Below are 288,358 nucleotides of genomic sequence, written 5' to 3'. Positions count from 1 at the left end.
TTCAGAAGAAATAAGTCAAAGTAAGTTCCTTATGCAAAAAATATACTGATAATAATATGAATCATCCCTATTAATACTGTATTTTGTTTACAGAAAAGCATTTTACAGTTTTGGTACTAGCCTGGTACCTCTTACATGCTACATGTACTACAGAAGTGCAAATAAAATTATAGTACCCCTGCATGTTTGGATGTCAATAATTTTCCATTAAATTTCCAGGAAATCTTCCACCTGATATCCCTGAAATACCATTTTGTCATCCTCTCTCTCTATGTCTCTTTTATGACTAAATTAAAACCACACCCATTTATGTCTTTTGCTGTAACACTTTTAGAAATTAGTAAATTCCTTAGACAAACCATTAAGGCTGAGCAAATCCAAGTAGGCATTTTTTAATTTTTTGAACACTGACAGGGCCTCTTGAACACAGGGGCAGTGACCACCTCTCTAGGAAACCTGTTCCAGTGTTTGACCACTCTCTTGGTAGAGAAATGCTTCCTAATATCTAATCTGAATCTCCCCTGGCACAGCTTTGAATCATTTCCACACATCCTGTCACTGGATACCAGGGAGAAGATCTCAGCTCCTGGTGCTCCCTTTCCCTCCTCAGAAAGCTGTAGAGAGCAATGAGGTCTCCCCTCGAGCCTCCTTTTCTCCAAACTAGACAAGCCCAAAGCCTCCAGCTGCTCCTCATAGGACATGACTTCCAGACATTTCACCAGCTCTGATGACCAGAACTTGATACTGACTGGACTCAAATATGCTCTATCACTCCCCTCCTCAGCTGGACATGGAAAAGAACATATAAGGGAAGGCTCCTGCTTTGAGATAAGGGCCGGGAGTGGTTGCTCACCAATTACCATCACAGCAAAACAGACTCAGATTGGGGAAATAATTCTAATTTATTACCAATTATATCAGAGTACAATAACCACAAATAAAAATAATTCTTAAAACACTTTCTTCCTATCCTTCCCTTCTTCCTGGGCACAACATCACTCCTGATTTTCTCTACCTCCTCCTGCCCATTAATGCAGAGGAAGAGGGAACGAGGGTTGTGGTCCTTCATCAAGTGTTGCCTCTGCCGCTCCTTCTTCCTCAGTGGGAGGACTCCTCCCACTCTGCTCCTGCTCCAGCATGGGGTTCCTATCATGGAACACCATCCTCCATGAGCTTCTCCAATATGAGTCCTTCCCACAGACTACAGTTGTTCATGAACTGCTCCAGTGTAAGTCCCTTCCATGTAGTTCAGTTTTTCAGGAAAAGGCTAGTCCAGTGTGGGTCCCCCATGGGGTCACAAGTCCTGCCAGAAACCCTGCTCCAGTGTGGGGTCCTCTCTCCATGGGGTCACAGATCCTGTCAGGAGCCTGCTCCACCTTGGGCTTCCCATGGGGTCACAGTCTCCTTCAAGCATATCCACATGCTCTGACACACAGTCCTCCAGGGGCTGCAGGTGAATTCCTGCTCCGCTGTGGTCCTCCATGGGCAGAATTGTTCCTCTCACATATTCTCACTCCTCTTTTCTGACTGATGCAGGTGTTGTGTTGTTTTTTTCCCCCTTTCTTAACTATGTTATCCCAGAGGCACTAGCACCATGGCAGATGGGCTCAGCCTTGGCCAGTATAAGGGCCGTCTTGGAGCATTGGCTCTATTAAATACAGAGAAAGCTTCTAGAAGTTTCTCACAGAAGCCACCCCCCATAGGCCCCCTGCTACCAAAACCTTGCCACAAAAACACAATACAACAACATAACTAATATAAAAGAAAAAAACACTTATCCACTAACACAAATATTATTTGTGTTTGTAGTTTCAAGGTAACCACACATTTTCTATGAATGTCTTACGTAATTTTTCATGGATTTAACTTTAATAAAAGAGTCTGATGCTTGGTAAACTGGTTCCAGTGTGTGACTAGTTTTGAAAGAAAGGTTTACAAGAGCTCATTCAAATTATCTTAACTTTCTGAACTTCATATTTGTTGGCTGCTGAAGTATAATAGCTTATGAATTATTATTATTATATGAATAACACGAATATTCTACTATATATATTGGTGTAACTGAAAAGAAAATCTGTGCTAGATCTTAGTGGCTGTGAAGTCACAAAGTCACTTTGTCAGTGATAGCTTAAGCTGAGAAAGTGAAAAAGCACCCAACTAATATGAGACCAGCTCAGGAACACCATCACATCCTCAGCTTTAGCACCTTGAGACTGCATATAGACCTAATGATTCCTATGGCTTGATGGAAAGTTGTGCAGCCTAGTTTTATGTCCAGAAGAAAAAAATTATCTAGAAATATTTATGCACTAAGTCTTATGTCCATATTTGGTTGTCATAGAAGGAATAATTAAAATAGCATTGATTTGGCTTTTTTGTTAGGTTCTCGCTACTCTCTGACAACAATTGTATAGGAAGCTATTAGGGTCTTCTGATATCTGTTGTATTTGTGCAATTCCTCCAATTAAATGAGGAATATCTGGCTACATTTAGCCTCCAGAAACTTTTGGACTACTGCATTTCCAAGCAACAGTTAGTTTTCCACATTGACTTTGAAAATTGTGACTACCATGGATTTGCAGAACCCGGTCACAGGTTCTGTATTAATAGGTTAAAAAATAAGGTTTTAATACACAAATTCTTCATGGAAATGGTCTGTGACAATTCTGCCCTTGCACAACAACTGGCCTCCCTTTCTTTGATTTTTTTACCTTTAGCCAGTATTTGGAAGTCCCCAAAGGTACAGACTGTCTCATTTGTTTATTAATAGTGCATTATCTAGAGTAATTAGGCAACAATAACAAGAAAGAATAATTATAATTATCTCTGGCATAAAAAGATACTATTTATTCTCATATGTTTGGTTGGAGAGAGTGAAATTTACATGTGATGTTAGTGAACACTTTAATGACTAACTTCATGACAAGTAGTAAGAGGTTAGATTTCTAAGAAGTAAGGCTAAGTAGTCAGAAAACAGTAGAAATTGCAACCAGGCTTTGAAATAGCTGACTCTTCAATGTTTTGTGATTAGGTTCCCATCAGCCCAGCAGAAAACCATCAAATTAGATGGAAATAGGATATGCTATCAGCTGCAAGTAGTCATCTTTTTATTAGCTCTGCAACAACCAATCAGTCACATCACAGTGTGCAACTGTAAAAAAATATAAATCTCTTTTTTTTGTTAGAAAGAAAACCCTTCTTTATGAATCTACACATGCCCTTTAGTCAGCTGTAGATGTCACTGCCAATAACATACTAGTCTTTATTTTTTCAAGTTTCTTTAAGGGAGCAGACTGTCAGGTGTGTGAGGCATGGAAATAGAAGTCCTCAATTTATTCACTGAATTGTTGCACTGTATGTCTTATTTCCCTATCCAGTTATGATTGTATGCTAGAGGCAAGTGAGGGTAAGTCATATTTTTCCCATTAGAAATCTGTGTTGAGACTACAAGCAATTACAACAGTCATTACCTACTGTAATGATATCTTTTTAATTTTGCAAACACCCAGCCATTAAAACAGGACTGAAACAAAAAGTACTTATTTTACATATGTCTGCTAATGGTTGTCCAGAGGTAAAAACCTTGAGGGAAAGATTTTAAAATAACATGAGAATTAAAGGGTTTCAATTACTTGAAATATTCATATCTAAGAAATTAACTCCCACTGCAAACAAAGAGAAGTGTAAGCTGCTCCAACACAGCTTGGGCAGTTCAACTCTACAGCTGTGAGTCACAAGGTGGCTAAACTCACAAGGTAAGACCTAGACAATCATAAATCTTACAAGTCTTATTATCACAATTCCTCCTCATTTGACTTCTAGTGGGAGGAAAAGTACATTCCACTTCTGTAGCTCAGTCTCCCTGCCAGTATGACTTTTTACAGTGGAAACAAGTTACATTGACTGAAGATGCCTCTTGTTAATTTGGAGTGGACATTAGTGTCCTAAAACTCTGGTATGCACAAGGTAGGTTTCTTTTCACTTCCATTTGACTATGTTCAATGCACATTTTATGCCAGCCATTTAGTTATTTTCTGTAATCAGTAGAGAATAAAATTATTCCAAAGAATAAATCATTCATCTGGCTTTGATCCTGCATGGGGAAAGAATGAATTGTACTCTAGAGATTTGTAGCCCTGCATTTTTGTAGAGGGAGAACTGACAAATTGCTTAGACAGTTTAAAGTTAAGTGAGATGAATCCTGCCCATCACTCCTGACACACACCCTCAAAAGATAAATTTCAGCTCCTTGAAATCAGTAGGATTCAAGCCATCTAAATAATTTTTAGAATTTTTGTCATTCATCTTAAAATCTACTAGCTCTTCATTTGTGTGAACAAACGCACTTTTTTATCTCACAAGAACACTATGAATTTAAATGCAGTAAACACAGTAGAGCAGACAGTAATCATTGCAATTGAGGTCAGATACCTTGTGTAAATTCCTAATCAGTGGTATTTGGAAGAAATGAAAAAAAGATTTTATATTTAAGCAATTAGTGAAAAACAGAAATAAGTTGGTTTTTCTTGGTGGCTTCATAAATAAAACCTGTATGCATTTAAAATATTTGATCCCCTTCTGGTCTGAGCAACAGTTCTTCTCATCTGTGGTAAGGAGGATGTGTTAATACAGCCTTCTTTGAGCCTTTGTGATTATCCTCTAATTATGACTCTTACCTATGACTTATGAGTGAAGGCATTTGTGCATAGATGATAGATATATATTAAACATTTACTTCTAGACAGTGTGCTACTTCTCATTATTAAATCAATGCTGCAAAATTGACTTAGGAGTGCACTAGCAGAAATAATTTCCACCTATAAAAAGATGTCACTTAGGAGGAAAAGTTCCTATTAAATCAAAATTTCCTCTGTTGTTCTGGTTACTTTTGCTGAGAAGTGAAAGTCAGAGTCATTTTCATCCAAGGGGAGTAGGATTTTTGACTGTAATACTGAAAAGAATACATAAAATATGCATGGCAGTCAGGAACACTTGTTTCTCAGGAACTGTGTCTCTTTCCAGTCACAAGGTCAATGTTCAGTTGCTAAGATTTAGCATCCACTTTCTTCTTTCCCTGCCATCATTTCCTCCTCCATTAATTACCATGTTCACTGGAATCCTAGTACATTTTTTTAAGAGAAAAAGTTTCTCTTAAAATTTCTACAGGCTGGCCAGCACTGAGAGAATAGTAGATAAGGAACTTAAACCTGGGTCCTCTGTATAACAGTTGGATTGCCTGACATGAAGGTTATCAGCTATTCTCTTTCTTCTTTCTCATACAGAAAGTTCTGATTTGTTCCTACAGCATGAGAAGAAAAATAACTGAAATCTTGTAAAATTTTATGGGATAGAAAAAATTTTGTGGCTCATTTTAACACTGATTAATTATACCCATTAAATATTAAGTGGTTTATTTTTCATTCAATAACCTTCATATGATTATCACAAACTTATATCATCCTTGAAAAAAATCCAGTACTTTCTGTAGCCATTTGTGACATGCTATTTTCATGTGTTAGGTCAAGATTATTGTTCATTAGGGAAGAGAAATGTTAATTTGAAATCTGTCTCCTCCAGAGCAACAGTGTCTCTATGAGACACCTGCAGAGCCCTTCAAACCTTATTCCATAACATGTGCAAGTTTTGTTCTGAATGTAGATATGAATATACCTTGGGTATTATTTACTGAATGAAGCTCTACACTCATTACATGTCATTTGAACTACATTTATTTAACAGAGGACCAGTAAATTTCCTACACAAAAGAATACACCTCCATATTTCAAGCTTTCATAAATTTAACTTTAGTTACAAAGTAGAAAATATAGTTCCTATTTGAAATAAATGGACTATTGTTAGTTTAAAAAAAATCCATTTATCCTTTCGTATTGTTCCTCTTTATCTTGGTTGATTTCTTTTTTTAAGTTCTGTACATCCTCTTCATAATCCTACTGGAATTCCACTGCTACTGCATTTACAGCCATAGCACACTTGCAGAATTCCAAAAGGTCTATTTTCTTCCATTTAATGTAGCAAAAAGAAATCTTGCCTGAATATAAAACATATCTGTTTTGATTATGCAAACTGTTGTGTGTAATTTTGCATCTTCTTTTTATATCATGTCCATTGAATCCATTTTAAAGGGAAATCATTTTCTAGACTAAAATGTTATCCTAAGAGCAGCTCCACTTTTGCTGACATGATTATGATTAGGAAATGTAGATCACTGCATATGAATACATTTGAAAAGAATTTTTCATATCTAAACTCTACAAGAGAACAAAATAGACCACAAATAAATAATCAAGCAGCTTTTATAAGTTTAAAAATAAGTCATGTATTTCAAAATTTTAAAAAAAAGTAACCAGTTTGATCTGAATAAAAACATATCTAATTTATAGCGGAGAGAATCCAGCAACATCATTTTTTAATTGGGTAGTGGAAGTGTTGAGGTGACAGGGCTGAGAACAGGTAAATCATCTAGGAATTGAAATGCTCTAAGACAGAAAGCCAGCTGGTGTAGTGCTTCCTTTGTGTCAGTGATCCATGTTGCATTCTGTAATAGGAACTGTTCAGACAGTCTGTTGCACAGCTGTTCTTCCTTAGAAACAAACAGCCAGGTCTGTTAGTGGTATCACTCTGCAGGTATTATAATGACAGTAGGGTTTTTTGGTTTGGATTATTTTATTTTATTTTATTTTATTTTATTTTATTTGAAAGTGGTATTCAACTTTTCGAGGAGTAGCTATATAAGGACATAAATTTAAGTTTCTTTATGTCACCATTCATGCTGGATTAATTACTTCTAATATCTCTGTAGAAGGAAAGTGTAAGAGGATGTCTATTTTTTAATGTATTTTTAAGTGTTGCTATGATTTGTGTATATGGGAGGATTGTTTTGGTGGTAAGTATTATGTAATATTAGAAATAATGCTAAAGCACCTGCACTTTGATGACTTTATTTGAAGTTTCATTTTCACAGCCCACATTGGGTTTCTTCTCCATCACTTACTGCTGCAGTGGTGCAAGGAGATAGAGAAATCCCAAAAGACGTGTTATGTTGTTCAAACTTACCAAGCATATCCAGAAGAGGAAGATGCTCCTAGAGTAACTCTATTCTTTGACTCTTCCTGTGCCTAAGATTGATCTGGATCATGGACTGCCAGTTATTAAGGCAGGTTTAGTCCAGCAGTCCAAATATTTTTAAGAAAATTGGCAATGCTCTACACTCTAAACACTGTGAAGTTATTTTCCTCCAAAGCATAGAATCAAATCATAAAGAATCATAAATATTTTTAAAGTCACAAATGAACTGTGTCACACCACTAATTAGCTGATTATTTTAAAAACAAACACAAAATTAATTATGCCTGCTAGTGAGAGGGGTTTTTTTTCCTTCGTGTAGTCCTTATGGAAGGAATCTGGAGAAACAAATTGTGATGATATTCAATAATGGTATTCTGGGACTGGGTTGACACACAGACATAGCTGTGTGTAAAATAAAGCTTAAAGTCATACTGAGATTTTAGTCTATGCTGGGGATGAAATAGGAATGTGTTGAGTTGAAATACAAGGTGGCATGGTTGATACTGGGCTTGAAATTCTCTGGTGAAAGAAATGACTGACATTATTAGGACTGAAAGAAGTTATGGAGTAGGAGACATTACAGATGCTGTTACCAGCAGTGACTACCAGTGTTAATCCACAACTAGACAAAGTTCTGTTTGCTGTAATGATTTTTTCTTGGCTTCCACACCACTAATGCAGACAGGATGTCTTCTTTGCCATTCTTTTGCCTCATCACTTTCAGACAAACAAACTGATTGTGTGGTCTCTGTGTTACACTTATGCCAGGGGCACCGCTAAGTGGAGGCCACTGCTCCTTTTATCTAGTGCTCAGTAAGGCAGGAAGTAGAGCTGCCACAATCTCAGCCAGCTAAATTCCAGGTGTTAGAACAAACTAGAAGAGTTGCTGGTACAAGCTGACACAGGATTGTCCGTCCTTATCCCTTCTACCCCAGGGGTACCCTGTTGAATATTCTTTTTTTGAGCGCTAAAATTTATACCACAGTACAGACTGGTGTTTGGACCCAAATTTTGGGACTCAGTACTATGCAGACAGGAAAAAATTTCTTAGGAGAAAGGTCAGAAGAAGCATATTTGCAGTTTAACTGCAAAATTTTCAATCTCCAACTCCAGGTGATATGTATGCATGTTCCTGATTTCACTAAGCTACAGTATGTGTACATCCAAAGTAACTCAGAATCTAGATCTAGGAACCCCAGGGAATTCATGCTCAAAAAATTTAAAATGTGGGATTTAGCAGGACTCTCACTTATTTTGTAGCAATTTTCTCTGCAAACATTTAAATTAAAACTAGGTTTCTGTTTGTGAAAAAGTTGGAGGCTTTGAAGAATCAGTTCTATGATCAAAATAGACAGCTGTTAGGTACGCCAACATAAAAAGAAGCCTCTTATACTATTGCATTTATTATGATAAAATTTTTGGCAGAAACAGGACAACAAGGATACAATATCTCACATGGTGACAGTGCTAAATTGTCATTAGCCAGATAGGAGAAATCATTACTGTTACTTCAGAAGTGAGAAATTAGGGATTTAATCCAAAACCAGCTTGAGCCTGAAAAACACTATTGCAATAAGCACATAGAAAGGAACTTAAGGTAGAAAGTATCAGAGTGACACTGACGGTTTTGCAGAGTCAGTCAAAACAATCTATAATATTAGGGAAGTTTTGAAGGGTCGTGAAGGAAGAGGAGAAGGTGGTTATTTCTTTTTGTTTTAAGAAGCGTTGTTTTAAGAAGAAAGTGTTGATAGATGGATAGAATTAATTATTTTTCTTTCCCAAGTTGCCTGCAGAAGTACCATTGTTTTAAACCAATAAGCTGATCACCAAGGATCTCAAAGGAGATAACTAAAAATGTGCACTTGTAATGGGATGTTGATATGTAAGGAGAATGTTTATCTCAAGAGGCTACTGATAGTTTAGAACACTTCGGTTTAGCCGTTATATGCCAGTGAATTTAGCAAAAATTGAGAAGGGAGTTCTTGTGGCATTATCTTTCCTCCATCCCAGGGTATGAACCATGAAATTCTGTAAAAAGTTCAATGCTGTGTTCCCTGTGGGTTTGCTAATTTAGTCTGCTATGGAATACACTCTAAATCCAGTTTCTATGGCTTTTACATTGTTTACATAAATAATAGTGATCCTATATATGATAGGTAAAAAACATATTGTTTTCTTCTCTATTTTTACCCTTTCATACATGTTTTGTGCAATTATTAGGACATGATCTAGAATGACATGGGAATGATATGAACTGTTTTCTATCAGACACAAGGTCATAGTACAGAATAATAAAATATATTTGGAACTAAAAGTTCTGTGTTTATTAAGTTAAATTCACAGTTGACTGGAGGTAGATAAAGACTTACTTTTCTCTCTCAATACTCTGGGAATTTTCTTATCATGGTTATCAAGAATTAAATGATTCTGAGGGTAATTTTGATAGATGCTGTCATTTTTCATTTATTGTGTATTTGATTTATCATATGTAATGCCAAATAGAAAGTAAAAAAATCTATAAAAAAATATAATCATCTAATAGGTGATTTAATTAGTGCATGTATGGAGAAATGTAGTCTCTGGTAATTATCTATAATTATGTATTCCTTCCAATTTAAAATAACTTGTCTTTTTCAGTAGGGAACAGCCCTCTTTTTCACTTTTCACCACCTTCCATAACATTGATTGCCTTTTTGTCAAGAAAGAATGCACCACTTGAACTAGAAGAAATATCAAGGAGTTAGTAACTGGTTATAGTTATTCAGGGACAGAAATACTTTATATGGAGGTCAAATGGGTTATTTAATCAATGGCTATCAAGTAAAACAACAATGTAAATTATTAAAGAAAATCTTCCCAACACCAAGATCTATTGCATCATTCAGAAGTCTCCTGTAGGAAAGTGGCAGAATCTGTAGTGTTTAATTTGTAACATGAATCTGGTGCTCCTGTTCATGAATCTGCTCTCTGAGAGAGATGATGGCGGAAATGGAATGAGGATATAGGAGAAGAATTAACTTGGACTTGTACTGGGGAGACTTACAAGGCACTTAGGAGAATTTGCAAGGCTAGTAGGGCACAAATGTAAATAGATCTATGAGTAGAATCTACAGAGGTGTAGTAGAGATGGGTTGAAACCTTGCATGCATCTGAGCATAGTAACACACTAGCACAGATAGCAAAGAATTATTACAATTCTGAAAGATATATGTGAGAAATTATCAAAATATGAAGAGGCCTGTCCAGCAATAACCATAAAAAGCCTGCATAAGCATTTAGAAATATATGCCCCAAATCCTGCATTCACAGATATGTGAATTGTAGAACTTGTTACTGAATTCCTATAGTAATGGAAATGTAAAAAATTCAGTATTAGAACAAAAAGATGGAATATCAACATTTCAGTAGGTTTCAATTTAAAATTTTGTATTGTATTATTTATGCATTCCTATTTCAGCCTTAGACAATCAGAAATATTCCACCTGAATTTTCTTGGGTAATAAAAGATTTTTATTTTCCATATAACATACAAATTCTCTGCCCTGTGATACTGCCAGAGTCCTTTATTTGAGCCTATACCTACAGTGGATCTCTAAGCTTTTGAGGCATTTAGCCAGTCTGAAAGACATGAATATTAAATGATTTCCGTAAGACAATCTGTTAACAGTAAAATTAAACAAATACAAAAAACTGATGAGCATATAGTTACAAAAAATGAAATAATATCAAAACCAAATAATTAAATTATGTGTTTCCTAATCAGAGACAAATATCTGGGGTTTGATTCTGTTTCTGAAAGTTGCATGATTTTCACTTGAAAAATTTGATAAGGATGAAAATATATTTTGTCTCCCTCTGACTGGATTGAACAGATATTCTGCTTCAATGACTATGTTCTTGACTTATGCTTGATCTTTGGTATTAAGAGAGAATTTGCTGGGCATCTACTTCTAGTGGCATAGTATACCATTAAGGATGAAGAGGTAAAGATAATAATGCAAACACCAGAGAAGAAGCTTGAGATTTAATTTTGAATGTGCTAGAGATATTATCAAGATAATACAGTTAAGAATAAAGGCAAGAAGTTTCTGTTGAATGAACAAAGGTATAGCAATAATGAATAACATATAGCTTACTTTTAAAAGTAGCTCAGATCACAAAAATATTAGGATTATTAACCGTCCCAGAGTAAATCACAGTGTTCATAGGTGTAATGAGAAACTGGGCCAGCTAACATCTTCATGGTTTCATTTACCTCTGTCAGCCAAGAATCAGCAGTCAATGAGACAGGCATGTCAAGACCAGACACTATGCAAAGTGTTTCAACGACTACATTGAGAAAATATTCAGCAAATTTTCATACCCATATGGTCAGTGATCTATACTGGAGTTCTCCTCCCTCTGTTTCTGAAGACCCAAGAGACAGGCCATAGCACAGCATGTCTAACACTGGTTCTTCACTCTGGCCTCTTTCTTGATATAGTTTTTAGATAGTGTTACTCAAGCCAAGGCTTCCTTACTTTCCAACACTTTTTGCACATAAAAGTGAGATTGAGACTCCTACAAAATCTTTTTCTGAAGAATTTGCAACCTTTTTAAAGAGGAAACCTAAGGGAAAGGGGTTGGATGGGTGAAGTGTTCTCAGAAAAGGCCTTTGCAGTAACTAGTTCTTAGGCAACAGGCATAGGTGACTGCTATCATATATGAGTAAGTGCAGCTTGAAATGTAACTCAGTTGTTTATATTGACTGGGATGTCTCTTTTCCAATATTAAGTAGCAGAATATTTTATCTGATGCTAATTTATGATTAGTTAATATTTTATGCAGACAACAGATCTTATCTGTATTATTGCCAAAAAAGTGTTATATTCTAACAGTTGGATTTTAAGGAAAATAGGAACCCGATTTTGGAATATGTAGGACAGATTAAAAAATTTGGAATAATGAAAGATTATAAAAGCTGCAGAGGGATGTTTCAATTTGACATCTGAAACTCTGCATAGGTGATTGAGATCCATGTTAAATAACAGTGCTCCTAAAAAGATGGCTTCAATCATTTTAGAAAAGACTGGTGCACGAAATTCACACTGGAAGCATAGAAGATTTTTTTTAAATTATTAATTCCTATTTTTCATGTTATTGGTCATGACATCCTAAGATGTCCGGAACATCAATCTGTAAGTGTAGTGGGTTGAGCCTGGCTGAATGCCAGGCATCCAAAGAAGCCACTCTGTCATTCCCCTTCTCAGCTGGACAGGGAAGAAAAAAATGTAGCAAAGGTTCATAGCTTGAGATAAGATCTCAGAGAGAGATCACTCACCAAATACTGTCATGGGCAAAACAGACTCAGCTGGGAATATCAATTGAATTTTACTACGGACAAAATCAGAGCAGGATAACGAGAAGTAAAATACATCTTAAAAAATACCTCTCCCTCACCCCTCCCTTCTTCCCTAGCTCTTCCTCCTCCCCACCAGCAGTGCAGGGAGATGGGGAGTGGGGATTATGGTCAGTTCATCATTCATTGTTCCTGCTTCTGCTCAGGAAGAGGAGCCCTTCTCCTGCTCCAGTGTGGGGTTCCTCTCACAGGTGACAGTCCTCCGGGAACTTCTTCAACATGAGTCCATCCCATGGACAACAGTTCTCCATGAACTACTGCAGTGTGGGTCACTCTTCCATGGGGTGCAGTCCTTCAGGCACACCCTGCTCAAGCTTGAGTCCCCCACAGGGTCACAGGTCTTACCAGGCCACCTGTTCCAGCATGGGCTCCTCTCTCCACAGGTCTGCAGCTCTGCCGGGAGCCTGCTCCAGACCAGGTTTCCCCTGGGTTTATAACCTTCTCTTGGGCATCCACCTGCTCCAGTGTGGGTCTCCTCCATGGGCTACAGGTGGATCTCTGCATCCCACGTACATCCCCATGGGCTGCAGGGGCACAGCTGCTTCACTGTGGTCTGCACCAGGGGCTGCAGGGGAATCTCAGCTCTGGAGCCTGAAGCACCTCCTTCCTCTCCTTTTCCACTGACTTTGGTGTCTGCAGCACTGTTCCTCTCACATATTCTCAACCCTGCTCTTCTCTGGCAGCAATTACATCTGCACCATATCTTTTTTTCTTTCCTTCTTAAATATGTTATCACAGAGGTGTTACCACCGTTTCTAATTGGCCCGGCCTTTCCTGGCAGCAGGTCCATCCTGGAGCCACCTGGCATTGGCTCTGCAGGACACGAGGGAAGCTTCTGGCAGCTTCTCACAGAAGCCACCCTTGTATCTCCCTCTGCTACCAAAACCTGGCCATGCAAACCAAACACAGTAAGGTTTAGAAATACTATTCATTTCTAGCCTGAATTTACTTAGGGCTCATTTATATCTGATTTCTCTTTTGCCAACATCAATTAAATAGTTCATCCTTTCCCCTGACACCTGAAGAATCTACAGATAAAAATTATTTTCTTTTTAACTTTTTAACTTTTAATTTGCTTGGTTAGACAAACCAGCAAGGTCTTTCAATACTGTTTAGAAAAGATCAGCTCACCAATCATCTGTTCATCCTACTAGTGCCTCCTTGCTCCTTTTCACTTTGAATTTACCTTTTCTGCATATTAGTGTCCAGAATTATCAACGTGTTTCACATGAGATTTTATATATTTATAATAAATACATAAATACGTATGTATTTACATAAATAAATATATATTTACATAAATATATATATTTATGTATATATTTATTTATACTAATTGCATTGCCCAAATTTGTGGAAATGAGGTCAGACTCATGTTTTGCATTGAGGGACAGAGATTATGAAACTCAAATATCAAACAAAAATTGTTTCTTCCCTTCATATATTCCAGGCATTATATATGAGAAACAGAATCACACCAAAGAAAATATATTAATTTACTGTGTTATCCCTGTTTGCTGAATTTCTCCCTAGCTACTTTGAGGTGCTTTTTTTTCTTGCTTTTGGGCTATGAATATCAATGAGTGTTTCATATTTTTATTTCTAAAATATCAGTTCAGTTCTCTGTAAACTTTCAATATTGTGCAGCTCATGTAATTGCATATAACAATAAATCATGCACCTTTATCATACCACTTATTCCTACTCAATGAATATATAACTGTCAAGAAACAACTATGCCATCATATTTCAGTTTCAGTAAAAAAATCTTATTTTATTGTGGCTTTCACTCATTTCCAGATGTCCTCCCTTCCTTGAAAGAGACAAGTCTGGGCGATGCCAGATTAAGATGAAATATCATCATCGCAACATATTAATTTTTCTTCAAAGATCTTAAAATAGCTTTCTTATGCTTTTGCTGGAACATTTTTCATCTCGCTTCAAGGGGAAAAACATGGATAAGAAAATCAACATCATAACTTCAAATTGAGTGGTATATCCTCAAAATGTGGGCTGCAAGTTTAACTGCAGTGGCGCAAACACTGTGCAGAAGTAAACAAATACATCCTGTTATACTGGAGAAACATGTCCTTTTGGAGTCTGCACCCTTTTTACATAAGTAACAAGATGAATGTTAATAAGTAATATTTTCTAGGCATACTTATGAGATATATGCAAATAAGATAAAAAGGCAAACTTCTCTTGTGCACATTTGAACACTATATAGTATTTTCTGAATAGGATGCATAATTTTTAAATTCTTAGAGATATATCAGCACAAATTTTGCTTGGAAAAAGAGCTTATAAAAAATGCTCATCTCATAATCACTGAAGTTATTTTCACCGGTCTAGTGTCTGACAGTATCTACTTGTCTTAGTTCAAATAAGAGAACAGTGTTAGACTAATAACACATATGGTATGAAGTTTTACAAGGTAACTGTAGAGACACTTTTAAGCAACCTAAAAGGCAAATAGAATATCAGTGCTATGTTATACAGGAAGATTTTAGGATATATGAATGTATCTCTAATTATATTTTGTTCATATGAAATACTTTATTTAAAAAAAGCACTTCAGGCTGGGATTACAGTGCCACATAATTGAAAAAGATGGAATTGAAAAGTGTTTGTATTTTCTGGCGCTTTCATTATCAGTCAAGATAACAGTGAGTTAGTGAAACACTACCAAGAGAACAATCAAGTGTGAGAAAGCAAACAAAAAAAAACCTATGTAAAACCACATTGGCAGAGAAACACCAAGTTCTGTCACTCTAGGCTTTTTATTTCAATGCTGAAGAGTGGAAATAGCTAATTTGGATTTTTATTTCTTTTTTTTCTGTCATATGCAGAACATATAACAATTATAGTTAAAGTCTCTTGATTCATTTTAGCAGTTGTGTTCTGGCCATATCTCTCCCTGAAGGATCGCTCATTTTGTTGGTATAATAACCAACCTCAGACTTAATCTAAATACAGATTGGATTATTCTAATTATTTTTATTAGTGAGGAGACTTTTTCATCATTATCATACTGTAACTTGGCATTATGATGTGTTTCTCAAGACGTTCAAGACATAAACGTGCTTCCTGATATCTCACTGCAGACCAGAAAGCTCATGTTCTTGTGGCAAGTTTTGTCCCTCCTGGCCTCACTGGGGTCTTCACCTGGCCTGTGCAGTTGAAAAAGGAGGGCTGAGAAATTAATGTGGTCCAACCTCCCAGTTTAAGCATTTGCCATTTTCATGTGTGTAGAGTAATTCACAATTAACTTTTTATGGTCAAGTGCAAATACAAGCATTTATTCATGACAGCTGAAGCAGACAACATGATTGAAAATGTTTATAGAAGACAGAAATGCTGAGATGGAAGGAAGAAAGCATATGTCATTTGCTTACACTAAGGATACATGAGGTGCATTGCTCTCTTTCACTTACCCAGCCAATTTTATGTCCTTCCTGAAAATGTGGCATTCAGGGCCATGGAGAGAGAAAGCTGCTGTCTGAGATTTCCATCAGAGAATGCTTTCAGGAGCACTCCCAAGGAGCCACCTTCAGAGGTATATTCACGTTCTCGGGCTCAATTTCTGTGAGACGTGATATTTAACTGCTCACAACCACTAAAAGTGGCAGAAAGAGGGAGAGAAGTATGAGAGTATAGGAAAATACTGCTTTTTTTCTTTTGGCAGCAGTAATCTGTTATGTCAAGATAACTGCCTTTGAGATGGAAATCTAATTCCTCAGCACCCTGAGATAGCCACATTTGGGAAGAGTATACTTGCTCATACAGTTCATCTGCTTTTTGAAGTACTACTATGATTCCAGAAGGTTTAAATTTTTTTCTAGAATACCACAACTATAAAATAATGAATAATTCAGTAAAATGTCATAAGTAATAATAAAACCATAGATGACAAGAAAAATTATTAGCAAGTTGTGGGTGCAGGGGATTTTATGTGCCCTGAAATTTTATATTAAACTTAGGCATACAACACTTACATGGTACCAAATATCTTCTTCCTTGATATTCTAAAATTTTAGCATGCGGACACAAAGATTCATTCACCTCGAGAGTTTGCTAGACTCAATCCAGACGTTGCGTTGTGGAGGCAAGAATGGATGGAATGCTGAAATTACAGAACCATGTATGTGAACAATTGGAATCTTATATTAAGACAAGGTCTATTCTGTGCTACAGTGAAGAACCTCCCTTGCTATCACTGAGTTTACCTTTTTGCCATGACTGTCCAGTGTCTCTTGCCTTTCCCTTTCTATAAATAGTGTCCTCCCACCCACCTACCCACATGCCTGGCCAGGAGATACTTATCCCATCCACTGCTTTGAGTTTGGGGGGTTGGTTAAAAGCCCAGCCAGGAAGCACACCCTGCTTTTTCTAACAGTACACATTGCTGTTAAATAGTTGGCATGCTAGAAAAGATGCTCTGCAGGCTGCACGAAGTCCTCGAGCCGTATGTTATGCAGGTCTGTTCTCCAACTCAATTTTGTTTATTTCTCTGTGTGTCAGTGGTAGGATACGGAACTGTGATCTCTTTTCTTATTTAAATATATTAATGTATTTCAAAGGCAGAGGGCTTTTAAAAATCATTATTTCATTGGTGTGTTATCACTTATTTTTAATATGAATTTTTATATATGGTAGTTAGTCATCTCAGAGTAAACAACAGATGTATACACCTATATTATGGTTTAACACTGACATTACTACGAAACAATAATAAGAAAACATGTCAGAAACTTTAATGATTAATAAATATGACAAGAAGAAGAAACACTCAAAGTTCAGTTCTGCTTTCAAAAAAATGTCTGAAAAAGGCATGTACTTCTTTTCAGGACATTCTAAAATGCCAAAATTCCTGATCAGACAAGTCTATATTTGCTGCTATACATGAAGACTAATTTAGCACAGATTTGACTTTTATCACTATTTTCCCCCAGATCATGCTTTCCCCTGCTTCCAGGGTAAACAAGGAATAACAAAATAAAAAGTTATTCCTACAGTGTAGCAGCTACAATAAAAGTGTGTAGATTTAGTCCTGAATAAAAAGAAAGGCTTGTTAATACTTGAAACCAAATTTTCTTTGCTCTCTAGGAGTTTTGCACCTCACTGTTGCTCAAACCAATTTAGAGCATTACCTATGAGGTATCAAACATGACCTGTTACCTCTGCTAAAGGAGTTGAGTCAGTTCAGCCCTTGTCAGTGAAAACACAGCAAATCAGTGACTCCGATAAGGAGAAAGTAGCAGTAACTTAGGAAACAAGTGAAATAGAGTTGGTGTGAATGACTGCAGCACCTTCTAAGAAACTAGTGCAGGGCCAGAGGACAGATCTGACCATCTCAGGATATTAAGGGACATGTACTGAAACTTAACATATTAATAAAATTAATTTATTTCAAACATAGGCATACTGCATGGTATAAGTTTGGTAGGAGATAATCAAGGCCATCATCCATCAGGATGGAAGTAATTTTTTATAGCTGGTTGGAGATGATGGAAAACATTCCATAAATTATCATGTGGTAGCTTACTGTCAACAGCATAGTCATGAGCACTTATGACCTGAATTGTTTAATTGTGTGTGTCAACCCACTAAGCAGCATGATTTAATACTTTCCAACATGATCTCTTTTTGTTCTCTGTAATCTCTAACAGAACTGTGATTTTTAATTTGACTATCTGGGCAGGGGTAACTCAGCAAAGAAGTAACTTTTTCATAATTGCGCAGTATAGGGATAACACTGAATCAGTATATTAAAAAGTTCTCTCTAGATATCTATATATATAAATATACACAGCATTGGATTTATTAATTGAGAAAGATTATTTCAAAGTATTGCAGGACTGTAGAGGCATAAAAGCCCCAAGTCCCGTTGATCAACTAGATGGAAGTGTTTTATTCACTATAAGCAAGAAAACAAGTTTACTTTTCACTTTGCAACTAACAAACCGCAACAGAATAAGAGTAACTGGACTTAAGAAGGAGATAGCAGGAAACCTTAGCTATGGAAAGATGAAAAATATCTTATCAGCAATGTAAGGTGTTACAAACTATTTTCCTGTCATCTACTCCATATTTGTATTCTTTCTGAGTGGTACAATGCAGCATAAAAGTGTGTTGCAGGCAATTCTTGCAGAGTATGAGAAACATAAGTTCAGAGGGTAACTCGTTCATCTGCACACACCCTTAATGCCTCTCAAGTTGTCCAAGTGAGGGATGCTTACAGATAAGACAAAACGATTATGTAAAAGCAAGTCCTATCACATCTGCAGCTGACTGCAGAAAACTTGCAGCCTGGAGCAAGGTTTAGCATCCATTTAGAATGAGACTACACCACAGAGATATATATTTTCAGTAACTGAACTCCATCTATGTTTCATGTTCTAAAACACTCTGTATTTTGTGAATTTTTAATATAACTCTGTTCCTCACTAATGGTTTTCCCCCATATGGCAGCTTCCACAGATTCCAGGTTCCTAAAGCACAAGAAAGGTTTTAGAATTATATCCTACACCATGTATTGATACATTAAAACTATTTATTAGATGAATGAGGAAAAATGCTATTGTAAAATGCAATTTCAAATCTTGTTTAAGCCTGTCAAGAAGGAAAAATAATTCCGAGTTGTAAGTGTAAGAACCACACCAATCACACTACTTTGTTGTTGTTTTCATTTTTGGCATGTACATTTATCTGCTTCCAATTTTGGTTTAAAATACATTCACAGAACAAAGGATCATCCTTTTGTTCTGACTGTACACATTTGTACAGTTTGGTAATTAGACTCTAAGGCACTTCAGCCTTGTGTCTTTACTCTTGTGATCACTTATCAACTCCCTGCTTCAGTCTGGTAATGTTTATGATGGAACAATGAAGTGTCATTCTGCCTTAAACACAAGATACAATAGTACCACTAGTGAATGGATATGATAGTTCTACTAGTGAGTAAATAACCACTGTCAGAAAAGTTATCTCCCTCTGCACAGCTCTTACCCCTTATCTGGAGGATGTGAAGGAAATCATTTAGAAAGTGTCAAATCAGTGTTCAGTACTCAGCTCAGTATTGTTTACCTTATTCATCAATGCCTTGGATGAAGTTGCAGATCCCTCCTAAGCAAGTTCACAGGTGACACCAAGCTGGGAGGAGTGGCTGATACCCCAGAGGGCTGTGCAGCCCTGCAGAAGGACCTCAACAGATTGGACAGATGGAGAGAGAAGATCCTTCTGAAATTCAGCAAAGGCAAGTGCAGGGTCCTGCACCTGGGGAGGAATAACCCCACGCACCAGTATTGGCTGGTGGCTGACATGCTAGAAATCAGCTCTGAGGAGAAGGACCTGGGAGTCCTGGTGAACAACAAGCTGTCCATGAGCCAGCAGTGTGCCCTGGTGGGGCAGCAAATCCTGGGGTGCACTGGGAAGAGCATTGCCAGCTGGTAAAAAGAGGTGGTTCAGCCCCTCTATTCAGCCCTATTGAGGCAATATCTGGAGTGCTGTGTCTAGTTCTGGGGTATTCATTACAAGAGAGACATGGAGCTCCTGGGGTGGGTCCAGTGGGGGCTACAAAGATAATTAAAATACTGGAACATCCCTCTTATGAGAGGAGGCTGAGGTAGCTGGGCCTGTTCAGCCTCGAGAAGAGATGACTGAGAGGGGACCTCATAAATATCTATCAGTATATGAAGGGAGGGTGCCAAGAGAATGGATCCAGGCTCTTCTTGGTGGTGCCCAGCAATAGGACAAGAGGCAACAGGCAGAAACTGATGCACAGGAAGTTCCACGTGAATGCGAGGAAGAACTTCTTTCTTGTGCAAGTGGCTGAGCATTGGAAGAGATTTCCCAGAGAGGCTGTGGAGTCTCCCACACTGGAGATATCTGAGATCCATCTGGATGCAATTCTGTGCCATGTGCTCTAGGATGTCCCTTTTTGAGCAGGAATTTTGGACCAGATGACCCACTGTGGTCCCTTCCAACTCATTCTGTGATTCTGTCATTTTGTGAAATCAAATGAGCATTCCCAAAAGAGGGATGATTTAATGAACTCATCCTTGTTCAGCTTTAATCTGCTGTTATAACATTTTCCATTAATTGTTGAAAAGATTTCAATTTACCTTCACCTCAGTACTTTACAACTAACTGGCAAAGAAGAGGTTTTAAACTTACTGGATTTGAGCTGCAAATGACTTAAGCACTTAGGAGAATTGTATTATATAAGTTTAGGTTGATTTAAAATTGTGAAAGGAATTTCTGAGATGATAAAGAATCTTTTAACTTTTGTATGCTGAGTGTGAATGAAGACTACTAAAGGCCATAGAAAGTCAGAATCCTTGTTGGCAAGCTATTTTTAAGTAAACATGGACAGTATATTTCAAACTGAGATTGTAAAATTTGTTTTACTATACTCTAGGCATTTACCATTCCTATACATCTAAAAATTGCCTATTTTCATGTGACACTATATATAAAGAAATATATGTAGCTAATTTACATACGTCTATGCAGGTAATCCCAAGAAATTTATGGGTTTTGCATTACAGTGTACATTATTAGAAAAGCTAATTACAATCTAAAAGTTTATTTGAAGCCAGGGAAACTACTGACATAAAGGAAGTTAAAGTAATCAGTGATGGCAGTAACATATATATATATATATATATATATATATATATATGATATTATGAAATACTGATTTCCACTACTAAATAAACACTGCACACTTTATAAAATTTTTTCCAAAATGGATGGTAAGGGTGTGATGGTATTGGTAAAGGTGATTGTCCCATTTAAGAATGTTTTTTCCAGAAATAACATTGCTGTGGTTGTCAGGCCCACTTGGTGAGGTACAGATAGGATACAATTCAGGTTGCCTAACTTTAGCAGCCTAGGAGACAACTGCATATTCCAACCTAAGGGGTGGCATCCTCTGTGATGAACATCTTCAGAAGGCAGCTGACACCTCCTTTCTCAGATAGCTGGGGAATTACCCTTCTGGAGGTGGTTCTTCCATTGACTACAGGAAAAGCTTAGAAGATTTATGCAAACAAGATGCTTAATTTTCATATATAAAATTACATGGAATAAATGTCATCATCTGACACACTTTTTCCAAAAATAACATAATCATCATAAGTAGTAGTTTATTAATAGCCCCATTTACAGCAGTAGGGTGATCCAGGTGCTTTAAGTGCAGAAGTGCCTAAATTTTTTGCTGGACCTTGGTTTAAATCTGCATGTTGTGAGCATCTTTTCTCTTTCAGTTGCTGAAGTTTACCAACCCCAGACTGCTTTCAGTAGCTGCCATCCTTAGTTTTCCTGGCTGAGCTGCTGTTGAGATTGCTTTCTAGGCTATTAAAATTAAAATGAGCCAGCATAAACCACTGAAATAACAGATCGTTTCTGCTTGCCTGCTTTGCTAACCAAGTCACTTTGAAATAAATTAGGGAGTGATCACACAAGTAATTTAACCAGTGGATCTGGCAAGCCACTGTTCTCTGGCAAGAGGATGGCAACAAACAGTTGGGGGTTGGCTGGGGTTGGTAATCTCTTCAGCTGGTCCTGTGGGAGCAGTAATGCAGAAACAATTACACAAAGCTCCCAACTGTATCTTCTTTTGAGGGCCATCATTTGTTTTCATCCAATAGTCTTCAGTCCCCTCATTTACCACCAGAAATAATGCTACGGTTTCCTATTTCTCATGTAAATATAGGCAAAAGAAAGAATTTCATATTCTAAGTAAATAAACTTCACAGGATATGACAAATTTAGACACATTTGTATTAAGAGTATGCAACTCTAAATCATAAGGAAACAAGTTCTCAGTTTACAGATTGACTTTTTACTGAAGTTTTTTGTAGAAAAAGAATGCCTTAGAAATTCAAAACAGTGAGATACTATAGGAGAATTCCTGGAGTTGACATAGACTCGGAAAAATAAAAGAAAAACAAAAAGAGAAAATGCTTTGCAACTGTTTTTTTTTTTCTTGGCAAAGTCCTCTTGGATGTTGATGAGGAAAAATAAGAGTATATTTCTTTTTAATTCTTCAGATATAATATGTTTAATACTGCCATTTATTCATTAAATTGTGTGTTAATAAGTCTATTGCTGGGAAACTTGTTCAAAAAGAAAATCTCTACAGTTTCCGCATTGGTAGTGTAGCTATTTGACATTACTCTTATTCTTGAAGGAATCTAATTCTTTGACACAAGAAAGATATTCTGTTCAGCTCTCTTCTGCCCTTCCAAGCACCGCCCTATCTTGTTGCTTTATGAATTGTGTGAATGTGATCTTTAGGTGACTTGATAATCTGTAAAAATTTTTCTTTAAAACCTGTTTGCCCAGATTTTAAAGTTCATAAGATATCATCTATCAGTTAAGTTTTGCATGTGTAATTCTTTGCATTTTAGATAATTCATAATTTGCTTGGATTTTAAAATAGTGTTTCAAGTGTCTTGCAGTCAAGAGTTACACTTTTTAATGAATAAGTATATTTGCCAGCATACAAAATTTATTAATTATTACTGCATTAGGCATTTTTACAAAATGATTGAAATTTTCTGATATGATGTATAAATTATTTGGCAAATCTCTGAAAGGAATTCTACTTGACACAGCTGTGAAACTACTTTAGGACGCTAAATCACTTCCACACTTGCAAGGTCCTTAATTGTTTCTATCATATATTAAAATTGTTCTCATAATTGTCTCTAATCACACAGAAAATGGGAGCCATCAATTTGTTCAAACTAATACTAGTTACTTCTGGCTAAATGTTTTTGTCTTGTGAAGAGAGTTTATATAATTTTGTACTATACTTCTATGATATAAATTTTGCACTATACTTCTATGATATAAATTTTGCACTATTTCTAATTAATGTGAGCAATCAGAATGCCACACTCTTTTCTCACTGTGGTGACTAGTCTTTGCTAGTAATTGAATGGTAGCCTTAAACAAGGTGAGGTCATGAAGCTTATTTATCTGACACCATGAATTCTATGCCTGTGTAAGAGGGAAAAAGGATGTTTTTTTGCCCTCAGGGTATTAGTCATGGTCCATAGGTTCGTGGGAAAAATGTAGGAAGTCTCAAAAGTTTGTTCCTATTATTTCAAATTTTCTTAGACTCCATTTGAATCCCAAAGTGAATTTTCTATTATTCCTTTGAAGGGTGCATAGGAGGGTACCAACAGTCTTTGAGGAGCAACACCTGCAGTTGCATTCAAAGGCATGACTTTTTCCAAGCAGTTTCTGAGCTGCCTGGTATTGTCCCAGGAAGGATAAAGGCCTAGGTTTTTTACCTGACTGGCAGAACATTCCACCACCAATAGAACTCTAAACATTGTTTTAGAAGTAATGAGTCCTGCTGGTTTCATCCTGCAAGACCTTGAAATCCCACAGGGCAATGTGGTTAGAAATAAAACAGAAGGCTGAGGCTTTTAATGAGTTTCCTATCCACAGATGCCATCAAGCTTTTATACTATTCATTTTATTTCTACAGCTTCAACAAAGGAACCCTGAGTTGTGGGCAATACTCTGACAAGTGCAGTTCACAAACTCGGCAGAAATCTAGAGTTTAGACAATAAAAGATCATTGAAAGAAGTAAAAGAAAATCAAAATAATTTAAAAAAATGAACTTAAATATGGGATACTTTACTTACAAAAAGTGAACATAGTGCAATTCAGATAAGCTAAACTGCTTGGAGCATAGAATGAGGACATGTCTACACGTTTCCATGATGTTTACAGAGGTTAAGATGACAAAGAAAAGTAAACTGAATAGGGCCAATGAGAGGTCAGTGTACATTTTGGGGATGTTCTTAAAGCCATATTAAATTAACAATTCTTTTCATTGTGTGTGGATGAACTATTTGAAGTCTTCTATACAGTCAGAGAAAATGAAGAATTTAATGAAGAAGCAGTATGTCTCTTATGAGACGATGAGGAGGAGAGCATCTGTACCTATATACAAGAATGTAGAATATGCGTGTGTGGATTTGGGGTACATTACATTTTATATTACTTTTTTCTCTTTTTACCTAAGGAAATCATCCTTTTCACTTCTTTCAGGCCCTTCCTTATAGGAAGATCATGGCCTGGAATCAATGGGAATAAAGAAATACATGATCCATGGACCTCCAGTTCAGAATGAATAATATCATGCTGATTGTCCTCGATTCATCCTTAGTAAAATATGGAAAATTTTGTGCCTGTAGGATAAAAAAACCTCAACATGTTGAAAAATGTGCCTTTCATCTTATCCTCTCAGCCTCTGTTCAGATACAAATGAAAATTCTTGTTGATAAGCACATAAATATTTTGTTCTCAGTAGTTTCTTCCTGCCGTTGTCATGAACAAGTCTATGTTGAATGCTTTTGGGAGGATGGTCCAAACCAGTTCAAATGCCAGAAAATACTTTCATTGTAACATGAAAAGGGTTATTTTTTTAAGATTCCCAGTACAATTTTGAAGTCTTTGGAATATTCACCAAAAGATATAAATCCACTATAAACCAAATATCCATCAAGAGTTTTTCTTTTTGAGACGTGCACATCAATGATTTTTAGATGATGAAACTTTTGATGGCATAAAAAATATACATTTCTGAAAACAATAACAGCATGGACTCCTTGCATATGTGCAATGCACTGTTCTCTAAATTTCAATATTTGTCTTTATTTTAGTTTTCATTGATACAAGAAAAGATGCAATTGTTAAAAAACCTTTATGAGTTATGGAGAGCTATCAGAACAGATTATAAGTATGAGAACCTTTTCCTGTTCAGCATTAAATTCTGAAAATGGTATTTACTTCATATCTAGATTTATATGTCTGTGATTTCAGCTGGGGACTGCAAACACTGAGTCAGACTCAGCCTATTGACTCAGTCATGGCCAAGTAGGTTGAAAAGAAGAGATGAGTTTGAATGCCTCAAACTTCTGTGTACATTCACTCTAAGAATTTTCCAGGGCTCTCAGAAGCACTTAGACAATCAGTATTTACAGCTCCACATTTCGGCACTTCTCAAACCTGAACATCTCTCATTCTGTCTTCTGTTAGTATCTTACACTAATTAGCTGTACAGTGTTTAAATTTTACTATTATTGAAAGGAGACTCTCATTCTGTCTTCATGTTCTCTTTGAAATGTCTTTCTTTTTTCTAATATCATGTGTTTAAATTTAAATAAATCATGTGATGCTGTCATAAAGACAGCAATGGAAGAATTGGCTTTTGAAGAATATATATTGTGTATATGCTGCATAACCATATATGCATACATAGACATACGTACATGTACCATACATTACTATTACCAAACCTCATTTGTACTGAGCAAATTAATGCAGTATTGTAGTGGTTTACCTTTTTAAGTGAAAAACTTCCAGCTGATTATAAATTAAGCAGCACCTAACATATAATGCTGCCAGTAATGACTAACCAGATATCTGCTGGTATTTCCCAATACTCGTTATGTATTACAGCTTTTAAAATAAAATTGAGATTACTTAATATTAAATATATAGCTTGCAGTTACACATTCTTATCACACTCCCTAAATCCTTACTCCCATATTTCTGTCTGCAAAGCTTAATTCAACACTTTTTGAAATTAATTGGCACTTTTAGAATGAAATTTTGGCATTTCTCAAATCTGAACATCTCTCTGTTAGTATTTTCCTAGCAATGAGCAAATCGTGCAAATCATTGTAGCATCTAGTTCTGTACAAAAGTCTAAAATTCCAGACCTATAGCTGAATCTACAGCAGCATATGTGTCTGCTCAGCACTCCAGTTCCTTCAAGTAGGCTCTGGTTTGGTATGAGAACCCTGAGCTCAACATTTGGTTTTGACACTGGTATTTGGCGCATAGACCAATTTTCTAGAAATGTCCACGCTGCTTACTATAATTTGATAACATCCTGAAAAAGGTACTTAATATTTAGTAATGTGAATGAAGGAAAATTAGTATTAAAGTAATAATGGTTAAAAAACGTTCTGCTTTGGGCTTATATGGCTGTTTCTGGTAAAGCCATAAAATTCCTTCTTTGTCTTTCAGTGACCTTCACAGTGAAATAAAGGGAAATAAAATATTAGAGAAGGCAGAATGACTAGTTTTAGAAAAATATGTTGTAAATTATGTTTTTTCTAGTTGAGTGCAAGTTTAGTGCTAACTAGTATTTTGAACACTTACCATGATATATCAAACAGCATGTGCTTTCTATTTATATTGGTTACCAATCTCAATATTCAGAGGAAGAGTGTATAAAGTTAACAAGCAATTATTTGGCAAATTAGTACTCAACAACCCTGAGTAAATAGGAAGTTTGAAACCTATCTGTTATACAGCTACTTTAATTTGCATAGCACACTGGTGTGTTTGCTTTGCAAATACTTTGCAATGAATCATCATTTGTACTATACAGTCCAAAGAAAAGCAATCAAAATTCACAGCAAGACAATGAAATTAATTATAACTGTTGAATTCTGTGGTGGTAATTCCTCCTCATGCAGGAAGATTAATTGCATTGCACTTTCCTTGCACTCCACTAAATGATCTGATGAATGTATAATCATTTACAGATTTTTCAAATGCTGAAAATTGATTACCTTTGATTAGCTCTGATCTGCACAAAGAGCTCTGACAGAGTATCAGTGAAACATTACAACATTACAGACAAAGTAACAAATGATTTAATTACCAGTGTGCTTATTAATGTTAGATTCCCTGCAGTGATCCTGGCAAATCAGGGACCTGTAATAGACCTGTGGGTTTCGCTGAATTCCATTAGGGTTTAAATAATATTTCTCACTATTTCTCAAATCCTTCTTTTCATGGCTTCTTAATAACTCTAATTAATTCTAATTTGCACAAAAATCCATTGCATCTCCATAAACTTTTAATTAGATGTAAAGTAAGATAAGTCACTGCTGTCAGAGACTAGGGAAAATGCAAACTGTGGCTTTATATGCTTCCAAATAAGTTTTTCATTAACAAAAGATATTTCTCTGCAAAGCTTTTTAATGAAAGTTTAGAACTAATTTTGAATTAGGCGTGTGTTTCAGCTATACACTTTCAGTTGCAAACATAATAATAGTTGCTTATAGATGAAGCGAGTGGAAAAAACAGGATGGTAAAATGTTTAGCTGACAAAATGGTAAACATAAATTTAATACTTTTTTTATGTATTGCCAATATATACATTCACTCATTTTGTTAATTGTGGTAGATAAAACACTCTGATTAAGCAGCTACACTGTACACTGAAAGACTATTTGAAAATTAAATAGCAAAGGAACACTAGCCCAGTTACAGACCAAGCTGAATGTTGTTGGCACAAACAAATCAGGCTTTTCTATGCTTATACTCGTGAACACTTAGATCAGTTCAGATTGGCAGCTTCTGTGGTTTTCCCTGGTTTTATGTCATTATATATGACATTAAATTATTATGAAGCAATGACAATGAAAACCCAGATGATCAGAGAAGTCAAACAGAGCTAAAATTAAGCTCTGTTTCTGCAAATGTTTCTTAGAGAAAAAAAAAAAAACAAATGTAGGTAATTAAAAGCTTATTTAACACTGAAGCACCAATACATAGACAACTTATAATAATATTTTTGTATTTCAGTTTTGTAGGAAAGGAGGGACTGTAATACCGCAGGTGTTACTTTGTCATTCGTAATGCACAAGACGGAAAACTTAAAAAATAGAAATATTCAGCCCCCAGTGTGGATGATTACATTTATTACATTCACTGCTGTCAGCAGCTGAAAAGCTATCCATCACACTGAAACAGCGATGAGAGTCAGAAGTCTCTTTTTGTGGAGAAATATTGAAGTCAGATTGTTGATGTCAAAAGTCAAACTCTAGTTCAGCTATCTGTTTTATGAATCTGACTGAGACACATTGTGCCTGTGTTCAAACTGATATCTAGCAGAGCTCATTTTAGCAAATGTGTGATTTAGAAGTCAGAAAAACATTCGTACCAGCAAAATATTAAGAGGAAACTGATAGGGCACTCAACTGCTTTTATATTTAAATATCACATCATTCAATAATAATGCATCATTTATTTTTCACTGATTGTTATAAAACTTGCTGTGTATGATACAATGATGTTACCGTACTTGCATACAGTAACCACAAAAATATTTTATGTGCACAAAAGCATTTGAAATATGACCGCTTTTACTACACTAATGAAGTTTTTCTGTTGACAAGAGTATAATTTTTTTTCAATTTATTTTGGATACACATACATAGACATACATACACACACGTACACACGTGTGCGTATATATATATGAGAGATGATACATTCAAGTAGTTCCAAAAGGCAAGCAGAAGACTTACATGGAGGTATACTGACATAAGGATGAAGCAGTGCACATATAATAGCTGAATGAGAAAATCCAGTGCAGACATGATGAGAAAAAAAAGAATGTTTTAAGCCCTTAGAGCCTGATTAACGTTCACCATTGGAATTATCTGTATTTGCCGACCGCAGCTACCACTGTACTTTGCTAGCATAGGAGAAATTCTTAGAAAAGCTATACTGAATAAAAATGTCTAAATGTACTTTCAACTCTCTAATTCTTCAGGTATGACTTCTGAAAAAGTGAATAAATCAACTGCTGCTTTTCATTTCATCAGAATTTTTAAAACAATTTTACAAATAATTGGGAGGCAAACAGGTTCCAGATAATAAACTGTATTCCATTAAAAAGCACTAAAAATAAAACAAGAAATGTACTCACAGCTTGGGGAGTACTACTTAATATGAGTATCTTCAGTAGTTTACATTGAATATTTTAAAAGCGTTTCTTAAGGAAGGTGCTTTCTAGCTGAGAGAAAAACGTATGCGCTACACGTTATTGAACTTGCTACCGTCACCGCAGATTTTGTTCTGTTTAACAAAAACAAGCACAGTTTGTGAATTCAAGTCAGGGAGTTCCTTTTATTTTTGCTAATTTCACCATCCTTTCTCTTTTTAAGCACAGCCCTCAGGGTACATGATGTAATGGTCACCATTATAGTACAGAACAGGAAAAAAGGGTATCATGAAATGCAGAATTGAATGGTATTCTTAGAAAAGAAAAATGTATGCCAGATTTTTTCCAAGGGAGCTCTACTCAAAAACAAACAAATATGCAGATACTGTAGAAAGCTTCTTGAATCATCATTAGTGGTTAGAAAAAAAATTGGCAGAAAGAAAGTGGACGGTTTAAAAAAAAAAAGCAAGCCAAAATGGAAGGACTAATTCAATGATACCAGATGTAACACATGACTGTGGGGATTGAAGGGTCATGAGTTTGAGTCAAAACTCAACTTCGAGTTAATTGGCTGGCAGTGGGGCTGCACAAATTGCAGAGATAGAGTACTTGTTTCCTAGTGCAGGAGGTCAGCCTTCTTATGCATTTGCACCCTTTGCATGGCATCCAAGAACTAACACTTTTATTTGCTAGAAAAGAGTTTGCTTGCTTGTCATCTTTTTAAGGAGAAGAAAAAGAACTGGCTGAGCATAAAACAGAATGACACATTTAAAAAGATTCAAAAGCTGCTCTGTCTTGAACTACATGTATTTCCTTCTTCGTTTTTTTGTCTCTACAAACAATCCAGAAAACAAATGGTACACAATAGTTTCAGGGAATATTTTAACCCAGTGTTATGAATTCATTGATATGAAAACCATATATAAAATATGTAATCTTAACATATTTTCCCTTTGAAAAGACCAATATAGTTCTTTCCACCTTATCCAAGTTGAAATGTTATTATGCTTAAAAGAGGAAAATAATTGCGGTTACTGACTTTGCTGGGGGAAAAAAATATAATGTTCCTTAAAACATTTAAATGGGCAAGTGGGAAGAAATTTTTTTAAAAAAAAGCTTCTAGCTGTGTGCGTGGAAACTCTGGCTATGTGCCTGAGACATACAGCAAAAAACAACATATGGAACTCACCAGTTCCTAAAATCCCTTTCCACAAAATTCATGCCACTCCTCACCACAATAAAATGACTCACAGAGGGGTGTGTTTTATGCCTCCCAGGCAGAACTCCCTAGTCCACAATTAGTCTATCTATTGAAAGGCCAAAATACCTTATTGTTTTACTTGCTGTATAATTATCTGTTATGATGAACTGTGATTCTAAGGACTATTGTCCCTAGGCTTGGATCTGTGTGTGGAGCAGTTCCCTGGCTGAGACCCAGGAGTGGACCTTCCATTTAGAATCCATGCCTGAGTGATTTCTCCAGTCTCTCCCTGGCTGGCTGAAACAGGGACTGTTTCTGCATGATTTCTTGGGTTGATGAGACGCAATTATGCCTTAAATGAAGTCATTCATGTCTGCCATTTTGTTTGCATATTTTTCAGCATTCACCTGTTATTAGACCTGTTTTTAAACTGTAAACTAGTTTCAAGTAGACTTTTGTGTCTAATGCGGTTTGGTAATCAGAAAAAAATATATATGTAATGTTTTCTTCACAAATCACTCAAGCAGGAAATCTAATAGAGTGATTTAGAAGTAAAATAGCATTTAAGAATGTCCCAGACATTTCATTTCTGAAGTGTTAATGTATAAAGATAATAATCTTGAGATATTAAGTAGGATTTTTAATGTGTATTCTTTAAATAACCTTATCTGGTAGAGAAGATTGCCAAAACAGTTACTTTACACCACTTAAATCTGGTAATGCTGGCAGTGTAAACAAAATACTACTTTAATATTTAGGAATATATTTGTGTGTACAGCAAGGTATTGTGTGCCATTTTTCAGAATTCCTTTAATGTCTTTAAACAGCCAGATTTTCTTTTGCAAAGCATTTACTTCTGATTGCTCTTAAATTATTATAAAAATTCCTTCACTATGTATAGAATCTTCTAAGTAGTTAACAAATAATTTTCTGCTTTCATTCTCAGTGTCTGGTAAAGCTTTTCCACAAAGCAGTTTCCAAGGTGATGTTAGGTACAATGCTGATAAAAGGTAGCCATGCCATGAAAACAAATACTGTAGAAAGAGCTTTGTCAATTTGTATTAAGCTGGATATATTTTATGCTAATTTACCAAATCTTTTGTTGATTTGTCAGGCTTCTGAATGCTTTTATTTTTTTTAATGAAGATGAGTGAATTTTGATAGATGCAATTTATGTCTGAGTATCTCCTCCCAAGAAACAAATTGCTTTGTCACATTTTTCCCAATGGTAAATATAAAAGACAAAAAAATATGTAGTCCTGACAGATCTTTATGTAATTGTAAAGCTTAAAACACAAACCAATTTTCAGATATTTGAATGAATTGTATGTGTAGATCACTGATTAAAACTGTAAATGTGCTTAGAAAAAATTCCTCTTTTCATATTGAATAATCCCTATAGCTAAATATAATGAAATTAAACTGACAATATAACCTTTTTTTTTTAAGTTTATATAAAACATTGGAAGGAAGTTGTGAGTACTTCTAAGTGCATAATTTATCAGGGTAGAAAAGGGTTTTTTATTGTTGTTGTGGGCTGTTTTTTTAGAAGAGACTTGTACTAAGGTGACCTCTACTGTTTAAAAAAAAGGCTTGCAAAAGCAGCCCTCTCTTAAATCATCCAACAATCCGAAATTGCCAAGACGGACATGGATACTGCTGTGCTTAAAACTATTTATTTAATTCACTGCCGTTTGGATTACTACAAATGATTTTAAGGTTTCTTTCTCATACATTGGAAAGTTCCCCTGCCATTTACTTCCTAGCCATTTGCGTGCAGATTCTGCCTGTACTGGGATCTCTGCCATTAAATTTTCTTCACACTGAAGGGTTTTCTCTGCTCCTGGCGGGGCGAAGTCATGACCCAGAAAAAAATTGATTCATGAATTCTCAGGGTGCAACTAAAGAAGAGAGGAAATATGCCTTGGCTGAGCTCCTACTAGTGACAATTTAAAACCTGTAATTAGTTTGGATTCAAGCTGCAAAAGGAATCTGAATTTAAAATGCATTAATTCAAACTGATATATTAACTTTAACAAAGTAGATCAATTATTATGTAGAATCATTATTACAGTCTGTTTTGCTAACTGTTGGATTCCAGACTTTATTAACTTAGATTTTATTAGAAAATGCAAGTAATTGCTTGCGAACACTTTATGTGATGGTTTTCTTGGTGAAAAAGAACTTTTTATTGGGGTTAGTTAGCTTTAACACCTCAGTTATGGATTCTATTTTTGTAAATTCCCATCATCCACATGCAGCACAATGGTTGAGGCCACTTACCCCCCGCTGATATCAGGACCCTACATCCCCTTTAGCTAACTCCCTGACATTTCTATGAACTACACAGCTGAAATGTTATACAGTAATTAATGTTGATCCTAGCACACACACAGCCTCCAGTACAAATTAGGATAGAAAAGGTTATCATAATATTTTGCTAGACTGTTTGGTAGACTTGAATTGCTCCCTGTGGGGGACAAACAAGAAAAGGTATTTTTAAGGTTTGCATGCTGGAGGAGCATCCAGGTATTTTTTTCAGATAAAGTAGAAACTGTTTTGAACATTTGGTCTGGGAAATGTTAGTCTTGATATTGGCATGTTTTGATACTTGTGTGGTTGCAGTCCCTTAGGAGTAGTTTGCCTGTGGTATGTGTTTTCGAAGATGAAACAATGTATGGTGACTAAAACTCTGAACCAAAGCTCTGTTATCTTGTGGAGTTCAAATCCAGGTACAACCAGCAGCTGGATCCTCTCGGACTGTCAGTGGTGTCTGAAAAACACTCAGAGACTAAATAATTTAGATTACACCATTCTGACCTGTATAATTGTTTAAATGAGTAATGCAGCCACTAACTGAAAGAGGTCAACCATCTGTAGAGGAAACATAGAATTTGGTTTCATTTCCAAACAAACTTTTGAAGCGCCATACTGTGGGAGGTAGGGAAAAGTCTGCTGACAGATCAATGGCTTATCTGCTACACCAAGGTTAAAACTTCTATCACTTGTAGAAAGCAATGTTAATAGAAAATGCTCCTGAGAGAGTAGGCTTAGAACAAATAAAACTTGATCCACTCAATATGCCATTAATTGTCTTTTTAAATTTTTTGTGCTTTACGATGAATGTGCTTTAAACACTTGTGATTAATATTGTTGGATTCTCATTACTAAGGAAGACCACAACCTTATTTAAATATTTTTGAAAAATTAGATTCAACATGGAATTGCTGGGTGGTATATGGCCTGTCAGTTTTCCTTTTTTAGGGAAGAAAAACCCTACAAAAATTGCTGTTACATTAGAAAGCACAATTTCACATCTCTTCTGAATACGTGAAGAGAACAGGTTCCTCATCCAGAAGCAGGCATTTGTGCACGTGTCCTGAATTTTTTTATTTAGCCCATATAAGTGCATAATATTTGCCTTTCGACCTTGAAATGTCTATTTTCATGAATAAAAAAAGAATTTTGCATGTGTAAGGATATTTTTTAAAAATTTAAGTCCCAAGGTACAATTTGCCCCACCAGTTTGTGCACAGCAAACTCTATGTGAAACATTCCCAGTGACTAATGTAATCTCTGTAATTTTGATAGCATATATAGTGGCATCAAAGTTTTTCCCTGTCATTTCCTGTCTTGATTTTTTTTATTTTTTTATTAGAGAATATACTTTATATGCAGGCTGAACCTCACTTAACACTGCACAAGATTGCAACTCGACAAACATATATTATTGAATGATGCCATTCATCACATTCAGAAACAGAAGTGAAGGCCAATTTCATTTAACAGACAGTGTGAGGATTGCTGCAGAATGCACAAATGGTACTTTGTAAATGTTGCACCACTCATTTATTAAGACTCTCTTAAAAGATAACTGTTCTTTGGAGACACAAGACAGAGTAAAAGATTTCGTACTGAAATTAGAGGAAACATGTTTTTCCCTGAATACATGCTCAGACTCATATAAGCTCACAGAAACCAATACAAATTGATGAGTTGGAGAAATCCATTATGATTTCTCACCCAGTGGTGAACTTTGTTCTTTTATATGGGGAACAGAGTAAAGTTTGGATTTATCCCAAATCTATGGTTACCAATCCTCCTGCAAAATTCTTATATAGTAGGAGGCTAGAACAATGTTCTCAAAACCCAATACAATAATGATGAAAAAGGACCATATCTGTGCCTGAAAAAATATTCAACCTTTTCAGGTTAGGACCGGATTACTCCAACCCAGACTATTCTAGTAGGAAATATTCATCACAGGTCTGAGAATTAATTTGTCCCTTTATTTACTTTATCTCTGAATTCTTTGCAGCTCAGTGCCCTAACCTGAAGAAGTAAGGACTAAATTATGTCCCTCCTAAGACTGCCTTGTCACCAGATGCAGGTTTAAATATAGGAGCCCAGAACCTATATTCTCTAGCTTCTGGTTAAATATGTTAGCCATTGTAACATATCAGAAATATTTTGGCCCCTAGAGATACAGTGAGACAAAACAGAAAGGGATAATTTGAGAGTCAGTGAAGAATGAGAGCATGAGCTGTAAATCTCAGTATTCTGTAGGCATGTCAAGATTTTAGAGAATCTTGACAGGTGTTTCACAAGGAGTGTATCACAAATAGGTCATATGAGGCATTGACTGGGAATAGGTATCTTCCAGAGATGGACATACAACTTGTTCTCGTAAAGCAATGGTGTCTTGTTAATCTTGACAATTCAAACTCAGAACCGTTCTACCAAAATTCAGTCATTCAAGAATTGAAATTGAGTCACTGTCCTATAAATATTACCCCTCAATAATCTATATCTGACATTTCAGAGGAAGGTGAAATTCCAGTCACACACCGATAATTCATTTGTGTGTCCTGCAGTATCACCCAGGCCAGGCATTAGCATAGTATTATCTTAGAAATATTTGACCCTTTTTTAATAGACCATTTTTCTGAAAAAGTTTTAGAAATGGGTTGTGGAATTTCAGCAATACTTTCTATAAGAAAATTTCCAATAGATATCCTTTTATGCCCATACATAGATCATATTTTTTAAAGTTTAAAATTTTGAATGTAAAAGCATAAAATATTGCTTTGTTGGCACAAATATATTATTTTTGCTACCATAAATATTCTGTATTACAACACATTCAAAATTATGTAAATAATCAGATTCTGCTAATTACATTATCTTAAGTTAGAGTCAGTTGAGATAGTTGGATTTTAAATAGTGTGACTGAAAAAAAAAATCTATTCTTGAATAGAAAGCTTTTGTAGGTAAGCAGGAATAGTCATCTGTATAAAAGATAAAATAGGGGCTAAACGCTTCAGGGAATTTGCAAAATTGCTGCCACACACTCTGAGCACTTGACAGCTTGAACCACCCAAGCAAATGAGGTCTAAGGAATGGATATCCAGCAAGTATAAAAAGGCAGCATGATCTTCAAAATGGGCCATGTGAGGGAAGCAAGCAGCGACAGGTAATGACGTTCAAGCAACAGATCTTCACTGCCTGTTCTTCATTCTTTCCTAAATTACTGTGTTTCAATAGAGTAGACAGATAGATTCATAGAGGTACAAATTAGGATTGAAATTTACAGTCCTCATAATGACATCTGTGAACATGAAGTTCTTAAAGAGTTCCAAATATGGCATTTAAATTTGGTGATTTGGTCTTTGCCAAAAGCAAGTAGATAGATGGTAAATAAATGGTAGATTTTATGGTAAAGGGTTTTTTGTGGGGTTTTGTTTGTTTTTCTAGGTAATGGTGAACATAAAAATGATACTAATGCTTTATCTGGTAACTAGTAGCCACAAATTAGATTCACCAAATTCGCTCTTAGAATATGAATATATTTTCTGATCTAGGTAAGGGGATCTGCTGTAAGTTCCAAACAGAAAGCAGACTATTTAAAAAAATACATGCATCTTTTAGTTCTAGTAGCAGAAGTACATGAGCAGAAAACAAAGTTTGTTCTATTTTGTGGTACATTAATCTCTGCTAGTTTACACATTTTCTGCCAGTTCTTGAATATGTGCATTCCTAAACTAAGGTTTATGAACATCATGAGGAACACATGCAGTGCAGCTGATGTTTGTCATTATCTGTTTTATACATCATCAAAATCATGATGTAGGAGTGTCATGTTATGGTACTATACTGCCACATTTAAAAGATGGATATTTTAAAAGATGGATCTTTTAGGATCCTTTAAAATATTTTAATAGATTTCCTATCTGTTAATTGATAAGCCAGTTTTCCACATCCTGTTTAGATGGAAAATCTCAGGATATTGATGTGACATGATAAGCTCAGTTTCACATACCACCTACTAGAACTGCTTTTCATTCCTATAAGCTTACCTGTCAGGTCCCATTAGAGGAGATGCAGGTTGATAATTCAGGGTATTCACCAGTGTAGTACCCACTTCATGGTTAGTTAGGGCATTGGCCATCTATTTTGTATTTTGAAAAGATAACTTTCTTTTAAAATGATGTGCAGAAATGCAAATTAAAATAGACTCATATAGTTGTGATGACACTTTTTCCATTTGTTACAGTCTTCGCAATATTTTGTATTTTTCTTCAAGCATAATTTTGGACACATTTAAATATAAGAGACACTAAACTGTCATTTAAAAAAAAGTGTTTTGGTGAAGTGCTGGAAGGCCTAAAAGACTCAGGCGAGAGTAGGCAAATGAAAGGAACCAAAACTTTCTAGTTTCACACAAAATATTTTTATATTATTTTAATTTAATGTAATCATAGTACTGGATTATTGACAGTGTGTACTAAGGGTACAAAGTCCTGGAAAATGAAGATTGCACAATCTGCTGCATAGCTCACATTGGTAAGACACCATTTATTTTTACAGTGTTTTATTCTGTAAAGATAAAAATGAGTAATGATCTGGAGATTCTATAAGAGAATACAATTTCTTTAAAATCAATACAACATGAAAAAGAGATAAAATTTAATTTCTAATGGGAAGAAATGCTGGTTTATAATTGCAGTATACATTTGTATTTACTGCAGACAACATGCCTTCTCCTTTAAAGTATTTTAAGAACTGTTTAAGCCTCTTTTAAGTTACCAAACCTGGGACCTCTTGTACAAATCTGTGCCATCACATCAGCATGTAAGTGCACTCTGCATAAAAAAGGATGGGGATTGATTTAGGCCGCACTACGGAGCCAACCCCAGGCTGAGAGTAGCTTTATTCTCTGCTTGTTTTCTCAGCTTTTTATTCATTTGCAATGAGGGAGTGTGGTGCTTTTTTGAAAATGACTCTCTTGATGAGGCCTCTGATTGTAAAGTACTTTCAAACTGGGAACTTCACCACCTTTGTTGCTGAGTGGATAACTTTTCCATTAAAAAATATGAACCTGCTTTCCACCAGTCCCTTTCCTCCTTTTCATTATTGTTCATGTGCATCGAAAGCGACTTTCCATAGCAGACCACTTACAGGAAGCTAGCAAAAAAGATACCTGTGTTCCAGTGCAATTGCACGATAGCAACCAATATTTTCATAGCCAGATGGTACTAATAGCAGTTCTCTAAATGCAACTTGAGTATTTATCTAATCCACTTTATCTCTGCAGATCTCCTATAGGCTTCCCATCCTAATTTCATCTCCTTACAGTACCTGCACACCTAGCATGGAGATAGGAAACAATTCAATGAATTTTAGTTACAAAAGTAACTGATTTAATGACAGATTTTTAGTGAGAATTTGTCCCTGGAGATGCTATCATTTCTGCAGACTATTCCTCACTACCCACCCTACTTCCGCTCTTTGGATGTTTCTGCCTAGACCGAGCCCACATTGCCTTACTCTCTTGCTCTCTCTCAGAAATCTCTGCTTCCTTCCTCATGAAAATTGGATGTTTTTTTCTCATCATGATTTGGAATTTACCTCTTCTTTACACTAACTGTTCTTCCTACTATTCTATGGCTGTAGCTGTCAGATCTTCAAATCAATGGTAATTTACCAGTGAAAAAAGAGATAGATACTTAACATTTTAGCAAAAGTTTGGGCAATATTTAGCACTTGAGTGTTAAAAGAAGTGAGAATTCAAATTGTCAGCACTTAGCACTTTCATTCATATTCACTAATCTCAGGAAATTATGTCCTGAGAAACCGGCACATACTTAAAATTAAAACAGGCTGTTTAAAAAGGAGTCTGCATGGCATCATATTTGTCAGTATTCAAAGTAGAGATGATTATTTTTCTTGTCTTTATTAGATTGGTAGCTGCATCTCTTAATAATTTATTGCCTCTTTGTTTGCGACATCCCAGGACAAAATCTCTCACAACCCATTATTGGAAGACATTACCAAACTCTGTCAAATTTGGATGTCAGATTATGTTATACATTATAAATTACAGCAGCAGATGTTCTTTTAAAAAGTTGTGGTTTCTTTAAATGATCTAGCTGATGCAACTCTTTGAGTCACTGTGGTGAGAGACAAAATTGATGACAGGCTGATTTAATGGTGCACTTTTTAACCAACAGTTTGAAGAGATTAGGAGGTTGTCAGAAAGATATCAAGAGAGGTAAAGGGATTAATTTCAAAAGTAGTTTTAAATTAAAAAATAAAGAGTTTATTTGAAAACTCTTTTATAGGTGGGAGTACCTCTATGGAAAATGGGCCATGAAGAAAATTTTTCATTTAGTATTTTCTTTTCTTTTTTTTCTTAGGCAGATGATTTCTGGATGCTCAGTACCCTGCTAATTTTCATGGAAAAATGTAATGTGAACATTTCTTGGCAAACACATTAATCTGTTAGTTTTCTTAAATATTTCTTCATCCCTGGAATGTTTAAGCCTTAACAACAATAAAAGATATCAATCAAGTCAATAGACAGGAATGTGTTTGGTTTGACAGCTAAATATTTTAAATAAAACGTGTAATTGTCATTAAAGAAATAGAAATGAAGATAGAAAATTACAATTAAAATATTTTCTTTTTAAATCTGTTACAAAGTAAATTAATGTGCAGGAAATGTTAATTAAAATGTGTTTATAATTTTGAAAGAATTCATCAGAAAATGCTGGCATGGAAGATGGGATATAGAAAGATTGATAACCTGTGATGCAAGACAGTGAAGTTTCCAATGTTATAAACAAGCCCGTGCCTTAAAAATAATATCTGCAGGTCCACTGTTATTTTTTGGAAGGAGAAGGGCTATTCAAGCATACAAAAAAAGAGGACTGGGAACTCCCAGAGAATTTTACTCCTGGAGTTTCCATGCAGTGGCTTAAATTGTATGAGTCATTGTCCCAGGTACTACTCCCAGAAATAAAGTTGTTCACTTCTTTTCCATTAAAAGAACTATTTTTTCAGCATGTTGTAGCTTAGCCAAAATTTAGCAAGCTTACCTGAACCCTACCCAGACTTCTATCTGAAATTTGACATCTCAGTATTTTGCTTAAAGCTAATTATATTAAATTATTTGTGTGCATATATGCATCTGCATATATATTTAAAAAAAAAAAAAAAAGAAGTAAAACAGAGCTGCTGTTTCTAAAGTAAGTAGATGGAAAATAACCACCACAAGCCAAACACACCCTCACAGAATTTGGTTCATGTTAAAAAATTACTGAATCACTGTAGTTCATTTGTTCAGATGCTCTAGTACATAGCACCTCATGTACATTTAAAGTACATATTGAAATTTGTTTAAAACTCACGCTGCTTCACTGACTGGGAAAAAAATCTGAGTTCACACGTAATCAGAGTTCTCCTCTCTGGGCAGTCCATCTCCAACCTGAGAACAGAACCTGGCCTTCCAGATCTCTACATATCCCTTTTGGTTGGCAGGCAATGCAGGCAGAGGTGGGTATGGCCTGACCAATGTAAGCATTTGCTCAAAATATGCAAAAAATATAGCCCAAAAAGAGAGGAAGTAGCAGAAGCTCAAGCAACACATTTACCGATGGGAACAGGATCCGTATGATGATATCAGGTAATTGCAGAGGCAGGGCTGAAGGGAGAATTGGATTGGGCATGACCAGGAAAAAGTGAGAAGGAAGAAAGGAATGAGACAAAGGCAAAGTCAGTTGATCATTATGTTCTACAGTTAGGGTTAAAAACAGATGTCCTGAGAGCTTCTCTCTACTGCAGTTAAAAAGTAGTTATGATGTTAACCATTTCATACATGGACCAGGGTTGGTTCACATAAAGAGTAGTTACTGTGTTGATGTTTGATACCAGAAATTCCATAGATTCAGAAGTCTTCTTCGTGACAGGGAAGTCCTTTTCTTTTTTAAGTTAGAAACTGAGACATGAGATATTTGCTTTCTCAGTTAATGAATCAAAACAACTAAAGATATTCTATTTCCTAAATGTTGCAATTAATAGTTTGATATAAATGCATAGTGATGCAGCCATTCACCAGATGATCCTATCCATTTTCCTCCAGAGTAGCCATATCTTTTTCAGTGAAACCAATAATTGCTTTATACCCAGGTTGTCACTTACAGAGCAGGGATAATAACACCATCTACCTTCACAGAACTTCGTGGAGATAAATTAATTAACTTTTTAATAGCATTCAGATGCTGCAGTAAGTGTATCAAAATACAGGAGAAATTTGTGGTGAAAGAAAGGAGATCACCCTTTGAATAACTAGTCAAATACTGAATAAATAATCATTCATCAAAAGAGGCAGAGGGTGTACAAAAATAGAGAGGCTCAAGCAAAGAAGCATAATCATGATACATGCATAAAGGGGCCAAAGTAAGAGTGCTGAAACTATTACAGTTTTAGCATTACAACAGTTTTATTTTCTTTTTATAACCTCTTTTTAAAACCTCAAGGCTATTATTCTATATGTCTGTCTCTGTATGAAGAACAAATAGGACCCACTATAGTAGAATACATGTTTTGGAATCTTCCTTTTATATATGTTTACATCATATTCCTGTGAGTTCAGAACACAGTTCCTGTGTTTCTTTGATTTTACTTGTTTAAAGTTTCATGTGAATATTCTATAAAGTACAAAAATTACTCTGGTCTTCCTTTTCCAGCTTTCATGTAATCCATCACATTACTTATTTTGTCCCTGTTTTAAAGGAGTGAAAACAAGTAACCTGTAAAAGAAAATAAGAGAGTTGAAAGGTAAAGTACTAATACCAAGTAAGGAACAGCCGTATAGGAATTGTGAAGTATTCCCTGTGCATTACCTGGGAAGTGACGTAATGCCTTGTGTTCCAGTCCATGCATGCATGTAGCACATTTAACAGCAAAGGAAAAGGGAGAATGAGACATAGACTCATTTACCTATATGCCATTGCCCTATGCTTAAACACAAAAGATAGTAAAGTGCACCATTAAGTATGTTTGAAGTGATGCAGCTGTAAGCAGAGCAGTGCTCTTTCTAATAATATATCTGTATTCTTAAAATTATCATCTTCAGCCTACTCCTACTGCCATGCAACATCTACAGCAACTGTTTGAAGTTTTCATTAATGCAGAATTTAACAAACTTATTTGCTATAAATTCTACTGTTCTTTATTTTTGCTTGCATAATGCAACCTCTTTTGCATCCTGCCACAATTTCTCACAAAGACAATGTAAATGACTGCAATGTGAAAGCAAGCATAATCTTTTAGTTCACTAACCAATAGATTATTTGGATTTCAACCTTAATCACATTCAGATTACCACAGAATGGAGTCATAAATAAGGCTTTCAAATATTTTGGCAGAACACATGCTGTCCCATCCATTATGCCTCCCAGAGCGCTCCTGTATGGCTGTCCCCTATCCTATGCTGATAACCACACCAAAGCAGGGGTTGTGCTGCCTCCAGAAACACACTCAGAATCATGAGTTGGCCCAGGGCCTCTCAGCCTGTGCTGTGCCATCACCCCACCACCACCGACACTACTATCGTTACCACTTACTGTTCTTGATATTTCCATACCACCTGACTTCACATACTGCTCAGTATTTTTTAGCACTCATCATCCAAATGCTGTAAAACCCACCATCCAAGTGCTTCAAAATATATATGCAATATACATATATATATACCCCCACACTACCCACAAAGGAGTAGCAGAGCTGTAGACAAGCAAAACTGAGACAGCCAAGACAGAATGACTGAGCGGAAGGCTGGGATGCAGAGTAAGAATCCAGAACATTCTTTTTGAATGCAGAGATCAGACATAGCCAGAGGTGAATCCTTGGCCAGAACAGTCTGTAGTAAAAGTGTTCTTTCTCCTGTACTTGCTAGAAATCTGTCCAGTATCACTGAATAGGTTTGAAACCTTCATTTCATGCCTGGTAATAAGACTTACAAGTATCTCCAACTGATTCACTGAAGTTTCAAGTACCGTAGGTAGTCCTAAAACAATAGGCTTGTTATAAAACTCAGATATTTAAAATACTATCAGCAGTGACTCTGAAGACTGTTTGGGCTATAATTCAGTCAGACTGTTCTGCTGAATATTTTTCATGGAAATTTAATGTACTGTGTCCACTACATGAGGTTGTTTAGTCTAAGCTCTAATGGACACAAAATATAATGTGATAAATTTGTCCAGAATAGCTGGTATACTAGTACCTTTTGGAGTTTAGAGGCACAAAGGGGTCAAGTGTGTACATGTCTGTAAGACCTAATACTTTAGACCAATCACAAAAACTCAGGACCTGCAGCTCAAGGAATCTGCACTTAAATTGAAACTGCCTACTCAGGGTTTTGGCTACAACATCTATGGCAACTGTCAGCTTCTAGGAGTAGTACATCACTGTTTCACAGGTGATACACATTTATTTGATTAGGACTTTAGCAAATGTATCCCAGAATAAAAAGAAAATATTAATAAAAAATATTTGCCTTCTTAATACTGCAGTGCTGTTTAAAGGATAACATAAACTACTTTTTTTTTTTTAATGGTGTATGACTGGTATGTAGTGTTCCTTAAAACTTCCCCCAATTCAGGTATAGACACCTTTTTCATTCTTTTAAAAATTTAGTTGGGGATAGGAGGGTTGGAGGATTTTAATTTGTTTGTTATTCTCAGAATAAGAGCAAGAGAGAGAAAAAAGAAACTTGTTGTGTAGTTGTCTAATCATGCTCAGTTCAAACTTTTTCATAGAATTTTCGGTACTCTCATATTAAGCTAAATTCTTATGTAATTAACAAATATGACATGGTTTAACTCCTGAGAAGTCAGTAAGCATGGTGGGTTAACTCTGAAATCTTAGTAGCTACACGTCTATATTTCGAGTGACCCTCGTTGTCCCTGTTCCACCTCTCTGCTGGAAGTGTTATCCCATAATCAACATGAGAAGCAATAAGAGTAGATGATATTAACTGGGGATCTGTTTCTGGGATCACAGACCCACTTGTGAAAAACTGCTGTGGGAAAAACCAAGGATATCAAGTGCAAGAGGACAAGAAATAAGAATCTGACCAGATTACATATCCAAAGAAAGGACTTTGTCTTGACCATCTTCCTAGCTGAGAAATCAGTTTCAGGGAGTCAGCAACATCGGTTTTCTAAGTCTACAGTAAAACAGGATGCTACAGCATGTTTTCTGTTCAGAAACAGTAAGTCTGCTTCAATCGGGTTTTAAATGTCTTCCTAGTCCTGACATAATCCTAGCTGCAGGCTTTGTTGAACCAACTGGTGTTTATTTTGAAACTGACATCTTAATTCCCATAATCTGACTGCACGTTGTAGGTCATTATCTCACCAGCAATGTGCTGACCACTATACAAAAAGGTGGAAAGAGTAAAGAACCTTCAAATGATATGTTAAAAGTCATACAATTTTGTTTGAATTACTGTGAAAGTTGTATTCATGTTTCTGTTTTCAGCTCCACTCATCAGTTGTTTGTAACTATGCTAGAAAAGATTCTCTCCTGGCTGGAGCCCAGCAGATTGGTGCTCAGCTTGAGAGGAACAGTATTATTTAACTTTGAAAATATTTATTGATTCATGTTTTAATTAGCAGTAAAAAGCAATTTGTTTATTTTCAGAACACTTTCCCCCTCACATTTAAGGGCAAATTCTACTCGTTTTGTGTTTCACTTGCATAAAGGTGACATTTTCATAGATGCTTGCTTGGCACAAGGCAGAATCATGTACTTGGTATCCTGCCCTTGCTTTTTGAAAGATCCAGAATTGGCAGCTATGGTTATGCGTAGGGGGTTTTTGCTCTCTCTATAATTTGCTACCCAGATCAAATATGGAAATTTTTAACCCATATTTTGTGGCTTTATTGCATTTATGCATTTGTAGGTGTTTTTCCTGTAATATGCTTTGTTCTGACATTTAAACACAGAACAGATATGTTTGAAATGCTTATGCTTAAAATACTATTCATCATGTTTCTAAGTTTGTACAGTGCATTCCAATGAATAGTTAACATTTTGGGTCCCAAAATAATCTCTACAAAGCACCATTTAATGTAGAAGCCAGGAAAAATGGTGGCAAGTAAATTCAGGTTTAAATGATACTGTATTATTATCCAAAATCATGCATTTCATCTATCTCAGCAGCATTCAGATGAGGAACTTTTAACAATGTCACTAATGTTACTGGTACTTGCAATGAATATAAAGTACTGATAGAAAGTATTAATTATTATCATTGCAGGCTTGAAAGTTGAAGCAGTGTTATTTTATATGACAAATGCTTTGAGCATCCAACATTGCTTCTGAAACATTAGAACTGGGCAAAATACTCATGAAAAAGGTATCATTTATTTGTTTTCAACAACAGAAAAATAAAAAAAATCTATTTTCTAATCTGTAATTGATTCAGAACAAAATAATGACATTTTCAAAATAGTGAACTTTCATTATTCATTATTTAGTTATTTTCAGAAACTCGAGAAATATGTCCTTCAATACCCCTATTTTCACTCATGAATACTTTAAAACCCTGATGAACTATATGGACACTGGGAGATGGTAGGTTTTTTCCACATTAGAGTCATTCTTACCAGAAAAATATTTTTAACCATTCTTTATGCATTGGAAAACAGCCGTTCAGACAAGTGAAGGCATATGCTTTGTATAGCACAAGTACAGGTACTCTGATCTTTTGTGTTGTGTTGTTGCAGTGCACAGCTGACTATCTTGTTTCTTTGCTGATTGTTTCCAGTGTAGAGGACATGAAAGAGAAGCTAATAGGCATGCCCACTGTCCAAACCACAATGTGCTGCATTAATTCATTGGTGGCTATTGAAGTGCACGTACCAGGATGTGAAATGCCAAGCTCTGTTTCACTGACCAGCTCCCCTGATGGGGTGGCAATCTCTAGCAGAGAAACACAGCAGCTAGCTAGGGGCAATAAGGTTTCTTCCTTCCTCCACTGCTATGAAAAAGAATACAGGTGACAACACAAGGCTCGCTGGACAGCTGTTTACAGAGCAGATGTTAGGTGAGTTGAATGCCACACTCAGAGCGACTGCAAAGAAGTTCCAGCAACCATGGGTGCATTTTTGAGAACCTTCTGCTCATAAATGCCCATTTACAGGAGAAGATAGTCTCAGCAACAACGATGTCAGAATGTCTGGTATATCTTCTCAATCATCACTGTGACTTCTGCAAGAGAATACAGAACAAAAACCTAAGTGCCTGATGACAATCTTCAGAGGTCCTATACTCATAAACAGTGGTCTAATTTTCAGTGATATCTGTTATCTCATGCAGTTAGTTACAGGTTTTTAGTGCTTTGCTGAAAAAAGTTTGTGAGTTTGAATTAATTTATGGATATATCACTCTCATTTTGACCCACTGGGTGAGAATCCCTGTGAAACAAATCAGTGCACTCAAAATTCTTTAGATTAATTTTATATTCTTTTTCCATAGGCAGAGGGGAAAAAAGGAAAAAATATTGTTATTTTCCTTATTTTGAAGGACAATAACTCCTCTTAAGGCTTTCACTTGCTCATCTCCCCACTTCAACCTCAGATATTTCTAACATTCTGCTGCTACCTTTGTCTAGCAGAGAGGTTCCAAAGCTGCCATTCAAAGTGTTTCTCTCCCCACAGATGGGAGCAGATCTATTATCCATAGCATCATCAGTCTTTGTCAGCCAATCTGTCAGCTATGAAGTCATAAATTACAGCATCCAAAAATTCTTTCTGTTCATGCTTCTTCACTATTACTTAAAAAAATATTTTAAAAATATTTATTTCAGTCAATATAAATAAAAATCTGCATTTAACACTTCTTACAGTAAGATTCCTCTTATTCCACCATAAATCTCTAATGGTGGTGATGGAATGGCATAATCTTGGGGATTAGAGCATGTCTGACTAGAAACAAATGCCGTGAGTTACAGTTTACAGTTTCCTCTAAGTGAAGAGTTTAGATGAGAAAAAGGGTTATTTTGTGTCTGAACATTGTATGTTTTAGTCATGCTGTGTAATTCCATGCAGTTGCACATCTACTAAACACAAAAAGAACAAACAATTTTCACCTACAGGCCTATACAGGCTCTGTCTCCATTAGTGCCAGAGCTTGTATTCAGTTCTGCTGCCATTCCTGTAAAGGAGCTTCAGAATCACTGTGTCCATCACAATGCCACCACACAGACAAGCAATATATATGTGCAAGTTTCTCAAGCCCTCAAAGCTGGCTAAGCAGCTTGCCTGCACTGCCAGCAGGGTGTTCTTGATATTCACACATGTTCCTGAACTGTTTGGGCCATCTCTCTGTACTTCATCTCTCTATACTAATCAAGGCAATCTCTATTAATCCCTTCAGATAAGATCCACCTCCAATCATTCCAGTAGTTCTCTTCAGCAGCTTCAGAATGATCTTATCTCCATTGACTATGGATGACCACAGCTACACACAGTAGTAAAATGATCCTGTCAGTTTCTTGTGCAAGGGCATTCGCAGGTACATGGCTTTTCTGGAAATACTTGATTAATCCAAAGTTGGTAAAGGAGAGGATTGTCTTTGCTTTTTCATCTATCTTTTGGCAATGAACATGAGTCAATTAATATAAGAAGTGTTTCTCTTCCTCTATGTTTTCCAGATAATGATTTATCATATATGTTTCATTACATGTCTCTAATTTCACTCCTTAGTATCTTGATGCTGTCCCATGGAACATTTGGATTATGAATACCTCCCTCTTTTGTCATCAGAAAATTTCAAAACAATTTTTTTTTTTTGGTCAGTGTTATTAATGAAAATGTTAAGTAGCACCAGATCCTGCTCAAGTCCCAGGAAAAACTGGAAATCTCTTAGCTTAACCATTTGTTTTCAGACCAAGTAATTCTTATCTCTCTTTTAGTAATCATACATCACTTTTATTCATGTTCCTCTTATGTCTGTCCAGTTAAATTAATCACTATTTAAGATATCCTCAGATTGTTTATATAATCTGCTACATTTCCACATGAAAATGAGTGTGATGATTAGTTTGTTGAAATGCAGTGGCTTGAAGAAATTCTGCACTGTCCTTGTGTCTCACTAACCTTGTTTACTCAAGTCCTAGAAGTCATTGGTTCTTTGTTTTCTTTCCTCTACCTTCTCTTTTTCCATTGTCTTCCGTGTAATTCTCATTAGATCTCTCACATTATTCCAGAGAGTTAAATTCTATCTTCTCAGTCTCTTATTCCTGATTGTAGTCACATTTCTTTTCCATGACAAACTCTAGATGATGTCTTTTCTTTCTGAACACAGTAGCCTGGTTAAAAGCTTTTTATATCACAGAGAAACAAATTATTCACCAAGTTTCTCCTCTGACATTGATGATACCTGAATTTTGTTCATGAAGCAATATACCTGAAGACTGCATGTGTTCAAGGTCCTTTAGGAGCATGATTATCTCCTTGTGGCACAAGTATTCTAGGGCTATGATAACTTTATAAAATTTAGGTCATTTATAAAGAATCATAAATGTTATAAAAATTCTTAAAAAATATTTTCCTGGTTATTTCTTAAGTCAGCAAATCTTTGGCCTCTTGGATATATACAATGAAGAAGGAAAAAATGCAAATTGACAATTGTCTGCATATATTTATACAGAGGCAATGCTCCCATGCATGGGCATATATATATGCACATACATATACATATGAATATAGATGTCTATAAATGTATAATATTCCTAAACTAGTTACTCCAAAGCAGTTAGCATGTATAATGCAGATTTCCATGAGGTGTCACACTGCTTGCAGAGAACTAGGTAAGAGACTACTATATAATTCACAGCTCTGAAAGATTATGTAGCCAAAGAAAGAAGAGATCAGCTTTAACATGTCTTTTTAGTTTTAATTTATATATCTGTTGGATATAGTTGCATTATTAAAGATCCAGCATCTGGAAGGACACTTTTGGTAAGAGTAAATTAAATATAGTTCAAGTGAAAGCTTTACCAATGAAATGCATGGTCATCAAGAAGACTCTTTAGAAATTTTGTCTCTTTTCTGCTCCAGTAATGTCATTGTAACAGTCAGTGAATTGGGTTGTTTTATGCAATACAGCAGGTATCATTTTACCATGTAATTCATTATTCTAGTTTAAATGCAACACTGTTGATGATCTGGTCTGTAGCTAACTTGGAGTAAATCCCCAAGGTAGCCACTCACCTACCCTTTTGCTACTGAAAAAGTAATTGAAAACACCTGAACCTTCAGGGTGAAATAGAAGAGCAAGGCATTGCCACCAGTAACCCCTTATCTGGAGATATTTCATGCAATGCTCCAACAGGAGGATTCTACTGAACTTTGAGCCAATAAGTGAGTTAACTCTAAACTTCTCTGAGACGTACAAATGAAGGTTGCAACTGCAACTAGAATATTTCAAGTATATGATTTTGGTTATTTTGCATTTCTATTACACAGTCAATATATTTATTGTGGGGTTTTTTTAACTTGGAAATATCTGATTTACACTACTTAAGTTAAAATTTTTTGTCACTGTAGAACCTTTGGAAGGAATATCTGTATTCACTCACAAGGGATGAAAGGTGACTGAAAACATGGTGCAATGGCATGGACTTACTCTAGTGTGTTTATACCATACAAATCGAGGGCATGGAAATATTTTGAACTTGCTCTGAGTTACAATCTGAAAGCGCTGGCTATCAAATACATATGAAAATGCTGCTTTGAAAGAAGCAACGTGAAAACAATGTATAACCTTTCTCAAAGGGGAAAAAAAAAGTGTGGAAAAGAAAGAGCATGCAATACCCATGTTACCAAAAAAAGCATGATTTGTTTGTTACTAAATATAGGGCAATTCTCTCAACAAGGTTTCAGACTTAAATTTGTTTTTACCAATGCCTGTGATCTCTTTCCAATAAAAGTTGGATGTCAAAGCTAGAACAACAATATGAAATTTAAAGCAGGTGTTTTCTAAAATAATGTTCACTGAATCCTACTAACTTTGTACTCAGGAGAGTGCACATATCCACACAAAGAGAACATTTTTTTCTTTAACTGATCTTTAGGACTTTTCTCTTAATCATGCAAATATTTTTCACCCTGCATTTTCTTTCCATTTACTTCTCTGTTGAAAAATAAAACTCAAGTTTCCACAGTATTTAGCTACACTATCAAAGCTGAGCTTTACTTTATAAGGTTTCCTGTATAATGCATGTCTCTTAAGGATTTCAGTTCTATTTTATACAGTTCATACTAACGAGATCTCTGTTTTGGGAGAACAGGGCCAAAAAGACATTCTTCTTGATAGAGAAGGTACTTCTAAAGATATTATTTCATCATGAAATATAGACATACATGAAATACAGAGTTTTACATATTCACAGAAGCTGATAATCAAAATTGGTTAATAATGAATTTATAATGATTTAAGTAAATTTATATTCTGAGCCTGCCCCTACATTTTGAATATCACAACAGCTTTTAATATCTGATCCCTAGCTATTTCCTCAAAGCTGTCATAATTTTATTAGACTATTTATTATTATATTCACTGAAAGGCAGCTATTTAATAATAATTAACATGTCTTCCAATATAAAAGATGAAAACATCTTTTAAAAAAAACATTGCTCTACTTTTATTCCATTGCAGTAGTCTTAAAAAGAACCATCTTCTTCCTCCAACTGCATATTTTTAAAATTATGGAAGAAAGAAAACAATGTTTACTACCTTTTTTTCCCTTTTTTGCCTGTTACATTTTTTTCATGGTGGTGTGAAAATTCAGGATATCTGACATATATAATGCAGTCAAATAATTTTTGAGAAGTCAAAAATTATATTGGTCATCTCTCTTTCTTTCCTCTTTGTAATGAAGATGTCATTTTAAATCAAAGCTTTCCGTTTATAAAAGTAGTGATTTAGTTTTAATAGCAATATGGTGTCATTCAGAACACTTCTCAGCATTCCCACAGTGAATGCAGAAATTTATCTTGACTTAGTCCATAAATGCCCTCTGGTGACTATCTCAAAAAATGCAAGCAGTTTGTCCTTAGATATTACCTTTTTCAATCACCAGTACGGTAGTTCAGCCAACTAATGTTGAAATCATAACAGGAAATAAGCAAATAGAAATTTTAGAGATAAAACTTCTGTGTGTAAAAGGCTTTCTTTAATTTCTGTTTGGTATGACAAGCCTGAGGTTTTAAGGGAAGAAATGGCAAGACTGACCTGATGCAATTCTCAGTTCCTATGGACTTAAAATGCTGTTCACAAGAGAGTTATGATAGAAAACCTTAATTTACTTAAATAGCAATTTGAAAAATAGAGATGCGACCAACAGGTCAAAGAGAAAGCAATGCTGAGAATTTAGAAATCAGAAAAATTGTCCATAAAATGAATATTAAAACATTTTTTGAACTATAGAAAGGTTTATATAAAGGTCAGACTAGTAAATTGAACTGAAGCAGCTTTCCTTAAAATTTCAGGTAAACTACAAAATTATTTACACATATTAGAGCTTATTAGTTCTTTCTTTACCTAACAAATTTCCCTATGTGTTACAGATCATTGTTCTCTAGGTTGCAACAAAATTACTGAATTTGATACCATTTCATCACCTGTGCATAGAGAGCACTTATAGTTTGCTCTTACAGTGTGTCCGTACTTCATCTCTTGGATTTTATCAACCTAATATAAATAAATATTTGAAATTTTCATTTGTAAAACTTATAGGATCAATAGAAAAATCTCCAGCTTATAAATATGCACTGCATACTATTTAATTTGCTTGCTCAATTGAAAATTTTCCTCAGAAGGGTTCCTCTATTTGACATCTCATTCAAGGCAATTCTGGAAATCTCTCTAAGAGAAGGTCAAGAAAAGCTTTCCAGGTTAGTCTGAAGATGCACAGAATGAAGGCAATAGCTCAGAACTGTCAGTAGAAAGAAAACTAAGAATTTTAGAAGTTGGAAAGGTAAAGGTAGGAAAATATGCCATTACCCACCTGATGGCCTGGTAAGAAAAAACGTACTATGTCAGTTCCCACAGCTCACTAGGACATTCCATGGAATGGATCAGGTTAATAAATACATACATGTTTTATCCTTTCCTTAGAAACATTCTAACCAAACACTGCATGCCTTAATAGAAACAAAGGAAAAAAAAAATCAGGTTACTCTATCCTCATTTAATATTTTTCCCTTCAAGCACTAGACATGTAATTTAAAACAATATAAAATGCATTGAATTTGCTGAGACTAAAACAAGATAGCCTGAGGGCATCCAGAAACATTCCAGCAATGAGTTTGTGGAATGCTTTTGTAACAGTTGGTTTGATCCAAAATATCTGTATTGAAAAATAATTTCAAATTTACGATAGCCTTAACCCCATTAAAATAATGCACTCTCATATGACGGAATAAATATAAAAACAAAGAAAAAGTCATACCTTGCAATTCAATTCTCTTTGGGGAATCTGGCCAAGAACAAAAAACCCGTTGTTGTTCCATAAGTTAGCAAAGAAATGCTCTTCTTTTACAATGCTCTGATAATATACCTAGAGAATAACAGCACTCAGCAGTCACATTGAGTACAGATTTGATTTGCTACATTATTTCAAATGCATCATTAAACAGTGAAAAGCATGTCTTATAAAGATATCTTAGCTGTGTCAACAAGTTAATCTTAAGAAAAAGGTTTGATTTTTCCTGTGTGTGACAAGATGCCAAACCATGATGTTTCCTAAAATATAAGATTTACTATACTCAGTGTTCCTAAATCTAAATATGTCCAGAAAACTAGTTTGCTTGACAAGCATAAGCACTGTCATGACAGACAAAAAACCCAATACAAAACAACAACAGCAAAAAACTATATACAAAAAAAGACCCAAACCCCTAAAACTGTGCCTATACTATTGTAAGTACAAATGGAAACATCGATCTTGTGTGTTAACTTTCACTATTTTAGAAGTTAGCTAAATTACCAGATAAAAATAAGCCTTAGTATTGATTGAATAAAAGAAAATAAAATAGGCGGTTTAAGTGCCCCATGACTGTTCCTTTCACTAAGAAATAAAAATAATTTCCTTTAGGACTCTCTGTGTTATCTAGTGTCAGGGCTTGGGACATTAAGATAGGTGGAACTAGATGATCTTTAAGGTCCCTTCCAACCCAGGCCATTCTAAGATTCTATGATTCAGTGTTTGTGCAGGAGGCAATTGTAATAGGCAGGTAGGTAGGTAGCTCTCTAAATCCTTCAAATGCACATAAAAGTAGCTCCTGTAGCCGTGAGTTTTACCACTTTCATCTTCATCTTTCCCTAGTTTCTCATGTTTAGGTAAATTCACAAGTTGTAGAAATTTCCTTATAAGATGTTTGCAGGTTCTGTCATCCCTTCCTGTGTTTTTGTCACATTTCTTCCTTAGTGTGATGCTGACAAATAATACTTCTTATTAGATATGGCAGGTGGAATGAAAATATTCCATGTAGACTGTACCCCCTGGAAATGATCAATAGCTTTATTTTTACATTGCATGTGTTTTTGGTGTGTCATTGTTATAGACAAAGGAACCCTGCCCAGTATGAATACCATACTTTTATCAAGATGAATCTGGAATGCATCCTAGGTTATACATCTGCTTGCTCCATCTAATTTACATATCAGAAGATATGCTGACCAGGGGATATGGAGAGTAATTATATGTATTACAAGTTGTTAGGCTACTATTTCTACAACTGGCAAAGACTCATCACCACCACCCCCTAAATCTAAATAAGCTTCTGGTGATCTGGCTGTCAGAAGCAAGTTAGAATGCTTGTGTGCCAGATACAACTAGCTCTACTGTGTTTACATGCTATCGTGGACATATTGCAAGATTGTCACAAAGTAAACATTTTGCCACTGACCAGAGGACAATAGCTTTTAAACATCCTAACATTATATATTGCACTTAAGATTCTTTATCCTTTCTGACAGCTTCCCATTTCTTTACTAATTGTTTTTCATAAGCTGTGTTCATCTAGTTGATGAGCTCTGGACAAAAGCAGTGGTAGAGGCAGATTGAAAATAAATGAGCTGCCTTTAAGGAACAGAGTCTCTTACAGTAGCTGCTATAGCTGGTTGTCCTGTCCCTCCAAACACACAGGGACAGTGTCAAGACAGCAGAACACCACTCTTTGCTCACAGTGTGCTTCGTAAGTGAAATGGCATATTAAAGTGAGGCCAACACTACAGGAAACCACCTAAGTTTTGCTACTGTGAATGTTGCTTGACACATGTCCAACAATTAAGACAATAATTATTGGGTAGTATAATAATTGGTACCTTAGTTTTAAAGAACTTTAAATTGGTTTGAATCTCAGCTGTCAAACGGTATATGTCAGTACTCAGGTGAGTTACTAGAGAAGAACTAGTTTTTGCATGTTTCTCTTGAGAATCCAACACAAAAGTTGGCTTTTCTTTGTTTTTCCTGCTGTTCTTTGTTCTTCGTGCCCCATCAGGAACGCTGAAACAGTAGCCCAGGTCTTTTATACACACGCAGAGTAAGTGTATAGCATTATACACAGTGTCAGATCCAGAATGCTTGAAAAAAGATTAGCAGGGAACATGCAATCTAAAGTAGATATGTTGGTTAGCAGTGACAGTGTCTAAGGGGCAGACTGTCATTTTGTAGAGAACACCTTGGTGCAACCACTTAAACATGCACTTGTATATAAACCTTTTGGCATGAATCTGAATTTGCTCTGAATTACAAAGGTCAAAATTCTGCTTGCTACTGACTAAATGAGAAATGTAAAATTAAAATTCTGACAGAGATTTTCAAAAGTATCCAATATTTTTAAGTAGATTTAAATGCTGATTTAGCATCAGCAGCTCAGCAGAAGGCATTGCTCCATCTACTTACCCTGCCACATATTTCCGTCAGAGAAGTAGGACACTAAAATTGTCCTTAACTCGCCCTTAAAGGACTGGTAAGGAATGTAGGACGTCCAGCAAGAGATCTTTCATGTCTATGCTGTTGAAGAAATCAGGGCAAAATTTACCCCAGGTCTGGGTTCAGATAAGAGTCGACAATTTGATTTGATATGGACACACTGAGATTTCTTTGCTTGTTAAAAGTGTATGCTCAGAAAAGCACATTTCTTGAGAATAGGTTTCCTCAATGATGTGCTAATACACACTTATGTTCTAAACTTCAGTAGCCACTTTTGAAAAATAGCCTTTATCTTCAGAACCATTTGTATAAATGTTTCAAGTTAGTAGGTTTGGCTTGTACAAAGAGAATGACAATAATAACTGTCACAGAAAGTCCCATAACTATGACTTGTATGTAACAGTAGTCAATATTGAAACCTTGTATTAGTGGTGATAGGGTGTAGCTAGAAAACTTTCATCCATTGATTTAAGCTTTCATATACATTAACGCAATGACTTCTACAGAGAAAGCTTATGATAGTTGTTTAGTACAATACGTATTTAGTACATATGTTTCTAATCATACTTAAGAATCTTATTTCTCCATAACAGTTGTGAAACATGCACAGTCATCTAAAGAGAGGATACACTATTCTGTTTGATAATGAAAAATGTCTTGAATACTTAGGTCAAAAGAAAAACATTATAAATTCAACATTGAATTAGGTATATTAAGTTCTTTTTATTATCTTAAGTAGTCAGAAATCAGTCAGAACCAAAGTATTCCAAAAGTTCAGGGTCCTGAGAACATTAGAAAGTAATTGATATTGCACTCTACAGTAGGTAAAGAATTTCTTATTCATTCAGTAAGTCACCACACTTCCCTTATCTCATACTTTCTGTATATACATGAAGAGATTATTGATTTGATTCTCCTGTCAGAGGTGGTGTGATGTCTGATCATGAGGTGAAAGAAAATTTAAGTAGGCTACACAAATTTGGATCAGATGTGCTATATAACTCCCATAAAAGTTCTGCAATCCTCATGCTCACAAGCTTTTCTCCTTCATGTTTTTCCTTATTAGATACGGTCTTTAGAAATATGAGGTGTTCAGTGTTACCACATGATCTTGTATCAGTACAACATCCAGCTTCCAGCATGGAATATCATTTTAGAAGCTAAGAAAATGTAAAATTTAATTTCCTCAGCCAAGTTAACCATGTGCTGGATGTTAGCAGACATCTATAAAAAGCTACCAATAATACGGAACTGGGTTTGTAGTATTGCATCTAGCAAGAGATTTTAGCTACTCTATTAGCTCTTTATAATTATAGCTGGTTTATTTGCTATATCTGGAGATTATTGAATATAGTACCTACATTATTTGAGAGCCATCCAATATGAGCAATCACATTCATTAATCTTTGAATTGCACAATATTAATCTAAAAAATATTAAGATCTTAGTCTAGAAATGGAATTTGGCTGTACAGGTGACAAATACATTTTAATGGCTAAAGTGCCTTCAGTTAAAAGAAGTCTTATTTCAGGCTTTACAGATTTATTTTTATTCTTCAACAAATAAAATAAAATATTAAGTAGTTACAAAAATTAGATATAGTATTTCAACATTGTTTTCTGTGACTCTGATTCTGTTCCATGATTGTATTCCAGAGGCAAATTATTATACATTATATTACCATAAGTTTTTCCTTTTAACTTTGGAAAAGTTGTTCAGAAGACTTAATAAGATTTGATGCAAATAATTTGTGAGATACATTAGAAAGTTTCATAATTGTATTTAACTAAATCCTCTTAAAAAAAGATCCCACAGCATTACAGATTTGCTAGGTATGGTCCAAACAGGTTTAGAATTATTTCTTCTTTATTTTTGAGAAAGTAAATTGCCCCACTATCTATACTGTGACAAGAAACTGAACTGTACTGAACCTTTCTAGGATATGTGTGTTAGTCCAAGTAACTATAGAACTGTAAACATTGATGATGACTTATTAACTGCTTCTTTGGGATGTGCAACAGACAGAAGTTGCAAGAATTTTTTCTTGATAGTGATATCTAAAATATAATGCTGTTTATTTTAGTACAGGGTTCTCAGTGTGCATTCCAGATGTAAAAGGTCTGTTGTTAAAAACATCCATTTACAGGTGTGCAATGATCTAAGAACAAGAAGTAGGGGTGAGACCATTCTGAAGGTGCAGACTATAACGAGAGGAATTACCTTTTCTCCTTCTGCATTTCTTTTCCTTATCAAATATTTGCAGTGCCTCAATTCACATTAAGTATCATTTATGTCTACACACATATATATTCATATGTACTTAAATGAATAAAATGTAAGATATGATCACTTAAGGGAACAGGATACTTTAATTACAGCATTTTAGCAGTGTTAAAATTCTAAGAAACATCTGGAAGATCAGATAAAAGAGATAAATGTTTAGCTTTGTTATGAGTAACACACTAACATACAATTAGGTTTTAATGGTTGTAACTTAACAGAACTGTTGTATGAAATATTTTGTTTAGCATTCATTAAAAACTGCTAATGTACTTGTGGCTTTTCATGGACTATATTTTTATGCATATTATTAGTGGAATACAAATATGCAAAAACCAACAGTTTGGTGCTATAACGTGAAAAGAAATTTACACCAATCTTATTTTTAATTTGTATGGGAACAATTTTACCACAAATTCCATATTTTAATAAAACTATCCCAACTCTATTTTTTAAACTCATTTTGTCACTGTTTTGTAACAGAAACACTGTAAATATTATAGATGTGGTAAACTATTATACTTGTTTTCTTATAAATGAAATGATCTGTGCCAACACTGACAAAATGAATTAATGTGTTACTAAGGCAACAGTCACATTATATGCTTTCTCTTTCACAGTATGCGGTAGAGCATATGGTTTACTCTTAATGGAACACTAGCTTCTCATTAACATACCAGTAGCAATGTCAGAACTTACAAACCAGCATAACAGAGAAATGGAAAAACTTATAAATTAGACCCTTTCAGTATTATTGAATAGAAAATGACTGATGTTCCAAGGTACAATATTTAGCTAATACAGTGCCCTTTTCTGCATCTTTCTTCTCAAAGGAAAGAAAAACAAAAAAAACCCAAAGCAAGAAACCCACAACTTTTTCTTGTTACAAATGCAAATATTGAGGTCCTGTTCTACTTTAAAGTGATTGACATTCTTATCATTTTTAAAAACATGTTTCAATATTTCTCTTTCTTATGCCATGTTTTACATAAGCTTTGTCTTCTCAGGAACATATTAATACCGACATCAACATGGGGAAATAGAAGTGCTCACTTCTACAATGGATTATCCCTACAGTAGATACAGTAAAACAAACAGGAATTGTAAAATGAACTGTGAAGTTTCCTTGACCATTCAGGATCGTGCAAAAGAAATGGATATACCAGTTCGTTGGATCATCCTGTGGGAACAAAACAATCCATCAGATTCTCATCAGAGTGGTTTGGTGTTGGCTACCATATAAAACCCAGTTTCCCCAACTGGAAAAGTTACAACTAGTGTATGCACACTGAAGTATTTTATCTTTTTTGCCTAATGTCTTGGGAGTGTCTGTGGCAGGACAGCACTAGGGGGTAAGTGTGTGCTGTAAGGAGAGAGACTCTATAAAGTTTTCTTATTTTATGCCTTTACAAAGAGATCGAGTGTGAATTCTGAGTGTGACTGACTATGGCAACAGCAGAATTAAAACTCCATGCGTGATTAGTACTTCTAGTTTAAAAATCCATAACAACTAATCTTTCCCTCTGGAAGTTAAAAAAACCCTCCAATAATGAAGAAAATACATATTTATACTGTATTTCTTTTGCTTCAGTACTCTTATTGCTACATCTCAACACATCAGTGATAACAGCCAGACGATGACCTGGTGGTAAGTGCTTGTCTTCTAAGTCACTGCAGGGGTAAAACTTGAACTGTCTAAGGCTGGGTCAGTTCAGGGTTCCATGAGAACTGAAATCTGAAGTTGAAATTCCAAATATTTGATACCACAAACTATTGAATCTCTAGTCCCTTGGTAGGCTGCAAAACATACCAAGGAAAAGAAAGTGCCACATCCCACTGGATTCAGCATGAATCATTACTTTTCCTCACAGTGAAACTCTTACTTCAGCAGTAGCTGGTCCAGTGAATCAGAGAAATTATATAAAACAACTCTTGGAGGATCACCACAACCTTGTCCTTTATGTTATATTAGTTTAAAAATTGTAACTATAGGTGGGTTTTAGAAGTTTGAATGTTATACTGTGTTGAGGGCACAAGAAAATCTTGATTAAAAAATTATGTGTCATGAAATACAACTATACCATTTCAGACAGACATTTAAAGTAATGAAAGACCAAAAGTTTGCTCAACTTAGTCTGCTGACAATTTTCTTCTTACTTATTATCAATTAATTTTTGAACCCCCTTTTTCATTCTTATTCTTTCATTTGTGCATTTCTTTTAACTCTGCAAAATGCTCTTCTGTTGTTGGTGATGTTTCTACAAATAATATTTAATGACCTAAGCTCCTTAGAGTCAGCAAACAGTAACCACAGGCTGAGACCAAAGAAAGACAAGGCTCCAGAGTCCGAAAGCAAGAGCTGTTTATACCCAGGTGCTTGTGGGGGTGTGTGTCTGTGTGTGTGTGTAAATAAACACAGTAAGGCATACTTCATTTGTGGAATCCTATTCTTCCATTGAGAGGAAGTCATCAACAAAAAAAGTGTAATTATCAGACTGGCCTAGCTTCTCTTTTTTTCAACTGTATTGTGTATCTGCACCTGAGTGAACCCTTATCTCACCTCATCGAGGACACCTAAGCTGAGTATCAGTTTAACGTCAATAACACAAATTGTTACTGCAATTAGTTCTACACTAATTTGGCAGTGATGTCTGTCCTGTATATATTTTTACTAATAGAAGTAGTACATCCATATCATTTGTAGAATATAAACAGGTTAAGGAGGAGGAAGCTTTGCAAACTACTTCAACTTTATGAAACAAAAAGATAATTTCCCTAAGTACAAATTGCTTGTTAGCTCTATTCTTTCACAATCAACCTCTGCTAAAGAAGCATTCATTTTTAGCATTCACCTCTGCACTTCAGCATTACAGGAAGTACACTACCATTGAACAGTAATGCTGCTAACTCCTTCCACTTCAATAAAAGTAAAATGCAAAGGGTTGCTTATTATTTCAGCGTAGACTCATCACTTGATCTGGTCACTTCCTCACTGGACTATACCACTTCTACAGGGAGAAATGAGTGTTTGTGAAGGAGTTGCACAGTTATTTGTAACTGCTTTACAATACAGTACATGGTAATAAATGTCTCTTAATGAAGTTACTGATTCAAACAGATAATTAAAACATATGTCTATCTGACTCCGGTTTCTGCCAGTTTTATGTGGCCACTATACTGCCAGCATCTTTGTTATGTTTAGATAAAGAAACTCTTTGTGGCACTAACAATGAACAATCTATGTTGTTTTAACAATACTTAAGGCAATTGCTGAAATAAACATTTGGTCCAAGCTGGAGAATTACAATACTCTTGTAATTCTGGTGAGGTGCATATACTCTACAGTGGTTTATTTTCCTAGGAAAGCATTATTTCATTGACTTTCTGCTGGTGTTAAGACTTAAAGTCTTAGCTTAGGCATCATGCAATGCCAGGTATTCTCTTCAAGAGAGAAAATTAATTAGAGAGCAAAGGAAGCCAGCATGCTTATCATTTGATCAGGTCATTGACATAAGTGCTTCGCACCTTTTTAAAGCCAAAAGCTGTCTTGTACACCTGCTCAGAGGTCTCATCAATTTTATTTGAGCAAGGTAGTTTTTTTAAGCTTGTCCAAGGAAAAAGGTGGCAATTTTGACGGAGAGGGAAAAAGAAAGATGTGTTGCAAGCTCTTTATCTTGATCTCATTGTTTGTTTCTGCACTGATGTATGTAACAAAACAAAGAGGATTTAATCACGGCAAACAGAGGACTATTGGCACCCAGAGGGATCTCATTTTCTCTCTTACTAGTCTATTTCGTTTCAGGTTGCAACATCTTTTCAGCCTATCCATGAGGCCGAGTTTCTTACCTGGGGCTTAAACTTGTGAGGCGTGAAGCTCTTTTGTTTTGACAGGTGCTCTTTGCTACACATCAGCCTGGCATTGGTGGCACTAATACACAGAACAAACTCAGATATGCTAATGACTGCCGTTATCAAAATTCTATCTGTAATGAGTTTTATTAGTTTACTTCAGTTTTAATTCTTAGCATAAAGTGGTAAAAACAAATTGTGCTGATACAAGAATGAGAAAGATGGTTGTTCATTATGCCTTGTATGGATTTCTCTGGTTTCTATAAAATCTCTGGAGTAATAGAAATATCATATACTAGTAAGAATCAGACCATAACCTCTGTCATAGGATAGCTGCATGCAAGGTGTTTCAAATGTAAAGAAAATGTGCAGAGGGAACTTAAAATAGTCCTATTACTGTAAGGGTTTCAAACTCTTCCAGAAAAAAAATTGGTTTTTGCTGACCAGCTGCCCTGAGCCTTACATATTATTTGCACATTTTGACCCCTAACTGGTGGAGTAGAAGGTGATAATATAATATTAATATAATACCAGCAATAAATAATAACACATCTTTAAGAAGAAAAGGTGGACGCTAAGGCCTTAAAGTTGTGAACCAATATCCTTGCATTGCCTTGCCTTGCATTACCTTCCCATGCCCCCCTCCCTTACAATGCCTTCCTTTCCCAGAATCCTTCATCACTTATATATTCCTAGATATATCTTAGGTACAATTTGATGATTAAATTCTAAATATTTATTTTAATTTTGTCAATTATATTATGTGGAAGTGATGTACACATTGTTCTTTTGTGGTTTAGAAGGAGGTTTTAGATCTCACACTGCGGGGGTAAAAAGCCTGAAGAAGCAAGGAATATAGGGTATGGACAAAATGTAGGAAAAAAGAAAAGAGAACTCTCTAGGTAGAGGATAGCAATTAAATTCAAGGTACAATATAGCAAAATTATTGCTAAACACTAATTCAGTTACAATTTTTTTGATTGCTCTAGTGATTTCAATCCAGTTTTAGAAGAATGACTATCCCAGTGGTTTGGTAGGGGTTTTTTCTATGCTTTTCTTTGTACTTTGAAATAAAAATACAGCTGTGGAACCTTGTAAAAACAAGAAAGCATCACTTCTCTGGAAGCTATTCAGATCTTAGTGTATCTGAACTGTCTATAAGAGGTCAAAAATTTGATAACTTGGATCTGATGTCATCAAAGGTTTTTATTTTTCTCACCTCTAATTTTATCCTATTAGTAAACTTTGGGAAAAGGTGACATTTCATTGTCCCACTACAACACTGGCTAGAAAGGTGTGTCTTGTCATCCCCATTTCAAATAACTATGAAAGATTATGTCATAGAATCTTTAAGGATGGAAACGTCCCCCAAGATCATCAAGTCCAACCATTAATACTGCCAAGTGTACCACTAAAACAAGTCCTTTAGTGACACATCTACATGTTTTTTGAACACTTCCAGGGATAGTAACTCCACCACTCCCCTGGGTAGCCTATTACAATGCTTGACCATGCTTTCAGTGAAGAATTTTTTCCAAATATTCAATTTGTGTATACTTAAGATATTTATCAGATATACAATACGTGTTTCATAATCTTGCCCCTTTTAATGAACTGGCTTGCCTACTATGATTAAAGCAATCAGAGAAAATCTAAGTAAACCTAAAACCAGCGTGAAGTACTGCTTATCAAAAACAGTAGGGTTTCAGGCCTCAACTTTTTTTCTTGGAAAAGAAAAGTGATTTTTTTTTTTATCTGTCTGTGAAACACAAGTTTGTTAAACTCTCATGGGTTTTTTGTTTGTTTATTTGTTTTGGTGGTTTTTCGTTTGTGGTTTGGCTTTTTTTTTTTTTTGTTGGAAGGGTACTCTTGACACTTGAAAACAAAATTCTGCATAAACAACTGTTTGGATGCCAAATATTTGATCACTTTTATTTACAGCTTCCAAGAGCTACATTCATACAGACTCCTACAAGGGAGAAGGGGCCTTTATTAAGACTTTGAAATCTGGAAGGGAAATTTTGCCCAGGACCACCAGCACAGTACTTGCCTATGGCTGAACTCCTAGGAGATATTTTAACTTAGTGCTGGCAGGTGCTCCTCTTTCAAGGTTTCATCCTGATGCCCCATGTTTACTTACATTAGGTACTTTGGAAGGATGAAGAGTGGAGCAAATGCTGATGAGATTTGACCTGTGATTCCAGAGTTCTGGATGTTGGTGATGTGCTTTTTAAAATAGGCATCAGTTTCTCTCAGTGAATTGGGCAGGAAGGAGAGAGGAAAGCCTTGCAACATTACCCCAGTTCTGTTATTTTCAGGCAGCTCTGTTTAAAGTCACAAGGTTTTGTAACCTTGTATGGGCAGATGGACCTAAAATCTTGCAATCCAGATTAAAATTTACATCAAAATACAAGCAAGGAGCAGCACTAGTAAATGTGACAATTCACTAAAATTAGAGAGAAACTGAGCTTACTAGGCTTGTTGGTAAATGTCTGGAGTACAGGGAAATGTGCCTCAAAGTGTGTCTATGTAAAGCCTGGAATCAAAGCCTCAATGGCTTTCAGGTACAACTTGCACTACTGTTGGTGAGCCTTTCATGACTGTTAGATTGGTCTCCAAATCAGGTTTTGGACAGGGCTACAGAGATTAAAAATAATTGAAAAATAGTCCACTGTTCACCAATAAATGTTTTCTTTGTTTGCCTGTTTGTTGGTTAGCTGATTTTTTACACTGAAGCTCTTGGATGCAAGTGCTTTCAGCTTGGGGGATGATTGAGGGCACAGCTGGTTTCTTTGTCAGGCCTGAAGATCAGGGTCAGAAGAAGTGGAGTTTTATTCCAGAATGTGGAATGTTTTTCTTTTTCTTTTTCTCTTCTAATCAACTCTAAAACATAAACATAAGGACAAAAAAAAAATGTATCAGACAGAAGCTTGTGGAAAAGAGTTTTTCCATAGGTACTATACCAACCAGCTTCCAGCCTCTCAATGAGGTCCGGGGGGGAGGGTGGGGGGCTTGAAGTTCTGTCTACAATATTCAATCAAAAGGTTTTGCCCTTGATAGGGAGGATAACTAGGATGAGGTTCTACATCCATCATGTGGAAGAAATTAGAGTGTCTATATGTATCATTTCTTCAGGAGTAAAAAAAACCCCTATTGTCTTAATAAACCTTGCCCTTGTTCTTTTGTCCTGTTGTTTTCTGGATTTGTCATTGAGACCTTGCTTTTGCACTTCCTGCACGTTACTGCCTCTCTGTTCCATCTTAACTCAGTCTAACACAGCAAAGTCTCTTCACAGCAAGGTTGACCTAGTTGTTTCACAACCCTTCCAGATTTTTTAGTATGCAACACGATACTCAGTTTGGCTTGTCTAGTTGTAATTATTTGCTACTTTGATGGAATGCTGTATTAATCCCATATTCTCCTTGCAAAAATGCAAATAATGTGTGAATCTATCAATGCATAATTTCCGGAACGTAAACATATAGATAATCACATCAGATTGCAAAACCCACCTTGTTTTCAAGTCTAAGATGCATTTCCCTACTTTCCCTTTTCTACTTTTATTCTCGGGACTGCAGGCACAAGACCTACAACTATAAGCTCTAGTTGCTCTAAGCAGTGGAGTCACTACCTGATAGCAGTTTGCTTGCAAATTGCGGCAGGTGGAATGAGAAGCTTGGAGCTGATGAGGCATTCTGCTGAGGGAAGACATAGAGTCTTTCCCCGTCTTCCTGAAGACAGATGAATTTCCAAGATTTTCATAAATAGGGACAGATAAAAAAAAAAGCATTACATTTAGGATATTTGTTCTTTTTCCAGAACTTTATATCTCCTCCCTTGTATTAAGTAAAAACCAATCCTATTTTAAAAAAGGAGGACAAAACTTTTGCTACAATGAAAGTTGATTGCATCATTGATTTGGCGCTTGAAGGGTTAAATTGTAAACCAGAGAGCTCACTTTTCAGAGAGATTCTAGGACTTTAGGTAACAATGGAGTTTGAATTTACTGCTGGGATAGGAAGTTGAACAGCAAGGTTCAGCTTTTCTGAGGGAATCTAAGAGTAAGCCAAGAGGCCAGAAGGTTAAAGGGCAGTGCTCAGGCTTCCCATCAGTTCCAGAGACTCCAAACATTCAGGCATTCAGTGGCTGGATTCCCTCATGACACTCAGATGAATGGCCAGTAGGAACGAAGAACTAAAACTGGTCCTGCTTTCAACTCTGTAACTTGTACCCTCCCTTATTAATTTAAATGGAGTTAATAATCAAAGAATAATTCTGCTAAAAGTGATAGGCAAGAAAAAATAAAAACATATTTTCTCAAATGACTTTGACCATTATTCCCTTTATGTTGAACTGCAAGCAGAAATGCAGATAAACCCAGTGCATGTACAGAGAGCTCTGACTCCATTGTCTTTGGCCATGAATGTGTGCAGTAAGGTGTATTTTGCACTAAATATAGCAGTTTAGAGGATGTAGCTTATTAGAGTTTCTCAGAACATGTAGTTTAGAGGGTTTCCTGAAGCTCAGAGAACAAGGTTTAGGGAGTTATAGCAGTAAGACTAGAGGTTAGGAAAGAAGAGCTGTTGTAGCTCATCATTGTGCAGTAGAAAGACTGATTAATATTATAACATTTATTAATGACTCCAAGCAGCTAGGAACTATCCTGTGTGCTGCTTTTGGCTAGGATGAGAAATGTATTCTGAGTTCTTTTTCTGGTTGATTACAAAGACCATGCACAATTTTTTATTTCCCTTTTCGCTGTAGATAACAAAAAGGTGAGAACATCTTTGTTCATAATTCCATTTGCTTATCCAGCTGTTAAATTTTTGCCCCAGTTCTTTAATTTTTGACAACATTACATTACATTTAGGCTGTTTCTTTGATGAATAAAATAGCACCATACTGTAATTTTTCCTCCTGGAATCCTGATGGTCTCTACACTACTTTGCTTTCAGTCCCCCTGTGTTTATTTTCAATTATTATGCTCCTTGTATTATACATTCTGAGTGATTTTGTGTGTTTTGAGCAATGGCTTCTATAATTTCTGATTTCACAGAATCATAGCGTGGTTGGGGCTGAAAGGGAGCTCCAGAGGTCATCTAGTCCAATCCTCCTGCTAGAGCAGATTGACACAGAACAGGTTGCACAGAACCACATCCAGGCAGATTTTGAGTATCTCCAGAGAAGAGGACTCCACTGCCTCTCTGGACAATCTGTTCCAGTGCTCTGTCACCCTCTGTGTTAAGAAGTTTTTCCTCATGTTCAGACAGAACTTCCTGTGTTTCAGTTGGTGCCTATTGTGCCTTGTTCTGTTGCTGGGCACCACTGAAAAGGGTCTGCCCCCATTCTTTTGACTCCTGCTTTTAAAATATTCCTATGCATTGATAAGATCTGTTATCAGCATTTTCTGCCTCAGGCTGAACAGGCCCAGCCCCCTCAGCCTTTCCTCACAACAAAGATGCTCTAGTCCCCTAATAGGTTTTGTAGCCTCTGCTGGACTATCTCCAGTAGCTCCACGTATTTCTTGATCTGGGCAGCCAGAACTGGACACAGCACTCCAGATGTGGCCTCACCAGGGCTGAAGAGAAGGGGAGAATCACCTCCCTTTCTGTTTTAGTAGAGAAGTTTTTCTACCCAGTTTCACATGGGCACTAGCATGCTTCTAGAAAATTGTATGCAATCCTTCTTACAACAGCATTTTCATCAGAATTTTTAGTGCAGAGCAGTTCATTACCCCCTGCATGTTTTCATGGCCTGGTTTCTTTACATTGAGACGTATGCACAGCTCCTGACCTAACCCCACCAGAAAATCAAAATTGGAGCCCTGCTTTTCTTCTATTTATTCAGCCCTCTAAAAGTTCACCTTGCAACCAATGAACAACTGATAACCTAGGTGTTTTAATCATACCTAGAGGGGCTTCTATGACAGAGTTCGACTGTCTTGCAAACAGCTTACTGAAATCCTTGTAAAAATAGATTTTTGACAGCTTCTGGTTGTATTTGCAGAAGACAAAAGATCTATTCATAATCTCATATGCTCTGGCATATGAGAAACACAAGTTTGACAGCAGATATTAGTAACAAGGGATTTTTTAGTTCATTGGGTTTTTTTGGCAGGAAGTAATGGGGGAGACATAAAAAAAAAAAAAATCTGTAAACACCAGATCTATATAATGAATTTTTTAAACCAAAGCACATGAAATTTAGCTCCCTGGGTGCTGAAGCAATATGTATAAGACTAGTTACTATGATTCACAAAGAGCCATCTTGCTGCTTAAGTACACTTTCAGCTTCAGCAGCTGTTTTGATTCATAATCTGTTCTGTAGCAAGGTTTATTTTAAAATACCAAGCAGGAGACAGGGCATTCAAACATCAATTACTTAACCAAGAGGATTCAAACCTGAAGTGCTTAAAACTGAAATGAAACACATGGCAAATATTTTGCTTCCTGTCACACAAGGGATTTGATCCTGCAAGCTGTGTGAGTGCAAAGCTCCACTTCGTCTGCAGTTAACAGGTGAAATTCTGGCATTGTTTTCATCAACTGAAATCTTTATTCACCCTTCACAGGACCAATTCAACCACAAGGATGTTCTCAGAGCAGGGTAGGGTAAGGTCTCAGAGCCTTTAAACTCTTGTCGTTTTAAGTTGGATTCCCTGCAGGCTTGTAAACATAAAATAATTTAATGCTACTCTTTAGAGATGTTGGAAGAATGACAAAGAATGTCGTACCTTCAGCCTCTGGGAAGGAGCATCTGAATATTTGCATTTGGCTCTTGCAGCTGTGAGCTAGTCCACATCAGCCCTTCTCTGACACTGCATTCAGGTCTTCATGAGAGTTAGTGGCAGCCTATATGGGGCAGAATAAAATAAAATTTTAAAATAAATAAATAAAGCCCCCAGCCTATTATATATGGATATATATATTATATCCCTATATCCCCTCAATCCTATTTCCAAATCAATATATACTTATCAGAGAGGAAAATGCTTGCCCAGTATCTCCTAGCCTCTTCCTGTGTTTGGAAAATCCTGATCTGCCAACCTGAGGAAATAAGTCACCAGTGAAGCAGCATGAAGGACCCTTTCACCATGCCTGGGATCACTGGCATGCGAGGATTGCCTGGATAAAAGATTTGCAGGATCACGCTCAGACAACATCTGGAATTGCCAAAGCATTCAGACATAGAGATGGTAAAGAGGAACTTATACGGGGCACTCAAATTATTTTGTTAATAGTGCCATCTCCTGGTAGCAATTTGCTAAGATAATCCTTGTCCCCACAAATTTCTTACACTTTTTATTTTAGTACCACAGCCCTGAAGAGAGGTAAACAAAGTAACTTAGATTGCTCTGTCTGCTGATCTTTGTTTTCTTATTTAATAAGGAATATTCAAATAGGAAACAAGCTTTTATTAAACAGCAATGTCTTTTAGAACAGAACTTTCAGGATATAGGCCCACTGCTTTTGGAAAAGATTGTGTTTTTTCCTGCTCAAGCTGCTTTCATCTATTTCTTTCATAAATATCAAACAATATAAAAGTAAGTTAGATGATGCTGACAGAAAGCAATGAGTCTGCATACCGATGCAGGTCCTAAGACACCACATTTTGGGGAAGCAATAGTGCAATTCAGAGCGGGTTAAGAATATTTGACAAACAAAGGAACTGTACACTGGAAGAGACTGATGGCATGCCTAAGTCAATAAGAAATATGTCTTCAGATTTTGAATGGGACTAGTAATGTTTGAATGCAGTGTCCAGAGCCTTACAACGGCTCACTTTTCAGAACATCTAAGAAATAAAGCATGGTTGAACTAAGAAATATTAAGACATCACAGTGGAATAAATGAAATATACAAGTAATGGATCTAATTGCATGATACTGCTGGGGAAAACAGTTTTTCTGAACTTAGTCAGTAACTTCTTTCACTAATACAGAAGGATTAGTACAGTTGCATTGTGGCTAAGGTACTGTTAATTTGTTTTCTTTAGATCTCTTTCTGTTCTGGTGCTGCCAGACTAGGCTGTTACTGTGACAAAAGATGCTTAACTGAGATGCACCTCAATGCTTTATACGAACAGAAAGAATATATAACAGAAGGGATGGTAGTTTGATCTTCACATGACTTCTGTAAAGATTGATAAAATAAAGTCTGCAAAGTGCTTATATAGTGTAAAGTTCAGAAGCACACAGTAGGTAACCTGTGATATAGTGCCTGTAGACTGGAAAAATTTTTAGTGAAGGTGAATTTGGCTTTTACTGCACTTAGATTTGATACACAAATTTCTGTAGGATGACGGGTAAGCTACCTTTGCAGAAACAGCCTCCTGAATGTATGGGTAACCTCCACTTACAAGCAGGAATGGACATTTATTCTGTGTAAGGACTTCATTGTTGCAGATTCCATTTTGATGTAATATTTGTTTTTCTTCACATTTCTACGCTCAGAAGCCAGCACTAAACTTACTCTACCTGGTACTTGAACAGTGTTATCATACCCCAAAGTTTAATCAGCCAAAACCTCTGGTTTTTTGACTGGATGAAAGCAGTCTTGTATTTTAATTTGCCACCTATTTGTCCATGTTTTTCTATGCTTCCATCCTGTTGCCCTCCTCTCAATCTTCCCAGCCAAAGAGAAGGAGATGCAAAGGTAATCCAGTTCCAAACTGGCCACTTCCAGACAGCAGCTGGTTTACCCTGACAAGTGTAAAGATGCTCCAACAGAAAGGCTTTGCTGGAAGTAGGTCCTATTCAATAAATTCATAAAGGAACCCAAGCATGGCCAGTTTTAAAAGCAGTCCCATGAGAACCATGCTGGAAGATATTCCAGAGGAAGACACTATTTCTATTATCATGTGATGCCTAATGAGCAGACAAGCTGAAATGGTAGTAAAAGAAATAGGGAAAACGTTGCCACAAATAGTGTGTGGATTACAACAGAACAATTTGCAAGTGAATGCAGAGGTGAACTGCACATCTACTGGGAAAGGTCAAATTATGTAAGTGGCAGAATTTTTACTTGGGTAACTCTAATGGTAGACAGATGTGAGCTATACATTAAATTACTCAGTACAGTTGGATATCTAGTTGTGCAAAAAACAGCTGAAGAGAGACTTTCAAAACATACTTAGGGACACATTATAATCAAAATGTAAACTGTCAACATTTTCAATATATATTAGATGCCACATACTGGAAAGTTTGAAAGCAAAACATATATGGGACCGAACAGGAAGAATATCAAGAAGTCAAAAGTAAGCAGGTAAAAGAAGTCTAAGAGCAATAATCAGCTCATATCTACTTGTAGGTAGTTGAATATCCTACCTTTCTTTTTGTGTTCCCAAGTGTATCTCATTATAGTTTAGCTGTGGTTTTTAACTTGCATTTCCAAATATGTGTCTCTATTTAAAAGAAAAATCCCTTTGATCTAGTGATAAAAACATTGTGTTTTCTTTCTCTGAATAGAAATTAACCAGATTAATTTTTACTCATGAATATATTTTTCTTTGCCCAACTTTTCTACGGAACTTTCAGGATCTTATTTATATTCAAATTGTTTAAAGATTTTTTTATGCAAGCTAAGCTTTTTACTTCACAGCCACTCTTTGCCCAACACTAATTATCAGTTAAACTGCTAATCATTTAAATGAATGTATCTTACTACTGTCTTATGGATTAATGCTTTTGAACAGAAAGTGGGACATTCAGCAGTCTTCCTATGCAGCATTATTTTATAAGTTAGTTGGAAGTGGCTGCCTGTAAGTTGCTGGCAGCACTGCTCCATAACCTCTGCTGACTAGAAGCTGCCAGAAGTACTGTAACTTCTAGGTGTTGGCATCTGCTTCATTATTTTAAAAGAATTTATAGCTTTTTTATGCAAATGGAAGGCGGGGGTGGGGGGACGACCTTTTTGTTCTGAAACACAGAGTAATTAGCAGCAGTGGAAACTCCAAAATATTCTGACGTCAAACAGAAGGAGACTTAGTGCCTACCTTAACGTGAATTACTGCGTTTTCGCATTAAAAACGCCCTGGTAGGCTGGCAATTACATACTTCTCTATGCCTAAGGCTTTGTGAAAACAGAGCGATCGCTGGCCGTGAGAGCGGTCTGGGCCCCGCTGCGCCGGGAGCCGCCCGAGGCAGGTGCCGGGGCTGGCCAGGAGGTGGCGAGGCACGCACGGACACGCGCGGCTGCCGCGGCTGCGCCGGCTCCGGGCTCCGGGCTGCGCCGGCTCCGGGCTGCGCCGGCTCCGGGCTGCGCCGGCTCCGGGCTGCGCCGGCTCCGGGCTGCGCCGGCTCCGGGCTGCGCCGGCTCCGGGCTGCGCCGGCTCCGGGCTGCGCCGGCTCCGGGCTGCGCCCGCTCCGGGCTGCGCCCGCTCCGGGCTGCGCCGGCTCCGGGCTGCGCCCGCTCCGGGCTCCGGGCTGCGCCGGCTCCGGGCTGCGCCGGCTCCGGGCTGCGCCGGCTCCGGGCTGCGCCCGCTCCGGGCTCCGGCTGCGCCGGCTCCGGGCTGCGCCCGCTCCGGGCTCCGGGCTGCGCCCGCTCCGGGCTGCGCCGGCTCCGGGCTCCGGGCTGCGGCGGCGAGCGCCGCGCTCCCGGCCGGGACGTCCCGGGGAATTTCCCCGCTCTCGTTTTTTCTCTGAGGATGGCTCCTTATTCAATATTACAGTTTAAAAATAAAGTCTGCAGTGGGTTGGAAATAAGAAGTTGTTAATATGTATCTACTAAAAAGAAAAAAAAAAAAAAAACCACCAAATCCACATCCCAAAACCCCGAAAGTATGAAAAGATATTGATAATGGAGTAAAATCACACAGCCTCTTATTTTACAATTATCATGCAAATCAGACAACATAAGCTAATGGTTACTGGATGGCTCAGAGAATTGGCAATGCCCTGGCATTTTTGTCTTTGATCACTGGTTTGAGTTCAATCTAGTATTGTGATATTACCCACTTGGCTCAAAAGAGGTTGCTTTGGTGGTTTCAGGCAAATGCATGGTTCGTCACATAATAAAATGATGACAGCTACTTGGCAAAGAGATTTGAAAGAGGAGGCTAAGGCTTTGTCTGAACAGTAAAGTTGGGCTACTTATGAGAGTTTAGTTCAAGTGATAATATTGTCTGGATCTACTCGTATACCTATTTTTGTATGAGTAGGGATTTAACCACTACGGTTATAAGATACTTTTGTGCTCATATAAATATGTCTACTTTAGAAGCTGTGCCAATAGAATTTTACTGGTAAAAGCCCCAGCTTAACCATCAAAAGAGTGCAAATATTGAGAGAGGATTAGAGTAATAAATTAATTTCAGCACTCTTAAGGCTATGAATACATGAATAAGTCTGCTTGAAACAAATTAGACCAGGAGTATGTGAACCAAGATTTTAAATATGTGTGATAGGAGAGTTATTAAGCATGCAGAATATTGCAGCATTTATAATACTAGTCCTGCATCCTCTGCAGTACCTTACCTTTTCACTCTGTTGTCTCCTTCCCAGAATTAATATCTTCATATGCTGTCTGCTATAAGAGTGGAAGAGCTGGAAGGCAGTCTCCTTCCTTCTGTCCAAAAGCTGCCTGAGCCTCCTCAAAAGCAAAAACATGTAGCAGATCTACAGTAAATGTGGTAACAGTGGGTCTGTGAGATGCAGAAGGCACTGGGTGGATGCAAGGGCAAAGCCCTGAGGCTTTTAAAGGAAGGGCAGGGAGGGCCCTCTGCCCCAGGAACTGGAGCCTAGCCACAAGATGCTTCCAGGGACAAACAAGGTCAGTTTTGACTGGAAGGCTGGGAAACAAGACACAGAAGAAATTGTATTTCTAGTACAGTCACTGACAACTCTGTCCTCTTGATTGAAAGAGTAAATTATGTTATGTAACCATACTTTTTATTCATATAGCACTGTGAAGGATTTTACTGCTATCACCAATCACTGACAAACAAGTCTCTTTGTGTGTGCATTCATTACTACCTCAAGCTCTACATTTTGCACAGCGATAGGGGATGCATAGGTGAAGTTTAATCTAACATACCATTAAACTATATTGCTTTGTCACAGTACTTTGTTAGTAATGTGCTGAGAGATTTGTGCTAAACAAGGCTGGAAACCCATGGATCTGCCAGGACTAACTAGTGCCTGTCATTAGGACTTCAAGGGCTGTGCCTTTATTGGGCAGTCAGCCTATGGGCACTGTGACCTCTGAGGCAACTGTGGTTGTAGTTACAGGGAGTCTGTGTATTTACAAGTACTTCGAATGTGTGACAAAGATATATTTTTGTAAATGGATTGTAATTCACACTTTATGGACACAGTATACCCTTTGTCTCCCACAGAACATCTCATCTAATGGTCTTTGGATGCATCTAAGTTAACTGGAAAGGTGAGAATATATCACTTAGTATGCCTGCCTTTTATTGGCTTTGGGTTCAAGGTTGCTGCTCTCTGTGCCCAAGTCATTCATTTACTTTCTTTGTCAGTTTGCCATCTACAAATGTAGCTAAATATAGAAACATGAGAAGCTGACTGAGAATATTGTACATTCCTGCATATTTTTGAATATTGCATTTTCCGCGTGTCAGTAATCCACAAGAAGACTAGGATATGTTAGGTTAATATCTGTCTGTGTAGGTACTCTTGTACTGAGACTGATTTTTTATTAATGTGAGCTAGTTTAGAGCAAGCCAGTTCATGCATTCAAACCTATGTTACCCCACCTGTGAAGCTCAAGCAGTTGTATCCTTTCTCACAGGCAAGTGGCTAATAGTCATAAATTGTCAGAATACGTAAAAATATTGTGCATCTCAATTGTTGCAAAAAGGGGAACAGGTATACTGGATACCCGGCAGTTTTGCTTTATGGTCTTCCCAATTTCTATGTGCGCATTCAGCGTCCTAATCCTAAAACTTTCTCTGAATTTCCTGAAATGTTGTGATCTTGAAAAGCAACAGTCTATGGAATTTTTCCTTCCTGTTTTACTGAGCTCTGAGAATGAGAAGGGGTATTTCAGCTTTAAATAAATACTTCCTGATGACTCTTTGCTTTAGTAGGAACTCTTCCAACTTTAATGTTAGCGTATACGCATATACATACATCTGCATTTTTTAGCCAAGAGAGGCTGTTTTCAGACCACAATGAATATGAAGAGGCCATTATCAGAGTCAAAGCAGTTAACCTTAAACTGGCCCATTTTCCAGATGGAACTTGATGTGCAAAACTTCCCATTAGGATAAAGGCGAAGTTAAGTTCAACCCAGGAACATAAAAAGTGCTCCTTATTAAGATCTCCTTATTTCCCTAAGAAAGACTACAGTAATTATGTTTTACTAGTAGGTCTCATTTTGCCTATTAGAGGTTTTCCAGTCTGGAGCTGTGAGCCAAATGCCTGCTCTAACTTTTCATCACTTAGTGCCATGCATATTCTTGATTGTACTTCCTTTTGGCAGATGACACAGTAAAGCCTGTGGATACATACATTTTACGTGAGCATGCGGTTTTTAAATCACCTTAATTATTGTTTTTATTAAGATTCCTATTCATAACACATGTAGGGATCAGCTGTGGTGAGCACAGAGATACGCCATGAGCAAAAGTGGCAAGCTTAGAAACCCCAGCAGTGCCTAATTACTCTCTGAAGACCTTAAATCCTATTTCAGAAGAAATCAGAAAGCCTGAAACACCTAGAAACCCTTAGGGATTCATGCTTGCAAACATAATTCACTTTTGAGAAATACAGTTAAGCACTCGGATGCGTGACTTCTGGCAAACTCAGCTACAGTAGCAGAATGCCCTCAGCCTCCTTCCTGCCCTTTCCCAGACACCAGAGCCAGCAGAATGAAGCATCACAGCTCTAATTCACAATTGGACAAATTAAATTAAACATTAAGATAAAAACTGTGCTTAGATTCTTCTGAGTGTCAACCAGAAGAGTCGAAATATTCTATTTTTGCTCTGTTATAAGGCCAGTAACAAACAGCTGGAGGCTGAGACAGTAACATCTTAAACTGCTGCAGCTGTTTACTTGGTAAATGTGAGCCAGGTCCCTCAAGTCAATTTTTATTTTTTTTAAGAATGTGTCAGTTAAGTTTCCATGTATTAAATTCAGTGACCTAACTGCTCAAATAGCTCATGTTTTATATGCCTAAGTCAACAGAGGAACCAGAACATCTACTTGCTTTTCAAAGGGTAGTTATTAGGACTCTGAAAAAACAGTCCCCATTAAAAGTGTCAGAGGTCATTACCAGTAAGTCACTCTTCATTTTGGAAGTTATACAGAAAACTATTTAAGTTATAGTTGGCAAATGTATCATAAATTTATATTGAAAAATAGTTTGTCTTGATAGAAATACTTCAATAGAATCTGCCAATTTTTGTCAAATTTTGGCAGCACACACATGCTTACAGATTTCGGCATTTGCCTTAAAGGCACATTTTCATCATGCCTGTTTTCCTTGTAGCTCCCCTGGTTGGCACCCTGCCTGGCAGACTTCTGCAGCGTGAGGCCTCAGGTTCTCCAGACTCACAGAAGAGATAGATTCCCTCAGTTTAGGGCCTTAGTGCTTGCATGCCCAAGCAAAACATTTCATTTCATGGAACCTTTCAAAAGAGCAAGTTTTCAGTCTGAAACTGAAGTAGACTTTTATTAAATTCTTATTTGTGAACAGCTGATGTTCAAGCTTGTAGATGTGCTTAGGCAGCAAAATAGTTTATGCTTCTTTTCATGTCTGCTCCCTGTTCTTCACCAAAATAAAGCAATGATCCACCAAGAAGCACAGACAAATATTAGCTCACCTAGCAGACTCCAATTTCAGCACTGACTTGTTCCAGCTGCTAGAAACTAGGTAATCAAAAAACAAGGTGAAATTGCATCCCATTCACATGTCAAATTTGTCACCACTGTAAAGTGCCTGATCTACCAAGACAGTTCCTCTGGTTTATGTTTGATTTGGTTGAGTTCTTTCCCACCTGGCATATGCATGGGAAAACCCCAGGAATATGAGATTTTAGTTCAGATGCCATAGGTCTGGTGAGGCAGAAGGTGGCCAGTGCAGTAGGTGCCTGCTTTCCTTTGTTGAATACATTATGGCCTATTTTTCTAGGGAAAAAAAATTAGTTTCTACATGAAAGTAGCAAGTTTAGCTAAGTTTGGGATGCTACATAACTACAGGTACTAGTCTCTAGAGTATGTGCATGAAGTAGAGCTTTTCCAATATTTTGCTAGACCTAGCTGAATACTACTGCACCATAATCCATAACTACCCAACTGATCTTTTGCCCAGTCTTATGGACTGAAGTAGTATATGAGGGTTAACCTACCTAGTGATTAATTCTTAAAATTTGCCTAGAAGGTTTTTTCCTTTTTCCCCAGTTTGAAAGGATGCCAAGTATCTTTATCAGCTTGTTAACATTTTCCCATCACCTCTACAACTTCAATGTCCAGGATAAATTCAGGACAAATGCAGAACGGTGTTGGTTTACCCAATAATGTAAAACAAACAATCTCTCAAATAAAAAAGACTGTTATTAACACAAAATACAGATAGCTATTGCCTTGACATGAGAACAGGATGTACTGCTTTCTAATCCCTGGGGAGGTGAATCTCTAGGAAGGCTTTTCAGGAGTGAGGTCTAGAGGAGTAAGAAAAGGGAGGATGAAAAACAGGGAAGGTAGAATATCCAACTGGTTTTGAAGAGATCCTGCTAAGATGAGAATGAGGAGGTCTGATATATATCTGAGACAATGGAAAAGAAAGGCATACTGGCAGGAATTCCCTTCCCTCCTGTGATATGAAGATGTGGATGGATGGATGGATGGATGGACGGTCACACGTGGCTGAGCAGCTGCATGACACTTGAGCTGTACAAATTGCACAAGTGCATGCTTTTGCTCACCTTGTTTTAGTTAAACTACCTGGACAAGACACTGCATAAACTAAGCGTATCTGAATGACTAAGGATTGTAGAAGTGAAAATGGCAACTTAACATAAACCAGAAGTTCTGACTTCCAAGTATATGTTGGATACCTCTCTGCATTTCACAGCTAAGTTTTGACACAATAAACATGATAACCTGTGCACATGTGCTTGATATGCATAGGATATGGTGTTGCACAGCAGGAAAGGAAATACCATCAACAGATCCTCAGGTCAACACTTATATGCAGCATAATCACTTGGTTTTACTTCCATGATGCATGCGCAGGAACTGTTGGCCTAATGGAAAATGGTAAAGGCCATGGAAATATTATCACAGAGTAGCTTACCGTTCTCTTTTCCCAAGTAAAAAAAGCAAAGGAAAATTATACAGGACAACACAACCCCAGATTTGCTTCAGTACACTTTGATGCTGGTGTGTCTGGAAGAGCAAGTTTCCATTTAGGCTAAGAGTTAGGAATCAGTGAATTCATCCGGCTGGCTGAAATGCAAACAGTTCAAATTTCACAGTGCAACATTTTTGAACAGCAGCAGGGAAAATTTTAATGTATTATATTGGCTAATGGCAGATCATTATTTGAAAAGCAATGAATATTTGCACAAGTTTCTTAAAGTGATGAAGCAAGCTTCAGTGCTCAAAAACCCCCACAAAAACAGAACAAGCATGGAGAGGAAAGGAAGTGAAATATTCCCCTAGTAATAAGAGTTCCTTGGAAATCATGTTAAGTAGCTAGTCAGAAAGTTTCTCAGGATAGAAATTCATTTATACTTTTGTCTTTGCTCTGTTAGCAAACAGTTTATCAAAAGTGCTCCATGACAAAAAAGTTTATTAACATAGCCCCGTGCTTAGCAAACCCATGTGCATGCTGAGGATTTTGATGGAAGAAATCAGCAGACACTGGGGTTTAGCTAAAGTACTTAGTGGTCTTCTTCCTTCACTAGAAGTTGCACTGTTTTTATTTTTGTCACCCAGCTTCTTAGAGATGCTATTGCAAGTTGCAGTGGTTTGCTATCTCTCTTAATTTGTACACTACTGTCCATGCTTAAGAACAGAGTGCCAGTATGCTATTTAGTATTTCTGAGAATTCATCTGTGTTGCTAAAAACTACCTTTGCTCAAGAGTTGGTACACTAATTGTAAATGAAACCAAGTCACTAATAAAATCCCAACTCACCTAAATTTGTCAGTAGGAAATCTGAGCTCTAAATCTGTTACTGATTAATACCAAGAGAATGACACAACAAAATTAAGGCACTTTTGTTGAGTCCTGGCTCCTTATGAGCAGTCATGATATCAGCATCTGAACCAAGTCTATACAACTCTGGTAATTTTCCTAATTTCCTTTAAGAAAAATTAGTTTATTTGACTTGACCCCTGGAGTACTCATAGAATGGAATATATATAATCTTTATATATATGTTGAGTCCACCAGGGCACCTGTAAGTGGACTTACTTTTAAATATACACAAGTACATACACTTTTACTGACAGAAAATTTGATAATCAGCCCAAGTCTAATTTTATGTTTACTTTACAGTCAACTGATGATTAAGCTTAAGGCTGAAAGAAAAATAAACAATGGCCAATCATTAGCCAATTTTCAGTCTTAGAGGAACTTCCTGACAGAAAATATAGACATGGCAGAAAATACAGCATGGCAGAATAATCAACACATTCGAACTTGCCCAACAAGAGCTGCTTCAGAAGATGTCACAAGGCCAGGATTATCTGAGACCTTCTTCAAAAACTGAAGTAGAAAAGGATTTCTTTTTTTGGCAGTAGGAGTAGGGAAAGAAGGTAGGGAGGAAGGAGAAGATATTTATAAATAATTTTTTACAATACTTTTTAATTTTCTAAAATATCTTTTTTTTCCTGTTTGAATAGAGGTGCCTTTTCTTAATTTCCTCTACAGTACATACTATCCAGCAGAGGTGCAAAATACCTAGGAATAATTCTTCTGGCTTTCGTTATGTTATGTATCTGGCAAAAATCTTCTCAGGAAAAAACTCTTCTACAATGAAAGAATGGATTTATCTACTGAAGAGCTCATGATTCTAACAAAAAGCCAAGATTTGAGCAGTGAAGGTTTATCATATGTGGATATTAGCTCTTATCTTTGCATACTTCTGCTTGCCATCCAATGTATTTTTACATTTTTAACCTCAGTCTTCAATACCTATACATGAACTGTTTTTTTGCCAAGATAGACCATGGGGTAGAATAAATTTCAGCTTTTCTCCAAGTTACTCTGTCATGTGTTTTTATAGTGCAGCCTGAACATCTCTCATTGTTAAAACTAAATGGCGTAGTGTTGGCAGTCTACGTATTTGTTAGAAATGACAATTAGTATCTTCAAAGTTTTCAGGGGAAGAAGAGCAAGAAAGATCTGCAGTACCTTTTCAGTTCAGTGGAACTCAGAGGAAAAGCAGAAGCAGCACATTTCTCGAAGAGCTAAACTCCCTTCAATGCATCCTCAACTTCCCAACTCCCTCATTATGCTTCAAACCTGACTGAACTCCTGATACAAAATCAGTCCAATTAGGTTCTTATAAAACATGTGTGATAGGTACAGAGGTTATCCAGCAGCATTTTCCCACCTACCTCCACACTGTCTTCTAAATGATGAATTATTTTATTCCATGTACTTCTGATGCCACTCCAGGAATACTTTAAACAGAAAGTTTCATCAATGAATCTGTTTTAACAAGACTTTTATTGAAAACATACACAAAGTCAACATGTTATTTAGCTTCTGAATTTACATATTAAAGAATATTCATATTAGAGAAGAATATTTTAAGAAAAGGGGAAATACAACTGACATTCTGCAGTATATATTTTACTAAGGCATTTAGGCTTAAGAGCAAGTTTACTGTGTGTATGCGTATCTACATGCACAACCACACAACTACACACAGGTTATCTGATTTGAAACTGTACAGTTCTATGCAAATCATTCTTTTTTGCCTTTCCTATTTTTAGAACACTAAATAAAGCTTTTATCCAAATGGTAGAAGTTGTTCACAGAACAGCAGTTATAATCTACTCTTCAAGAGTTTGCTTACAATTACAATACTAACAATGCACAAAAAACCCCCAAGATCTTCACGGGAAAGTTCTCTCTTACCAAAATGAGGCTCAAGTAAGAAAAACACTAGTTTGCAAAGGCACCGTGGAGACAGGTTTTAATACATTAAATACAACATGAATCATTCACAATAACAAGTTTAGTGTTTCTGGGAACTTTTGTAAATACAACACAGTTGGTCACACAAAAATGTTTCTGTTGATTTGTCTTGGCAACTCAGATATATCAACAGTGTAACAGCATAACAGCTTTGTTCCCATCTGACAGAAAATAATGGCAGTTCTGCAAGGCAAACGTTAAACCTGACCGTATGTATTTATTAATTCCACAGTGTTTTGACAGATTATAGGGGATGCAACTTAAAGGATGCTGACACGCTCACTGAGGGCTTTCATTTCTGTTTCTTCTAGCTTGGTGTTTTCGTTACGGTTAGCACTTGGGCTGATGAGGTGTGCTGGATACTGCAATCCATGTTCTTCTGAATACTGTTCCCACCGGGAGTCATCACTTTCATGGGTGATGTAACGTTCCCCCATTTTGCATTCCAGTTCCCTTAAATCTAACCAGGTTTGGTAGTCCTGAAAAAGAATAACAGTATTACTTTTAGATTTCCTAAAATAAATCATATTTCCTTCTGCTATCAATAATATGCAAAGTGCTATTAACTCAGCTATCTAAGGGTCATCTCTATTGCTCTAGAATCGAAAAATCTTATAATATATAAACATGAAATCTGCCTAAAGATATAAATCTCATCTCTAGAGGATTTTTTGATAATTTTATTAAACTCTGTCACAAGTATAGTATTGAGATATTACAGGTTGTTTTGCAAAATGGACAGATATGTATAGATTGCCATAATGTCTAACTGAGGAATGGTGGTAAAGCAATTCCTCACGCTAGTCACAAGACGAATAAGGAAGAAGAAACATCTTTAAGTCATACATGTACATTCTAGTGATCTGTATCAGATAGTCAAGGCAGGTGAGTCTGCGTCTCAGTAGATGCAGAATATAAATTCAGCTTGGGCTAAAAAAACCTCCATTTCCAAACTTGGGCAGTTACTGGTGTGCTCAAAGAAACGTATACATCTAAACACTAAGGTAGTTTGGAACTCCCTGTTGACAGTCAAATATAAGGCTGAAGTTAGTTTGAGTCTCATGCTTTTTACACCATCATGCTCTGCAGCCTCCCATCTGTCAAAAGTATACAAGTTTAATAATTTCTTTTCTTATTCCCACCCAAAGCACACATGAAGCTGCAGTAATAGAGCCAATCCTAGCCCCATCCAGACTAATCTCTCCTCATGATCCTGTATCCAGTTTCCTTTTTTCTCCTTCATCTTGTCTCAGCCTAAGACACAATCCTAACCACCTAGCCAAAGCACCAGAAAGCCCAAACACTGTAAATGCATAAAGCTTTCATCTTTAGTATCTCATATGCTTTGGCCCATTTCCTACAGTCATCCTCTCAGAGACCACCATTAAGTCTCACTGCCCTGTAACCCTGCCCTGTAAGGAAAAATAACCATTTCTATCTTGCCTTAGCCTGCAAGGTAGGACTCTTCTAGACAAGAGGACTCATCCCATCCCTGGTCCTAGAGCTGCTGCTGAACCGCCTCATCTTAGTTCACCTCCACTCACTATTGCACTAGCAATAAAATTGGATGCAGAGGACAAGGACCCTGTCCTGTCACATGAGACAGCCAGCATCCTTGTTGCAGACCTTAACCCAGACACTTCTGGTTCCCAAAGACTCAGGCAAATACATTCTGGAATGGCTGCCAGGGAGCAGAAGAGCAGTCTTGGAGGAAAAAACTAGTGAGGGACAGGAAATCTGAGATGAAGAAAGCAAGCTCCAGATAAATGTCCCCGAGAAAGGTGGGGTGCAGCGTGGGAGGTTACAGCCCTTTTCCTCCTATACCAGAAGGTCACCATATACTTTGAGAAACAGTATCAGCTATAAAATACCAGAGTAGGATCAGTTTTCTGGTTTGATAAAGATTCCTTTGGGATTGGGGATTATGTATCTGATCTATACCATGCCTGTGCCATGATTACTTTCTTAGATGCAAACAAAGATCCCTTGGGAGATCTCACAGGCTGATGTATCTGTCTGGCCTCAGCCTGTCCTCATCCTCAGGGAGGGACACAATGCCCTGGCCTGGGCTGTCCCCAGGCTTCCCTGCTCCTTAGGGATGGTAGGACAGGCCCCGGCTCCTCACTGCACTGTCTTAGTCCTTGAATTTGCAGTGATTTGGCTGCTGCCAGGATAAAAAAAAAATTACCATATGTTGAGCACGAGACAGAGGCTGCTAGCATCTTAGAAATTCCTTACACCTCAGTTTTTAGTTGAAGAATTCAGTTGAATGGAGCTAATATATTTTCCTGGAAAGCATACAATTTCACTAGTTTTTGTGATGACTGCGAAGTGAAAGCCTGTTGAATAATTTTAATAAGAAGTGAACCAGAGTAAACTCCAGGCAGTGAAATAATGTAAGTCAAATGACTACAGGGGTTTTTTTTATATACATAATTTTCTCAATAGACAAATATAATAAAATATTTTTGTTGTGTATTTTGAAAGCATGAGACTGTTTCGTATTGGAATCTAGTATTTCAGAAATTAATGAGAAACTATAGGTAAATTGGTGAATGAGCATGAGGTTCTAAGGATCTGAAAACATCTTCAGGTTTTTAGATTTTCTTAGATCCTGCTGTGCTTAAAGATGAAGATTTGTTATATGTTTAGAGTCTAAATGCGTAAGTAAAACCATGAAATTTGTAGAAATACCTGTAACCATGGGTGGCTTAACGTTTTGTCCACACTGTAGCGCTTTCTCATTTTCACTTGCAACAAATTATTTATGAGATCAATAGCTGAAAAGAAATAATATTGGAAAACGTTAGTTTAAACGTATTTGTTTCAACTAGGACATGCAAAGAGAGAGCTACACAGACATCGTAGTTGTAAAAAGTGGGCAGTAAACGATATATATGTATATTATTTCTTTGAGACTTTCAGTATCACTTTTAGCTGACAGCAGCACCTTCCCAGTCACTGAGTGGAGAAATGAGGTTTTGTAAGTCACCAAGTCTTGCAATACTATTCTTTTGAACTGAGCATTGCTTCTACATGCTAGTCAAGAGACTACAGTTTCAGAAACTTCTTTTACAAATTTCATAATTTCTATGGTTTTGGAGTCAATGGTTCACTGAGGTTCACAGAATCGCAGAATGGTTTAGGCTGGAAAGGTCCTTAAAGATCCAACTCTCCTACCATGGGCAGAGACACCTTCTACTAGCCCCGACTGCTCAAAGCCCTGTCCAACTTGAACACTTCCACAGATGGGGCATCCACAACTTCTCTGAGAAACCTGTCCACTGTATCATCACCCTTACAGTGATTTCTTCCTAATAAGCAACCTCTTCCTAATAACCAACCTAAACCTATCCTCTTTCAGTTCAGAGGAATTAGCCCTTGTCCTATCACTACATGTAAAAGGTCTCTCCAGCTCTCTTGTAGCCTCCTTTAGGTAGCTCAAGGTGCTATATGGTCTCCCTGGAAACTTCTCCAGGCTGAACAAACCCAACTCTTTCACCCTGCAGGTACGTGTGCTGTGGTTCCTGAAGGGATTAGGCCCATGAGCCAGTGACCAGTACATGGAACTGCAATGAGTGACCCATATGGAAAAATCTCTGGAATGAGACTGGTGAGCTTTGAATGCAATTACAAAAAACATTAAAAAAAAAAATGAGGTTATCATGAAAGGCTAAATCCTATTAGGTGCTAAATGTTCAGCATGTGTGCTGGTGGAAAGTTACTGTTATTACAGAACAACTGACAAGCCACAGGGAATGATAATATTCCAGCAATTTCTCCATTTCATCACATTATCCCTTGGCATGTCCAAAGCATGCTGGTTGACATCTTTATTTCTCTGTTCATATCATGGTGACAGGGAAAGATGGTCCTTAAAGTAACACAGACACATGGCACCACTGAGGGGCATTGGGTCTGAAACATGTCAGATGGGTATTGTCGCCAGCTGGGTATTGAAGGAGCTGAATAATCTTCTTTTCTGTTTTAAGAGTACAAGATGGGACAGAATTCTTTGAACCAATTACCTCTGGGATTGTATTTCGTACAACAATATGGAAAAGCTTTTCTTTATTAAGAGACTTCCTCTCTGCAGGCTCAATTTGCCATCTTGGGCTTTATGTGTGTTTCTGCCATGGAGAAGAGCACAATGAAAACAATGTCCAGGAAAATGGGAATGCACACAGCAGTCTATCTGAATTTATGCAGTTAGTTTGACAGACAAACCTATTCTTAGCAATAGGAGACTATCACTAAAGCAACCCTGACTTCCTGGTGATGAAAACTGTCTTGGAAATCAAAGCAATTGTGGGAATGAGAGAAAACAAATCTACGGACTTTTGACAAAGAAAGCATTGCCAGAGGCTCAGAGCCACTTTTCCTGGAACAGATGGTCCTAATTTTACTTTTCTGTTGTGGACAAACAGATTCTTATCTACTGTCTCTTTTAGCATCAAGTACAGTTATGGTAAATTTTCTAACTCGTGTTTATTGTGTTCCCTCTCAAAATGCTGGTGAAATGGATATGGGATAAGAAAGTCAGCGGATATCCAATAGGACCATTACTGACAGATTATATAATTCTTAAAACTCATTTGTTTTCCAAAACAGTGCTGTTAATCTTCTTTATTGGTAAGAGACATTCTCAACTACCAAGCTATGGGGAAGAGATTGGAAAGTCAGTCATACACGACCGTTTTGATATCAAAAAGTAGTGACCATTGTTTTTATCTGATGTTTTGAAGAGGAAAACATAGTCCCTTACCCACTGCAGTATATCTGGGTATCACCTAACATCAGCATCTTCTGCAACTGTCAACTTATTGTAATTCTTCTGAATTTAGGGTAAGACTTCAGTCTGTCTTTTGATATATAAGCCAGTGCTGAATGTGAATTTAGTAGGGCTACCACTTCTTTATTATTTTCAGTGGTATTTGGGTGTATATGATCTTCAGAGTTCATTTTTCAATCATTTACTATGAATCTCAGTAGAGTGAGTTTGGAATATAGGTCAAGAACTTGATGACAGGGTTGATTGTCCTGGTAACTGCTGCAATGTAGGTGCACATATCCCAGCCTTGGTAACTGTCAAGTACCTACTGAATGTTCTTCCTGCCACTGAGGATAGATAATGTCTCTATTACATTTCTTCTCTGCAACCCACTGGAAGCAGATACAACTGTGAGCCTTACAAGTGATGAAATTATATTTAGCTATTCAGCCTCCCTCAAGTTACAACAGGATGAGGACCTCTTTGCCCCTTTTTTCCACTTCAGGACTAGGATGTATTACATGTAATAACATATTTCTTTGTATTCTTGGGGGAACATTGCCAATGGCTTGTTGAGCAGACCAGAAAGGAACTGGTCTTCAAAAAATCACTAGAGAAGGTGCACAAAAAAGGACAGGGAAGAAAACTGATGAGAGTGAGAAGGCAGCTTCACTGGACGGTTAGAATTGTCAATATCGAGCAATCGAGAACAGTTTACACAGATAGTCTGCTTGTTTTGCCACTGGAATACTGCTGTCTCTGTCACCAGTTTTGCTGTTTGTTTTTAGTTTTTTATCTAGGGTTCTTTTTGCCTGGAAACTTTTGCCTATCACTTGCCTCTCAAGAAATAAGCACAAATAAATATATAAGCAGAAGTGCAACATGACTATTTAAAGTAGTCGCTCTAGCTACTAAAAGATGGCGCTCTAGCTTCAATTCACTGGAAAGAACCTTCACAGTCAGGAGGTTCATGATTCTAAACTGCTTATGCAAGTTTATTAATATGGCAAATAATTAACTGTAGAACAGACAAAGTCACAATTTTCACTCTAAGCATCAAATTACCACAATAATTACTTTTCATGGGAATGACTGCTTTAACTCAATTAGGATGTGACCCACACATAAATGCAAAAGTTTACATAGTATCTGAAAACCCTATTACAAACATTCATTTAGTCCTTCCCTACAGACTTAAAATTTTAATGTAAGTTATAAACAAGAAATCACCTTAAGGATATCAAAAAAAGCAGTCCTAAATTAATGATACATTTTTAATTGGTTCAGAATTTTTAAAGTACACCTAGAATTATTACCTACTCTTACTGCCATCATTTGTAAAACTTTAAGCTGCTTCCACTAACACAGGAGGCCCAGGACTTCCTAAGCCCTGGATTTTTCTAATAGGTTTTTTGACTAGAGGTACAGTATTTTCATACACACAAATCCCTTTCCTGCTGTTGGTCAATACAGCTTTGTTGACAAATGCTCTAGTGTACATGCAATTATTTTAGCGTAAAACAATCTTCAGCAGTCTGAGATTTACAGGGGCATGGATTCAGCTGTACTCTCAAAAGAAGTCCTTGGCAATTCTAAGCTGTATCCCTACAAGAGAGGTTTCCTACTAATTTATCCTAGCAAATGTGTAAGTAGAGGCAAGACCTTCATTTCAACAGCTAGCTAAACGTTTACAGAAGCAGAGAGCATCTTTGAGCTGTAACATGCATTGACCTCCTCGTAGTCAATGCTCACTCATTCATGTGACTTTCTGATTAATGTGTCAAGCACTCAGAGTTTCTATTCACATTATGTTGTAACAAGTATAAACAAATACTGGCTCGAAGGCAGCCGTGGTATTTATTTATGACACTACAAAACATTGTAACAGGGACACCATGGTCAAATTTAATGCATGATAAGAATTGCATTTTTTCTTCCCAAATTATTTTAATAGTATTAAGTAAATGTGAAGCACCTAATCAGTGATGTGCACATCACACAGCCCATCAGGCCAGTAGTAATAGCTGCGCTGGTGGTAGCTGAAATAAAAAGAATTATGAATACAATGTTTTAGGAAAATACCACAGCAGAATGAAACACACCATGAATAATCCAAAGCTTGACATAGTACACTTTAGGACCATACAGTTCAAAAGAATAGGCACCACAGTGAAGACATACTACATAAAATATACTAACAGGTAGAGAGACAAAATTAATCATGGAGTTCTATCTTTATATCTCACAGTATTTCCTTCTTGTAACATGTAGCCAAGTCAAAACAAATCTTTAGAGATTATGCAAATTTGGTAGACTGGAAGCTCAAAGTTGGAAACAAACATTAAAGCTGTTGAAAACAGATTCCATGTTTGAGAGATGTGAAATTTAAAGCTATAAAATAGATAAGATCTCTGTAAGTAGATTCCTCTATATCAGTATCTAGCAAAACGCCACAATGAAGACTGATTTAAATTCAAATTGTCATACAGCAATTCAGTGAATTTGGAAATAGTCTGGCTTGACAAACATTGAAAACAGAGCAAACTGAGCAATGGAATGCTGAATGGATGCAACAAAACCTGGTTTTCTAAAACATACCCAAAGTACCACAAAAACTACCTATCTCCAGTAATGTGTTACAATTCTATTTAGACATCCAAAAACAGACTCCGGTTTTGAGATGTATTCTTTCAAAATAGTGAAGCTACTGGAAAAAGATGGAAAAATGCAACCACCTAGGTAAAAATCAGAATTCCTTATGGAGAAATCTGAGACCTACAAAACTGAAAGGTCATAGTTTTCATAATTTACATTTTAATGCAGAAAAGGAAGGACAAAAACATTACACAAAAAAGCTAAATTTCTCATCAGGAAGAGTTGATGAAATCAATCCAGGAGTTATGACATCAGGAGAAGTCTCAGTCAATGACTAGACCATATAAATGATTGGCAGAGAAGACAACTGTTGATGGTGACTTAAAAACATTAGGCACTTAAAAATATTATCCTCAAATATATTCTGTCTTTTTTCTTGTCTTCTGACTGCAGAATTTTAAGAATTGCTAGAAAATGCTACAGAAAAAGTAACTACCAAGAAAGTAAACTAACACAGACCACAATACTGCACAATATGACATGCTTTTCCTCCAAAATACAACTTACCTCCATGTACTTTTCCTCTGAATCTGTTAGACTTTATGTTATTTATATTACCATGCAGTTTAAACTATTATGGGTCATGTGTTTTTTATGAATCTATCACCTCATCAGTGCAATTTACAATTTTAAAAACCAATTTTGCCTAAATGCCAGTAATTAACTAAGTAACATATAATGGGAATATTTAGGCTACTTTACCACTGTTGCTACCTTTCCAGACACGTTGTTTACATATGGCCAGTCTCATCTTTTTTTCTTTTAAAGTTTTGCTACCCTCGACCTTCCAGCTCACAAATTAGCATGCTATGTTTAGCAAGCATCAGGAAAAGCATGTAGTGTGCATTAAAACCAAAGCGGTGGTAAACACAGCATCATTCGCTCTAATTTCTGCACTATCTATTAAATTCAAACAAATACATGTTTTTTCCTGATTACAATAAAAATAGAAGATGGCAATAACTAAGTTTAGCTATTAAACTTTTTACATAAGCAATGGTCTGAAGAGAGCACTGAAATAGCTACAGTTGCAAGAAGTTTTAGACATTTGGTTTTCTGAGTCACAATAATCATGGACAAGACACTAAAGGTTAAACCGCTGCTCCTTAGCACCAATTCCTTCCTTAGCACTAATCTTTGCAATAGACATGCAGAAGATCCTTCATAAAACCTTTAAAATAATGTGTGTTTCTCGCCTAAATAATTCAATCATTTGCAGCATTAATTAACATGGCACTGTTCAGAACTGTAATCCAGATTAGATGTGTTAGGACAGCAGATACAGGTTTGCATTTTAATCATGCTACATTGTCAGAGGTAACAGAAACTGGATGGAGCCAGCACGTCCACAGGGCCAGCTCCTGCTCTCTCACAAGTTGTGCAGGAGAGTGGAGCAGGACATGAGAAAAACATTCCTTTATTTTCCCTAAGTAATATAGAATTGGAATTCAAATTTGAGGTCTAAAACTCAGCCTTATCACCTAATACTTGGACAGAGATCCAGAGTTCAACTGCCTGTGTTAGACATAATGGAATCTCTTCAGATATTTTCTAGGTTTTCATTTAGCACAACAGAGTGGTTCATCAGCTAGCAACTCAAAATATGCAATAAAATCACAATGTATAAGCAGATTTAAATTTAGTCATTTGTTAAATGCTTTTCCCTCCCTTCTGCATGCTCACAGCCTGGTATCCATCAACTCTTAATGAAGGCTGTGATTCTACAAATGGAGAGATAACACCCAAGTAGGTGAGTTTTCTGTAGGTGCTCTACTGAATCTTCACCTCTGAGTGCAAAAATTGATCTTCTGTCTACCACAGTAGAAACTTGTGGGAGACAATTTCTTGCAGCTTCCCCTGTGTTGATTGCTGTTTGCTTATCTCTAGCGACAGATAAAGCATTGCTGCCAACAGATTCTGTCAGCTTACATATCAAAGTGTGTGGAGGTTCAGGAGAACTTCAGTGTGCAATTGTGCAGATTTATAGCTTTTTTTTTTTCTCCAACAGATTTCAAACTTCATCTGCCACTGAGATAAAATAACAAACAATGCTCTCAGAGCATTTTCAGAAGAGAATCTCACACGGCTGCAACATATATTACAGTAAGCATTAGGCACACTGCTCTAGACTATGCTTAACAGGTATGTTAAACACATCACCTGAAAATCAGATAAACTGTACTATAAGTGCCAGAAATTGCAAATGCTAGTATTGTAATTCACTTTGGCATATATTAAAATTCAGAAAAGGATATAAGAATCTGATGCTTATAAGGTTTCTTTGCTTTAAGACTTATGAAGCAATCCTGCAAATATTCTGGACTAAAAAAAAAAAATCCCAAAGAAAATCAAGTTGTCTGAAAATGTTATGTACGTGAAAATGTTGGTGAAACCAGAAGTGCCAATTTTGTTAAATGCCCTATTCAGTTGTGTTTAGGGACATCTCTAATAGAACTAATTTACCTTCTTTAAAGATGTTCCTAGTGAACTAGTCACAACGTTCTTTTGTCTTTTATCAAAAGTCTTTAATGCCATTGACCAGAACTCGAGTTTCAAAGGTCTCACAGTTATCGCTAAGCCTCTTCCCCCCGCATAAAGAAAGTCTTGTATGACATCTCACACTGTTCCTGAAATCTCATCTACAGAATTCTTCAGTTTTATCTTCTCCACACAAAGATATCAGAGTACACCATCCTATCGAAACCAATTACTGGAACAAGTAGAATAAGAAACAGACTGCAGATGCAATAGAGCTGAATGATGAGGTACATAAATATACACAAGACCAATCCAGCAGCTGAAGCTCCCCACAGGTTCTACAGCAATCTCATCTGTAGGTGGTTATGTGCCTCCTTCAATACCTCCTGGAGAGATCCCATGCTAGAAGATTATACCATATGCAGTCTGTACATGCTCTGTAGGAAATGCCTAAAGCAGCTGATAGCACAAAACAGACACATTACATTACTTGGAATTTTTTAAAAAAAAATTTTTTTTTAATGCTATCACATACAGGAACAAAATATAAAAGCAAAATACATCTAACTCTTTTTAGCATTTATATAAGAAGCCCCACAAACAGGTATTACCTTCAAGAGAAATTTCCTTCCATGGATTAGGTGGATACATGAAAGCAGCATTCTGGATTTGGTCATGTATGTCTTCATCTTCATTGAATGGAAAGGTACCACTGAGGCTTACATAAATGATGACACCCACTGACCACATATCCAGAGATCTGTTATAGCCTTTGTTTCTCAGAACCTCTGGGGCAAGGTAGGCTGGTGTTCCTACAACTGAACGCCTAAATGATTTCTCTCCAATGATTCGGGCAAAGCCAAAATCACAAAGTTTTACCTGTTTAAAGAAAAATGCTGTAGTAAGACATACATTATTTTTATTATCAAATACATAATTGAGGAACTTTTATCATCAATTAGTTGCAAGATGGATCTCTACTGTTTCTTCAAGGATACTTTTTTTAAACTCCTCTTTGAGAGGAACACTCTTATTCCAGTGAAACAGTAGACCAGATTACCAGCCCATAGCATCTCTTCTATTCCTTAATTCCACAAATAAAACACAGTTTTGGACAGGTTTAACAGTTCAGGTTCCTAATGGAAGTAGTAATATATAGTAATACTTATTCATTCATAGCATAAGAACACAAAAAAGAGAAAATTTTTTTTACCTATGGCTTTTTCCTAAAACAAGCAACTTGACAGAATTTATTTCTTAAACTTCTACTTTTATTTCATTGTGGACCTAGTTATACTCTGCCTCTCCGCAAACTTCCTTGTCTGAGTTCTACAAAGTAACAGATTTAGCTGCTTGAAAATTCTCACTTACAACAACTCAGTATAGATCCTCCCCTTCCAATTATTGATATTATTTAAAAATTATCAGTAGTACTCATTTTGAATATGGGGCAATTTAGGGAGATTATAGATGAACTCTGAAGACTGAAGGTAACAGAAGCTGACAAAAATACCTTTTAATGAGAAATACAAGTCGGAAAGTATATTTAAATATCCTGTGATCTACCTGGCATTTAAATTCATAAAATTAAAGAAGCTCTGGTTCTTCATGACCCCTACCCAAACTTTCAGAAAAGTAACTTTCTTTCTGGAGCAAATTAGAAATGATCACACAAGCAGCTATGTCACACTTGAAAATCTAGTTCAGTATTTTAGACAAATGACAAGAATCAAGGATTTTTGAACATGACTTCTTTATAAAGTGGTTTGAATAAATGATCAGCTTTTTCGTATCTAAAGGTTCTATGCAGACAGGTTACTAGTAATTTTATTTATACATAAAATAAACATTGCTAACACTTATTACTTATAACAGTTTATCTTAAGGAAGGGCATTTTCTACTTGCCTGTGGGAAAGGATCAGCTGATGCCAATAACACATTTTCTGGTTTGAGGTCACAATGAACAATATTTTTGAAATGAAGATGTCTTAAAGCAACAAGGATCTGTGAATAAAAAAATCAAATTATGGTTATTTTATATTGTTTGAACAGTATCAGTGACCAGAGAAGCAAGGACTGGTGTGAAGAAAAACAATCCAACAAGAATGTACCTTTTACAAGAATGTCAACAATAAAAAAGAAAAACCCAACAAAAACCAAAATGCTGTGCGCCTCGAGTTTTCTTGATGTTTCACTGCATCAAATATGATTTTTCCCTCTCCAAGAGTTTACATTATAAAAATTTTTTAAAAACTGGGTTCTAAGTATTTGTTTACTTTTTGTGTGTGAAATCTTCAAACGTAGTAACATTTGCAGAATGACCTTTCATATATAAATTCAACTAAATTCACAGAAATATGATCCAATTGAAGTGTTTTCTTGATGAGAGAAAGAATGGAGAGTCTTGTATGTATTTCTGTTCTGTTATATACACATGAATATAGCAACAGTGTAACAGATATCCATCCTTTTTGTGTGGCTTTAACTCAATTCCTTGTGTTTGGTCAGGGGCAGAATATGCCACTGTATTAGAGCAGTGGATGGTGAGGAGGCAGAATGAACCTGTGAACAGAAGAAATCAAATTCTAAAGCTGGTGGCAGCTTTCCCATTAAAGCCTGGAAACTAGGAAACCTGTTAAATTCTACCCCAAATAATAAATTTATAATAATAAACACCACAATAGTGTTTGTTCCTGCATCTTTCTTTTATCCTGACTGCTGTAACGTGGGCTTCTCTGACTGTGAGGTGGCTCACTACTGATGTGTGTATCTAAATTTAAACCAGTATTTCAGGCAGCCAAAGAAGCAGTATGATAATATTGCAGGAATATAACAACAAGAAGCTCAAATAAACCCCAGAGCAAATTGTTAACAGAAGTCATAGTGGAAGCCACTATGTAGTCACAAGTAGCAAGATCCAGTCTCAGCACAGAAAACAGGTGTAACAGGGCATAGCATGAACTGCAGGGGTTTGATATTGGGCAGTTCAAGAGGCTCAAATTTCTTTTTGTAGTTCTTCAACAGTTTGCTTTTAGTGCTTTTCTTTCTTGTGCTTAATTCTTCAATCGTATGAGAAACTGTACCTTGATGTCCCCTCCATCCAGCAGCCAACAGCTCTATATGTGTCTAGGTTTAAGTCCTCTTAATGATTTACTATCTATCAGATAATGTACAGTAATGTAAACAAACCTGTTTTACCACCCCTGTTTTACTCAGACTTTCATAAGCCAGACAGGTAAATTATGTCAAAAGGAAAACATAAGAAACAGTGATAATAATTGACCTCAAATCTCCTTCTAGGTCTGCAAATAATTTCTTACCTGAGTAATTAAAAACTTAGTTATTCTCTCTGGCAGTCTGCCCTTTTCACTTGACAAGATCATCTCCAGCATGTCTCCATGGAGTTTTTCCATAACTACAAAGACTCTTTCTGGTGTCTCAAACATACACTCCAGATTTACAACCCCAGGATGATGAAGATTCTATTAAAGATAAATACAGCACTGGATTTCTCAATATGATCAGTAGCTTTTATCATTACATATCCACACTTCAGACTCCCACCCAAACCAGACAATGTTTCAGTATTTCGTAATTTAAACTGTGTGCCTAACCTGTAGGCAACAGGGACAAAATTTCTAAAAGCAGTACAGGAGAATATATGAATTTCAAATTAGTTTAACATGTATTTTCCTTATTGTGCCTGGTGCTTAAAACTGCAGAAATTGTAACTCCTAGGATGACATTGTCGATACATTTGTTCTTGTATGTTTATGGAGAATAAGCAGCAAAAATACTAGTATTTTTGCAAAATCATTAGTCATAATAAATTAAAATAATTATATTATTATCTGGTATTTACAGAAATAAATAATGGAGCTAATACATGAAAAAAGAACAGAAAAATACCTGTAAAATGGCAACTTCATTACGAAGTTGACTTTCCTGTTTAGTTGGAAATCTTAGTTTATCAATTATTTTAATGGCAACATCTCTTCCAGTTTTGCGATGTTTTCCTGCATTAATAAAACAAAAGCTCGCTATCAATTAACATGATTAATTATGAAAAGTGTTCCCCTTTCATGGGTTGTACAAGTGGCCATAACCAAGTAGTTCTCAGAGCTGGCTTGCAGATACGACATTAAAAATTTTCTGTCATTTCTTTTCTTTCCTCCCTTTGACAACAGAACTTTTCTTACTATCTCCTGACAAAGCCATTTAAATATGTAAGAAAAAAACATATGAGAAAGTCAGCTCTACATTTCAACAGTATAGATTCAAAGTTAATTTTCTTATATATATATATACACACACACACACACACACACACACACACACACTAGCTGCATTCTCTGCAACTGGCTGGTTGTAGGCTTAATCTTTCACTGCAACTGGCTGGTTGTAGGCTAGGTCCAGACTAGCAAATAATGGAATGTGTGATAGCCTCTAGGCATGTTAGTGCACATCCCAGGTTTATCAGAGAATCAGAGATACACCTCAGTGAGAAATTTGTTGTTAGTTCTCACTTCACACCGTCTCAAACAACAGCTGTAACTAAATACACCCCCAAAAAACTGCTGAAAAAGGGAGAAAAGAGAGAGGAAAATCAATACGAAAATAAAAAGAGAAACAATTCTAACAAGCTACTGAAAAAACAATAAAAAAATGCCTCACTGGAATATGTAAAGGAACACAGAAGGAAGAATAATTTTTTTCATCCATTACAGTTCTCAAAAAGAACAGCTTTCTTCACTTCAGGGCTTGCTTTATTAGCATTTACAGAGAATATGAAGCTATTGATATACACTGACCCACTACTGGACAGAAAGCTTCAAAATTACTTCACCAACACAAAACATAAATATATACTTTTTTGAATGTATGCTTCTTAAATGAAAAAACAGACAGCTAATTTCTGCAACAGAACATTTCAGAGTCCAAATACTGCCCCCGTTCAAGAAAATTTGTACTTTAAGCACAACTGTACAACACCGCAACCCTTACCTCCATAAACAATACCAAACTGTCCTGATCCCAATACTTCATCGGGGAAGATCTGGTATACAGTGCTAATATCCTGTATATATAAACATAACAGATATTAAGCCCTAAGAATATGCAAAGAAAATTCGTATTTCATTTGCTTTTTCTAGTGGGAAGTAGCATACTTTTAGTACAGTGCCTTTTAAAATATATTATCTGCCAAAAAATTCAGGTGTGTTTTCTTACAAGTCATATTAACTGTAATTGCTGTAAAAGCTGATGAATCTTCAGCAGGTTCACTGAGAGGGGTAAAATATTCCATTTGTGCCAGAGAGGCAGTCTCACGTCTCACTATTTCTCAGTGTTGTAACACAGGCTAAAGCACAAGCTGTTAGCAGATTCATTTGGGAGACTGAAATAAAGATCAAATCTTGCAGCTCAGTTTAATTTTCCTGATATTAACCAGCAGCATATACAACAAAGAGTAAAAGAATGCCTAATTCATAATAAAGGCTGTCTTACTTTTTGTTAGGAAACAAACAGACACATCCCTAGCAGGCAATCTTTTTGCAATCTTTTTCTGACAACTACCAGAGTTGTCCCAAAGCTTTAGCTGGCTGCAGGGAGTATCTATTTTTTCCCTCTGCCATGGGACAGAAAGCAAGCAGTGTGACTGCTCAACTTGACCACATGACCTGTGTCTAACTGTCCTAGAGTAAAAGAAACCCAGAATTCTCTTTGTGTGTGTTATGATATATGCAACTCTTCCTTTGGATAGAGTTTCATCTTCATGCAAGAGAGACTATCTGATCTCTGACATATGACAGGAAATGGTATATTTATCAAGCCTTATGGTCAGTTTTACAAAGTTCAGTTGACAAATTCCATGAACTAGTAATTTCTACACCTCGCTTTCCATTTGGTGATTAGCATCCTACACAGGTCCACAATTAAAGTCTGTGAAATTACTCATACATAATTCTTGCATCTCAAGAAAAGGTGCCATGAAGATGGTTTTTGTCAAAAGTTAAAAAAGCTAATTGTTTGTTAATTTCTTCAAAGTAAATGAGAAATAGCTGATGGGAACTCCCCTAACATGCCTCTTGAAAAACAGATTAATGACTTTGCAAGCTTAATCATAGCATGTCTAGCACCAGCATCCAGAGAACACTCACCACGTTTTCTTGGACTTGGCAGTTTGACACAGAAATACTGATGGATATATCCCCTGGGGAAGAAAGCAAAATATACTTTAGATTGCTGTGCTTTTAGTCCAAACATGTTGTAATAGGAAATGACATTCACATTACATCAGTATCTACTGACAGCTCTAGAAATTGGACCAATTAGGTCAGCTTGCTTGTCTACCAGCTAATATAAAATTATACCAGCCCACAAATACATGAACTGACCAACAGTTTTGCAGTGTAGAGAAAAAACAGAATTATACAATTCAATATTTTTTTTAATAGTGAAGTCTCATAATTCCCATTTATAAGATTCTTATTGCTTTTTTCCATTCTGTTTTCAGGCTTTGTACCTCATGGAAGTAACAACTGCAACTAAACTGGTTTTATTTAGTGGATTTAATAATAATGTTGATTTATTTAGTCACCTACAACATATTTGATGTTATTCAGATGAAGGCAAATACACATTCAAATTAGACTGCATTCTGTTACAAGTAATACCCATTTCAACTGGCTTAAGAGACATTATTAAAAACCTAAAAATTAAGACAGACTTAATGGAAACAAAATCTTGCACTTGTGTTTTAATACAACAAACACCAGATCCAACTTCTATCAATTCAGAGCTTAGGATGCCATAAGCATGTCATAAGCATTTTGAACTGCAAACTTACTGAGGGGTTCAGTAAAAATTCAGAATATGCCTACTGCTAACTGCATTACACAGACAATACTTTGGGAAGGAAAGAATGCTTCCTCAGAACATTGTCACTTCTGCCTCCTACTTCTCTGTAGAACCCCATTCATGGTGACTTTCCATTTGTTCAAGTAAAAATTTTGAAACCAGTGTCCCCTACTATAAGGCCTGTATTACACACTGAAGATACTTGCTACTACCCATCAGCACCAATCCCAGATGCAGCATGTAACATGAGTAACTTCTGCTTCACATGGCTTATTCCCTTTCCTTAGGAAGACTGCTTTTGGCATAGAATGTTTGTTATGGAGAGGCTTTTTTATCATTGCCGATTTGTTTTCAAATATATGTACTGCTGTGTTTACATGAAATAAAAACATGGACAAAGACATGGACAATTCTTGGACTTTGAGCAAAAGAAAGAAGGGTGCTATCATTCTCACTGTCCACACAAAATTGTTCTAAAGGTCTCAGATAACCTTAATTTTTGCACGTATAACCCAAAGATAACTACTAACTTATAAAGAAATTTTTCAAGCTTCCCAAGAGGGAGAGAAGACAGCTGTCATGCCCAGTCCAGCATTTTAGGTGATTTGTTTGGCTACACTGGACTCAAACCAGGGGCACTAGGTAACTAGTCTGATGGAAATGACATCCAGAATTTGACACTATTTTATGCAGGATCCCAGTCAAGAAAGCAAAGGACATTGCTGATCTAATCTGATATGTGAGCTGCTGTGCCTGGAGATACAATGCCACAGCCTGTTGTATTACTTGGTTTCTGAAGGGCTTGTGGTCTCATTAGCATTTTATGCTGCATTAATAGCATACAGATGTCAAGTGCTAAAGTGGGTGTATATTACAACAAAAAGTCTAATCCAAATTGTGTAGACATATTCAAATTCTCTTTACACTGACTAGGCTGAACAGAAGTACAGAGCAACCACAGCAGCACATGGCTAGTACTGGGGAATTGTTTGCTCTGTATCAGTACCCAAGCTAGATTTAAACAGGTCTCGTATTTAGTTTACATAAACTGTCACCTTTGCTAGAGAATTACACAAAGGTATGTAAACTGGAAGCAAAGATATATTCAGTCCTTTTGGTCCTGGATAACACACATGCCTTGTTGTGCTTAGATTAGCTGTTCTTCACACTTGAGCTCTTTTCATCTCAGCATGAGACAATGTTTCAGGCAGCTGTATAGCCAAATATGATGAAAGGGAGCAAATTATCTATGCTGCAGTGGCCCAAAGAGTGAAGAGCTGCTTCTACAGACAGGTAGAAACATAAATTACAGCCAGGATGGGAAAAAAAAAAAATCTATCAGTTCTGAACTGGAGCTCAGAAACTTCATCCCTCTGCACAAGGAGGCTATTTCTCACACCAGCAATGCAAACTTGAATTAGAAGCCTTACTAATTTCATAACTATTTTCTCACTAAAATATCTGCATCTTGTATATTAATACAGCTGTCCTACTATAAACTGAAAACACATGGATAGGAAACTGTGGTGTTTAAAATAATATGGAAGACAAGTGATAAGCCATGACAGAATAGCCTTTACCAGTTGTGCGATATATCCTTTCAACGTGTGCAGAAGACTGAGCAATGTCATTTGAGATGTGATTCTACTTATCTGAAATGGAGGTAATGAACAGACTTACTGTGCAGGCTGGGTCCTGACCCAGTTGATGCCCCTTTAGGGATGACAGGCATCAGGGCATGCTGGATTGCCATCTCCCACATTCGTGCCACATCAATGCCAACACCACTACTGATAACACTGTTATTCAGTGGAACGCTTGAGAGGTTGTCTATGTTTTCTCCAACATAATAGACTATATTTGCTGTGCTTATTTCAAAACAATGAGCATTGGCTCCTTGAGGCAGCAAAGTGAAAGTTTTTGCAGGTTCCAGAGACAAAATTTCAGACAATGGGATTTCCTAAAATGAAAAAACTATTTTACTTTCTGTGTAAAGATTATCAACATATAAAACTTAAGCATGAACTTTATTTGATTAGTTTATGATATCAACTGTTGCCTTTTACCATATGCTTCTTGTACAAACAAAAAGGCTCTTGTAACCTGAAACTCTGTGACACAGAAGACTGTTGATGGTAAAATACTAAATGTTTCTGCCCAAGACTAACTAGAACTTTAATTATTTAACTGAATTTATCAAAGAGAGTAGAGAGGTTCCTTCAGAAAAAAACAGGGCCATCTATATATCAAGAGAACTCCATTAGAAAATAAAACCCTGTTGACTTCTCATATAAAAATTTTTCATTCCCACAACACACATTTTATAGGTCCTTGTTAGCTGACACCTTGCTGATCAGAGACTTATTTGTGAAAGGCAGAACACACATATGCAGCTTAAATAATGAGAAAAAAAAAACAACAGACCAAAACCTAGATAGAAGTTATACTATTATTGTACTTTTAGTAAGCATCAATTTAGAAATTTAGTCCTTATATTCTGCTGGTATAAAAAGAGGTTGGAAAATATTCCTTACTTTGTAATATTTGCTTCCAGTATCATTTTGAAAAAGTGTAATGCATTTGCTGTCCAGCCTCCAGTAGTGTCGCTTTCTCTGCAATGAAAAACAAGCAAATTAATGAAATGTTCATTTCACAAAAGCACCACTGCCAAAATGTTTCTTTAGTTTGAAGAGATGTTCTGTGAACGATAAAGACCCAACTGCTATTACAAGATTTTAATGAAAACTTTATAATTGAATTTAGAATCTATAGAGCTCTTATTATGCTCTGCTGCTTCAGTAATAGTTCTGTTAAAATTGTACAAGTTTTAAAAATTTAAAATGTCATTTTGATGTCTGCATAACATTCAGCACAGTTTGCTGATATATATGATCCTAAAGCAATTACAATTTCTTTTTGTATCCCTTATAACACCCCAGTTCACTTTTGAAGCTCACATACTGAAGGCTTTATTCATGTTTTAGCAGGTTGGAATGAAAATAGCCTTTTTCTACACTAAATCTACTCTACAAAAGTCTCAATTCAACTGCCAGTATCAGGGAGAGTGTAGCTGGAAGGTAAAGCTACCTTACAGAACCCCTCAATGTTATGTTTCACTTCCTTCAAAATGACTACATTTGGCTGCCTATGATAATGCAACAGATATAATCAGATGGTTTTTGCGTGTTTTAACTGTCTCCTGTTCTTACAAGCAGTGCCAGTCTTAGTTATGATAAGAACTGGGACTTTAGGAATCACCAAAATTGCAAAAAATGCCTTACATGAGTGATTGTAAATTATCAGAGCATTGTTGGAATTTGACTCTGTACTGTAACATAACATGTGCTGGAAGACAGGCCTTCCATAACAATTCTTACCAGTGTGTCCCTGCTTGTATAGTGAACCATCCAACCTTCCTTCATTACTGTGCTACTTCTCCGTTTTGTGTGCTTCACAGACTGTACCACTCTCATTAATGGAATATTGTTGCTGGTTGAAGGGCTTAAGAATAAATCATTAGAGGCTTTTAAAAAGAAGATAACTTTGGACAAAAAGAAAAAAAAAATCTTTAAAATCAGAATATATGTATACACACACACACACACTATCCATATTTATTTTTATCATCACTAGCAGACCTGGTTTGCATACAATTTTGTTTTGTCATTCCAAATATTTCGAGATTACAAAGAAACAAAGCTTGTAATACTATACCATGAGAATGTCAGAGACCTTCTGAAGGCCTACACACATTCTTCCAAATGTATTTCTAAAGATGAGCTAACAAAATGGGCAAATAACTAATACAATTCAGAGCAGTATTGATCTTTAATCTCTCATAATCTAACACTGTCCCTCAGATTACTGTCCTGTGATCTTGCTTGGGTTCAAACACACAGTGGAATGATGACAGTTTATAGAATAGAAAATGTGCCCAGCTGCACACACCCTGGACAGGCACAGCAGAGAATCTGCTGAAACCTCAGAGAAAAGATGTTTAAGCTATTCTACCCTCAAAGACTTAACGTGAAACACTATTGCCTTGTGGGGTATGCACACTGAAACTTTTACCATTCAGCTGACACACTAAGTTGGGAAGGCATGGGAATGTGACAGCATGCCTGACAGCACTGGCTGGAAAAATCTGGTAGTAACCAGAAGCAAACTAGCCCATCTTCCTTGCTGTTAGAGTTAACAATTCCAAAAGCAGATTCTGTGTAATGGAATATGGACTCAATCCGCTTCAATCCTAAACATGAATGCTTAGTTATTTCTGGCAGAAATTTAAACAGTGATGCTGCATTGTATGTGAAAACAGAGCACAACACTGCTCTTGTATTCTGCCCCGCTAGCAAACTTATTGGTGCAACAACTGCAACAAAAAAGGGCTGATAGTGTTTAGGAAAAGAATAATATGTTAAGTTCCCAAAGTTGTTGTGACTGTATATGTCTGCAGATGGCCCTGCTTCACTGTAATGCATTCTGGAAATAAGTTTTATGAATTGGTAGTTTCCCATCAAAATGAAGAAAGTGCTGTCTGAAAGTTTAACTAAGTATGTAACAAAGTTAACATCTCTTTTCTGCCTAAAAATGATCAAACCATCTGCAGTTCCTATTTAGCTATTCTTATCTGTACTGACAAAAGGTTTACTTTTTATTTGCCTTTTATAGGCAAATAGACTTAAAAAATATCCATGGATATGGAAACTACCCTTAGAAATAACTGAGGAGAAGTATTATTGGAAACACAGGAATATTCCTTAAATAAGGAAAACACGTACCTTAGTTATAAATATTTTATTAGTACAACTGGATATTTTTATTTTGAAAACTTGCAGGGCTGTCCGCTTAATAAAACTTGGAAATTTAAAATGTTCTGTGACAATGATTTCGTCATCTAAGCACAGGCTCATATTCCAATGATACAAGGTACACATATACATCATACACATTGTATCTATGCAGACAAACATGACAGTAGGTCACTGCTGCATGAAGTAAAACTGCATATTGAAATGGATTGCTTTCTATTAGTGCAATGGGTGTATGACAGTAACACAGAAATAAGGGGAACGTATTACTGAAAGAGACTCCCAACAAGCAAAATAAAAGAAGAAATTGCAGGTCAAACAGACTTGTAAAAGAAACATGTTTTATGATTCTTAAAGGTATAGATCCATCAGATTTCCTAGATGCATCTAGGAAATTACAGCTGAAATTACCTTAATTCATTTTAGGTTCCCTGACAATGAATAATCCCTACTTTTTCCCTACTATTCAGACAGTTCCAATAAGTGAATAATGTTTCTTCTCTTAATACACTTCTGAGGTACGTTGCACAACTCAGTTCCCCTTTTCCTTCCCGAGCAGTCATTTCAAAGCACTAATCTATTTTGTAACTTGCTTCAAATTACTACTTTAAGTTTGTCAAACTTTCCTTTTTTCTAAAGACATCTAAAAATACAAAAAATTAATCTAGATCTGATCACACCATAGCTACTTACTCATTTTGTTTATTTATTTAAATGACCCAGCATTGCACTGTTAAGCCAGGGAAAGAATGGCTTCAAAAATAAGTAAACAATAAATAAATAAATAGTTTACTATTGCTTATGCACAAATAGTTTCACATCATTTTCATGAGAACAGACCTGCAAGAACTACTTTTGCATCAGTTTTCACACACTACTTCAACTTGACAATAAAGCTTCTCTTAAATTACTAATACATATGATCAGTGAAGCATTCTCACTGCAGTTTCAAAACCACAACATTTCACCAGCATTCCCCATTCTAAATGAGTGAGAATAGTGCCCATGTAGATTCCCCCTTGAGCCCTAGACATGCTACGTACAAATAAATACAAAGAAAGACGGAAGGTACACTCACTCCCCCCAGCTCACCTGATCATCCTGTTAGATTCATCGTGATCCAGATCAGCATCCTGCATTTCTCCATTGTCACTATGGCATCCTGTCATTGACATCTCTGAATCATGAGCCATAGATTCTTCCATGTCATCTATAAAGCCACTGTTTCTTTCACTGTCGTTGTCATCACTCCCTTCTTCCATGACCACATCAGACTCAGCCCCAGGACTAAGGAGGTCTGGAATATCATTTCTCAAATTATTATCTGAAAACATACAATACTCCAACTACAACACCCTGGCACATTTTAAGCTTCCAAAAAACTCAAGTTCTCTTTGGAAGTCCATTGCCTGGATTTAGACAATGTAAGTAGACAATTACTTATGTGAACTGAATGTTCCTTTGCACAGGAACAGTATTTTCTATGAAGCCTGCACAAAGCAGCACAATAATCTATACCACTGAAACAATGTTCCCTGCCATTAGAAAAGAAATACTAAATAAGCACCAAAACCAAAGACTTGGGATTTAACTTATTTGACTGTGGCATAGCATTAATAGTATCATCCAGCTTATATTTAAATTATATTAAACTTTCCAGTTTCCAAGTTAGATACGCCTAAGCAAGATCAGAGTAAGAAACAATTTTTTATTGCATTTTTGCTTGTGAATGGATTTATCTGGAATACAAAATCATTAGTCCAGTCAGAGAGTAAAGACAGCATTAGTTTTTCCTCAGATGTTGTAGTGTTTCAGAAATTTGAAATAAGGTTAAAAACACATGGAACTCATCAAATAGTTTCTCCTAGCAACTTTTGTCCAATTGTGTGGAGGACGGGTCTTGACAGTCAATGTAGGCAATGTACCACAAGAAAAAGCATATTGAATTGTTGGACAGCACAATGTTTGGAATTGATGGCATTTCACTGAAATTAGAAGTGCACAGCTGAAAAGTTTGTTTTCATGTACAGTAGTCTTAAGATATTTGGATATAAATTACTGATGTGTGATTAAGAGACATTTCATCTCTAGCAGAACCAGTCATTCAGTCATGAATGATACTTCACAGCGCAAGGCTCTATCTTTCCTATTTCTACAACACTTTTAAAATCTCTATTTTTAATAAACCTACAATCAGTTAAAAATAACTCCTTACATTTAGTATATAATGCATTTAACTAATGACACCATGCTTGGAATTTCATTGCTTCAGCTCTTCTTTCACTTACTATTTTAGGGAAGATGCATCACACAGCAGATGGACAAGATGACAGATATTGTATTTTGTTTATAAGTTTTAAAATAATGTCAACCAAATTACTGTGAAAATACAAATGACATACAGGATGAAATTGCCTTTGAAAATCCTGAGGATCCTCTATCAGTCATTCAGGACACACAGTTCAGGGTTCTATGAGGATTCTATGTATACCATACTACGAATATTATGTGGTGTGTAAAAGCCACATTCTATACATTTTAAGATTGCAATCTTCAAGGAATATAATTGGACTAAGCCCAGAATATGTGTTCTCACCCCAAGTGACTCTGCACAAGCTTTCCTGAGACAAACTATCACTTCCCACTAGCCCAGCATCAGATTCACATGTAAGGAGGAAAGTCCAAACAAAAGTAGTGTGTTGCTTGTGAAACAAAGGTGGGGAGAGAGCAGAGGGGGTGTGTTGGAGGGATGAAACAAAGCTGCCTCAGATGGAAAGAGGGAATTTGGAAGAGTAATTCAGAAACAAATATAAATTTTGCTCATTTAGTTCAGTTGTGCAGAAGCAAAGTTTACATCCCTTCCTGTCTTCTCACAGCACTTTAGATCAACCACTCCTCTCTAAAACTGCGTCTATGCAGGAAAAAGTTTATCATTTATAAGCATATTTAGTTAATTTCTCTGACTGCAAATCTCAGGGAAAACTTTACACTGCTATCAATGGAATTAACACATCATGGTGTATATTTTAGTTTTTGAAAACCAAACCACAATTTACCATTGGCAATATTACTCACACTCCTGAAGAAATAGTTGTGTTGTGGGATCATTAATGGTCAAGTGAGGTATAAATGGTGCAAGATTTAAAAAAAGAAAAAATAATAGTGGCTCCAAGAGTCCTGTGAGAGGTCCATCAGAAAGGACATTCAATAGGAACACATCATCTATTTTCCAGGAAATCATGCACCTTGTCACATTTCAAGTGGGATACTTAGTGTCTCTAGTAATTTTCCTATTAAACATAAAAACTTAGTAATGATACAGAGACACTACTATGAGAAATGCTATGAAAAATATTAGTTAGCATTCCTAATTTTGTAAATTCTCGATATGTCTTCAATAAAGTAGATCATTGGTTTAAATGAAAAGGAATGCATCATAAGGTAATACTTTATTAACCTCAGAAGCAGTTTAGGCTGACAACTTAACACAGTAATATGCATCAGAAACTGAGCACTTCACCACGCTTCTCATTCCCTTATCACACAGGAAAGTGACATTTTCAAGGCAATCAACAACTCATCTACAACCACTCCTTTTTCCTCTAGTACCGTCTACCTACCCATACACCCCTATACGTAACACAAAACCAGCAGCACATGCATGGGAAAATTGGAGGATAGTCAAGACTTGATTTCTGGCAACTGGTATGATTAGTTTTATGCCATCAGTAAACGGTGGAATTTTTTCCTGAAGGGCATTTTTAGTTCTTCTAGGTACGCTTTTCCTTCTCAGGAAGATTATCTATAACCACTTTTTTCTCCCCTCACATTAAAAGACAATTTTTTGCTTCTTATAGGTGAGTGCCAACTTCTCACATGTGGCTTTTGGCTTTTCTCTGGCATTCTGCATTTGGCTTTATCACAGGGCCATTTTGCTGCTGACATCACATCTGTGGCACAGCTCAGCCTGTCTACCAGTGCTGCCTATTTGGAAGAAACACACCCCAAACTGATGGTGTACGAGCCACTCGCAGCGCTCCTCCCACACTTCATCTTCAACATACAACAGAAATATTGCAGAGGAAAGGCCACTCCCAAGCAATGGAAAAACGTGTGTTTGTACACGTCACAGTTTTATATTTCTCTTTTATTTAACTGATGGTTTAAACAATGACAGGAACAACTGTTAATGCAACTTACCTCCATTAATGGCAACTTCCCCCAGGCAGTTATTTGGCACTTTAGGAGCACAGCGTTTGTGACAGTTGAATCTACAGTCTGTTAAGTAAAAAAGGGACACAGCCAAATTATTTATTTTTCTGTGACACAATTATACTTTTTCCTGCTATCAGCCTATAGAAATCAAGCCCTATCATTTTATTAATACAAGTCATATGCCCAGAGAGTGTCCCCTAGCCAGGCTGCACGCTGCCTGTCAGTGGAAGGGACAGGATGAAGATGCTTGGAGCACGTTTCTGAGGGGGGGGGAAAAAGCATTTCCAAGGGTATCTGGGTGGAGCGGCACTACTGCAGCCAAAGTGGTGCTCAACTCATCTAGGGGAGTGATGACGGGACACAAGTGCTTGGCTGCAAAGCCAGAGCTGCTTTTCCAATGAAAGAAGCAGAATGGGCTGCAGTGTATCAGCTGCAGTTGAAGAGACTGACTACATATCAAATACTGATGATTGAAAATTGAAACAGGAGAACCCTAGCCAACAATCTTAAGTGAGAAAATATTCGTTCTTTACATCTCAAGGCAACTTCTAGACAGCTTGGAACTGCAGGTTCCTTCAGTCCACCTATTTTTGAAATACTTTTCTTCACTTCTTTCATTTGTGTATGTAGCACTTCATTAGATGTCATGTGAACTATTTTCTTTTGGCTTATGAACACATTTTACTTAAACTAAGAGCTGTAACTTACTAACACACCAGGAAAAGCAAAGACCAGGAAGGAAAAAATATACTAAGGTTGTCTATATCCTTGTAATTATTTAAGATTGATCCAAAAACCAACTAGAGGTACTGCAGTGCCCAACTACAGATAATAGAATTTTTTTTTTTTTTAATTAGGTTAATATTTGCTCGGGTCACCAGGATTCAAAATGAACTGAAACAGGTGATGCCTTGATAGATATTTTGCTTTAGTTAAATTGTATCAGAATCACACTTTAAGTTAAATAAATGCAACTTTGAAGTTTTGCAGAGTTCAAAGAAGCAGCACAAAGTATACTGATTAATTTTATGATAATTACTATTTATTGTAATAGAAGGAAGGTAATTTTAAGCATCCATTAGCCAACAATCCAACCTCATAGCATGCACAATGCTTTGTATTAACAGGCTAAGGTGAGCCAGGATTCTAGGCTACGATCCAAGGGGCCTGACTCACTTCAGCACCTACTGAGGTATTCAATGCCATGAGACTTGAGAGCACATTAGTCACACTGAAAAAATGTGGGTTTAAATTCTCATATAAGCCCATCTTATTTTCCTTCCATTAGAACTTCCCCAAAATGCTGAACTGCTGAGGCTCAGGCATATGCTTCGATTCACACACAGGACTTTGTAGCTTGAAAACAATGAAGATATATAAGAATACAGTAACTATTCTGCTGTAAGCACAGGTTCACCTATGCCAAATACAAGATCATTTACACCTGAATGAAAAATGTGATCTACTGCACATACACCAAAGGATAAGAATGAACAGCCATGCAGCCAACTCCTACAGAACACCAATTACCATAATTTTGACTGCAGCTTAATCCAATGTAATTGTACATGTGCCTACATGTATATAGTTTAGTAAGGAATAAAGCTACACAGTAAACACTCAAACACAAATTTATTAATTTTATTATGCTCAGCTTTTATGTTCCTAAAGGACGTTTACTTACCTTTGCACTGCAAACCCTGTCTAAAAAGCCCTTTGAGAAGCTTCTTGCAGTACTGGCAAACTGTTGGACGTGTGTAGGAATGGATGACAAAAGTGTGAGGCACTTTAACCTTGGACAGTAAAATCTTGTCTAGTTGAATAGGTCGTCCAATGTAGGACTGTGAATTCGACCTCTTCTCTCGCCCAGTGTATGATTCTGATGGTGTCTTTTGCTGTAAAATACATAAAAAGGAGTTTGGTATTCATTTTTAAAAGAATATCATTTTCATATATTCCCTCACTTGAATAACGCTGTAATATGTCATAAAAAGTCATGTAAGTGCCTTTAAACACTAACAGAATATGCATCATGCCCCTCTCAGACTACTTTTGAAAAATGTGAATGGTACTGAACAACACCTTTGCCAACACTACTATCATACACTTCAAACTGTGACTGAAACAGGCTTTTATTTTAAAAAAATTATTGATCAGAATTAAAATCTCATTAAAATTTCTCAGAAAAGCATTTTACATTCTGATAAAAACCATTTTTACTTCTTATTTTCTGTTTCATGTCAAAAGTACCTTTGAAGGCTGTATTTTTTGAATAAACTTTAAGAAAATTATTCCTTTATTCTATGTGCATGGAGGCTAATGATAGAAAAACTATTAGTATTTTCTATCCCCTTTATTTATAATTTTTGCTATCACTAAGCCTACCACATTTAGATTATGCACAATAGATCACAATAGGTATGTAAATGTGCGTGTGCATGCATATATACATATATACACACACATATATATACACACACATATATATACACACACATATATATATAAACACACGCACACACACATTTAAATACCTATTATTTATATATGAAGTGAGACACACAGTCTAAGGTATGAAATCCAGAGAATTTCTGGAAGAAAAGTTACCTTATTTTCTCTACTAAATTCATCTAGATGTTTATATGATAATTAACCCAGAAAACAACTCACCTAGAAAACTGCTTTCTCCTAATACTCGCCCTTGGGAAACAACCAAACTGCACTCAAAATTAACATCGAAAGGAGAAAAAAAAGTGAGAAAATGCAGCTTGATTATTTAAAACTCAGCACCTTCTCACTATCATCTGCAAATAATCTGATAACTGAAGGCTGGAAAACAAATCATTGAGAGTGAGCCTGCACTGTTCAAAAACTGTAGTAGCTGAAGCTTCAGATAGACATTAACTTGAAACACTGCTTAGACTCAAACACATAATGCTATAGGAAATCCTCCATCTGAGAAGGTTGACTGATTACTATTTCCCAGCCACCAAAATATAGAAAAATAATTTTTTTTATGCTTCTGTCTGAGACTTTTGGAGTAAAGAAGGATTGAAAAGTCATTTTAATGGCAGAAGAACCTATGGAATTAGTTAGAGGCTTTGCCTTCACAGTGTATCTGCCAGGGTGAAAAAAAATTTCTTCCTTACAAAGTTCATATAGATTTCTTGCCGTGAAAATAAATTCTTTTGGTTATACTGTAGAATTAGGTGTCTTTTCCAAGAAGCATAAAGATCTACTGTACTAATGCAGTCCTTTCAAAAAAAGGAAAAACATGCAAAATACATGGTATGAGCCAGGTACATATGGTCACCAAAAAGACACTAGATTGAAAGAAGTATAAGAAAGCATCTGCCTTTTCTTCATCACAAATAATATTGAAAAAACCTGAGTACATACTCTGATATTATGGGTTTACTTCCTGAGGTTTAAATGTCCATGCTGTGTAAAACACTTATGCATATTAAAAAAACCCCAAAAAATTAATTAGTCTCAATTTAAGATTAAATTTATTTAGTATTTGTTAACTAGCAATAAAATTTGCCTAATATTTCTAAGGCAGATTGCACTAAGTCTTATGAAGTCAACATGACCAGGCCTGTAAAAGAAAAGGCAGAAGACCATCAGGACAGAAGAATGAGCCACATATTCTGCACAAAATGCATTGCTCCGCTAGCGCGAGCCACCTGAAAATTACAGCCCTCAGTGTTTGTGGACAGGGCAAAGCTCACAAAGAGCAGCCAGAAACAGAGATGAAGTCCTCTCAGCTTTATGCTTGTGTAGAACAGGAAAAATTTTGGTCCAGACTGATGCTATTTCATAGCCCTAGTTCAGTGCCTTACAAGTTACAGCCTCAACCCTACCCTATGATCAGATACTTACCCCTGAGTTTGCTCTTCAGTGCCCACAAGAAGAGTTTTACTTGTGGCATACTCCAATTTAATGTGAATATTTTCTTTTTGAATAAAATAATTCCTAAGGGGTTTGCCTTAATTCTAACCACTACCTGCAATCCGTTAGTCACAACACTATGCTCTCTCTTTCTTGCATCTGGACCTTTGGTGGACTTTTTGCATCTAGTGATGCTAGTCTCTCAAAATGAAGTTTGACTGAAAAGGAGTGCGAATATGTAAGGGAAAGAGTTCTATTGCTTGCTTTCATTATGTCACTGTAACAAACTAATATTTCAGTTTACCATTCTTACTGTAGAGCTATTTCTTGACAATCTTACCCTTGTCTGCAGTACAAGTGATCGAAATGTCTAACACTATCATCTCTCTTAGAACCCTGACTAATACCATCTAAATTAAACCTATTTTCTATGACCACTCTTTGCCTTCATTTTCTAAATTATTGCCTAATCAAAAACTATTTTGGCAACCGAATACTGCTAAAAGCAAAGTCCAAATTACTTATAGCTAGGTGACTTCATGCTTAAAGGATTTTAGAAAGCTGTTTTGGCCCAGTTTTCCTCACCAAATGCCTTGCAGGTTTTAGAAACGTCAGTAGTGTTGCTGAAATGTACTGAGACTAATCTTGGGCAGTTATGATTAATAGAGAGAGACAGTCTTCCCTACAGCTTTGGTTCTGACCTAGATGTCTATCAAATCTCAGGTGCGGTACAGTACAAGTGTGGGAAAAATTATTTGCTATATTTTTTGCTCAGATTGCTGTCAAATTTTTTAGTTTTGATGTGCTAGTATATATTTCTAGGAAAATGTCAGGTTGAACAAAAAGTGAACTCTAGATGCTCTACCTTGAGTTGATTGTTTCTGAGATAACTCTGAAACAGTTACTCATCATAACATCAACCTTGATCAAACAGAGTTACCATTAATAAAGCTTTTGTCATGTTGTTTGATAGGGTATTTTTCTCAAAATTTATATTAGTCAATGCACAGTTATAATTTCTGAAATATTTACTTCAAGTCTCATTTCACATGGCTGCCGAGTTGTGTTCCGGAACAGACAATTAACTAAGTTTCTGTTAGTAATTTGTAAGTGTTCCCTACAGCTCAAGCAATAATGGATACTAAACAAATGACAAAACAATGGAAAACCTACTGTAAGATGTCAGTCTTCAAGTCCAATTTACAGAGAAAAGTATTTCAGCTTGTCTTTGCCATTCTACAAGTGCTGGGCTGCTACATGCCAGCAACGTAGCACACCATGTAATGTACCAGCAATTCTCAACTTACAGCACCTTCAGATCAACTTACAGTGCCTTCAGAGGTAAAGCCGAGTTTCACCTTCTCCCATGCTAGAAAAGAAATCAGAATTTGTGGACCTGGTCTCACTCCTGCATGCCCTGGCCTGATATGCCTGACTCCACTCCCTTCCTCTTCCAGCCAAAGGCAATGTGCCCCTTGGGTCCTGCTCAAAGGTAGCAGGGTAAGGGAAACTGGTGACCGATAACTCATGGCAGCAGCAGCTGGACCATCTTCAACACACCTCTGATGACTGACAGATTAGGAGGAGTACCTCCTCCCTCTTGTCAGATAAGCTTCTCCTGCCAATATTGTCCAAAAGTCCTGTCAAGATCCCTCAACTCTAACTTCCAGCACTCCCAGAATCAGATATGTCACAATTTTAAGCCCCTGAAAGCATAGGAAACCAGGAACTGTCCTATTTTCACTGGAAATGCAAGAATCTCCTCTGCAAAGCACCTTCCCCTTCAGCTAGCGTGCCTGGTTTGCTAGAAAGATAAATGAGTTTTTCCTGGTAGACAGCCAGACTACTGACTCAGCAAGTCTGGAAACTTCCCAGGAAATGATTGCTTAACCAGATTACACCATGGAAACTAACAGCCTCACAGCTCCAAATACTAAACAGTCCTTTAGAACAATCATCCCAGCAAGGTAATCTATACTTTAACAGCTCAAGAGTATGATTTTCCAAGTGACAACAAACACCAACAAACATGTGCAGATACTCAACTGTCCAACCAAACCAGTGACACTGATCACAACCAGATACTTAAATTATGCTTTAACTGTGAGAATATCTAATAGTTTGATGACTCTAATTTTGAAACAAACAAACAAACAAACAAAAAAAGGTTTGGTTTTTTTAAATCCAAGAAGGCAGATGTGCCAATCTTTCCCCAACATGGGGCATTCCTCATGACTTTTATTTAACTGATGCCTTGTTTCTCCTTCTTGTTCAATTTCTTTGAATTTTTGGAATGCATTGAAGCCCCTCATGTAAGTTCTGGTGAGCTTTGTTGAAATCTATTAGAAGACACAACAATTTGTCTACACTAGCCAGAAGCATAAAATCATTGTACAGTCATTGCAGGAAGAACACAGTCCCCCAAAGGTAAAAATAGCTCAGCAGACCTTTCCTATTTTTTCTAACTTGTCCAAATACACTGCAAAATGCAATTACAAAACTGAAATAAAGGCTGATTCCCACCAATGGATTCAGCTGTTCTTATTACCTGGATGAGTTTGACTGTCTTGTGGCATTCACATCTATTATTCCCAGGCATAGAAATCAAAGAAACTGTAGGGAGATGATGAAGGGACTAAAGGGAAGCAATAAAAACTGACTGCTTGGACACAGAGATGGCCTCTTGGGAAGAAAGACAACAACCAGCTCTGAAATACAGCTGCATGGGCTAGTCTAAAACATAAAAAAGACTGCTGTTTGCCTTATTTCTTTTAAAAGGTTTTGACAGCCCCACTAAAAATGTCCCAGGGATTCTGACAAAACTTGACCAAAAAGCTTCATGTTCTTTAAGAGTCAGAAAGCAACTTCTTCCATTTTGGTAGTCATGCTTACGGAAACACGCTCAAGCCAGTAACCTTCACTCAGAAGAGAGCAGGCTACACAACCTGTACTCTCCTAAATATATATTTTTTTCAAAATTTACACGAAGAAGTGCTAACCTTTTGCAGGCTCAGTATCTAAGAAGTGTTGCAACATTATTCCTGTACTTTACACTGAGATATTCAATCAGAAATAATGAAAGTATTCCTACAATTTTGAAATGTTTGCCTTAACAAAAGAATAAACTATTATGATCTAGGGTTTTTTATTTACTTGGACAACAGAAAAAAGTGATGTGTATTTTAAAGAACCAAACAGCAGTAACTGTTTGCATGAAGTTTCATTTTTAGTGTTGAAGCAGACTTGTTGAAACATGCCATTTCCTTCCTGTGAGGATAAAGCCATAATATGTTCATACACAATTTCTTCACAGGAAGCTACTGTCAAGTGAGGTGCTAGATATCTATGTAACCACAGGAACTCTGTTTTTAATGCAATGCAAATGTTGACTTTCTTTTACAAATTAAACTATGTGACTGTAATTAAGTGAATTCAAAGAAACAAATCTTCAGTTAAATATACTGAAATACCACACTTAGACTGCAATCAACTGTGTTGTCTTTCAAGGCTTCTTGCACTCCTCTCTTTAAGTCAAGTGTATGATTTAATCCTACAAGCACCACAGTTAGATAACTATGGTCTGAGAAACATTTCACTTTCACATGTGTAAACACATCAAAGAACTGACTTCAGTACAAGCTGTTAATATTAAACTATCCACAGATGGAAATTATGTATGCTGTTCTTCTACTCAGACATCAATAGCAGCAGACAGTGGTTTGAATGCTCTGTCTGTAACCTGCCTTATTTTGAAAAGTAGCAAGAGAAGATTACTGGGTTTCAGCAGGAATTGCGAGACTATGCTGACTCCTCAGAACCAGGGAATTCCCAAAACAAAAGCCCTTTCTTTTTGGACTTGCTAGTACCAGCAGCCATAGTAGGATTTAAATACCACAAAGCTTTTTTTCCAGTATCTTCCAGACACAAGTTCCTTCAAAAATATTACATTTAGTTTGATCTTGTATCATGCACTTCATAATTTTAAGTATATTAATTAGTAAGTTATTTTCATGGAAGTATCCTGCAGTATTAGAATGCCCACATCAGAAGCCAGACCTGGCAGCTTTGTTATGCCTGCTGAATAAAGGCGGGGGGGGGGGGGGGAAGCACACATGATGATATAATTTGGCTATGATACCTTTGTAAGTCAATACAAAACCCTTCAGATAGCTTTGCACAATTCTGATTCATCCCATCATATATGAATCTTGCCATTTTAATTTTTTTTCCCCAGTGTCTATATAAATGTGTCCCATCTGACACTGTCTACACACCATCCTTACCAAATCAGGGATAACCAGCAGGTCTTTAGGCTTGACCATAGACACTGGTTTGGAAAGTTTTGGAACTGGACAGAGGAGGTCTAGACAAACCTACGTGGTGAGGCTTGAAGTAAGCTTGGGGGCAGTACTGTGTTACCAATACAGAAAAACAAGATTACATATTAGAAGAGAGGGAAAGCGCCGCTGAATACACCTGGGCCATGTAAGAGGAGATAAAAGGTTGCGTTGATTGCCATTATTCCTCAAAATGCAAATAACATTTTGGGATCTTGTACCAATTCACAACACCCCAAAGGATCATGAATGATATCGGAGATACTGCAGGGAAGTAAAATGCGTGCTGCAGCATTCGGCAATTTTCAATGTGCGCAAACCCTTTTGCGACTACTTAGAAACTACAAGAACTTAGCTCCTAATTTTCCTTAGAGGTACCATACACTCCTAAAGAATTCCTACTGTTACAGTCACAGAGTTTCTACGAATCCCCAGTTTAAGCCATGGTGACTTTAGATGTAGGGTCATAAGCAGGCAACAAATAGGTGATTTAAGAACAAGTGGCAATTACCTGATGACAAAACCAACCTGAACCTCTCTCCTCTTCCAAGTTGAGGAGTGAAATACTCATTAAACCTCTGGGATCACTAACAACTGCACTCAAAAACATCAGCAGACACAGCACATATGAAATTTCAGAACATGTCTATCTTAAGCTGTTTAGCATTTTCCGTTCTACCTACCTTTCTAGATACTTAGAAAATATTAGGTGCACAACTGAGGCAATATTTAATTGTTTCCTAAATATACATGTGTAACTTGAAATTATAGGCTTAATCATCTTCTATACCTTATCTAGCTGTAATGAACCTCTGAAACTATCATATTGGGGCAAACTATCATATTAGGTCAGAAAAGCCCTAATGTAGTTTGCATTAGTTACACTTCTACAGCATTTAGTGCATGGCAGATAGTACTAGGACTACTATTATTTTATGGCACAGCAGTGTGCAAAGTGAGCCAGTCCAAATTTACCTTCTGTATCCTAAAATGATTTAATTTGGGGTTCAGCTGAACTTTGAATACCACGGACATGCAACACTTAAAGAAAAGAGAACTACATTTGAAATACTTTTTGATTTTGACCCTTAGTATGTTTTACTATTTTAAATTACTGTAAAAAGGCAAGAAAACTAAAAAAAAAAATACATTAAAAATTGTGCAATTAACTTAAATTCCTATTTATATATTCAACTTTCAACGTCAGATTCACTGAGTTTCAATTCTTAGTTCTGTTTAGTGCATGACCCTATATTCACCTGGTGGATCTGGCACTAGATCAATGTGAACATTAATTAGGATTGGATAAATTACTCAAAGCCTCTATTTTACCTTCTATTATTTTTAAATAAACTCTAGCTTTTGGAGCAAATTCCAGGAGCACTACCCAAAAGAGCATAGGGGGTTTTATTAAACATATGAGCACACTGAAAGCAAGTTCCCACTAAGACAAAGAGGAATGCGCAGTGTGTATCACTGGAGCATGGCAAGATAACTTGAGGGTGACAAGAGTAAAACATAACAGAACGGTATTAATTTACAGTCAACTCAAGTGTCTTCAAAAGAAAATATTAATTCTGCCTCTGAGGATCTTCAGTCTAATGAACTCTACTTCAGCCATTAGAAAAGGACTTGTAATTAGAAGTGGTTTAAGGCACCAAAATGCTCTCAGCTGCAACACCCGAGCTCTTCTTTAATCCCTCCCTCAAGGGCCCTTTTTTTCCCAGTTCAGTGAGCTGGGGAGGCATACAAGACTCTACAGGGACTGGAACTAGGAAAAGGAGATGCATCTTCTGTAGGAGTGTGGAAAACAAAGGCTTCTTAGAGTGGGTATTTCTGAGTCACTGGAAACAAGAACTCCTTATTTCAGTGGGCTAAGACAAAAGGGCATCTGTATTAAGTGTTGGGTGTGAGGAAAGAAAGAGAAAATGCCACCTACGACTCAAGACAATTCCCTCCCAGAGAGCCTACTGTCCTAGTTCTGCAGAATCACTCTTCTATATATAGCTAAAAAGCCTCAAGCCAGCTCTGCTTATAACAAATCTACAGAGGCAAGCAACACCTGGTGCTTTATATTCTGTCAGTGATACATAGTCTTTTTAACTAAAACTATTTATATTTTAAATTTTAAGTTATTTAGCAAAAAATAACTGTAATTCCTGATTCTTCATCAAAAAGCAAAGATAATATGTAACATATCACTTACCCCCCATGAGACACATCATTCCTATTTTAAAAGCAAAGCTCAGCTAGACTTTTTCTGAAAAATCACTTCCAATGTGTCTGTAAAATGACCTGACTATATCAGCATTCATTGCTTCTAGAAAACAAATAAAACTTACCAAAATAATGGAAACATATTAAAAAATATAAATAAAATTCTATTGTGTCATATGACTATTTTGAAGCAAAACCATTGATAGCTACCACATTTTCTTTTCACAAGAGAAATACAGTTTTGTTTTTCCTCCAAATACCTTCCTTTTTTCATTACTACCTTTAATTACTGCTACTTTAGGATAATCCACCATCATCCAGATTGATGGATTTATCATTTTTCAGACAGCACCATACTTAGAATAAAATTATATTAGATATTACAAAAACTGTGCTTTATATACACCTGTTTGTATTGCTTTATGGATACTCTGTGCAGCTGGAATTCTGCGGCACATAGTAGGAATGTATGTGTTTCAGGAAGAAATACAAACCTCATCCCTGGAAGTGTTCAGTGGGCTTTGAGCAACTGGTCTAGTGGAAGATGACCCTGACCATGGCAGGGAGTTGGAACCAGATGATCTTTAAGGTCCCTTCCAACCTAAACCATTCTACGATTATAGGAAAGAAAGTTATTTCTTTCAAAGAGAGAAGATGTTTGGCGACAGAAATCTTCATTTTAGCATAATGAAATATTCCTCAGACTATGTAATATTTCTAAAATGTAGTATTTCTAACATTTGCAAAGCCTGCTCTTCTCTGGCTGCATCCCAAATATATGCTGCAAGGGTAGGTTGCCAATATTTCTTAGTTTCAAAAGCTTTGAAACTTTAAACGAGAACCAAACTTCTTTGGAAAATCCATACTGAAAGTCAAAGAGAACGTTTGACATGAATCACCCACTTGAAAAGCAGTATCGTTTTCTCATTTAGACCTGAATTTTTTTCACATAGAGCTGTAACTTATTTGTACACTGTTCATGGCTATTTCCACAGAAATACAGAATCCTAGACTATTTGGGTTATTTTTAATTCAACCATAGTCTGAAAGAAAGATGTACCACAACGGTAGTATGGGATCAGAAGTTTATTGCTGGTGTGCACTTGAATGTGAGGTTTGTTCAGCTTAAAAAGAAAATGTTTATTTTCTACATTACTCCAGCAAATTCCCAAGTCCTGAAAGTCAAGGTAAAATCTTTTTCCCATGCATTACTACCACATAAAATAGGCCTTCAGTCTAACCAATGACCTCTATCATGCCTAAGAAAGGAAAAAGTCACTCTTGTATTAAAATATTTTTATGTTCCCTAATTTTACTGTTTAGTCTAAGAATTATGACCCTCACTTTGGAATCTGGACTTTACTAGTCTGATTTAATTCCTGTATGCCGTCAAATTCATACTGATAATCATAAAAGAGGATGTTGCTGATAGCATGGTACAGAATAAATTCAGTACATACCTCATAGCCAGGGCTGACAGGAGACTGACAGGAAGTTGGAAAGAAGAAAAAACAGAACAAAGAATTAAGGGGGAGAAAAAGACAGAAAATAATGTTATTTTAGAAGCAAGCATGAATGTGGGATCATATTATACTCTCATTCTTTGTTATAGAATACATGCAGAAGAACTGCACTTGAGCTGAGACATAAAAATCTGGGTTGCATTGTATCCTCCTAGTTCTACTTTGTTTTTTACCATTTCTTTTGATGAGTTTTATACTACTAAGTTAAGAATCAAGAAAAGATTTTATTCTTTGGAGGTAGACGTTTAAACCTTTAATCAAATATAGTCCCCATTCAATTTTCAGTTCAAATGAAATGCTTTATTGGCTGATGAAAACATTTATACCTGAACTGACACTGTTTCTGTGCGTGGTGGTTCCCTATGCAAGGATAATTAAAGTATAGGTACATTTTGCACGATTCCATATTATCCTGTGTCAAAGATTTTTAAATGACAAAATCTCAGAGGATAGGGCATAACTTATTCACTTTATAAGTGTCATTTTCCTGGAAGCAGACTTACATGCTGTGTCTCCTATTAGGTGCACACGACATCAACAAAAAAAAAAAGAAACACCTCAGTTTAATAATTACATCTATCAAAGATCTCCAGGAATTATTCTCTCTCAACTGCTCTGACTCTACAATGGTAATTAGGGGTAAAAATACATTTATTTTAGTCCTATTTAAAGAACTGATAGATATAACAGAGATTATATTTTGTTAGCAGTGATTCAAGTAACACATCAATATTAGTAATGAATGATACACTTCTATGAACAAGGGTGATGTTTTTCAGTATATTCACACAGACTGTAGAAAAATGAAAGACATTCATTCCAAAGTGCATGGTTTGATTGGCATCACCATATAAACTGTCATAAAACTTATCTCACAAGTACTGTGGAAGAATTGAGTCCAAAGGACAGATCTGGTACACGAGAACTGACAAAGCTTATGCCATTTAAAAAAAGCAGGGTGGGGGGCGGGAATGGAAATACATTCAATGGAAAAAAAACTAAACAGAACAAAAGACATATAGAAGCCATATGCGAGAGCATTTCTGAAAATCTAGTAAACAATACCATGACTTCATGAAATCAAAGTGAGATAAAAAAAACTACTTGATTTCTCTAGGCTAATGCCCAACCCTTTACCTATTGTAAATATATTTTCTTTGTGCACGCACATGTGATGTTCTGACTCATCAGCACGGGGACACCAATGTTTACAAGTTCTTAGAGAAGTATAGCCTGCAGTATAGATGACACTTACTGCATTTCTCCACTGTTAAGTTTTAATGCTTTCAACCATTTTGAAATATATAGCTTTGCAAAACAGGTATTTCGTATAAGAATGTATCAGCAAACAACACAGTCATACAATTTAAAATGTTTTCAAATTGAAATTTTTTTGCTACATTTTAACTGTACAGTGCAGTGAATATTTATAGAGGATATACCAGGATGCTCACACAATTTTTTTAACCAAAATTTCAGAAAAAAAGAGATCAGAATTAGGGCCAGCCTTCCTCATAATTTTCTGTCTTGGCCCAAGTAATTTCTGAAACAACCTGCTGAGAATTATGATTAATCCGTAAACATTTGTTGCTGTAGCTTGCAGAACTTAAGCACCTTACTCATTTATGCAGCTTTTCAATTAAAAATACAGATTCATAATGTTAACCTTAATTTCCAAGTAGCTTTAGACTAATGATAATCAGTAGCATAAGTACATAATTACGGTTCGTAGATAGTACTGCATCTAACACCAGGTCTACATAATTTGCAATAGTGTCCTTTTAGTATGTCAAGTTTAATAACTTTAATATTCTAATTGAGAGGAAAACACGATAATTGTTGTGTGTACTTATAAATTCTTTCCTCTCTTTTAAACCTTAAGGTTTTCAAAACTTTCACTTAGGAGTGGAGTCATTTACACACTGTGTAAAATCTTAACTATTCAAGCATATTATGACCATGAGTGCTTAAAAGAACAAACATGCCAAAAATAAAAAGTAGGTATCATTTTGATTTACTTCAATCAACATTTTGTTCTCAGAGGAGTTGCTTTCATTTTGGAAAACTAATATATTAATGAATACACAAGTACACCATATAGTTATGTGCTTTTGTGTATACTGTACATATATATATACACACAGCTACACATATACAGACATACACATACATGCACCACAAAAAGCCATTTAAGGATCTAATGGAGATTTCTCCTACTTTCTTCTGAACACTTAGAAATATGCTAAATATGCAGGCTCCAACTAATTGATGACAGCCTTGACTGTGACAGATACTCAGTTTAATGCTGCGGTGTCTGGGTCACAGTGTTCTAATGAGGGAAATCTTTCCTATTTAATAAGACAAGGGATATAATGGTCTGATACAGAAGAAATTCAACATCTAGTTCCAGAATAGATCCTCCAAGATCCAACTACTTATATTAGCATGGGTGGCAGTTTTAGATCTTAAAAATAACCTCATTCTTGACAAAGGAGGAGACTCCCAGGAGTATCAGAAGTGACACATACCTTAAACCCACATACCTTAAGATGGTGACCTCCCTTTCACGTCAAGATGCCTTCTCTTACTTTATAATTTACATACCACCCTCCTCTGTAGTCTGTAACAGGCAAAACCAGATTCTATAGCACTAAGAGACAGTTTCCCAGCTCCTCCCATGGCCGCTACAGGTAGGGAATCCCATACCAGAAGGGCTTCATCCATCACGCTGGGTGAGGGCTCTGCAGAAACTGTACGAATGGTACTCAGTCCTGTTAGGGACACATTTGACAGGCGTCTTTTCCTTACACCACTGCAGTTGTTAGGAATTTTAAATGCACATCTCTTATGGTAGTTTAGACCACATCCTGAAAAGAGAAATTTAAAACCATCTGATTGTGGTTTATTACTCAAAAAAGCAAATAATTTTTAATTTTTTCAAAAACAACACAAATTCAAAAACACTAGCCTTATTTTTGATTAAACTTTTTCCCTCTACTCTGCTCTTCTATCCTACCAAATTTTTAGAGAGACAGTGTTATCACTTCCAAATAGATATAGATATAGATATACATAACCAGTGTTTTTTCTCTGATTTTTCAAAACCTATGGTCTCAAAGTGCAGGGAATTTCTACGACCAGCACTTGTGAGGCAAGGAATGGCATATTCTGCTGCATTCAGTTTACCAGAAGTCAAATAGGTGTGCCAAAATGAGAAAACTTAGCTATTACAACTTCATATGGATTGACAGTAACTTCAGTTAAATAATCTGAATTACTGCGGTACAAAAATGATACAGGCTCATTAAGAATCATAAGGCAAGGGTAAGCCTTTTCTTAAAAGTACATATTGACCAAATTTTTTACACTCAAGGTTACAGAGCCATATCTAAGAGGCCTCAGAGCAGTCAAAAAGATAAGTGCTTTCATCAGTTAATTACTTTGATAGTTCTTACTGTCTCCAACCAATTTAAAAGCAGCATTAGACACAATACACAGAATTGGAATGGAAAAGCCTCTTCTTTAGACTGAAAAATTGCATCTCACTGCAGCTTACCTTCACATTTGAGTCCCTGACGCACCAGCCCCCACAGCATCTCTCCACAATGGTCACAAAAGGCTGGAGCTCGATATGAATGAACAAATAGAGCATGGGGCCGGATTTGAAAGTCTTCAAATGTAGCAGAAGCTGTAACAGTAAGATCACAGAATTAGTAACATAACTAATAATCTCCACTTATGTGGTACTTCATCACAGAACAAAGCAGAACTCCTTCTGGCCACTATGATGCTGAACCTTGAATTTGGAATTGTTCACTGTACAGTATTTTGAAGATAAAAAGAGTGACAATATACCTTCATACTACAGTGACCACTGGAAAAAGCATAAAGCTGCATTTACAAACCTGAAGCAATGACGTCTCTGACAATATTCTTCCAATCAAACACAGGAGTATAAATAATAGCGTATCAACATTTGCCAAAATTGTCAGAGTTCAATCAAACGTCAGAAATTTTTCAAAATACTCTTTTACAGGCTTGACTCACTACACCTGAAGTTATACGTACATAAATTAAACTGAACACATCCAGTAAAGAAATACTGCGAGGTTTTTTTGACAAGTAAATGAAAGTGTATCTAAAACTTCTCCTGATCATTTGGTGTAATTAATTCAGCAGCCTATATTGGTATCGGTGAACTGATCACTCAAATTAAAAACATATATTAGAGCTTAAAAACAAAAATGTAATGATATACCCAAATTTTCAATAAAGAAAAAAACTTTGAAGAGCAGCCTGGAAGATGGTTGTGCATTTCTTGAAGTACCAAATCCTTACAAAGTGACATGAGCCTGCAACTAGTGTAACAGCTGCAAAAGTTAGAGGGGCTAGTCAAAGGCACTAGTGCAAACCATAAAAATAACCAACTAAGATGTTTATAGAACTATTTATAATACAGAGACAACCAGTACCACACTTAAAATCAGACTCAAACGAAATATTTCCATTTTCTTATTAAATATCTTGAACATGTATCAGATAGTCTAAAGAAATATCTGTCAAATGTTGTTAAACATTAATCACATACGCAAACATTTGATCTCATTCAGACTGCCATTTAAACAAGTTATTTGTGTGCTTACTCTTCACAGATATCAGGATGAATGCAATAGGTATTGCAGCCACTTAATAGAAATACTTTGTCTTTCAACAGAAATACATTCCTGATTTGCAACTGACAGAAAGAAAGAAAGCAAAAAAAAAAAACCAAAACCAAAACACACCCCCTCCCCACAACCCTGTTTTTTAATGGTTCAATTCAAAGGAATTCTTAAAAGATCCAAATACCCTGGCTTGTTCCTTGTCTGCTAATGAAAAGAGAACCAAAAATCTGCACACCGATCAAGAAAACATTTTTAACTAACTAGAGGAAGGTACCAATAAAGACCTATGCCCAGGCCTCAGTTGCTTCTCTGTAAAAAACTGCTACTCTTTCCCAAAATCATCCACAGAAAAATATGTTTCTAGCCTCAACCAGTCTTGAGATCTAATAACAAAAGTATTTAGAATACTATCACAAAAGTAGGATCCAATGATCCCAATAATATCAAACTTCACTTTTTAAAAAAATTTTTACTAGACCAACCCAAACCATTTAACAGCTTGTTTATTTCAGGATTTCCCTTTCTTCTCCCAGGAATATTTCATAAAAAGCCACACTGAAAAAGCTTACTTAATTCATAACACTAGGACTTCATAGAATAGTCCAATGCAGACACATCCTGGAACTAAATTAAATAGTTTTGTATTTATCTAAAAATGTTAAGTCAGGCATATTTTCCACTCAAGGGCTTTCAAATACTTGCTCAAATATATTATTTTTCTATTTTTTTCCATACTACAGTGGTCAAATTCACTGTTAAGATGTTCACCTGTAATGACAATGCTCTCCTTGGTCTACTAAAAACACAACTCATCACAGAATGGGTGGGAATTGGAAGACACCACAGTGGGTCATCTGGTCCAACTTCCCTGCTCAAGCAGAGTCATCCTAGAGCACATGGCAGAGGATTGCTCCAGATGTTTGTTGAAAATCTCTGGTGAGGGAGACTCCACAGCCTCTCTGGGCAACCTGTTCCAGTGCTTGGTCACCTGCACAGTAAAGAAGTTCTTCCTCATATTCAGGTGGAACTTTCTGTGCATCAGTTTTTGCCCATCACTTCTTGTCCTATTGCTTGGCATCACTGAAAAGACTCCATCTTCTTGACACCGTCCCTTCAGAACACATTTTTACATGTTGAACAGATTTCTTGTGATTTTACTTCAGGACTTCGAGTTAACTATCTTTTTGTGCATATTGCCACATGTTTTTCTGCAATTCCAACCACATGAAAGAGTATGTTGGAAGGGTCAAGCACTCAAAGCTTTAAAATATATTTTGATCTTATTAAAATACAAATATATATTTATATACTTCACTTGTACAAAGAGAACCAAATACAGGCATATAAACTTTCCTACTTCATTTCATATTGAAGATAGGAATTTGGACAACACCCTCTCAGTAGACCACTGGTCTGTGAAGTTCAAGAAGGATTTATTTTTCTGGGCCTCTATTATTACCAGCACGCAGCCACAGGAGGAAAAGTTGTCACAGTCAGGCAGCAGACACCTGTATGGTCCTACCACCTATGGGTACCAACTGTATTGCAATAGGTCAGCAGCTGGATGAGATCAAATTATAGATGTAAATCGTACTGGCCCTTAATAATTCACTTCCTCTTCTCTTGCCTGGTCTATGAAATCATGATATATATGTGAAGACATGGTCTTCAGCATTTTGGAAACTCCAGCCACAACACACTATGACATGCTACAACATATCTCCTCAGCAACTCAGACAGCTATAAACACAGCACTAAGCCATCCCATCTTTCTACTGGTCTCCTTCAGACTTTCCATCTGGAGTTTAGCGCCTCATCTCTGCTGTTCCAGACTTTTGTTCATGGATTTTGCATACTTACCTACAACTTTATGAGGAATACTGTGATTAACATTTCTGATTCTTTGCAAAATGAAATGATCATGGAAAAGATACATATGTATATAGGAGCCTTTTCAAGAATAAGTGCCAAAACTGGAACACTATGCCCTACCAGCTTCCAACAGAACTGCAATGTACACTTCTTTGCTATTGTGTCTCTAGCTTAAATTTGCACGTGCAAATACAAAATCAAGAAGCTTATGAAAACAAGATACTCAGTATGCATTGCTCTCCTAGGAGAAGACAAGGAAGACTATAACTACTATAACAAACTCAAGACACAATAGCCATGAATTTTGGTAACATATATGTGAAGTTTAGAGATGCAAACTTTTTGTTTACAGACTTTCCTGAGGTTGTTTCTAGAAGCATACAAGTAATAATCCAACCACTATTAAAACAAGGGATATGTACAATAAAAACAGTCTGAATCTCAATCTAGCAAAGGATTTATGTAACTAAGTTCATGACAGTTGCTTTGCATAACCTAACATTATGCATGTATTTAAGTTCTATTTTGCATTAATGATGCTTACTAAATTGGAAGACTGGAGAGGAGTTTTACATTGATTTACTGGGTAGTTTTACAAATAGTATGAACAGTACACCAAAACGACAAATAGCCTAAAAAAAATTCAGTAACTCAGTTAACTTTAGTTAGTTAAATAATTTAGATAATGGATTGAAAATATATTACCTTAAAAGAGCTTAAAAAAACTGGGGATTTTGCAATGTATATATTATTTTCTCTGTAGAAGCAAACCTGAAATCAAAATCTCCCATGAGTAGTTTTGCCTTAGGAAGTGATTTATACATTAGGTCCTCCTTTTAAACTTCTTCCTACCATCTAGTCAGTCAACTTTTTAAAATTACATATCTAGGAAGCCTTTCATACAGCCACTAACACTCAAAGCTTTAACTTTCAGAATATTCCTGTTATTCACTGAAAAAAAACCAAACCAAAGCCTTGCTGATGAAGAGAAAGATATGTATATTTTTTCCAAATTAAATTGAGGCCTTTCTTGGTAATAAAAAGCTTCTGTAATCAGACTACCCTTTTGCTTTGACAGAGCACTGATGGGGTGAAGACAATTTTGTTGCTGTATGTTAAACTGTGCTGTAAAAAAGGGGGTGGCCTCCAAATATGGCTATAAGCACATCCTAAAAAACTTAATTACTCTGCAGAAAAGTTTGAAATATTATGTTCTTAATATAACACCGTTACACTGTTAACTCTCAGACTACCTTGTCATCATCTATTTAAGCTTTCCCAGTATCACCAAAACACAGACACTGAAACTTCAACAGTTTTGACAAGACTATTTCATCAGATCTATTAATGACTTGGCTGTTAATGGCTACTACTCCTTGTTCTGGGCTCAGTAGGAGATCTATCATTCAGCACAGCTGGAAAGTAAAATAAGAGGACATTGCAAATCAGAGAGGCAAGGTAGGTCTTGCTTTCAAAAACAGGCAAATTATTTACTTCATCATTTTGTGTTCCAAGTCCAAAAGGGCTTTGAACTATAAGCAGAGGTGAGATCCTGCTATTACGAGTAACAGAGCTTCACACAATGGGCACTGTCATCTTACATCCTTGCCCCTCATGGCAGAAGAAATCATCTATCACAAGACTAGCAATATCTTGCAGCTATGAAAAGCAGGCATTCTCCTGCTACCTTCTGCCATTTGGAATGCATTTAAGAGTAATGTATCCTGTTGAGTTCCCACAGGCATTCGTAACTTGAGTCCTTACTTACAAGAAGTGCTGGCATCCATCACTTAAAAAATTAATATAACTCACAAGTATACACTACTAAACTTCAAGCACTGCTTAAACCATAACAATTAAGGACTGTGTATACAGCTCAGCTGGACTAAGAGAAAGGAAACCATTTTATTCTTTTCAATGTTCCAGTCCTGGCAATCAAATACAGTTTGAGTTTCTGGAGTTTCATTTAAGTTAGCAGAGTTCTGGCAGTTCATACAGGCCAAAGACTCCATCTCTGATCACTACAAATAATCTTTTCCTAGAATCTATACATGTACATATTTATAATCATTCTGTTTCTTTCTTTGCTCTGCTCTGAAGTAGGGAAACTTGGATATGGAAAATTTGAATCTATTAAGCTTTCTGGATATGAATGTATTTTAGCACTCTAAATTTTACATGCAGGGAAAAGCCTTCGAATACAATAAATTTGATTTCGTTTTCTTTACCTATTATTGCTTTATCCCAATGCTTTAGGTAAAACCAGTTCTAATTAGGAATGCTAAGTTGACATTCTGTAGGAGGTAGGGACAGAGGGAGAGATACATTTTCAGAACTGAATTTGGAACTCTTGAGCAGAAACCTGCTATTGCTAATTGCAACTGGTACTGGCTGGTTGCAATATTTTTATAATACCCAGACTAATCAAAAGCTGCATGTTCTCAATCCTCCAGCGACAAAGATACAGGAAACTGAATCACCTGCCACGAGGCTGAAAACATGTTGTGCTTCTGCACCTGGACTATTTAGTCTGGAAACATGAGCTTGGGTGTCCAGAAAGCCAATGAGAGGGAAAAGAAAGGTCCCCAAAAAGAAACAGTCATGTCAGAAAGAAGGGGGGCTGGAAAGGCAAGGGTGAAAATTCTGCATAGAGGTAAGATGCTAGAAATAGGGGAAGATCCCAGAAATCAGAGAGAGAGGGAGGCCAGAGAACCTCCATGCATTTTGATCAGTGATGGCCAAGGTTGGTAGCTGCATGTGGTGGTACAGCACGAACAAACAAGACTTTGTGCCCAGCCTTCCTTGGCCAGCAGCTACCTCCTTACGGAGGGGGGCAGTGGGCAGCTGGCAAATGTAAGGCTGGGAAGCGAGCAAATGAGCCAGCATGGGAGGCATCCAAGCAAGGATCTCATCTCCTTCCTTCTTAAAGCCCAGTATCCAGATTCACTATGGGCTGTTGTTTACACTGTCTCATCAGTGACAAGAGATTTAAGTAATAAACTAAGGAGACAATAAACCATTTGCAATCATTTGTCCAGTGCTAGCTCAGAATTTAAAGGAGTGTTAATAAAAGATTAACATTTATGAGTCAATGTGCTTGATTCATCTGTACACTCTAAACTTTTAAAGTTCAGTTCTGATGTACTTCTATATATTTGTGAATGATTCCAGTTTCAAACCTACAAACTATACAGCTCACTGTGTTTAAGTTCATTTGAAATCCCATCACACAATTGTTTCATTATGAATTTACCTATTTTTCACACAAGTGGAAAAACCAGCAATACCTTACTTCACAGCTTCAGGCCCTGTTAATCATAAAACACTGCAGAGGTATAAATTTAGCATAGGAAAAAAAAATTAAATACTCTGCAGGTTTACTGGAGCTATTGATGCAGTGTTCAAAACTGGTTCTGACTACTGGCACTAAGGAGCAGCCTAACAGGAAAAATAAAGTCTCTTGCTCCTTTTCCATGCTCTGACCAATCTAAATTAGTATCTTAAAGTAAATGTTATGAGCCCTTTACATCTTTATTTCCTCTGACATTTTTTTTATGTTCTTCAGTGTTCTTTTCCAAGGATTCTTAAAAAAAAATAATCTCAAAAAGAAGAGGTGCTCAAAAAGAATAGCAATTGCAAAACTTATTTAATTCCCACAAGTTTCTTTCATAAAAGGTCAAGATTTTTTTTTTTTGTTATATGGTGAATAAATGCTATTGGCTAAAAGTACAATGGAATTAAAAATACAATCTTATATTAAATTCAGTAAGGAATGAAGGAACCACCTCTGCATACATTAAATTATTTTTAACAAACTATATTGTTAACTATCTGCAAAAGTTTAGATATCTTTTAGAATTACCCTAAGAATTCATAAATATATAGCATTACAGAATAAATACAGCTGGGTTGTTTTGGGGTTTTTTTGCATCGTTTTATCAGATGTCCACAGGCCCGGAGGGGATGCACGCAGCAGTACTGAGGGAACTAGCTGATGTCCTTGCAAGGCCACTCTCAACAATCTTTGAATGATCATGGTGATTGGGAGAAATGCCCAAATTCTGGAGGAATGCAAATGTCATTTCTACCTTCAAGAAGGGCGAGAAAGAGGACCCAAGGGAACTACATGCCAGACAGCCTCACCTGAAGCCTCTGAAAAATGATGAAACAACAAATCCTAGAAATATATGACCAGTTCTGGAATACGCTGTAGTGTCTGATTAATAATGCTTTCTTAAGGTCTCAGATCTTTGATGAGACCACCAGAGATATGTAACAGAAGCATGACTGTATACAACCATTCAGTTTTCTCAGGCCCACTTGAATCTTTCTAGGATAACACTAGAAAAGGGAGAAGGGAAATTAAAAATGCTAAAGAAATGCGCAAGGTGACATAACCTTGAAGAAATAAATTAATTATAGTTCTGAATTGTGGTTGACTTTTAAAAATTGTTTACAAAAATTCAACAATGACTCATCATAGAAACATCTCCAGTGCCTGGCCAGGTAGATCAGAAGGTCAAAATTATATAAGTAAAATGTTTAGTTGCTCACTAAAGAAGTGTTCTACTCACAACATGTTTACCCAGTATTTCCCCCCCACACATAAATAACTAAAAATTAACACTAGGAAATGGTGATACTAATATTCCCCACATGACGTTCTGTGTTCAGTTGCTGTGAACAGCTGTGACAGATGAGGAAAACCACTAGAGGCATGGAAGAGACTTAGATATGAGGAGAGATTAAAAGATTGGAATGGTTTTGTTTGGAGAGGAAATGAGTTAGAGTTTACTGGACTCAAGAAGAGGAGGAAGCAAAAAAACCAGGAAACAAACATAATTGCTGCAGAATAACCTTCTGCACTACCAAACTACAGTGATAGAAGTCTTCATGTCCTAAAAAGCAGGAAAGCTCTCCAAACTACTTTTTGGCAACAAGTCACATCTTAACTATGTTAACAGAAACATTCTTGGGGCCTCTTTAAAAGCCAGATTCCAGCTGGAATGACAATGTCTCCAGGTCTGAGTCACACTACCATCAAGATATAAAAACTAGCAGACTGCAACCTGTGGCAGTTCCTGTGTATTTTCCTCCTTAGTTGCCATTTCAAATTGTTATATTCCCCAAGGGAAGTAGGTTTGCTTGTTTGTGCTCAGACCTCTTTTAGCTACAAACCTCAAGCACTTCCTGAAAGAAGATGTGTATCTTACCACAAAGGACTGCAAACATAATTTATTGGAAATTACCATGAGACTGTGTATTTCTATTTGCTCTTTCAAAATCAAAGTCAGCAGTCAGCCAATGGAAGTAAATCCAATGAGTTAGTTCAACAGTGATATTGAAAGATATATTTTTTACATAAGCCATATTTAACTTGAAGCCTACTGCAGCACTGAGTTATTCAGACCATAACTTCAGAAAGACTTGAAAAAGTACAGAAATTCTCCAAACACTAGGTTTTTTCCTGACATACATCTGAGCAGTGTAGAATACACTGTTGACCATGTATATAAGTTGTCTGATGGGCAAGTTATTCCAAGTAGGTTACCCTTTATTTTTCAATGTTCTGCATCATTTATAGCTACTCTCTATTCAAGACCACTACTATCATTTAACAAACACACTGATACAAATGTTTCATCAAGCATGTACTGGTCAAAGAAACTATTAAATAAATCTATTAAACAAAACCCTGTATGACAAATCAAAGATTTTTCTGCTTAGCTGAAGCAAGGCTTGCTCCCCATTAAATTTGTAGCTAGTGAGAATGAACTGGGGAGGCAATTATTTGATGAAAGTGGATGGCGTCTGGTGAGGAAAAGAGAATTCTTTGAGTGGTGGCAGTTTTATAATTAAAAACTGTGTTAGTAGCAAAAACAACTGACAGAACATGAAGAACTGTGAAAAGGAGAAAAAAATTTAATTGAAGTTTTCTTACTCAAATATTCAAAAAAAATTTCATAAAGAGATGATTTTTTTTTTTTCCTAATATACAACTTCAAGTGAAACTATAGCAGTGGTCTCCAAAGTGAGGTGCACATACCCCTGGGTATACAAAAGACAATCCATTAGGGTGCAGAAAGAAAACATTAGAACTTCAGCTACATATATAAATTATAAAGAAATAAATACACATATATTGAGGGTGTATGCGTGAAGATTTTTAGTAATGAGGTGCACAATAAAAAAATTTGGACTTTGCCACTATATCTTTAAGAAAAGCTCAAGTGCTATTAAAGACACATCCTGTGAAATAATTTATAGCTATACCCAAGTTTCACACACCATAGATGTAAAAGAAAGACTACGAAGTAAATAAATTTGTAAAGCAGTAAACAGTTGATGAAAATATGTTTTTGTCTTATCTTCCACTTTTTTCCATAAATGCATTTTTAATTATAAGCCTTCCATTTGATTCCCGAATGCTAATCAGATGACAGCATTGCATTGTAAGTCTAAATGAACACACAAATATCCATTAAAATATTGGACAACATACTGCAGACTCCAAGTTTCATTCATCACTTCAAGTCTTTTGAGAAAGGATCATCTGACATGGGGGCTGCTGAAGTATAATACTTGAATACCATATTGAGTTACTGTTACTAAGAGGATTGTGTTAAACTCAGTCAAAATGATAGTATCTAAAATCTTTTTTAAAAGGGTAAATGTGAGATGCATCATATTAAGAAAACTGAGTAAAAGTTAATACGAAAGGTAAAAATAATCGCCTCACTGAGCTAAGAATATTTTAAGGAGAACAAGGGTTTTTTTAACTCCAGAGGCTTTAAAATAAATATAATATACAAAGAAAATCAAGATTTAATTTGGTCCACTTTGGAAGCTGATAGGCATTTTTTAATGCATTAACTGCAATTAATGGAATTAATCAATTCCACCTTTCTTGGAAAGCTGGATGTACAACTTACTGGGGTGAGGCCTGTTAAAGTGGTGTGACATGAAATATGTCTCTTTTCAGTGAAATCATGTGATAAGAATACAAAAGCATAAGAATTACTGGATCAGACAAAAATCTACTAAGCCTGGAATCCTGTCTTTGAAAGAGGAGTTCTCAAAGCAACATCAGCATTCTCTGAAGCAGAGCAGGTGACAAAGGTAGAGCATACAAGGGCAGTGATACTACAAGCCATTTTCTGTTTTGTTGCTATACCTGACACTTTACTAGTCATGCTTTCCAGATCATTCATGAATGTATTTAACAGCACAGACTTAAGTACCTTGCTGGTAACCTGCTTCCACTGTGAAAACAGCATGCACTCATACTCTTTGTTTCCTAAGTCATAAACAGTTATTTACCCATTTAAGCATTTACCCTGGTCTCTCATGAAAGCATAGTTACTTTATGAGCATTTGAACTGAAAGTGTTTGTATTAAATCTGGAAAACCAAGTGAAATATCTCAAATGAACCGACAATTTCATTAAAGAGCACACAAACCGAAAATGTGCTCTCGGAAAAAATCAGACCATTAAAGATGTGTAAGGTTGGATATTTGATCTATTAGGTTGCAGTGGAACAGTGACCTCTCATATATAGTCACTGTCCAGAAAGTAACAATTAACACAGTTAGATATAGAAGAAAAGACAGTGAGGCAAACATAAACAAAGAAGGAAAGAATCTTTGAGTCCTGAGAACTTCAAACACAGTCATCTATCTGAAATTCATGACCCAAGAACGTTAGACTAATGAACCGTGAGGGACACAAAATCAAACAACTTTTACCTAATCACAAATGAGCCTTACCTCTATAGAAAGAAGAAAAATGACAGCGAGAGAAAATTGTAAGGATATAGAGGAAGAATAATTGTTAAAGATATTATCTTAGACAGAATAAAGATATTTGTATTTCTCAAGACACCAAAAAAAACAGCGTGTTACCATAGCCATGAAGGCACCAAGAGAAGGATGCTCTTCAATCACAACGAAGCAAAATCACAAACTGCGCCCAACTATGTAAGTACTATAAAATTATGTTCAGAGATATAACATCATAGGGTTTCATCTCAAGTTGAACTAACACTACAATCCAGTTATGTGTTGATACATGGCATTCACTGTAATTGTATAGCTATCCACAGCTTTTATTCAGCTCAGTATATTTTATCCTAGGCAGTATAAACTGTACTGAATCAAAATAAAAGGTCCGCATCTAACAACCAGGTGATCTACCATCTATGTGATATTATAACAGAAACAGCTTCTTAACAAAAGCAGTGGATCAATTCCTGCCCTCATCAGCTCAGCAAGGGAACATAAAATAGCTGCTATTTGACTTTCTTGCCTCAGGAATCCTGCCAAGTTGAGCACAACTGCTCACAGCAAGCAGTTGAAGTACATTCCACTAATTTGCACAAGATGCTAAGGTTTCATTGTCTGCTTTCCAGCAGCAGACAAAAACCTCTTACACCTCAATGTAACTTCGCCCAGTAAAAACAAGGTAGAATTTTTATAAACAAACCCATATTAAAACTGTAAATATACAAATTCTTTTTCTCTATATCATGAATAGACCGGGCAAATTTACACAGCAGTTTTTAATAAACTTCATGAAAAAGGTACAGAAGAGGACAAACTATGCTGGCAAAAACAAGTCTAAAGACATCTAAAGTAATTGTTTCCCTGAAGTCCTCAAAAAACAGAGCTTTAAAAAAAGAGTACAGATGTACAGCACCACAGCAATTAAGGTAAAAATGGCAAATACAGTTATTCTGAAAAAAGTCACAGATACACAGATGAAAGGTGGCAATTGCATCTACAGACAGCTTAAAATAACAACTTCGACACACCATTCATTTCAGAAAGGGGCTAACTCATCTACATTCCAGATCTCATGTAACAACTTAAAGTAAAAACTTGTTAACTATTTAACTTCTCTGCAAAGAAAGGGTACAAAGGACAGTACCTATCATTAATATCAATTGATTGGCATCAACAAATTGCAGTTGAAATAAATTATTTTTACAAGCTAGTCAAAAAAACACTGAAGGTCTTCAAAAACCTAGGAGTTAACTTCAAGAGAGTTTATCACAGCAAAAATAATCCATTCTGTTCAAATTTATTGTGATTTTTTGCATCCTTTCATGAGTGGAACATGAAAGTAAGCTTTCAGAGGTCCAGTTGAAGACTTCAGCAAATACTACTTGATCACATCAAGACTGAAGAACATTTTTCAGCTTAAACTCACTTCACATAAATATGCTTCCTTTTCTTGAGCAAACAGTAACACTACATTTTAGAGAGAGATCTAAGAAGACGTAACTTCTGGTTTCTTTTCCTTTCAGTGTTTATATATGACTAACTACTCATCTACAGCCATCTTGGACTGAAACTTTGCAACTTCTGTACCTTGCTTCCTGATTTTGGGCTGCCTACTAATTTTTGATAGTATTCTAATAAAAGGAACCCTTCATACAAATATACTTTGAAAAAAAAAAAAAAAAATCCTTTCTCTGAAGATTCAGATCCTTTCAGTCTGAAATGCAATAGAACTATGTAGATGTTGGATTCAGTGAACACATTAGTGAAGACTTCCACAGAAGTAGTAAAACGTTTTCCTCTTTTGTGTATCTGAAGATGAACTTTCCAACATTTTGAAGAAAAAATGAAATAGAAAATGCACAGCTAAGAAAACAGAAACATGGTGAGTTATGTGTTACTGCCAGAAGAGTATTAGTGATACTGTTCAATGAATGCCCAGCAGCACAGCCTAATAAACCAAATGTGTTCACCGTACAAATATTTTGTTCTAATACATTTCTCAAGTGTTCCCACATTTCTATACAAACTCTATCAGAATCCCATAAATAGTGTTCAAACAGATATTTAAAAAAAACCATAAAATAAATGGAAGAAAATACTGTAACTAAAATAAACCCATATTTATTAGGCTACTACGATCATAATAAAAGTTCCTTTTCCTCTTTTAATGTGCAGCTGACCAAATCTGTAACTCAACATACTCTATTGCTTCCACTCTTACAATAATGCTTGACCTTTCAATTCCAAAATGCCAGAATCTATACTGGCACTGAAACCACAGTTCATCTGGCTGACTGCAACAGCCTGTGCTTATCTCCTCTGGATGAGTCAGCAGACACACAACATTTGTTCAGCACACTACATGATTGTCGCGGTCCATTAAAATACTACTGCATATTGCACCAATGCAAAACGCAAGTAATAATGTTGAGTAGGAATAAAAAGCACAGTAGGTGCTGCAATATGAGCTGCGTAAATTTCTTGTGTTTCACCAGAAATCTTTAGCTCTAACACAAACTGTTTCAGTTATATTGCATGACATCTGCAGGTACAACTTCCTTCCCTAAAACAGACTAAGGTGCTTCAGCTACCGTGAGCAAAACCTCTCACCTGTAAGTTTTTCTGTAGAAAGTTTTCAGCTCTTTCAAGAACTTGTAATATAAGCTCTAAGCCAGAAAACTATCACATTTACTAATCCTTAAACTGCCAAGAACAGAAGTGTGGCAAAAAAAAAAATCATCACAGGTGGTCCAGCCTTTTTAATAAAGTTTTAACTACAATGAAAAATAGAAAATGCATACTACTAGGATATGAACTGATTGTATAACCCTGAATACGAGGACTGACAATTCATCTTTCGCTACTCTGACCAATACTGACCTGAGCAATAAAAAATGAATGCAGTCGATCAGTACAGCTTTTGACATCAGATATCAGGGCCTCAGGGGATGCAGACCCAAAGCACAAGGAGTTTTCAGCAGCAAAGCCATAGCAGTAGCAGTGTGTTCCACTGCCCCTTTTGGACATTACAGTCAAAAACAATTACCATAACATACCTTGAATTCACAGAACTTTAGAATGTATATCCTGTTTAGATCTCTATAATGAAGGCTAGAAATAAAACACTTCAATCAGTTCAACATATGCATCTGAACACATACTGCATTTCATTTGTCCTTCCACCACTCAAGCACTCAATATCATACACTGTAGTGCTAAAGGCAAATCTCTTCTGTTTTCAGAAAGTTTTTTTAATCCCTTCAAAATAAATTTTCAATGCATATTATTAAACATCCCAAAAAAGACTTCTTATGGCCCTGTATTTAGGCAGACTTTGTCCTTTAATTAAAAAGAAAAGATAACCCATCTACAGCTACTTTGATATGCACTATTGCAAAAATCCGTAATAACTTTAAACTGTGTCTGAATATTTTTCAATTAAAAACTGCCTGCATTAGTTTGAATAATTCCCTAAACATTACAGACTATTTGTACAGTTCTTTCTCTTCTTCAGTGTTGCAGAACTGGGAATACTTTCCCCCCTTTACATCACACAGGAATTGTCTGCGAAAATTAATTGCTGCATTTAGTTTAAGCTCATTTGGGGGAGGACACTAATGCTTTCAAGTGTTTATTACAGAAACGTGTTTAGTTTCTTGTATTATTTGAGACATCTAACTGAAGGTTTTCATTTGTAAAAGTGCCATGAGTCAGGCAATGACATATTAGAAGTTTTATGTGCTGTCCTTTGCTCCTAGAGATTTAAACAGCTACTTCCCTAATTTTGGCAACTAGAAGGCATCTGATCTACACTCCAAAAGCATATAAACAATATATCAAATAAAGCACTGAAGTCCTTGTTAACTTTTTTCACTGCATCCCAGTTACTGAAGTGGAGTGATTATTTTCTGTGGGAAATATTAAGTTCAGATTACTAGTATCTTTTTTAAAGTGAAAAACTTATTTCCTGACATGGAAAAGATGAATGATGACTTACAGGAATGACATGCATTATTCCTTATTTCACTTTTTCCTATTCTAATCAAAGAATATGGAATAGGCTACCATACAAGAAAACTGTGTTCAAAAGCTCACTGACTCTTCCACTCTTTTCAGCATCCATTAGGACTTGGCCTTTCTCTTCATTAATCCTACACTCTTCTACAGTTGCAATTTTTACTTTCATATGGCATATATGTCTTCGTATTTTTAAGCGATTTTCCAGATGCTCTGTGTGTTCCAACTCCAAAAATACAGCCCTTCCTTCATCCATCTTCCAAGTTTTACTTGTCAAATAACACCTTTACATCTTTACTACTCCACACCCATGTAAACTTTGCACCATTCCTAGTCACATAACTCGTATCTTCTTACATCTAAGCTTTTGACAACTCCTGTTGACACCTAATGACATCCTCAGACTTCCTCTACATTTGAGTCACCTAATTGTGTTCTCCCATTCTTATAATTAAAAAAAGTAAATCATGTAAAGAGTCAGAGCAGTCTTGGCAAGCATAATTCTGCAGGACTTTGAAAAAGCAATTACTCTATTTCCAGTGGACATTTTCATGGCACTCTACATAAAGCAAAAGGCTTATTAACATTGACCTGTTGCTTAACTAGTAATATGGATGAAAGAGGTTGTTACAAAATATACAGGGCAACAGAAAAAGTAAGTAAAAGGCATAATATGCCTATATACATCTGAGAAAGGAATCAAGAAAAAGGAAATTTTCCTTGTATGGACTCTCACCTGTGCTGGGTCAAAATCTAGCTGGGAGAATACTACCCTGGGTATTTTCATTCACAAAAGAATGACGGTAATTTTCATTGGTTTTTTTGTTACCTGATAAGACAACTTCAACTAGGTCTCCCTCTTGGATATCTGCAGCTGATTTCACCAACTGGAGAATGTTTTCAGAGGTAGGGTCATGGCGGAAGAGCAAGATTTTGTCGTACATTCCATAGAAACCACATTCGGGAAACTGCAAATACAAACCCATGAGAATTTACTATGCTATAAAACACATAACTGTAAAATACAGAACTGTAAAACACAATTAATGTATAATGAAATTTTGAGGGCAGGCTGGACCACTTCTCAGACTGGTACCAAATAGGATATATCTTTTTACACCTATGAAAATATTTATCACTGTATTCTGAAAATGTTTTTTCCCCCAAGCAAGTAAGCTCATTTGCCTTTTTCTTCCTGTGAACAATGCAGTGTCCACTAGGAAATGAGACAGAAGTAAATGTGTCCCTCAGCCACTGCTGGTAACTTTTTCTCACACAAGTTCCTGAGTAAAATCATTTAATTAGACCTGGAGCAGGTGTTTGGACCAGATGTCCTTTGGAGTGCCCTTCTAGTCTATATTATATTATTCCATGATTCTATCATCTCTCCCCAGATGTCTGCCCAAAAGACGCTTTGAGGCCAAAAGAAATATATTTCAGGTCTGCCTAAGATGCAATGCCTAAATGATAACTCAATATGAAATATCTATTTTTTGAGACTGAAGATACCAGGCACATAAAACAATGCTTCAAAACAATGTTTGAAAACTTAATCATAATCATTTGTTTCAATGCAGAGAAATTGGAGCTTCAAAATCAGATTAAATCCTGTTTAAACTAAAGGTTTTTTAAAACTCTGAGGTTATAAAATGGAGATTATTATCTAGATAACTTCTTTTCCTTCTTTTTTTTTTTGTTTTCTGCAGCACAAAAATTAGCACTTTTTTTCATGCTCTCAGCCCAAAGAACTAAGATGTTGTTCTGAAAACCCAACCAAGAAACCCTTTCTCTGTTACAAAAGAATCCACTCAACTTTACATCAATGCACTACTCCGTGTTTTAGCAACATGCAATGAAAAAAACACAGTGACAAGTAGAGCTGGAGAAATAAACTGGTATGTTTTGAGGTTATACACACACACAGTGGCATTCCTAAGAATGTTTTTTTATAGAGGCAGTGAAACATTATTCTTCAAAATGGGAACTACTGATCCTTTTCAAAAACTGCAAGGTTTTTCTCATTTCACTGGATTTCAGAAATACCACAGGCATTTCCCTCTAAATTCATTATGATTTAAATTGTTTGCTCTCTTTATATTCCCATTCCATTTGCTCTTTTCAAATAGTTCTACTTTTTCTACCTAAAAAAAGTTATTTGCAATATTACACATACTACGTATGTATGTAAAAATATGTGTATTGTGAGGTATAATTTAGTACATTATGCAGAAAAAAGTAAATTCAATTGCAGCATTTTTTGATAATTTATATACAAGAAATATCTTCTGTTTGAATTAGTTTTCCCCAGATACACTACTCGCACGTCAAAACAGTCATTTTGATGGGGCGATTCTTCAAACATTTTACAAGGACCAACTGTTGCAACAGTGACAAAAATTCACTCAGCAAAGCTTATCCCTGCCTACAATAATGCTGATACACACAGACCAAAGTAAACAAAAAGCAGCCACGATGCTTGGTACTACACCACCATGAAGAGCATTCAGTTTTGCTAAACACGAGAGAAAATAGGGAAACCATGGTATTGGAGCTAAATTCCCCAATACTAATAAAAGGCCTAATAATAATATATTAATAAGGCCTAATAAAATACTAATGATAGCTGCTTAAAGTGCAGTTAAATGGTCATTATAATTGCCATAATGAGGAAATGCAGCACATCTGTAAGAATCAGGAGTGGAAGACTTCTTACATGGGGTTCAGACACAGGATGTATTTCTGGCTGCTTAACAAGTCATCAGTAGTCATTAAGACATCGCAGCTGTCCATAAACACCTTGTTTGCCTACTCCAAGTGAGAAGTAGAATGAATCACTTTAATGGCCTTTCAGTGTGGTTCAGTCAAAGGTGCATTAGTTTATAAGTGAAACCAGATAAATGACCTTTACAGCATAATAACTTGCTTAACTGCCACACTTTAGCTGTGTATTTCAAATGTGTCCTGCCTCCCCCTACTTAGAAATAAAAATATCAGTTTTCTAACATGATCACTTACCAGCAATTCTAGGTTCCAGATTTAAAATTTAGCAAAATTTCTAAATCAACACAAGTCTATCCCCAGTCTTGATGTTATTTGTTACCCTCCTGTTTTGGTTTAAGAAAATTTAAAGGGAAACACTCTAAAATGAGTTCTCCCCCCTTGTTTTAACTAATCCCTTTCCACCAATAAGGAGAAACAAAATACAAGTAGATATAAGTGAAAAAATAAATCTACTAACAAGTGAAACTGCAACAGGCAAAAAATAAAAGTAAATAACCATTAGATAGAAAATCACTTAATATCATGAACTCCCCCAGAACAAAGAGAACCCCAAAAAGGCTCTTTTCAAGATGGCACCTGCCACGGGCAACCACTGTGGGGAGAGAAAGGGAAAATGGCATCAGACCCTGCCCCTGAGATGGCATCTTTGCAGGCGATCACACGGTCTGGGAGACGAAGGGAAGAGATGGTGGCAAACCCTCGGGAGGGCAGGAGCTTATGGAGCGGTTCTAGTGGCAGATGAGAAGTGCTGGTGCTTGTGGGGTCAACACCACTGCCTGCCAGACTGACGATGTTGGTGCTGACGTTCTCCCACTGCGGGTGTGCTGTGGGGGGAGAAACCGGTGTGTCAGCACTGACACGGGGTGACCGGGCCCCAGCGACCGGCTGGCTTTGCAAAGTTCGCTCCAAAACGGTTTTTGATTGCAAAGTGCAGTTTTTAGGAGTGGTTACTATTGGAAGCCCAGAAAAAAAAAAAAAACCCAAACAAACAAAAAAACCACAACCACCCAAAGCAACCCCCCTCCAAAGTCAACCCTTCACCTTCAGCAAAGGCTACAAGGCAAGAGAGACTCCATCCTTCCTGGCTCCAACTTGAAAATGGACCTCGGCAACACCCCATTTCCCCGCTTCTGTTTTCCAGCTGCCGGGTCCTAAAAAGTCAGTAACAATTTTTGGGCACAGATCGATATGGAATACAATAACATTTTGGGTTACCTACAACACTTCCAGTGTAGAGAGAAGAAATATTGGACAGTACACTTGGTCTGAGAATGAAAGGCTCAGTGCAACTGAAGAAAGTTCAACATTTGGCTCACTATAGACACTAGAGTTTGGAAAAGCTGATATAATTTCTTTAATAAAATCACTTAGGAAAAAATATCGTATGAAAATACAAATAAGAAGGAATGCAATTACTATTGAAGAAACTATCCAACATGCAATGTGAATCCCTTTAAGGCTTTATTTCTATTTTCCACATTCTTTGCTACTTAAGGACAATTTATTAGAGATGTGTAAGACCATTAGGAAGATACATCATTATTAGGTAAATCCTCCATAAACACAAAGGTTCTTTAGCCTGGACGCATTTCATGTCTGAGACACAAGCGTAATCAATTACAGTCTTGTATGTACTTAAAGACTGGTGCCAATAGGAACAGAATAATCCTTTTCTCCTCTGCACAGAACATTACGGATTAGCAGATCTGAAATACAGGAAGGGATAAAATACAGGGAATTGGACTGAAGACAAAGAAAGCTTTGTACAGCTAAGAAATTTTTTTAAATTCTTATCTGTCATCTTAAGAGTATCTATTACTGGAGAGCTTTTTTTAAAGGTTTTCAAACAAACATATTATACAAATGTCAGGAACTTGACAGCTGATCTTTCTGTTTTGGATAGAAGATTAAAGTAGGTAACATCACATGACATGAAAAATTTCCTATCTAGTACAAATGGATGCAGTTTTGATCAACAGTATGGCTAAATGTGTATTGCTATTTTTTTATTTTATTTATTTATTACCTACTGTAAGTCTGTCTGTCCACAAGCAAAGTTAAATCTTGCATGTGGCTATCCAGAGTGATATTAGGCCAAAAAAAGTGCTGAACTTGGCATGACTGTTCTCAATAAAACGGTTATATCTTACAGAGGACGGTCTGTACTATACATCCACAAGTTCCATTCATTAATTTATGAAATCAAAGGAATTCATAAAATAGTTTGGGTTTTTTTTAGTTAAAACAAACTATCCTAAGAAAATGAACAAGTATTCTATTTTCTACAAGAGCAGTTAATGTTGTCCAGCCTTGCTATGTAGATCCCATTTGTTATTATGTTTATGACCCTGCAACAGCCTTACAGTGGAAGCCTGGTGCTGTTCCCTAACTGTATTACTGTCAAGCAGTAATGTACTGTAATGTACTACCAGAGGGATATTAGAGGACACTGTCAGAAAACTGCTACACCAGTTATACCATGTATAAACAACTACTAGTCCTAGAACAAACCATTGTCTAATCTGTAACATGCTCTTCTGCAGAAATGTAAATACAATACACTGTTTTTCCTCATATTGACAGCTGCATTTAAAAAAAAAATTATTTGCTCCTATGAAGAAACAAAATTCTGGCAGTAAGTAAACTGGTTATTTACCACACTTAAAACTTCAAGGAAGATCCAGTTTGTGTGTCCTGTAGAGCTGCATTTATAAAGCAGACAGATGTAAGTTTGCAGGGTAAAGTTTTTAGAGGAAAATAGCATTCGTGTAGACAAGTAATTATGTCACAATACAGCCAAAATAATTTCAGCCAGCCTGATGAGGAAAACTTGTAATTTAGAGATCATCTCCATTTAAAAATCAGCATTCAGGGATAGCAGATGGGGACTGCTATCTAGCTATCTGCTATCTAGCAAGATGTTTCTGGATCAAACTGCAAGTTATTTTTTTACTTTTCCACTTTAAGGTGAAAAATTAAACATTCTATTAAGAAGAGTATTCATTACTGTGGCTTAGAGTGATTACAAATGTATTCTGAATACAACCCATTTACTACTGGATAGCAGTGATTTAAATTTGTTAGCTTTTAAGCTATTAATAGTTACTGAATGTAGATGCAGCAATCATTCACAGACTGTGAATACTACTTTAGTACTACTTTAATCAATTACATCTCCACAAGAAGTAAAATGCATGTCAAAAGGTGTGATTACCCTAAAATTTTCTTCTAAGAATTTCAACAACAAAAACCTAAATGTTAGTTTTCAGTATTCCCACTCTTGCCTTCCCAACGTTTGTCTCATATTATGCCGATAATTTTTCTTTACATGTACTGTAATACAACCACAATAAAAGCATATTATTTAGGAAAAGCATAGCAGACTTTTATTCCAAACACTGAGCATTAAAAAAATGCTGTCTAAACATTCATATAGAACATGTCAATATTGTAGCAGCTTTTATGGTAAAAAGAGGAAGTGCTACTAGCATTCGAAGTCACCTGTAATAAGCACACTGAAACTGTGTGCTTCTTTCATTATCTAAAAATAATTAAAACCTTAAAGAAATAAAAAATAAAATTAATTTTTCCGATGAAAAAGACTGCTGATCAGGATCTCAAGTAATAATTTGTCATTGCCCAGCTTGTGGGCACTTTGGCAGCAGATTGTCCATAAAACACAGGATAAAAGGAGCCTCAGCACTTATCTTCCTCAGCAGATACAAAACAGAAGCAAGCATTGAAGTGTTTTTACCCTTAGCAACTGTAAACATCTCAAGAAAATCCACCAAAATATTTCACCAATAACCAAAAAGAAGCAAAATGATTATGCAAATTGTGGATTTTCATTTAAAAAGCCTTCAAGTGATACTACAAAAAAAATTGCAAAGTCAAATTACAATAACTAGAACTTCTATTTATAAGTATTCGATAATTCATTTAATCCACTACCCATTGCATCAGTCAGTAATTTCAATGGCATTGGTCCCTCCACATGCAAATACAAGCTGAACTATGTACATCCTTAACTGTGCGGTTATTAACAGTTGTTCTCAAAACAAGGATCAAAGAGAAGCTGACAAAAGAAAAGATTTGTTATATTTAAGGTTCTATTTATTGTGACAGTCAAGCAGTTTAATTATTAGAGAATGGAACTTTACAAGACCTGATCTTTCTAAATACTAACATATCTCCAAATTGAATTGTGAAGCTTTCAAAACTTAATAATAAAAAATCATATACACAATCATCTGAATGGACAACCTACTCAGCCTCCTTCTTTTCTGGTAAACCACAATTTAGAATGGAAATTAACTTCAAAGAAAGATAAGACTGTCTAAGGTGAAACAACTCTTCACCAGTTTGGTTTAATAATTATGTATTTGGAAGATTAGCACAGTAGATATGTCAAATGAAAACCAGATGAGAAATAAATTTCTTCCACATGAAGAACTTAACTTGGAAGAACTGGAAAACATGTACTCCAAACAATGATGATGGTTTCATTGCAATTAGTAATGTAGTCCAATAGTCAAAAAAGTCTGCTGCTGTGATAATTTTGCAAAAATACTTCTTTCAACATAATAAAATTTTAACATACAGGTAGACAGATTCTCATTGCTCAGAGTGGAAAAGAAAGAAAAAGTCATCTTCCTGTTTCTGTCTTTTTGTATGTTACTACAATTTTGCACATCTCCTGTAAGGGTTAGTTTCTGTTGCTTTATTCTAGGAAGGGATGAAAGGTGTTTTTTTGATTTTTTCAGTCATCATTGAACTTTTCCTTAAAATTAAATTTGCCTTTTTTAGTGATGACTTCTTTTTTCTTCTAGATTAGTCAGATTTTTAGAAGCCCTTAGTGATTACCATAACAGCACCTGCAACAAGAACCTTGATAAAACCTAGAAGTCTTTTACAGCACAAAGATATTGATCCAGCACACATAAGGACTGTAGGCTAGACAGCGTCTTCAGAACATGTGGAGATGCTGAGTCACACTGAATGATTGTTAACTTAACTTGCTAAAGCACAAGTAACCTTGACCTAACCTAAAGAAGACTGTTGACCTGACCCTAACGTGATACAACTGTTTTGGTACAAAGATATAAATGTGCAAAACTTTTGAGACAATCACAATAACCAAACTGAAACATTTTTCTTTTATATTCTTAAAATAACAGTGCATTTTGTTTTTAGAAGCCAGAATTACCTTTCTCTACAGAGGTCAGAACACAGCAAAATTATGACACTGAAGAGCCAATGTTTCATCAAGAGGACTGCCTAAATTTTCACTTAGTTGTGGCAATCATTATTAACTCACTTGCAAAACTCAAGGGATTTTTAGAAGGCTCTATTTTCCAAGCACAAAGCTATCATGAAAACTTTAGTCTTATGCATAAAGAAAATACCACAAGACTTCATGGGGTTTTTTGTAAGAAACATCCATAAGTATTCAAAGACTTCCTTCACATATACATTACTGCAGTTACTACAAAGTAACACAAACTCTGAGTTTAAATAGAAGTTTACACTATGGCTATATAGAACATATGTAGCAACATCTGGGTACAAACAGGAGGTGGAGCTTGCTCCAGCAGTGGTGGCATCTCCATCCAGGATGTCACATTCTGTGCCCGAGACATCTCAGAAATGGTGACTCACCCTAGACCTTTCCTTTGCATTTGCACTTGCTAGGCAGACAAACGGCAAGGATAGGCAACAAACTATGTCCTTTCCTTTCTTTCCTTCTTTTTTATTTTTCCCAGGTAGTCTTCAGTTATACAGTAAGGAAAAGGGTCAGAAAATATAACGAGTAGTACCGATCAACTTGATGCTGCCTATGTTGCTGTACTATCCAAGACAGGCTCAGGTCAAGCCCATTTGTCACAGGTTCAGAAAAACAGACAAATGATAGATGAAAAAATATCTTGATTTGGAAAGGCAAAGGGGCAACTGAAGAAATCTTGAAAAGCGAGGAAGAGATGACCAGACCGAAGAAAATACAGTTAGAAGAGAGGCACGGGAAAGACCTTGATTGTCTCATGACCCTTGAGGACAGCAGCCAAGAACCAGATTTACAAGGGTTAAAGTGGTGAATGGGAACAGCAATATAGGTCTTTGCTCCTTTTTTGGCTTTGCATTCCTAGAAAAGTCTTGGAAAGTTTGCTTTCAATCTAACTGCTAAGTGAAACAGACAAGTTACTAAGAATACAGCAGCTATACCAGCCAGGAGCCATTCTCTGGATCCACATCTAAGTGGCACAGAAATGGCTCACTGCCACATAGATGACCTCTTTCCCCAGAAGCAAGGAGATGACATTCCCACTCCTTATTTTAAACACTCTCTTACACATGCTAGGACCCAAACTGCCCGGGCATCATCTGAAAGAATGTGATTTGGCACAGTTCAAACTGTAACAGGAAGCATGCAGTTAAACAACTGAAAAGTTTATGTGATTTTGGCCAATGCTTGAGCCTCTATTCTCATTTTGGTTTATTTCTATTTTAGATATAACCCCAGAGAACTATCACCATTTGGTACATTCCTAACATCCAGTTAAGCTTAATGCTTTACTGCAGGCAGTGTAATTCCTTATTTACACTATTCATTATTCCTTTTACCGTTTTACTACAACACTTGATGTATGTACATGTTCTATAAAGGACTTGATGCCTGAAGAATGGAAGTTAGTAAGCAGTTTCCTAATAGGCCATCAGAAAGCAGCAAACTTATTGACTGCTTTATGATGTAAACAATAGTTTAGATAACAAATACGTACATACAAATATTTCACTAATTCTGTTTGCAGCGGTGATCTGCTGCAGAAATCAGCTTCCTTCATCTCTCTCAGATTAGGAACAGAGTATGTTGCCCACACACACTGACTTGGACTGGCTGTGGAACAATGAAGATCCACAGAGTTAAAACACAGCTGAGCTCCTTCACAGAACTATCCATGAAAACGAAAAAATATGGCCATGGTGAAAGATAGAAATATGGCCATTTTGGAGACAGCCTGAACTCTGAACAACCTACTCATGAGCCTTTTTCAATACAGGTTGTTTCCTGTGGCCATTCAGGGCAGGAGTTGTTTCCTTTGTATTTCTTTAAACAAATAGGTTCTCTTGCTACCTATGCCTCCTGCCACTGTATGTCAGTTCACCTTTTGTCACTCAAACTGCTCACTGCCAAAAATACTGACTATATACCACATTACTCATGCTACTTCCATGCAGACTGAAGAACTCCCAGTTCAGGGCAAGCAGCCCTGGGTCTTCTCTCCCTGTTCCTGAATTGAGTCCGGCAAGTGGTTGCTGGCTGGGGTCAATCCACCACAGCAATTAAACATGAAAATCTAAAATAATAACACTTTTCTCTCAAACAAAGAGAGAGCATAATTAGTGTAACTCTTTGTTCTATCACAAGACACCAATACAGCTATCTCCATTTCCATAAAAAATACTGGATTTATTTTTCATTGAAACTTCTATGGAAGTACTTTACTCTGAATTACTATATGCAATGGGTTACGAAAAATATGTTGATTATATGCTGGAAGTTGATTTTCCTTAATACTGTGCAAAGACCACCTTAATTTATAAGAGCTTTTGTCTCTCAAATATAATGTATCTTCTCCAAGACTAATCTTTTTTACTATTATTCCTTCAGCATTTTGTGAATATTCTATTACAGCTTCCAATGCAATGAAGACAATGCAGAGACAAGAACATGTAAAGAAAGAATAAGTTCAATAACTCAGAAATTGAGAAAGACTCAAAATAATTTTGTCACACAAAAATTCTGTAAGTTAATGTGCCATGCAAATCAAAGCACACTTGTATAGCTGACTGCTCTAACATGTAGATTAAGAGGTTAATTCAATAGAAACATTTAGAAAAGTAATAATAATTAAATCACAACAAGAGTCAGAAGATAAACTGGTTTTTGCATCCTGTTGGTGACAAAAATATCACATCTACCACATCTGCACATGCTGCATTATTTCCCTGAAAATTTTCACAGGCAGAAGCACTGAGGGGGAGCACTAACAGTTACTGTCTCCTCGGTTGTTTCATGCTGAGAGTTTGAGATCTATGCTGATCCATTAATGCCACATTTCTCTAAGACAACGGGGGACCTCAGCAGAAAGGCTCCCACAGTTCCTGTACATGTTCTCTGTGCAGCTCAACATTGTCCACCCCAGCGCAGAATTATGGAGCTTCCTGTGAAATGTTTAGGAGAACGTGACAACAAGTGCCAGATTGTTGACAGGCATCCATTTACGTAGATACTTCATGAACAGATTGCATTTCTCACCAAGGAGGTTGAGAAATGGAGCAGAAACTTTCATGCCCTTCAGCAAACAGGCAGAAAAAGGATGATGAATCACTAACAAAATCAAGATTTTTTTCTAGTTCCTTTAACATAAAAACATCTAAAGAGCCCCTTGCTCACAGGTATTGACTGCTTCTGAAGCTGTAGTCTTACTAGTTCTATGCCATATACTACATCTGGGAAAACAGATCTCTAATTTAATAAAGATGAAAGGAAACAAATTCAAGAGCCAATTCCATACACTACTATTAAAAAAACCAAAACAAAACAAACAAAGCCCCAAACACCCCATTTCTGTGAGAGTGTTCCACCAGATGCATTTCAGCATCATTGATGCACTACATCAATTCAGGAGACACAGTCACCAGTCACGTACCTCACTCAATAGACTACACAGATGTAGAACAAGTGTCTTTGATCTTTTCACAGACTGCACAACACAAACTGCTTACATGCAGTCAAAGCTTCTGTTTTTGAGATAAGAGATCTAGAAAGATCTAACAAAGGTAAGAGACCTACAGATCACTCTCACTTCCTTATACCTCTGCTCTACTTTCAAAATCAACTTCATTTCCTTCAAGACAGATGCCAGTCTACATAATTGCTTAAAAATAATTTTTGTTTTGCACAGAAACAGAAAATAACATCTCTGATCAAGAGTACTAGTGTAAACAAGGTATTCTCAAGTATATAGTTTACTCCTGAAAAAGCAGAATTCCCTCACATTTCAAGTAAAATATTAAGAGAAAAAAATTAATTACTCTTTCATCCACTCCCAATATTAAATCTATATTCTTAGAGTATTAGGAAATACACTAAGAGTCATTTGAAAAATACTTATAAAGGGCTCTCTCATACTGAATTTGATAGAAACATGAATGTTTAACAATCATACTGGTTCTGGTTTTAGTACTAATAATTAGTTTGCTCTTTAGTCAGTTTTCAGTTTTACTTCCATTTATTACTAACTAGAACACCACCAAGTAACAGGATTACTGGGCTCCCTAATTCTGCAAGAAATATAATCAGGAGGGAATTCTAGCAGAAGGAAAGGCTGCGGGCACTCATGTTGGACACCAGTTTACATGAGCACCCGTACCTAGAAGCAGGTCTGTATTGAGCATCAGACAACTAACTTAGAAAAAAGAACTCATAATGCTGTGTTATACGTACTAATTCCCCATTCCAAAATACTAAGAGGAAGCTGTCCAGAAGACCTAGTAAAAAACATTAGAACAAAAGTGCCTGTAAATTATTGTTTTATGCAAATTTAGCATTGCTTTGTAGCTCTGAGTAAGCCATGTCATGGGAAGTTTGGGTTTCATTGTCTACAACACCCAAAAGGATTTTCTTGCCAAACACCTGCTTAGGGATAAGAAAACAATGTGATTTTTTTCTTTTTTTAACATGACAAAAAATGGCAGCTTCTATATAATAATACAAGAGCTATATATAGGCTTCTAGAGAGTGAATCACTCAGGAAGAGGACATTTGGGTTCCTGGCCTTCCTACCTAGTTTCAAAGGTGGACTGCACAACTTTTTGAATGCACTCCTAATCATGATACTAGGACATGGTCAGTAAAGAAATGGAAACCACTGAAAAGAGAATGGGATCACAAGCAGACCACAACAAAGTTTCTGTCTCTGTAATGGGACCATTTGCATCCAGTGCTTCCTTTAATTGCATGTATTCACTGCAGGAACACACAGGGGCATAAAGATTCAACGTATGTCTAAGCCTTCTGTGAATCTAGAAACACACAAAATGAAGACAATTTAAAGATACGTATATGAATAAACCTTAAGGATCATTAATTTTCTTTTTTTTTATTGCTTTCAAAAAAAATAACTGCATTAAACACATTTTCCAGGCCTCAAAAGAAGCTTTAAAGTATGTCCCCCATACATACAGAATTATAATGTTCAAAACAGAAACTTGATAGCAACAGATATACATAGAAAATTAACAGTTGTAGAAAACCAAGGAAGAAGCCCAAAGTAATGTGGAAATATCACTGTCAGCATACTTAAAGCACATTAAAAGTTTTGCTAATACTTTAGAAACAAAAAGAACTTCAACAATTCTACCACCCACAAATATTTATCAATCACTTTCTCATTTGGAGAAAAGATATTATTGAATATTAATGAATAAACACTTTATACTCTAACATCAGTTGATATGGATGCTGAAAAGGACTCACAAAAGCTGCACATACATTGTCAAGTCCAAAACCAAAACTGAAATACCTGAAAAAGTCAATGGTTGGGTTCTGGAGTAATCAAGATGAAGAAAACTAATTTGCTGCTCTTGATAAACGGACAGAGAGCTGTAGGCTTCTCAAAATCATAGAGCAAATGAAAACAAGAAGGACAGTATTACTATTGAACTACCTTGGCTTATGGAAAAACTAGATTACTTGGTTATGTAATGAGGAAAATGCACAAGCACAGTTTAACAGCGACACAGATTCAGACTTTGCAAAACTTTATTTCAGACGTGTGGAAACATGGAATACAAACTCCTCTGTTGTAAAAGGGACTCGATTCTGAAAAGCAACAATGAAATTTAGCCAGTGTAGTAAATCATTGGGGAATATCAAAATAGTTTTAAACTGGGGAATATCAAAAGTATATGGATTTACTAACTCTGCTTTTGGCAGCGATATAACTGCAATGGGAAGTCTGTTCATACCTAGCATTTAGAATTCAAAAACCTAGGACACTGGCAAAAGGATTCAGGGAGGACTAATAGAATAATTAAGGAACTGAAAGACATATTCTCCCATACATGGCAGCACGGGATTAAACCGTTTAATTTCTAAAGGCAGGTCAGGATTTGATCATTTTTGATAAGCATCAGTACTAGAAAGTGAAATCTGATTTTCTATTGATTCATCTGCCTAGCAGACAAAGAAACTGCAAGTTCCAATTTCTAGCAGCTGAGACTATGTAGAATTAGATTACACAATAATTAATTTGCTGGTCCAACTTCTTTTTTTGCTTAATTTAAGTATCCAAAACAAGTGCTTACTGAAAAACAAATATGGCTGTGCTATTTCCACATTACAGGATTTTTGTTTCTGATAGAGACACTCTATTTAAAAAGGAGTTAATTCAGACAACTCCTATGGCTTTTTAATACAAAAAAGTATTAGAACAAATTGCCACAATGTCATATTCTTCAACAAAACTGTCAGGATAAATTGGAGAAGGCTAACAGATTTCTTGGGACTCTTCTCAGAACATCTTTTTCTTTCACTCTCAGGACATCAAAAGAGGTATTTAATACAACAGGTATGTGAAATTATCCTAACACTCATTTTGGCACTGACAAGTCCTCAAATGCAGCAGTCTAGTTCTGTGTGTCCAAAGACAGTCCAAGGACAGCAGCAGAAAAAATTTTGCAGAATGTGCTATAAAGGCAAGATTTAAAGAGCTAACCACTGACTAGGTGAAAGAAGATAGACGGAAGGAGACTTTGACAGTCTTTATTTCTGCCTCTAGATAGGCAGGAATGAGTAAAAATAAATAAAGGGAACTAAAGTTCAATATTAAGAAAAAAGGATAGTTTGACCAGCAACGACTTTTCAAGGGAGCTTGTGATACCTCCATCACTGGATGTTCCCAGAACAGGTTAGACTAAGAAGGGTGCAGACAGAGCTGAATCTGACTTGAAATAGGAAGAAAACCTTTGGGGTCTTTTGAAGTTTATATCTACAACTGTCCTGGATGACATGAAAAAACCCTCAACTTTCAGTTCGAAGTAAGAAAACTATGTAAGGTACATTCCTGCAGTTTAATGATCCTTTCTGCAAGTCACATTCCCGTGACTTTCATTTCAGATATCTAAAATTTCCATTGTAAGTTCAACTGGATAAATGCTTCCCCATTTTTTATCCTGAACGGTTGCACAGAGCTCCTAAATAGCTGCCACATTTCACAAGGGAAGTATTTGCATCTCAGTGTGGGTGAATACATGTCCACCCCCATCCAACTAGTACTGACAGATTATTTGACAGTTTAATTTCAGTCAGACCTATCTGCCTCAAGAGTATTTTTAAACATCAAGACAAAAGTTGTCTTAGAGTTTAATTTGTCTGGGATGTGCATGTTAGAAATCATATATCTAACACATGAAATGAACACACTGTCAACCCCAAACTCCTGCATGGGTTTGGTTGTTCAAATATCCACTTCCATATTGCCCTACTTAAGTTTTTCCAGTAGAGAATGTCACACTCATTAAATTTCACTTCTCCTACAACTGAGAAGATATTTGACAGTATTGTTCTCAGGCACAACAAGGGACTGGAATTTTTCTCATGGCTCTGCCTTGGACTTCAAGTAGGTTCCTTCCTATTGCTTTTGATGAGATGGAAGTTCTCCTGCTGCTAAAAAAAATAGTAAATGCTTTTGTGAAAAGATATTGCCTTAATCATGTCTCTGAATATTTAATTTCAAGTGTTGGCTCCTGCCTTCCCACAAACTCCACTTTTTAAAAGTCTTTTTTAATGCACTTTTCATTCATTGAGCAGTGTTAACAATTTTCAGTTGCAGAACTGTGTTCCACAATTGATGCTAGAACTTTTTAAGAAAGCATCTTTTTTTTCTTTTATAGTCATCTTCCTAAGAATCGCGTAAACAAGCCCATAAAATAAAGGGATTTTTTTTCTTACTTAAAATCAGAATGGTTAATTTATAAATGATGCAGAGAAGAAATTTACACAGAACAAAAAGGTGAATCAGCTCCTTGAAGCTTCTGGTTCACAGGATATTTTCATACAGAATACCATATTAAAAATATATTGCTTACAGCAAGGAAATCATGGCTTCCTGCCTTTTATAGAGAAATTTAAGTCTTTGGCATTAACTACAATATTTGAAGAGCACTACAAGCAAAGTCAAAATTCTGTTTCTGCCAGGGGAAAAGCAGCTGTCACAAACCAGGAAAACTTTTTAGACCTTCATTTAACATATAAAGAAACCCTTCTAAGTTCTAAAAACAAAAGAGTCATTGTAAAATAATCTTATTTGCTTGAAGTCTCAGCCATTTGGCACCCACCCAGCCAGGGTGAAAAGACAGACACTTAATACACAAAGATCCTAGCAACTAGAAGTCTGCAGGGAGCAGGAGATTGTATTGCCAGCAACTGAGTGATCAAGATCTCATATATTAAAAAGGAATATACAAAATTAGGTGTTCATGGGCCACCTTAGTCTTTTGGAATAGACCAGAAGCAGGAAGATGGGCAGTAACAATCATAGTCAAAGGGGGCAGACACCTGTATGTCCTGTAAGCTGCATGACCCTACAAATGTGAGTAAAAACGTTAGATCAACTTCTGACAAAAGGAAAATAGAGGGACCAATACAGCTAGCTTCATTCACCACCATTTTAAAAATCTAGTAACTCCGTTAAGCTGCTCATTTTCTTCTCAAAGTTGAGACACACACCTATCCTGGTATTTGGCAAGACAAAAAAAACATTCTGAGTTTTTTCATCTGAACTTTTACATTTCTCCCCCACCCCAGCAGAAGGGGCAGCAAGCAAAGTGACAAGTTAAGAAAAAAAAAAAGAGTAATGTCATTTTTTTATTCAAAAGTAGTGGTGGTTAATCCATTTAGCTCTGACCATATGCATTTTACTTGCGTGGCAGCAAGCCATGAATTCTCAGTGCCCCTCACAAGGAGACTCCTGGCCCACGGCTTCTGACAATATGCCAGAGTCCAAACCAAGCCAGACCAGCTGTAGCTGTACATTCTTTACATGTGAAACCCAACAGTGTTTCCCCATGCCCAATACTGAACATTCAAGGGGCTGCATACACAAACACCTACTGTCACATGCTACCTAACACCCTAAGGAGCCAACCAGCTCCAATATTTTACTTTCTCCTCAAGCACTGAAGGGGTCACTGTTATCATAAAAACATTTTAATTATCTTTTAGAAGTAAAAACCTAAGTATTTTCCCACAACACGTTCAACTGTTTTGATTCTCTATAAGTGGCAGTGTTCTTACTATGCATAATAAAACCATGAAATAATGGATGGATGTGTTATTATGACAAACAGATCCCTTTCATAGTATCAGATCCTCTGTACCTGCACAGAGAAAACTTGGGGGGGTTGTCCTTGCAATGTTTACCAAAGTACTCTAGAGGTAATATTTGTGCTTTGTGAATGGTTTCTCTTTTTTTCCCTCACACCAACAAATAGTTTTACTCAACTAATTACATATTATCAGCAGGTAATTTCACCTCAATTATTTTTTGCCTCTAAAACCAGCAAGTGCACAACTGTGAGAACAAAGCTATAAACATTTCAAATGAGCACTGATTTGACTGCAGTGATCCAGCATGATGAGTTAAACTGCCAACATGTATGGCTTCAATAATAACAAGTGACATTTCAAAACCCTAAAGCAGTCACTGAAGAATGCTTCGTGGGTTATGTCACCTTTATGCAATGTACCATTAGAAGCATACATTGGTCATTAATTACTATGCTTCAATAAGGTAAATGAGCACTTGAAACTGGATACTATGCACTGACAGACCAGTGTTTGACTTTCTGGAATTTTCAACAGGGTAAACTAACAACTGAGGCCATGATTTTTAAAAGCATCAGGTAATTGCTTGTATGTATCTAACTTAAAATAGACCTTTAGGAACTAGATTAATTTGGTTTACATTAATTTCTTATTGCTGTGCTAAGCACTTGTAACCTGTACCACACCAAATCTTAAAATGTAATAAGAAAGCTAAAAAAAAGTCAAGTGAAAAGAATCAGACCTGTCCATTAAATGGATGCATATAAGCAAAGGTTCTATGTATATTTGATCACATTTTCCACCCCAAAAGATCCACCAGCATCATCATTTCTACCACTGACAACTATGCATGGAGGAGAAAAGGGTTTTTATTATTCACAAATAAACTCAAAACCCAGTAAAATGAACAAAAATTAACAAGTAGCAAAAAGAAAGCTTAATGAAATAAAAATAAAATGCCTGTATTGTTATGTAGAGGGACGTCTGAATATAGACCAAATTTCTAGGGCCAGAAACAATTTTGCATGCACAGACGTGGCACCACAGGCAGGTGCATATTTAAATTACATGCACATGTACATTCTTGGTTTCTGACCATTCCCTCCCTTCCCGCCCACTGGTCCCTCTTTGGACAGATCTGATTAGAGACTGAAGATCATCTCAGCCCACAGCCACAAACCTAGTTGCAGCAAGAAGTTCTGTTTACAGCCTACGAAAATCTGTGCAGATAATCTCCCTCAAAATGCAAAAAAATACACCACTCTAAAAAAGTTACATTACAGAGAAAGCCATAATAACTAAATACTTACAATGATACGGCAGAAAATACAGATACACAAGGTTTGAGTAGTCTAGAAACATTCTAGAAATATTCTTTGCAACCATATATTTTTATTTTCCTGTAAAGGGAAGTAGAAAAAATGTTTAATGTTCTTTAGTGCAATAATGCATCTGTCATTCCTCACCATTACTCAGAATGTTTCCAATTTGCAAACTTGCCTATATTTTGCTAAATCTTATCCTAAATACAGTCCAGTTCCCTTTTTCGTTCTAAAGATTTTATAACCATGTAAGTGGACAAAAGTGACCACTTTGCAGGGGTTGTCTCATGAAAAAAAAGCTGGGAAATCACTCACAGCTTTGTCTGCCTACTGGGTATAACAACCAAAGAGCCCACGCCAACTTCACCACATCACATCAGCCTCTTCCTCCCTTCCCCCTGAACTACAGCTGGATCCAAGAAAAAAGCATCTGATCTCACCCAAAAGTCCACACAACCAAAGTAATGGAATCATCCAATCCTGAATGGAACTGGTTGTGTTTATGAAAAAGCTGAAGTGAAAAAAAAAGAATGATTTATGCTGTTAAGATTAATTATTAAACAGAAAGAGAAGTCTTCACACTGGTATTTTAAAAAGAAGAAAAAAAAAAAAAATTTGCCAATGATTACTTCTGCCAAGCTGGAAAAATATCCTTTTTGTTTGAAATGAAATATGCATAAATATACAGGAGTGACAAAAGACTATTTTTTTTGCTTTCAGAGCACTATAATTTTACTTAAATGGTAGGTGTTCTTTCTAAACAGAATGGCATTTCAAAGAGGCACCCAATCCTGTATTTTAAATGCAACAGTCATCTCTGAAACAGGGTCTTGAAGAAAATTTCAAAATAGCAAGAAGCAAATTAGCAAAAAAACAAACTTATCAACTCTACTTTGAATAAAAACATAATCATGAGGAAACAAATGTACCTCTCCCTTCCCCCCTTCTCCTTTCTCTAAAGTCTGTGCCTGCACAAAGATATAAGAAGCCACTAAACCACAGCGTCCCACGCCTGCCAACCGCAATGGCTAAATAACTCACCATGTATCAGCAACATTTTACATGAATGTATTCCCTTGAGATTTTGAAATAAAAAATGTATACAGCAAAATGATCACTGAAATTAAATGAGAAAATTTTAAAATCAACATCTTTTAACAATTAATTTTTCTTTACTAAAAAGGGTGAGTTTATGTATTCATTCAAACATACAGCACATCTCTTTACAGTGGCTTGAGTAGGCAATCAGGTCAAAGAGCTTTTTCCCTAGTAACAAAAAAAGCAAACTTGCTACATAGGTTATTTTCACTAATTGATTCTGATTGATTAACCTCCACAACTATGATTAGAGGAAGAAGAAAAACGAAGGAATATTGAAGATGAATTTAAATAACAAGAACATTAAGTTTGGTCAATGCCAGTGAATGATTGTGATGAGAGAAGAACAGGGCACAAAATTCCTTGAACACTGATTTCAGAATTACAATGAAGATCTTAATCTCATATTCAACAACTACCCCTCTCCTACCCCTAAAGAGCAGCAGAAAATCATTTTAGACTGTCTTCCAACTGGGGTTCTTTGCAAAGCCTAAGAACGTAAAAGGGAATGTATTTCGCATTTCTATCCACAATTATATTATATCAAAGGCCAATGACAGTTCAAATTTAGAGACTTCTAAAGTTGACACTTTTATTTAGCTGTTTCTTTTATGCCATGCTTACTCCTTTTAAAATATTAGTGATTTCCTTTACACATTGTTACCTACTATATGAGCTAGTGTATCTTTTCAGCAATAAGACATAAAAACACTCTTTAACTGTTTTTTATAGAGTGATAAAATCATAGCATACCAGACCTTAGGCAGTGGTATCTCTCGTATGGCTCCTAGCAGCTACAAGGTGTAGCAAATATCCTAGGAATGGATGAAACAGGGAAATGAGAGGCTAGAAACTGGGACAGACATACTTATGTACTAAATCCAAAGATTTCAACACCTGTACCCTGAGTTCTGACACATGCCATATATAATTTTTATTTCTACCATTAAGGTTTTTTAAGTTTCATAATTTTTACAATTTAAGAAATGCAGTGGAAAGCTGGGCTTCACTAGATTCTTGCTGTCATCTCATATACTCCACATGTGTTACCAGTACATTGCAGAGACACTGCTGTCCTCTCTATCAGGTCAAACAGAAGTTATAAAATTCTGATTTAGACTGGCAACTCAAAAATGAGTCAGGTCATGTCGAGTAATCTCTTTCACCCTCTTTTGAGCACATCATAAACTCCTTCAGAAACAACTTTTGTGTACACAATCCCTTACCAAATTAGACATCAGCATTCTGCCTCATATCCAGCAGAAACATAGTGTTACACTGTAAACAATGGCCAGCTGACCTCACCTTCAACAGAAACTTAATCATAAAAGAATGTTTTGAAATAGATTTTCTAAGTCAATTAGCGAAGATGACTTCCACAGAAATAAAAGTATTTGTGTTTATTTATAGCAAAGCCAAGCCGAGAAAGAACTACCTCTCAAGATATGCTATTTGAGGATACATGGTCCTGTGTTAATTTTGTTAACTCACGAAGTTACCATGAAGTACAGTGTTGCACTTAACCAACCACAGAAGCCAAGTACCAGAATGGAGGTGTGCCTCTACAAACAAAAATCTCTTCCTTTGACTCTTAAGCATATTCAGCAGAGAGTGATCTATTCATGCTCTAGTAAAATGCACAGGTAAAACTCAACGTAGGTATGACGCATAATCCCTGCACTCCACTGCCAATAAATACATAAATAAATAAAATATCAAATAGATTACTTGGAAATAAGATAAAATGAATAGAACTAAGGAAATACATAATGTATCTTACGGGATGAGACAAAGTTTTGTTTGGTTAACCTGTCTCAATGAACTTGAAAAAGAAAGTAGGAGAAGCTTGCAGAGATATCAATCTAGAACAGAATGAAAATAACAAGAAAACCCAAGATACAGACAACAAAAGTGACTATCAGGTGACTAGGAAGAGAATCAGGCTGCATATTTTAAAATAATTCTGTAGCTCCAAAGAAATTTATCTTTCAGACAGTTTTTCCAAGTAAAGCCCCAGGGGCAGAAACCCGAATCTTCTTAAAGTCAAGTTTGACAATTTTATGACAAGTTAAATGATATGACTGTCTGCCATGACAGACAGTAACACAGGAGATCCTTGCCAGCCCTAGAATCCTGTTTAAAGTTTAAGAAGGAAAAAAAACCAACACACCCACACTGCTATTAATCTTACCAAAATACTAAATTATTACTAATCTGTTAATCAGTTTTATCCTCTTAGAAGTAGGCATAAAGAATAAGCTGCTGAAGCAACATAAAATCTTCTGAACCATGCCAATATTACAGCTGAAATCTGCTGAAATCTCCCAGAGCTAAGTTTTCATGTTTTATACTAGCTTATAGCAAAGAAATAAAGCAGAAAGCATTAACTTTTGCTAATGTGCAAATACTTTCAATACGTATGATAAATAATTCAAACAATGCAGCTTTCCTCCAGGAAGTTCTTAAAAGATTAATAGAAATATAAACCCAAACTCATTAATTCTACTGCCATTACCCCAGAAATTCTTTCCTCTTGATCTGAGAACTTTTGTAGCCTTTTCGTATATATCTATCTGCATCACATTATAGTAATACCTAATATATATAAAATGTGTCTATTATATTCTCTCTGTTGTTCCACTATCTATATACTACATGAAAATTTAGTTTAGGTATTTTTAAAACAAGCTACTTCTGTTAATAGTAATGTTCAAGTGAGTTTTTTGTACACAGATGATTTATTTCTGAGGTGTCATCTCACAGGTGAACTGGAATCCCAAACTGGACTGACTTATCAATGCTGGCAAATGAACTATTGGCAGAAAGAAGGGAAGAAAAATAAATTAGTGCTGCAGTTGTGATGATGTAGGAATTCAAACAGTTCTCAGTGTTATACAAGCAATAACTACTTGTTTTGCTCCCTTTTTTTACACAGGCTGACAAACTTACTGCCACTCCCTTTGCTAATATTTCTCTCTGTCCACAGGTTCCAAGCTTCGTTTCATTGAAACCTGGACTAAGATAACTAAGAAAATTTCAGAGAAAATGTTCTCAGGTGTACTTTAGTCGTACAGCCACCACTGTTGTTTTAGCCCTAATGAAGGGCTGATGTTTCCAAACATATCAGTTAATGCACACACAAAAATGTTACCACTTCCTACCACAGAAGTCAAAGACCATAGTTTTAAATGTTTTCTGCCTTTTTTTAATTTTATAATGAAACTACATAAATCTTCCCTCATACTTTGGAAAGCCTTCAGCCATTACAACAGAGGTGCTCTCCTCACCAGTCTTAAGTACTTATTTCCAATAAGGCTCCATTGCTACCACAGACATTCGTTCCTTCTGTGGTATTTCAAATATCATTCCAATTATGATTACTTCCTGCTTTAAGTTTTATTCTCTTCTAGTGTGACAGTATGGCTTTTTCAATGGGTTGGATGTTGCAATTTCCCATACCTATCAGCAATAGTTACAAAACTCTGATTAATGCTTTCTGCATTCTTCATATGAGAATGATTAAATCTGCTTATACAGTTTATTATTTTATATTTTCTTTTAATTTTATTCTAATTTTAATAATTTAGAATTTTATAACGTACATTTATTTAATATTTTAAAATTATTTTTCCTATCTAATTATTGTAACAACATCATATCTTGCCTCTCCATCAAGTCTACTGAAAGCTCCCTCACATGCTTATCAACTGTAATCTAAAGAGATTCAAAGTAAACTAATATGAAACAAATTCATTGGGACTGAGGGTTGACGAAGCTGCATCACTGCATTTATTCACACATCTGCAGAATCAGGTCTTAACCTCATACTTGAAAAGTGTACACACTGTTAAAGAATGATCTACTGTTTATTTTTTAAAAAGCAGTTTTCTGATTAACACCATCTTAGTCATACCTTTGAAAACAGTCAAACCAAACTTAAAGGAGGAGGCTAGAGTAGCACAAACACATCCTGTATTTACACACAGTGAATGCAGACATGCTTAGCAATACCAATGCACAGAAACAACAAGCAGCATTTTGTCACAACTTGAGAAACAATAAGGGGTATCAATCTTTGAGGGGTTTACACTTCTTTATGGGAATTCAGTTAATACTTTGGGTTTTAACCACCTCAAGCTAAAAGGAAGCTGCAGTAACATCACATAACTTTTGACTGCCTTCTGAATAAACAGTGTATTTATTTGCCTGCTAAAGCTACCTGACACAATACCAAATCACTTATTGAAAGAAATTCCTCCCTGTGGGAACTTCAGCCTTGAAGCAAACAAAAGGCAAAGCAATGTTGCATTTCAGTCTAAGAAACTAAAAACCAAAATCGAGTTTGAATTTCTAGAAAGTCAAATCTCCCATTTCTCTTATAAATGAATATGATCTCTAGAACATCCATGGTGGTTTAAGAAATTTTCATTTTGCACAGGCATTTGTACATAGCATCACAAGGAAACCAGAAACCATGGTTATACAAAGTCCTCCCTGTTCTTTCTCTTGCTCCTCAGAACAGGGTTACCACAGCAACAAGTGAACATCTATCCAGCAGCTAACACCATCACTGGATGTGTGCCATTGGAGAGCGGAGTTCACTGACACTACATTCAATAATTTAAGCACCATCAGACACAAAGAGCTATAGAAAAAGTAAAAATAATTTAGTAAGAACTTTAGCTGACTGACTACACGATTTTACCCGACAGACTATTCCAACAGCAAACACACCCAGGGGAATATTTGCAGTAAATTTTAACATCACTCTCCTCAGCCCTCTCTTGTGGATGACAAAAGTTTAAACATTGTTATATATATATCTACACACATATATGTATGTACTTACATCTGAATGCATGCTTGTATACACAAAATTAAAATAAATTTAGGCTTAGTATTTGTAAGCATGAAGAGAGGGATGAAAGAGATGCCATTAGCACAGGACTAGTATTTTCCTTCAGTAAACCACTACAAATCAGAACACAATGCACAGTCCAACCTCCCTGAGACACCTGCATCTTTCTGGTATGCCAACACTTAGGTCTTACTTCACACAACATAAAAATTTACATTGATTAGAAATATAAATGTCAAAAGTCCAAGCCAGAAGGTTCAAACAAGTTTCCTCAAGAACTGAAGGATGGAACAGTAGCAGAGTCCTGCCTAGGAGACAGACTGCAGCCTGCAGCTTAGGCTTGAGAAAAAGGGAATGTGAGGGTTCTTTAACCACGGAATACTGGAGGAAAGCACCAACTCCTGTTATTCTGTCTCTGCTGTATATAAACACCATGCTGATGGCACTTCCTGATGTCTCTTGCTGGCTACATCTTTGTAACCAAAATGGACCAGCACTCTCACGCCACATCAAAGATTGGGGGAAGAAGAAGGGTAAAGTTCATGGGAAAGCACTTGTGTTATCTGGGCAGAATATTTTGCTGATGACCCATCCACCAGCTGCCTGAGAGACCACAGCATCAGTCAGTACACATCCTGGTAGTCCAGTCCTTTCTCACCTGTCCCACCCACCAAAGCAAGTGCCCACATAAAGACTCACTGAAGTTATGCTTTCCACACAATTATAAATACTTGGAGAGTCAGATCACCAGTTTTTCATGTTATTAAACCAAAGAAAGTCTTTCAAATCTAATGCCACACAAGAGCTCATGGTCCAAGCTTATAATGTCCACAGCCTCACATCATAACCTTCTGTAATATATGTAAGTCTCCACAGGGACTTATGCTGCTCGGGTACTTATCAGAGGCATCTTTCAACAGCATGACTGGGATACAAATAGAGAACACTAAACTGTGAGGTTTGCCAGGACCCCTTTAGAAGGCTACACTATTCATGGTGCATTTGTTGTAGGCAGGGTCTTGTCCTTGCTTCATGTAGAGGTGAAGTTCTACCTATAGAACTCTATTCTCCAGTTGCCTTCCTAGCGGAACTAATTACAACAAATAGCCTTAATAGTCAATAAGACAGGATAACGACCTGATTCATGGAACACACCAACACAATCTTGCAGGTTGGAAGAGACCTTTGGAGCTCATCTAGTCCAACCTCCTGCACCAAGCATCATGGAATGGACTAATGAATTACCTGTTGGACCACCTGGTCCAAAACCAGTGCAGCAGAATTTTAAAATAAAAATCCATCATCTTTTTAAGATTCATTTTGCTAAGACAAGACAAAGACATTTGCATAATACTAGAATTCACTGTAAGTCATCATTCCACTATTACATTTCTGTTTGTATTGGTAGCTGGGGAAAGCATTTATTACTCCCTTTTTGTGTCAATGATATAGATAACATACCTCACCTGTAAAACAGCTTTTAAGTCTCACAACACTATGAAGTATCTTGGAAGAATAAAGTCAGTTCTACAAGCCAACAGCAGAAAACATGGACTGTTAAAGCACAGGATTTTAAAGCTGAATACACAGGCAACACAATGTAAATACTCTGGATGAGGAAAAAAAAAAAATCTTACTTCCTTCACTTACCAAAGTCCCCTCTCAATGGTCTGACAAATTATAAAGTATTATCTTTTTGTTTTTAAAAGTACAGCCCAAGATAAATGATGCATTATACTGACTACTTTTCCTGCAAGCTTGTCCTCTGTATTCCTTGCTTTCAAATTTTAACCTAGTATTCTCACAAAATCAAGTGCCTAAAAATATCAGAGATATATTTATCCCAAAGTAACGGTCAGAGATCAAAATATATATTTTCTCTGTAGCAGTCTTGAAAAATACTATACTATATTGGTATATTACACTACCAAATCTCAAACTCACCTAAATTTTCAGGTTTATTAAATTTAAGGTGGCCATTAAACAGGAATGTTTTATCATCAGTCATCCCACTTCTTAGATATCTGCTATTGAAGAATTAAAAGCCATTTCTGAGTGCTTTTATACAAAGACAGGGTACATCTGAAAAACAGACATTCAAAATCCCTATGAGCAATGCAGATGTCATTAAATGTCTCTTGTAATGGAAAGTATTGCAAATTGAAAGGTTAAATACTACTAACTTGAAGATGTGAATACATGATGTGTAGCTATATAACAAAAAAACCCAGATGCTTTCAAGGCACATGGTCCGACATCTACTAAAAAAAACTATGTATGCAATCTATAAACATTAAAACAAACCAAAACAAATTAAAAAACCAATCACTTAACTCCACATTGTTTTCTCAGGGGGGACAAGGAATAAACATTTTGCTCAATTTTAGTATCATAACAAAAATCTCATCTTGCATTCTTGCTCTAAAACTGATACAGGAAAAACAAACTGCTAAAAGAAGCACTGTGTAAAATGTTAAGTAACTTGAAAAGTTTTAATAAATATTCATGTTGGACTATCCCTTGCCACAACAAAAAGAAAAAAATATAAATAAGCTTTCAGCATAAAACAATCATTAATTTCAAGTGGTACTTAATTAGTGAGTCTGGAACAAATCTACATAAATTCTCATTACCATATAAAGCACATTTACTTCCACCTTCTAAGTAAAGCTAACTGTAGGTAAATTAAGGGTTTGACCTTCCTATGTCAGCATGGTGGTTAGTGCTTCATTTCCTGTTTTCCAAAGTTTCAGTTTCCTGACACTCTACTTTCTGCAGCAACTTTTATCTAGCAAAACCAGCTACATTTTGACAAAAAAAAAAGTCAGTGAAGTCAACATCTTTTAACAGAAATAGTAGTTTTAGAAACTAATGACAATTCTATTAGTTACAACTTTCACACGTTTGCATTTAAAAAGCTATGTGATGCTATGCAATTCCACATTACTCCATCATCCAGGATAATTTAGCACAATAGATGTGTATTTATAGTCCCACAGTGCAAGATTCATTTTATACTTGCTAATGTTACCAGACAGAGGATTCACAGACATGCCTTGTATTTTAATATCTGAAGCATTTTATTGCACAATTTTAGCAATTTTTCATTTGTGACAGGCAACCTGTGCCTTGCACTGTCCAAACTGCAGCTTCCAGCTATTTCTATCTTCCCCAACATTTTCATCCTTATTAGTCCATTACCAATACATTAACAATTAGACAGAGCTGCTCCTTGCAGATTTAGCATCATATGCTGTGTTGTAACACTGTTTACCAGAACAGTGTTCCTCTACATAGCTTCTATCACATCTTAAGCAATGCCTGCATCTACCTCCCTGCTGGGATTGCCCAGGACTGCGCTGCCACGTGCCTTGACCCACCAGCTGCTCTGTCAGTTTCTACACTATATTCCAATGACAGCATAGATCACGCAACATATATATATATAAAATAATGTTTCATTTCTTAGTTTCCAGAAGTTTAAATTTCAGTTATCTTCATGACACCATCCCATATTGTGAGTATCACTGGAATATTTCAGGAGGACATAACCTAATACTAAAGGGTAACATCTTCCCAAGTGCAAGCAGAGAAGGAGCACTAAAATTCAAAGCATGGCTCTTCCATCTTTGCTGATCTATGTGGAGTAAATAACAAACAGCTGGAAAGCTAACAAAGTGCCTGTGATGTGGCACATCATGGAAGTTGCCCTTACTGTAACTCCTCCATTGTAAAAAGGGGCACAACACTTCAGATGTCCTCAACTTTTTTGTCCCAATACACTATTTTACAAAAGAAACTTATCTATAAATATGTTCAAACAGCTTATAGTACTAATCTATTTTGAAGTACGTGTGTTGTTAATACACTTATTTATCCGTGCATGTGACAGAAATCCAAATGTCATCTTTAGAGAAGGTATTGGAAAACAGAAAAAAAGAAAAATCACCAAAAAGCTCACAAAACTAAACATACCCAAAAGAAAAAAACCAAACACCAACACCACTAGTCTGATCCTCATGTTTCATAAAATTCTTTGGGATTTGTTACTTGTTTTATCTTCTTTGAACGTTTCAACAATTATACCAAGATATCAAACCCTAAAATAAAGTCAAATCTTTGAAGGAAAGCATGGTCACCATGAAAAATAGCTAGCCTCTGAAAGAGAATTATAATTTAACAACATGTTCTTGGCAGTGATTAATATCCATTTACTGTGAGCTTTCAATACTTGAGTGGCTAGTTTACTGTTTGTACTTTGTCCTATAATAAACTGACACAGAATTTTGTCATTTGTTTCCTCATAAAATTTTCCATTTCTCATCTGATACCAAGGACAGCTCAAAATTTGATAAACTGTTTTGCCAGATTTTGTACACAAAATCCCATCTTCACTGACACAGGTTTATATCGACTTATTTTCACCTCCTGCACAGCTATGCAGATTCTGCTATATATGTAAATACATCTTGTGACAGTTTTACACTTTGGCAGATTGCAAATGCTGTCAGATTAGGGTTGGTGTCTTTGATAAAGTAAATAAGTTACAGGGAATTACTACAGCAAGGGGCAGTGGGTATGAATGCCCACATTAGTACTTAATGCTGAAGCTCTCAGCAGCTGAACATTCATGCCTAAAGGCTAGGTGTTGCTGTTCATCATATTAAAACTCTGGTTTACATAAAGCAGCAACATATTTGACACTTGCTTTTATCACTTTTTTAACCCCTGTACAAAGGTTCCAGTAGTTCCCCAGAAGGTATATAAAACAGAGAAGAAAAAAACCCCAACTCACAGTATAAAAAAATCCATGCATGCAAGGGTAGGAAGTGTTACTAGATCACAAACAAGCTATTTCTGGGGCTCATTCTTTATTCTTTTAATACCAAGCTCATTGTTAGCCCATAAATGTAGCTCTGAGAATACTTTTGCAAACTGGCAAGTTTTGTATCATTACAGATTGTTGTTAAGATTATGACAGAAATATTTATAGCAACAGACAGGAGACAAAGCAACCTCCTGTGACAGCTCCAAGCATTAGATCTTCAATGGGTTAAAGGCAATAAAAACACAAAGAGAAAGAACATATATCTATATGCACACACACGTGTGTACGAAAAAACACTAAACATACTGGGTGACAGTTTTCTACTTAATTTCAGGAAATGTATCTAACAATTTCAAATAGTGCTTAAAGGCAGCTGCTGTGAACACATTCCATGCAGTTATCACCAATACATGCTAACACTTACCTTCAGCAAATGCTGAGGAAAACCCCTAAAACCCACTGGGAGTAAGAAAAAGCTGCAGACTTAGAATATGGACAGATGGATAGGTGTATTCAGAAATTAGTTTTATGGACTTTTAAACACAAGAAATGGCTCTACTGACACACAGAACAGCCTGAGAAGAGATCTCCATATAAGCAGCTTTATGTAATTATACAAGAAGGCCACATTAGGGAAAAAGAGTTGTGAGCATGTGCAGTATGAAGAAATGGTGACAAATCAGTATTCCCAAATGGTCTGCCTTCATGCCGCTTACCTCCCCCTACTTCTGGGATTTCTTTGTAGGCTTTGTCTTTTCTTTTCCACAATATCTAATATGGCCTGTTTCACAGACAAAAAAAAAAAAAAAAACACATTTCAGAGCTCTTCATTTGTTTGTACTTCCTGTAGTTGTACACTAGCTTAACATTCCTTACCATCTTCTTCTCATCTTACATGACTCTCTTCCTTTCTGCTTCTACTTCTCCTCTCAGATTTCTTTCAAACAGTTGCCTCCCTGACCTGGACCCTATCATTTTACCTCACTTAAATGTCTCTTGAGATCACTTTTCTTCTGTTCTCCACAAAAAATAAACATTTCAGGTGGAAACAGCAAGCTCCAGATGCAGGTAGGTCCTCATACTATCAGTAGGTTCTTTAATTCCACCACCACTTCACCCAAGAACCACAGCACCACCACGGCTTCCTGCATTTCCACTTCGCAGAAGTAATCATTAGAAGAAAACCTTGCTGATAGTGAGGTTGAAGATGTTCCAAGTCAGTCACTCAAATTCTTCTTATAGGAGAACTCTGCTGTAATTAACATCAGTAAAGGATCTACGGAAATTTTATGGTGTTGCAGAAACATTGTTCCACTGCTTATACTATCTTCTTATCCATCAACAGTTAAGACATGAGCCAGAAAGATCATCTATTAATCCATCCAAAGAGCACACTGAAATTTACAAAACTCTCTGTAATAGAACATAATCACAAACCATGTGGTTTTTATACCATTCCCCAAAAAACACCACCCCCTCCACTGAAACACAACAATATTCATAACAGGCCAGCAAACTCTAACATCCACCTTCCTATTAACTGGAGTTCTTTTCTGTTTTACAAACATCTGGCTACTGCTGTTCTCAAGCAAGGAACTGTAAACTGTTGATTTTCAATAAAGAAAAAATTAATTTAGTTTTAAAATATACAGTTTAACATCTAAGAAAATTCAAGTGGAAATTACACCAAATTAGAGAAATGGATGTTTGGTCCTGACACTAGTTTTGAAATTGTACGCCTAAGGAAAAGAAGATGTGACCTGTATGAAAATAAGAACTTTCTAAGAACGCATTAATTTTAATGCCAGTGTTCAAGCAGGTCTACAATTACTGTTTGTTCACTCCAAGTAAATGACTGGACAGGAGGGAAGAACTGGGTGAAGTCACTTTAACAGCAGACTTTATCAGTGCTTTAGCAAAATGTTCTTGCCAAGGAACTAGAAACAAACCATTTTCATTTTATCCAGCTTTATAAATTCTCAAGTATTTTTTCTCTCTGCAGCAAAATAAACTTCAGATCTTACAGAGTTTTACAGAAAGAAAAATATATATCTGACACTAGAACATCCAACAGGTATTCACCAGCACTTTTAAGGAGTTCAGAGTGTGTTTTGGCCATAGTGCTCCCCAACTCATATAACAAATTCCAATTTGTTACTATATGCCCACAGTTTTTTTACAGTGCAATTCCTTTTTGCTGAGCACCATTAATTCCTGGAGTTTGTGTCTGCTGTGTTAGGGGAAGAAAAAACAAAACAAAAAACCCAAACCCTCCCTGCAAAAAGAAAAAAAAAACAAAAAACAAAAAACCCCAACACACAAAAACACACAAAACCCCCACAACCCACAACACAACTCTGTCTAAATCAGTGTAAAAATATCCTTAAAAACAGATATTAGAGTGCAAAACCATCTGTCAATTATGGCACAATAACAGTTTGTATTGATAACTGCAAATAACAGTTCTGCATTTGGGTCATTTTTCACACATTTTGATGCCTTCTATCACACACACTGGCAGGCTTGAAAGTTGAAAGGTACGACAGCAAAGCTTTAGTGAAATAAGAGCCGTCTTTCATTCTTGCAGTTTTAGGCCTACTAGAGACAGTACTAAATGCTGATCTTCCCTAAAGTTCATCTACTAATCAGGAAACTGCAAGCAATTTTATTGAAGTCCTGCTAGTCTCAAACCCATTTTTAGGTACAAGAATTTTAATTAATTTATGAACATTATAGGAGAAATCTGGGGCCTCATTCTCATTAGTAACTTTATTTGAAATGTAATTTCCTTAAAAGCTAATGAAGAAAGTGGAACTATTACTGCCAGCCATTTGCGAGCAAGAGGGTCGGCTAAACACTTCTTGAATATAACATTAATTTTAACTACTTTAACTTCAATGTTAAATGCATGTAGAAGTGAAAGTAAGTCATGGAATAGTTACCAGATTTTAGATTGCAAGTTTACTATTCATTCAGTAATAACACTGAGAAGCTTATTTAAATGAAAAATCCAACCCAGTGTTGGTGAAAAATCTTTCACATTTCAAAACAGTGACTCTAAACAATAGCTAGATTTTCTAAAAGAAAAAAGCCTATTTAGTCTGCATAAAATTTCTCTCTTTGCAGGGCAAAATCTGAAATATGTCTGTACTAAAAAAAATAAGAAGCCAGAAAATTCTTAACTGGAACCAAGCCACATCTACAAACATAAAAAAACATACCATAAAATAAAGGACTACTCTTGGTTTTCTTCACTCACATCTCACACCAATTTAGTGTCAGAATCAGTACTTATACAACAAGTACATACTTGTAATCATTTACTGTGAACTAGTGCTGAGAACCAATTCAGGGAATCCAATTCTTCGTATATTTAAGGGTATTTATTCATTGACTCTGCATCTACCAGTATCTAGCTCATGGAATATACTCACAGTCTTCTCCCATCAGCACAGAAAATGATCTGGTTTTCTGGATGAAAGATTTGAATAAATAATATATAGTTGTTTAATGCTAAATACTCATTATGTTCGAGACGAAGAGTTCAGTCACCAGCAGATCAAATTTACTAACTCCAACAATTAACACAATGGCTTTACTACAGTCTTTGTACCTCACAAATCTCACAATGTGATGATCTGGTATCACTGACAGTCACCTGCCCATCTTAAATACCAGCAACGTAGTTTGCACCTTAATAATAAAATATGATATTCTATAACAGGATTCCTTCTGTAATTTCCAATTTCATAGTAATGATTAATATTAAAAACAACTAATGCTCCTCCTTCAGAAACTTCTGTCATGTTGCCTTCAGTATTCTTCTGTAAACAAGAATGCAAGTAAGATCACTCCAGTAAAGATAAATTTTAAAAAAATCTTACAAGATCTTACCAAAAATTCACCTTGATAGGTAAAATTGAGGAAAAACTCAGCCGTGACAACAGGATTCAGTAAACCATCTAGTTTGTGCTATGAGTTATACAGCTAGCATTTATACAAAATGTATATGAAAATTGAACATCTGAACTCCGAATTATGCGGTAGTGCCAGGTCTTTCCTTTTTTTTCAAAAGCCCGTTCATACCTGAGAATATTAAGCCCATTTTTCTCCATTACCAGTTTTATTACACAATTAGTATTGAGCAGGGTTATACCAAACGCCTGCCAGTTCTCTGTGAGCAAATTCCCAGCACACACCGCGAGCAGCAATCAGAACGAGCACAGCTGGGAGTCCGTGCTCAGGGCACTTCAGCCGTTTAATCAATCCATGTGCATTTCAAGCGAGTTATCTGCAACAAGAATGGTGGTATAGTCCCAGCAGTGCTTATAGTGTTATTCTGAGCAAACAACAGAGAGCAAAAAATGTTTTCATATTAGAGAGAACATGAGGTATGGAAAAAATGACACAAATTCTCTTTTTTAATTATTCTTCTTATGGTTATCAGTGCTCCACTGACACTTCGCTGCCTCCAATTCCTCTGTGCATTTAACTCGAGGTCAGTACTGGATGTGAGATACAGCCAGTAATAAGACACTTGGCTTATAGGTTAACAATAGAAAGCTGATGTATCTGTACCATTGTTTCCAGTAACTGCAGCTGGACTGCTCAACAAACAGTGAAGCTTAGCTTTCAGCATGCTGATATTACATAATCTTAAATTTGGGAGCAGTGCAAAAAATGTCTTACTTATCATATTCTTTTTGCTTGGAGATTTATTTTTTTAATTTATCTTTTGCAGTGTTCCAGATACATGGGTGAAAATTCTCTAGTAGAGGCAAAAACATTAACAGTACTAACCATTTCAACTCATATTTGAGTACTTAAAGGGTGGGTGCAGTGAGGACAGAAACTTCCCTCTTCACAAGGAGCCATGCAGAGAAAACATGGGCAACAGGCAGAAGCTGCATGAGGAAATGTTCCACCTCAATCTAAGTGCTCTCTACAGTGAGAGCAGTCAAACTGTATTGGGTTTGCATGGCCTGGTTTTTGGAACTGGGGGAGCTACAGGGGTAGCTTCTGAGAGAAGCTGCTAGAAGCTTCTACCACGTCCAGCAGAGCCAATCCCTGATGGTTCTGAAGATGGACATGCTGCTGGCCAAGGCTGGGCCAATTAGAGATGGTGGTAATGCCTCTGTGATAAAATATTTAAGAAGAAATCATAACAAAGGTTGTGCAGTTTTAATTCCAGTCAGAGAAGAGTACAGTGAGAATATGTGAGCAGAATAACATGGAGACACCAAGGCCAGTGGAGAAGGAGGGGCAGGATGTGATCCAGGTACAGGAGCAGAGATTCCCCTGCAGCCCATGGTGCAGACCATGGTGAAGCAGCTGTCCCCACAGAGGTCCATGGGGATGCAGAGGTCCACCTGCAGCCTGTGGAGGAGCCCAACACCAGAACAGGTGGATGCCTGAGAGGAGGCTCTTACCCCACCGGAGACCCGTGGATAGAGGGGCCCGGCTTCCAGGCTGGAGCAGCCTGTCTGTCAAGGACCGCACCCTGTGGAAGAATGACCCACAACACAGCAGTTTGAGGGGAACTGCTGCCCATGGGATGGACTCACATCGCAGCAGTTCGCAGGGATCTGTTTCTCACAAGATGGGCTCACATCAGAGAAGTTAACAGGGAACTGTCTCCCGTGGGAGGGATCCCACAGTGCAGCAGGGGAATGACTCTTCTTCCTGAGCAACAGGAAAAGCCTCAAGTGATGAAATGACCATAAACCCCATTCCATTTCTGCCTCCATGTACTGCTGGGGCAGGAGGTAGAGCTGGGAAGGAGGGAGAGAGGGGGGGAAGGTATTTTTAAGGGCTTATTTTATTTCTCATTATCCTGCTCTGATTTTGTTAGCGTAAGAAAAATTAAAGCATATCTCCAAGTTGAGCCTGTTTTGCTCATGATGGTATTTGATGAATGATCTCTCTCCCAGATCTTATCTCAACTCATGAACCTTTCATTAAATTTTCTCTCCTCTGTCCAGTTTGCAGAGGCAAGTGAATGAGTGGCTTTGGTGGGTGCCTGGCATCAAGCTGGCATCAAACCATTGCAACAACCTCCCAGGTACATGAGTCCTTATCACTGGAGGTTTTCAAGATGTGATTGGAGAGGATGCTAGAAAATGTCACCTAGGCTGCCTTTCCCACAAAAGGTTGGGCCACATGATCTTCCAAGGTTCCTTCCAACCTGGGCTGTTCTATGACTGTATGATATGAAAATCAGAAAAACAAAATAAAGGAACATACACAAAATATTGTCAGTACTGCTAACAACCAACCAGTAATGGTTCTGAAATAACATTACTGGTAAAAAGAAATGAACAAATAAAGCAATTTTTCACGTCCTCTTTGTGACTAGAGAAGGGTAATAATAATGTTGCTCAACGCTTTTGGGTTTACACATACTGGTTCTTTTCCGCCTGCAAGGCTGCTCTGTAGCTGTCCTCCATCAATTTGAAATGTACTGGAACCATCGCATTCTGCAGGAACCTGCTCAAAGTCAACTTGAACTCAGAAAGGCTATAATAACAACATATGGAGACTCTTTTTACTATGTATCATGGAGGAGAGGTTCGCTGAGAGACAATTTTTATTACACCAAACTAAGTCAGAAAATTAAAACATTACTGAATGGCCTGTCATTCCTGATTTTAAAAAAAGTATTTTGTAACATACTCAGCTGCAGTATAGATAGCTCCTATATTTGAAAGTAAGCTCTGTATCACTTCAGACTTCTAGCAACTCGGACATAAGCCATTAAAAAGATTATTTGGGTTGGCTTTATTCTGAGTAGAGAATGTATTACAACTCTTTGTTGATTTCTCATTAAAGTATCTGTGGAGCTTACTTGTTTGGAGGCAAATGACTTACATCAGAAAAGCCATTTAATTAACTTAAATATTTCTTTAACCTAAATATTTTAAGAAGCAGGGCTTCTAGCTTGGTTTGCCTTAAGTTAGCTAAATCAGGTAACCCAACAAGACATAGATCCAGCAAGTACTGTTTGCTAATAAGAAAAACATTTAAAGCAAATTCTTTTAAATTAAACATATTTTATGCTTAATTTTAAGGATTAAAAATCACATGTTACAAAGTATTCAATACCAAGACATTTTTGTAAGATTTACAATTACTAAATTAAAGCAAATTAAAAATACTATCCCAACTGGCAGTGAAATAACCTATCTGCCAAAACTGTAAAATTCTGAGTATCTAAACAAACAGAAAGAAGCTCTACTTAAATTTTAAGTATGTTCATTATTGTCCAAAATTTGCTAATAAGTCCTTGGTGATCACAACTTGTACTGCCCTCCTAGTTAAATAAACAAACAAAAAAGGCCTCTCATTTGGATACTCTTCGTTGTTTTCAGAATTCACATAAGGGTTTTATTTATAGACACACACATATGTATGTAAAATATTAATGAAGTAACAGTGTTATACGCAGACACAGCCTACTTTGTCTCTTTCACTGATAAATAGATTTTAAATGAGCTAATGGAGACAACACATTTCCAACTGCAACTGCTGTTGCTTTTTCTCAGCTTTTAGTCACAATTCAAATCTTAAAATAGCTAATCTACAGCATTCTGGGGATAATCTATGGATACTGTACTTAAGAGTGCATTGTTTGAGCATCTGGAAAGCTAAAAATCTACTAAATAGCCAACCCCCTAAACATATGATTAGAGAATAAAAATCTGTCTTAGTCTGTTCATAGAAATGGTTTGTAACAGTGTATGTTGCAAAGTGCACTTATTTCTGCTGAATACCTTTTTTAAAAAGTATTGATTTTACTTAGACCTATTTGAAATCTGGTCTGAAAAAGGACATTCCCCTCATCAAATCTACTTGCTGAAGGTTACCAAATTATTCCTGTTAAGAAACTATTTAAGAAATGTGATTTTTAAATATTAATTTAGCTCCAAGAGATTGTATGGTATCAGTCTGCCTTGGTAATGTCTTTTTGCAGAAAACCATTTAAGGGGCACCAAAATATTAATTTCCAGACATCAGCCTGTAGTCAAGGTTCAACTAGTTATTATTACAATAATAACAGTGCTTAAAACATATTATACATATATTGTTTAAAGGTTGGTGAACATTTTAAAGAAAAAGCATATAATTAATGTTTTATTCCTTTGAAACAACGTTACTGGAATAACTATGGAGAATTGGGTTAACACTGAAACACAGCTGAAGAGATAAATCTCTTCACAGAGATCATAATGACAAGACAACATACATTTTATTTAAATTTTTTCTTATTGGGACAGCCTCATGAGATGCATATCTCATTTAAATGAGGACATTTGGATGACAATTGTAAAATTTGACTATGAAATGCAAAGAATAAGCTCTAAACTGCATGAATTTACAGACATAATTATTCAGCATTTACCATACAGTATAAGAAAATGAAGTCAGAAGACATATTAATCAAGTTTAAATACAATGATAATGTGGTACAAACGATACCCAGCAAGTGTTAGAAATAATACTCTGCAAGAGTACAAATTAAACTGCTCTGTGATGTAATATTACTGAAAAAATTCTCAATATATTTAAAAGAGTTCCTAGTCATTTGATAGGACTCAGTCCTACCACCACCAGCTGCCCAGGAGGGTGACTATATTAGAGGTAATACAGGCCATTATGGCAAATCCTAACAGAGGTACTCTAAATTATATTTCTCTGAAACTTCCTTCCCCCTATTACTATGCAGAAGAGCCCAGTGTATTTTAAGTATCTCTCAAATATCCTCCCAGCCCTACCATGGACCTGCTTACAGTGCTACTAGGACAGCAAGCCTGTTAATTGTACTACTATTTTAATGTATTTCAGCTTATTGCAGCCTGACATTACAGTATTATCTCTGCAGACATGAAAGGAAAAAATTCACACTAAGTAAAAAATTTGGTTAGCTTCAGAAGAGAAGTTCTGAAAGTCCTACCAACACCTTTTTAGTTTTTCTGATGTATATTAATTCTGAAACAGTGGTTCTTGGCTTTCATCATGCTAACTCCATTTTACAACAGACAAAAGCATTGAAGTCCTTATCCATCTGATTATAATTGAATATAAGAAGCTACCTATATTTACTATGTGTACAAACATTTTTAAAGAACATATACAAAAAAGATTGGAAGACCTGTTAACTGACTTGCTGACTGAACATTTGCTTGACTGTTTACATAAACCATAGCTAAAAGACAGAGGAATCAACCAACCCAGAAGACAAATTTTACAGTTAATTTCAATTTCAGTGATAGCTGGTTCTAGTCCCTATGGAGACAAGGCTCCTGCAGCAGTCATGATTTTCAGATTGACCTGTAGCATAATTTTATGAAGCAATGTTGGCAGTTTACCTCATTTCTTTTTAAACATACAAATATCTTCATGATTAAGGAATCTGCTAAGAAGCTGTGAAATTAGCATATTTAGTTTCCATTGAAAACATTAACATGCAAATTGATGAATATCAAATGAGAAAAATAATGGAGTTCACCTTTGTATAATCAAACATTCTGCAAAAGACATTCTTTTTCTCCTCAAAAATGGAAAAAAAAAAGAAAGGCAAAATAGGAACAAGGCTACCATCAGTCTTCCAATACAAGTAAAAAATGTAAATCAAATAAATTTACTACTGATTGCCTTTAGCTGTATGTTACATGCAAATTATAATATCAAATAGGTACAAGATTTAAGTTCTGTAAGATAATTTTAATGGTAAAATCTGAGAAAGCAGTTCAGATGTTGAGCACCAGATTTAAAATGCAGTACAGTTACAAAGCAAGCCATCAGTAAACAATATACTCAACTGCTCCTAGTCCAAATCTAGCAGGACCAGCAATGACAGCTCATATTTGGAAATTCACAAAATGTTCCTTCTAGGAAAAGCAAGACAAGGTAATCACAACACACCACCACATAAAAATCTAGCAAAACATATGCAGGGAAGTCTGCACAGTGAGGGGGTGGGGGGGAATCTCGAAAACTCTTTTCACTATGCCAGTAAAATTAATACTGAAAAATAAAGTTACTGCCCAAAAATATATAAATGAAATTGATAAAATACCTTTGAATATATCTCCTTCCTGAGTTTTGCCTTTAGCGATAGCTCATGCAAGAAAATGTGCCCTTTACTTCCATTTTTTCTCAACTCTGTCGACTATGAATTGTTTTTCAATTCAGTTGACTACTGAGGTTCTCCTCAATTCTCTCACCAGAATCTAGTTTGCTATACATGAATGTAAAATATCATACACTATGAACTCTAGTTATAGTAAATCCTGTCTCTCTCTTTGTATATATACACGTACACATTTGCATAATGTTCTATCATTTACATTTCAAGAATCTAGGCAGTGCAATAAATTGTCTTCAGCAATATCCAAAATAGACACTCAGATCTATAATTTACCCATAACTTGTATAGATCCAATATAATAGTTGTGTACATGAGAACAATATGTAAAAAAATACGTAAGTATTCCAAAACTATTTTTCTCAGTGAATATGGCTGAGCATGCGTAAAAATATCCTAATGAGTCATTGCTTTCAGAAGAAAAAAAAAAAAAAAGTGACTACAAGAAAAATAAAGTAATTGCTGGGAATATGATCAATATTTAAATAGTGAAACTGAAGAACATCCAACATCCAAAATCCTCACTATCTACTGCATCTTTCATTTTTCACAAACTGTGAACTAAAACTACTGTTTTGCCTGACAAGCTAATACCTACCTTTCAAACTTGTGTCACTGTTTAGTGAAGTGGGGGGCTGGAGTGGGACAGGAATGAGATAAAATGAAAGCAAAGACTGTTGTTCATACACATGTTGCTTAGCAATACACCATGGGAAACAAGCAGAAACGGTGACATTGGCCCCCAGTTGAATTTACATAAACCCTAAATGTGCGTCACTGAAAGAGTTGTGAATGCAAAGTGTCAAGTACATGACCTAGGACAAAAAGAGACTTGGGAGAACAAAGATATATGTTAACATTCCAAAATCTAAACAGAAATGTCACTTGTTTATAGTAAAGCCTAAAGCATCAGTCTCTCCCTTTTATGATCTCAGAATTGATATGAACTAAAATTCAAAGTATTTTTTCCCTGATATGCACCACAACAAATTAATTGTATTCCTGTAAGAATGATTAAATACCTTTCCAACTCCCATTTTCTACATATAAACTTTGCCTGCATAGCACTAGTTGTTTCTGCACACTTTATTAATCACCTTATTCTGAATAGAAATAAATTTTTTTAATAGTTAATTACTAGTACTATTACCAGTGATGCTCCTGTAAGCTTTGCCCATTGATCTCAAAGTACACAACTGAAGAAAGATTGAAATATAACTGTCCTTTCCAAATATGAATAAATAGAGGCACAGAGTGATGCAATGACTCCATCACTTACATGAAAGTGTCAGAGTAAAATTTTCACAACAGAGACAAAATACTGAAAGTAACAGTAACTTAATGTCAGCACTTGCATGCCACTTTTCACACCACAGTCCATATGTAAGGTCAGTTCTATCTACAGCAGTATGTCAAAACAGAGAGATCAAAGACTTAGGGAAGAAAGGCTTATGTTTTGAAATTTTTACAGGTTTTAGACACACTTTTAAACACATTAGCCAGACACACATAAAACAAGTGTATGTATATTCCCTTCCTCATTTAAGTGCAATCTTTAGAAGACAGTTAAGGAAACTTCCTAAGGAGTTTCCTAAAATAAGATATGTAAAATAAATATTCTTTACCAAAAGAGAGGAGAGAAAAAAAATTGGAAACCAAAACATTTTTTAAGAGCTTCAATATAAAATAGTATACGTTTTGAACCCAGTAATGTGCAACAGCCAAAAAAAAAAAAAAGATACAGTAATTTCATATTGAAATGCCTTGTTGCTACATAGCCAAACTTCTTAGGAACAATCATTTTTCAAGCAAGTAGTGATTCAAAAGCTGAAAGATCATCATATGACACTAATTCCACAATAAATATACAAAGAAAGAATGTAATCTACACAATGAAGAAACAAATACCACTCTATCAGTAGATAAAGTCCATTAACCTTTAAATTTTTTTTTAAAAAACAGTGTTTGAATAGGGGCTTATATTTCAGGATAATGAAAATTCATATGCTCTACTTCTATTTCCACTTACTGTTTTTTACATATATAGCAATTAGTCAAACAGCTGAAAACCAAAACAACCTGCCAGATTGTCTTTTCCAGCTGTGGATCCCTACTTGTACAGCACATGCTGCTGAGTATTCAGTCTGATAAGACAGATGTAAAAATTAATTAGTGGTCTATTTGGGAGATGAGGGCAAAGAAAAACAAAAAATCTTGATAACCTGTCCAGTGCCACTTACAGTGTACAGTCATCTTACCACCTTGAGAGCAGCATATATCCTCACTGGCCTTCAGAAGGCAAATCTCTACATTACTGCAGCACAGACATTATCCTTATTTCCTCATCTGAAAAAGCTGTAATTGTCCAAGTCACTCTTTTTTTGACAGCAGATCAGCTGAGTGGGAAAAATAATGCAAACTTGAAATATGTCGGGATACAAAAAATGCTGCAGATTATTGTTCCATCCAGAAACTTTCCTTCCTGAACAATTCAGTCTCTAGTCTTTACCTACATTAATACATCTTAAAGCAAGCACATTTGCCAGTGTGTATGTTCAGTTATAGCTGTTTCACATCTTCTGAATTAGGATGCCTTAGAGATGCAAAAGAAAACTCAAAAATTCAAAGAAACATTTAATTTACAACCAGGAAAAATACTAAGATACTTTGACCATGCTTCATTAACTGTCCACACTCCAGCTAGCTCATACTAAATCAACCTAAGCAGACCTACCTACTCCTCAGACACATATGACTATCCTCATACCCTACCAGCAGTGCCCATCACAAGGCAGAGGATGACTGCATTTTTGCCCACATTAAAACTTGTGACTCTTGAATATCTGCAAGGAACTCAGGGTGCAAGGCCCAGTTTTGACATACCAGACTAACGGATTTGGCTGCATTGACCTCTCACTTTGTTCAGGCCCATAGTTCCAAAACCTTCTGGTGTATTCCCAGAATACAGTGCAAAATACTTAAGAGGACTGTGAGATATGAGAAAACTATTCCTGATGGGAGAACAAGGTTTACACACACAGCTCTCAGCATGTTCTATCTGACAACCTTTTCCCTCTAACTGGAAATACCACTCTAGCAAGAAATGCCTCAGGTTCCTTACACAGAGAGCACACAAGGGGTACAGAAAACTTCTAAGCTCTTTCTATAGAGATCATACAGGGATCTTCTGGAATTTATGTGAAGTGTGGAAGCAGAAGCATTAACAATCAAAAACATATTACACAAACAAATGGACCACAGGTTCAAAGCTGATCCTGAAATAAGAATGGATATGCCCTCTAAAACCACTAATAAATGATAGGGACTTGAGGGGGCAGCATGAGAAATAAGCTCATAAGAGGGAACCAGGCATGAGAGGCCTCCTTAAAGAGCTTCTCGTAACTATTGCTGCTGGAGACCAGTGTACTTGGCTAGACAAACAGCTAGTCTGACTCACGAGATTTTTGATGTACTGAAATCCTTATGTCCAAGAGGCAAATTGGTGCACTATGGAGACCAGAAGAAAAACAAGGTATCATTTTATAAAATTTAAAGACCCAAACAAAACATTTTAATTGTTCACCACCACAGTTACAAATGTGATGGTCATTTCAATCCATTTCTTATGTTCCTCCCTTAAGCAAAAATAAGTGAAGGCAACTGAGGAGAAAGGAAACAGAACTCCTACTGCAGATGTTCTAAGTAGGAGAATGTCAATAACAGCATCCAAATTTAACATTCTTCATGAGGCAGGCAATTTTTTAAACCTTATTCCAGGTACAGAAAGTATTTGCCTCAGTGGATCAATTTTAAAGAAACTTCCAAGACCTGCAGAGATTTGCAGAAGGGACAGCCGACACATCTAATTGCCTAGAAGAAGTAAAGTTAAATGCACCATGTAGTTTCAAATCATTGGAATGAGTGATGGATGGACTTGACCTAAGATTATGAGGCTGAATTCAACTTACTATGCTGCTCATTAGCATTAGTTACGATACACTGGGAGAAAATTTTATATAAAATACATTCACTTAAGATACTAGTGCCCTTGAACCAAATGCATACAATATACTTTTTAATTAGAGGACCTAAGTACAAATTAGAACTGTTTCTGAGTATGAATCTGACTAATGTACATAGCATGTAATTCGTAAGAACCGTATGACTTGATCACAAAGTCTTTTTTCTGGCACTGTTTTTCTTCTGCTATACTGTTCAACAAATGACCCAGTAAAAGAAAAACAAAGTTTGATCACCTGAACTACTTACCCAAAACCAGTTTGGAAAAAATATTTAAATACATTACTATCTCAGAATTTCTCTACATGTTAAGCATTTACAGATATTTTCTAAACATAGAATATTTCATCACCTGAATGTGATGATATGACCAGCTGCAGGATGAAAACAAAAACATTACACATATTTCTCTGGATTATTAGGTCAATTGGCAAACTGTAAGAAGCATTTCAGTTTTTCAAATCTAGTGATAAAGCACACAGACTTTGGTACAAATAACTTCCATTCCCTTTGTATGTTTCTGAATCAGTATAACTGTATATACATCTGAACACACACAAAAATATGTTTAAGTTTGCAAAGCCAGACATTTTAAAACTCGAAGTGCCAAAATTAAGGCTGTCTATGAAAACTCCATCTGCTCTGCGGGACCACTCTACTGAGTCACTACACTTACAATCATACTACTTGTGATGCCTCCATCAATCCGTGTCTGGGATTAATTGGTTTGTTTTCTCTTTACTGTTTGGATACAGTATGGAGCAACTTATTTGAAGATGCTGATCATTTTTTTAAATAACAGTTGAAAAAATTTTCTCAATTACTTTTGTATGATACTGTTTGTTAGAGTATATTAATATTTTAAAAAATATCGGCACGATAACAGGCACATGAAATGAGAAATATGATTAGATCTGTGAATTATCAGGAACTTAGTCCAAGGAAGAGTAAGCTGCCTGTGCCCAGTTTGATCTTCCACGTTTGTTTGCCTTCCAAAGTACTTCCCATTATATGTAGCAAATGCAAACTGAGAAACTAAGGTGGCACACCCTCTGCGTCGCAAAATGTAAGGAAGGGATGTGGTTAGAGCCACAGCATGAACAGTAAGGGAAAATACTTTTTCATATAGTTATATAAATATATACATGGTTATAGAGATGAAGGGCAACAGAGGGTAATCAAGAAGATAAAGCGGCAACTGTTTGCTCCTTTTTGCTCCTTCCCTACATGCAAAGTAAGTCTGTATTTGTTATATCGTGTTTAATTCATTCAAAATGAAGCACTTCTTAAAGTAGCAGCTGCAGGCTCTGACACTTTAGCAAGCCAGGTCTCATGGATTGAGCAGACAAAGCAACAGTGCAGTATTACTTAAGTTACTTGACTTGCTCCACAAAGCAATTTAGCAGCAGGTGTGGGGATAAATACAAACTCAAAAAATGAGTTTATAAACTTTGTCATTATATAAATGGCAACTTTATAAACTATGCCATTATTTCTTCTCTTTTTTCAGTTTTTTTCCTGCCTTATTCACCAGATACACTTCGATATTTGCAACAAATTGGACTGGAAAAGAGAAGGTTTTATGGAGACCTACAGCAACCTCCCAGTACTGCAAGGGAACCTACAGAAAAGCTGGAAAAGGATTCTTCATCAGGAACTGTAGCAATAGGACAAGGAGCAATGGGTACACACTGAAAGAGGGGAATCTTAAGAGTGATATTAGAAAGACATTTTTCACTGTGAGGGTGGTTAGACACCAAGAACAGGTTGCTTAGGGAGTTTGTAGATGCCCCGACCTTGGCAGTGCTCAAAGGCAGAGTGGATAAGGCCTTGAACAACTTGGTCTAGTGGGAGGTGTCCCTGCCCATGGCGGGGGGGTGGGACTAGATGATCTTTAAGGTCCCTTCTAACCCCTTAACATTCTCTGATTCTGTATTTTCATGTTGGCAACAGCCTCCTTCATTATTCAGTCCCAGGTCAACCCCAGAGCCACAGCCCTAAAATTTACACACATCTGTATCGCACTGTGTATGTTTCAAGTTTTGGTTTAGTCTAGTACTGAGGTTCACGATACTGCTCTTCTTCTGGAGACAATTCTGCTCATCTTCTGTTCATTAGAAAAAAAAAAAAAATAAATAAATGGGAATTGCTTTCTTTACCAGTGAAACATCTAGCATGGACCTATCACTTTAAATCTACTAGATATTCACTACTTTAAGGTATTTGTGCAGTGAGCTGTACAAACATGACTTCCTGCTCTGCTATTGCAAGTAAATTAGAACATAGCATGTAACTGGTTCCAGATACAGATGTTGCATAAAGAACCAGATGTCAACAGCTTTACAGCTCTGCCCTAATTGTCTTCTATTTCTTCAAAGGTTAACCTCAGTTTGTACATTTTATAGAGTATCTTATTCAAGTTTAAAAAATAAAATTAACAGATATTATTATTAAAATTTTTAAAACTGGCTACACTTCTTCATGCATTATTTCAGTCAGTAAATTCCACTATGTTCTTGTTCCCTAGGTTTCATTTCAAAAATCCTATTCACTCACCCAATGCTGGGGAGAGGCTCTGAAAATTTGTTTCTTCCAAGGGTTGGTTCTTGCAGCTACAGGAACACATGCACTGACTAGTAAGAACTCACTCACGTGTTAGTTGTAAAAAACTGGTATCTAAGTATTTTTACAGCTCTGAAAGAATTGTTGGGCTTGCACGAAAAGAATCCTAAAAGTAAAAGAAGAAAAAATTTCAGGTTCCCCAGGAAACAGATACACAATCTCAAGTGCCCTCAAGTGCTGGCTGACATTCAGGGAGCTATGCAAGAAGCATGCATGTGCAAACAGTTGATGGAAAAACAAACACAAAACAACCTAACACTGGAAGTGTACGGCAAATTAAAAAGTTCACAGGCAACTATTTCTCCAGGCTTCAAGATCAGATCTAAATGACCACTTCCATCCAGGCTCAAGTATTTATTTTATTGTTGCTTAATTTACTTTAAGGAATGCAGGAGACTATCCTCCTCCTAACAGAAAAAGAAAATCTGTGGCAGCTACAGAGAGAATTAAGGACATTACCATGTTTATAAACAGTAAGAGACTTGTTTTAAATATAATGATATTCTTAAGATGTAAAGTCAAGTCACAGTAAAGTTTTACTAGAGCTTCAAACTCTAAATGAGATAAAAGTGTAGCATTTTCCAAGTCAGTTTAAATCAAATTTGTTCTCCTTGGAAAAACAGTCAAAATTAAAACACAAGATGCCTTCTGAACTAAAACAGTGCACAGCACTTCCTTGTATGTTTTTTAGCCTACTATTTCTAAGTTTAATTATACATTGTACATTGCATGAAATGTAATATTTATGCTTGTCTATGGGAATAAATTACATCCTCTTAACAAAAACATGTAAATAGAAATGTAACTGATACTCTTCAGTTATGCTTCTCATATTGAGTTGTAAAGGTTTTTTGAACTAAACTAATTTGGTAAGCCGAATCTTTAATTTTGTTGCAGAATTCTTCATCTACAATCCTTTCTCCATAAAGACAAACCAAAATGCTCCAAAATGCACCATTATCTAACCTAGACCCGTATTTTTGTAGTTTCTGTAGTTCAAAAAAATAAATTGCCCTTGCTCTCAGTTATAAATATTCCCAAAACATAAACACATTTCCAGGTATTTTTCCTCATCTTGCTCCCTACTTTTCAAATTAAGTTACCTCTTGCAATGCATTGGTCATTGCTTACCCAACTGATTTCTCATGTCATGACAACACAGCTTCTGTTTCACGATTACCCCAAGAAGGTCACACAAATTGTAATTCCATTTTTAATTAGAGAGAGAAGAAAAAAAAAAAAAATGGGTGCAATCAGAAATTATTAGAACCCTTGTTCAGATTCCCTCCACATTCCAGAAGACAAAGACCAAACAAATTAGGTTTAGTATATGATGAGCAAAAGCACACCCTTTCAGCTGCATGCTCTTTTACATAAGCATTCATGCATACTAATATCATGAAAACAAAACGCTTGACAATAACTCCAGAGTATCTAGTTTTTGCTCAGATTTATGATTATAAGCACAAATAAAGTGACCAACGGCTTGAAATTTACATTCTACTGCTATATCATTAAGCGTCCAATATATGCGAAACATGAACCAATTTATCCTATTAAAGCATGGCAATTTTCTGCATGTTTTTAGACATGCCAATCAGTTTAGATCAGAAGACTGGAAAACCACTCCAGCTTGCTGCTTTCAATCAGAACGATTTTCCAACCTTTTAAGAAGCAACCTCACAAATACAAAAAAACTCAGTTTTCAACTGAAATACAGTATGTCTTACTATATGCAAAATATCTGCACCTGCTATCTTATTGCAAAGTCTAACTGATCTTGGAGACATCCTAAATATTTTAGCAAAAGTCAAGGGTACACTTTTCTGAATCTTGTCCAATAGGAAAAGGACACCACTTAGGATACTGAGAGACAGATTGATAGTTTTAGGATGCAGATGCCAGGCTGCCTAAATAAGCACTGTTCAACAACCATCCTGTTTACTTCATAGCTCCTACAGAGAATATTACTGATGGATAAGAAGTTGTCATTGAAATGTCTTCATGTAGCCCTCAGGCTCATTAAACTGATATTCATTTTCTTGATTTTGGGGAGGAAGGATCACATTATAATTTTCATACGTATGTATGGATTTCTGTTGATACACCCTAATTACATTAAATCTATTTTTAAAAGGCCACTAGAGAGATTGTACATAATATCATTGAAAAAGCATGCAAAATTAGCATCTTTTCACATTTCATTAGTATAAAAAAAGTTCTGCCAGATTTTACTGAAAAAACTGTAAGGTTCAAGCATTCTTCAGGGAAAATACAACTGATTTCCACATAATCCAGACAAGATAATCTACTGTTTCAGACGATCCATAACTTCACTCAAATCCATATATAAAACCAAGCAGTGGAAACACATGTGGAAAAATATGAAATTAATCATCTTTTCTTAACTCCTTCAGGCTCTTTTCTTGGTCAGTTACAGTGAAATAGAGACTTTTTAAATTATTATTTTTATTAAGAAAAGGGTCAGCATAGCCATCGTGACACTTGAAAAAACTGCAATATATATTCCGTAGGAAAAATAACACAAGATAAATTACATCCAATATGCCTTCAGATTTATGAGTCACATCTGACTCACTTGTAGTAATACATTTTAAAAATGGGTTGAAAAATAAAATTGAGGAGCTGTAGGAGCTTTTAACAAAATACAGCAGCGTACACATTTCCAAGTCTTATGCTTTTCTAAATACTATTAATTTATGTGTTTGACTACTTTTCTCTTTGGATAAAGTGATTACATGCAGATCACTCTTTCATTCCCCCAGAAACAGTCTGATTAATTTTTAAAGCACTATTTTGTCACTAGTTAGAGATTTGGCAGAAGAAAAGACACATTAATGTAGTTTCAGAAAGCAGAAGATAGAAGATAAACAGTGTTTGAAACTGTGCGACATAAGCAAGCCTGCACACAAGGAAACAGAAATGTGAAAATACAGGTAGTGTTGTAAAGATTTTTTTTCCCCTGTCAGAAGAAAACAAATATCTACTAAGACAAATAACCGCTTCCAAATTATGGTCCTGTTTCTAGAGCTGCTAGCTGAAATTTGTCTTTGTAGCAATAGCAGCTCACTTACCTGGCTGTACTACAAACTGGCACATAACTGAAGATAAAGAGCAGATATATACGTATTCCACTAAGAACAGACGAACAAGTGTGCTACACTTCTTTTTCCTGAAGAAAAATTCAACCAAAAAATAAAAAAACCTCTTCCCCACACCACAAGTATGTGCTCGATGCTTTTTGGTTTCCTTTTTTATTTAACAAATATTATCAGTTGATCATTACCTCAAAGCATGAACAAACAGTTACCAATATGCTGTTCACATGCAGTAAAACACCTAATCAGGGAAATCTTCAGTGGCCATTTATCTATCTATCTTTCTCCACACAACTGCTATCCAGAGCCACTTTGGGCTGAGTGCACCAGACCTCATTTGCACTTGGAAGCCCTGTATCTGGCTTAAACACTACTCAGAAATCCTTGACATCATACATAACCCAAGTAATTAAAACTCAGTGAACATACCAGTGAAGATACCAAGTACATTGGGGGGTAGACAGGGGAATGAGGGAAGCCTAAACGTAAGACAGTAAAAATTAAGAGTACTGCCTAGAACAGATCACTAACTTAGATCTTTAGTAGAACTTTTAGATCACTTATTAACTTGAAAGACTACTCTTTCTAGACCTCCAGTTGGTCTAAACTGATTTCAGAATTAAACTTTCAAACACTGCAGGTATCACAGGAAAGCTCAAAAACTCTATCAAAACCTGCAAGAAGTTATATTTCATCTTTGCATCACTGTACTATCCATAGAGCCAGTCCTGTAAGCTGAGTAAATATGCAGTGTTGGGTACAGCAGCACAGTCCCCCAGCAGCACAGCGATGTAATGAAAGGCATTTATAACAAATAACTAATTTAGGAAAGTATATTAATATTCAATCAATATTTAAGAATTTACATATAACTAGAGAACCTACTAACAAGCTTCTTTAGGGCTGTCTGCTGAGGCAAATTAGAATGCAAAACTAAATCCAAGGATTTGCATCCATTTAACCTGGTAATAATAAAGCTTGATTTCCAATGTATTTGTCTCACAATAGTTTGTAAATTCTGACACTATTTTTTCTATGCTTAAGCCTCTTGCAATGTTTGAATCCCATATGAATTCTCTCCAAACTAAAAAGCCTGAAGTCCAAGGCAGCCTATCTTCAGTAAGGTTACTTGGCCCCTTGTTTTACCCAGATGTTGGCCTCTCTGAAAAAACAGAACTAAGTTTTCTTTGCTATTACTAGTTTTTCATCAAATGTAACTGAACTTATTAATATGAAAAAAGCCCTGGGCATGAGAAGGCAGAGATGAAAGAATAACAAGCAACTTAAGTCTCAAAAAAAACCCAAGATCCAGTTCTTTCAACAGTGTCCACCCAATTCACCTGTCATTTGTTCCCATTCCCCCACTGACATCGAGAAAAAGAACAAAAATACAGATTATTCTAATTTAAAGCTTCATGTATTTTCAAGTTGTCACAGAGCTGGTTGATCATCATTTCATAAGAATCTGAATGCAAACTCTGGAATCAAAAAATAGCATCTTTCTTGGATTAAAAGAAAATAGTTATTAATATTTATAAATGTAGTTATCATAAGGTGCAGTTTTAATGCTTTTTTTAAAGTCTTGTCCTATTGTTTATCTATACTCATTTAAGCACCTTCTCAACATGGCAAGTGACATTTGACATTCTTTTTTTTTGAAACACATAAGGGAAAGAAGGGGATAACAATCAAGCCACACTAGTGAAAGATTTTTAAGCATTCGTATTCAAAAGATACAAGTTAAGGTTTCACTTGCTCTTTGGAAAGCCCCTCTTGTTATATAATGATTTTTTGTTGTTTTCAGAATCTCTCTTGTACTGCTAAATAGAGGGGGGGAAACAGTGACACTATAACTCAAAAACTCAGTTAACAGAATAAAAATATGCTTTCTAAATTAAACAATGTAGCTTCACTCACCAGCAATTGATAGAGATGTACTCTGTATTTCAGTGAGACCAACAAACAAGTTTTTTTCCCCTTCAGATCTTTTCCTCATCTCCAAATATATTCTATCAAGTTTTTACATACTGATTATTTACCTCTTGAATAAGGAAGCAGATATTTGCTGACCTTTTAGATTGATGAGATGAAGTTTTTTGTTCTTAGGCCACCTTTGAACAAACAGGTGTGATTTTCAGTAGTTTTAAAAAAGTTTAAAAATTCCTGTTTCACACATCAGTCTTCAAAAGGGTTTTCATACTTAACTCTCTTAGCTATATTATACGCAAAAAAATGAGACTTTTTCAACTGTCAGTAAAACTGACACAAATTTATTTTTCCCTTTTTAAACAAAATAATGATTTTACTTCTGGGTAAACCAAGGTATTTAACAAAATTGTGTGAGTGCAGTATGAAAGAGTGCTCTGAATGTTACCAAGTGTTAACATTCTTCAATTTAAACATACAATTGCACATATGTGCTAACTGTGAAGGCACAGCGCATTAAAATATGTTGAAAAATCAGCAGCCAAATTTTAGCTTGGACTGCATGCCCTTAGTTTACTCAACTGTCTACCAGTCCAGGATATTAACTTTAGATGCCTAAATTACATAATGTGACCAGTCAGTAAGAGCCTGTTAAGAAGCACAGGTGAAAGAGGAGTTAAAACAAGAAGCAATACAACAAACATCAATTTTAGCTTGGCTGTTACCTTGGTCTTCCCTCTAAGCCCTAACAGCAAGGTGGGGTCTAAATAATGCATCTTCTGTCCTGCAAAACATCTCTAACATGCACGTGTCCTCCCTGCAAAGACAGATAAATCAAATATGTACTTACCGGTTCACTTCTCAAGCAGTGTATCATCTTCCTTCCTTGAAAAGTTGCACATTGTTCCATTTGAAACAAATTTTGCAGCAGATGAGTATGTAACTTCATTGTATCAATCCTTCCTTTAATCTCCGCACAGACCAACCCATCACCATTCCATAACAACAGATAACTCAGCAAGCCATTCCTCTAACTATTTTTTATGTCTAATCTGTAAGATTTGAGGTCTTTATTTCATATGGGAAGGGTTGGTGTGGTTTTTATTTACAATTCTTCCCTAAGGAAGTACTCTGCTTTTGCCCACAGCCTAAGATGGATTTCTCACAGGAGTTTTTTTCAACGATACTGAAAATAAACTGCTGGGTTTATATGCTGAGATATGATTCCATGCAGTTTAAGATGTGGTGCTATCACCAGCTGTCCAGTACACCTTGACTGCAAAGTACTGAAGGGAGGGACTTCTTCCCTGTATACAAAAATACAGCAATATATAATAAGGTCCTATTATACTACAGGCCACCTAATATCTATTAGGCATTAATGTAACAAATGGACAAATATAAACAAATATTCACTGCATTCTCTGAGAATCACAGAAACATCAGAACCTCTGAAAGTTATCTAGTCTGACTTCTCTCTTATAGCTGAACTATCATCGACACAAGGTTTTGTTTACCCAAGTCCAAAAACAAAGGATGAAGTTTCCACCACCTCTCTGGGTGCCTGTTGCAATACTGCACTACTCTCCTAGGAAGGAGTTTTTACCTAATGTCCAACCTGAATCTCTTTCAAACCATAACTCTGTTATTCTTGGTTTCAGCCTCTGTCACCAGCTGGAAGAGTTTAGCTCTATCACCTTTGTAAACTCTTCTTAAGTACTTACTTAGTCCAAGAATCAATTTGGCACCAGAATACAGCTCAGAACATCCCCATTTTGTGAGAGTTGCTAAATAAAAGTAGTCAAATGAAAGAAAGAAAGAGTAGGTTTACATTGGATGATCATTTAAGCTAGTTTAAGAACTGAAGGTCAGGACACTGGCATTTCTTTGTAAGGTTTGAAAAATGTGTCAATCTCTGGGTGAAGTCCACATGGCATGATACATGATAATAAACACAGATTAAAGATATACTAGAGAGACATTTCTAGATGTAGAGGACAAGTGTTTTTATTTTCCAAGGTGTTTGATTTTACTGTATTTTCTGCCTGACAATCTGTTACAGTTACCTGAACTCTTGCTATGACGATTTACCAAGCCCCTTGTGACAAAGTGGCCTGCAGACATACTGCTACATGAGAAGGATAACATACAGACAGCAATATTTTATTTTCCTCCAGAAATCAGGAAATCACAGAGTTTAAAATCAAGAGAGCTCTTCCCCTAACCTAATTCCCTCCACCCCCGCACACACAGACTTAGACCAGATTGTTTCAATTTTCACTCAACCTTGGTTTTTTTCTTTTTAAGTGTAGGACAGCCAATTCTTTAGGAAAAAATGCAGTGAAAACTGTGTGGGTTTGGAATTGAACAGACTCCTACTCATATTCTACATATTTTGCTGCATTCCTTTTATTTAGAGGTAAGTGTAATAAATGCAACAGAACAAAAGGCATGAGTTCAACCTTTCAGATATCTGTAACGTGCACTTTTTATTATTCTGGTATGCAATTTTCACATTTTCCTAGATGTAGTTGATTTTGGGTGGCAACATGAAACCCTCAGAGAGATAAGATCAGCACTTACAATATTAAACAGTGTGGTCAGCACACCTAAAGTCCTGTCACATAAACAGACAGCAAATCTGTAACCCAACCCTTAAAAGCTGATGCAGAAGGGGCTGAACTTACAGCAAAATGGGAAAATTATTACAGCTAAACAGAAAACATCAGCTCATACTGTTGTCTCCTTATCAGTGAGGTTCCACATGCCACAGATCCTCATTCCATGGATTAATAACACAATTTAAGAAGTTTAACACTTTGCGGCCCAAGGTTCTATGGGGCTTTCAGAAATGTTTCAGCCTAAATACAGACCCTAGCCTAGCACCCATAAAGTACATAAGGACATACAGTGCTGCCAAGAGGGAGAGCAGAGTATGCTTGACCACTACGGCCCACATACATTAGTAATTTCTATTTTTATGTAAAGGGATTTCTCAGGAGGAAAGATCAGGCAATAGGTAAGTTGACATTTTTAAGGGCAAGCATCTTTCAGACAAATTGCCTCATAGCCAGAATGTTTCTCCCAGACCCAGCTGGGTCTTGCCTGTGCTTTCGCATCTGGCAAGATGTTGGCAAAAACTATTTCTAACACTTGGGAAAATAATTATTTCACAAGGTCGACTTTTTTAAAAAAAATTTGAAGACAGAAGAAATAGAAGATGCTTTCAGACTACACAGGATACATTCAGATACAGCTTTTCAAAATGTACAAGGTAGAGGTCAACACAACTGTGGTCACGGTTTGCAGCTTTTCTTAGTAGATCTTTGTATACAACTTGTGCCTAAAATCACATTGGGAAGACCTTTTTATGCCCACCAATAATAAAAGTCTCCAAATGCCTCTTTTCTTCACTAAGGAAACAGCCAAGAACCAGATCAGATGATGCACATTCATGTTTCTTAATTAAAAAAAAAAAAAAAATGGTACATTTTTTTCAAAATAATTACCTATGTTCTATCTTGAATGTCGTAATACTGTTTCTGATGTGGTTCTGACTGCAGAAGAGGCACACACAACAAGCTATGTAAGAGATACAAATCACTACACAAATACACGCACTGTATAGTTGGAGAAGTGAAAGCTTACCTCTTGACCAAGTTTTCCTCAGCTAAAGAAGAAAACAAATACAAGGAACAAGAAGAAGGAAGCCACAAATAGGTGGAGGAAGAGGAACTGGACAACAGAGATATACACTAGAATTTATGCTTAATGTTTTGCCTATGCATAAATCACTGCAATATATCCACAGTACTATCTCAACATAGTGTGATACATTATACTACCCTTCCAATCCTACATGTGCTTCAGCAGATAAAACTAGAAGAGCATTTAGAAAGCAAAAATCTGCTTCATGAAGTAGCTGACTTGAGGTGTGTACATCAATACTTTATACTCTAAGAGATCAAAAGCTGATATGCACAATTTATTTTAATCATACCCATAGTTTTTGAGTGACAACATGTCTGCCATAATTTTAGACCATTTCCTGGATAGAAATACTTGAAAGAAAAGCCTCAAAAAGCAAGAGCTCATTTAGCAGTACTAAAAGCGTATGAAGAAGAAAAAAGTTGAAAGCCTGTAGAAGAAATCTGATTTGCTCTGCAAAATCCAGGACATTCATACCAAAACCACAAGCCAGAAAAATGTAAACAAAGGGGATGTCAGAGCAGATTCTTTTGTAGCAAGTAAGACATATAACAAAATTCAGGTAGCCTTTCTAATAGAACCTCTACAATCAACCCTGCAAAAGTGACACTCAAGTCTGATAAAAAAAATGAAACAATTTTTTTCTCACCTCAGTGCCTGGCAAAATCATGGAGAACTCCTCTTAGACACTATGCTAAGGCACATGGAAAATAAGAAGGTGATGGAGACAGCTAACATGGCTTCACTAAAGGCAAATCATACCTGAGAAATCTGGTGGCCTTCTACAAAGGGCTTACAACAGCAGTGGATGAGGGAAGAGCAGTGGACATTATATACATGGACTTCCGCAAAGCATTTGACACTGTCCTGCATGACATCCTTTTCTGGAAGCTGGAGAGATGTGGACTTAATGGATGGACCTCTCAGTAGATAAAATTTGGCTGGATGGCAGCACTCAGAGTTGCAGTCACCAGCTCAATGTCCAACAGAAAGCAGTGACAAGTGGATGTTCCTCAGGGGTCGGTATTGGGACGGACATTTTTAACATCTTTGTCGGTGACATGGACAATGGGACTGAGAGCACCCTCAGCAAGCTTGCTGCTGACATCAAGCTGTGTGGTGCAGTGGACAAGCTGGAGGGAAGGAATGCTGTCCAGAGGGACCCTGACAGGCTTTAGAGTTGGGCCTGTGCAAACCTCAGGTAGTTCAACAAGGCCAAGTGCAAGGTCCTGCAACTAGGTCGAGGCAATCCCAGCACAAGTACAGGCTGGGCAGAGAGTGAATCAAGACTAGCCCTGGGGAGAAAGACTTCAGGATGCTTGTGGACCAAAAAGCTCAACATGAGCTGCCAACGTACACTTGCAGTCCGGAAGCCAACTCTGAGCAACCTTACCCATTCTGTGATCTTTAAGGTCCCTTCCAACCCCTAATCATTCTATGATTTTACCAGAACACACCCTAAGGAAGACTTTACAAATGACAAATTGGCAGTATGCAAAAAGCATGTAGTAGCTCCAGAAGAAAGGTAAGTCCTACTTCCAAGCAGCAAGAGACATACACAAGTCTACTGCTAGCACTGACTAAAGATGTACATAAAGGTATACTATATATACAGCCACACTCTTCTGCAGGGAAGATTAATCAAGTATTTTCTAGAACAGGTCACCTACACTTTGGACAAACACTTGAAAGAGAGATTTTAATTATATACTTGATTGCAACTGTGTAACTGCAACCACATTACATAATGTCAACATAAACACGTCTGATGCCAACCAGAGGGCAAAGTCAAGAAGCCAGAGATGACCTACACCATTGTAATTTTTAAAAAAATCAACAAACAGTGCATGTGCTTATCACAGGTTGCTTGAGATACACACTGAGTACATTGAGACCAAGAGTTGTGTCTACTGTAATTTTTAATTCTACATAGCTACATCCTAAAAGTTCTACAGATGTCCTCAAAATAATTGCTAGCATAGTCACTAAAAAAAAAAGCAAACACACATTTGGCAGAAGTTTTTAACTGAAATAGTTTCATATACAAAATACAGTAAAAATAAGAAACCAAAAGTAACACTACACAGACTTCGCTAAGTGTGTTTCCTTGCAAGTAACCAGAGCATAAACATATTGTAACCGTACAGGCAGATTTCTCCAAACACAGAGGAGACAAAATAACTTGTTCTTACCTAGATTGTTTCAGACATTTGTGAGAGATTTCCAGAAATCACTGTCAAAGTCTGCACAAAGCCATACAGGGATTTGACACATACCAGGGTGTTTCACACAATCCACAGCAGAGATCATCTACGTACAAGCATAAACCCATCGCACCTTCAGGACACACTGGGCTTTCAGGGCCTTCTCAGGTCATCACGTGGTTTACACCCAGTAAGTCTTCTATGGGACAGACAGTCAGACCTTGGGTATTCCAAATTCACTGAGCACACGCCATACTATGTCCACATGGCACCTCTGTCTGGGAAATGTTGCAACTTCATCGCAACTTCATTCAGCAAATTCCATCCTTTCACAGGCAACAGAGCTGAATCTCATGAGCAGTGAGAGAAGCATCTCATATGCCTATTCATTTTCTACTTTCTTTAAATCATTATGGAAATTATGTATTTCCTGGGGAAAGCATCAGTAGAAATAACACAAGATCAACACATTGCTTTTGTAATTCCTTTAAAAATTAAGATGTGAACTGCTTTGGTTACAAGCCTGTCCTCTATCTAGAGCTCCATCTTATTTTTTATTCTATTACAATGCATTCAATAGTCTTTAATCATTAGCTAGGAAATCCTCAAATCCTCTACACAGGTTTGTGGTGTAAGACCCATTTTCCTTATCTGGATGCATGACAGATTACATAACAAAGTTAACATTTCTTAAAAAGCCCAGTTTCTTTAAACTAATTCAGATTACTCCCTTTCACTGAAGTTATGTTTTTACTAGCATCTTCTCAGATATGGTCCAAAAGTAACTGTAACTAAGCTACAAACTCATGTTACATGCATCAACTTACAGTTTCCAGGGTGGAGAACAAAAAATGAAAAGTCAATAAAAGATTAAACTGTAAACATCAAAACTCTCCCTTGAGTTTGGTAAATGTTTATGTGCATAAAGACAAGGCACCTTGCATTCCTCAAATTCTATTTAACAACTTAGTACTTCCATAACACAGGCATAGGAAAGCATTTGGTGCTGAGAAAAACTCACTTTACGGGGGAAAAAAAAAAATTAACACTTTGTTACCAGTGTACACCAGTAAAAACGCCGTGAGAATTTAACTGTCACAGATAAACCCCACATCTGTAATAACTTTTCTAGAACATATAAAGACTGTGACTACAAGACAACAGTGTTGTGAATACATGAAATGTTTACATTCGTATGTTTGAACGAAGATATATGACTTTTGGTCAGCATGGTAAAACCTGTCACAGTTTCTCTGTTTATCCTGAAGCTAAAAATCTCTATAGCACCCTATTTACTGAGTCCCAATCCCACCCTAAAGGAATTGATTTCATTATCACCAGGTAACAATAAACAAGAGTTTATTTTAGGAGAGTGTGTAGGTTTGGGGGGAAAAACAAACAAAAAACCCACCCAAACAAAAACCACCCAGAAACAAACAAAACCCCCATCATTCATATAAACAAAACCCCACGTGTTTTCCATGACTGCTTAAAAACATTGCAGAAAAAGATAAATATATTCTCACATCAACCTTTGGAAAAGGTTTTCTCCTTTCTTTGCTCAGACCACAAGTTTAGAGATTCCAGCCTGGGAAAATAAAACTGAGTTCATTTTTGTTTTCCTTTTCTTTTCCTTTTCTATTTATTTAAGAATAAGTTATAGTTTCCTTATAATGACAACCAGAAGCAAAAGCGGATGCATACCTGTTCCTAAGTGTGTTTGGTTCAATTCTCAGGAATGCTCTTAAAAAGGCTCTTGATTTGATTTGTAGCAATTCTCCTAATTAAACACCAGATACCTTACATAAAGATGACTCTGGGCACAGTATTCCAGTTGCAGTATGCTACTTGAACCAAGTATTTTTCTTTTTTGTCCTTTCCCAAAATGGCCTCTCTTTTTATCACTTTTTCCCCCTCCCCACAGTAGAATTTCAGAATTATTCAAACAACTGAACCATCTACAACACTAGTTTTACAAATCAGTCTAAACTACACAGCCTATGCAGCTCAAATCTTAACTTTCTCTGTTTCTCATCAATTTTTTTTCTTGTGTTTGTTTTATCATTTTTGCATTCCTTACAACTTCTAAGCCTTCAAGTGCTGAAGGCCTAGCCAGCACATGATCTTAGCAGCTGACTTAAGGGCTATTTTATAAAGCACACATTCTCACATCAAATAACACTGCATTATGTACTCAAAGTTTGCAAAACTTGGCAATGTCACTAGAGTACCCCAACTCATCGTGAGATATAACGATGACAAAGAATTTCAGTAAAAACAAAATACAAGTAATAACTAATATCCCCTTTGAATTGAACTTGTATGAATTTGTATTAAAAAGCTGTATAAAGATTACTTTCTTTGTCTTTTTAGTATAAAAAGTCTTGGTAACATGGTAATTCCATATAATTAAAGTGTGCTTTACATTACACTTTTGTCCTGGAGAAGTGATTTTATTGTGTGCAGCTAATTCAAAAAGGGCAATAATTCATAGTGTTTGTCTTCAGAAAACAAAGATCATATTTTACAATATCCTCCCACTGTTCTTGTGGGGGAGTCAGCCTAGAAGTCAAACACTGGCATATATTTTAAAGTTGATCCTCATTTCTTGTCAACTACATCATCATTTAAATGCTAAAGTTCCATTTTAACTGAAAAAAAAAAACCAGCCCCACACTGACAAGTCTCAGGGTTTTCACATCACTGGTTCTAAGCAAGACAAACAAAACACACAAACTCAAAAGAATCAAATTTCATTGTCTTCAGAAGAGTTCTTAACAGATTTAAATGTGTTAGAATTTATGTCAGAAATCAGTATGTAGCATTTCATCTTCTGATCTGTAAAGGAAGTGTCTTTACAGTTATCTCAGGATAAAATTTCTGAAAGAATGTCTCTCATGGAAAATACAGAAAAAAACCCACACTTTGCTCATTCCATTTTTCACATCATGTACATTAGATTATCACTATAATTACACTCACTACCAAAATTTAAAATCTAAACAGCATCTGAAGTGCAAAAGTTAAAGTACTCTAATGTAAATAAATGCAAATACATGTTTATAAGGAAATACAAACTTCTAAATTATACATAGCATTAAGTTTTACACATGTGAACCCACATGCATATTATTTATATACAAGACCACCATATAAAGATACAGAAATATGGAGGGTCTATACATATATACACATACACACACTGTATTAACATCCTACTCAGGCCTACATATGATCCACTCTGCACACTTTGAGAAGTTTACTTCAATTTAACATAAATTCTGAGCAGGAGTAAATTAAGCAGGTGTATAAACCTGTGAAGAGTAAGGGTCATAATCATCTCAAATCAGGTATGCCCATATTACCAGGGAAGAGGCTCCCTATAAACAGATCATCTGATTCTGATACTGAAGAAGTCAGCACCTAAAAATCCTAAAAATAAAGCTGTGTGCAAGAGGACTGCTTAAATATTTAACAGCACACCACAGACACGGTGTTGATTTTAGCAGTCTAAGATGACAACCATTGAGAAATACAAAACCACAATTTCTCATCCTTATATACTGCTTCAACAGTCCAGACCAAATAGAAAGTTTGGAAGAAAATTGTTGACCACTACTCCACAGACCCAGAAAAACTTAAAAAATAGCATGAGATTTCAATATAAAATTCTTCACAGTGTAGTCTCCTGCTTGACTATGATAAGCAAATACATCTTTGTTATCAAACCAAGAGCAGACAATATTTCAAATCATTTCAGGAAAAGATAAAATCATGAACCTACAACACACAAATAACTACCTCGTAACAGTTCCAGATATCACATGATTTTTTTTAAAGTCTCTGCCAGTATGCCAAGTAACTTTGAATATGCAAACAATCCCATCAGGTTTAGTGAAACAATTGTGTATATAGATACACTTGCAGGCTTAAGCTTAAAATGAAGACTCTAAGGACTAAATAACATACAAATTGCTCTGTAGGGTGGAGGAGGTAGAGGCTACCACTTAACAAGAAAAGAAAGTAAAAACAAACAAACCAAAGCCTTTCTTCCAGTTTTCCCTTTCTTTGAGCCACTTCCCTCTCGACAACCTTGGGAAAGCAGATATTTCAGCTCTGAGAAACTGTGACTAGAGGAAAGTTCCTCATTCAAGTGTGCCCTGCAGAGAAGCAGCTAAATGATGCTCTCTTTTATGCAATTAAGAAACTGCAACAAACTAGTGTTCAAAATTTTTATGTCAGTACTCACTAAAGTAAGTTCGACTTTTTGAGCACAGGCCAGCACATTTAGTTTTCTTTACACAATGGTACATTGTTAGGAAATGAGGTTTAAAATCAAGTTTGTAGTAAGACTATTAAATTAATAAACTACTCAAGAACAGTAAATAGAAACAATGAATACAACAATCTTAGCTTTTCCATTCTTGCTAGCACAATAATTTCTGAACGGTGAAATATGAAAAGTATTCAATCTGTTTCAGACGTGTATGTGACCAAGTGACAAGTGTTGGCCTAGCTTTGAAAACAAATATGGTAACATGAAATGGTACACCTTTCTACGAAAGTTAATTTTAAAAAGCAGGTAGCCATTTCTTAAACTATAAAGAATGCAAAATTTAGAAATAAGGATGTATATTTTATACTTTTTTGAAAACACTTCATTAGTTGCTCTTCAACAAAAGAGAAGTTCCACTATTTAGTGAAGTCCAGATTGATGATCTACAAAGAGATGTAAGGCAAAGCAAACAAAAAAGAAAAAAAACAAGAACAAAAAAACCCCACTCCTGCCTGAAATTATTTTACCTCGGTAAAAACAAGGGGGAAGAGGAAGACAATTTTTTTCCATTAAAATCATCCTGAATATTTAGGCTGGCTTTTTTCTCCTTTGCAATCACTATGATAGTTTTACCTGGGTCTTTCACACAACAAATACGGATAAAGTAAAACTTAACTTTATTATACAACACGATTGTTAAAACAGAGAAATCGCAAAAGGCAAAGGCAGCGGTGGCTCAGGCAGAAGCCCGGTGGATTCCAGCGTATTGAGCGAGGTTTACCGAAGTGCAGGTGAACTGCGCCTGACAATGGTGTCTCTCCGGAGGGTCTGCGGTGAGTGCCACCCCCGCCCGCCTAATGACCCACCGCGGCCAGCAGCAGCCGCCAGCCAAGGCTGACTCAGTCCCCTCCCGCTCCACGGCCACCTGCCAGCTCCCGGGGCTGGCCCCCAGCGCCACCCCGCATCGCGCACCCCTGTCCCCGGCGCAGCGCCCGCCCCCACGGCCCGGCACCGGCCGGGCAGCACCGCGGGCGCTGCGGGACCCCAGCCCCGGCCGGCGGCTCTGCCGGGCTGCCCGGCACAAGGAAAGGCGTGCGAAGCGCTGCGCGCCGCTTTGAATCCTGGGCTGTCGGGGTTGGTTTTTCCTTGTTGCTGTTTGTCTTTTTTTTTTTTTTTTTTTTTTTTTGGTGGAAACTTGCCTTTCCCAGCAGAGGCCGGTACAGCGTGAACTGCCCCGGGGCGCCGCGCTACCATCACAGCTGACAGCTTTCTGCCCCCCGCGCCCCCCCCGTTCCGCAGCACTAAAAAGCAGCGGATAGATCCGGCCGGAGTTTGTTTTTAATAACGGCTTTCAGTTCGCACAACCACTTGCATCCCCTGCCAGCAAAATAAAAGCCAAGCTCGCATACGAGCATCCCGCACAGAACCTCCTCCACACCGGGGTCGTGGGGGGCACGGCAGAGAGACAACCGGGACGCCGCGGGGCAGGAAGTGGGGACGGCGGCAGGGAAGTTGGGATGGGTTTTGTTTATCCCTGGAGCAGAGCCGCCGGGAAAGGAAAGTTCACAGCCAACAACAGCGCCCACGAGCAGCGGGTCCGGGCTGGAGGGAGGAGGCTCGCTTTGGGGCCTTCTTCTTACCTTCTGGTCTACGATGGAGCAAGCCATTTCCCGGACGTGGGCGAGGCTGAAGTCGCCCGAGGAGTCCTGCAGCAGCAGCACCGGCTCCCGGCTCAGCCCGATCTGGAGGTGGAAGGCGACGCCGCCACCGCCGGCAGCAGCCCCCGGCGGCGGCAGCGGGCTGGGCGGCCGGGCGCTCATCGGAAACTTCCCGCCGGAGCCGCCGCCGGAGCCGAGGAGTCAGGGACGGAGGGGCAGAGTCAGGCACCGCCGCAAAAAGTTTGCGGCCGCCCCGGAGGCGCCGGGCGAGTTTCCCCGCGAAGTTTCAGGAAAGTCCCGCTGAGCTCCTCCCGGGTGAAAATGGCGGGGGGGTGGCGGGAGGACCGAGGAGGATGCAGACAGGAAAAGGCGGCGAGAAAGACGCGCGGGGGGAGCCCAACCCAGCGCCGCCGAGGTGGTGCCGTCGCTCGGGCTGTTGGCGCCGTGCGCGGCGCGGGGGCGGGACGGGCCGCGCCCTCCGCCGGGACGGGCCCGCGCCCAGCTGGGCTGGGCCGGGCCGCGCAGGTCCGCCACCAAAGGGCGGCCGCCTCCCGGCCAGGCGGCCCGGGCACGGGGTCGGGTGGTTCTCCGTGGTGGAGCGAGGCTTATCTGGCTCCGGTATCCCCACCTGGCCCAGTCAGTGGGTTGCAGTGCTTGCAGGGGTGAGAGCCTCCTCGTCCCCCATGATTCCCGTTGAGCAGTACCTCAAGAGGCAGGTGGAGGCAGAGCCTGAGGACAGTCGGGGGTTTCCCTTGCTGGCAGGCAGCACGGTGGCCTCTCCCGGGCAAGGCGGCAGCTGCCCTCGAGGACGGAAAATAGTGCCAGGGAAGCGGGAGCTCCCGTCTGGCTCCGACTCTTCTGCCCGGCCTCGGCCGGCCGCTCCGGTCAGCATCGTGCCTCACCCTCCAGCACTCGCCGCGGGTTTTGGGAAGACGTAGGGACAGGTCGCACCCATCTCTTCTCTAAAACAGCTTCCAGTTTCAGGTATAGTCTGTGTTAAGGAGGAACACCCTGCCAAACCAAAACCAGGATGGGTTACACTTCCCAACTCTTGGGATCGGTGCAAGACCCACACGTTTGCGCAAGAAGCACTCATGGCAAGGCAACATTTAGTCTAAAAAACCTTCTCTCGAAGATGTGCAAAGGCAGTGGAAATCTGAGCTGTAAATATTTTAAATACCAACGGAAAAACTCTTAAGCTAGGTATATGTGGCACCTGTAGGGATGACTACTACATGTGTATGTTTGAAAATTCAGTAGTTGATCTGATTTACAACTTGTTTCATTGCAAATTGCTTTTTTTGACCAAAATTTACATCTGCAGCGTTGTTTTATTTTGATCCTGTGTTAGTAGGACCCATTCTACTGTTGTCAGCTGATTTCCAACCCGGGAAGTACTGCAAGCTTCCCATGATCCCGTGGCCTAGCCAGCTTTTCTGTACAGGAGTCAATGTAAACATACTAGAGAAACATATTAGAAAATCCTGCAGCCCTGCTTAATTGTTGAATCTGAGGTTCAGAGTGGACCCTCTTACTTCCTAAACTCCCAATGAGAGCTTAGGCATGGCTAGTTCAAATCTTTAATTCAGACGTGGCTCATATCTTAAAGATACAAAAGAATACCTAAAGCACTCAACAGGAGGGTCTCCCTTACACTTTTGTGTTTTCATTCTAGCTCAATTCTAAATAGATTTTCCTTTGTATGTTTCATCCATATAGTAAATAATAGAGTGAACGTCGCCATCAGACTTAAAGTTGTGCTTTCACAAATTCATATCAAACCTACTTTTGCTGATGCATTTGATGGCAACTCTTTAAGAAACCTAAACCACTCATTTATGACACAGCCCTTTAGCAATTCATCAGATAACTAGAGCAGAGGTAGCAGTAACAATACTGAGAATTACATGTCCTTGGTTTTCTCATGTATGTGAAATCAAGTGATAGAGGTGATATGACGTGACTTACCTGCAGCTCCACATCCTCTGTACAGACACAACTTTTTCTTCAAAAAGAAAGGTTACAGTATTTTTTTGAAGTTGTAGGTTGCTGAGTTGTTTGTTAAGTATGGCAGCTGTGTTGAATACACCTTTGTAATCAGAATAGATTAGGGCAGGATTTCTTCTGCGCTGTGCCAGCCAGTCATATACAAATGCCATTTATAAAAGGATTCACCACGTGATGTGCTCCTGAGTACAACCTGGCCTGTTGTATATACTGAAATGTCATCTATTTCATGATCCTTCCAGATCAGGGGATTGTTGTGCTGATGCTAGGGAAAGGAAAAAATCGTTCACAGCAGTATCCAACCTCATACAGTGTGCATGCCTGGTTGCTAATCTCTACATGCACAGGTGGAAAAACCACTGGAAGTTTAGGTTTCACTGCGCCTGTACAGATCAATTTAGCAGTACATGAACTGCCACCTCGAAGTTGTGGGGGGAAAAATGAGTTTGCTACACACAGTTACACAGTTTATGTATCTGGCCATGTACAGGAAGAGGGCAGTCAGCAGAGGATGTCACTGTAACATCACATTATGAAAGCATCTCTAAGCTGCCCTCAAGGTACAATTTCTGTAATGTTACCTCTAATTGCTCTACATTGCCAGACTATGAAGGGTGAATAGTAGTCTTTGTATGTTCTCATGCATTGTATGCATTGTATACTTGACCCTCCACTTCGGTGTGTTTCTGAACCTGTGATCTTCTGTTCTTTCAGCTTTCTGCATTGTATAGATGGAATTCTGTTCTATTCATTGGGAGTGAGTAACATCCCCTTCATAAAGTTTTTATTCCTTTTTGCTTTTCTCTATCTGTGATATAACTGGTCCTTTTTTGAACAGACAATTGTCCATTTATCTTCCATCTTTTCAACAGAAGCAATTTTATGGCACATATGTTTTAATTAAAAAACAAACAGCCAGCAAAGACTAATGCAGAATATGCCTAAGCAATGGAGAATATTGTGTAAGTCAATTTCTTTGACCTAGATGGTGGTAGTTTCTAGGTTAAAGTTGTTGACATAAAATTTAGTTCCTGTATGTTTACAAAGAGAGAACACAGGTCATTACAATGAGATGTTTACTATGGGTTTTGTGAGGCAGATAGTGGAATATCATATCTCATTCTGTGATCACTATTTTGAAAAATAGGTTGCTTGGCAATATGCTCAATAGTATAGTGTATCTTGGCAGGAAAAAATAATAGAAGAAAAGCAAATAAAGAGTAAGAAGAAGCAGTCACTGGAAACTAGATAGAAAGTGAGACTGAAAATAAAGTTTAAATTTTAACTGTGAAAACAAGTAGTCATTAGAATGAATAAGCCATGAAAGTGACAGGTAGCCTTTTCTGATGTTTGCAAGTTTAGAGTGAGTGTTTACTCACAAGCTTTTTGGGCTCAGTACTGTGGTAACTTCTTTGGTTTCCCAAGGTAAGAGTGGAAGACATTTGCCTTTAGCTGTTTGTTGTGTTCCTAATGAGATCCAGAAAAGACAGACCACATGAATTCAAAGATGTAAAGATAGTAATTTTTCTTTCTCCCTTGTAAGTAATGTATCTTTTCTCAGAAGGAAAGCATCACCTGTCTAGGAAGAAAGTGATTTGGCATAAATCCTTTGTGCCTTAGGTCACTTTCACATGTGCACTTCTGCTGGACTCCATAAGCAGTTCAACACAAAGCAGAAGCCTGTAGAAGAGTTTACCTTCCAAGCCACTGCTGAAGATAACGGTTTTTCATCCTTGAAAATTTATCTCTTCTACGTGCAACAGATCAAATGTTAAAGTAGGCAAAGACACTTCATTGCTGAATCAGGCCAATACCTATTTTTGCATTCTGACACTAAAATTGTTCAGTTTCTTTCATCTAACACATTCTCAATCTACTCACACACCTCTATGCTAGAGCAGAAACCTCAAATTTTACAAGGAGTAGCTCTCATGTCTAGAGGTGGTTTACATATTCTTTATATAGACTTAGATTTTAACATTGAACATTCAGCCAAATCTGTTTATGTCAAGAATAAGTGAACATACCTTGTTTCTACAGTTGAATACAGACTGTGTTATTTGCATTCTTACTAAACAGCAAAATGTGCTTTATTAAAGACAGGTCTACAAAAGTGAAAACCTTTTTTCTTTCTGCTGTTTTCAGGTGCCGAAATGATGTTTAAAGTAGACTGCATGCTCATGTAATTTCTCTCCTGAAACAAAAGCAGAGCATTGAAAACTAATTAACAAAGGAAAAAAAGAGTAAAACTGACTGGTAAATACAATGGAATGAAATTTGGGAAGAAATGTGTAGACTATGATGGAAAGTAAAAGGATTCTAGAGTTGGAAATGCAAATGTCACTGAATCTGGAATTGGTATTGTGTTAGGGCTGAACTGGTAAGTAAAATGGAGCTGGTATCTGAACTACTGACAACATAGCTTCACAGATAAGCTCCTGGGTATTTTTTTTGAGAGACGAAGCAGATGTTAGCTGTACAACTGGTTAGGGATTTCCCGATAAACTACTTATGTCTGTGAGAAAATGATAACATTTCAAGATCTAAATGGTTGTTGTGAATACTGTCAGTAAATCTCCCAAATTTTTTGTTTGTTGTTTTGGTTCTGTTGGTTTGTTTTAAAAGAATGTTTCCAATTGTTGAAAGTGCTTCATCATTTCTAAAAGGAAAGGAGTATTATCTTCCATGACTTTATACTAAAAGTAGATCGTTAGGACAAAACATTTAAAAATGGTAAGCTTAATAATTTAAAACTCAAGTTTAAAAATCTGATACAACTCAATGTAGTATTTTTTTTAATGAATCATAAAACAAGTCTCATTTTTTTCTCTTTTTATATCTTGGAAATGGAAGTTAAGGTCTGGTTCAGGCTGGCAAAACTGTTTGCTGACTATGGAAGCATGTCACTGGGCAAATGGATCACAGACATACAAGGTAGATAACATTAAAATAGATCTGAAGTGTTGCAGAATAAAGCATTTTTATGCCAAATATCTGCATACTCTGTTTCTTTGAGCAAAAACTGTGCTGCTTTGAGAGGGAAAAGGTTTTTTTTGTTTTCTTTATTCTCTGTGCACCAAACTGACCTCACTATACTTGAAAAATTCTGGGAGAGGGCAGGCTCTGTTTATCCCAAAGTATGCATTGAGGATGTTTGTTATGGCTTGATGATAGAATAACTGATACATTCAGATAAGCATGAGTATCTTGGCAGTGTTTGTGCATATTTGTATAAATTGTCCTCACTGGCTCTCTGGTTCTTAGGAGCACAGTATGCCTGGAACAAGATGGTCATTGCTGCTAAAAACTGCTGAGACACTCTTCCCATCCTGGGGATACTGAAGTGAGGTAGTCATTGTGCCTAAAGGAAGACACAGCACAGGTTTAATTCAGTAATTTCTTAATTCTATGTCTTAGGTGATTTCTGAATACACTATCCTGTGTGAAGGACACCTTTTTTATCACTTACATACCACCATTTCACTAAACAGTCCTGAATGGTACTGTCTTACAATTCTACAGTGACCTGACATTTATGGCTCCAAGAGCTATATGCTTTCTAATTGTATATAATATGCATTTCCTCTTCAGAAATTATTGCATGATTTTAACTTTTTAGTTGGGCATAATTTTCAATAAGCAGCTAGTGTGTTTGCTGCATTTGGTAATTTTCTTCAAACTAGATTGATAATCCCATTAGTAAAATATGTATGCTATTGAAAATCAATTATACAGTATTTTAGGGTTTTTTTTATTATTATAGCAAATTTCTTGAAGTACTATTCACTAATTAATACATATGAACATAACCAATTTACAAATGTCTTGGTTTGAAAGACAGGTGTCTGCTAAGGAAGGCAGAAGCTTCCCTTGGAATGGCAGATGCAACCCCCTTCCCTCCGAGTTACTATAATTTTGAAATCAAGGGGCTTTTAGGCAAAGATGTGGAAAACAGGAATAACAATTCTTTACTATTATATATCTATATGTGTATAAGCAGTCAAACAAACAACAACAACTCTGGCAGTAACAGCAAACAATCACAAACCCAGTGCCACCCTTCTCGGCTGTCAGGCCCTTTCCCCTCGGGTGCAGTTCCGCTCGCAGCCGGCAGGGGCGCTGGCGGCTCCCGGTGAGCAGGGCAGGTGCGATGGTTCCCCCGCGGCTGCAGGGGGCGCTCCGGAGCGAGCTCGGGAAACACGCGGCACCGGTGCCCTGGGATTCCGGGAAGGGATGGAACAAAGGCTTCACAAACCCCTGGGCAGCCGATCCCGGACTCTCAGGAACAGCAGGCTGGAACGGCAGGCTGGAACGGCAGGGACAAGCACAAATCCTGGATGGCAGATGAGATGTATCCGAAAGGGGAACCCCCGGAGGTCTGGGGAGGCAGGGCGAGCACGGCTACAACGCAGCGAAGGCTCGAAGCAACGGCGGGGCAGGGCGGCCACAGCCCGGCTCCCAGCGGGGCAGGGAAGGCGGGCTTTGGGAGCCCGGGGCTTCTCCAGCAGAAGGAAAAGCAGCCGAAGAAAGCAGCTTCCCTCTCTGTCCAAACACTGAGACGGACTGCCCACACACACAGGTGAAACAAAAAGAGCAGCCAGCTCTTTTGTTTTTCTGAAGTATCCAGCCATTTGTTCCCCTAGCAACATGTATGGGGGAAAATTCCTTTAACAGAAAAAAAACCAAAAACCAGGAGAGCTCCTAAAACCCCAACAACAAACTTTGTTCTTTTACTCACCAAGAGGGCATTATACTGTTACTTAATTCTAATATTTTTGTGGCTACTGTCCAATTCTCTTTGTCATTATCATTGAAGTTCTTCATCAGTTCAAAAGGGACCTTCATCAGGTCCTGGGAATGAGAGTACTGCTGCTGCAGAATCAGATATGTGTGGTGTAATTGATGCATGATTTTGACCTGTAGGAATAGGTGTCATTGTTACAGTATTTCTGTGAGTGGATACAGTGTGAAGAAAGAGTCTGTTAACTATCCATCAACAGTTGTGTCCAAAGCTTATGGAGCCAAAGTAGAGAACAAGCAGAGTGGCCAAGAGAAAGTAAGGATAAGAGTGTCTTATTTGTGAGCTGAGCAATGTCTGGTAGTACAGAAAGGACACAGGTTTACAAGCAGTTTTAAAATTGAGCTAGAAATTTATCTAACTGCTAGATATGTCTGAAATGATTACTGACTTTCTTCTCTGATATTTTAAAATATTGCCAGGTTGATTAGTCCCTCTATGACTAGTTTTAACATACTTTTATGTGGTTTGATATTTTTATTTGATATTTATATATTTACAACATCATTTTTTCTCCAGTGTAATCTGAATAAATTAAATTATGGTTAACCTAAATTATTTAATGATTGTTGCATGAATAATAAGACCACACACAGGTCCAGGTAAAACAGGTGGGATTGTTGAGACAAAGATATAAGACAATCAATAAACACTGCTCCTGTATTCTTAAGTGCAAATTTCCTCGCTTGTAATGATTTAATGAGTTAAGAGAGACTGCCTATAGGAATAGGGAACCAATAGATTTCTTACCTAAATTATCATTGATCTTTTAATATTTATTGATGTTGGTTACTGCTGCTGCTTTGGTTTCACTGCATGACACTGAAAAGCCAGAGCTGAGAATAAGCTCAATTATGGGGGAACCTAGTATTTTACACAGGAGGAGAAAGGATGAAGGAATGAAATGATGCAGGGGATCACAAGGAACCTGTAGAAGAGAGGAAGGTAAAAATGGATAGAGAGAAGATTCACAGAAAAATTTATTGCAAGGAGTACTACAGTTGTACATCATAGCTTCTTACTTGAGAATGTTCAGATTTAAAAATTTGACCCTAACAGTTGAGCAGACTGTTCTAAGATAACTAAAACTATATTTTGCCTTCATTTACAGCCACTGCCTTGCAATGTTAACTTTACCTTATCATAGTTTTTCAGTTTGGGGTTCAAATTAAGAAACATTTAATTTCAATTTTCAACTAATGGAAGACTGGTAAACACACTACATGCTGTATGAACACGAAAAGTTGTTCCATACAAGGCTTGAAAATAATGAAAGTTCGCTCTTACACCAATTGCATCACATGTTTATTCAGGATAACCTCATAGAACTAAAAACATGCATAAAACAAAACCTCTGTTCTTGTATCTTACTCCCAACATAAAAAAAAAAAACAAACCTACACATAAAGAAGACTTAGTTGGTGAACTTCTTCAAGTAATAAAAGGCTCTTTAATTTAAACCATAATTTAGGCTTAATCACAGGGAGAAAAAGGTGTATCTTTTCCCTGTTGTAATAGACAAACGTCTCAACATGAAGCTCTACACAATGCTGCAGCATTGTCACCCTGGGTTATATAAACAAGGAAATCGTAGAGTGGAAAGACATTTCAAACAGATTTCTGTGTTTGATTATGCTTAAATTTAATGGATCTTGACATGATGACGCATGTGAAGAGAGTCTTAAAAGTAACTTGATTGGAATAATGTTTTTTGGGGATATAAAAGAATGTAGCAATTTGAAATTAGACAGAAGTATAGATAGACAAACAGAAGCAGTCAAAAATAATGCATAATTAGTCTGATCTTGATCATTGTTTATATTATCCAGAATAAAGGATTTTTTAGGGGGAAAAAAAAAGTTTTAAAAAAAACTGCATGTGGAAATCAAACATAGAAATAAGTCACATTTTTTAATTTTTCCCCTTGGAGTTCCACAAAGAAAGTCAACAAATTTGTATGTGGATATCTTCCAAACATGAGTTCTATGTGTTCATCCTCTGCCACGTGAATACACCACTGGTTTTGAGTATATTTTTACTACAGCTTTACGAAGCAGAGCAAGACTGTTATTTCCATGTGGAGTGCTATGGAATGAAGCATATTTTTAATTCACGATACTTTGTGAAAACAAAGGTATGCAGTCTTTATTTAAACATAATATATATGTAAGATTTATACTTTTGCAGTTAGCCAGCTAGAGACACAAATTAATTTATTTAAAGCTGAATTTCATACCAGTGCACTGTGCTTTACAGCTGAGACAATTTCTCATAAATTATGGACCACATCGTTCCTTAATAGGGCAGGGAATTTAATTTAGATATGACCAATATCAAATTAACTCAATAACCACTTGCCCCCCACCTGCCTCCTGCCTAGAAAGAAAGAAAATGCTCTCCTCTGAGGAGGAGACTGTCCATGCGTGTTTGTTGGGGCAAACCTTCAGCTGCTGCTTTCCCTTCAGACTTGAGCACACAGCGTTGCAGAGGGCTCTTTATATATGTCTGCATAAATGTGTTACAAGTTGGAGCTTTATAATAAACCTGATGTAAGAAATTTGATGAAATAATAGTTTTAGGTAACTCTGTCTCTTCCTTCTTTAAGACACTGAGATGTGAAAGTCCCCACAGACACAGCAAAGAACAGGCATTTGTCTTAAGCAAGGTTCATTAAGATTCTAGGTGGTCCTGTTTGGCTGATCCATATTAATTGCAGCAATGACATTTGGGGTCAGGGGATCATTAAACAGCTGGTCTGTATTACTTTGACCTAGTCTCAGGTGATGTGATTTAGGAAATAGTTAATTACATTTTTTCAGTGACTCACATATTTAATATTAGGGTAGTTGATCTTTGTGCACTGTAGACCCTTGCAGCTGTTTCTCATCATAAGGTTCCTTCTCTGTATTCACCACAACACTTAAATACATTCAGTTAAGTTTCATAAATTATGACTCCTCGACCAGCAACATGGTATCTAGAAGTAAGCAAATATAAAGCATACAGGTACAAAGCTCTACTGGAAACTCTAGGGACCTTGAAGGAAAAAGAGAGAAGCACATTATCAGAAAACATTTTTTTCTCATTTCAATCAACCCAAAGCCCCCCTCCTCAGCAGTTTCAATTAAAGTTTAGAATACGTTACCTTTTTAGGCATTTTGCAATAGACAAACCATACAAACCAGGAACTGAAAATATCAGTTATTAAGATAAAGATTTGAAGTGCATTTAATATATAGCACCTCATTGAGTCAGTAGTTGGTAGATTACATAGGTACTTTCCAATGAAAAATTATCTGTTTTTCCAAAAGCCAAAATAATTCAGTGTAGAATGCCATATATTATATTCATTACAAATATTTATGTTAGTTCAAGAGGATATGAAAAGTGTGGGGAAGCTGGGAACTTGAATTTTATGTTTTTCACAGCACCTGTCACTTAACTGCATTGTAGCCAGCAGCATATCCTTAGAGCATTGATCTAATAAAATTCAATGCCTCTGCAAAGGGGCTCAATGCCAATGGCTGTGAGAACCTCAATTTTATATTTCCTGAGTCTGGCATATTTAAATTTTCATCTATAACACTAGATTAAATTTAATCTTTATGTTGAATATATGGTAAGAAACTGGATTAAGCTCTGAATTCTCTAGTTAACACTCACAAAGTGCTTCTTGTAATAATATCACTTGGATTATTTATCCTGTATACTGTTCATGAAGATAGATGTCCAACATTTCCGCCAGAACTCTTTGTCAAAAGTTTATTCTGCCCAGGATAAAGTTCAGCTGTTTTCACAGAAGTGTTTCATTGCAAAGGTCTGAGACCACTTCCCTTATTCCTTTCAGGAATACAATAACAAATGTTTGGAGGGATAGGATGTTCATGAACATTATCCAACAGATTGTTATTTGCAGAAGAGAGACAGTGTTTTATTACCATTTTGAAAATGTAGTTTCAAAGTTTTAGCTGGGTCTATAGAATTATATTTTCTTTTTAAGTCTCACTGCACTGAAAGTTCTACATAAAAATTAGACAGGGATTTCAAAAATATTTCTTAAATTTATTTTAAACTTTAAATAAATTTTCATTGATATGCATACCTATTCTGTTCTTTTTCCACAGTACTATGTATTTTTAATGACAAAAATATTCACAGAGTTTCAATAAACTTCAACAATCACGGTTGTATGTGCATGTAATATAATTTACAATAAATTCATCCAGATAGGATTTATCTTAGGTATCACACTTAAGCAAGAATTATGGGTAGCAAATTTTAATGTCTGTTCATGATAAACTGATGTTTAAAGAGTAGTTTGAAAAGAATCATTAGGTGATCTTGTCTAAAGAATAGACTGGACTTAACTGTAGTCTACTTAAAGACATTTCCCCAGACAAAAATCTTTCTGCAAAGAAGAAAATAATTTCACAGTTCTTTGAGGTCTTGTAAATATTCTACACTTGAAAACTCTAGTTTTTATACCAACATGATTCTTCTCACATGAGATTCTGGTGTTTACGTACACTGTACACTTTTAATTTTGATACTAAAGATTTCAAAAGTTCTAAGCATTCTTTCTGGATGCAGGTGACCTTTCTAATTCAGATATACGTATTGCAAAGAAAAGCCTACTCAGGGTAGCATTTGTCTGGCAGTTTGTTCTGTAAATTCACCACTTTGCTTGCAGTGAATTAAACTGTAGAGATACAGAATAAAATTAAGAACCACCATATTTCCTGATCAAAGGTTTGTACATGGGTTGCTTTGCATCAAAAATTTCCATAATACTGGTATTTCTGCCTTGGGGGAAATGGTGGTTAGAAATAAAAAGAAATTATAATGAAGGCATATCAATCATATGTTTTGCAACACTCACTCATATCATTGTTACATGCCATTCTTAACTAAAAGAGCAGAGATATTTGTAATTCTTTTTGACTGCACCCTGACCAAAATAGAAGATACAAATTGTGATCCTGCCCACTTCTGAAGCATAATCAAAAAAACCAGCATTGAAGCATGTGGACTGACAAACCACTGTAATAGAAATATTCAACTATGTCACATGCCAGCCTATGACACTTGAGATTCTATAATAGACATAGGAAAATTTGTTAGCATGCTTCACAGCAAGAATTGACTTAATGTAACACAAGACATGGCACCTGGATATAGTTATCCTGGAAATTTTGAAAATTTAATTAGTTACAATCAGGTGAAGACAAATTTAATAGGGTAGTTTATGTGCAAAACCTGCAGATTCCAGGTTTATGTCAGAGTACTATGACCTACAGACAATTTACTGCACTTTAATGTAAGAAGATAAATATTTTCATTGACTTTCGTTTGCAAGCAATTAATTCAAAATTGACTATTATTTTCTCTTTCATTTGCTCCAAACCTTCTCAACAGGATCACTTCCCTAAATTAGAGGAGTGTTACTCAGTGCTAAAGAAACAGTTATGCCAATGTGTGTTTCACAGCAAAATCCATGGTGATGTGATGATTAAGGCAAACAGGATTTCTATTCTCAAAGAATAAATGCATGGCCAGGATCATCTGTGGTGATTTTAACCTCATCCCTTTGAACTGGGTTTGTGTGGCAAGGTTTTGGTGGTGAGGGGGTCTGCAGGCATTGCTTCTGTGGGAAGCTCATAGAGGAATGGATGCCAGCCAGCTCCAAGAGAGAGCCACTGTTGGCCAAGGCCAAGCCCACCAGTGACAGTGGGAGCACCTCTGGGGTAATACAATTAAGAAGGGGAGGCAAAACCTGCACACCACCAACAGAAGTCAGAAGAGAGGAGTGAGAATATGTGAGAGGAGCTCTGCAGACACCCAGATGAGTGAAGGAGAGGGAGAAGGTGCTCCAAGTGCCAAAGCAGAGACTCCACTGCATCCCATGGTGAAGACCATGGTGAGTCAGGCTGTGCCCCTGCAGTCCATGGGGGTCCACAGTGAGTAGAAATCTACCTGTTGATCATGGAGGACCCCACGCTGAAACAGGTGGATGTGACCAAAATAGGCACTAATTTCCCCAAGTCAAGCCTGTTTTGCCTGTGATAGTAACTGTCTCTCACTGTCCTTATCTTGACCCACAAGCCTTCCCTTATATTCTCTCTCCTCTGTGCAGCTGAGGAGGGAAGTGATAGAGAAGCTTTGGTGGGCACCTGGTGTCTAACTAGGGTCAGCTCACCACACCCTTCAAATGCCTCTTTTCTTCATTCTGTTATCTTTCTCTCATATGAAAAAATCATTGAAACATTTCAGGAGTGTGAATATTTGTCCTCATTTGTTGCTCATATATAAAATTTCAGTCTTTGTAATATCAAGAAAATTATTATTTCTCTTTACTCTCTCTTAAAAGCATCTCTGTTCTGGAAAAGTTTAACAGTGACTTCAGTAACAATTGAATTAATAAGATCCCAGATATCTAAGGCAGTGCACATTAAGTTAGTTTGTATTTGAATTTTTGCTTCAGTGCTCCTCTGTTCCAGTGCTATTGAAAAGTTATCCAAAATCCTGTATCTGATCCACACTACTACTGAACAACTTTATGTCCTTCCCCTTTAATTTTTTGAACTCATCAAATTAGAGATCCATTTGTCCATTAGTTCCAATGAATACCATGTTTCTCAATGCACTTAGCAAAGGCTCCTATAAGAGAATTGTTTTAGGTGCCTTATATAGTCAGTGGTGAGAGAGGCACTCTTTTATGAACTGACTCACCCTCCGGGGCTTCTTGTCTCTCTCCACTGTCTATACAGGAATGTTGAATAAACATGTTCTCCAGTCCTGTATTCTGCTATCATTGTGTGGGGAATTCGTGCCAGCATTCATGCTTTTTAAAAAAAATTTTGGTGTTTTCAAAATGGCCTTGTTAGTCTGGTCACACTCTCAGTTTCAGCGAGAGCTAGCTGCTGTTTTTCAAATAAAGATTTTGAAAATTCCAGTAAATGTCTACTTCAGAACCTTTTTTGCTTATAATTCGATGACCTAATTTCCTAATACTGATAGCTACCACTTCCATGCATGTGTTTGTGATTAGATTTTTGGCCTAAACCTCTAGAGAACAGGAAACTTGTTTTTGACATCTGCATGTAAACAAGAAGCCCCGGGCTGCTTTACAGCTCTCTCTGGGCAGAGCTTCTAGAGGTAGTGATACTCTCTGCTGCGTTTGTCACTGAACAAGGGGGAGAAGTGATTAGGCCAGGCCCATTTCCCCTACACATGTTTAGCAGATCTCTTTTCAGTTAAAGATCTTGCTTGGAGGGGAAAAATACCCCTGTTATGCTCTGCTGACAGAACAGGTGACAAAAGACTGAACTCAGTATTTCAGGGGAAAGAAGGTAGTACAACTCTTTGTGCAATTTTTCAGTAAAAGGACTCACAATACTGACAACCATGATTTGTGGGTTATTTGGGGGTCTGGCTTTTGCATCTGCTTTTGTGGGAGTTGTGGTTATTTGGGTTTTTTTATCCCTAGATTGCTAGTAACACTGAACAGTATCCCATTGCAGTTTATTGAAACTACACAAACAAGGTAATTTCTGGGTTTTTTTCATTGTTGGGTGGGGGGTTTTTTTACAATTTTCAAGAATTTTAAAATCTCATAATATTTGCTGAAAATTTACATAGCAGTATATTTATATTGAAGTACACAGGATATTCCATAAATTATTTTGGCTTCAGATATTCCTGTTCTCTTTTGTGTTAGTCTTTGTCATGTGTTGCTGTGCATCTTCTATGGGGCTTACTGCTTTATATATTAGTGACATATTGAAGATTTCCATTACAGGAGAATTTTGCAATTTTCTGTGTTGTGGTCCTGTTGTGTGGTAATATCAAAAAGAATAAAAATGTGATGGAAATTAGTTCCTCAGAAATACTTTGCAGGTGATAATCAAAGGGAAAGCATTCAGGGTACATTCACTGCTACCATGCTGCAAGAGGAGTGTAAAAAAAAAGTTATTGTTGTATAGTGTTATCCCTAAATACGCATTCAAAGCTTTAGTTCTAGATCTGTTTGACATATTTAGAGCATGTGACAAGATCTTCAAAAATTTTCCACTTTCTCAACTAGCCTTCAACACTTGTGAAATAAACTGACTGCAGAGTGCCATGTTAAAGCTCCATTCTCTCTTTTTTTAACAGTAATGTGTTCACAGGGAATAGATTCAAGGCTCTGGACTGAATCAGGCTGACAAAGTCTTGCAATATTATTAGGTAGTGAACATTGTTTGTTTTGGCCTACTTTCTGAAGTCTTTTGTTCTTTTATTGCTCACCTTTTTTTCTATATTTTCAGGGAAAGATTATTTTTCCCAAGTGAAGTCAAGCGACCAAAAATATGGAAGATAGCTGAGGTTAATGCTGCTACTTAATTCTAATGAAAAATCATGTCCTTTCATCATCCTTTCATTATCCAAAAATAAAACTGTCCTTTTCACATTGGAGTGGTGTCCTTTTGTTACTTTGCGTAGCCTGTACATATGTAACATGTATATGCAGTAACCCATTTAAACACAAACTGATTAGCTAGAATTTTTAAAGATACATGCAAACTCAATTTTTTTCAGCTAAGGAAGTTCCACTTTTAACAAGCTAGGATTGGTTTCACATTCTTGTAGAATTGGCTACTGTCTGAGGACTTAAGCAGTTGTGGTGGATGTATAATTGGTATCTATATTTTTTATTGTATTTATAATTAGAGGAAACATCTCAATGTTTTTTAAAAAACATATCTGAAGGTGGATTAATTAAGCGATTATATCGCATGTTATGTCTATGTGTGTGAGGGGACAGCAAAATGTATCACAAAAAAATGAAATGATACAGAATCCCAAGCTTGGAAGCAACTTTTTATTCTGATTGTTAACTGGGGCAAGGCAGCCTAGATAAAGTTAAGTACAAAAGAAAAAATTTTGTTCTTTTGATAAATAAAAAAGGTTGCATTAAAGTCATAATTGTCTTCACTAGAAATCACTCTCCTACTCAAATAAAAACAACTCTTGTGATCCAAGTTATGACCTCAGTGCAATGGCCAAGGCAGGAAATAGGCAGAGTGCAGATGAAACACTGGGAAAGGTATGAGAAGTGTTTTTTCTGAAGTTATTGCTACCTTGTGCTTTCTATGAACACATATTAAATGCAGACCTGGTTATCATCACCTGTTGTTAGTTTTCTACTTTTTACTAAGGTTACTTTTCTATTATCTGTGTCATAAAACTTTATTTAATTTATTCATTTCACTGAAGTCTTTCATGTTTGGCACCTGCACAAGAATTTATTTTGTTTTATTTTGTAATTCAGCCAAAACTAATTGCATGGTTTCCAAGAATGAAGCCGAGGAAAAGAACTTTCCTGATCTTTTCCTTGAAAAACTTTGCAATTCACATATTTATAAGTGGAAAAGGAGATTTGGCAGCATTTGATTCATAAAAAAGTCTTCCCATTTCTTTTAAATAGGAAAATTGTTCAAGTAACAGGATTCTAGGGAGCGTCACTTTGTGCATGCTCACTAGATGTTTCATAATGTTCAATGTTGATTCCATCACTGCTTATGTCTCTCATACAACATAACATATTACTGACAAGATTGGACTTTTGTCATCTTCACCTTGGGACTGAGCAGACAAACTTTAGAGTACATGACAAAAGCCAGGTTTCCTTGCACGAGCTTCTTCATTTAAGCAGAGAGTCAGTATTAGGTGCTGGACTGAAGTGCATAACAGGAATTGATGTGTTCATGATCATCTCTTACCAGTTTATTTTGTGACATGGTGTGATACCTTGTTTTGTGATTTTCAGGCAACAGAAATAAGGAAAGCATCTCATTCAAGTCTGGCATCTTAGAACTGGAGTGAAGGGACTCAGAGCTCCTTAGTCTAGAAGAAAGAGTAAAGGCAGGAGAAAGGATTCAGGTGTCTAAACTGTGGAAAGTTGAGATGAGCAGCGAATTGCCAAAATGAAAACAAAGTCAAAATCAAAGTCAAAATTGATTACATAGGAAGATTGAAACAAGATACCAAGTATATTGTTTTCAAGGAAGGTTGGAGGAGGGTTAAGAACTACAGAAGATGATTTGGCCTGACTTGGAATGTGGAAGAAGAAGTTAAATAGTCTGGCAGATAGTTGGACATAAGAAGCCAGGGAGAAGGTTGAATGGAAAGAAAACTTAAAAAGCAATGAATGCCAATATTGAAGAAGTTAAATAGTCTGGCAGATAGTTGGACATAAGAAACCAGGGAGAAGGTTGAATGGAAAGAAAACTTAAAAAGCAATGAATGCCAATATTGGTTAGAGGACAGAAGAGTTAACTAAGTACAAAGATAAACTGACTGAAATTTAATGAGAGGCAGCTGGGGGACATGAGGTCCAAGACAGGAAATTAGGCACAATAATTAGTATTCACATAGTGAGTTTGAGATGAGAAACCAAGGACAGTAAACATGCTGCTGGGATTACTCCACTCCTTCTTTCCGTGCTGTATGACCAAAGAGGGGACAACTACAGAAAACAACTAGAAAGTAGGTGCTGTTCTCTTTTGTGCAGAAGATGTCATGAGGCATGGAATAGTAAGAACACAAGATATAGTTTCGTTATGATAATGGGGAAACCTGCCTGAAAAATTGTATTTAGATGATGATTTTAATGGCAGTCTGTGTGTGATATTAGTCTTTTCCTTTAAACCATCCATCATAGAAATTCTCACTAGGTGTGCAATTATCTTTGTTTGTATTCAGCTTGCACTCATGACTGAAAAAAAATTAACAAAAAATCATTTTAACCTATTTGTACTATTATAATGCTTAACATGTACCACCACTGCCAAAAAACATCAGACAATCCAATAAACATTTGCAAATGTTTTTGATGTTAATTTCAAAGCATCTCTCTCTCCCCCTTTCTAAAACAGAGATGATATCAGAAAGCAAACTAACCAAAACTTGGTCAAGAAAAAGTGGCATTCATGACACTATTAAAGCAAATAGCACACAAAACGTTCAGAATGGTTCGAAGTTGTAGCAGTGTGCAATGAACAAGGCATGGAGTCACATACTGAACAATGGAAAGAAAATTAGAGGTTTTGTTCCTAATCTGTAACTGTATATTAGCTGTTCTGCGCTCTGAGAGAGGAGGAATTCCTCTGCTTCAAGTAGGATTTTATAACTCAATCTTGCAGTAAAAAAAGAGTCATCATTTTTTGTGTATGTTATCTTGGTTTAACCAACATTACTGCTTGAATCTCTGAATTTATAAATGCTTGACTGTCACAACATGGTTCTTAATTTTTCAGTGACACATAACAGAAAATTCAAAGTTCCTTTATGGAAAAAGATACAAATATTGCTTTAAAAAGATGCAAATTTATGAAAAAGAGAAATAAATATGAAGGGTTTTTATTCTAAGTTCCTACTGTAAGTTTGCCAGTTTTGGCTTTAGTTTGTTTTGAATATTATTCTAAGCATTCCAGTTTTCTGTGCATGTTCTTCAGTGTGTTCTTTCTATTTTTATTATTTTATAATTTGTTTTCAGTACTTAATGTGTTTGTATTAAACATTTCTTTTCATCTTGGCATATCTTCGATAATGATATTAAATGTAAAAATATATGCATATGGAAAGAGTTGTATTATAAGTAAAATTTCCCAGATAATAGCATATTACTTTTTTAAAAAGTGAAGAGTTTTATGACTTTTAAAAAGTTTGAAGTACTATACCTGCCATCTACTGGAAGTACAAGGACAATGCATTGAAGTTGTATCATGTTAACTATTCAGCCAGTACATGTACGACTTTATTACTTGACTTCTTTCAGTGAAAAAAAAATTAAATTAACTTAAACATGCATTATTTCATTTATTGCTTTAGTTAGAAATTGAAGTCTTAAAATTTAACTCAGTTTTTCAATTCCTCAAATTTCACAGATTGTTAATTAATTAATTTTAAATTAATCTAAAAAAGTATTAAGAATCAAGTGTAAGAAAAACCTTTGCCATTTTTCCTGACCCATTCCCCATGACCATCCATTTCGTGGTCTGTACAGTGGGTACAACTGAATGTGGACAAATAATTTTCAGATACTTATTTTTATACATCTTTAGAAAAGAATAGTTATAGTATTTTAAAATGACACTTACATAAGCAAGTGGTCTTGTTGCTGTTAAGGTGGATTTTTCTGATGTGGGTCTCATTTTTAAGAGACTGGTAAATTACATCAGGTCCATTTTCATCTCTTCTTGACTTTTATTTCTGGTCCCTTAAATCACAGTAATTTCTTTCCAGCATGGTCACTTGGGCTGCTTGAAAATCAGACAAAGTCATTAAAACATGAAGATGTGCATTAGTCTTTTGTTGCCACTGGATTTGGACAGTCTAACTAAAACATCATTTGATGTGGTTTACTAATTCAAAAATACTTGGAACAGAAAGAAAAAAAAAAAAGATTAGTTGTGGCTTCCAAGAAATAAGACTTCCCAAGGTCCATTTTGATATGAGAAACAGTATTTTGCCTGCATATTAAAAAAAATTCTAATATCAATTGTTTGGTAAGCTAGGTTTCCATCTGATAAAACTGTGAAAAGGAAGAGAAATAATTAAGTGTCTATTTACCTTTTTTAAATCTACAGTTAAACAAATCAGGCCTGAAAGGAAAACAAAGGTCAGTAGTTGTCATCAAGGAAGTTTTGCTGAATTCCTAAAAGATTATTATGAAAATAAACCTTTTCAGCCCAGGGAAGATTCTTTTACAAGACTGTAATACTGAATACCATTTAATTTTGGCTAATACTCACTTTTATTGTCCATTATTAAGGTACTCTCAGAGTATTACATTCTGAATAATTTATGGCTAAAATTGTCATGCTTTTCTAGAACTGTTGCTAAGCAAGAAATTACATATGTTTATTCTTCTCTGTTTGCTTTCTTTTAGTTTCATTACCTATATCAGTATATTTTATCACTTTACTAGAGAAAGAATGATTAAGCAGTAAAATTAATTTTCAGTCCCTTGAAAATTAAATTTCTTCTTTCTTCTTTTGAAATTTGGATGCCATTAACAGACAGAGTTGGACAATAGTTACTCTCTCTGGAAAATATGAATGCTTTAGGCAAAGAAGTTCTTGAACTTTTGCCTTCTGTTTGAACTGTATATATGCTAGTTTAATTTTGCAAGCATACACAGGGCCTGGATTCTATATTAGCTATTTTCTTATTGGAGTAACATTTATTTTTTTATTAAAATAAACTCATTTATTGTGAATTATAAATACATTTTAATAGTGTCATTTATTAATAAAATATGTAACCTCCCTTCTGATAATAATGGCAAACTCCCTTAATTGGAGAGATGCAGTTAGGCCCCATGCTGAGGCTGGGATTCCTCTGTACAAAGCTAACCATATGCACCTAAACATCTGTAAACCATAGACATCTAAGATACATTTTCCATAAATGCTTTGTGTATGCTCCCCTGATGACCTCTAACTCCAAACTCCATTGTAAGGCATTCCTTACAATTTTAGTACAGGTAACCCTAAGGCTGCTAGGCTTCTCAGTATGAACTATACATTTTTTTACCTTTCACTGCACATTTCGGGAGAAAAATAGTTCACATAAGAGATCTTCATATTTTCCAAAAATATTTTTACTCTCTCTCCCTTTGACTTTAGAGAAGAAAAATTTGAAGGGCATTAGAAGGGATTTTGTTTATGGATGTTTTCCCCAGATCGCCATAGCTTAAGGCCAGACCTGGTTAACCATTACCAGTTTAAATTAAACACTTCACATGCATAATGAAAAACAGGTCTCCTGTGTTGCTGCTGAAACAGAATTGTTCCTTTATTCTACATGTGCTTTGATAGTATTCCAAATTCTAAATCTTTCTGCATTTAGATACGTTAAATGCTGCCTGAAGGATGTTTCGCACATTATTCCAAGCAGTGATGTGGGTAGTCCACAGCAAAAGAGGAAATATTAAAATACGGTTTCTTTTTCTAAGGAAAATGTCATCCCAAGTTTAAAATCCATGTGGAACAGACATATGCTCATTCTACATTCCTGCATCAGAGCTGCTCTTTTACTTTATGTCAGGCAGATTTCTGAGCTATTGGCTTCCCCACAGATGTGCAACTTCTGCCACCTAATAGAAAAAGGGCTCACCACTATCTACTCAATTGATTCCCCACAAATCTTCTGTAGAGGTTCTGCAATAACTTTGTTCTATAAATGTCTGAAGTTACTTTTTCTTCATGGAGACCTAATGTGTGAGATTCCTAAGCATGCCTAAGCATGCAAGGGTCTTACTAGTTAGATTTATTCAAATCAGATGAGAAGCAAAACAAAATGCTTCCATTAACTTCATACAGGTAAATTTTTATTTCTTCTGAATGAAAATATACTGAACTAAGTTAAACTGTGTGTCTGTTCATGAAGTGAATAGCTTTTTTCATTTCCTTTCAATATTCTAGGTTGTCCTGTTCAGTAACTTTGGGGTTGGATTCTAGGAAAAAAGAATCAGTAGGAAAGCACAGTTTTGGTTTTATGCTTTCTACCTTTAACCCTGTAATTCTCAATGGGTTTTGCTAAGTTACTTTGCCTCCAACTTAAAAAAAAAAAAAGGGATTTCTTGTGGTTACCGCAGATTAACTCATTTTTTAAATTTCTTTTTGTTTAGGGAGTTGTCTAACAATATTTCCTAAATAAATATTGTTGTTACTTAATGTAACTAACGAAATAGCATGAAGGTCTTCAATGACAATCTTGTTTTCTTGGAGAAAGAAACTGGGGCAGTGTGACAGGATTTCCTATAACCATTTCAGTTAGTGATAATCCACCTCTTTCTTTTTTTCTTTTTGCAGGGGTTTTCTGTATTAAATCTTCACAGGATAGAAATAAGAGATTATTGGTATCTTTTTTAATAGAGGAAGTTATAAATTGAAAATTGATTTATTCATCAAGGTGTAGATTCTCATACTAGAAGGAGCTATGTATTGGCTGGAATGTATGATCACACTATTTTATTAATTGAAATGCCTGGAGGAGCCTTAAGAGCACACTGCTCTTAGTGTGAGAAGTCTGGTACCTGCACTGCATGATTTCTTTGCTCATCCTTGACTGAAGATCTGAAACTCCTCTAAGAGTTAAGAAAAAACAGAAAGTTACTTAAAACTGGGATTGGTCAAATTAAAAAGAAAACAAAAAGCTACTTTTAAAGTATTCCAGAAAGACTTTGGTAAGAATTCCAGAGTCATAAATTGGTGAGAAATTTGTATGTAACAGATGTGATAAACAGATTAAAGAATACTAGAATAGATTAAATCAGATTTTGGCCTCACAGTTATGCCTGTGGAATATGCATTCTGGACTGGCTCTACAGAAAGGACTTTTTCCTGAGGTACCTAGTAGAACATAATCAGCCTTGTCTGTGATTTCTCCTGTTGAGGCCATTCAGAACCAGATGCACTTCTGTCTAGTATGTGCTATCTATAAGATGATAAAAGGATAAAAATCTTATTGATTCCATGCACACATTTCACCCATTTGTGTAGGTGATTAAGGATCAAAGAAAATTAATGACTGCTAAATAATCTTTGGAAGTAGCAATGTCATCCTGGAACAGCTGCATTTACCTGGTTAATAAAAAGGGGTAAGAAGAGAAGTGAGAAGAAGTCAGATGGTTATGGTGGATCACAACATGAAGCCTACATGCCCAAACTGACTTCCAGGTCTCCCATACATGTGTGGCTTTGAACACACCAGTTAATCTTTTTTTAGCTCCAGCTTTATAATATCAGTGATGATGTTATTTTTCCTATCTCTCTGGAGTTTCTGGGGGAATTTTGTGGTAAAAAGTTCTATTTGAAAATTGCAAACAAAAATGTTCAAAATGCTTTCAGTCTTTAGCCAAATAAGAAGTAGTGATATTTTATCATATATATTTCATTTCTGTCTAAAGCACTTTTTTTAAATTAAGCATAAAAATACTACCTGGAAAATCATGTTTTGAGTAAATAATTTACGTGTCTATACTCTTATTAATCACCACCTTAACTGCTAGCCAAAATTTCTGTTTCATTTAAGTTGATTATTCATTTAAGGTATTTATTAATGTGTGTCACTTACTACCAAAAAACAAAGAGGAACCCAATGTTTTTCTGCAAGTTGTATCTGGTGTCCTAGAAAACCAATTCCTTCTTCAAAAAGTATTTCATACAGAAATAAGATTTCTTTCAGCAGTAGTGTATCTAAGATGAATGACACTTTCCATCTCTGTATTTTGTTGGGTACCTAGGAATAATATAGACACCCAGCATCTGAGCTACATGTGAGCTTTTACAGAGAAACGCCTAAACAGAGTGAAAAGGTCATTAACAGCCCAAATTTCAATCTTCTTTATGCAGCTCAGGTATCACATGAGTAATTTGCTGTCCATAGCTTTGAGAAGCACAAATATAAAAGCTACAAGAGACAGGATAATGGTATCTTGGTGATTATGCTGTTTTTCTAACTACTTCCAAGGCTTTTGCTTTCAGTTCTGCCTTAAAAAAAAAAAGATGAGCCTGAAAAGAAGCCAGGTCCTTATTAAAAGCATAACATTTCCTAGCATGTCTAGCAAAAAAAAAGTCTCACTGTTCAGTCTTTTGGCAGATTTATGAGGTGTTTATGTATAGTAGATTTGATCCCATGGACAAATGCTAAATTTTTAGCTTAATTCCCTAAGTATTACGAAATTATGACTAAAAGAAGTTCTTGTAATAATAAGATTGAATTCTCAGTAACAACACTTTTCAGGATCAAAAAAGGTGGAGCTTTCACCTTATTACAATAAGCATGTTTCACAACCACAGCTGGAAGGGACAGCCAGTGAGAAACAGGTGTGTTATGTGCTACATCAGTCCAAACTTTGACAGGCCGTTGCTCTAGCAAACATATAATTTATCTTTTTTTTTTATTCTGACATATGCTCAGTAGGCAGTGGGATAAGATCATGAATTCCAGACAAGTAGCTGCTATAACTGGCTTTGCTATATGGAGGAATTTATTACAAGTGTCTGCTGAAATGATTTTAGATCATGGTAATTAAATCAGGATCAGCTCTAAATGTTTCATCCAGATCCTTTTAGCTAAGAAGAACAATACTTCAGGGACTTACATTCTAAGCAATCTGTATTTCAGTGAGTATATGCATGTTCAAGTGAAATAATTCAGAAAGGGAGGACATGTGAAATGTATTAATCCTGCAATGTACTGCTTTTGGTCGTTTGCCACAGGAGAACTCTTTCATAAGTATCTTTGGTAAAGGTTGCAGAAATCTTGGCCTAATCACGTGGTTAAATGGGTACTTGGCACAACAGATACTCCGAATGACATAATAGACAGATTATAACATAACTTGCACTAAAGTTTTGCTACAGTCCTAAATTGCAGGGTTAGTATTTTCCATGTTTTAATATTTATTATTCTGTAAAGACAAAAAAAGTGCTTTTAGATATTATTCTTCTCATACAGTGACCCAAGTCACTGATTTTCATCCATTTGGTAAGCTTGAAGTTCTAGTGTAGTACTACAAATAATGAAATGGAGAATCCTCCCTGGAATGCCTTATTGTTTTTAAAAGCTCATACATTAATCTGAATTTTCAGATATGGATTTTCTTCTGATGTCTTTTTTACGGTATTTCTTTCCTGTTATTGTTGTCTCTATGTCTAAAAATAATGATGTAAACCATGAACATCTTCAATACACAACTTTTAAATCTTAATAGTTCTAGCATCACTTAGAAAAAGATGTGGGGGGAAAAAAGCATTCAAATGCCTTCATTGTAAGACAGTTTCAGTATTTCAAATAAAATTCACAGAGAAATGCACAATAGAGATGGCCACTAAGGCAACATAATTTCACCACAGTGTTATTCCATTATATTACTGTCAAACACTAGTATTCTTTATCATGCAAACAAATCAAGATCCTCTTCCTGTATATAATTAAATGTTTGTAGAGAATTGCAGTATATAAAACATTTATTTTTTCTGTTTTCTTGTATTGAAAAAAAACCAAATGGCTACGTAAGGAATGGAAGACAGAGAGGGTTCTGGCTAACAAGCATTTTTGACTCAAACAATGCTAGCTTCATAAACCTTCCCTTTGCAGTTTTTACGGAAAAAGTCATATCAGTAAATTATATCTAAAAAATTGTAAGCTATTCTGTATTTCTCCCTCCCTCTGCTAACCCTAAACTTTTCTAAATTTAATCTCCGTGGTTGATAGAAAACTTTCCTACTCCTCTGTCCTCTAACACCATTCCTTGACATCTATCATTTATCTATGTAAATAGACACACTTGTGTTAGTAATGGTTTCACCTTACTATTTTGTTCTCTGCTATGATAAGAATCCACAGAAATCCCAAAGTCTTGGTAACAAAAAACATTTAATATCTCAGCTTAATCTAGTCCATGTATGATTTCCCTAGTGTGATGCTGTGAATGTCTCTACCAGTTTCTCAGTAAAGCCAGCTGTTGGTTCAGAAGCAACTGAAAATGTGCTCTGTTGAGAGAAGATGATACTTGGATATCTTACATAGGTATCTTTCTGTTATTCCCTGTGAACGAATTATTATTACCATTGTTATTATTATTTATTATTGTTGTTGTTGTTTCATCTGTTTATGGTTCTCTAAATGTCTCTAGAATGTTAATGCAATTGTCTAGAGAAGTCGGAAGAAAGCCCTGACTCTGATCTCAGTGCAGTAAATGGGAATTTTGAGGTTTTGCAAAAATGCAGATTATATTTCTCTTAGAAGGAACTTTTATGGCAGGAAGAACATTAATAGTTGCTTAGTGATGAGATATTGGCCTGAGAAGGCAAAGGTACAGTCAAGATAAATAAAGCTGTGTAGTTAATTAAAAGTATACACAGTGATCACAACTCACAGGTACTACTGTTAAAATTACAGTGGCTTCAGAAGAATTTTAAATTTTTTGAAAGTCTGCTGTTTTAGAGGTAACACATTTCTTCTTATAGCCTGCATCATCTGATGAACTTTACAATCCTTGTGATCTTTTCTAAATTGATATCATTTTAAAAAGAAATATTTGTATTTGCAAGTTACTGGTATTAAGCATTAGAAATGACGAGGCTCATAATAAACCCAGACTTCAAAACTAGGGTTATAGATCTAGAGACATTCACCATAAACTCAGTCATCTTGGGAATTTTTCTTCTGTCCAAGAACTGAATACTCATCAACACCTTTCTTATAAACTATACTGAGTAACAGATGAGCAAAAGTTCAGGGACTAAACTGAGTTAACTTCCGTTATGCTGTTGATGCTACCAGTAACAACATTTATTATAACCAATGTTGATTGGCTATAAAAATACTCAAAAAATCCATCAAGTTTATAATTGTTAATCCATCACCAGTGTCTAATATTATAAAACTTATAATTCTACAGTCACACTGAAATTTAGTTTTTAAATATCTGTAAATATTTTGTCATAAACACTTTATATTTCAGCTAAAGCAATGTGCTATTTCTTTTCTTTAGCAGTGCAAGTCACAAAATTTACTTTGCATATTCAATGTGAGTGGAAACAATTGGATTTACAATGAGAAATACATGCTGGAGTTTGCAAGTGAATTCCCTGAGATGTAAACTCTTTTATATGTGGTAAACTAGGTCCCAACCTCTGTGTCAAATGTCACTATGAATTATAATAATTGCAATTTATGGTAAAGACTAGAGTAAGGTTTGAAACGTGTCGGCACATATCATGAAGTAGAAATAAATTACAGCTTGTCAAAATTGACAGATTTCTGTTAGGTGCTTTCTTTCACTTTGACTGCATCAGACCTTCATACACCCAGCAATTAACTTTATTCCCATTAATATTCAGCAGTGTTGACAAGACTGACACAGTAAGACTCAGTTTGTATAAAAGTAAAGACAGTTTGATGTAGATTTATTATATTGTCTCATAATTCACTGTTGAGAGGTAGATCTCTATAAATGAAGAATAAAGCTATTGACTCTGGTGTTGACTTACTGTGCCAAAAAGGATTCTGATTTTCTGTTTCTCAAGGTACACAGATTTTTGTTTGGAAATAAACAGTAATTTTGTCTAAAGCCTTAGTAAAACTAACATTAATAAACTGGTATCACCCTGCTTATTATTTCCATATATTCCCTGGTTCCCTAGATTGTTTTTGAACATTTAGAACAATTGTGATGATATATAATGTTAAATAAGGCAAAACATATATTAGAAGCATGGTTTTAACTTCTCTCAGAAAATAAAATGTGTACTCTACTTCTACCCCTGCTAGGTTACAGCCTCACAAAAGGAAAAAATAACTTTTCAACTGAAGTGGGAAAATAACTCCTGAAATCAAAAAAGTCAGACCAGTTGGTGTATCCGTGATATATTACCTTACCCAACAAGGAGTTAAATCATGAGTGAGAGCAGGTTTCCTAGTGTTTAAAAGAAACTTTACAGATGTTAAGAGATTTAACAGCTTTTCTTTTTAAGTTTATAACATTTACTCAAACTGCATTTACAGATTTGTTGGTGCACTGTTGAAGCAATTACACAGACACAAAATTTAAATTAAAGTACAGATACAGGCTTTCATTTGATGCCACTTTACTTTCATAGCATCTTTTATGGAATAATCAGGAAGCCCTAAATTCATCCTTACCTCAGGTATTTCAGCTAGATAAATTAGATATTACATGGCAGTAGTTGACAAAGTGATTTCTGTAGATGTTCTTGCTGAGTGTGGCAGCCTTTCTCAACGGGGTCTCTAAATAGGATGAAAACAGTAAGAATTCAGACCAGCATTGTCTATAAGTTTAAGCTGTTTTCTTCCCTGTTCTTTTACATTGAATCTGGAGACCTGGAGGAAATTTACTTAAAAGCAGTGTGGGTCACTGCTGTGCAATAACCCTTCTATAGCTGCTTCAATATAATGAGATTGCAACACAGGAAAAACAAGAACATATCTGAGAGCACTCATAAATCCTACACAATGTATTTTCCTGTGTACTGGACAGAAAGGAGGTAAATGTCATGGCAGAATGACTAAAACTTAGCTTATTGCTATTTCTTGTGTCAAAGGGTTTTCCTGCAGCAAGACTAGCTGAGGACCAATTGAAGCTGCTCCTAAGCTGTTATAATGTACATTAACTGTTCTTGTCCTAATAATGAAGAAAATCTACTTAAAATCCATTATGCTTCTCCTTTCTCTTTCTCGTTGTAGGTTTATTTAACAGGGAACCGGGTTTACTTTCTGTACCTTTTAGGGAACCTGAGTAAAGTTGGTCCACCCTTCAGAGTTAGCTGGAATGCTGAATCTGGGAGTTGCAGATTTTGCTACTGATTTTGCTGTCCAAACACACAGTCCTCTTACCTAAAGGTGGAGGTGCTTTTCAGCCTGGATGACCTCCCCTAAAGAAGAATTTGATATAGAGGGGAGAGTGCTGATGGCGTTGGTCTTACCTCTAGGAACCCAGGATGAACATGAATTCTTTGCTCAAGGGAAATTTGTCCCATTGCTTCCCAGGAAAAATAAATATGTCAACATTCCTCATGAGTCTTTTTAATCTAAGGTGAAATGTGATTTTGACTTAACTGTTTGTTAAATTTATAAATAGTTTTGTGATTAATTATATAAATAAATGATGAATTTAAGATAAATTTTTCAGATCAATCCTTTACTACAAATGCTCACAAACTTATATTTATATATTTATATATTTTTATATTTATATATTTATATTATAAATTCTGCCTGAGATTGCTAAGATTTCCTTTCATGGAAAAAATTATCTTGCTGTTTTTTAATCTCTCATTTCTTTGCTATTATATCACATTCACCTGTTCTCATTTCTCCTGCTGAGTTTAATCATAATTTTTACCAGTGCTGAAGACCTTCAGAACTCACTCAGACTTGTTTGGAGATGTATGCTGTGAAAGTGAGATTTGCAGTTGTGCTCGTGAAAGAGAGAGATAGACAATTGCAGCCTTTGGCTCTCAGTTGAGTTCACCGTACAAGTAATCTATACAGTACATAGTTGAACTGGAATTGTGGGAGACACCAAGAAAACTGGGGCTTTATCTTGTCTACTTAGGGATCATTAGGAGCCACACTGAAGTCTATATGAGTTCTTGTCTGCTGAGAGGTGATTAGATTTTATCAACGCATTTTTGAATGAGGAAAATTAACTGCACTATTAAATTATTACCAATGGTGCCCCTGGGGGTAGGAACATTTATTTAAATCTGTATTCTGGCCACTTTAGAGGAAAACTTTGAATACAAGTCTCTGGAATATGGACAAATTGTGTGGCTCCTGCCCACTCTTTGATGAAGTTCTCTCAGTCATTCTCTTTCTCTCTCTTTTTTTTTTTCGCTTTAATGTGGATGTACGTTCACACCTGACTTCCTGTGGCACTGTAAACATTTCTGATCACTAGAGGATAGAGATAACCTTCTGATATTCTCTACTTTGTCCAGCAATCAAAAAACTGTTGATCCACAATGAAAGTTTGACCCAAAATATCTTATAATCTCAGTAGATATTCTCTATGTGCACAGAATAACAGAAGTGAGCAGGAGCTGCTTAGACGCAAATTCTGATCTCACAGGTCTCCTCTCTGATAAAATGAAAGCCCTGACCATCCACTGAGAAAAGCAGAACAACCTTATTGCTGTCACAAATCTTGTCCTTGGGCTTTAAGGTCTCATTTTATATCTGCATTTTGCAAATGTCCTTAAACGTCACTTTAAGTGTTGAGTTCCACTTTGGGTCCAACCTCTCTGTGTCTTTTGGAGATTACGAGGAACTGAAAGACAGAAATATTAAGCACTGGACAAACCACAGAATCACAGAATGGGTCCACTTCTACTTCTATGGGTCCACTTCTACTTCTATGGGTCCACAAGCAGGGTCATCCTAGAACACATGACACAGGATTGCCTCCAGGCAGTTGTTGAATATCTCCAGTGAGGGACACTCCACAGTCTCTCTGGACAATCTGTTCCAAATGCACACCTAGGGGGAAAAAAAAAAAAAAAGATGGGTAGACTGGACTGAACTGCTCTCAAATTTTCCATATTGTTAGAGTAGTCCTCCTAAACTTTTCACTGTCTATTCTGCGCGTCTTTTGATAATTGTCAGAATAGTACTGCCAAAAAAATAGCTGTGAAGGAAGAGGACTTTCATTTGGGTTTTACTGTATTAGCAACATTATAGTGATGAATTCTGAATGAGTATGAACCCTACACATTTTAATTGTTATCCAGCTGTTATGCCAACAGTGTTGCCCATATTAAAATCCGAAGAACATTGTTGGTATTCTGTAATAGTGTAAACCTTAGAGTATAGTGTGGTTCTTCAAGAGTATCATCAGGAGTTATTCAGTCTTTCCTAACTTCATTAACATTAAATCTTCATTTACATATTTGTACATTGATTCTAAAACACATAGACTCTTACATTTGTTCTCAGATTTTCCAGCTCTAATCCTGTCCTCCAGGATTTGAATGATCGCCATAGCTTTCTAAATGTATTCACTCCCTTAACTACAGCACCTGCCTTAGATCATATTTGTGTGAGAATTGTCTACCTGGCTGCTTTCTTTTCCACATCAGGGTAACTGCAAAGTAACAGCAAGACAGACCTTTTCATAGCTTCCTCCCTGCTGCTTGATGTTATGCAGCTTGGTTCACCTGTAGAATGGTAAAGTTCTCATTTTTGTGATTCTCTGCTGTCAGTGGTTGGGTATGGCTATTGTAAAAAAAATCATCACCAAGATCTTTTTATCCATTCCTCCTTTATCCATGATATTTCTTTATCATCAGGATATTGTTGGCTAGAACTTTTTTTTTTTGTAGCAAACTGATTAAGCTGTAACTTAGTTAAATTTCATAAACCACAAATTGGCTGCAAGCCTGGAAACACTGAAACTTTTGCCTAATTGGAACCAATTGCTTCTCTGTTTATACTGGATTACAATGATATTGGCTCAATTTAGTTTGTGGGAAATAAATTGTTGATGGTTTGGCTGAGCAGCTGTAACAATGAAAAAATGCAAAAAAAAAAGATGTGAAGATAACAGGCACAGCCTATTTAGCGTTGCTAAAGCCATTGACATTAGCATGGAGAAGTGGCTTAAAGCCAAAAGAAGCTCATTTGGACAAGAAGGAAGAGAAGAATTGTGGAATGTTACTGAACGTTGCAGACGCAAAAGATATGTTTACGCTGTCACATTGGCCCACTCCCTGTTTATTGCCAAGGTCTTAATCTACTGTTGTTCATGCTGCAGTGATGTTAGTGTGCATGCAAACTCTGTTCTGGGATGGACTAAATATTTCTCCTGAGGGGAAATACTACCCATGTGATCTCTGTGGCCACAGAGTATGCTGATTTCTTAACCCCTCAATGTGCACCAAGAATGTAAGACATGCTAGCTACCCTTAAAGGACCTCTTTGCATGCATTTGGAGAGATCTTATTATATTTCTAAGAGTATTAAACCCATATGCCCATCCCCTGTGTAATGTTATAAGAATAAATTTCCATCATCCCCAGCAAGGAAGAACTTTTAACAGCTTACTAAAGGACACAGGTTGGCTTCTTCTTTCCCTCTTCATCTCATCAGTACTTGCTAGAACTCTCTTTTCCTACAGTACATTAGAGTTCTAGAGGAATAGGAGCACTGATCTCAAGGCTCTGCCTTCAGACTTAAGTCCACATATGCTTGCCAGTAGCTGCTATATCATCTTGGACCTCTTTTGGTAATTCTTCTCTAGGGCTGCAAAGCAATAGATATATCTGGGCTTAGGCAGTCAGACATTTGCAAAGTTTACTCAGGGTTGGCTATGGGGCATCTGTTGCGTGTCACACGCATTGCTTTCTGAACAGCAGTGCAGTACATCATGTGTTAACAGGCATATCATGTCATCAAACACTTCCAAGAATCGGTGTATTTGGTTTTTTTTAACTCCAATTACTGATAGCTGAAAAGCTTGAGGTCTGAATGTTTTAAGACTAGCTATTATAATAAAATGCAGGATTTGGCATCAGTAGGCTGCCTGCTATAAGACCTGCTAACAGAACAAGGAAAATGCAAGAGAAATCTTTCTCACCCAGGCTAGAAAGATCTGGGACAAAAGAGACAGAGGTCGAGAGATAGCTGCAGAGAGTGCAGAAAAAAATATTACCTATGTGGAGGTGGCCTGGAAGGCAGTGTGGTTATTCTTCTACACACAGCATAAAGTCTTTCTTGAGGCAAGCTGGCCCAAGTGATGTGGATGGCTTTGAGTGCAACAGTGCCAAAGCCATCCCTGAGGACCTGCCCTCCTGCTGCCAGGCAGCTGGGCTCAAACCTGACCTCTCTCCCTAGACACGGTAGATTAATGGAGTGCAGGTCTCCCTCTGACGGAAAATGACCATTTTTCAGAAAATAGGAGTGTTATGTATCTGACAAAATGTAGTAAACCAAGAATTTTTGACTATTACTGACTGTGGAAAAAAGCCTCAAAAAACCAATAACAAAACCAAAAAACAATCTACATCTCTGGCTTGAGCTTTCAGCTGAGGAAAATCAGACACCCATACAACAGGACATGCGTGCTTCTTTGCTTTGCTTCGCTATTGACGCAATGGTATATTCAGATTTCATAGGTTTTAACCTTAACCTTAAAAAGAAACCCAAGCTGTTGAGGTTCTTTCAAAGCAAAACATAAAGTAATGCAAACTGTGTTTGCAGACAGACTGAAACCATGACTGCAATGTATGAGCATTTCCCATCTGTCATTAACCTCATTGTGATATTTAGCTCTAAAGCCCGATGATGTTCTGTTAGCAACCATATTCACTGTCTTAGGAGTGATTATTTTAGTGTACATACCACAGAAGGAAAGGAGGCAAAACTGTTGGGAGATATGGAGACTTTTTCATTGAATAAAATATAGAGGGAATGAATGAATTAGAACAGAAAAAAACATTAGTAATTGAGAAAATATAAGAGGAAAAGAAAAAGTAAATAAAACTGTAACTTGTAAAATGAACCCTTTTCTCACAGGGATCTTGCATGTCACATAAAGACAGTGCACAAAGGTAGCGACAAAAAATCAGTCTGATATTTTCCTTAATCACTATGCTTGTTGCTGATATTATAAAGTGGTTCACTAGGAATTGAGAACAAACCTGAATTCATCTGTAGCTCACAGGAAACTCAACTATCACCTTAGAAAACATTTAACATTCTTGTCCTAGTCTATCTGACACACTAACACTGCAAGAAGTCTTGGGTTTCCCCTGTATAAATTAATGTGGTGGTCTGTGAACTCTGATTTTGATTAGTTAGATGCGAACACTATTAATTGCTCATATGCTGAAAGATGCAGAAGATATGTTTATCAAAAGTTTTTATCCATGCAGGACAGCCCTGCCATTCACTCTTGGAATTCCACCCACCTAAGCAAAAGTATTAGAGAAAAAAGCATGGAAGAAAGCTTAGGAAGTGAGGGGAAAGTGCCTCCTTTTATGTCTCTTCAACTTCCTCAGGAGGGGTAGTGGGAGAGGGAGGCACTGATCTCTTCTCCCTGGAATCCAGTGACAGGAAATGTGAGAATGGTTCAAAGCTGCACCAAGGGAAGTTTGGGCTGGATAACAGAAACCATTACTTTATCAAGAGAGGTAAAACACTGAAAGAGGCTTCCCAGACAGGTGGTTGATGCCCCAAGTCAGTCAGTATTTAAGGGACATTTGAGCAATGACCTTAATATGTGCTTTAACTGTTGGTGAGTCCTGATCTGGTCAGGCATTTGGGCTAGATGATGCTGTAGAACCCTTCCAACTGAAACAGACTATCTATTCTATTCTATTTTGGGGGGGTGGGTTGGGATTTTCCTTTTTTCTGAGACATTTCCTGTTTTCTCTGTAAATGACTGCTGGAGTTCCTAAATCCAAATTTCGGCATGCCACTGAAATGAATACACCCGTTTACCCAGATGAGAACGTAAGTAAAGAATATCCATCCATTTTCAAGTGTATCAGCTGCAAGTATGACCATGAATACACAGTGGTTTGATAACACAGTGATTAACCAATCCATTTTCATTGCAATTTTTTACTGGATAGAATTTTTTACAAAAAATGGGGAAGGCTTTTAATTTTACTGAGTAGCATCACAGCTTCTCTTTACAGTACGTGTAAAGAAGGTAAATACATGTACAATACATGTAAATGGTAATAAAGGTGTGACCAAGAAATCTGAGTCATTACTTCAAATATCAGTTTGAACACTTTTTGTTTCCAAATTCTAATGGATAATTTGCCAACAAAGATGTCAGCTTTCAAAGTACTGTCAGAACAAGAGTACATAATCAGATAAATTACGTGCATTTTTCTAACACCTTCTCACTAAACTGATTTAATTTACTATAATTGAAAGCTTCTTTTCTTTTAATAACTTGTATTGAGATGTACTTTATGTGTTGGTTCTAGTGCCTGTGCATTTCAGCAGCTGAGGGATAAGTCTCTAACATCACACTGTTGCACTAACAATTATTGGAAAAAAGGAAAAAATAGGATCAGACAGCATCATGAAGCCCTTCTTCACTTGTCTCCCCTTCTCCCTTCCTTCCCCTTCAGCCAATTAACATGCCCTTGAGCTTGCTAAATAAATATAATTATATAAATATCTATATGTATATTGACTGCTTGAAAAAGGCATTCAAATCAGGAAACTGCAGATATGTGCTAAACATTCTGCAAATATTTACTTAGTATTTATTTAAGAAATTGTTACTTGGGACAAAAGTGACACCTTGTCTGCTCATTGTTTACTTTTACATCTTCAACTATGCAACTTGTGACAGGACTCTAAACAGACTCTGGTCTGGACATTCTGTCACACATTTACTCAAAACCCTTCAGCCCACTGAGGATGCTGAGTTTTGTAAAACTATGCTTTATTAGATTGTTAGAAATAGCTTTTGACACAGAGAGAACTCATACTTGCTAGGTGGGACCTGTAAGAAATTCAAAACCAAAACACAGTGTGACACAAATCCTCCCCTCTGTGGCTGGCTTACCTTCCTCATGTCCATGCTGCCCCAACTGGCTGGACAGACTGTTGCTGACAAGTAGAAACAGGTACTAGTCCAGCAAATGAATCATTCCTGCTCTGCAAGGTTTAACAGGATGTTCTCTGTGGGATTAGGCATTCAGCACATGCACTGTCCTTCAGGAAAAGATATATTTCTCTTTCTTTCCTTGTTTTGATTTATGATGTGGTTCTTTGTTCTCTTGGCAGTTTAAATTTCTTGGTTTCTAGTCAGGAAACTGCTGTCAAATAGGTGAGATTATCTGTTGCTGCTAAATCAATCTGAAACATAAAAATTAAAGGTACCCCTTTATTAAAAATTGCTAACCACTACAGTGGGTCTGCAAAAAGATGTGGGGCAATCTTTCATTAAAAAAGTGAGAAATAGAAATTAAAGTGTTCGTTTTCATTCAGCACCCAGCACATCTTACATCAGCATATATTTACTAATTCAGAACCTGTAAAAATCAGGAATTTCCTTTGTCTTGTCAAGTTTTGGACTACAAAGTTCAGTAACTGGGTTTTATCAAAAGAGGAGATTTTAAAATACAGAAAATTTAGACCTTTTTTTCAGTTTTCACTCATTAGCAGTAATAAATGAAATACCATTTTTCTTCCCCTGAGAACATAACTGCCTTTCTTTTTTCTCAGAACTTGTTCTAATTAAAAACTCCACCATATTTTATATTAATTCTTTACATACTTTTATGTAACAGCCCTGCTCATTTTGCTTGTGTGTAGCAGCTGAATCTCACAGTTTATCAGATAGGAAGGAACATGAGATTTTTCCAGCTAAAGAAAACTAGATCTGTGTGGTTCATTGGTTCTTGGCTTCAGGAAAGAGGCTGTCCTGGAGAGCAGAGAAATTGCAAATTTAACAAACAACTTATAGGAAAAGCTTAACTGTCACTGAAGAGAGAAGTGAGAGGACAGTAAATAATAAAATCCTCTCAGTAGTCTGGCATAGGGGACACCTGTTAGTTGCAGGATGAGAATTGCAAGTAGTGTTACCACTAAAATTTTTTTCCCTGCAGAATGAAAGTTAATAAAGTTTAAATTATTGTTTCTGTCTGGTTTAACTCCTTTCTTTATTCTAGCTTCCACTAGCGGTCCTTTTACTTTATTTACATATTTTTATTGTACAAAATTTTAAGCTGACAGGTGAGCCAAGGACTAGAAATGTTTGAGGTTTTCTGTTGTATTTCTTTCCAGGCAAAGCATGAAACTCTCTTAAGTCAGCACCATTAAACCAGCCCCAGTTTGTAGAATCATAGAATCATATAATAATTTAGGTTGGAAGGAAACTCTAAAGATCATCCAGTCCAACCCCCCTGCAATGGACAGGGATATATTCAACTAGATCAGGTTGCTCAGAGCCTTTTAAAACCTGACCTTGGATTCTGCCAGGGAAAGGGAATCTGCCACATCTCTGGGCAACTTGTGCCAGTGCTTCACCACCCTCATAGTAAAAATAATTTCTTCTAAATCTATAATATTTTTTTTTTAAAAGCACTAACCCTTGCCCTATCACTACAGGCCCTGCTAAAAAGACTGTGCCCATCTTTCTTGAAGCCATGTTTAAATATTCAAAGTCTGCTATTAGGTGTCCCAAGACCCCTCTCTTCTCCAGGTTGAACAAGCCCAGCTTTCTCAGCCTTTCCCATAGGAGAGGTGCTGCAGCCCTCTGATCATTTTTGTGGCCCTGCTGTGGTCCTACTGCCATGGGTCCACAGCCTTCTTTTGCTAGGGCCCCCAGAGCAGAGTGGAGGGGCAGAATCCTCTCCCTCACCCTGCTGACCACACTGCTTTGGATGCAGTGCAGGTTAAAATTTAGTGGAAACACTAAGTGCTGGCTTGCTCAGGAAGTCATTTAAGGATGTGCAAGCGAGCAGTGTCATAAATAGGTCTTTGTAACTTTTGACCATTAGGCAAAACATGAAAACTCATCACCTGCCCCTTATGTTGTCTTTCAGTGTTTCATGTGAATTACGAAAAAGTAATTACAGTAGGTTTTCAGAGAAAGGTGCAGAGTGGTACAAAGTCTTGCTACATAATTTGAACATTTTGATTTATGTTAAATATGATGTGTCTGTGAATAAGAAGACTAACAGGCTAGTAAATTATGTCCACTCTGCAACCAATCTCTACAGGTTATTGTTTTGTGCTTGCTATATCTAAAAGATTTTTTAAGTAAACTTCTCCACAAAGGTGTAAAAAGTGTAATTTGGATACAATGCATTTTTAGATATAAGAAAAATGAGAAAATCTTAGGACATTTAAGTTTTGTAGAAAAAAGTTATGATGATGCAGTTAGAGTTTGCTGATGGGAATTTTTTTCCTGAGTGCTCTTCTGCAACCATGCACCAAGCACAATAAAATTACTTCGATTCTATTGAATATTCTCTTTGTCAAATGTTAATAGAGAGGTTCAGATTCAATCAGTGTAAGAAGCTTTTAGGTCCAATGGATTTCAAGGATGCTTTGAGTTTGTCAATGGAAAGGTATGAATCTCACTTTGGCCTTGAAATAACATTAGGAAGTTTTTGTTCAAACCTTTGTGCTTAAAAAAGTTCTCTGTATTCAAAATGTCACATCATGAGATCTGTTCAATTTTCCTTTATTTTTGTCACATACTTTTTCTCCTCTGCAAGACATATACAATGGGAACAATAGTTGGAACATGAGAAAATTTGAGCGAGGATTTCAAAATGATGAGACCAAAATGAATCTGTCAAAACAAAAGCTTTGAGTCCAAACTAAACACATCGCAAGCTTGATAATGAGTATATGTTGTTATGAATAATCACTGAGAATTCTCTGAAACTGTATAGATGGTGTTTCATGTTTGCTGTTGTGAGTCATGGATAACAGCAGGACCTCTGACATTGCATTAAGCTGACACATTTGTTAAGCTATTGTTTTCCAACTGCCCTTCATATCACAGCCCATATGAACCCAGGATGATCATACATAGTTGTGTGCAGTAAAATGCTGGATTTGCATTTGAATCCTGCACAGACTTTTTAAAATTTTTTAATAGACTAAATATTGTTTGTCTTTCTGAGTATGGGTATGAGAATTGTTTATCTGACTGACCATCTATAGCCAAACATCTTTTGAGATTCTTTTACCGGAGTCAATCTATTGAAACTTAATCTACAGTTCTGAATCACAAAGAGTTCTTTTTAATAGGGATGTAAATCAGACAAAAAAATGAGAGCAACTGGAGTTGAAATAGAAATGCATCAGAGCATAAATAATCTGTTTTTCTGGTTAAACTGAGCAATGAGAATTTTTCTACACCAATTTATATAGAAAAATATTTAGCTATGTAAAAAAAACAAGACACAAAATGTTCTGAAGGTGGTAATAGATAAAATCACTGTAAGGAAACAGCATTGAAAAGAATAAAACCAAGAAAAGTTCAAGTGTTTAACTGAGTTCTGAAGAAACTCTAAGCATTCAGCAAGATCTTGAGTATCATGATGGACATAGTAGTGTAAACCTTTTCTTCTATAATGTTCTTGTTTCATGTATAAATGATTTAAAAAATTGCTAGCAACAACATTTGAAAGATAAGTTCGGGTTTAGTTCAGACATCTAGCTTTCTGTTTCCTAAACTTCCCCTCAACTTTTCGCTTTATTTTAATACGATGCTGCATAAGATTTTGCCTATCAGTAGAAAGACCATCAAAATGTTGTAAGTAGCATTTTTATGCTGTGTTTCCCACTCATGACACATCTATGTTTGTGTGGGTGGATTTCTTGTCAGAGTTGGCTTTAATGTGGCTATAAATCTTACCTCAGATTAGCTGTCATTTCATGAATCAGTAATTTGATGATTTTTAGGAGAAGCTCTTAGCTTCTCTGAACACATAGCAGCATACCTTTAGAACAGTCTTTTAATTGATGCTGAATGAGGACACCAAATGTTTTAAGAACTGGAATTTATGGTGTGCAAGTAGATAAAGGATGATGAAGTTCTGAGTGTTAGATGACAGAGGGAAGAAAATGAACCTCTGGTAAGGATCCCTTGCTATTCAGAAGTCACAGATCTGAAGTCACTGTACCTACAGTGGGTAACAGTACTTAGTGCTGTCTGCCCAGGAACTGCAGAGTGCTTTGTTAACACTGTGTGTTGTGTTTTGACACAAGTGTTGAGAGCTCTAAATATATGAATTGCCTGTGTTAGCACCATTAACATAGAATATTCAAATCTGTGACACTTTCTATAAGAATGAAATCTTGCAGAATTGAAAATGGGATAATACAGAATCTCCACTGTTGATCCTTTAAAATTCTTGCTGTCTTTCTACATGTACAGAAGTATGAAAAATTAGATATCTGCAAATCAATTAATCAATCAATCAATCAATCATTTTTAAGCATTTACTTCAGTGGGGGGATTCCTCCATTATTGCAAAAGGACAGGGTTTTTTCTTGTTCTTTTCTTTTAGATTAATCATACACAAAAAGGTCAAAACTGATCCATGTGAAACAGGTTCCTGTGAGTATCATTTTTATTTTATTTTATAGATTCCAGAAGATTTCAATAAGATTATAAGGGTGGTTTCATTTCCTTATTTGACAATGTGGACCATAATTAAGGTTTCTTTTACCTATTAGCTAAAACAGGAAAGCAAGCGAGGATAGAAGTATTGACAAGCAGCCTTAGAGAAACGCATATGTGCTAGAGAGGCTTAAAATCAATGGTGAATAGTCCTGTGCGTGCCATCCATTACATTGCTATTTATAGTAGAATGGTTTCAGACCATGATAAAACATTTTCCAGACTTATTCCTACCTGATCCTAATCTCTAAATCAAGGAATTGAATATATTATGAAATATATCCTCTTGCAAAGATGGCTTGCTCTTTATCAGTTTAATTATCCTTATTTCATATAATTTCATTTTATCCTACTGAATGATGAAATCTAAGATTACAGATCTTGATCTTTGCTGGCTTTTAAAGAAGCTAGGAATTTTTTTTAATAATAAATAAAAGTTAACTAGACTAGTGTGGATAAAATCTGACTCAAGAAACAACGATGTTTGAATAACTCAACGAAAGCAAAACTAGATAATAAAATTGCAACATTATTTTACAACACCACAAGTACAACTCAGCCCCATCAGAAGGCAAGGTGAGGTTCTAGAAGATGAGCTACACATGTAATCATTTCACCAACTGCAGATATAAGTGTTATTGGAATCTAAAACCAGCAAGGAACAAAAGATAGTTTATTAGAGATTCACTGACAAAAAAGTGCAGATAAAAACCTTTTGTCTGATAGAGGTGCACCTCCCAAGTACTATCATTGAACAACAGGCAGCATGCTAACCACAAGGAAGAGCTGTTTGCATTAGTAGACTTATAAAACATGAGCATGGCCACCCCAAGCTTTGAAGACACAGATCATCAATTATTGCACTAATTGTTTGTTCTGCTTGTGTCTCAGGCTAAAAGAAAAGAGTCACTGAAGCAAAAATGAGACACAGAGAATTACAACCTCAGTGACAGTTCAGTTTCACCATCTCATTATTCATTACTTGTTTTGCTGTGCATGTGTGACTTTAAGTTGGGTGGACTCATGTATTCTCAAAGATGCACACTGTGCAACACTGGAGAAATCATTATGTGCATTATTCTGCAGTTCCAGGCATGAAAGCTTTTTCTTAAAGTTCTGCCAGCTTCTTTCTTAGCTTTTGTTTCCAACGCAAGTAAGAAATACCAAAGGTACCAATTTTAGGTTTTGGGTATCTCTATTTAGATTTGAAATCCAGGTGTTAGCAAGCACATTTCTAGGAGGAAAATACTTCCATCTGAACAAGTGCATCTTATGACACAACTTAGAAAAAAGATTTTTTTTCAAGCCATGACTCATTCATCTCTCTGAAAATGACCCAAGTGCAAGATCTTAACAGTAGTATTGCCCAAATGAAATAGGATCTAAGAAAGTTCAAAAAGGACGTAGCATTGATAGTAGAAACTTCCTTAAACATGAGCAAGAAGAATAGTATGGAGACATGAAATTTAACATTCACATACTATACTTAACCTTTTTTTCTAATACTATAAAAAATAATTTTCACAATATAATATATTATAAAAATTATAATATATACTAAATATGTAGAAAAGCAGTAATAGTGCTCTGGTAGCAGACTTGTCTGCTTTGCTATCTCATAGCTGGAGAACTGTGGTCCTTCACTATCATGTTGATATCATGGTCCTTCACTAGCAGTGCATCACGTTGACTCCTAGCTTCCATCATTTTTTTTTTAAATTATACTTGACTTTGAATCCTACATATTTTTTTTAATTCCCCAAAACTGGTTAATTAATAGATTAAGTCTTTAAGTAAACATACCTAACTTTACAATATCTGTTCTAATGATTATGATAGAAAGACCAGGGAGTTTGTGGGAACTCCTCTGTGAGACACTCTTTCCCTCTCAAAAAAAACCATTTTTAAAAAGCAAGGACTCTTCTTGCCTACTTTTATTAGATGAATGAAAGCCTGAATTTAAAGAGTCGGTAGTGATACTTCTGTATATAGAATCTTTTTAGTTGTCCCTTCCCAGTACTAAAAACACTTGTTTGAATAATATCTGAAAAACATAAGTTCTATCATATTCAAATTGTATTCAGCTTCCAAAGTGTGAAGAAAATATTTTCTTGCCTCTAAGGTCCTGTTGTTTCTTTGCAGAAGAGTCTTTAGAATGAATTTTTAATTTAAAGAAACGATATAGTATTGCAAATACGCAAAAATGTTATGGTCATCTGGTTTTCATTTCAACTCAGCAATTATATTAAGATTTTAAATGTGTAATTCTTTGCAATTATATATTCAATGTATATAATTAAATTCTGATTGTACAGCTCTAACTATGGATTACATAAACCTTTTCATGTATAATTTAGTTTAAAATAGTCCAAATAACGGACATACTGGTGACCTATGTATTTAGAGAGATATAAGAATTACATTCAATAATAGTTTACATTTTATCATATATAATGGTTTGGCAATATGAGAGGTATTACCATCACTTAAATATTCAGAAAGAATTCATAATTTGAATAGGTATTAATTCTTCTCTTTTTATGACAGTAAGTTAAACTTTTTGACAATGTACCTACATTTCAGTTGTGAACTGGAAAACAATCCTACAATTATTTGAAAGACTACTATTCTTTAATATTCCACATTTCAAAATTATGTCCTAATATGAATGAAAACTCCAAGTGAAATGTCATTTGTGATAGACACCCTGATGTATTAGGTGTTTATTTTTTATTTCTCATGTACTTTTTGAGGCAAAAGGTAGGGGGTTTTTAAATGCACAGAACTAAATGACAGGGATCAAAACAGTGTTGACAGACCAGTCATACTGCATCAGACCAAAGTTTCTAGTCCTCTTTACCTGCTTCTGCCTGGACCTGCACAGCAACTGGGGTTCCAGGCAGAGCCTGCTGCTGACTCCAGGCCAGTCTGAGAGTTCTCCATCACTTGTCAAAAGCACTGAGCAGTCAATATCAATAGTGAGAAGGAAGTCTGAGCTGGTTGGCTGCTCCTCCAGGAGCAGGGTTGGAGTCTTTAGACCAAAGGTACCTGTTGTGTGCTAGTAGCAGTTCATTGATCTGAAGGGGAAAAGAGGACTGGCTAAAGGACTGTTTGTGGAAAAACAACAGGCGAATATGCATCCTCATAATTCCCTTCTTACAGTGTCCCAGGCTGAAATCCTAGGGGATTTCCTGAGCATGATGCAGTTTGTCACGGTGGTGTGGTTTGGCATTTACAGAAGTGTGAACATACTGATAATAGAAAGTTTGTGGAGGTGTCTGTGGCAGTGTTGCTGGATCAAGGAACTCTGCAACAGCGAGCAATGTATAAAGAGAAAGCTTTTTTTGTGTTTACAAATTTGGAAGCTCCAAGGAAAAACACTTCGTTTTTACTGGATTACACTTTATTTTGAAGTCATCCTACTCCTGTAGGTTTGTATTAACTTAGTAAATATCATAAATAGTCCTTAAACATGATATTATACAATGTAGTCTAGATTGGACTCTGGTTAAAAGAAATGTAAGGTTCACATATGTATGTCCTAGTAGTAGTAATTCAAGGTATAGTTTATCAGCATCAACTTAAAGCCTTTTACCTCTTGATAATTGTATATTTGAAAAAAAGAGCATACAATAGTAGTATAGGACATACAAGTGATAATGTTTACTTTTCCAATGAAAAGCCAGACTGCAATTTTTTTCTGAATTTCCTGAACAGTAACCCTGCATAAGGCTGGAAAAAAAAAAAAAAAAACAGAGAAAAGATTTTTGTTAATTTCTTAAACATAATTTTCTGAGAAAGTCTAGCTCCTCACAGTTTTTCTGTATTTACTTGTAGTTTGTGGTGAGGGTCATGGTGGTAAAAGCCAAGTGATTTGCACCAACCATATATAGTTGCACTCGAATCCAGCCAGTGGTTATATCTGTAAAAAATCTCTGTTCATATAAACCCACAGAAAAAAGTCCTTAAAGTTTGTATGTACAAGGAGAATATTTTTATTCACTTTCTAGTGTACCATTTTATGACACTCTTGAAGATAAAGACATGACAGAAAAAGAAAAACTGACAAAACAAACCCAGCGAAGATCTAGGGGCTTTGCTGGTAAACAGGAAGCTGCCTTTATGCAGGTTTCCTACAAAATTACGGTTCTGCCTTGTTTAGCTTTAAGTACATAATCAATGCTTCTGGGTGCACTAAGTCAAAGATGACAGACTAGTCACACTCTGTAGACAAAATTTTCAGTTGTGTTTGGGACTGAGAGGGTTGTTTTCAGCAGCTAAAAGTGAGATTTCTGCATTTTGACCATGACAGCTTTTTTCATTATAGAGCCACAAAGGAACCCAATTTCCCAAATAGGAATGGGAAATAATTGTGCAGAGAAAGGCAAATATTCTGTTCTTCATCTTAAATGACACAAAAGTAAGAAAGAAACCATGGTGATTAGGGGGTATAGGCAAGAAAATGAAACTGGTGGAAGATCAAACAGTATTTACAAGCAGGAAGAGTCTCTGTGATTCTATGGCTGTATCACTAGCCAAAGTATTCAACATCTCTGCATCAAATATTGCTAAATTTTCTGAAAACTCTTTCCAACTAGAATGGGCAGGTGCCATAATATTTGAATCAGATTTCTACTAGCATACAAATGGGCACTTATAATGCCTCCCTACTCCGTGTGAACCTTGCAGATATCATTACTTTCTACTTATCATTTTGCTGAAGGGTTTCTGCTAAACATTTTAATGACTTTTAATCATGTTTCAGAATTCCCCTCCAGCATGCAATACAATGATAATATGAAAGAAGTAGTGGAAAAGAGTGAGTAGAAAGTTTAAAGAACAAAATGAGAATATACACGACTTAATTTTGCTTAGTCTATTTTGTGCATTTTCGTACATAGTTGACTTTTAATTGTCCAGCCAGCAAGTGGACAATTTACACATTGTGTGTCAGAGCTTTACAAATAAATACTTTTTCTTGGTTTACAACACAATAAAAAATAAAACAATAAGGTAATAATAATAAAAAACCTCAATAATATATAACCTGAGAATCACAGAATGATTGAGGTTGAAAGAGGCCTCTGGAGATTATCTTGCCTGACCTCCCCATTGAGGCAGAAGTCTGGAATAAGTATATTCTGCTCTCCCCTCATAAAGGAGTTCAAACCCATTTCACTGACTTACAAGAGCAGAACTGCAGGCAGCTGGATTTAACTTAGGGATATTACCAGTGTCATATGGACTCAGTGATCTCTTCATCACTGTTAAAATCTGTTGAGCTGTTAAGTATAATTGATTAAGGTAGTGAACCTGGTATGTTCTTAGTATGTCAAATGTCTTCATTTGAATTCCTTTACTCTAACTCATTAAATAATTAAGTAGTGCTTGCAAGATAGAGCAAACAGGTCAGCATGAGAAATGTGATAAACAGTCCTTACAGTGCAAAATAGTGGACAGAACATATTGATAAAAACTCTGAAACCCTCAGGAAGGGCCTGAGGTTTTCCATATATGTTTGCATATAACATACAATAATTGGACACCTAAATGAATGACAAACTATCATCAATAAAACAAACCATTACGAAGTGTTTATGACATTCTGAATATGAGATGTTTAAAAAGATCTTTCGCTTGTGTTTGAAATTGAAATACAGGGTTACTTCTGTTTCCTTTTAACTTGACCAGTAATTTTGAATCAAATTTCCTGAATAATGTCATTGCCTTGATTTTGTTTTGAAATAGAAGTATATTTTACTTAGAAGTTATGTCATTCTTTAATTTAAAAGTTTATTCATGTGTTTTTTAAATTACACTCCATTGTAGTTTATTATTACTTCCCACCTGCATTATTTTTTTGGTTGCTCTTAGAGGTATGATTTTAAATGTACAGAGCTTGGCTAAAGGAAAACTTCTGCTATGGTTTTACTAGGCCTGAGTTGTTTCACAGTTTCAGTTGCCATCCTTAAGAACAAAAGTAGCACTCAAGCATTCACAGTGTAAAAAATAATAGTGAAGATAAAACTCTAGAAAGCCAAGACTGGTCTTGTTTCTGGTTGACTTCTGTGAATCTGAAACACTGAGATGGACATTTCATAAGAATATTTAATATTTCTGCATAGATTAAGTAAATATCATTTGGGTGTAGTTGTTTGACATTTCTAATTGCATTCTTGTCTATAAGCAGTCCATTCAGTAGTCAAGGAAAGGAAGAGAACTTAACCTTTCTTAAAAATATCCAGTTTTTTATTTGGGGTCTATAAACATCAATACTGCTCTTTTCAAACATTTTCCTTCCATATTTTACTGTCCCTTCATTAACCTATTTTAATTCTAGCTCTGCACAGCACATATGTCTGTGATTTACCACAACATAAAATGGTCTTTACCCTGTCAGTAGGGCACAAATTATACCATTTTTTAAAAATTTATTTCTGCAACGAAGGAAATGAAAGAAAATACATCAAATGGCAAAATAAGTACTGATAGACTAGAATGCAGACTAAGAGACAGCACACAGCAATCTTCAGTGTTGTACTTCTGATAGATTTAGATGAATTCTGAGGTTATTATAAACCAAATCTTAAGGCTTATTAGAAAGTAAAGCGTGGCATCCTCAGTTCATCATATGGCACATCTTCACAGAGAACGCAAGCTTTTCAGTAAATACACTGACTTTTGCAAACTGTAAATCATCTGTGAGCCACTACTGTTCTACTAATTACAGCAAGAAGCTGTGCTCATTAGCTGTTCTCATCTGGTTCACTGCACGAGCTAAATAGGCCGTAAATGAGCTAGCAATTATTGCTGTATTACTGCTACCAGCTCTGTTCATATCAAAATATCTTCACCAAATGTTGTGCTTCTTGGTATTATCACGTTAAGAATTTCACAATTTCATGTTGAAGCAGTTAATTGGGAGGTTGTTCTTGGAAGATGGAGGAGCTTCTATAACTTCCATGAATGACTGCCTCTCATAAGTATCTTCAGCCCATTTATGACAGCCTCTTAAACCAGGCAACTACATGAATACATAAATATTGTACTTGATGCACTAAGGAAGAAAATGCACACCTTGCTATTCATCCTCAGTTTTCTTCTAACAGTAAACCTTATTTATATAGTAGATTAAAAATATTTAATTATGAAGGAGAAGCTTTATGGTCTTTGTAGCAGTGTGATAAATTAGTTATATGAGAGTTTTTAGAGGTGTATATACTGAATTAGGTAAAAGAGAAAATACAAACCTATTGTTGTATTCCCAGGGTCACCTTCTACAGCGAGATTTTTAAGAAAACAACCTGTATGCCAAACACAGCCTGTATGTCCCATCCAATGGCCTGCAGGTGGGTTTTCAGATGGGAAGTTGTGCTTTAGCCTCAGAGGGATAGCTAGGGGTTATGAGCTTCCCTTTTTTTACCCCCAGTCTCACATATATACTAAACTGTAAACATTTGTCCCCTGTTTTTCTGAGTACATCTTCCACTATTTTCTCACTTGCTTTAGAATTTATACCGAGTCTGTTCATGTCAGTCAAAAGGCCACCCATTTGCTCTCCCCATTCTTATCAAAGAAGTTCAGACTTTCTTCCTTTTATTGCCTGTCTGGCTCAGGAGAGTTCTGCAAGAACACATAATTAGAATCATTTTTCACATGGGACACTTTTTGATGTTGCTGAGAGAGAAAGCATTCAAAGAGGAAACATATTGATCTGAAAGATCTGACTTGTCTCCCAGTGCTTGCTGAAAAGGCAAGCACTAGAGCAGCAGTTCCTAAACTATAGCATATTTCATGGACCTTGTAAACTTGATTTAAATAATCTAGTGGTAGTAGGATAAAAAATAGTAGCTGCAATTTCCCAGATGTTTCTGTAAGACTATATGAGGCTGTGAAATTATCTGTCCTTTAATATGTGAGAGTTTCTATGTACAACTTCAAACAGCACAAGCACCATTCATTCAACTGAACTGGCACACACAGATGTCTCTTTCTTCCTAGTTCTGGGCTTAATTCTGCTGGTCCAAGGCTTAGGAAGCCAGGAGCACTAACACATTAAAGGAGAGGCTACTATGAGTAGTCACTGGACAATTACATTTACATATTTTCAAAACTAGCTCCAGGATCGTAGTGTGCATCCCTGAGGTACCTTTGTAGTGACACAATGAGTGACGCCTTTCCCTACCTGGAAAGTAGGACCTACCTGGCAGTGGCTGCTTGTCCCACTGTAGCTGCTTATCAGACAGTGATGTTAGGCATCAGGAATACTTCATGTGCAGTCTGGGACAGGATTCTTCCAAAGGACCTTATGGTGAGTGAAGAGAGAATGGAAGAAGAACATCAGAAAGTGGTCATTTCAAAAAAAAAGGAGGAAGAAAGTATTTCAAAATATAGTGGTGGAAATACACAGATTACTGAGGTTCCCAGGATTCACAGTTTTGCAGAATATTTATTGTCTTCTTTACATTTTGGCAGTCCAGTAAACCAAAAGATCACTGAATTATGGTTGTGGTAGCTGCACTACTCTGAAGCATCATTTTAAAAGAGGTTTAACAAGGTGAAAAAAAAACCCCAATGCTCTACAAAATTTGCATTTTCCTAATTTAATAATCCTGCACTTGCAGTAAAATTATATGCTATACATATTCTGAAGCCACCAAGTCCCACTCAATAGAAATAAGAGAATAGGTGGGAACCAATCTCATGGGTAGCATTCAATTGTATGCTAATCTAATATTGGTTATATTATCCTAATCCTCAAACCCTCTGTCCTTATTTTCATTAAAATACAGCTAGACCTACAGACTGGGGACCAATAGTTGTCATCATTTCTTTCTGTGGTGACCACAAGTGATTTTCTTGGCAGTTTCTACAGTACTGTTTTAAATCAGGACCTGACAGAAAATTGAACTTTTATCTTCCAGATACTTCTGAGGCTTGTAAAACTATTTCATCCTGCATTAGAGAAAAACCAAACCCTTCCAGAAACAGCATGAAAAATGTAATCTGAGCAGAAGAGGTGTAATGCAAAGAAAAGAGAAGAGTAGAATTTAGGGCGTCTATTTGGATATGGGAATCCTTATGGAAAGTCTCACACTTAATTCTCCTGTAGAAATTATATATATATAATTTATGTATTTATAATATTATTTATTTATATATATATATATATAAAAATATTATCTTTTTAAATTTAAAGCTTTTTTCACTGACACGCACTTCTCTGATAATAAACATGTTGTCAAATTATTCCAGTGCCCCCCTGGTTAGGACTTTTTTGTATCAAGTGATTGTCCTGAACTTGTTAGACATTATTACACCTAACATGGTGAGTGGACCCTGGCTGGCTGCCAGGTGCCCACTTCTGTCACTCCCTTCCTCATCTGAACAGGAGATAGAAAATATAATGAAGGACTCATGGGTTGAGACTACCTTCTTCTTGGGCTCAGCTTCACTCCTGATTTTCTCTAACCTCTTCCTACCCTGTGGCATAGGGGAATGGGGAATGAGAGTTATGGTCAGTTCTTCAAATGTTCTCTGCTGCTACTTCCTCCTCCAGAGGAGGACTCCTTACACTCTGCACCTGATTCAGCATGGTTTTCTGCCCAGGGCTGCAGTCCTATAGGAACAGGCTGCTCCAGCATGGGTCCCTCATGGAGTCACAAGTCCCACAAGCAAACCTACTCCAGTGTGGGCTCCTGTCTGCATGGGGCCACAGGTCCTGCCAGGAGCCAGCTCCAACACAGGCTTCCTACAGGGTTACAGTCTCCTTCAGGCATCCACCTCCTCCACCATGGTCTTCTGTGTCAGGGGAGTCTCTGCACTAGTGTCAAAAGCCTCTCCTCCCCTCCTTCTCCTCTGACCTGGGTGCTGCAGGTTCCCCCAGCCCACACTTTCTCAACTCTGTTATCCCAGAGGCACTGCCACTGTTGCTGATGGGCTCAGCCTTAGCCAGTGCAGGCCCACCGTGGCATTGGCTCTATCAAACACAAGGGAAGTTTTTAGGAGCTTCTCACAGAAGCCACCCTGGAGCTCCCCACTTCCAAAACCTTGCCACATAAACCCAATACAAAAGTAAATTATCACAAACTACTAGCCTCTTAAACTGACTAAGTAGCCCAATTTTTCTTTTAAAAGGTCGTTTTTGGCAAGATGTGATGTAAAGATAGCTTTGAAGCAATTTATCGTTCTCAGATGAAAAAAACCAGATGCAATGAAATACTCACACTGACATCTTTTTTAAAAATTTAATCAGAAAATAATCTGTGGTGTGTTATGTAAACACTGTTCTTTGAGAGAGTAAAATCCACATTTTATACAATGAGTTATTTTTCACTGTTTAAGTTACACCTTTAACTAACTGGCTGTTCCGCAGAAGAACTAAAGCACAATTGGTGCAAGTCCATGTAAAAGGTATTTTCAGCCAATAAGCAGTCATCTATTTCAGTAAAACCCTTTTGGATTTAGCAGCATTTTCTCTCATTCTTCATTTTAATGAACATAGTTCATTTTTGTGAAAAAAGTAATCTAGTTTGGAAAGGTCTTTCTTTTGTTGTCATTCTTACAAGCAGCAACAAACAAATCAAGTAAGAGGGGTACAAAATCTGGGTTGCAGTGAAGCAAAAGGTCATGTGCTGATGTTTCGTGTTGATTCTGGAGAATTATTAGCTGAACAGCAACTGGCACACTTAACAGTACCTTCATGACTCATTTGCCAGTCACTGCAATTATTCCAGGTGCTGCTGGGGAAGTGACTCTCAAGTTTTAGAGAAGTAATCAGCATATAAATGTTGGCAGGATAAAACCTCCAACACAGGCTTCAGGTGCAGTACTCAGTGCAGATGGAACCACTTCAGTCAGTTCTTAAAAGCAATGGTTCTATTTGGCTGGAGAAAAAACTTGTTCTGGTGGAACCTTGGTTTTTATCCTAGTCTTATCTGAAAAATGGAACAGAATGTAGATCTTAAGAAATATTTTACTATTTGAAAATAAAGAACTGGGTTTTTTTAAACTAAGTCCTTTGTGTAAGCAAATAAGAAATCAGAACAAAGGATAATGGAGTTGAAGGGGACAGGCTGTGTTATTTTTGTTCAAAGGAGTGACTTGCCTCATCTCTCTTTCTTCTCTTCAGTAAAATAATCAGTGATGCTAATGTGGTTCAGGTCAAGGGAATACAGGCAGCACTCTGTTGTTTAAGTCTTGGCATTTCTGAAACGTTCTTTCTTTTCCAAAAGGGTTTGAACCCATTTTAAAAGATAACATCATAAATACAATAGAGTCAGCCAATCTAATAAATGTCATTTACATAAAAATATAACAACTTCAGAACAAAGTATTTTCTGGGACTTAATGACTGAAAAGTAGGATGAAGGGGTTAATTAGTAAAGGTGTCAGGAATGTTTGATCGAAAATTTTCCTCTCATACTGTTAGAAAGAACAATTTGACCTAAATGAAATTTTACACCCGAGAAGTACTTTCACAAGATTTTAAAGGAAAATGCCTGATATCCAAAACATTGACAATGTGGAAAAATTATATTGTCATTCTGTATTCTTCTTCCATATTCATTGGAAGTTCCAATAGTTTGTCCCATGCCTCTATTTTTCGTTATGATATAGATTAACCAGATGAATCTGAGTTGAATTAATTGTGGTAGACATTACTTCATTTCAGAGTATGGAACGTCTTAAAAGAGATTACAAGCACCTAAAAACAAGTTTGAAATTTAATCCTTTTTGCTTTTTTTTCTCCCAAAATCATTATTTTGTCTCTAAAAATAAGTTATACAAAGTATACTCATTCAACTATGTAACTCTAGGAAATAACATAGTGCCACTATCCCTTAAACAAGATTTGAAGGTAGCTGTAAATCAAAGAGTCATCCGTTTCTTTTGCTGAACTGAGATTAATTCACGCATAGTCTTTTCAGCTAGTAACTCTTAGGCTTGGTTTGGAAATTACCTTTCATTTTCTTTTAAAAAAGCATCTGAAAGAGTATATCTTTAAGTATACTTACATGTCCCTGGCTCATTCGAGAGATTAAGGTGAGAGGGTGCATCTGTTGGGTTCCCATCCCAGCGCTGCATAGCACTAGAAACCATATATGGCACAGTAGCATTGCCCCACTACTGTTAGAAACCACAAGGCATGGTCTGTTAATTCAAAGTATTGGAAGAAAAACTTTATAGAGGAAAGCATTTACTGACAAATGAAAAATTTAACTGGACAGAATAGGAAGAATCAAAGAGCAGAGTTCTAACATCTCTGTGTGGCATAGGTGACCTGGTCCAGTAGGCCTGAGGTCTGCTCCTCTCTACTTGCACAAGGACTAAAAAAATTTTTTTCTGTCTTTCTAAAGCTTTAAATTATTTATTTGTTATCTTTGTGATGCTATCTTTTTCACCAATCATAAAATAATATCATCTGCAGTCCTGGCATGTAGAGATTCTGTTGAGGGAGCACATTAAGCTTCTGCACAGTTTTGGGGTTTACACTGTCCTACATGAGATATGGTTTTGCAACTGTGGCCATATCTGATGGGACAGCCACAAATTCAGTACCTTGAGTGTTGCTAAGGTTCACTCATTTTACTGGGAACAACAAGGGATCCACAGACTGGATCAGCAGCTTGATGACTGTCCATGGATTCAGGAATATTGTAACTACCGATATTTCTCAGACACAGAAAAGTGATGTCAGAGGAATCTGCATTTCACTTAAATACTTTAAAGGAGGTGTCTATTCCAATTGAATTTTTAAGAAATAGTCTGAGTTGCAAATATATTACCAAAATCTTGTCACTGTCAGGGCAGAGCCATCAACTCTGTGACTGGCTGTTCTATGGAATGCAGCTGTAGTAAGGTTGAACATTGTATAAGAGATTTCTTGGCCATAACCTGGACAAACCTTTCGTCAACAGACCTTAATTTCCTATGCTGTTCTGTATTCTCTATCAGTCACTTAAGAAAAATCTTCATTTTTCTATTAAAAAAATTATTGGTTTTATATTTTCAGTTCTGAAGATGAGCTCTCTGAAAGCTGTTCATGTGTCTGCTTACACAACAGTTATGAAAGACAGGATAACCTGTCTACATGGATGCAATCATCTAAACACATCAATATGTTACAGCAATAAGAACCCTGTTAAAGGCAGTTACATCCTCACAGTTTTACTTCTATGCAGAGTTAAAGGACAAGTAGGGATTTTGCAGTTAATATAAAATATGTAAATGGGAAAAAATGTGAACCACAATGTAAGTTCATTATAAACTTAACACAAGAGGACTTTGACACAATGCATTTGTGTAGCTCTTCAGTTCCGACAAATTGTACTGATTTTTATAATTAATGGATTTACCCTACTGCTAGAAGCATCTACATTTTTAAGTGTTAAGAATTTGTCAACAATGACAAAAACTACTAATTATTCCATTTTTTCATTCATTACAGGTTCTAGTGGGAGTAAAACATTTGGTTGGAGAAGGATTAAGAACCTAGGGTGTCATTTCAAAATACTTGGAAAAGTTGTGGAAGTAGAATGTGAAGCTAGTATTGACAAGGAGACACTATGAGACTGTTTCTTAGCATATGATGAAAACTGCCTTATCTGTTCAAAGTTCATATCATTAATTAATAAACAGTTTAAGTGCCAAAACAGATAAAGCCAAGTCAGCTTCAGATTTTCTACACTCTGAAGGCTGATCAGATTACTGTAGGTTGAATTAAACCTGTCAAAACAATGACCTTTTTTAATGAAATGACATTACCTTGTCATCTTGATTTGCTCACAAAGAAGCTAAATTTAGTAATTTGGATCAAATTTACATGGTCTTTTTTTCCCTCTACTGCATTTCAGGTGTGCAATACTACTGGTGTCTTTGAAACCACTCATTATTTCACAGAGATCTTCAGGAACAATTAGGGTATGGAGCTAAAACAAACTATTATATATAAGTTCGTGTTATATATATATATGTATAATTAAATTATTAATATGTAAGTTTTCTGAAGTACTTATCTAATATGAAATCTCATAAGCGTTCTAGACAAAGAACAGCCCATTGTTTCTTCTCTCTGTGCATATAATTCAGTGACATTCTCTCTTCTAGTTTTAGCATCTAAAGTAGAGATTCTTCCACATTCTCCCCAAGGATAAAAAGGAAAATATTTTCATTAGTATTGTCTTCTGTGAAATCTCCTCAGGAAACTCTGGAAAATTTCCTTTGCATTTAGCAGATTTGTAAAGAAATCACTGAAGTATATTAGATTGCCAGATAGCTTCCCAATTAATATAATGATTTACTACTAATACGGCTTTTTAGATGCATAAGTAAATGGGTTTGTTACACTTAAAGTGCAAATGTCTAATTATGAAGTAATAAATCTCTCAGATTACTAAATGAAAACTACACCAGGTATAAATGATATTCAAATATTTTATTTCAAGAAACCTGTGATAATTCTAATCATTTTGTAATAAAGAAATATTCTCTACAATTTATAACTAAAACTATTTCCTTCACACTAAGGAAAGACTTTAGAGAAAACTCTGTAATATTTTTTTGTGTACAGCAGCCACCACTAGCAGTTGTAGTTACTAATAACCACCACCATGAACAGCCTTTACTTCTGTATTGAAAAAAATACCTTGTGTGTTAGGTACCTATTTTGGGAGCTGCTGCTACAGAGATTTTATAGGAGTATAATAGTCACTATTGATATTTTTAGTCCTGATAGGGTATTTTACTTCTGTCTAAATACTCTAGGCAGGACTAATTAATTTTTCATCGTGGTAGGATATTTGTACTTGATAAAACTAATGGGAAAAGGAATGACATAAACTGGGACTACTTTCCACATCTAAACACTACCTGTCATTTCATTTTGAAATTTATGGAAAAAAGCTAGAAAGGGAGGCACTTAATTTTAAAATAGTATAGAGCATAGCCCCTTGATGACATTAATCTGTGAAACAATTCTTCTAAAAGAACGGGATTATAAGCCATTTTGAGAGTAACACACAGGAACTGCTGCACAGACATTTTAATTTTTAGAGGTTTAATCATCATCTTTAAAATCTAGAATTCCAATACAATTTTTAATTTTTATGTGGAATCAATAAATGTTGTTAGTATAGAAAGGAATCCTCTCCTTAACTTAATGGTCTGATGCATTGTGAGGCCTGAGAGGGATAAAAAATGGCTCTTACATTTACATGGCATTCCCATAGAAAATTTGTGCACTATGTGGATAGCACACTAGAATATACTTAATGTATGATCATGTACACAAAATATCAACTTCTGATCTTCTGAAAAAAAAAAAAGAAAATATGTAGCATAACAAAGCCACTTCCTAGTGGTAGCAGTATTACTGGGGAATGGGAAAAATGTTGGTTAATTGAGAAGATCAGGTATTTATTCCTGCTCACATGAAATAGGAGTAGGTCAGTTTAGATAGATGTGAATATGAGACCTGGCTCAAAACTTCTTCTGTGGCACAAAACCAGCATCCCAAAGTATTGCAGTAAAAAAAAGTTTAGCTTTTTTCAGAGATCTTACACACTAACATCTAATTCTGAAATATAATTAAAGTTGAAGAGCTGTTTTTTTATAAATACTTGACATTTACTAGTGTGTAGCTTCTCTCATCAGGACTGCTTTCCTCAAAATGTTTGCAAGCTGAACAGGAGCAGAAACATTAAAATGCACCAACATCTAAATGGTAGGAGCCAAATAGCTTAGGGAGCAACAACATGAATATTAAGAAACTTTAGGACATTTGTACAAAGTGCAAACAACCTTTTAAATATCCATCAATAATATTTTTTTTTTTTTTGCAAAGTGTAATACAAAAGATACATAATCAAGAATGAATACATTTCATTAAAATTTTCAAAAGAATATATTATCTCTGCAAAAACTGTGATCTGTTTGTCCCTGCCAGGACTCTCAGCAGAACAGGAGAGGTAGTTCCTTACCCAGAAGATAACTCTTCTGTTCAATCTCACAAACGTCCTTTCCTTTCCTCTCCTTTCCTTTCCTTTCCTTTCCTTTCCTTTCCTTTCCTTTCCTTTCCTTTCCTTTCCTTTCCTTTCCTTTCCTTTCCTTTCCTTTCCTTTCCTTCCCTTCCCTTCCCTTCCCTTCCCTTCCCTTCCCTTCCCTTCCCTTCCCTTCCCTTCCCTTCCCTTCCCTTCCCTTCCCTTCCCTTCCCTTCCCTTCCCTTCCCTTCCCTTCCCTTCCCTTCCCTTCCCTTCCCTTCCCTTCCCTTCCCTTCCCTTCCCTTCCCTTCCCTTCCCTTCCCTTCCCTTCCCTTCCTTCCTTCCCTTCCCTTCCCTCCCTCCCCTCCCCTCCCCTCCCCCTCCCCTCCCCTCCCCTCCCCTCCACTCCCCTCCCCTCCCTCCCCTCCCCTCCCCTCCCTTCCCCTTCCCCCTCCCCTTCCCCTTCCCTTCCCCTCCCCTTCCCCTTCCCCGCCCCACCCCTCAATGGGCTTGTCTATTTAGTTACCTGCAAAGGCTACAGTCCATGCAAAATATTCTGATATGCTCAAGCAAAATTGTGTCACAAAGTAAGGAATAAATAGGCCACCCTGAGAAGGCTGACTGGGAAACTGATTACACTGGATCTCTTCAGAAGTTAAGAGCAGCTTATCTGCAACTGACTGTAAGTCTAACTGGTAATGGACCATCCATTAACAGTGTAAGTAAAGCCCTTCAGTTGCTCAACATGCACTTACAAGGTCTGGAATAGCTCTGATTTGAGTGCCTCTTGTACCTCTGCCTCTGGCCTCCCATCATCTCATCCTCAGTTCCCACTTACCTTCTGAAAAAAGTCCTCTTGACAGGTAGATTCTTGATTTATTCCTTCCTTTTCCATGGGTTGATCTGAATTGCAACTTTTGCTTCCTAAATTTAGTCTTTTCTGGAGGTCCAATTCTGTGTTACTAACATATACAGTCCTTGAAAAAATGCTTTAGTATATTGTGCATCTTTGGAGAGAGAGCCTACAATAATAAAATAAACAGAACACAAATGCCTCTGTTTTTAAGACTTATTTCTGATGTCATGTTTTTACTGCTCCATGTCTTTCACTTAAATGACACAGGCCCATTCAGGAGAGAGTGTAGACTGTGTTATTTGAGCATTATATGAGTATTATGTGAGCATAAAAGCTGGTTTGCCAAGGAAGGAAAATTATCAGAATATGACAGACGTTCATTATCTGCTGACTGCCGATGCTTGATATAGATATTTGCTGATCTCTCTAAAAGTTGGCAAAAGGCAACTGGTATTAGACAGGAAGTAATCACTGCTCTCCCAGTACATCTCCTGGCATTTTAATGAAGTTTCTCTAAACATTCTTACACTAACCAACCATTTATAAGAAAATGAATTCATAATAACCTAAACAATTACATGATTAAACAAATAGAACAATATGGGTTTTTAATTACAGAATCACAGAATATGCTGAGTTGAAACGGACCTACAAGGATTGTCAAGTCCATGCCCCAGCCCTGCCCAACAGCACAGCCCCAAGAGTCACATCATGTGCTTAAGAGTACTGTCCAAATACTTCTTGAACTCTGTCAGGCTTGGTGCTGTCACCACTTCCCTGGAGACCCTGTTCAAGTGCTAAAACACCCTCTGGGTGAAGAACCTTTCCCTCACATCCAACCTAAACCTCCCCTGACACAACTTCAGGCCATTCCCCTGGGTCCTGTCACTGGTCACCACAGAGATCAGTGCCTGCCCCTCCTCTTCCCCTCACAAGGAAATTGTAACTGCAATGAGGTCTCCCCTCAGTCTCCTCTTCTCCAGGCTGAACAGACCAAGTGACCTCAGCTGCTCCCCATACAGCTTCCCCTCCAGGCCCTTCACCATTTCTGTTGCCCTCCTTTGGACACTCTCCAATAGCTTTATATCTTTCTTCTATTGCAGCACCCAAAACTGCCCCAAACACTTGAGGTGAGGCCACCCCAAGTGCAGAGCAGAGCACGACAATCCCCTCCCTTGCCCACCTGGTGATGCTGTGCCTGATGCCCCCCAGGAGACGCTTGGCTGCCAGGGCACTGCTGGCTCATATTCAACCTGACATGGACCAGAACCCCCCGGTCTCTTTCCATGGCCCTTCTTCCCAGCATCTCATTCCCCAGCCTGTCTGTACATCCAGGATTACCCTGTCACAGGTGCAGAATCCAGAATTGTCCCTTGTTGAACTTCATGTGGTCGGTGATTGCCCAGCCCTCTTGCCCTAATCGAGGTCTCTCTGCAGGGTCTCCCTGCCTTTGAGGGAGTCAACAGCTCTATTTGTATTAGTGGCAGTTTTGTATTAGTGGCAAATTTGCTCAGTATCCCTTCCAGTCCTGTGTTCAAGTCACTTCTGGAGATGTTAAAGAGCACAGGGCTGCGGATGGAGCCCTGCAGAACCCCTCTAGTGACTGGTCACCAGTCTGATGCCACCCCATTCGCTGTAACCCTTTGTGCTCAACCTGTGATCCAGCTGGTCACATATTTCATGATGTGTTTCTCCAGCCGAATGCTGGACATTTTGTTCAGAAGGATACTGTGATTATTTTAAATGTAGGTCATATTAAACTACAGTAAAAAATACCTTTTCACATTGTCAAATACATCTCTCCTGGATTTCAACACAATTCAGGTCATCAAAACTTGATAAAATGTGGATAATACTGCAGCATGAACTCATTGTCTTGTCAGAGAAGAAAGAAACTTATTTTGAGCTTATGCTGCTTCTGCAGAAAATAAGAATTAAAGCAGATTTTTTATATAACATTGTATAATGCCATGCATAAAGACTCTTTAAGTTCAGTTTAAACTTGACATTGCCTACATCAATCAAACCATGGAAGAAGTGATGATGGAGAAAATCAGTCAATTGCCTTAGAAGATGAGATTCTTTTTTGTTACAGGAAAAATAAGTCTACCTAATTTTTTACTGATAAGTTTGATAATGTTTTGCTTGGTTCCTTATTATTACAGATGCCTTCTTGGAGGGTTTTCTTAGAACAGCAACTCCAGTGCAAACAACATCTTGCTGTAGTAAAGCCAGGAGAACAGATGATATATTACTGCTTACATCAGTAAACCTCACATAGGTTCTATTTTTCAAAATCTTGCCTGTTCATACCTATTGACACAAGCTCCAAAAATGTAACAGACTCCCACCTCCCCCTTTTTTCAGGCAGACAGAATGCAAAACAAAACAGTAAAAAGGGCAGCCTATGTCCTTTGCAAAAGTGTATTTTTCACTTTTGGATATTTCTCCTCTCTACTCAGTAGTTGTGGAATTCCCATGTTTACTCTCTTGTTAGGCAAAGGCTCTGTACCTGCATTGCAAAAAGTAAAGCACACAGCCATTATGTAGTGCTTCCCACAAATATCACCCGTCAAGTGTCTAAATTGAGTAGTTGCTTGAGGGTATCTTTCAGAGAGTATGTACAATGCTACAGGAAGCTTTTCTTGTCTTTGATTAGGCACTTTTTTCCTAGGTGAGCTCTGTAGCATTTTGTCAGTTTTTGAAGATGACTCCCATCCTTTCTACTGAGAAGGGGTAAGTATGCTTTTAAAGTCTTGAATTACAGTTAAAATTCTCCATTGTTATTAGGTTGTTTTGATATCTGAAGAGAGAAATACAATTTTAAGCCACAGCAGCTTGTATTACTTACAAATTCTAACATTGTTAATTAGAACCTGCCTAACGTAGGGAAAAAATTCTGGCATACCCATACAGAATAGTAATGTAGTCACTTTCTCTTGATTTAAACCCTCAGTTATGGTAATTATATATTGGACAAGTCTCCCAGGGAACACGGCTCACACTTTTTTTAACCGGACATAACCTTGGAAACACTTTTGTTTGTCAAGCTGGGTACAATTCAATAGACTCCAGAGGTATCTCTAATTCTAGCTTCTCTAACAATGTTAGAAAGCAGACATTATATTTAATATTACTTCTTCTAATATTGCAAGGTGTAATTTTAAAGAGAAATGACACATAAACTGAAAAAAGTAAGCCTATCTTCTCAGCTGTTAGGAAGTATGAAATAACTAGGGATTTAAGCAAAACACCACCTCAGTACAAATTCTCTCCAGCTTCCTAAAGTTCTCCCTGAAAGACTCTACCTATGTACCTATGTCCTTTATTTCAAGACTGCTCAACTCTGACTCTGCTGATCCACTTCAACTTCTGCTTTCCTACTTCTGTAATGAAATAACACACAGGAACCCAGGATGCTGAGTCCTGCTACTGACAAGTGCAAAAACCAGAGAACGAGCAAAGAATTGTCCACAAGTTGCAGTACGGGGTTTTTTGCGGCTTTACTGGGAATGTCAGTATTCCATCAATGTTGATAAAGAAGAGCAATCTGTTCAGCAGTCTGAAGCAAACATACTATTCCAATAGCCTTCCACACCCATAGATTCAAGAAGAATCTGCTTCCATCTGCAGCATGCAAAGTTTCACTAACCTGGACATTTTTATTCATCAATAGTAATAGTAGTAACAGTAATAATAGTAATAATGGTAATAATAGTAATAATAGTAATAATAAAAAGGAAAGGAACCACATGAATTTCCATATGTACTCTAGTCATATCTGATTGTAGAGTTCAATTTCTGTCTTATAACAGAAGTGGGGAACAGTTCATTGAATGTAGCCTACAGGATGACTCCATCTGTCTGCTACCTTTGAGTCTGAGGTATTAAGAAATAGCTTAAAATAGCAAATAAATGCTAACAGCCAAATACTTCTCACACTGGCCACGTATGGTCAAGCATTTAGAAGCAGAAGTAGTTGTACTGAAAGTCCTTAGTCTATGAGAGAATGCCATAATTGAACTCAGTCTTCTTTGCAGGAAGGATAGATTGCCTTGTTTTGTGAACTGAAGTGAATTGCTTTCTGTGGTTGGTAGGGTTTTTTAATGTATTTCTGTTTCTTTTACTCTCTTTTCACGTTATATTGGAACTTAGGGATTTCAGTTTACTTTGGCCCATGTTTTGGTTATGAGCAATTTCATTCTAATTGGAAACTGTTAGCTGGAACAGCTGCAGGAGTCTGAACAATAACAGCTCATCTCTGAGAGTCAGTGTCATTTACCATAATTCCGGGGCTTATTTTCTTTACTAAATAAATATGGGCTCTTTACATCTCCCAGCTATTGCTTCACCTCTGTGCTAACTCAGAAAGGCATTGTTCTGTGATTTATACTGAGGCATATGCTTTCTCAGTTTCCTTCACAATTGTTTTGTCTAAAGACTTGTTAAAAATGAAAGCTTGGATGCCAAGTAGCGAGTTTGCTTGTGCGTGTACCCAGGGTGTCATCTTGCCTTTCGAACGCTTGTTAGCAATCCTTGAGCTGGAGAGCAGCTCCCATTGTGGGAGGCCCCATGCCACTGAAATCTTTGCATCTTGCAGAGTATTTTGCTGCTGCTAAATGTAAACAACATGCATGTTTTAGAGGTACTAGAAACATTTTCACGTCTCCTCTAGGGCTCACTTTGCAATTTTTTTTCAAAGCATTAACTTTAGCATAGCTGCACATTCATCCAAGATACACTGTCCCAACTGCTAGAAAACCTTACTAAAACCAACTGAAATTATGGGGCAACAAGGCTCGTGAAAGGACTAGAGAACATGTCTTATGAAGAATGGCTGAGGGAGTTGGGTTTTTTAGTCTCAAGGAGGCTCAGGGGGAAGCTCATCACTTTTTACAACTGAAAGGAGGCTGTAGTGAGGTGAGGCTCTTCTGCCATGCCTGCAGTGAGAGGAAATGGCCTTAAAAGGACAGAGAAGATTCAGATTAGATACTGGAAAACAATTTCCATTAGGGTGATCAGACACTGGGATAGGTTGACCAGGGAGGTGGTGGAGTCACCACCCCTAGAGGTATTTAAGAGGAATCTGGGTCTGGTGCTGGGTGGTTTAAGGCTTACAGTGGTAGTGCTGGGTTGACCTTTGGATTTGATTATCTTAAAGGTCTCTTCCAAACTTGAAGAATCTATGATTCTGTGTTCTCCCTATTTAATATTCTTCTCTGTATTTAGAGGATTCCTGTAAGGACCCAAGTTAAATTATTTAAATACTTGTTATTTTGTTTCTCTTCAGTATGCATGTGCAGCTCCTATTAATTGTAATGGGTACCATATACAGTTGTTATGGGTAGAATATTTGGTAATTAATATTTCTTAGCAACACCCCTCATTAGCATTTGCTTAGATTTACACAGGACACATAGTCCTGGATTCTTATAGGTGATCATTTTAATGTAGGCTGACATTGTCTCTAAATAGGCTTTAGTAAAAAATGGTATAATGGATGAGGGGACAAAGTGATGGCAATTACCATTGAATGGTATGTGATATGGCATATCACCAAATATCTGCTACTTGTCTCCAAAATAAGTCCAACTTGATAATACTTAAATTACTTGAAAATACTTAAATTTTCCATTAAAATAAATACCTAGAGAAAGTCATAATGAAGAATTGCACACTTCATATTACTGTGATGTAACCCCAAACACATGACCATGCTGACACAGTAGTAATTTGAACCAATATTTTTTTGCATTATTTTGCATGGCAAACCATTTGCTACAATTTCTATAAAGTTCTGACACAGAAATCTGTCCACTGTACTAGATCTTAGGTACTGCTTTTATTCGAAGAACTCAAACCATACATGATATTCCAACCATGAAAAGCTGAGGTACACAGTCTTATGAGGAGCACTTGAGGAAACTGGAGTTGTCTAGCCTGGAGAAAAGAAGGCTCAGGAGAGACTTCTACAACTGCCTGAAAGGAGGTCGGAGTGAGGTAGGTCTCGGTATCCCAACTAACAAGACATAGGACAAGAGCAAATGGTCTCAAGTTGCACCAGAGGAAGTTTCGATTGGGTATTAGGAAGTGTAACTTCACCTAAAGGGTTGTGAAGCAGTGGAACAGGCTGCCCAAGGAAGGGGTGGAGTCACTATACGTGGAAGTATTTAAAATACATGTAGATGTGGTGCTTAGGGGCATGGCTTAGGGAAGGAATTAGTACAGATTCATGGTTGGACTCGATGACCTTAATGGTCTTTTCAAACCTAAATGTTTCTATGATTCTATGAATCTTCCAAGATATACTTGTCTCAGTTACTTTTTTTCAGGTATACCTATAATAATTCTAAACAGCTTTCTCTTTCCCTTATTCCATGGTATCCGTCCTTTATATACATACATTTGCTGTCATGCTGCTGGTACATTTTCATATGCCCCTCTGCCCTGATGGACACACATACCCCTTGCATTTACTGGTTACATTTACTGGTTACACATGCTGGTTACATTTAGTCCAGACATGTTTTAGTACACATGAATGTGTAAGTTTAAGTGTTCCCAATGTGTTCAGAGGGAAAAAAATCTTCAACTTTTCTCTCAATGCCATGAATCATTGCTGTCTTCTGTTTGATTCCTCTCTACACATATGGATGGCTCTGTTTGGTTACCCCTAGTGCAGCCTTTTCCTGCATGTAGATACATTCCACAAATGTACCATAGCTTGGTGAAAGAATAAAACAGAAATAACTCTCAGCATGAAAAGTTTTAAATTTTATTTCTTTTATGAAAATACTACCCAATAAATGTTGTATTTGTAGTAAAAGTGCAGAATGCTACCCAAATAATAATTTAAATAACTTTTGGGACAATGTTAGAGCCAGTTAAATAATGAATGTATATATTCATGAGCAACATGCATACAAAACTATTTTGATTATATTTGCGGACTACTGAGATAAACTGTGACATTTGAATGTCCATTTTGGAAGCTTGAACACCAAAAAAAATTATATATATTTTCAATATATATAATCCTCCACTTATTCAGTTCTTTATTAATTTATAAATTAATCCTAAAAAATGAGATTATTCCATAGAGAAAAAGCTCATATTTCCTCTGCAGCTGGTTACCCACACACCTCCCAATATTCCAAATAAAAATTTGAGTGAACTTTTCTAATGCTTAGCATTTGCAAAGTATTATTTTGCTAGTTCTAAACAAAAGGTATCTAGGTGCCTATACTATAATAAATATTGTGGTGCTTGGCCTGCTGCTCTGAGACATGAACAATTCTAGGTAGTGCACACTCCTCTCACGTGGCATTCAGGAAGCAGGCTGGCACGGTGTGAGCTAAGAGCTTTAATGTGGAGGTTTAAGGCGCTGTTACTCTGTTCGTTTCCCGAGGCAGCAGCCGGCGGCTGCCGCTGTGTCCCACATCCCCGCTGCCGCTGTGTCCCACATCCCAGGTACCGCTGTGTCCCACATCCCGGCTGCCGCTGTGTCCCACATCCCGGGTACCGCTGTGTCCCACATCCCGGCTGCCGCTGTGTCCCACATCCCGGGTACCGCTGTGTCCCACATCCCGGCTGCCGCTGTGTCCCACATCCCCGCTGCCGCTGTGTCCCACATCCCGGGTGCCGCTGTGTCCCACATCCCCGCTGCCGCTGTGTCCCACATCCCGGGTACCGCTGTGTCCCACATCCCGGCTGCCGCTGTGTCCCACATCCCCGGTGCCGCTGTGTCCCACATCCCGGGTACCGCTGTGTCCCACATCCCCGCTGCCGCTGTGTCCCACATCCCGGGTACCGCTGTGTCCCACATCCCGGCTGCCGCTGTGTCCCACATCCCCGGTGCCGCTCTGTCGCCCGCGGCCTGCAGTGACATCTAGTGGGGGCTGCGCTTCCCGCCTCCCCTTCCGCAGGGACGGAGCTGGGAACACCAAGAATCGACATTTCGAAAATTTTCTTAAAAAGAAAAAAAAAGTTTTACATGCACTCTACAAAATTTTTGTCTTGGGCAGATGTGTGAGTGGGTGGCGCTTATACTTGTTATCCTTGAGGTCTTAGGTGGCGTCATAGGAAAATAATAAAAAGGCTCTTTAGGCCACGTTTAACAGACACACGGGCACTTGCCTTTCTTTGAGACATTTCTTTTCTTTGTCACCTCCCCTGTTTTCACTACTTAATATTACCTCTGAAAATAAATCTTAGAAATAAAAGTCATTGCTCTTATATTTTATCAATAAATAATAACTTTTTAAAGTTATTTATATGCATCATTGTACATTGTAAATAATGTTTAGGTCTAACTCTAACAAAAAAAAAAATCAAATTGCAATCTAAATTAATTCAGATTTAAGTAATTTTTATTTTTAACCAGCAGCCCAAAGTAGGTTGCTTGCATTTGATGCTCTGTTCCTAAAGTATGATTCTGGATTTGGGTCTCATACTTTGCTACCTCCCAGAAGAAGATGTAAAATGTAGAGGCTTTTAAAACTCAACAGGATTAACATAGTTCCACGACAGACTAGGCAGATTATTCATGTGGGGAAGAGCCTTTATTTTGCTCCATTTTCCTTCCACCCTCTCTCCACTCTTTACACAGTAAGGCAATTCCCTGGAGAAAATCTCCTTAAAACACACAAAGTACTGTAATGCAGAACAGGCTGATACGGACATGAACACATGAGCCTTTCCTTTGCTTAACAAAATTAAGCCTGTTAGTGTCAGGCATCATCCTGTCTGTAAAAACTATTGTAGCTGGTTACCTATGTAGCAATTTTCTAAAAATACTTATCTTGGCCTCTTCTCAAATGTATTCCTGAGTGTTGTACTTGGCTCTCTGGAGAATTTTTTGTTATTCAGCATACTTGTAAAACAGTGTCTGTTAAATATGAAGAAATTGCCATTTTGTTTCTGTAATATTGCATTGCAAAATGGAAAGGTTTTCATTTTTATGCACTATTCTGCAGTAGATATTTTTCTGTGACAGACATTCTCCTGACACTGCAGCGGAACTGATTGAGCAGAGATTTCTAACACACCTGAAAAATAGTCTAGGATTACATTAATCTTTTTCAATGTCCACCATGGGTAACCATGGGAATTTTCTTAAAACTCTACCTTCACCACCAAAGATCTTGAACTGTTATTCCACTTCACAGAATAGCAATGAATTGTGGAGAATTAAGCAGAGTGTCAGAAATCTCCCATGAAGTTAACAATCTAATGACATCAAGATTTTATTTCCATTACAGCACCGTTAATTTTTAAATAACAAATGAAAAAGAAAATATATGGAAAACAACAACGAGATGGAGAGAAGCAAGATAATTGCTCCTGAATAATTTTGTTTCAGCTTTTCTGTGGTGAGATCTTTCAACACAGTCTGAGACAGAAAATTCGCCCTCATGTACTGGGCCACATGTGCTGTGGTATCTTTGATCTGTCTTTTATTTGGCTCTGAATTTGTCTGAGAAAAGGAACTTTGCATAACATTACTGATTATAAGAGATTTCAAAATATTGGAATCATGTTATAATGTATCTTGTGGAATTAAGGGGGTTTTGAGGTTTAGAAAAAGTAAGTTAAATTAAGAAAGCCAGGAGTACTGGACTCTTCTTTGGAAAAGAATAGAAAATCAGATTAGTTTAAGAGTCGAGAATGTATATTAAATCCATATCATTAAGACAAAAACCACTGGAAAATACCTGCCATTATTTTGAATGGATTCCCTGTTTCTTTCTTGCTATTAGGGATGATACAGAAAGATTATCTAAGAATAATAAAAACAATTTTGTTTGGGTTTGCATAGTAAGCTTATATATTTAAAGCAATTTTTTTCTATTACATATCATAAACTTATGTGGAATCAGAGAAATCTAAGAAATAGAAATATACTCAGCACATTTCTTTGGCGTAGGATACCCACAGGATTTTTCCTGAAGCACTTTTTTTTTTGTCAACTTCAGTTTAAAAATTCTCTTGTGATGGCATTTCCATCATTTCCCTCAGGAAACCACTCCACTGGAGAGTGTATCATTGTGACAGGGAACTTTTCTTATGATTAACCTAAGTATTTTCTTTTTTCATTTGGCTGATTAGCCTTAGCCACCTTTGCATGGATTTTATCACTCAGCTAGCAGTGTTGTTGACTTGTACATTGGGGCTGTTTGAATTAATATATTTCTCTTGACTAAATACCATGAAAGTGTCAGTTCTTGAGAAGGATTAGCCAAGAAAACCATTTGTATCTTCAGCTTCTAGAAGTTACAACTTCTGAGAGGTACAAACTTCTTAATTTACCTGTTTCTCACTAGTAAGGTGCCATATTCTGTATTTGGAGAAGGAGCACCTGTCTCACCTGCTTAGTAGAAAACTGTTCGAAGGTTCTAGAATGAAGCCGGGGGGAGCACTGAGTGCCACATATTCAGTTTTCTTGCTGTATGGTGCCACAACATGTCTCCAAGTTTTCATACTCTGAATGTAATGTTTGGGAGGAGCCACATCGGGGCATATAGGGCCTCAAGTTACAAGGAAGTTGCAGTGCTGCATCTGTTTGTTTCATGACAACATTCATGGAGGTTTAAAACCTAAGGCAGGACCCTTGATGTGCCAAGTATTAGAGATGTCAGGCTGAAGGGAAGAAAGGACAGAGGGAACCTCCATTCTCCTGTGCAGGAATTCACTGGTGCCCCAGAGAACACTCTGAGGAGACAGGGAATACCTGGATTGCTACTGGGTGATAATGCTGTGTTCATACTCAGGGCTGTGGTACCAGACTGCCCAAACTATTAGTCTGTTCTCAAACCCTGACTCTGAGATACATAGATACACATATGTGAACTTGCTGTGTAAATGCACTGTGTGTTTGAGGCATCCTGGGAAAAATTCACCACAACCATAGTGGAATTTACTGTGCACATGCTGTAGGTTTGATCTATTCATGAGGTATTTGACTCACTGTGGAAATAGTAAGCCCTTTATGCATATAAGCACTAGCCATTCATTATAGACCTGGAAATACAGTAGATCTTCATCTAAATGGGAACAATGAAAGTCTAAAAGGAGAAGTCTATTGTCAAAGTGGTATGACTGGCAGATTTTTCCCCTTGTTTTTTATTTGCTCTTCATGGAACTGATTGGTTTTGTGTGCTTCTTCTGTTGTCAAAGATTTGTATGTGCACATCAGTTCTCTGAAGTGACTCTTAACATGAACTTTCTCACCTGGATGGACAATTGCATCTCCAGTTTTAAGCTGTATCTTACTGAATCATGAACCGTATTTTTACTAGTACTTATTTACCTTACTATGTCTCCCTTAGTGAATTCGTACTATCCATATTTAAAAGTGGTACAATTGACACAAGTGTTTTAAATATATTTAAGATAAATTTTTTTGGCTTTATTTCTTTGCATACTACTCCTTTTATAACCTTTTGGAAAGATGTAATGGAATACTTGAAGCAAGATTTACATAAAGAAGACATTTTTTACGTAGCAAGGCTAAAGAGTAGGTATATGGTTTGATGATTAGCATTTATGACTTCTACAGATTAAATAAAAATATAAATGTCTTTTAAGATCTAAGCAATCATTTAGAAGTCTTAATAAAATGTGTCATCAGGCTCAAATTAGATTACATGTAATGGGAAGCTACAGTTATGATATTTTCCTTACATATTCAAAGAAGACATGAACAGAAGTAAAACAGCTGGAGAGGAAAATGAAATGTGTATTTTCTCTCAAGTGAAGGAATATATAAGTGAAAAAAGATGGCAATACTAGTGCCTTCAGAGATAAAGATGATGCTTATTTCCTGGGAGAAAGGAATATATTTTCAATGTCATAGAAAGAATTTCCTGAGGAAGAAAAAATTCATATAATTAGATTTTTTTAAAAAAATAGGTAAGGAACTTGGAATATAATATCCCATTTTCAGTAGACTTAAGAGCCTTTAGAAACCATAAACAATATTTTGAGTTTGGAACACTTTGAGACTAAAGGTAGAGCTAAAGTAGAAAAAGAAAAAATTGGCGAAGGTGCTTTTATTTCACATGTACAGTTCAATCTAATAATTTTGCCATTTCAGCAAAACACTTACAATAAATATTTGCACCATCCCATTATAATGAGTGAAATTATTCATGTACTTAAAATTAAGCATATACCAATGAGTTGTGGATCTCAACCTGTAACCAAATGTATCCCCAAATATTTTTTAAAGTGCATCATCCAAAGAAGGACATTCATTCTGAAGCTTTTCCAGTTCGTTTTCAATAGTATCTATGGCCACATGCAATTCAATATTCTTTTTAATTTAGGAGATGAAAACATTCACCAGTACTATACTGAGAAGCAATATTGTTGATCTTAATGCGCACTTTGGAAAAGTGATGAATTTGTAGCAAAAACAATTTCACTGTTAAGAGCATTACAAGAGTAACTTCATATGTGTAAGAGTGTGTGTGTGTTTGTGTGCAGGTGCCCTCTCTCATTTCTGTTAGGGTTTTGCTATTGTATTGCAACTCCTTGTCCTTTTCTGTGCCATTGCAGGGAGACAAACTTTCTTCTCAGAACCTCTGGAAAGAGAAATGGCATCCACAGATTTCACAAGTCTCACATTATGTCCTTTGTTAAACTATCTCCATATTTTTCCTTTTAAAATAATAAGGCAGGAACATCCTCATTAATTGAATTTATGTTAAAAATTAAGCAAAAAAACCAAATTACTTAAAAGACGTAAAATAAGTCAATCACAAACAGCATACAGTTAAAAAATATATGATAACTATATAGATAAATGTTACCAGATAGGTGCAGAAGATTATTTTGTCCATTTTAGGTGTTGCACATAAGGATTGAGGGAACACATACCAATTTTGCATTAAACACATTAAGGTGTCCTACTCCCTAAGAAATCAACCAGAAATAAAACTAAAATGCAGTTCTACACTCCCTTCACCATCTTTTAAGTGAGGACAAACTCCATAGAGTGTCTTCAAAATACAATTGCACACCACCATGTCTACTACCCATGTACTATGGAGGAATTTGCCAAGAACGAAAAGCAAAGAGTTTAGAGCCTAAAAACTTCTTTACCTTAAGAAAGCCTGAAATGTTTATCATGCATGTTTTGTTTTTCAAAATAATCCGGGGGGGGGAGGGGGGGGTGGAATGGGGGCATGGGGGGGAGAGAGGGAAGAGGGACCAGGTGATGAATATAATGTAAGTTGGAGTTTTTAATATACTATATTACTTGTACAACCAAGAGGTTTACAGAGCTGGGTATTAAAGACCAACTCTTTCTGTTGGAGGTTGTGCCCTTATACCTGCATGAAACTGAGCATGTGAATAGTTAAATTGATATCAGCATAGCTACTTTTTGTTCTAAATATATTCTTGTACTGATAAGGAAGAGACTATAACATTCTCTCAATAGAACCAAGGTATGAGCCCTTCTTTCAGCATCAGAGAATGTGAAGAATGCAACAAAAAATATTTTTCTTTCAACTGATTTTTAGACATTTATAATAAATGTCAGCAGAGTTGAATTAAATAGTAAGGGTCTTTAAAAATCTACCAGTATGTTTCCTCCCTCAGTCCGACAGTTTCAACTAAATTTTTTTCCTTTATTGTGCTGGTACATATCCAAAATTCCTGTTCAACCCAACCAAAGCTTAGGTGAATTAACCATCTCAACAAGATGAATGCAGCCATCCCCTAGAGGTGTGTAACATGGCATGCCATCCCTAAGGGTGGAGATATCTACCTGTACCACTGTCTGGAACACCTAAAGATCAGACTTATATATACTTCAACATCTTAGACACAAATGCTGGTTCCTTCATTAACTCTTACCTCCCTAAGTGCATCTTCACTGCCTGTGTGAGAATCTACTGAATCCATCATCATCTAAGTGGGACAGAGTCCCTGCTGTGCTGTCATGCCATACAAGAAAAGAATGTGCAAGATGAGAACCACAAAAGCTCTAGCTGACTGAAGGACCAACAAGGTTCTCTGGTTGTTGTCACATAGAAAATTGAATCTGACTTTTAGGAAGTCTTCCTTGTCAGCAATGTCCATGCTTGCTATTGCCTTGGGAACCTCTGGACACACTGCTCTACTTGGAAATGTTTATAGAAATGAAAAATGCCATTTCTGATATATCTGAGAGCACTTCCTGGTTTTCTGCTTGCTTAAACCTAAATGCCAAAATAAAAACCCTTTAAATTAATACAGGAAGTAGTACTATTGTTCAGACTCATCACCTCCATCATTCTGATATAGTAAAGATGCCTTTCAAAACTTTCTGTCACAAAATGCCCTAGAAGGTACCCTTCCCAGGTACAAGGTTACAGAAGAACCTTTAAAATCCCAATTAATATTTTTCTATCTAATTCTGCTTCCATGATCATGGCTCTAAGATTATATCTTATTCTATCAAAGATAGGATTCACCCAAGCTAGTCTCTGATTTTACTTTTTTTCTTATTCTGGAAGAAAGTTAAAAATCCTCCTTTTTTCCTGATACACCTCTGATACCCAGAAATACAGCTGGAAAATATCATACTTGCTGGTCTCAGGCTGGCCTACAAACAGGCATCTGTCAAGGTCATGAATTACCTGTGACTACCAGTTTGCCAGACTCAGACCCTTTTAGCATTGTGCTATGCCACTGAAATACAGAAATGTAAATGGAAAACGATAACCAGATCAGAAAATAATTGACCCATAAAGCTGTAACTTTACACATTGAAATTGAAGGAAGACGAGTAAATATGACACTTTGTAAGACACACCCAACCAGACCTTGGTCATGACCAAATAGAATTAATAACATACCACTGGTGTGCAAGACTTGTAACATTTACCAAATAGTAAATTACTGGGGAGACAAAAATCAGCCTATTGATCTGGCTGTTGTTAACCGTCAAACCAATGGAGAAGACTTATGCACCTTGGGTTGGTAACTTCTGAACACAGAAAGAACCTTCCTGTGGTCCTAATCTCCCATAACAGGGAGGGTGTTGGGGTCCTAACACCTTATCGTTTTATAATGAAATGAAAGTCCTGCTGGTAGAACACTGATTCCTACACAGCCTGCCAGGCACACAGACAGCCACCTATTAGCAAGCCTGCAGTACTCTGTGATAAGGTTAATCACAGGTTCATACATTTCATTCAGAACTGGGTCTGAGTTCTATGCATCTCAGATCTAGAGTTTTTGTTTAATATACCTTGATAACAATTATATATTTTTGTCTGTTTTCTAACTATATACATCATAGGAATTTTTTTAAAAAGCCTAATAGCCACTAAGCAATGGATAAAGACTGATAACCATTTGCAGGGGAGCAATTGGTCCCTGCATGCCCTGGGTTTTACCTGATTCTTACTCCTCTCCTCTCCTCTCCTCTCCTCTCCTCTCCTCTCCTCTCCTCTCCTCTCCTCTCCTCTCCTCTCTCTCCTCTCCTCTCCTCTCCTCTCCTCTCCTCTCCTCTCCTCTCCTCTCCTCTCCTCTCCTCTCCTCTCCTCTCCTCTCCTCTCCTCTCCTCTCCTCCCTCTCCTCTCCTCTCCTCTCCTCTCCTCTCCTCTCCTCTCCTCTCCTCTCCTCTCCTCTCCTCTCCTCTCCTCTCCTCTCCTCTCCTCTCCTCTCTCTCCTCTCCTTCTCCTCTCCTCTCCTCTCCTCTCCTCTCCTCTCCTCTCCCTTCCTCTCCTCTCCTCTCCTCTCCTCTCCTCTCCCTCTCCCTCTCCTCTCCTCTCCTCTCCTCTCCTCTCTCCTCTCCTTCCTCCTCTCCTCTCTCCTCCCTCTCCTCTTCCTCTCCTCTCCTCTCCTCTCCTCCCTCTCCTCTCTCCTCTCCTCTCCTCTCCTCCTTCCTCTCCTCTCCTCTCCTCTCCTCTCCTCTCCTCTCCTCTCCTCTCCTCTCCTCTCCTCTCCTCTCCTCTCCTCTCCTCTCTTTTCTCACACAATTGATAACTTCCCTGTAACAATGTACTGGAAATGCTAAACCAGAGCTAGGTTTAGGTATTTCAGATTTGCCTAGGACACTACATTGGCTCAAGTAACTGCTTTCACATTCTGTTTCACATTTGCTGAAAGCAGCAAACCAGCCTATTGATCTCTGCCTCCCACCTGTTCATTCAGATGATGTCAATATGGCTGATCATTAGCCCCTGAATCAAAGCTAAACATCTCTTCTAGTCCTTTAATAGTAGAAAGACAAATCATTACTCTCTATGTCTCTTATCCTATCTTACAGCCTCAGAGATAGTTTTATACTTAGCATTAGGGAACTAAAATCAGTTACCACTGCTGAGAAGAGCTATCTCTGAGTCACTTCTGCCAACCTCTGAATTCTGTTCAGCAATTCCTCACTGAAAGTAAGCCTATTTTTTTAGAAGCGTTGCAGACCCCAGAGTAGGCAGATGAAACTGCAATGATGATGTGATGCATTTAAAATAAATTTCCTTTGCTCCTCCAGTCTTTTTGCTTTTTTCCTAACTTGGTTTCAAAATGTTTCTTCCCAAATTTTCCTTTGATCTGAAAGGCAAGAGGAAATGTGTGGAACTTTGAATTGCTCATCAACGCTGCCTCCTGTACCTGGGCTCCAGAAAGCTTGCTGTTGGATTAGAGCAGCTCCTACCCACAGTAAACAAACCAAGGAATGTAAAGAACTCAGTCCTAGTCTCAAGAGGTTCATAGAAAACCCTGCTCACATCCTGGGTTGATGCCACTTCATGCAATGCTGGGCGACTGGCATATTCGTTCTGCATTCGAGGAGAAAGCCACATGCCACCCTACGGTTTCTGTAAGGAGTTAACTAGCTCCCTCTTGTTGACATGATTGGTCCTACCAGATATAAATGTGAATTGAATTCTGGCTCCTAGATTTTACTGTTGACATCTCTGAGACAAAAAAACTCGAAGATTCTTTGATGAGGTAGAGCCAAGGTAATATATGTAGGACATTTTAACCCTTATGTTTTTGCCTGGATCCAGCAAAATCCTATATTGCAAAAGGATGTGAGAACTACCCACCAGTCATAAAGCTTTCAGGAAAAGAAGAGACAATTCTATGGTATTTCCATAAAATACTGCCCAAAAAATAGCTAAGAGAATTAAAAAGAAAAAAAAAAATCCACAGGTTTTCTTTTTACCATACACAGGAAAGTCAAAACAAATAGAAGTGCACAAATCTTTTTTTGTTACTTAAACCAGTCACCTATAAACTACAATTTTATTTTTAATCCTCTTCTGTTTAAACAGCAGACCTATTTTTGTGTAGAACTTCTGTTGGCAATTTTCCTCCAAGTGCTTTGAATGTGTTCATAATAAGACTGTTAGTTTAGTGATTGCTGCACTAATGTGATGTAAGGAATGAAAAGAATGATTCATTTCTTATTCTAAAGCTTTAAATACAAATTAACACAAAGAAAAAGCCCCACTAATCTTCTTGGGGGGGGATTTAGATGTTACAGTACTACACAGTCTACTTAAAAGCCATAAAAGAAATAACCTTAGAAAATCAAGCAAAATGAATTTTCAATTAATTCCAGAAACCTCGACAAATGCATTTTGAAAGAGTAAAATGCAACTTTGTTCAGTATAAATTGAAATTGCCTTTTGTGCTTAATATAGTTCACTTATAATTAGCTGAAGATTTTGTTCTGGTTTGAAACAAAGTTCCATCTTGAGATTACTGTGTACTGTGTACACAGAACTTTTATCAAGAAAGGCTGGTGCTGCAGGGTTTGCTTTGACAGCCTTTATCATAGCTTTATAGGAATGAAAAGTGAAAGAACACAGCTGGTTTTAACAATGGGGCATGTTCAACATTAGACCAAAACACATTAGATATTGCAAAAATATTGCACATTATATTTATAGCTCCATGCAAGTTTTTGAAATTCATGCTGATGCTGCTCTAATCCATCTTGTTAGAACAATCTGTCCCCTAATGATGGAATTCGATTTCACTTTGAGAAACTGCTTTTTAAACTGGTAGCAGGAGGGCTGGATCCAGAGCACTGATAAAAAAATAATGACTTTAAGTATACTCATGGTATAATTTGAAGGTTTCTATCAGATGCTGAAACTACATTTGCAGTGGTCTATTTGTCATTATGCCTCACTGTTTCTGAAAATGCCACTCCAAGAACTTCCTGGCATTCAGCCATGGGGTCCTTCAGATTATGCTTATAGTAAAAACATTTAGGATGAGATTCCCCCAATATATTTAAGCAGAAGCTCCAACATTTAAGAACTACATTGCTTCATCTCCCACTCATTGCTTCATCTCCCACTCATTACTTCATCACCCTTGAACAATCTGAATTCCATATATTCTGATGAACACTCAGACACACAGAAGGTCACTCAGTTCTTGAAGTCCCCAGTCACTATAACACTTAAACCTTTGCAAATGTATTAATCAGTCAGGTTGGTTTAGTTTGGTTTGGTTTGGTTTGGTCTGGTTTTTCTTGGTTTGGTTTGTGACACAGGGCCTTTTTTACCTACTCAAAATGTGCCACACCAAAGGCAGCAGCTATTTTTTCTAGGCTACTGGCGAAAATCATCACCAACTATTCCCTGCCCAGATCACGCACCATGACTGCTCTTGGCAAAGAGAATGCCAGCTGATCCAGGCCAAAACCACAACAAACAGTTAAGCAATATGGATGATCACATGTGAGTGCCAGACTCAAGCCCTGAATTGGTGGTTCCAGCCAGGAACCAAGTCCCAGGCAGCTGCTCACTCACTCCCCCACCAGTGGGACTGGGGAGAAAATCGAAAGGGTAAAACCTAGAAAACTCATGTGCTGAGATTTTACAGTTTAACAGGGGAAGCAAAAGCTTGACACACAAGCAAAGCAAAACAAGGACCTAATCCCATGGGCTGGCAGGTGTTGAGCCATCTCCAGGAGAGCAGGGCCCCCTCATGTGTAACAATGACTTGTGAAGACAAACATCATCACTCCAAATGTTGCCCCCTTCCTCCCTCTTCCCCTCGCTTTATGGGGAAGAAGATCATGACTGATGATGATGTCACATGGTCTGGAATATACATTTGGTCATTTGGGGTCACCTGTCCCTACTGTGTCTCCTCCCAGCTTCCCGTGCATCTCCAACTTCCTTGCCAGCGTGCCAGTAAAAAAAGCAGAAAAGGCCTCGGCTCTGTGTAAATTCAGAAACAATAACAACATCTTTATGTTATTAACTCTGTGTTCAGCACAAATCCAAAACCTAGCCCCACACTAGCCACTGTGAAGAAAATTACCCTAGCCAAAACCAGCACACTTACATTAGACCTTATACATAGGCCTGCTCCTGATTTACTACAGAAGTGAAAGCATATTGATATGTAATCTGAAACAGGTTGCTCTTTATGATGCTTGGAAGAGACTGCAATCTCCCACTGAAATATCAAACTCCTTTGAGACTGAATCTTTTTATCTCATTGTATGTAATCAAAAAAACTCAGTGAAAATAACTTTCCATGAAAATCTCAGATAACACTCTTGTGTTTCAGTATTTTTCCTTATATTTGTAGCCAAGCTTTGAATCCATTATTGTGAGCTTGACAATAAACAACAGCTGAAACTGAAATAAGAGGATTATTATTTATAAATTCTATGAGATATCTTTGTCTACCCAGTGGAATACTGAATGTAATATCTATATCAGAACACAATCCTATGTAATTAACAATAAAATTATGAACACTTTCTATATGTAAGGAAGACATTTTATTGCTGAGCTCTGGAATGCCATTTCATTATTGTCTAGTTTGATTCTACTATGTTAACCATCAAGATAACCTAGCAGGCTGTCTGGTGATCCACTCTGAAAGTTCAGTCTCTATACAAGCATGAGTATCAAAATTTGTTGATAGAATTGTCTTGGAAAAATATTGTTAATAATGAAGTATTATATAAATATTTTAACCTATTTAGCATTAGCACCAGTACATGTACTCAAGGAGTATAAATGCTGGGTGTAAACTTACTTGATAGACTGTGAAGGTATAAATAATGGATATTTACAAACACTTTGGGTTTCAAATCAGAAATTGCCACTGTTGAGATAGTCAGGATATGCCTCTGGTTATATGCAGTCATTAGGCATAGCCTTTTTTTTTAATTGTGAGTGAAGATACTGCACTAATGGTGGCATATGAAAACTTGAAAAAATTGTAAATCTTATATTTTCCATCACCCTAAAAACTAGACTGATTTTGTAAATAAAGGATAAGAGCATGATTTTGGTGTTTGTTTAACTGCTGGGTGGCAACAATTAAAAATACTAAATATGACAAGGCTTGAAAGATGGATATTCAGTGTAGCCAAGCTCCCTACTTCATCACCTACTACAATCAGTTGCCTTTCTGCAACTTGTGGTTGATGTGTATGTTTCGAGGACTGCTTGGTAAAAATGGTACTTTGCTTATTTCGTGCACTGTGTGGTGTTTGCTTACTTACAATATAGGTTATTTCTACACAGAATAATGTCTAGCTATCTGCATGATTTGATATGCATCTTTAGCTGCATTAGATCATCATGTTATTAAAACTCAGGTTTGGGTTTCATTTTCTAAAGACCAGATTTGTCTTGGCAGAGACATTATTGTTACATCCCGTAACAACTTTTTCTGGCTTAAGCATTTATGAAACCAAAGTATGAAGTGGAAATACAGTTAATGGCTCTAATATCAGAAGTCTGTTTAACAGATACAAGAAATATAGATTCAACTGATTGATATGAACAGGTATAAGTCTGCTAAAGGCAAGTAGGGCACTTTTATACTGATATTGATTGGATTGAGATTTTAGCCAAAGTCTTCTCTCCTTACTTTGGAAATAACAGTACATATCTGAAATGCTTGGTTTCTGGATAGTGACATTCTATCCTAATCAAACCAAAAAGAAATTTGAAGCGTGAGCATTGTAGAATAGACCACAACCGTTACAGCAATTTAAAAGATTGACATGTAGAGAAATTCCAGCAAACTTTATTGTACATCAGACAGCATTCCTGTAAGTTTCCTATCACAGAAAATAAGGGGTCTATGTGTTCTTCCAGTTTCCTAACAGCTGTGTCTACAAGTGTGGCTCATGATTGTGAATGTCAAGACATGCCCACCAACAAAGGTTGGAAAACACGCTTTCAAGTCAATGTAGTTGTCAGACATATGATAAGGTTGTAATTTAATTACACAAGAGCATATGAAGTTTGAAGTCCCAAACATCAAACAATTATGAGTATGCACAGGTCTGAACTGTTACTGTGTACATAATCTATCAAGATAGCATTAATCTTTATGAAAAGTGTTTCATTTCATGTTAATACAGAAATATGTGAAATACCTATTTATTGCAAATATAAACATAAAAGCATTGAGATAGTACAAATTTATGATCTAATTTATTTTTTCTAATCAAAGTTATGAATAAAGAAAGCAAATTAAGTAACTGACCTATGAATAACACCTCTTTATATTAAAATATAAGGTATGCTAGCATCAATTTTATTGAAAAAAATATATTGTTACATTTTGCTGGAAACTTCTGAAATATGAAAAATTTATATGAATATAAATCCACATACTGTTTGACAGTCATGGATATAGAGAATTTACTATTATGAGACAGTGTCATTGATCAGTTGCTGAAAGAACTGAATTATCATTTAGATTACTGAATATTCAAGTGTGTAAATGAAGTAAATAATGCATTGCAAATGCATAACTGAATCCAATAAGCCCATGAAATTCTTGCTAATGTTCAATCTGTCTTAGACAAACTTAAATAAATAAATAAATAAATAAATAAATAGACTTTTAAATGAGCCTTATAAGTCAAGACAGGAGGCCTTCAATTCATTAAGACACAACCAAGACATGCCCTGCTGGTAAGTTTGGCCATCTGGAACAGTATTCTGCCTCAGACAACAGCAACAGGAGATGATCTTTACTGAAAGAAAGTGAGCCTGGCCATGTCCAGTAGTCCAGTTAGTTTTCCCCACAGCAGCCCTCATAGTACTGTGAGTTGTCTTCAATCTTATTATATCTCCCCTGTCCAGCTGAGAAAGGGGAATGATAGAGAGGCTTGGTGAGCACCTGGCATCCAGCCAAGGTCAATCCGCAACCCTGAGCCACTTCATGTTAACGCAGTAGATTTTATTTTCTGCCAGTAGAAAGAACAAAGTCATCTAACCAAAGTCAATGGTTGAGTAACTGGTTATTGAGCAATAATTATGGAGTAAGTTAGCAAATAAATTATTTGATTGTGCCTGAAAACACATAGAAAACCACTGCACTTATCACATCAGCAAAGGTGTATCTACTACGTTACTAGACCAAAAATGTGTAATGATCCAGAACTTCGAGAGGATGCTATACTGTTGCACTTTGCAGTCGAAAAAGGGAGTTGTAGGGGCATAGAGAGGCTGAGGATTATTTACAACCTTATATTAAATACCCACGGAAAAATACTTGAGTGTTGATATACAGAAATTTAAAAAAAAAAGCCCACAGCTAATGCCTCCTTCTTGAGTGGTTGTCTGACTATGTAATTCAGTTTGACGAAAAACATTAGTACAGGTGACAAAGTATGGTTCAAGGTAGGTCAAAAAGGCAAGAAGCACAAGGTATTTCACGCCTCAGAGTTTTAGTTTTTAAAATTGTTGTCCTTAGTAAAACAAATCAGTATATTCAATAAATACCTTTCAGATAGCCACAGGAAAGTCCTGGTAAATACAGAGATGGTTTAAATATGATTTTATTTTTCTTAGGATTCCTATCAGATATAACTGTAAGAGCATGTGTCTGTGAATCAGACAAAGAACCTTTTCTGATGTTGGAACAGAGCTGCTCTTCCATAATTTTGTGTCAACTTTTTTCAGGAAAGAAAAAATTTTGCATTAGTTAAAAATAGAATTACTATAGATGCCACGAGCACTGCATGTAGAACTAGCTAACTTCCAATTTTGCATATGTTGATACCCATGTAATACTAAGGGTTTTGAAGGTGATAAGTTGTCAATTTTTTTGTCAGCATTGCATAAGTTGCTGTCTTTCTTAATAATATATATTTGTATTATCTGTGTATTTATCCTTGTATATTGATGATACTAAACCAAGACTTATTAATGAGGATAAGGCAAAAGGTTCCTACTTATATAATCTTTCCGTAAAACATATGAAGCAGAAAAACATGTTTGATGAATGAATCAGGCATTTCTATCAGGCATTGCTATTTCACCATCGGATACCAAAACCAGCAAAGACTATTAGAACTGTAAGAATGGTTGTGATACTTGTTCATAACTTTTTCTTCTCTCTTTGTCTTCTGTAAGACATTAATCTTAGAACATCTTTGTGCAATAAGACGATAATGAACTACAGGCAAGAGAGTAGTATTAGCATACACCTTAAATGGATAGATGTAGAACATGATGTAGGACAGATCCAGGTTCATAAATTAAAACTCTTGATAACTTCAGATGAAATTGATTGGGTAGTTGCATACAATACTTCCTCCCAAAAGGATTACTTCATCATCATTAAAGTACTGTGAGCCGCTCATTTTCAGAAAACCTATTAAGATTTTTTTTACCTTTGTACTTACATATATGATATTCCCTCTAGAAAGTATTATCTTGCTTTTTCTATTCCTGTTATTTCTTTTAACTTCTGCAGCATAATATCAATGTATACACATCCTCCTGAAGTATACGTTAAGTCAACCAATTACTAATTACAGAATGAGTTAGATGGCATTTAATATATATCAGTTCTTGTCTGTTTAATTCTGTGACACTTATTGGTAAAACACACATAATAAAAACACTTTGTAAAGAATTGTATAAATGTTTTTCCTCATTTCTTCCTCTTTTGCCTTTTTTCACTTGCAATCTAGTTTACTGACAAAAATAGCAGATTTCTAGTACTACCTTGTTTGCCAACCATAAGAAAGACATTCTTACAATTCTAATGTGTCTTGCAGTACTTGTGAAAGCATGAGATTGATGACCTTGAAATCTGACCTTTTCCACCACCAAAGGGTGGGGGTGGTGAGAAGAGGTGGAATTTGAAATTCTCTGCATTCCTTTGCAAGAGTTAAATCACAATACATTGGCAAACAGTGCTTTAAAGGACCAGCTCAAAGCCTTTTAATAAGGCCATTGAACTCTGCTTATAGAAATTAAGCAATGTGTTACATAACAGAGACTCGATTAAGTAGTAGTGCCCATATACACCTGAAAGTTCAGAACCTATTGAAACAATAATGGAAGGAAACACTACAGGTTATTTCAGTCCTTTGCTTTTCCATTAAATATTTTTACTCCGTATATCCAAAATTTCATAGTTTGTAAGTGGTAAATTAATGAACATACACAATTGGAAATTTTTCTATTAAATATTAGCAGGACTTCCTTGCAAACAATAGCATGTCTGTTATTAGCTGTCCTTTGTACCACTGAAATTTGTTGTATTAAAGGACTAATCACCATTTATGCTCCTTTTTTTTTTCTACAGTGGATTTTCAGACTCTTACAGATTTACTGCAGCACTGATTTCTACTGCAAAATGAACTAAGGCTGCCTTCCTACATCTCTCCCAGCCTGACATAACAGGATCAGTCACTCTAGAGAAAGGCTGAGCTGTACTATTGTTCTATAGGCCAGAAGTATAGGCCATTTTTATTATTCTATAGTCCAAAAGTATAGGTAATTTTTATTAGTTAATAATAAGCTGTTAGCCTAATGGAGAGATACTTAATCTTCAAAAGTTCTCAAACTTTTAAAAGTAAGTTGAAAAAATTTCTTATTCAAGTATTTTTTTGACTGTTGAAAATTTTCTGCATAATGTCATGAAGGTTATACAATATCACTAATCCTGTCAGTAGAGGGGATGGTGTCTATGAAGATATTTTTAAAAATATCAAAGCAGTAAGCAGAGATAGTGAATATCATGCCTATGAATATTTTTCATTAAAGACAGTTGTGTAAATTTTCCTTAATTCTCCTCTCAGTTTTCATAGAGGGTTGTTTTAGGTTTTTTTAAATGCTTAGGTTGTCTTCTTCTGTGGTATATGTAGTAAAGATAGGGCCTGGTGGGGGAGACTTTGGGGGAGGGAGTAATTTTCTCTATAATCCTTGTTATTATATCAAAAGTGATAGTTGAGGACTAGGAGCTGAAACAATATTTTATGAAAGTATCATGTTGAAGTTTTTGCAGGTTTCAAAATATTTAAATATGTAAATTTCAATGAAGAGACTTCAGATTTTTTGATAGCCTAATGATTTTAAGCATCTCATTTCTAGTCAAACACTGACAAAAGATGTTCAGATTGCAGTGTGAGATGGTTTCTATGGTTACAGTTGTTTCCTAGCATTTTAGTGACATCTTTTGTGAGCATTGGCTGCTTCACTTATTTGTCACTAATGTATGTGTAGAACTATAGTTAATAGCCTTGGGCGGACAATTTTTTTTTCTCTGAATGGTGGTATTGTTTTTTAGCAGCATTTTTCAATAAGGTGACAATGCACTAGAATACTAATGGTATGTATGGTATTTTAAGATGTCAAGTTTTCAATAAAAGGGTAATGAAAATTTTGCATTTCATTTAATAGCTAAATATTCATGAATTTTTCACAGCATGATCAAGTGAGCAAAAAAATAAAGGAACTGTATAATGTGTAATACTAAACATCATAAATTTAACTTCTTTTTATAGAATCTACTCTAGACTTCTTAATAAGTAGATCTTTATAGATTTAAACCAGCTGTAATAAAGGTAAATGAAACTGGAACTTTAAATTTATTTAATTCCTTTATATATATCTTGTTTATGTTGTAATGTAAATGAATACATTAATATGAATAATATTCTACATATGCAGAAAAACTGTTGTGACTAAAGACTAAGCATTTATGTGTGATAAATAAGAGTAAACAAATATATATTCAGATGAAAAGACCACTCTAAATTTGTGACTATTTTGTTAAAAATATTTTTATTTATTTCAATTTACTTAATCACGGTGTTAAAGTATGTTCAGCTAAGAAGAAATGGGGTGCAGCATTATAATTTGTGGAGTATAGAGCTGTCAATTCCTCAGCATATTGCAAGTTCGGTTCTGTTTCTCTGTTAGACAGTAGGAGTTTACCGTCGTCTTTAACAGAAACAGAATTAGGTTATCAGGTGAGTTAATTCCCTATAAATTGCCAGTGCCAGTAATCATATGTGTAGTAATTTATGACATGATCCCTCTCTTTAGTCTGTACTAACAAAGCTCTCTTTTGCTGAAATTGAGTCACTTTATGCTGGGCATTTTTTGTCAGCCAAGTCAGTATTTAAATGTAGATTTTTAAAATGCAAGTATGAAATGCATTATTCAGCAGCAACACTGGGCTAAGTGTTGTTTCTTCTCTGCATATGAGGGAGCTTCGTATGGATTCAATTCCAAGTCATGAGAACCTGTACCATACAGTATCATCAATTCTATCACTCTTGCACAATTGCAAGGCATATTTTTCCTCATCTCTAGTTTCTTTTTTTTTTTTTTTACAGGCTGGTATGTTATTTCGTTATTCTTGAAATTATTCTACAGATCTTCCCCTACAAAAATAGTATGAGGATATTTATATGCAGCATCATGTCTCCCAAAAGACTTGCTTAGAATCATGCTTAGACATGAATCCTGCTTAGACATGCTCTAGAGCAAAGGAATATGCAGTTAGTTTGCTCTGCTAACAACCTGTTTGTTGGGATGACTTCAAGACCTGTAGCAAATTACATGATGCAAATTGCTGGGACAACATAGGCAAAAAATCAAGGCAAGGGACAGAGAAATCAGCTATATATGCATGGATGTGATAATGTGCATTCTCTGCATAGAGAAACACTAATGTTGTGGAGAAGGAAACTGTTCCTGTTTAGAGCACCAGTTCTGATTTCATGACACTCAGGACAGCTAAAGGGCCACAAAAAGCCAAAAAGCCTCTGGTTACCTGGTGATTACTTCTGACAAAACTGTTTGCTTTAAGCTACCCTCCTGACTCTCATGACACGCAGCTGAACTGAATTCTTTACAAAGATATGGCCTGTGGCCACAATGAAAAAATTTTATTTTGGTTTTAATATCCCTGAATAAAGATAAAAGAGTAGAAAAATCAAACCTTTAATCTAATTTAGATCCTGGTTTCCTTCCTGACCTTTGAAAAATTGTCAAATTTTTCACCTTATAAGGTTTTTTTGCATATTTATTTAGTGTCTTTTTCCGGTCTCATTTTAGGGAGCTGTTATTTATTAAGATCGCTAATTGACTGAGACTTTGATTTGAGTAGTAGAATTATCCAAAGGTCTCTTGCTAATTTGCTTCTAATAGCAACTGTTTGAGGTTTAGCAGTAACACAATTAGATCACATGCCCATCAAATACGTCTACTTGAGTGACTCAGATATTCTTAACAGAGGAATCAAATTCAGTACTTATGGCTAGGATAGGCTTTATGTAAGTCTTCTTCCTTATAATTCATGCATCAGTATGCCAGCTTAACCCAGAGCAGTGGCTTATGCCAATTTAAAAGGAGGACTAATATATTGGGGGGGTTTATGTAATCACCACCTGATAACTACACCTTCTGATTTCTAACAAAAATGGAGTAAGAAAGGTTCTCAATGACGATACCTTCAGGAGAAGAAAGCTCGCTTCCTATATGCTGTAAAAAGACAGATCTTCATGAGTTACACTCTAATACTCTATGTAGACATGCCATTTTGATTTCCTGGTTTGCATGCCAAAGGAACTGAATAAACACATTAATAAATACCCAAACCAATATGTATGTCACAGAATTATTGGCTGAGTGGTTTTGACATACACTCCTCATTAACCCCTTCATTAAAAGGTCCTCTTTTACACAAGTTTTCTCTCGGACTAGAAGGAAAATGCACCATTATTACTGGAACAGTTCAGTTCACTATTAACTACTCAACAATTTGAGTAATCAGAGGCACGGGAAGAAACTTAAAACCTAGAAGTAAATTCAGTGTAACTGGGATGCAAGTGCATGGTATTTGGATTTAAGATATGCACACTTTCATTGGTAGAAGCTTAGGTACAATCTGTCAGTAGAGTTCCTTTAAACAAAAAAGGTTTGGCTTTTAAGAGTGCTTTACAAAGTGTAAAAACAGAAAATGAAAAATTCACCTTCCAGCAGAGGCAGCAGTGTTTTGGATTTTTACATTAACATAGCAAAGGCTATAATGAGATGTTAGTTTCTATCTGCAGTTGAAGGCATCTTTTAGAAAACAAGAGATAATGGCCCGTTATGATATTGAGCATACTGCATTGTATCACTGAGCAGAAAAGTAATATCAGGTTTTTGACTGAGCAATCCTTTAGCAAGATACATATTGTCAAAATGTCCCTGGAAGGATTTCTTCTGTAGAAGGATATGCATATTGATGAAGTGTATGCTGACAGTATATTATTTGTGGACCTGAGAATAGATTTAAACAAACATATAACCTTTTCTTTTATACAGTGCTGAAAGCTATCTCAGTCCTTTGTATCCAGACTGTACTCAGAGTGCCATTCTTAGGACATCTGTTGCTGCAGTAGTTTATAGGATGTTGTGGCTGTCCTCTCAACTTACCAAATGTTGAGTACAAGCAAAGGTGCAATGATAAACCTTGAAGTGGTTTGGGTTTTTTTGTCTCAATGCAATGAGCCTGCCCCTCAGCTGACACACATCGTATGTTCTGGAGACATAACCTACGACATACCACTACATGGCTTCTTTTCAGGTGTTTTTCTTCTGTGTGTTCTTCCTGGGAATACAGTAAAATACAGGTAATTAAGATGAAGACAAACTTCTGTTAGAATTGAAGAACATTGCCCCCTCCATGCTGTTTTTTGGAGAGAGAGAAATCCTTCTTCTGAATTTATGTTAAAGCTTCACATCAGACAAAGGAATATTTCCCCTCTGGGAAGTTCAACCTGCTGCTCCAGTGCATTATACTTATTAGAAGGAGCGGGTGCTATGTGGTGGTTCTTAAAAATCAGAGAATCCCCAAACTGCTAGACCTGCACTTTTTAAAGTTTGTCATTTGTTTTCTATGGTTTCAGAGGTGTATTGGAGGTCCCACCACAATACCTGTGTGACCCGTGGCCAAGCACAGTCACGGGTGGCAGGACCCAGACCCACAGTGGCAGGGAGGGCAGCCAGAGGCTGTGCCACGTCTGCTGACAAGGCAGGTGCAAGGCCGAGCTGGGATGGCAATCCACAGGTCAGGATGAGGGCTGGCAGGGATAACTGGGGTCAGGTACAGCCCCGCCTGGCAAGGCCCAGGCCTCCCCAGCCACAAGGAGTGAGAGCACAGACCTGGATTTGAGCGGAGCCCCTGGGCCCACGGGAGCGGGTTTGGGTGGAGGGGGCAGAGGATTCTCCTCAGAGCTGTCAAGACCTGTCACAGCACACTCAGGGCCCTGCAGAGACTGCTCCTCTTCCTACCTGTGCTGGGGGAGCTTCCAGAAGGGTCCGATGCCACGTGCTGGTCCCTAGGTACAGGGAACATGCAGACTGCTCTCTTTAGGCTAAAAACAATTCTTAAATTACAAATGACCTCAGAAAAAAATAGGATATCTGATGCACTCAGTGCAAGATTGAACATTTGAGTGATCTGTGTACATGAAACCCCACATTTGCCATGCCACACAAAGTTCTGCAACCTCCTCAACTGTATTACAGCAATATCAGTCACAGCAGTATTGGGCATGAACTCTGTGCTATACAAAAGTGGAGAAAAAAATGTAGTTAAGATATCTTCCAAAATATTTTCCCTCTCTTATTTAGGTAACTGCATTTTTGTTGCAGACTTTTTTTAAATCTCTATTTCTTTATGCATACACTGTTTGGTTTTCTAATAACAGTAGCTGGTTTTATCCAGTGTGCTTTCCTATTCAGAAATACTATCTTGTGCTTTATAAATGTTTAATGACAGTAACTATTGTACCACCAAAGCTGCTGGTAGAAAGTCTATGAAATTTTGTAATATGTAAGTGAGCATATCAAAAAAGATCAGAGACTAGTCAAAAAATCTTGGAATAATCTCTGAAAAATCATGAAATCTTTCTAGAAGATTTCTTTCCTGGAATGTGCTCCAATTCCTGTTTCTGCCAAGGAGTATTTTCACAAGACAGCTATCTACTAATGGAGAGTCCCTCCATGATGCTGTGCCTGCTACTGATAGCTAAGGGTTTGTTTTTTCTATTCACTATTCATAGTAGATTTTGAATTGTTTTTGTGCCCATGAAACTGAAGACTAGCAGTCTCTGGAGCCAAGCACAGTCTCTTTGTTAGAAATAACGCCTACAGGAGAGGATGGATGTGCTCAGCGTCCCAGCAAGTGGCTTGAGATGAAGTGATATTGGCAGGATTCAGACTGAAATTATAACAAAACATGAATGCCACATGTGCAACTGCTGCCTGGCTGTTTCTGTGCTTCTATGCTTTTGTTAAAAAATGTTATCTTAAAAAAATACTATTGACCTTGATCTTGTGCCATTGCTATCTGAAAATTGCAGGGTCTTACAGATCCCAGGATCAAAGGGGAGAGTGATTGTTCTGCCAAACATGAATCTTTTGTAATGACAGTATTGTGTATTGCTTCTAAAGAGCAAGCCTTCTGTTTAGTTTATCTTGTAAACTAGCCTTACCTAGAAGTTTGGTGACATGCTGTCTTCTTCCCAAAACAATCTGAGAAATTATTAACAGCAGTTGCTATCCAAGTCTGCCAGTTATTAATAGCAGGTTGGCATATTTTCAGCTTTACTCATTTGGGTTGTGCTACTACAAAGTTATAAGGGATTTTCTTTAGATTAGATAATCACACTAGATATTGTGAAATTAAAATGAAGAAAAGCACTGTCTCAAGACGGTAGGCAGGCTTCCTCAATTCTGCCAATACTTCTCAATCCTAGTTATGCTAGGATAGTTGTGCTATCCCTTTTAGTCAGCCCTGTGTTTGTCAACAAGAACTCATGCCAGCTGAGTAGTGGGTTTGTGATAAGAACTTTTGGAAATTAGTATGAGATCATTTTCACCTTAGAAAGAATTTGAATCTATTTTCAAAGTGTGAAGTTGATACCTACATCATCTTTTGTTCCCTGTTTCTGGAAGAATGCCAGGTTCTTCTACCATGGCCTTCATTCTTCCCAGTATTATGTGCCACTCTACTTTTATTAGCACAAGCATAGGATCATTACAAGCATGTTAATCATGGAGTCATGAAAGTTAAATTAAAGGCTTGACTTCACCAGAAATTTTTTTTGTAGCAGTGTAGATGAGAGACAACAAAAATATCTTAGTAGTTGTACTGTGGTCTGAGATTAAAAGCAAGGACATTACTGAAGCTCCAGTTGCATTCCTTGATCTGATGCATTTGATTCATTCCTGAACTGACACCATTATTGAAGCCCAATTACATTTCTTATAGGAGAAAGAGCAGCTACCATTATTTCTTTGGTAATGTTACTCATTTTGGAATTACTGTCTATGCATCCTTTTAAAATCTCAGTTATGATCATATACTCAGGCACAACTCTTTAATAAACTCACTGTTCTAGGACAAGCCTAGTAATTGTTCTAAGAAGTTCATTTTCTTGTCTTTATTCCAGAAAGACAAGCATTTGGTACTCGGCCCCTGAGTTCAAACCATTTCATATCCTACTCCTTCTAATGTAGCAATATCTTTCCACAGATGCTTGAGCACTTAAATGCTACTGAATTGGATTTTAGTTTAAGTTCCTCCACTACTTTTGTTCCTAATATTGCTTAGCCTTTTCTCTCTGAAGATGACTTCTCTCCTAGCATACCCTTTTTTGAGTTGTGCCTTTCTCGAAGGTACTAGATGGAAAAATTTTGGTAGACAGATTCCCTTTAATACTTTCTTTCGATTTCTTGTCTTATGTAAAATATAGCCAGCATCAATCTTTAGTGTAGTGCCACATAGACACTGTACTCAGCCACTGTCTCGCAATAGTTCATAGAATCTGAAGGAGCTAAATTTCTGTGATTCTATCCCTTCTTATATCAGCTTAGCCAATACAACAGTGTATTGCCTTGATTCTGAATCACCAAAATTCAAGATGAGTTTTAGTCTGTCAATTTTTAAATGCTACAGAATCTTTAAGTGAATGCAGAAAAGTTTGGGGTTTTAGCCTACCTTTGCATGGAAAAATATAGACAGGATTACTGATAAAACCACCAAAAATCTCGGGTAGCATTTTTAAAGTTTATTCTTGGGTAGTGTGAGAATATATTTTCTTTATTTTTAAATCCTGTCCTTGAAGCAATGAATGTTTGTTAAATTAATTTGGCTTTTATACAGGATAAAGAAATAAGTTGCATACTTTGGTTTCTTTCTCTAAAACTTACTGGCACTTTACAAGCATATGTTGAAAATGAAAGTTAGAACACTGTTGGGTTTCCAGCTGCTGTTTGATGATCATCCTAATTTTTCTTCATCTGTAGAGACTGTGATCAATATAGAGCAAATCCACAGAGATATATTGGAGGTTTATCATTTTCTTCACATGTCAAAGCTGCTTTGGATTAATTTTGTTTATGTATTTCTGAAAGCTATGTATAAAGGGAAATTTTGCTTAAGCTGGAAATTTTTGTTTGTAACAACATTTGTTTTCCTTCTTTTCCTCTAATAGATTAGTTTGGTACTGCTTTTTTGTAATTTTTCATTTTTAAAACTATAATCAGAAATATACTGGAGTCTCTCACTCCTTTGGACTTTAATAGTAACCACACGTTCAGTCTTTGATATATATCCACATGATTCTAAGTTTTGACTATAGTTATAAGATTACAGTTTCATGTGACTCAATCACCTGTGCTATAATGGGATATTTTACATTCTAATATTGCAGTATATCTAGGAGCAGTTCCTATTTCTTTA

At 36.6% G+C, this 288,358-nt stretch overlaps 1 protein-coding gene and 2 long non-coding RNA genes across 4 annotated transcripts; all 3 read right to left on the bottom strand.

The window, feature by feature from the left end:
• Positions 1-13,774: 13,774 nt before the first annotated feature.
• On the bottom strand, positions 13,775-29,366 carry LOC104684482. Its single transcript, XR_750967.2, has 3 exons — positions 29,248-29,366; positions 16,480-16,607; positions 13,775-16,100 (listed from the first exon to the last, which is right to left on the bottom strand). It is a non-coding gene; the product is annotated as an uncharacterized LOC104684482 (long non-coding RNA).
• Positions 29,367-39,440: 10,074 nt separating this feature from the next.
• On the bottom strand, positions 39,441-52,490 carry LOC104684492. Its single transcript, XR_750970.4, has 4 exons — positions 52,272-52,490; positions 51,828-51,963; positions 41,647-46,024; positions 39,441-41,553 (listed from the first exon to the last, which is right to left on the bottom strand). It is a non-coding gene; the product is annotated as an uncharacterized LOC104684492 (long non-coding RNA).
• A 27,024-nt stretch (positions 52,491-79,514) lies between these two features.
• Positions 79,515-199,494, bottom strand: PRKD1 (protein kinase D1). 2 transcript variants are annotated; one of them, XM_039552480.1, is made up of 19 exons: positions 199,032-199,494; positions 136,929-137,067; positions 121,321-121,452; positions 120,471-120,631; positions 117,702-117,725; positions 107,481-107,691; positions 105,782-105,859; positions 102,674-102,878; positions 100,148-100,271; positions 99,305-99,382; positions 98,451-98,730; positions 96,071-96,123; positions 94,917-94,989; positions 93,822-93,928; positions 93,233-93,394; positions 91,818-91,916; positions 90,523-90,790; positions 82,702-82,787; positions 79,515-80,486 (listed from the first exon to the last, which is right to left on the bottom strand). In XM_039552480.1, exons 1-19 carry the CDS (start codon positions 199,209-199,211, stop codon positions 80,268-80,270), a joined length of 2,679 nt encoding a protein of 892 aa, XP_039408414.1. In that variant the 5' UTR covers positions 199,212-199,494; the 3' UTR covers positions 79,515-80,267. The 2 variants fall into 2 exon arrangements, with proteins under 2 accessions (XP_039408414.1, XP_039408415.1); XM_039552481.1 differs by lacking the exon at positions 117,702-117,725 and having other exon boundaries at positions 199,032-199,211.
• Between the last annotated feature and the right edge of the window lie 88,864 nt (positions 199,495-288,358).

Source organism: Corvus cornix, chromosome 5 (genome assembly GCF_000738735.6).
Source record: "Corvus cornix cornix isolate S_Up_H32 chromosome 5, ASM73873v5, whole genome shotgun sequence".
NCBI lineage: Eukaryota > Metazoa > Chordata > Aves > Passeriformes > Corvidae > Corvus > Corvus cornix.
This window is presented reverse-complemented; position numbering and strand designations above follow the sequence as displayed.

Coding starts and splice junctions, on each gene's coding strand:
- PRKD1 (XM_039552480.1), bottom strand. CDS start 199,211: ATGAGCGCCCGGCCGCCCAGCCCGCTGCCGCCGCCGGGGGCTGCTGCC. Junction 121,453..136,928: donor AGTTGAAGTTGTCTTATCAG/GTAACAAAAAAA, acceptor TTACTGTTACAG/CTTCTGCTACATTTGAAGAC. Junction 90,791..91,817: donor CAGCTGATCCTTTCCCACAG/GCAAGTAGAAAA, acceptor TTCTTTAAACAG/GTAAAACTTTGTGATTTTGG.